At 22.9% G+C, this 285251-nt stretch overlaps 87 protein-coding genes across 87 annotated transcripts; 34 read left to right on the top strand and 53 right to left on the bottom strand. All coding sequences in view use genetic code 6, as the record gives it.

Annotated features, from left to right (window-relative positions):
- Positions 1-462: 462 nt before the first annotated feature.
- On the top strand, positions 463-1281 carry TTHERM_00471290 (hypothetical protein; the record flags this gene model as incomplete). Its single annotated transcript, XM_001033016.1, has 1 exon — positions 463-1281. One exon carries the CDS (start codon positions 463-465, stop codon positions 1279-1281), a length of 819 nt encoding a protein of 272 aa, XP_001033016.1.
- Positions 1282-1714: 433 nt separating this feature from the next.
- Positions 1715-3957, bottom strand: TTHERM_00471280 (ubiquitin carboxyl-terminal hydrolase family protein; the record flags this gene model as incomplete). The annotated part of the gene is made up of 7 exons (XM_001033015.3): positions 1715-1798; positions 1855-2217; positions 2272-2802; positions 2856-2972; positions 3060-3581; positions 3675-3755; positions 3838-3957. 7 exons carry the CDS (start codon positions 3955-3957, stop codon positions 1715-1717), a joined length of 1818 nt encoding a protein of 605 aa, XP_001033015.3.
- A 632-nt stretch (positions 3958-4589) lies between these two features.
- TTHERM_00471279 (ubiquitin specific protease 39 and snRNP assembly factor) lies at positions 4590-6297 on the bottom strand (the record flags this gene model as incomplete). The annotated part of the gene is made up of 3 exons (XM_001470631.1): positions 4590-4801; positions 4862-5182; positions 5241-6297. 3 exons carry the CDS (start codon positions 6295-6297, stop codon positions 4590-4592), a joined length of 1590 nt encoding a protein of 529 aa, XP_001470681.1.
- Positions 6298-7541: 1244 nt separating this feature from the next.
- TTHERM_00471270 (cyclic nucleotide-binding domain protein) lies at positions 7542-11348 on the top strand (the record flags this gene model as incomplete). Its single annotated transcript, XM_001033014.2, has 8 exons — positions 7542-7731; positions 7791-7826; positions 8035-8272; positions 8323-8836; positions 8914-10423; positions 10472-10870; positions 10918-10967; positions 11028-11348. 8 exons carry the CDS (start codon positions 7542-7544, stop codon positions 11346-11348), a joined length of 3258 nt encoding a protein of 1085 aa, XP_001033014.2.
- Positions 11349-11688: 340 nt separating this feature from the next.
- TTHERM_00471260 (DnaJ (Hsp40) family B protein) lies at positions 11689-13355 on the bottom strand (the record flags this gene model as incomplete). The annotated part of the gene is made up of 10 exons (XM_001033013.3): positions 11689-11887; positions 11940-12111; positions 12168-12253; positions 12309-12355; positions 12415-12575; positions 12715-12796; positions 12870-12877; positions 12939-13007; positions 13113-13225; positions 13288-13355. The coding sequence occupies 10 exons, from the start codon at positions 13353-13355 to the stop codon at positions 11689-11691; spliced, it is 1005 nt and encodes a 334-aa protein (XP_001033013.2).
- Positions 13356-14299: 944 nt separating this feature from the next.
- Positions 14300-15358, bottom strand: TTHERM_000471259 (hypothetical protein; the record flags this gene model as incomplete). Its single annotated transcript, XM_012798707.1, has 2 exons — positions 14300-14464; positions 14624-15358. The coding sequence occupies 2 exons, from the start codon at positions 15356-15358 to the stop codon at positions 14300-14302; spliced, it is 900 nt and encodes a 299-aa protein (XP_012654161.1).
- Positions 15359-15379: 21 nt separating this feature from the next.
- On the bottom strand, positions 15380-16030 carry TTHERM_00471230 (TRAF-type zinc finger protein; the record flags this gene model as incomplete). Its single annotated transcript, XM_001033011.1, has 2 exons — positions 15380-15475; positions 15527-16030. The coding sequence occupies 2 exons, from the start codon at positions 16028-16030 to the stop codon at positions 15380-15382; spliced, it is 600 nt and encodes a 199-aa protein (XP_001033011.1).
- Positions 16031-16289: 259 nt separating this feature from the next.
- On the bottom strand, positions 16290-18452 carry TTHERM_00471220 (ELMO/CED-12 family protein; the record flags this gene model as incomplete). Its single annotated transcript, XM_001033010.1, has 1 exon — positions 16290-18452. The coding sequence occupies one exon, from the start codon at positions 18450-18452 to the stop codon at positions 16290-16292; it is 2163 nt and encodes a 720-aa protein (XP_001033010.1).
- Positions 18453-18901: 449 nt separating this feature from the next.
- On the top strand, positions 18902-21652 carry TTHERM_00471210 (Fes/CIP4-like domain protein; the record flags this gene model as incomplete). Its single annotated transcript, XM_001033009.1, has 1 exon — positions 18902-21652. The coding sequence occupies one exon, from the start codon at positions 18902-18904 to the stop codon at positions 21650-21652; it is 2751 nt and encodes a 916-aa protein (XP_001033009.1).
- Positions 21653-21822: 170 nt separating this feature from the next.
- On the bottom strand, positions 21823-24524 carry TTHERM_00471200 (calpain family cysteine protease; the record flags this gene model as incomplete). Its single annotated transcript, XM_001033008.1, has 6 exons — positions 21823-22857; positions 22914-23036; positions 23097-23923; positions 23989-24184; positions 24342-24425; positions 24486-24524. The coding sequence occupies 6 exons, from the start codon at positions 24522-24524 to the stop codon at positions 21823-21825; spliced, it is 2304 nt and encodes a 767-aa protein (XP_001033008.1).
- Positions 24525-26066: 1542 nt separating this feature from the next.
- TTHERM_00471170 (hypothetical protein) lies at positions 26067-28427 on the bottom strand (the record flags this gene model as incomplete). The annotated part of the gene is made up of 1 exon (XM_001033007.2): positions 26067-28427. The coding sequence occupies exon 1, from the start codon at positions 28365-28367 to the stop codon at positions 26067-26069; it is 2301 nt and encodes a 766-aa protein (XP_001033007.2). The 5' UTR covers positions 28368-28427.
- Positions 28428-31730: 3303 nt separating this feature from the next.
- On the top strand, positions 31731-32255 carry TTHERM_00471150 (hypothetical protein; the record flags this gene model as incomplete). Its single annotated transcript, XM_001033005.1, has 1 exon — positions 31731-32255. The coding sequence occupies one exon, from the start codon at positions 31731-31733 to the stop codon at positions 32253-32255; it is 525 nt and encodes a 174-aa protein (XP_001033005.1).
- A 1464-nt stretch (positions 32256-33719) lies between these two features.
- TTHERM_00471140 (hypothetical protein) lies at positions 33720-35453 on the bottom strand (the record flags this gene model as incomplete). The annotated part of the gene is made up of 1 exon (XM_001033004.2): positions 33720-35453. The coding sequence occupies exon 1, from the start codon at positions 35364-35366 to the stop codon at positions 33720-33722; it is 1647 nt and encodes a 548-aa protein (XP_001033004.1). The 5' UTR covers positions 35367-35453.
- Positions 35454-37666: 2213 nt separating this feature from the next.
- TTHERM_00471130 (hypothetical protein) lies at positions 37667-39532 on the bottom strand (the record flags this gene model as incomplete). The annotated part of the gene is made up of 1 exon (XM_001033003.1): positions 37667-39532. The coding sequence occupies one exon, from the start codon at positions 39530-39532 to the stop codon at positions 37667-37669; it is 1866 nt and encodes a 621-aa protein (XP_001033003.1).
- Positions 39533-41039: 1507 nt separating this feature from the next.
- TTHERM_00471120 (Serine/Threonine kinase domain protein) lies at positions 41040-43021 on the bottom strand (the record flags this gene model as incomplete). The annotated part of the gene is made up of 6 exons (XM_001033002.3): positions 41040-41178; positions 41545-41860; positions 41919-42188; positions 42519-42687; positions 42807-42920; positions 42977-43021. 6 exons carry the CDS (start codon positions 43019-43021, stop codon positions 41040-41042), a joined length of 1053 nt encoding a protein of 350 aa, XP_001033002.3.
- Positions 43022-45056: 2035 nt separating this feature from the next.
- TTHERM_00471090 (40S ribosomal protein S7) lies at positions 45057-47013 on the bottom strand (the record flags this gene model as incomplete). Its single annotated transcript, XM_001032999.2, has 3 exons — positions 45057-45192; positions 46468-46895; positions 46984-47013. The coding sequence occupies 3 exons, from the start codon at positions 47011-47013 to the stop codon at positions 45057-45059; spliced, it is 594 nt and encodes a 197-aa protein (XP_001032999.2).
- A 1579-nt stretch (positions 47014-48592) lies between these two features.
- Positions 48593-49520, bottom strand: TTHERM_00471070 (Rab-family small GTPase; the record flags this gene model as incomplete). The annotated part of the gene is made up of 2 exons (XM_001032997.1): positions 48593-48741; positions 48992-49520. 2 exons carry the CDS (start codon positions 49518-49520, stop codon positions 48593-48595), a joined length of 678 nt encoding a protein of 225 aa, XP_001032997.1.
- Positions 49521-50228: 708 nt separating this feature from the next.
- Positions 50229-51797, bottom strand: TTHERM_00471060 (SGS domain protein; the record flags this gene model as incomplete). Its single annotated transcript, XM_001032996.2, has 4 exons — positions 50229-50325; positions 50385-50506; positions 50668-51404; positions 51572-51797. 4 exons carry the CDS (start codon positions 51795-51797, stop codon positions 50229-50231), a joined length of 1182 nt encoding a protein of 393 aa, XP_001032996.2.
- A 2127-nt stretch (positions 51798-53924) lies between these two features.
- TTHERM_00471040 (hypothetical protein) lies at positions 53925-57888 on the top strand (the record flags this gene model as incomplete). The annotated part of the gene is made up of 8 exons (XM_001032994.3): positions 53925-54907; positions 54987-55085; positions 55146-55537; positions 55596-56122; positions 56179-56378; positions 56435-56714; positions 56780-56969; positions 57029-57888. The coding sequence occupies exons 1-8, from the start codon at positions 54072-54074 to the stop codon at positions 57886-57888; spliced, it is 3384 nt and encodes a 1127-aa protein (XP_001032994.1). The 5' UTR covers positions 53925-54071.
- Positions 57889-58805: 917 nt separating this feature from the next.
- TTHERM_00471030 (zinc finger CCCH type domain protein) lies at positions 58806-61901 on the top strand (the record flags this gene model as incomplete). Its single annotated transcript, XM_001032993.3, has 6 exons — positions 58806-58936; positions 59292-60083; positions 60685-61145; positions 61198-61512; positions 61568-61804; positions 61867-61901. The coding sequence occupies 6 exons, from the start codon at positions 58806-58808 to the stop codon at positions 61899-61901; spliced, it is 1971 nt and encodes a 656-aa protein (XP_001032993.2).
- Positions 61902-62765: 864 nt separating this feature from the next.
- Positions 62766-64099, bottom strand: TTHERM_000471029 (transmembrane protein, putative; the record flags this gene model as incomplete). Its single annotated transcript, XM_012798706.1, has 2 exons — positions 62766-62768; positions 62849-64099. The coding sequence occupies 2 exons, from the start codon at positions 64097-64099 to the stop codon at positions 62766-62768; spliced, it is 1254 nt and encodes a 417-aa protein (XP_012654160.1).
- Positions 64100-64613: 514 nt separating this feature from the next.
- On the bottom strand, positions 64614-66715 carry TTHERM_00471020 (C2 domain protein; the record flags this gene model as incomplete). The annotated part of the gene is made up of 8 exons (XM_001032992.3): positions 64614-64880; positions 64930-65031; positions 65085-65216; positions 65276-65638; positions 65688-65898; positions 65961-66373; positions 66436-66546; positions 66656-66715. The coding sequence occupies 8 exons, from the start codon at positions 66713-66715 to the stop codon at positions 64614-64616; spliced, it is 1659 nt and encodes a 552-aa protein (XP_001032992.3).
- Positions 66716-67634: 919 nt separating this feature from the next.
- TTHERM_000471019 (C2 domain protein) lies at positions 67635-68698 on the bottom strand (the record flags this gene model as incomplete). The annotated part of the gene is made up of 5 exons (XM_012798705.1): positions 67635-67859; positions 67927-68036; positions 68089-68166; positions 68323-68388; positions 68449-68698. 5 exons carry the CDS (start codon positions 68696-68698, stop codon positions 67635-67637), a joined length of 729 nt encoding a protein of 242 aa, XP_012654159.1.
- A 798-nt stretch (positions 68699-69496) lies between these two features.
- Positions 69497-71227, bottom strand: TTHERM_00471010 (hypothetical protein; the record flags this gene model as incomplete). The annotated part of the gene is made up of 1 exon (XM_001032991.1): positions 69497-71227. The coding sequence occupies one exon, from the start codon at positions 71225-71227 to the stop codon at positions 69497-69499; it is 1731 nt and encodes a 576-aa protein (XP_001032991.1).
- A 463-nt stretch (positions 71228-71690) lies between these two features.
- TTHERM_00471000 (hypothetical protein) lies at positions 71691-72782 on the top strand (the record flags this gene model as incomplete). Its single annotated transcript, XM_001032990.3, has 1 exon — positions 71691-72782. Exon 1 carries the CDS (start codon positions 71763-71765, stop codon positions 72780-72782), a length of 1020 nt encoding a protein of 339 aa, XP_001032990.2. The 5' UTR covers positions 71691-71762.
- A 1475-nt stretch (positions 72783-74257) lies between these two features.
- On the bottom strand, positions 74258-77634 carry TTHERM_00470990 (DnaK protein; the record flags this gene model as incomplete). The annotated part of the gene is made up of 7 exons (XM_001032989.2): positions 74258-74284; positions 74354-74485; positions 74547-74945; positions 75002-75350; positions 75410-75849; positions 75945-77060; positions 77458-77634. The coding sequence occupies 7 exons, from the start codon at positions 77632-77634 to the stop codon at positions 74258-74260; spliced, it is 2640 nt and encodes an 879-aa protein (XP_001032989.2).
- A 1489-nt stretch (positions 77635-79123) lies between these two features.
- Positions 79124-83205, bottom strand: TTHERM_00470980 (response regulator receiver domain protein; the record flags this gene model as incomplete). The annotated part of the gene is made up of 2 exons (XM_001032988.2): positions 82382-83205; positions 79124-82316 (listed from the first exon to the last, which is right to left on the bottom strand). Exons 1-2 carry the CDS (start codon positions 82951-82953, stop codon positions 79124-79126), a joined length of 3765 nt encoding a protein of 1254 aa, XP_001032988.2. The 5' UTR covers positions 82954-83205.
- A 1984-nt stretch (positions 83206-85189) lies between these two features.
- On the top strand, positions 85190-86002 carry TTHERM_000470979 (hypothetical protein; the record flags this gene model as incomplete). Its single annotated transcript, XM_012798704.1, has 3 exons — positions 85190-85252; positions 85324-85330; positions 85437-86002. 3 exons carry the CDS (start codon positions 85190-85192, stop codon positions 86000-86002), a joined length of 636 nt encoding a protein of 211 aa, XP_012654158.1.
- A 1213-nt stretch (positions 86003-87215) lies between these two features.
- TTHERM_00470970 (DOMON domain protein) lies at positions 87216-92095 on the top strand (the record flags this gene model as incomplete). The annotated part of the gene is made up of 16 exons (XM_001032987.2): positions 87216-87414; positions 87486-87561; positions 87789-88641; positions 88779-89229; positions 89281-89600; positions 89664-89799; positions 89856-89949; positions 90002-90235; positions 90283-90440; positions 90502-90703; positions 90766-90883; positions 90944-91323; positions 91376-91443; positions 91509-91551; positions 91610-91967; positions 92021-92095. The coding sequence occupies 16 exons, from the start codon at positions 87216-87218 to the stop codon at positions 92093-92095; spliced, it is 3765 nt and encodes a 1254-aa protein (XP_001032987.2).
- A 366-nt stretch (positions 92096-92461) lies between these two features.
- On the top strand, positions 92462-93352 carry TTHERM_00470960 (cytidylyltransferase; the record flags this gene model as incomplete). The annotated part of the gene is made up of 1 exon (XM_001032986.3): positions 92462-93352. One exon carries the CDS (start codon positions 92462-92464, stop codon positions 93350-93352), a length of 891 nt encoding a protein of 296 aa, XP_001032986.1.
- A 915-nt stretch (positions 93353-94267) lies between these two features.
- Positions 94268-95884, bottom strand: TTHERM_00470950 (hypothetical protein; the record flags this gene model as incomplete). The annotated part of the gene is made up of 1 exon (XM_001032985.2): positions 94268-95884. The coding sequence occupies one exon, from the start codon at positions 95882-95884 to the stop codon at positions 94268-94270; it is 1617 nt and encodes a 538-aa protein (XP_001032985.2).
- A 446-nt stretch (positions 95885-96330) lies between these two features.
- Positions 96331-100361, bottom strand: TTHERM_00470940 (hypothetical protein; the record flags this gene model as incomplete). The annotated part of the gene is made up of 5 exons (XM_001032984.2): positions 98932-100361; positions 98764-98872; positions 98275-98686; positions 97183-98224; positions 96331-97123 (listed from the first exon to the last, which is right to left on the bottom strand). Exons 1-5 carry the CDS (start codon positions 100299-100301, stop codon positions 96331-96333), a joined length of 3726 nt encoding a protein of 1241 aa, XP_001032984.2. The 5' UTR covers positions 100302-100361.
- Positions 100362-101411: 1050 nt separating this feature from the next.
- TTHERM_00470930 (DOMON domain protein) lies at positions 101412-107209 on the top strand (the record flags this gene model as incomplete). Its single annotated transcript, XM_001032983.3, has 24 exons — positions 101412-101667; positions 101721-101808; positions 101867-102066; positions 102134-102261; positions 102311-102534; positions 102590-102693; positions 102752-103200; positions 103258-103470; positions 103523-103625; positions 103697-103798; positions 103867-103944; positions 103993-104118; positions 104177-104411; positions 104464-104717; positions 104774-104830; positions 104897-104974; positions 105041-105145; positions 105216-105383; positions 105438-105744; positions 105808-106229; positions 106285-106494; positions 106552-106606; positions 106658-106758; positions 106806-107209. 24 exons carry the CDS (start codon positions 101412-101414, stop codon positions 107207-107209), a joined length of 4467 nt encoding a protein of 1488 aa, XP_001032983.2.
- A 770-nt stretch (positions 107210-107979) lies between these two features.
- TTHERM_00470920 (double-strand recombination repair protein) lies at positions 107980-108597 on the top strand (the record flags this gene model as incomplete). Its single annotated transcript, XM_001032982.3, has 2 exons — positions 107980-108456; positions 108514-108597. 2 exons carry the CDS (start codon positions 107980-107982, stop codon positions 108595-108597), a joined length of 561 nt encoding a protein of 186 aa, XP_001032982.2.
- A 587-nt stretch (positions 108598-109184) lies between these two features.
- Positions 109185-110799, bottom strand: TTHERM_00470910 (ubiquitin-conjugating enzyme; the record flags this gene model as incomplete). The annotated part of the gene is made up of 5 exons (XM_001032981.3): positions 109185-109678; positions 109732-109827; positions 109880-110411; positions 110491-110622; positions 110707-110799. 5 exons carry the CDS (start codon positions 110797-110799, stop codon positions 109185-109187), a joined length of 1347 nt encoding a protein of 448 aa, XP_001032981.2.
- Positions 110800-112446: 1647 nt separating this feature from the next.
- TTHERM_00470900 (Serine/Threonine kinase domain protein) lies at positions 112447-115610 on the top strand (the record flags this gene model as incomplete). The annotated part of the gene is made up of 6 exons (XM_001032980.1): positions 112447-112755; positions 113177-113278; positions 113634-113796; positions 114487-114805; positions 115139-115313; positions 115416-115610. 6 exons carry the CDS (start codon positions 112447-112449, stop codon positions 115608-115610), a joined length of 1263 nt encoding a protein of 420 aa, XP_001032980.1.
- Positions 115611-116928: 1318 nt separating this feature from the next.
- On the bottom strand, positions 116929-121037 carry TTHERM_00470890 (Serine/Threonine kinase domain protein; the record flags this gene model as incomplete). Its single annotated transcript, XM_001032979.2, has 8 exons — positions 120621-121037; positions 120346-120462; positions 120097-120215; positions 119776-119871; positions 119336-119522; positions 118181-119262; positions 117969-118113; positions 116929-117906 (listed from the first exon to the last, which is right to left on the bottom strand). The coding sequence occupies exons 1-8, from the start codon at positions 120888-120890 to the stop codon at positions 116929-116931; spliced, it is 2994 nt and encodes a 997-aa protein (XP_001032979.2). The 5' UTR covers positions 120891-121037.
- An 866-nt stretch (positions 121038-121903) lies between these two features.
- On the top strand, positions 121904-124033 carry TTHERM_00470880 (hypothetical protein; the record flags this gene model as incomplete). The annotated part of the gene is made up of 1 exon (XM_001032978.2): positions 121904-124033. The coding sequence occupies exon 1, from the start codon at positions 121937-121939 to the stop codon at positions 124031-124033; it is 2097 nt and encodes a 698-aa protein (XP_001032978.2). The 5' UTR covers positions 121904-121936.
- A 462-nt stretch (positions 124034-124495) lies between these two features.
- TTHERM_00470870 (transmembrane protein, putative) lies at positions 124496-128456 on the bottom strand (the record flags this gene model as incomplete). The annotated part of the gene is made up of 3 exons (XM_001032977.2): positions 124496-125262; positions 125329-127479; positions 127541-128456. The coding sequence occupies 3 exons, from the start codon at positions 128454-128456 to the stop codon at positions 124496-124498; spliced, it is 3834 nt and encodes a 1277-aa protein (XP_001032977.2).
- Positions 128457-128539: 83 nt separating this feature from the next.
- On the bottom strand, positions 128540-128860 carry TTHERM_000470869 (hypothetical protein; the record flags this gene model as incomplete). The annotated part of the gene is made up of 1 exon (XM_012798703.1): positions 128540-128860. One exon carries the CDS (start codon positions 128858-128860, stop codon positions 128540-128542), a length of 321 nt encoding a protein of 106 aa, XP_012654157.1.
- Positions 128861-132172: 3312 nt separating this feature from the next.
- Positions 132173-138480, bottom strand: TTHERM_00470850 (transmembrane protein, putative; the record flags this gene model as incomplete). Its single annotated transcript, XM_001032975.2, has 5 exons — positions 132173-132939; positions 133012-135156; positions 135258-136851; positions 137069-137676; positions 138021-138480. 5 exons carry the CDS (start codon positions 138478-138480, stop codon positions 132173-132175), a joined length of 5574 nt encoding a protein of 1857 aa, XP_001032975.2.
- Positions 138481-140780: 2300 nt separating this feature from the next.
- On the bottom strand, positions 140781-143182 carry TTHERM_00470840 (transmembrane protein, putative; the record flags this gene model as incomplete). Its single annotated transcript, XM_001032974.2, has 2 exons — positions 140781-141538; positions 141601-143182. 2 exons carry the CDS (start codon positions 143180-143182, stop codon positions 140781-140783), a joined length of 2340 nt encoding a protein of 779 aa, XP_001032974.2.
- A 4006-nt stretch (positions 143183-147188) lies between these two features.
- On the bottom strand, positions 147189-149523 carry TTHERM_00470830 (cyclic nucleotide-binding domain protein; the record flags this gene model as incomplete). Its single annotated transcript, XM_001032973.1, has 2 exons — positions 147189-148537; positions 148587-149523. 2 exons carry the CDS (start codon positions 149521-149523, stop codon positions 147189-147191), a joined length of 2286 nt encoding a protein of 761 aa, XP_001032973.1.
- A 3517-nt stretch (positions 149524-153040) lies between these two features.
- On the top strand, positions 153041-154516 carry TTHERM_00470810 (small guanosine triphosphatase family (GTPase)-like Ras family protein; the record flags this gene model as incomplete). Its single annotated transcript, XM_001032971.3, has 6 exons — positions 153041-153096; positions 153254-153280; positions 153386-153485; positions 153690-153791; positions 153940-154205; positions 154438-154516. The coding sequence occupies 6 exons, from the start codon at positions 153041-153043 to the stop codon at positions 154514-154516; spliced, it is 630 nt and encodes a 209-aa protein (XP_001032971.3).
- An 889-nt stretch (positions 154517-155405) lies between these two features.
- TTHERM_00470800 (transmembrane protein, putative) lies at positions 155406-160378 on the bottom strand (the record flags this gene model as incomplete). The annotated part of the gene is made up of 4 exons (XM_001032970.2): positions 155406-156169; positions 156227-158152; positions 158205-159831; positions 159887-160378. 4 exons carry the CDS (start codon positions 160376-160378, stop codon positions 155406-155408), a joined length of 4809 nt encoding a protein of 1602 aa, XP_001032970.2.
- A 2895-nt stretch (positions 160379-163273) lies between these two features.
- TTHERM_00470790 (hypothetical protein) lies at positions 163274-164971 on the top strand (the record flags this gene model as incomplete). Its single annotated transcript, XM_001032969.1, has 1 exon — positions 163274-164971. The coding sequence occupies one exon, from the start codon at positions 163274-163276 to the stop codon at positions 164969-164971; it is 1698 nt and encodes a 565-aa protein (XP_001032969.1).
- A 426-nt stretch (positions 164972-165397) lies between these two features.
- TTHERM_00470780 (transmembrane protein, putative) lies at positions 165398-166084 on the top strand. Its single transcript, XM_001032968.2, has 2 exons — positions 165398-165691; positions 165741-166084. Exons 1-2 carry the CDS (start codon positions 165507-165509, stop codon positions 165946-165948), a joined length of 393 nt encoding a protein of 130 aa, XP_001032968.1. The 5' UTR covers positions 165398-165506; the 3' UTR covers positions 165949-166084.
- A 601-nt stretch (positions 166085-166685) lies between these two features.
- Positions 166686-169046, top strand: TTHERM_00470770 (cyclic nucleotide-binding domain protein; the record flags this gene model as incomplete). Its single annotated transcript, XM_001032967.1, has 1 exon — positions 166686-169046. The coding sequence occupies one exon, from the start codon at positions 166686-166688 to the stop codon at positions 169044-169046; it is 2361 nt and encodes a 786-aa protein (XP_001032967.1).
- Positions 169047-169603: 557 nt separating this feature from the next.
- TTHERM_000470737 (alba protein) lies at positions 169604-170062 on the bottom strand (the record flags this gene model as incomplete). Its single annotated transcript, XM_012798702.1, has 1 exon — positions 169604-170062. One exon carries the CDS (start codon positions 170060-170062, stop codon positions 169604-169606), a length of 459 nt encoding a protein of 152 aa, XP_012654156.1.
- Positions 170063-170839: 777 nt separating this feature from the next.
- Positions 170840-174976, bottom strand: TTHERM_000470735 (cation channel family protein; the record flags this gene model as incomplete). Its single annotated transcript, XM_012798701.1, has 7 exons — positions 170840-171330; positions 171430-172414; positions 172490-172633; positions 172687-172964; positions 173033-173573; positions 174345-174810; positions 174873-174976. The coding sequence occupies 7 exons, from the start codon at positions 174974-174976 to the stop codon at positions 170840-170842; spliced, it is 3009 nt and encodes a 1002-aa protein (XP_012654155.1).
- Positions 174977-175891: 915 nt separating this feature from the next.
- On the bottom strand, positions 175892-177131 carry TTHERM_000470733 (transmembrane protein, putative; the record flags this gene model as incomplete). Its single annotated transcript, XM_012798700.1, has 2 exons — positions 175892-176290; positions 176355-177131. The coding sequence occupies 2 exons, from the start codon at positions 177129-177131 to the stop codon at positions 175892-175894; spliced, it is 1176 nt and encodes a 391-aa protein (XP_012654154.1).
- A 497-nt stretch (positions 177132-177628) lies between these two features.
- Positions 177629-179290, top strand: TTHERM_000470731 (transmembrane protein, putative; the record flags this gene model as incomplete). The annotated part of the gene is made up of 3 exons (XM_012798699.1): positions 177629-177986; positions 178248-178701; positions 178798-179290. The coding sequence occupies 3 exons, from the start codon at positions 177629-177631 to the stop codon at positions 179288-179290; spliced, it is 1305 nt and encodes a 434-aa protein (XP_012654153.1).
- A 1526-nt stretch (positions 179291-180816) lies between these two features.
- On the bottom strand, positions 180817-181749 carry TTHERM_00470730 (hypothetical protein; the record flags this gene model as incomplete). The annotated part of the gene is made up of 1 exon (XM_001032963.1): positions 180817-181749. The coding sequence occupies one exon, from the start codon at positions 181747-181749 to the stop codon at positions 180817-180819; it is 933 nt and encodes a 310-aa protein (XP_001032963.1).
- Positions 181750-182779: 1030 nt separating this feature from the next.
- TTHERM_00470720 (hypothetical protein) lies at positions 182780-183625 on the top strand (the record flags this gene model as incomplete). Its single annotated transcript, XM_001032962.2, has 4 exons — positions 182780-182806; positions 182930-183292; positions 183357-183456; positions 183522-183625. 4 exons carry the CDS (start codon positions 182780-182782, stop codon positions 183623-183625), a joined length of 594 nt encoding a protein of 197 aa, XP_001032962.2.
- A 651-nt stretch (positions 183626-184276) lies between these two features.
- On the bottom strand, positions 184277-184678 carry TTHERM_00470710 (acyl carrier protein; the record flags this gene model as incomplete). The annotated part of the gene is made up of 1 exon (XM_001032961.3): positions 184277-184678. One exon carries the CDS (start codon positions 184676-184678, stop codon positions 184277-184279), a length of 402 nt encoding a protein of 133 aa, XP_001032961.1.
- A 756-nt stretch (positions 184679-185434) lies between these two features.
- On the bottom strand, positions 185435-187640 carry TTHERM_00470700 (transmembrane protein, putative; the record flags this gene model as incomplete). Its single annotated transcript, XM_001032960.3, has 2 exons — positions 185435-185719; positions 185883-187640. The coding sequence occupies 2 exons, from the start codon at positions 187638-187640 to the stop codon at positions 185435-185437; spliced, it is 2043 nt and encodes a 680-aa protein (XP_001032960.2).
- A 506-nt stretch (positions 187641-188146) lies between these two features.
- On the top strand, positions 188147-190527 carry TTHERM_00470690 (hypothetical protein; the record flags this gene model as incomplete). Its single annotated transcript, XM_001032959.3, has 9 exons — positions 188147-188153; positions 188209-188313; positions 188383-188854; positions 188983-189187; positions 189261-189311; positions 189389-189481; positions 189534-190151; positions 190230-190385; positions 190441-190527. 9 exons carry the CDS (start codon positions 188147-188149, stop codon positions 190525-190527), a joined length of 1794 nt encoding a protein of 597 aa, XP_001032959.2.
- A 536-nt stretch (positions 190528-191063) lies between these two features.
- On the top strand, positions 191064-191467 carry TTHERM_00470680 (hypothetical protein; the record flags this gene model as incomplete). The annotated part of the gene is made up of 2 exons (XM_001032958.2): positions 191064-191403; positions 191454-191467. The coding sequence occupies 2 exons, from the start codon at positions 191064-191066 to the stop codon at positions 191465-191467; spliced, it is 354 nt and encodes a 117-aa protein (XP_001032958.2).
- A 2444-nt stretch (positions 191468-193911) lies between these two features.
- TTHERM_00470670 (carboxy-terminus containing arginine-tRNA-protein transferase) lies at positions 193912-196149 on the top strand. Its single transcript, XM_001032957.2, has 2 exons — positions 193912-194084; positions 194131-196149. The coding sequence occupies exons 1-2, from the start codon at positions 193933-193935 to the stop codon at positions 195959-195961; spliced, it is 1983 nt and encodes a 660-aa protein (XP_001032957.2). The 5' UTR covers positions 193912-193932; the 3' UTR covers positions 195962-196149.
- A 461-nt stretch (positions 196150-196610) lies between these two features.
- On the bottom strand, positions 196611-197501 carry TTHERM_00470660 (hypothetical protein; the record flags this gene model as incomplete). Its single annotated transcript, XM_001032956.3, has 3 exons — positions 196611-196982; positions 197046-197132; positions 197190-197501. 3 exons carry the CDS (start codon positions 197499-197501, stop codon positions 196611-196613), a joined length of 771 nt encoding a protein of 256 aa, XP_001032956.4.
- A 750-nt stretch (positions 197502-198251) lies between these two features.
- On the top strand, positions 198252-199543 carry TTHERM_00470650 (proteasome subunit beta type protein; the record flags this gene model as incomplete). Its single annotated transcript, XM_001032955.3, has 5 exons — positions 198252-198393; positions 198560-198818; positions 198977-199140; positions 199312-199413; positions 199467-199543. 5 exons carry the CDS (start codon positions 198252-198254, stop codon positions 199541-199543), a joined length of 744 nt encoding a protein of 247 aa, XP_001032955.2.
- A 774-nt stretch (positions 199544-200317) lies between these two features.
- Positions 200318-201187, bottom strand: TTHERM_00470640 (transmembrane protein, putative; the record flags this gene model as incomplete). Its single annotated transcript, XM_001032954.2, has 1 exon — positions 200318-201187. One exon carries the CDS (start codon positions 201185-201187, stop codon positions 200318-200320), a length of 870 nt encoding a protein of 289 aa, XP_001032954.2.
- Positions 201188-202660: 1473 nt separating this feature from the next.
- On the bottom strand, positions 202661-204166 carry TTHERM_00470630 (tetratricopeptide repeat protein; the record flags this gene model as incomplete). The annotated part of the gene is made up of 1 exon (XM_001032953.2): positions 202661-204166. One exon carries the CDS (start codon positions 204164-204166, stop codon positions 202661-202663), a length of 1506 nt encoding a protein of 501 aa, XP_001032953.2.
- Positions 204167-205846: 1680 nt separating this feature from the next.
- TTHERM_00470620 (isochorismatase hydrolase) lies at positions 205847-206470 on the top strand (the record flags this gene model as incomplete). Its single annotated transcript, XM_001032952.3, has 1 exon — positions 205847-206470. One exon carries the CDS (start codon positions 205847-205849, stop codon positions 206468-206470), a length of 624 nt encoding a protein of 207 aa, XP_001032952.1.
- Positions 206471-207202: 732 nt separating this feature from the next.
- TTHERM_000470593 (hypothetical protein) lies at positions 207203-211660 on the bottom strand (the record flags this gene model as incomplete). Its single annotated transcript, XM_012798698.1, has 5 exons — positions 211533-211660; positions 211413-211477; positions 210629-211301; positions 208157-210427; positions 207203-208055 (listed from the first exon to the last, which is right to left on the bottom strand). The coding sequence occupies exons 1-5, from the start codon at positions 211598-211600 to the stop codon at positions 207203-207205; spliced, it is 3930 nt and encodes a 1309-aa protein (XP_012654152.1). The 5' UTR covers positions 211601-211660.
- Positions 211661-211948: 288 nt separating this feature from the next.
- On the bottom strand, positions 211949-215054 carry TTHERM_000470591 (hypothetical protein). The gene is made up of 3 exons (XM_012798697.1): positions 213693-215054; positions 212749-213640; positions 211949-212633 (listed from the first exon to the last, which is right to left on the bottom strand). The coding sequence occupies exons 1-3, from the start codon at positions 215008-215010 to the stop codon at positions 212168-212170; spliced, it is 2676 nt and encodes an 891-aa protein (XP_012654151.1). The 5' UTR covers positions 215011-215054; the 3' UTR covers positions 211949-212167.
- A 559-nt stretch (positions 215055-215613) lies between these two features.
- TTHERM_00470590 (calpain family cysteine protease) lies at positions 215614-218361 on the top strand (the record flags this gene model as incomplete). The annotated part of the gene is made up of 6 exons (XM_001032949.2): positions 215614-215667; positions 215737-215772; positions 215828-215923; positions 215977-216048; positions 216103-216141; positions 216217-218361. 6 exons carry the CDS (start codon positions 215614-215616, stop codon positions 218359-218361), a joined length of 2442 nt encoding a protein of 813 aa, XP_001032949.2.
- A 1211-nt stretch (positions 218362-219572) lies between these two features.
- TTHERM_000470563 (EF-hand protein) lies at positions 219573-219863 on the top strand (the record flags this gene model as incomplete). The annotated part of the gene is made up of 1 exon (XM_012798696.1): positions 219573-219863. One exon carries the CDS (start codon positions 219573-219575, stop codon positions 219861-219863), a length of 291 nt encoding a protein of 96 aa, XP_012654150.1.
- Positions 219864-220784: 921 nt separating this feature from the next.
- On the top strand, positions 220785-222049 carry TTHERM_000470561 (hypothetical protein; the record flags this gene model as incomplete). Its single annotated transcript, XM_012798695.1, has 4 exons — positions 220785-221090; positions 221249-221341; positions 221566-221632; positions 221805-222049. 4 exons carry the CDS (start codon positions 220785-220787, stop codon positions 222047-222049), a joined length of 711 nt encoding a protein of 236 aa, XP_012654149.1.
- Positions 222050-222911: 862 nt separating this feature from the next.
- Positions 222912-226691, bottom strand: TTHERM_00470560 (cyclic nucleotide-binding domain protein; the record flags this gene model as incomplete). The annotated part of the gene is made up of 7 exons (XM_001032946.2): positions 222912-223334; positions 223629-224574; positions 224628-224700; positions 224766-225067; positions 225178-225614; positions 225762-225901; positions 226052-226691. The coding sequence occupies 7 exons, from the start codon at positions 226689-226691 to the stop codon at positions 222912-222914; spliced, it is 2961 nt and encodes a 986-aa protein (XP_001032946.2).
- An 853-nt stretch (positions 226692-227544) lies between these two features.
- Positions 227545-230314, top strand: TTHERM_00470550 (phospholipid-translocating P-type ATPase, flippase family protein; the record flags this gene model as incomplete). Its single annotated transcript, XM_001032945.2, has 4 exons — positions 227545-228024; positions 228105-228797; positions 228844-229574; positions 229633-230314. The coding sequence occupies 4 exons, from the start codon at positions 227545-227547 to the stop codon at positions 230312-230314; spliced, it is 2586 nt and encodes an 861-aa protein (XP_001032945.2).
- A 780-nt stretch (positions 230315-231094) lies between these two features.
- Positions 231095-235858, top strand: TTHERM_00470548 (phospholipid-translocating P-type ATPase, flippase family protein; the record flags this gene model as incomplete). Its single annotated transcript, XM_001470629.1, has 7 exons — positions 231095-231981; positions 232462-232744; positions 232801-233265; positions 233318-234068; positions 234128-234592; positions 234655-234992; positions 235046-235858. 7 exons carry the CDS (start codon positions 231095-231097, stop codon positions 235856-235858), a joined length of 4002 nt encoding a protein of 1333 aa, XP_001470679.1.
- An 846-nt stretch (positions 235859-236704) lies between these two features.
- Positions 236705-237979, bottom strand: TTHERM_00470540 (Di-sulfide bridge nucleocytoplasmic transport domain protein; the record flags this gene model as incomplete). Its single annotated transcript, XM_001032944.2, has 2 exons — positions 236705-237258; positions 237331-237979. 2 exons carry the CDS (start codon positions 237977-237979, stop codon positions 236705-236707), a joined length of 1203 nt encoding a protein of 400 aa, XP_001032944.2.
- A 296-nt stretch (positions 237980-238275) lies between these two features.
- TTHERM_00470530 (60S ribosomal export protein NMD3, putative) lies at positions 238276-240153 on the bottom strand (the record flags this gene model as incomplete). Its single annotated transcript, XM_001032943.3, has 1 exon — positions 238276-240153. One exon carries the CDS (start codon positions 240151-240153, stop codon positions 238276-238278), a length of 1878 nt encoding a protein of 625 aa, XP_001032943.1.
- Positions 240154-241357: 1204 nt separating this feature from the next.
- TTHERM_00470520 (carbon-nitrogen family hydrolase) lies at positions 241358-242317 on the bottom strand (the record flags this gene model as incomplete). Its single annotated transcript, XM_001032942.3, has 1 exon — positions 241358-242317. One exon carries the CDS (start codon positions 242315-242317, stop codon positions 241358-241360), a length of 960 nt encoding a protein of 319 aa, XP_001032942.1.
- A 424-nt stretch (positions 242318-242741) lies between these two features.
- On the bottom strand, positions 242742-245036 carry TTHERM_00470510 (hypothetical protein; the record flags this gene model as incomplete). The annotated part of the gene is made up of 1 exon (XM_001032941.1): positions 242742-245036. The coding sequence occupies one exon, from the start codon at positions 245034-245036 to the stop codon at positions 242742-242744; it is 2295 nt and encodes a 764-aa protein (XP_001032941.1).
- Positions 245037-246251: 1215 nt separating this feature from the next.
- Positions 246252-250898, bottom strand: TTHERM_00470500 (Sec7 domain protein; the record flags this gene model as incomplete). Its single annotated transcript, XM_001032940.2, has 13 exons — positions 246252-246341; positions 246399-246740; positions 246808-246993; positions 247149-247967; positions 248033-248265; positions 248322-248638; positions 248698-248784; positions 248846-249102; positions 249158-250178; positions 250239-250308; positions 250365-250472; positions 250555-250602; positions 250682-250898. 13 exons carry the CDS (start codon positions 250896-250898, stop codon positions 246252-246254), a joined length of 3795 nt encoding a protein of 1264 aa, XP_001032940.2.
- Positions 250899-251537: 639 nt separating this feature from the next.
- Positions 251538-256270, top strand: TTHERM_00470480 (cyclic nucleotide-binding domain protein; the record flags this gene model as incomplete). The annotated part of the gene is made up of 4 exons (XM_001032938.2): positions 251538-252039; positions 252231-253373; positions 253426-254656; positions 254707-256270. The coding sequence occupies 4 exons, from the start codon at positions 251538-251540 to the stop codon at positions 256268-256270; spliced, it is 4440 nt and encodes a 1479-aa protein (XP_001032938.2).
- A 402-nt stretch (positions 256271-256672) lies between these two features.
- On the bottom strand, positions 256673-260340 carry TTHERM_00470470 (hypothetical protein; the record flags this gene model as incomplete). Its single annotated transcript, XM_001032937.2, has 3 exons — positions 256673-257920; positions 257991-258433; positions 258498-260340. 3 exons carry the CDS (start codon positions 260338-260340, stop codon positions 256673-256675), a joined length of 3534 nt encoding a protein of 1177 aa, XP_001032937.2.
- Positions 260341-261753: 1413 nt separating this feature from the next.
- On the bottom strand, positions 261754-262709 carry TTHERM_000470461 (transmembrane protein, putative; the record flags this gene model as incomplete). The annotated part of the gene is made up of 2 exons (XM_012798694.1): positions 261754-261776; positions 261992-262709. The coding sequence occupies 2 exons, from the start codon at positions 262707-262709 to the stop codon at positions 261754-261756; spliced, it is 741 nt and encodes a 246-aa protein (XP_012654148.1).
- A 604-nt stretch (positions 262710-263313) lies between these two features.
- Positions 263314-267619, top strand: TTHERM_00470460 (SacI-like domain protein; the record flags this gene model as incomplete). The annotated part of the gene is made up of 12 exons (XM_001032936.2): positions 263314-263400; positions 263452-263533; positions 263588-263769; positions 263874-263936; positions 264012-264294; positions 264350-264704; positions 264792-264967; positions 265162-265527; positions 265572-266026; positions 266090-266577; positions 266636-266731; positions 266782-267619. 12 exons carry the CDS (start codon positions 263314-263316, stop codon positions 267617-267619), a joined length of 3471 nt encoding a protein of 1156 aa, XP_001032936.2.
- A 687-nt stretch (positions 267620-268306) lies between these two features.
- TTHERM_000470451 (sulfite exporter TauE/SafE) lies at positions 268307-270357 on the bottom strand (the record flags this gene model as incomplete). Its single annotated transcript, XM_012798693.1, has 2 exons — positions 268307-268659; positions 268785-270357. The coding sequence occupies 2 exons, from the start codon at positions 270355-270357 to the stop codon at positions 268307-268309; spliced, it is 1926 nt and encodes a 641-aa protein (XP_012654147.1).
- A 177-nt stretch (positions 270358-270534) lies between these two features.
- Positions 270535-272891, bottom strand: TTHERM_00470450 (hypothetical protein; the record flags this gene model as incomplete). The annotated part of the gene is made up of 2 exons (XM_001032935.2): positions 270535-270694; positions 270745-272891. The coding sequence occupies 2 exons, from the start codon at positions 272889-272891 to the stop codon at positions 270535-270537; spliced, it is 2307 nt and encodes a 768-aa protein (XP_001032935.2).
- Positions 272892-273744: 853 nt separating this feature from the next.
- On the bottom strand, positions 273745-275721 carry TTHERM_00470430 (hypothetical protein; the record flags this gene model as incomplete). The annotated part of the gene is made up of 1 exon (XM_001032933.1): positions 273745-275721. The coding sequence occupies one exon, from the start codon at positions 275719-275721 to the stop codon at positions 273745-273747; it is 1977 nt and encodes a 658-aa protein (XP_001032933.1).
- Positions 275722-276224: 503 nt separating this feature from the next.
- Positions 276225-278558, top strand: TTHERM_00470420 (hypothetical protein; the record flags this gene model as incomplete). Its single annotated transcript, XM_001032932.2, has 2 exons — positions 276225-276407; positions 276519-278558. The coding sequence occupies exons 1-2, from the start codon at positions 276279-276281 to the stop codon at positions 278556-278558; spliced, it is 2169 nt and encodes a 722-aa protein (XP_001032932.2). The 5' UTR covers positions 276225-276278.
- Positions 278559-278820: 262 nt separating this feature from the next.
- TTHERM_000470409 (Tim10/DDP family zinc finger protein) lies at positions 278821-279093 on the bottom strand (the record flags this gene model as incomplete). Its single annotated transcript, XM_012798692.1, has 1 exon — positions 278821-279093. One exon carries the CDS (start codon positions 279091-279093, stop codon positions 278821-278823), a length of 273 nt encoding a protein of 90 aa, XP_012654146.1.
- Positions 279094-281010: 1917 nt separating this feature from the next.
- Positions 281011-284179, top strand: TTHERM_00470400 (DHHC zinc finger protein; the record flags this gene model as incomplete). Its single annotated transcript, XM_001032930.2, has 1 exon — positions 281011-284179. A coding segment is annotated over one exon (3169 nt), but the record flags the coding sequence as incomplete, so codon positions are not given.
- Between the last annotated feature and the right edge of the window lie 1072 nt (positions 284180-285251).

Genomic DNA, 285251 nt, shown 5'->3' with positions numbered 1-285251 from the left:
TTCTTTACTATTTAATTTTCTTTTATTATTAACGTTATGTATTTAAGCTTAATGAAAATAATTTAATATACTATTTAAATAAAGCACCCCTATTTATTCAAAGAAAATTATTTTTATGGTGTTTAAAAATAAAATCATAAGTGAATAAAGATAGATCTAATGCTTAAAAAAATTTATTTATTTACTAAATAAAGATTTATTTTTACTTTTTACAATATAATTTCAAATTAAATATTTTAGATTTGTTAAATAATTTTTGATATACAAGATAAATTATTTTAATATTTTTTATTATTGATGTTGATTATATTTAATTAATCTATTATTTTTTTCTATACAATACTTTCTGTTAAAAACCATATCTAATTACCTCCAAAAACTCTTTTGAGCATTTAATTAAAATTCAAAATTAAAAATAAATTTCTTATAAGACCTAAAAAGATAAAGTATCTATAATTTAAAATGGGATAATCTGAGAGTAGTCAATCATAGTAGTAAAAAGAAAAAATAACAAAAATTGAAAGTGATAGTGAAGTAAAAGAGTAAAAAAATAAATCAGAAGTATAAAGTACTCCTACACCTTAAGAGAACAGTAGTTTTAAAACTCAAAACTAGATTATTGAGCAATTATCAAATTCAAGATTATAACTTAAGTAATAAAGGGAACAAGAAATAAAAAAAGTTAGTGAAAGTAAAGAAAAGGATGCTGTTTCAAAAATTTTAAAAATTATGGAATAAAATTAAGAATAGCTTGTGGAAATATTAGACGAAAGAGTATAATTGATCAACTAAAACCTTGAAGATAAACTCCTAGTTTTAGAAAACAAGATGGATGAAATTAGTGATAAATTAAGAGAGTTTGAGAATGCATTCTAAGACGAATTTAAATCTTAAAATTTCAAAGAGGAGATTGATTTACTGAGAAATGAAGTTAAATAAATGGTTGCCATCTCTGAGAAATATATAAAAGACGAAACAAAAATACAAGAGATATAAAACTTGTCTGTTTTGAATAAATCAATTCACAAAGAAAACAAGCCAAGCAAAAAAGAGTTAAATCCTCTATACAATAAGCTCTCAATGATGAGGGAAAGATCGAAGATATAAAAACACATGAGTGATAGTTAGATACTCAAAGATTTTGATGAAAACATGGGTTATTTATAAGAAAATCACTATTAATATTAAAATGACTACACTACAATGAATATTTCATCACTTTTTAATTAGAATAATGGAATATATAGTGAATAATACAAATTTAATTCTAAAATTGAATGAAAATATTTAAATAAATAAATAATTTTATTCTATTAAATTAATTAATTAATAAAATATATCTCAATTAAATTCAAAGAAAACTATTTCATTAGCTCTGCTATATTATATATTTTACAAATATTTGTAAGCCAACGACAAGATAAAGTTGATTTTTTTACTTTAAAATATGAATATATCAAAATATTAAAATTAAACCTTGTATTAAAATGTGTGTGAGTAAGTTTATATTTTTAAGCACTCTGTTAATAAAGGCTTATGTTTATATAATATTATAGAAAAGAGCATTTATATAAACAATTTAAAATATATTTACATTTATATAAGTTCTGTTTTAATAATTAATATGATGATCTATTTCATAAAAAGAGGTAAAAATTAGTTTTTGTTCATTTTTTTAAATACTGTTTTTAGATGTTGATTGATGCTTAAATTTTCAGATGATTTCTTTTTATAAATTCTATGTTATAGAACTATTTTAAGTGAACTCTTGCTCTATTGTCTCTCTTATTGGGGTTTTCTGTTTTATTTATTTTTATTTATTTAATAGCCTAAATAATTAAAAAGAAATGTTACCACTTAATTGTTATTTGTATTAGAAGTATTAGATGATGAGTTATTTCTATTTTTTAACTGAATATCTATATATGATTATCTAATATCCCTATGAGATGGAGGAGGTTATTCTGAATACAAATCATGAAGATCATTTTTGTCATTATCTTAATTTTATGCTTTGTATACTCTATTTTATGGAAAGTTTCTTTTATATTCTTAGTATTATTTTTATTTTTAAGTTGGAGAAACAGGGGTATTTAACAAATAATCTTCTCCTTATTTGGAGTCATAACTCTAGCTATGCTGTCTTGTTTGGTTCCATTTAAATACTGTTTTTGCTTATTCATTTAGAGAATCTGAAGGACTAAATTATCTATCAGTCTATTTACAAATTTATAATTAAAAAAAGCAAAATTATTGAATAAATTTAGCTACATGAAGATTTTATAAAGGATTAAATTCACTAGATTAAGAAAGAGTATTGTTTCTTGTTCTGTTTGATGAAGTATTATAGGTCAAGGTTTAGTCATAATAATTAGGTAGCTTGTTAGAAGAATAATTCTGAACATATTCTTGCCTACTTTATGAGTGTGAAGCATATCTATCTATTTATTACTTGGATCTGAATCTATATTATCTTTATGCAGTTTTTGGTGTTTAAGGAGATGACGTATGGCTAGACAAATTATTGCTTATATTTTTTCTTGATTGTTAAAAATTAATATTTCCATTTAAGTTGTTAGTTTCTGGTATTCCATAAAGCTGATTATTCGAATTCTATCCATAAGGATTCGCAAAACCAGTAGGTGTGTTTATTTTGAGCCTTGGTAATATTTTTGATTTTAAATTTATATTATTTATCTCTATTCTATTTGTCTCTTTATAAAATTCTTTCATTCCACTACTCCCATTTTTTTGAATACCGTTAGGATTTTTTATATCTTGCTTTTTTTTCTTTTCATATTACTATAATTTTTTAATAGTTTTAATTTAGGCATAAATTATTAATTTTAAGTTACCTAGTCCTTTGCTTTTTACATTACTTTTTCCATCTTTTTCACTACAGAATGCTGTATCCCTAAATATGTATTTGCTATTCCATATGCTTTCATGTACAGCTTTATAGATTCGTCATCCTAAATATTTTTTTTTACAAAACTATAATCTTAGCTTACTTTTAGATTAAGTGATGTTAAATTTATTAAAAGAGATAAATTACATACCCTTTTTAAATGTTCGAATTCTACTCCTAAATTATGATAAGCTATTGCTAAAACTGCTATTCTATCATCAGTTACAATCTTTCTTTTCTTAAGAGCAGGTTCATTTTACTATTAATTTTATGACTAGGTTTTATAAAATTTAAGAGTTTAACTCAGCATTTCATCTTATAACATAATAATTGATAGCATAGAATGCTCTAATGCTTCGTCATGTCTATCTAATTAGCTTAAAACAGCACATAAATTCAAATGAGTATCAGCCAGAGATACATCATTATCATCTAATTTTATTTCAATCTCTAGAGCATTTATTAAATAATTCAATGCTGTGCGTAGTTTATTTGTACGTCGATAGTAACATGCCATATTATTAAATGTCACTGCTTTCATTTTTTAAGAATTCATTTATAGCATTTCAGCCTTTCTCAGCTACTCTAAAGATTTATCGAATTATTCCATCTCTAAATAAATCATCGCTGACATGTTAAGCAGTTAACATAATTTTTCAATACCTTTTTTAAACTAAAATTATTTAAAAAAATATTTTTTTAACAATTGATTTGTTAAAATAAATTAGCATATATGCTTGTAAATATTTTCAAATTTAAAATTTACCTCTGTTGATTCTTCTCCAAATTACTCTTTTTTAAGTGCTAGAATCTTTTCCATCAATCCTATACCCTCAACGTACTTACCCTATTTTAGATTAAGTAATATAATTCTAATAGTTTTTATAGACCTTTATTAATTAACTTTCAATAATATGATAGTAATTTACAGATTTTTAATAAGCATCTAGCTTAGATTAAAGTGCCTAAATACTCTAATTCTAGCCATCATCATTTTGCTAATTATTATTAGAGTTGCTAGTATCGCTAAAAAAACCACTATTATTCATTAAAATGCTAGGATCTCTAAAATGTTTATCTATCTAGCAAGAAGTATCTTTAAAAAAATAAATCTAATAATTAAATTTGATTTTAACCTGATACCTTCTTAATCAATCAATCAATCAAATAAGTAAATTTTATGATTAATCCTAACTAAAATACCAAAACTTTTCAATAAGTTTGCTAATGCAACAGATTAATTAAATAACAATTAATAATATAAAATATTTAGTAAATTGAATGGTTGTTTTTGATTTATTAAAAGAGGTTTGTAAAAATCTAATAATCCCAAATTAAATTATTAATAAACAATTAAAAATCAAACATAAATTAAGGATTTGATAAAAAAATTTTTATTTATTAACTACTTCAAATAATATAAAATGCTAAAATTACCAAAGTTTTGTTTAGTGTTTTCAAATTAAATTTGTAAAGATCAATAAAATTTTAAACCACTTCAATATATATTCAATCTAAAAAGCTTTTATTTAACTTTTTTTACATAAAAAATATGAAATTTTAGAGAAAGTTTTGATAAAATCTATCAGAATATTTAATTCTTTGGAAATATAATTATTTATTATTTTTATACAAATTTATTAGACGACAGAAAAAATACAAAAATTAAATTTATTCTTTTTCAATCATCAATTCTTTCATATATTTAAATGTAGGCTTCTGATACACTAATTCTTTAAGGTAAAACTTATGTGATATACAAATCTTGGATTTCAAACCAGGTGTTGTTGGCTTTATTTCTAACATGTATTTTATATGTACCAGCTTTTGCTGTTCCTTCGTGACATATATTTACCAACAGATTATATCTTAAACTCTTTCCTTCATCAATATCTTTAATTTTAAAGAAAATAAATTATAAGATGAAATATGTTTAAATTAAATTTATATTACATCCTTTTAAGTCAAGATTGTTCAATGGGAAACGAACAATAGTGGGATTCTTTTCTAAATAATACTTGTTAAAAGTGAAACGTTCCATGTGTAATATTAAATATTTAGGTAATTTTTTAATTCTATAAGTTTTTCTGTATTTAGGATTATCGTGAGTGGTTATTCCATCGAATTTTTTCAAGAGATTGAAAAGAGGTTGTTCAGGAATGTTAATTTTTTTGTGATCATCCTTGTGCAGAGGTGGAGGAGGGATGTTCAAAGTTAAATAAATGAATGGCTTATTTTCTATTTCTGGAACACTAGAATAACCTATCTGATTTTCTGTTAAAAAGAAATATTAATAAAATTAATGATGACTTAACAATTTAAAAATATTTACATAAAGGAGTGTATGTGTGAATTTCTACTTCACCTTTAAAGCACTCATCAATAAGATTTTTATAGTTAGTGTTGCTTAATTCAGATTATATGTTATTTAAAAGCCAACTGAGTAATTTTATTGGGTCACTTTGTTCATTTATGGTAAACTTTTTCTTACTCTTTAAAACAATTGCTTAGAGTAACTCGTGAGGAGAAACCTAACCTTTGAAGTTTCTAGGATTCCATATTTTTTTAACAAGATTTGAAAAACGCTTTGAAATTAAAGTTTTCAAATCAAAGACATCTTAATTTACTGTATTGTTAAAGCGAATAATCTAATTTCTTAGCACAGGTATTCTACAAAGAGCTTAAATGATAACATTAACATAATCATTCATTTTAATGTTGTTCAAACCAACAAATCCAGGTTAATAATAAATACCATTTAATGCACGAGATTTTGTATCCATTGTATCTAAATTGGCTAATTACTAATCAGAATACACTGGTGCTAAATTGTATTTGATATCATTCAAACTCTAATCTATAACCTCATAATTATCAGGCAAGCAATAAACTTTGGCATTATGCAAATTAATATACATATGATGATTTGTCTCTAAAGAGTGCAAGTATGCATGAGTATTTCTACCTCTGCCTTAATAATATTTTCCACAAATAAGGCATGCATATACATTTAAGTTAGCTAATGAAATACTACAAAGCTTTTCGAAGTCAAAATCTAATAAATGTCTCTTAATTGTAATAATGAAGGGACATTCCTTTCTAATATCATTCTTTTTTTCTTAAATTTCTTCATTTTATTCCTCATCATGCTCATTCTAAGTATTGTATGCGTCTTTCACTAATTAACTATCTAATATTTCATCATTTCCAAGTTCTTACTATTTAGTATTATCGTCTTTTATTTTAGGTATTTTTCTTTTTCTTTCTCCATCTTCGACTGCTAAATTGTCATCTATAACTTCCTATGTATTTTTTGAAAGCTCGAGCTCTTCTAAAAGCTTTTGCTTTTTGCGAATAACCTCTTCAATTTCTTGTTTATACTTTGACATTTTACTTAAATGCTTTTCAAAAAAATAATTGAATGTGAAATGACCTAATTCTTAATATTATTTATATATTCAAATAAACTTATTTTATTTTTAATATCTTTCCTAAAATATAAAATAATCGTCTAGAAGCTTTATGTAAATTTAATCATTATAAAAATATTTTGTTTAAATTAAGTTAAATAAAATCAGTAAAATGTTTTAATTAAATTTTGTAAAATAAATCCAATATATTAAATTAAATAATAAAAATGATTTATTTGAATATTTTTATTCAAGCAAATTAAATTATTTTATCTTTTTATTCATAAATAGAGTCATTAAAATTTTTAAACAAACAAACAAACAAACAAATTATAAATTCAATACTTTTTTTTTTAAGCTAATGCCTAAAACATCAAAATTTTTATTTTAAATAATTATTTTTTTAAATTAATTTTTTTATATAAATATAAAAAATGAACAAGAAATTTAAAAATTATCAAAAAAAATGAACTTAAAAAGATGAAACCAAAGTTGCTGCTAATTAATTTATAGAAATTAAGTTTTATTCAAATTTTGATTGATATTTATAATTTATTTATAAATATACACTTAAAGGTTTCGTTATTGACCAAACACATAAAATTTAGTAGAATAAATACCTAGAAAATTAAATTTTTATCTAATTTATTAGTTTCTTTTTGGTAAATTTAGGTAAGTAGAAATAATATTTGCTATCAAACAAATAAAAAGTTAAAAAATGCTTTAACACATTAGAAAGAGTATCTTAAACACGAAAAATTCCCATGATTATGATTTTTATGATATTGCCTCAATAAAAAATAACTAAATAAAAGTATAGACCCAAGCTGTTGAAAAGAAATCAAACGAAGTACCTCAAACCTTTACCTAGGCTTTAGTTTCTAATTAAAAATAAAATGAAGAAATTTAAAACTTTAATGATGGTTTAATTATTAAATAGAGCTAACCAAAATTAAAAAGTATGTTTTAAAAAGTAAGCCCTTTACTGCATGAAATAACAAAAAGAAAACAATCCGAATGTGCTGGATTTGCTCTTCTAAATATAGTTAGAATGGAATTCTAAAGGAAGTAATATGAAAAGTATGAAAAGAAATTAAACTAAAATGTTGTAAATCTATAAGATCCAGAAGATTCAGAAGTAATTTTTTTGCTTATCTTCATTTTTATTTGAGTGAAAAGAATACAAATTGGATTTGCTCATCCACTTTACTAATAATAAACAGATGATCATTAAAATTTTACAAAAACACAAACCAACTAAGAGAGAAATGCAATTTGTCGTTTAAGCTTTGATATCTTAACCTATTTTTGAATAAAACTCAAACATGCTTCTAGATATTATAAATAACATGAGTGTTTTTAAAGAATTTAAGGTTGAGACCTTTAACCCTCTTCAGGCCATATTCTAAAAAGGTTGAATTTTAAAATAAAAAGCAAACGTTTTATTAATATTTACTACTTATAATAAATAGGGGATGTAGGAAAGAAATTTTATATTGTCATTAAAGGTATACAAAATATTTTCATTATATTCCACTAAAAAATTTTAACTAAAACTTAAAAGGTGAAGTATTTTGTTTGATTACTGATTAATCAGCAGAAGTAAGTCAGACACCAGTATAGTCGAAACTTTAAAGATAATCATCTAATGAATGTAGCCTTACTATTTTTAAAGTTATTTTGCGTTTATTATATTAATTTTCAAAATAATACTAGAACAATAAATAAGGCACAAAAATAGTAGTGAATGCACTCCTTATAACTAAAAAAAAACTGATGATCTTAATTAATAATAATAATAATAATAATCTATTTATCAAGTTAATCAAAAAGACAGTATAACATACAATGAATACATTTACCTAAAAAATAAATATCCTCTCTAAAAAGTAACTAAAATTTACAAATCAGGAGAATCTTTTGGAGAAATAGCGCTATTAACAAGAGGACAGAGGTAACCTATTTTTATTGTAAGAGTTTTTTAATAATAAATATAATTTTTAGAATGGGAACAATGGTTTGTAGAACAGATGTAGAAGTTATAAGTTTGACGAGAGAAGGATTTAATAGAATTAAAGGTGCATGGGCTGAAACAGAGTTAAATAAAAAGCTAAACTTTTTAAGAAAATTTTCATTTTTTAGGGGTTTAAGCGACTCAAGGTTAATGTCGTTTCTCCATCTAATGGAAATAAACAAATATGAAAAAGAAAATATACTATACTAAAAGAATGAAAAATCAAAATACATATACTTTATTTTTGAGGGTTAAGTTAAAATATTTACTTATAAAGTGGATAACTATCCTTTACTCTACAAAAATCAAACTCGTTAAATTGAAAATCCAGAAATACAAAAGTATTTGAAACATACAAAGCCTAAGCTTAAGAAAGTTCCTCTTATGATTTTAGCAAGCTGCAGTTACTTTGGACAGTTTGAAATGTTTGAAGAAAATGAGGAGATAAAAACTATGGCTGTTGTGGAATCAGAACGAGCTGTCCTTTTTTAAATAGAAATCACAGTAATTAAATTAAATTTTTTATTTTAAATAAAAATTATTTATTTATTAATTCATTAATTAATTCTTAATGAAAATAGAAATTTATAGAAACGATGAAAGGTTTTAATGGTGATTATGATTTCAAACGAGATTTTAAGTAAAAGCTTTTGTTTGAAAAAGAGAGATTAGAAAATATTACGAATACAGACACTTAAATTAATTAAAATGTAATAAATATTTAAAATTAGCATAAAAATCAAGATTTTAAAAAGCAAATATTCATTGATACTAATATTCAATCTGTATCAAATTAATTTGATAATAAGAGTTGCGGGAGATTAGAAAGTAACAATAGCAGCATATGTATAGAAAACCATTAATTAAATGATAGTCATGAACTTAAGTAATTCAGTGGCTTATAAAATGTCTTTAAAGAGAAAAAAAGACATAAAAAGTAAAATAACTCTCTTAAGTTATAAAAAGATTTAAGTGAAGACTCATCTTAAAAATACTTTCATTCTGCTACGTCATCTCCTTAATTAGAACCACTTCCAGAAGCCTAACCTAAATCTAATAGAAAATTAAGTAGTTAAGAGAACAGTAGATTCTTTTAAACTAGCTAACTAGAGGTAGATTTTATTAATGAATCTAGTTAAGATGAAGGAAGCAGCTATCTGCCTTAAATACGTCAGAAAATGAAAAGTCAACAAGGAGAAATTTTTAGAACTAGATAAAATTCTGAAGTGAACTTGTATGAAAACATAAATAGGAAAAGAAATAAATCTACATCTAATGACTAGCTAGATAAAATTAACTAAATATTTGACTAGAATTAAAAATAAATTAGTTGTCAAAAATTTTAACCATTAGAAGAGAATAAATTTAGTATGACAAATAGAGAATATTCAGATCACTCTCCATTGTCTTCAAACTCTAAAATAATAAAATTTGGATCGCACGATAATTCCTAATTAGAAACTCTGACTTAACATTCTAGATAATAAAGCTACATAACAGAAAATTCCAAAAGAAATTCGATTTATAAAATAAATTAAAATACCCCTTAATCTAATAAAAGCGGTTAATTTGAAAAAGATTACTTTAAATCTTTCTTCAAAACTTAAATTGAGCAAATTTCTTAAGAAAAAGAATAAAATCTCAAAATTTTAAATTATAAAGAGCTTAATTTGAAATCAATTGGAATAAGTCCATCTGATCTAATAGAGTAATGCAGAAAACTCTAAAGGTTTGGGTTTGAAAAGGGGCAAATGTCAGGTTAAATGAAAAAGACAGTTTTAGCTTTTACTAATAGAGGTTTATTTTCATAACTTTAGGACCAATAAATTAGCAAAATCTAAAAAGAAAACTCAGATTAAACCAAGAAAAAAGCAGTATTCAAATAAAACTTTGGAGATCAATTGAATGTATCTAACGAAAAAAATACAGACCAAATTAATGAACTAAGCTTCAAAAATACTAAAATAAAAGATCTATTACAAAATGTCTAGAGAAAAATAAAAGAAGAAAAAAATTAGTAGTAAATTTTTTAAATTGACGAAACATAGACTTAAAGCCAAGCACTCCATAAAGATTTATGCTAAAGTGTTGGTAAGTAACTTTAAATATTTGAATATTAATAAAATTTATTTAATTTAGATAAAGAAAAATGCATGGAATCCCAAGATCAAGCAAAAAATATATTAAAAAGTACTTAATTGAATAGATAATAGAGAGAGTAGTTAGAATAATAGATCAGAAAATTTCAGTAACTGTAAAGCTTTAAGAATATTTTTTCTTTAGATGAAAGAAATTAGATAGATAACATAGATGTCAAAATTAAATCTGCTAGAATTTTTCCTATGAGAGAAAATTTGCAACTATAAACATAAAATCACTAAACCTAAAAAGACCTATTTCAAATTAAAAAATTTTCACTGTAGTCTTTTGCATAAAATAATAATAATAAATGTATATAGCATGGTGGTTAAACACTAACGGAGAGGAGTTATTCAAATAAAGAATCTCTATACTTCCCAAGTTCACCTTAGCAAGAATGTAAAAAATATTTTTTTAACCAAATATTTAATCAATTTAAATTAAAGATAAATAAGTTTCAGAAAAGAAATAAAAAGTTGAATCAAACAATTCTAATGTAAGCTAAAAATTAATTTTTGTTCAATTCAATTTTTACATTATTTATATATAACTTAAGGCTTTTGTTGCAATTGCAAGTGTTCGTCCTTATTATACAAATCATCCTGGAGTACCTAAAAATACTTACATAGATACACAAGAGTAAATAAAGTAATATGATAAACTGAAGGATTACTTCTTAATAGAGAAAAACTATGAAACACTTATTACTTAAAATTAAAATGTGCCCTAAGATAAAAAACAAAAAGAAATTATTTAAAATTTGATGCTTTCACCTAGAATGAATCATTTGCATGCTAAAAATTTCGATGTATTAAAAAATATGCATGTGAATAGATAAAAACTTAATAACCATAAAAGAAATAAAAGCTTAAATTGAAAAACTTTAAAAACAAATTAATATTTTTATTTTATATTTTCAATTATAAATCACAAAGATTTCTTACTTACTTACTTAATGACTTCTCAAAAGTAATTAAATAAATAGATTTTATTTTCAAGTATAAATTTTTAGTATAAGTTTTATTTGTTTAATTATAAATTAACTTAAAACGTTTTTACAAAAGTAATATTTTAAAACAAATATAAATTATTTTATACACTTCTGTTTTTTTTTTTTCATAAACAACTGCTAATACTTTATTTTATGAACTATCTATTTTGAGGGTGAAAAACTAACAAACTGTCTTTTCAAAAATTAATATAAAAAAGCTTGCTCTTCATTAAATTTAGCTTTATTATCCTAATATTTACTCCAATTCAGCTCTTTTATCATCATCTATTTAAGCTGGGAATTAAATATCAAACTTAATATATAAATCACCCTTATTAGGAGGTTATCCAAAGTATTCTACTTTATATTCTTAAGGATTATAAATAGGCATACCCTCACCATTCACTTTTTTAACGTAACTAGGACTGTATAAAAAATTAAATTAAATTTTTTTAATTATTAAAATTTTATAAATACCTTATGACTTAATCTATAGCAACAAAGAGCTTTCTACCATCTAAAGTTGTAAAGTGAACTGGTCTACCATATAAAGCATCAATTAACTTGAGCTTATGATAATAAATTAAATCATTTCCCTTTCTTTTTAAGGTAGAATGAGCCAATTCCTTAACTGTGAATATTAAATCAGCTGAAAATACAAAAATAGTTTTATTATTTAAGTCATATAATATTTTAAATATATACAATTTGGTAATCCAGCAACTTCGTTTCCTAATTTAGGGTACTTAATTTATTCTCCATTCTTATAGCCTGGTTTAACTTCGACCATTCTAATTTTTAGAATTAAACAAAATTAATATTTTTTTTTAGATTTGATGAATTTACTTTGATTCTTTGATATCTGTTGTTGTTCTTCCATCTTTATTTAATACCTTTATTTAGTTAAATTTATTTTTAAATAAAAACCCTTCAAACAAAAAATTATAGTTACAGTTCTTTAATAAGTAACATTTTTAGAGCATCCGTTGTAAAGTTCTGCAAGGGTGCATTCAACTACAACATGTAGAGGTTTAGGTGGTAAAGGAGCACTTTAGTTTTGAGCACCAAAAGCATATCCAAATAAACTTCCAACATTTTCTTGATTTTCAGAATCTTAATTTTAAATAAAAATCCGTTTAACAATTTTTTCAAAGAAGATATTTTAATTTTTAGAATAAAGACATTTAAGCACAAGTTTTATTATATTTTTTCTAACAATATTTTAAGTAAACTAAATATTTGAATTGTTTACCATATATTTATTAGAAAGGATTCATAGCTCCGAAGAATTTTTCAAATATCTCTTCAGGGTTACCTCCAAATCTGTATCCGCCCTTAAAAACGAAATATGTATTTATTTAATTGTAAGCTTTATATCAAATATAAATAAATTGTTCTCTAATTTACCTTAAGTGCTATTATTTTAAAATGAAAATATTCTTAAATATATAATTTTAGCTAATTTAAATATCTAACCTTATTAATTAAAAAATCCTTCTTTAAGTTTATCTTCACCATACTTATCGTAAAAAGATCTTTTCACAGCTATTAAAAATATATAAAAAATAAATAAATTATTTATTTATTTTTGAGTCAATTGTTTTATGATGTAACTCTCTTTAGTAAAATTCAATTTTCATAAAAATTTACGATCACTCAAAACTTCATAAGCTTCAGATACTTTGCAAAAGAAACTATATCTTGTTTATTGATCTTCGTTTCCTTTAATTTGAGGATGCCATCTTAATGCAAGTTTACGATAACTATTATTCAAATAATTTTATTTTTGTCGATTAATAATTTTAGGAAAGTAAGTGAAGTATACGCTTAAGCAATTACACTATCTGATGCATCTCTGCTTATTTCTAAATCTTCATAATAATCTCTGGACATTTTGAATTATGTACTTGCTATTTATCTACTCTCTTAATGTATTTAATTTTTTTTTCAATATAAATTTATTATATTAATTGTTGTTAGTTTTTTTTTTTTTGAAAAATCAATATTAATTAATATTAATAACAATAATAAATATTAATTTCAGTTTCCTTTATGAATGTTAAATAAGCAATAGATTAGAAATACTTAATTATATAAATGCATTAGATAGATACAATACTAAAATAATATTCTTCTTTTTTTTACTTTTTTATTACTTTATAATCAATTTTCTCAATTTGATTTTTGTTAAAATATTTTTTTTAATCAAATTTTAAAAATAAAAAAATAAAAAATAACAAAAAATTTTTTTTAAATTATTTCGTTCGGGGATCTAGCTCAAATGGTAGAGCGCTCGTTTAGCATACGAGAGGCACTGGGATCAATGCCCAGGTTCTCCAATTTTTAATTTTTGAATAAAAAGAAATTCTTAATAACACCCATAATAAATTTAAATAGATAGTGTAATAAATTAATAAATGATAATTAGTATTAATAAAAGAGATAGAACTAGTATTTTTCTGAATCAAATTACAAATTAATGAATTAATCATAATTGCAGGAATCTTCATACATGACTCATATTTAAATAATAGGGTTATAAGATTCTGGTGCATAAAAAAAACTTGATACTAAAGCACGGATTCATAATTCAATTTATGACCCCGTCGTCAGTTATTCAAATAATTTTTTAGCTTTAAGAATAAAATAAAAAAGCTCAATTGAGTATCATTTTAATTTTTCTATGCACCTTTTGCCTTAGAGATACTTTTAATTCTATTAACTATTTACCTTCGTTAGATTATTATTTTATTTTTATTTATTTATTAATCAATCAATCAATCATCAAGCATTCTTTTTAAAAGTATGAAATTTACTAGATATTTTTCTTAATTCTTTCAAAAAAAATACTAAAAATTTTTCTTAGCATCAGGTTTATGCCTTGCTTGCTAATATAACATAAAAAGCTACTTTAGTTAAACTAAAACTTTAGAATTCATCATTTAACGTGATAATTCTATTTATCTAGAGTCTAATACTGTTCCTGATGATTTTGAATAGTTCTAATAATAATTAGATAAAATTTTAAATGATGTGTAAAAATAAGGTAGAAAATGTGCATGGTTGAAACTAAACAGCGAAAATTTCAAATATTTAAATTATCTTATAAAGGAAAAAGGATTTAAAATCCATCACGCATTAAAAGGTTATATAATGCTTACTAAGTGGCTAGATTAATCATAAGAGGAATTTTATGTTCCTTATGCAACACATAATGCGGGAAGTGGTGGAGTGGTTATTAATGAAAAAGATGAAGTCCTTCTTGTCAAAGAAAAAAAAGGAATGAGGAATAAATTATGGAGTTTTCCTGGTGGAAGAGTTGATTTAGGTGAAGCTATGCATGAAGCCTCTATCCGAGAAGTAAGGGAAGAAACTGGCCTAGTTTGTGAACCAAAAGATTTATTACTAATTAGAGATTCTACCAAAGGAATTTATAGCAGACCAGATATTTACTTTTTATATATTTTAAAGCCCCTAACAAATAATTTAAATATTTGTAAGGATGAGTTAGCAGATTATAAATGGGTGCCTTTGAAAGATCTGCAAACTTTTCTATAATAACAAGAATTCGTTGTACCTCTTTAACAAATTGCTTTTGAAAAATTATTTTAACTTTATAATGAAGGCTACAAATTTAACGTTGATAAACGTATATAAGAAATCTATTCCTACCACAATAATTCTAATTATAACATATATATTCCAACAAGAGGGTTTTTGTGATATTTTGTGTAATTATTTTATTTGTTAAAATTTTAAATCAGATTTTTATTTTGAGTTTCATATTGCAAAACATAAATGTTAAAATAATTTTTATTTGTTTATTTTTTTACAAAATTAAAAAAATACTCAAATAATATATATAAATAAATAATAGATTTATGTTATTAATTCATTTTTATAAATTTTTAAAAAGATCATGTATGAGAAGAGTGAACTTGTAATAAATTATTTATTGATCTTTCTTTATCTTAGATTTCTGTCATTAGCATCTTATTCTGAGTTTCAAATGCCTATTATATTATTTTTTATATGAAACTTCATTTTATTAAAAAAAAAATTACAACTAACTCAGATTCTTTTTCTTTTATTTTTCTTTCAATAGATTCTGATTGCTTATTGAGCTTTTGGTATTGTTTTAATAAAATTTCTCTCGTTGGGCACTAAGTTTAGTGCTAAATAAATTCTTTATTTGTCATTTCTTTCATACATTCATCAACAGGACATAAAACTAATCTAAAGGGACAGTCTAGATAGTGCTATGAATACTCTTCGACTGTTTTTACTTCTGGACATAATTTATTGATACATTAAATATTTATCAAGCTTAAAATATCATTTAATAGAGGTGGGCTTTGCAAAAGTTAAACGTTTTCGCATTTCCTAGGGCAAGATTGCTCAACAAAATAATCATCTTTTAAACAAGAAAGGCACCACATATTCATACATTTGTTACACATTAGAGGTTATTTAAATATGCAAGTGCAAAGAGGACATACTATTTTTTTAATTAGATTTTTGTCTCCTACTAATCTTTCTTAAGGTATTGGAGGAATATGTAATTCCATTACAAAAGTTTTGATAAATTGTTATAACGTTTAAGAATTAATCAATGGCTAAAAATATATAAATAATTAACATTAAAAAAGGCTTTGGTATAGAAAATTAAAATTTTGTCACAATTTAAAAAAATTTAAAACAAAATATTTAAGTTTTATAAATTTCATTTACTAATTTTTACAAATATTAAAAACTTGGAAAGATTGTTTATCATTAAAATAAATTTCATTTTATCATAAAAAAATAACTAATAATTTAATTATCTGATCATTCACGTAGCTTATAATATTATTAGATTGCTTATTTGAAATCTTCTAATGTTTTTTTAGGGTTGTGTTTGACAGCTACCTCTATATTTTTCTTTAATTCATCAAATCTATTAACAGTGTATTACTTAGCTTTATACTAACTGAAAAGAAAGTAAAATGTAGCAAAGTAAAAATTATTGAACACACTGATTACACTTTTTTCTTTATTTATAAGACTATTTAGTTTTTATTCTCTACAAGCCTATAATACAATATCTGTTACGTTGATTAAGGTGATACTTAGAGGAAAGTTATGAATAGGATCGTGAGAGTATTTTAGTACATCAATTATATAATCTTTATAGTGAGAGACAAAAGCTAGAATCTATAGTAATCCAAGCATACCAGCACCTCTTAGATCTGTACCAGGATTTTTACCCTAGAAACCAATCTACTCCCAATGCGAACCTATCCTTGGGCAGTTATAATTATTTGTTAGATTGCAAAAGATAGAGTAAAGTATTTAAAAGTGAAGTGGCTGCTCATCATCAAATTACAATTTTGCCAGTGCAAATATCTAATCTCTTTCATTTAAAAGCTCTACAGAACTTATATTAGGATTAATAACTCCACAAAAACTATTTAAAAATTCGAAAACTGAAAAAGACTTCTTATCTTAAGTGCTTGTAACTATTTATTTTTTATATTCAGATAAATTTTATTTTTTGAAATCAGACCAGGCATCAATGAAATTGATAAGCTTATCCTGTTGAGAAATATTTTGTTTGATTTGGACTTAATATTACTTCATGGCTTGCTAATTTATTTAATCCCAATCTACTTCATCTCCATCATCTTATTCTTCATTTTTTATTTCTTATTTAACCTCTTCTTCAATTTATATTACATTATTACTTTAGCCGTTCTTTATTTATTAATCAGAAGTTTGCTGTTTTAGAACTTAAACGTTTTCTTACTCTTTGTTATTGTTAGTAAGTTCCATAAATTTAGCTTTGTCTTGCAATCTATTGGCTATGGGACCACTTTTGTGCTTAAGTATTTACTATTATTGTAATTTTTTATTTATTAAATCTTATTTCTATTTTAGCATTTCTTACTCTTCCTTTTTCTTCTACTGCTAAACCTCCTAAGATATTATATTGTTTACGTTTTAGTTATTGCCTTATTCTTGATTTTCCCAGTTTTATTCATCTTCCTCATCTTCAGCAATTATATTATTCAAATTTATTTTCTCCTGGTTTGGTTACTATCCTTTCTGTTTAGTGTTGTTTTTATTATTATCTACTATATCATCAAAGTTAAAATCTTCATCATCGTTATTTGATTTCTAGGCATCGTCTTCATCATCATCGTCGTCGAAGCCATCGTCTTTTTTCTTTTTATTTACATTTGCAGTCTTTTCAATCCATTCTCCTATCTCCCCTAACTCCTCTTCGTCATTTATAATATTTTTTATTTTATTTGATTTGTCAAATTTGAAGTCATTATTAGTGAGCTTAGCTACATTTTAATTATCTTTATCTTCTTTCTGCTTTTTTTAATCTTAAAATTATTTCTTTTTCTTTTCTTGAGCTTGTCTATTTAGCGAAAATTGTTTGTTAGTTGCTTCTACTTTTTATTTTTCTTAACCTTCATATAATTCTTTTAATTTTTCTAAATCATCGTCTTTTTCTAAATATATACCTGCAGGCCTACTAACTACTTATCCATTAGTATTTTAATCAGCAGCTTCTAACTCATTTCTATTTATAAACATCTAATTATCCATTTAATTATTGACATCAATTTTAAATTAATCTTTATTGCCATCATCAAAATCATCTTCTTCAATATTATTTTAAGCATCATTTATATTTGAACTATAATTATTTTATTGATTCTATGTGTTTTTTATATTGTGATTATAATGAGCTTAGTTACCTGTAAAATCATCGTCATCTTCTTCAAATCCTATAACAATATTTTATTAAGTTTACTTATTTTTTTGTTAACTAACTTCTTAATTTGAAAAATCTTTTTAATCATTTTAATCAGGTGCACCAAATACTATAAAATCCTTGGGATCTCTTTTTTGGTTAATAATATCATGTGCCCCTTACTCAAACGCTTTCAAAATATTATCTTCATCGCTATTAATAGCTAATCCATTATCTTAGTTCATTAATCTAAATTTAAAAGTAATGTATTTTTTTAAAGCTCTTCAGTCAAAAATTTACCAAATAAAATATAATAACTTACACAAATTAAATAAAAAAATAAGATTTTGTTAATTTTTTAGAGATTTTAAAAAGAAAATAAATAATTAAAAAAAAATATCAATAAATTGAATCTAAAAATTTTAAAAATATTAACAATAAAACCTTTAAAATATTATCAAATTTAAATGTATTTTATGCCAACCAATAATTAAATTAAATTTAAAAAAATTGTTTAAGTTTTTTAGAAAATTTATTGAAATTATTAATTTATTATTTTTTAAATAGTTAAAATTTATAATTTTTACAATCATAAACCATTACTAAAATTAGAAGATTTGATTTAAAATAAACCTTTTAATATTTTTGAAAAAAAAAAAGAAATTTTAGTTCAGTTAAGATTAAATTAAGAAAAATGAGTTATTTAAATTATGAACCTGATATTTTAGAAAGGATTGATGTTTTAGCCAAAAATTAGGATTCTAGAAAAAAAATATTTGATGAAATTAGTCAAATACTTTCAGATCGCGCAAAGTTAGAAGAGTTTTACGCGAGAAGTTTAGAGAGATTATGCGAAGGATTATCAAAAATCAAAGTGAATAATAACGAAAGTCTAAAATAGATTATATAGGTAATTTAGACTCTGTTTTCAAGCCAAGCAGAGCAGAGTCAAACATTTGGTTCTTCAATCAGTAACGATATAATACCAAATATGAAAGATATTTTCAAAGACGATGTTTATTCTTTGAAAAATATGCAAAAAATAGGAGAGAGACATGAAAAAGAATTAATTAAATAAGTTTAAGGATTTGATAAAATGAGAAAGCAATATATTTAAATGAGTTAAGTAGTGGAAAAAAAATTAAAAGATCAATAGCAGTTTGAATAGCAACTAGAGCAACATATTAAGGTGCATCAAAAGACATAAGACATAAATATCATTAATTAGCTTAAAAAAAGAAAGCAAGATCTTTAAAATGAATAGAAGGTACTTGAATGCATGAATAGATAAAAGATAAATTCTGAGTAAGAAATGCAAAATTATATTCAAAAGTATAATTAATATATTGACGAGTATTTCCTAGATGTTGCTCGCATCGAAGATTAAATCTAAAATGAAGAAATATAAAAACGAGACTAAATGAAGGATTGTATAATGAAGTATTTGGTATTCAAGATATCTCTTGTTAGAAATATTTAATATGATGTAGACCGTATTACTACTAAACTTGAAGAGATTGATACAAAATAAAATATCAAATAGTATGTCAATGATTTACTTAGTTAATATAGAGATTATAAAAATAATGGATAAATAAAGCCTTTACTCTGCAAGCTAAATTTCGATAATTACAAGTAGTTTATTGACATGAAAATGGCTCACACCCAACAAGCAGCTAGGCAGTAAAATGCAAATCCTCATTAAAACAATCATTAACATAACCATCATCATCAGCACAATTTAAATCAAAATAATGCTGGACAAGCAAATGCACAGATTCAAATGCAAGAATAAAAAGCCAGACCAAAAATTTTTACTTAGTAAAATCTATCTTCTATCCCTCCTCTACCTTAACCAGTTAATAACAGTAATAATATTATTCCTAATGAATAACTAGACGCATAGCAAAAATAAAAAAGACCTCATTCGAAAATATTTTAAGTTTCAAATATGGTAGTTAGAAAAGTTTCTAACGAAATTAGTGATAATAATTCTTAGCTGCAAAAAGCTAACGATATATAATAATAGCAAGCTCTGAAACAAGAAGAAGTTATTTAATAGAATTAGCAAATAGCATTAAAAGAAAAATAGGGATCAGTCCAACAAGAGTAATAGTAAGATGGTAGATTAATACTAGTCAAAACAAGTTCACAGCATATCAAATAACCAACAGAATATAAATATATTGATATTATGAATATGATGAAATAAAAATAATTGTCAAAATAGAAAGAATTAAAAGGCGATTTGGGTAATAAAGATGAAACTCATAAAGCACAAGAAGTTTTAGAGATAGAAACTGAAGATTTATTTGAGTATATTCTTCTAAAAATATGGAACAATAATGAACTTCAAAGCTATGATGTAGATTAATTAAGATCTATTCTAGAAAGAGATAGCAGTAGTAGAATGTCCTTTTCTAACTATTTTTGCAATTTCTTTGGCAGTCTAATTTCTGATTATACTAAAAAATTAATAGCTGAAGAGAAAGATATTGTAAATAGACTTTTATTAGAAAGAGGTAAAGTAGATATTTGCATCGAAATAAGCTCTGATACATACACTTATCTCATGAGGATTCTTTATTGTGTATTAGATATTTTGAATTCTTGCAATGATCTCCATTTCATTTCAGATATTTACCGTACTTCAAAATCTATTTTTAAAGTTATCCGTCCTCCTGATGAAGACATTAAATCTTTTGAAAGGATATTCTTAAATTAAGGGTTGAGTGGGCATTAGCTATTTTAAAATCAAAACCACTGGTAGAACAAGCTTAAATTAATAGTAGAATAACTTGAAAATCTCTATGAATAAAGAGTGAGAAACTAAGGCGGTGTTTCAGATACTGAAGAGATTAAAGCAAAAAAAAGTGTAAGTGATGAAAAGAATATAAATAGTAGTATGAATGAACTTAATGATGAGGGATAATATCTTTATTCAAAGCTTCTTATAAGCATTAGAGATTTATTCGAATTTGAAATACCTAAGGAAAAAATAGCACAAATAGTGCAAAATTTAGTAGAAGAAGCTATCTTAACTTAAGACGTAGCAAAATATTTGATCATTTATATAAACTAATATGAAAAAAAGGAAATAGCTGTAATGCAATCTGAAGAATTGGCTTTTGAAGATTTGCAGTTCAATTAAAATTAAAAAATCAGTAACTTATAATAACAAGATGACATTTAAGACTTTTAACCTTCTTCTAATTCTTCAAGTGAAGAAAATAGCTTTGAGTAACAAGAAATAAAAGAAAAATAAATTAGTGAATAAATTAATAATGATGATATCTAAGAACAAATTTAAAATGAGTAAACCTAAAAAGAAATAGGCTAAGAAGATGGAAAAAATATAAATTAAAAATAAGAAAAAGAAGAATTTGATGACGAAGAAGATACTATTAAAGACCTAGAAAATAAATATGCTGAAGGATTACAATGAAAATAATTAACTTTATGTCTTTAAATATAATATTTTATATATTAATTTGCATCAACTTTTAATTAATATTTTAATTTCGATAGTGAATCTTATTCTATATACAAGTTTAAAGAAAATATTTTTAGATATTATTTAATTATTTTTTATTATATTTTTAATTAATTAATAAATCAATCTTTAAAGTATGCAGCATATGAAATTTTATATGATGCCTTATATTCCTCGTTAATTTCTTTAAATTTTAGTAATTTGCCTGATTTTGGTGGAATTTTGATATTTACAATTTGAGTAAAATCTAAATTATCTTCTGATTTCAAGTTTGTTAAGGCTAACTTTAATTGCTCATAGTAGGTATGCTGAGTGTCGTTTTAATAATAAAAAGCTAAACCATCACCATGGAACATGCTATAAAAATAAACCTAAGTTTCAACTCCTTTTATTTTTCGAGCCTTTTTGTTACTTTGGCTTTCAATTATTCTCTCTATCAAGTCCTCTTTTGAGAGTATAAATCTATTTGTGAATTTGAAATGATATTGGTAATTTCCTTCTCCTTCAGGCAAGATTTTATATTTAACAACTTTTTGTGTTTGGGGTTTTAACTCAACTTCGAAAGAATAAGAGTCTTTATAAGGAGGACATATTTCTAAGTGTTCTAATTTTGACATTGTTAAGTGTTCTTGAAAAGTAGTTGTAGTGCTTTAGTTTACATAAACGTAATAAAAGTAGCCGAATGAAGAGTTTGTGTATCTAAATATTTAGCTATCATTTTTATAGACATACTCTTCTCCGCTTTTTTTTGGTGGAATTTTTGCAAGACAATCATCAATAAAGCTAAGTTCATCTGTATATTATATATTTTTGTCATCAAAATAAATCTCTTTTTCAGTATAACTTGAAATAGCCAACTCTCTTGTTAAAGATTACTCCCAATTTACTTACACTATTGCAAAGTATTCCCCCTTATTTTAGAGATTAACTTTAATAAAACCATTTCTTGCATATGAAGTGACCTATCCTACATATGAAATAATGTTATTTGGAGTTCCTCTAAATATAATCATTCTAACTTATGAGTAATCGTAATTATCATCAATATTTTTAAAGTTCTTTTAGTCCTTTTAGTGATACTGAATATATCCATTATTTGAGTTTCTTACTGATTTAAAATTTATCACAGCATAATTTCTTTGATTCATAAAATCTATCTAGAAAAAATAATAAATTAATGAGAATTAGCAAAATAGTTTGTATTTAATTTTACTTTTATAGCATTGTACAGGTTATGAACATAGACATAATTACAAGAGATACTTGAATATTTTAAACAAAAATCTTCAATAGACATCCAAAATAATCCATCGTTTTTATTGCTTAAATTACATTCCTTTTGTTTATAAATATTAACAAACATTATTTCTAATAGTAATTTTAATAATTATTTTACTTTTTTCAATTCAGGAGTCCATTTATCTGACTTATCACTCCAAGCTCCTTACCATTCACCCTTTCCCCAAGGGTTTCTTAGTTACAAAATTCTTTCTTACCCATCTCTCGACATAACAACTTTAGCATCTAAAACAGCATATGCATGTCCAGATATAATTCCTGTATTATCCTTCACTTCTATACCACCCTTAGGGTCAGAATTAGAACCTGCATTAAGTATATATTTAACTTTTGTATTCACCTTTTCATCTTCTACTTTTGAAAAAATAAAATTCCATGTTTCCTCTACATTTTTTGTGAAAATCCATTCAAATGGAGACCCAGTTAAATCACTCACTGCCAACTCAGGTAAGCCTGCTGAAATGTTGTGATAAGATTTGAATAAATTAGCATATGCTTTTTCTAAAATCATAACCCAAATTTCATTATCATGGGATTTAGAAAATGCTGGTAAATTATTTAAACATGGAAAATAATCATCAATAACAACCTATTTCCAGAAGCCATCATGATTCAACCAAACTATATAATAGCCACGAGGATTATACTCAACAATTTCAAAAAGTCTACTAATCAAATCAGGCTCTTCTGCTAAGGAGCTCAGAGCACTTAAAAAATAACAATCACCAAGTTGTCCCTAGTAGATATCATCTGGTTCTATTTTTCCTTAAAATACTTTAACTTCTGCTTAAGAAATAATTTATTCTATTCTTTTCCAATTTACCTTCTTTGAGATAGGAAATTAATCTGGATTAGCAGTAATAGAATTTATATTTGGTAAAAAATTATGATCCTCATATTTCTAATTTGAAATCAAATAATGAGCTATTTGTTTATATTAAATAAATTGATAAATTATTCTATTTTATTAATAAATATTAATTTCGAACCTTTAATAGAATCTAAATCCATTTTTATATTATTAAGAAATAGTGTTTATTTAATTTAGATTGTGCTAATTTTCACTTCTCCCTCCTCAGTTGTACTGCTATCAACTTAAATTACATTCTATTAATTCATATTTTAATCATCATTTTGTACAAACGAACTTAGGTAAAAGTTAATTGCATCGTTTCTTGAGTTTATCTAAATTATAAATTAATTTATTTTAAAATATTAAGTCGTCAAATAAAACTTTTTCAAATATTTTTTAAATTTTTTATATATCTCCATTAGCTTAGTGTATAAGAAGAAAAATTCTCACTAAATTCAATTGATTTTTTATAAAATTAATTAAAAATACTATTATATCTTGCTCATCACCAGATGCAATATTATGGATATTCTACTCCTCATTAGGTTATAATGTATTTGTAACAAAAGCATCCTTTTTTGAATATTATTTTTTTATTTTAAGTATAAAATGATGCTTAAATTTAAATTTAACTTTTGCTATTTCTGATTGTGTACAACAAACGTTTCCCATATTTGTCTAGTTATTTACTACTTTATCTTTTTTAGCTATTACAATTGAAATTAACTTATTTATCAATTTATAATTTAATCAAATCAATTTTTTGTGGTTAGGCGAACTTTGAAATATTATTTAGAAATATATAAATATTTTAGTACTTATGATCACATTATTGATATCTTAAAATAAATATAACAAAATAAAAATGCAAAGGAATGATAAATATTTAATTCTACTTCTAAAATACTTTTGTAATATTCAAAATAGTAAAATAACTATTCATTTTTATAAGTTTATTTTTACAAATCAAAAAAAGTAGTTTTTCATCAATAAATTTATTAATCTTTAATATCTCTTAAATAAGTCATTGATTTTAATAATAATTTAATTCAATTAAAACAATTACTAAATAAATTATACATAATTGAATTTGTTAAATATTTGTATTTTAAAATTATTAAAATAGATTCTATTTTTAAGGTTGTAAAGAAAAAATTTAAATTAAAATAAATTTTATCCACTTAAAAATTTAAGGAATTTTATATAACAAAAATAATTTTTTTTTGTAATATTTGATGTTTTAAATTAAAATAGTGTAATAAATAAAAAATATGCACGCGGTGAGATTCGAACTCACGCGGATCGCTCCAACGCAACTTGAGTGCGCCGCCTTAGACCGCTCGGCCACACGTGCTAGATAATATTTATTAGCTAAATGATTAAGATAGAATTTTTAAAACTATTTACATTAGTTTTTAATATTATAAAAAAAAATATGCACGCGGTGAGATTCGAACTCACGCGGATCGCTCCAACGCAACTTGAGTGCGCCGCCTTAGACCGCTCGGCCACACGTGCTAGATAATATAAAATAAATAGTTTAGATATTGATTGTTTATTTTCAAAACTAATAATTTTGAAATATGAGAAATATGATTAAACTTAAAATAATAACTTAGATTTTTAATTTTTTTAGGATGGAGGATGCTAATTTAAATTACTTAAGCATAATAATATACTATCAATTATATAAAATAAAAGAATATTAAAATAAAACTATTGATCATTAAGGGAAATAGCAAGGTAGAAAATAGGAAAAATTTAAAAAACTAAATAGTGATACTTTGTTTTTTAAAAATAGATTGTATCATAGAAAATAATAAAATCCTTTCATAAATAAATAATTAAAATCATATTTTAAAATAAAATTAAATCATATAAAAATTATTTGATTTAAAAGCATTTTGTTATTTGATTCTTTTTATCTCTTAGAAATTCATAATAAAAGCAATTTTTTGATGCTTAAATTAGATTAAATTTTGTTAATATTTTTGCAATTAATTAGCTTAACTTGAAATCCAAATAAAAAAGTGTAAAAAAAATTTGATCACCACAATATATTTAAATTTTTAAAAAAGAGAATAAATTATTAAGTTACTTTTGGGATAGTGCAATTATAAAGATTGGATATGTATACAAGAAAAGATATATAGATTAATTTATTTATTTTTCTATCTATCTTATATATTTTTTACATTTATCGGGAATTTATTATCAATTTTGGATAATTTATTTAAAATTTTCAACCAATTATTTGTTTATAGTAGAAGAGTTGTTTATGTATTGATTTTTAAAGAAAGTTTTTTTGAAAATATTTTTCTAAATTTAATGGTAGTAGATTTGATTATTATTATTTTTTGATGCTCCGCCAATGATCTTGTTCATTTCGCTTTAGTTAGTATTTGTAATATTTTTATTTTGGTTTTCATCTGCGTTGCAGATCATGTACTCTTAATTTACAGATTAGATAGTTGTTTACCTTTGCTCACCTTCTCTTTGCATGTGCAAAAGAGTGCCATATGATTAATTCTATACAAGCACCTATTTCTATCTTACTAATTTATTATTTATATTAGCAGATGAAGAATTATAAATAGAAGACATTTTCATTTTTGATAACTATGAAGAATCTTGTTTAGGAGATTAAAGAAGAGCATCCTACTAATTCTCTACTTTTTTAAAGGACTACTTTTCTAGGTGTTTTGAAAAAGTAGACTCAATTGATTATTCAGGTAATCTATTTAAAATTGATAGAGGTGTACTTGGTAAGGTGGATTCATTGAAATTATAAGGTGTCTGATCTGAATTAGTATAATTTGAAGTAGATCTTATTTAAGTTATTTTATTGATATTTGAATTATTTTAATTAACTTATTTTATCTATTTTAAATCAGGAACTTTATCAAATTACTTATAAGATGTTAAAGGAATCTTAAAATTTAAATTTGTTTATTTACGTGAACATGACAAACTACTATTAGCCTTTGTATTATAGAGTTTTATCATTTAAGAGTTATTCAATTAGTAATAGCAATTGCTATTATTACTATTATTATGTTATGACTCCCTAGGAGGAATATTCATTTAAATATGCGGGAGGATTCTTTGTTTTGTCTTATTTTTAGGAGAGAAGTCTATCAAATTTTAACAAATAAAGGGAGAAGTTGATATGTTTAGAGTTTTAATTTACTAGTTCTATTCTATTTATTGGCTATCGCAATTTACAAAATTATTTAATTGTGGCTACTTTTAACTATTATGATTTTGGAAAGTATTGTCTATCTTATTGCTAATTGAATCTGAATATGTATTTGGAGATTGGTTTATTGATTTTAATAAATTTTTTTACTAGGGAAGTAAAGGCGTTGAAGTACAACTTAAATGAATTGCAGTTTTACTGATTTAGTTATTTGTTTAAATATGAGATATTAAAAATTTTTTTTGAGGAGTTTAATTAAGAGCGTGAGACAGTGTGTCAATTTACTTATGTTATTCATTAAGGTCTCCTATGTCTGTTAGAGATGTGATTTGAAAGTTGTTATTAGTTTGCTTGCTTACAGCTTACTATTAAGATTATTTTTATTTTGTTTCTTTTTAATCGGAATCTATTTCAAAATCCTTAAGAGTGCGTTTGGTTTAAGAGTTAAAAGTATCTTAAGTCTGTTAGGAGGAATCGCATCTGTTTTTAGTTATTAATGTCATTTAATTTGGTTTTCCATTATGAGACTCTCTCAATGTTAAAAAATAAGGCTAGGGAGATATTTCCTTTTAGCTGGATGAGAAAGAAGCCCTATTCGCTGGGGCTTTGATCCCTTCAAATTATTTGATTATAAAGCTTTTCTAAAATGAACTTTTATCTTTGAGTTTCTATATATATTAGGACTTTTATTAAGCTTATTAAATTTTTCTTGTGTTTTTATAATTACCAAAATGTTAAGCAAATTTTTAGTAAGCTTTGTTCTGTTAAAGAGGTTGAAAATAATTGTAGTTATGACATTAAATTTTTAAAACTTTATTTTGAGAAAGAGCTTTCACAATTTTTAAAATATTTACATTAATATCTTAATGTTATTTTTATGTTAAAGTTTTAGTTAAAAACTCTCTTATTTAGCAATATCTCAATTTGTATAAAGTAAAAAACTTCTATTCTTCGTTATTGCAAAATTTAAGATTGTCAAGATCAATTCCATATATGTCAAAATCACTATTATCCCAAATGTTATATTCTTCACTATAGCTGTCACTCTAGCAAGATGATTCTGAGCTTGAATCATCATTTTCATCCCCTTCGTTCTCAGATGAATCATTGTCTGAGCTTGAGTCTGAATCAGAAAGTATGCTCTTCTTTTACTTTTAGGTGTGCTTGGATTTTTTTTCCGATGGCTCCTCCTCAAAGAAAGCCACTTATTCAAAGCGATTAGCGTTTATTTCTTGGCGATGGCGAAGATTTTTAGAAGCACATTAATCTTTATCCTAATTTATCTCTGTAAGGAAGTTAGATTGTCCTTCAGTCATGTTTTTTTTATTCAAATAGTTTTATATTTAAATCTTTATTATAATTTTTTGTTATGAATTTTAATTAATTATATCCAATAGTAAAGTAATCCTTTAGTTTTTATCTCAGGTCTTCATTATTAAAAAATTTTAATTTAGAATAAATCAACCATTTAAAAAGTGTCAAAAATAGAATGAAATTAATGTAAAACATATTTTAAAAGCTCTTTAAAATTTGTGGATATTTTTGAAGACTTATTTTATTAATAATTTAAATTCAAATAATATGTGCCCATTTTATAATAAAATTGATTTAATAAAAGTAAAATAAATACTTAGAGTAAGTGTCAATTGAGTTAATTACATACAAAATTCATTATTAGAAAATAAATATTTGAATATATATATAAACATAATTATGTATCTATGTTTCCAGTTTTACTATCTATTATGAAATCTAATAATATCTGATTGCTATTATCTTTTGATAATAAATTGTATTTTTTCATTTCTACATTCAATAATAAATTTTTTTTCCTTTCTATTTCAATTTAATAAAAAAAATTATGCAAGTATACAAGTAAGGAAGGATCTTATGTATATTAAAAAAGACTCACCTAAGAAATAAAAAATATATTAAAATCACATTTTAATTGGTATTGGCACTTAATTGTTGGTTGCTTAGATTGTGTTAATATCTTTATAATAGATTTTTATTTATTTATTTGCATGTTTTATTAAATTATATCTAAAAACATTTAATATGAATATAGCATAATTTTGTTGCCAAATATTAAGGATACTTAAAGAAATATTCTAAATTCTTTAAAAATCTATTAATATTTATAAATCATTATTATTTTTTGGTTTTGATTTTTAATTTACATTCCTTTAAATATTGCGCACTTTTTAATTTCTTATAGAAGTGACTATTAAAGATATTGAATCAAATTTAAGTGTTTACGCACTTTCTATTTTTAAAAAAAATTGGATACTTTTATCACTAAGAAGGAAAGTAATATATGTTAATAAATGTAATAATAGCTACATTATATTAGTACCAGAATTTTTGGAATTTTTTTAAACATTTATAATTAGCAGAGTTCCATAAGATGATTGCTTAATAAGAATAGATTTTTTTAAAATAAAGTCAATATCTACTGAAGTAAATTATTTTTATATGAAAAATATAGATAAAACTACTAAAAAAAGTAATCTTCTCTTTTCCATTCCTTGAAATAATTATATTTAGAATTATCTTAAGTATATCTAATGTTAAGACTATTACAAAAATATCAAATTAGTGTATTCACATTAATATTTTTATGATTGTATTAGGCAAATTTGCAAACATATTTAAAAAATTTTTAAATTATTTAGATACTTGTGAGTAATTAATAAAAGAGATTATTAAAAAAATTTTAAAAAAGATAAAATTTGCTATACTTAATCTGTTTATTTATTTCAAAAACCAAAAAAAATTTATATGAGAAATTAAAACTTGTTCTGATAACTTTTAAATTACAAAAAAATTTGCTGCACATTTACTATGCTAAACCTTAAAAATAGATCATAATAATCATGTATTTAAAATATATAATTTGACACAGTCTTTTTCTGTGTTTTATTTTATTTTTTGAGTTATTTGTTTTAAAAAGTCTACAAAATTTAAATTTATTTTTATAGACTTTAAATAATTCATATTAAATTAGATGTACTAATTAGCCTGAATCTATCAACCAATAAATTAATTATCTAATTATTAAATTCAAGCGATATAGATCTTGCATATCTTATTTTCTAAAATTTAAATATAGTTGATGTAATCTATCTACAATATTTATTCTAAAACTAAATAGTTTTACTTTACTTTTTTTTATACAAGCTCAGATATGAATTATAATAAGTTGAATATTCTAAATAATATTTTAATACTTAAAGCAATTTATAATATTTAAATAAACTAACATCAAATAAATTAAATAATATATAATTCTTTTTTTCAGTTTTTATAAATAATAAATTGAGATAAATTAGATTTTATACATAATTTATTTCAAAAAAATGCATTAATTTTTGTTTTAAAATCCATAAAAAATTAATTAAGGGGTTTTTAAATTTCAATTGTAATTGTGAATATTACTTTAAAATAAAAAAAATCAGTTTATATCTATCTGAAATAGCTTTAAAAGCTAAAAGTTAAGATTTAAATGATTTTGTTAAAAAAAATAAATAAATTGACTCAAAAAATCCTTTTATTTTTTAGATCAACAAATAAAAAACTATCATAAACTACAATTCTTAAATTTATAATAAAATTAAACAATAAAAATCTTAATTATATATGCTTAAAAATGTAATCTATCTACATTTTTTTAATTGAAAAATAAAAATATTAAATTTAATAATTAATTTTTAAAACTATACTATTAACTATATATTTTTAACATGATAATTTTCTTCTATTAATATGCTTCAAATTAAAAATGATTTTTATTTAAGTGTATTATAATTTGAAAATATTGTTTTGATAAAAAAATTAAATTAATTAAATAATGAAAAAAATAATAAATTTAAAACTTTTTTGAAAAATAAATAAAGAAAAATATAATATTTTTCATTCATTTTATAATGATAAAATAGTTGTAAAAGAAAATAATCAAATTTAAAAATCTATTATTTTAAGAGAATTAAATTTATTAAGCGGAATTCACTATCTACTTACATAAAAATTAAAAAATTTATTAAAAAAATAATTATAAAAGCATTTTTTAGCTAAAATAATTGAATTTAATAAATTTAAATAACTACAGAAGTTGTATTTTTAGGTAATTAAAACATCAATATATCTTCTTATGGTACCATCTATTTTACTAAGATAAGTGATTTTATCCTAAAAATTCATATTAATTATCTCAAAATAATTTAAAAAATTAAATAACTATTTAATTTAAAGCTTCAATAAAAAATTTAATCTTTATTAAAATCTATTCAAAATTAAATTGATTTTCAATTAAATATATAAGTTAATATTTATTTTCAATCATAGGATTAAAATTTATTTAATTGTTTGACCAAATATTTTATAAAAAGTTGATTAAAATTTGACTTATTATTTTTTCTTGTATTAACCATATTATTAAGATGTTTTAAATGAAATAATTAATAATATTAGATAATTATTTATAATTTTTATAATTTAAAATTTTACAAAGATACTTCTAGAAATTCAAACTACAGGATAAATCTTTAAAACTCTTTGGTTTTTATCTAAATGAAATCAGAAATTAAGCAGTTCAATTTTATAGAGGAATTATCAATATTGAAAAATTTACAAAAAATTAATTAATATCATATTAAAATTAAAACCCAAAATCTAAAGCAATGAATCCTATGGGAATGTCCCCTCAAGATTTAGAAAAAATGAAAACTATATAAGAATATTCATTTTTGATGAATCCACTATTTTAAGCTGCTATGCAAGGATAAGTGAGTTTATAAGAAAGTGAATTTTTCCCAATTCTTTTTTAAAGCTCTGCAATTATAGAACCTGATGATAGAAAATTGGCAGTCAAGTATCTCTCTCATATGGGCAGAAATTTTTTATTTGGTGCAGGCTTAGGCATATTCCTAAATGTTCAAGTTAAAAAGATTAAACCATTGAATATTTTTGGATGGAACAAATTCCTTAGATTAGCTTTCAGAATACCTTTATTCATATCACCATTCTTTTTATTTGCTAATAATACTATGGATAAGGTTGAAGAACTTTAAAAAATCCAAAGAAAATATTTTATTCGTTATAAAAGATTTGAGAGAACAGGTAATATTAAATACTTAGATCCTGATAATGTCTTATTATAGGCACATAAGAAAAAAACTGATAGAGAAGTTATAACATTAGATTGATTTAAGAAGCAATCTAAGCAACATATTAAAAATATATTAAATAGTAGAAAAAACAATTAGTAATCTTAGACTTTGTTAATTTTGCCAAATATTAATTATTGTTATTCATTTGTTATATAATTTAAAATGGTATCTATCTTTATTTTGAATTTAAAAATAAACTCTTCCCTTTTTAAAATCAATCTTGCATTTGTGTTTCGTTTCCTGCCTATTATTCTTTTTTGTTTGTTTGTTTGTTTAATTGATTAATATTTGACCATAATTAAAAATTAAGTAAATTAAATAACTTAGTAAAATACATCAGTGTTTATTTATTAATTAATTATTTAACAAAATAATAAATATTTTCTTTTAGAACTCATCAAACGAATATCATTTGTTAATTAAAAATTAAATATTATCTAATCCAACCTAAAAATAAATATCTTAAATATTTTTTAGATATAAATTAATTTAGAAATAAATAGTTTACCATAGTTTTTTACTCCGTTATTCTTATTTTTTTCAAGAAAAATTTATATTTTTGTGCACATCCTACTATTTATTTATTTTTTATGCAATTTTATTTTAGAATAATTCAAGCTTGCTTTTAAATATTTAATAAAAAAATTATTTCTTCACTTAAGGAAAATATAGCCTTAATAAGAATAAAAAAGTGTATTTTTTTACAACAGCCTAGGTAAAAGTATTAAATTAATTTAAATAAAAATTTTTGAGATAGTTTTTATGATGATCCATTTATTTGAAGTATTTTTACATTAAAATAAACTAATTAAAAATTTGGCAATTATTTTTTTTATACATTTAAATTATTAATATATTGATTTTAATATTTTTATATAAACCATAGAACTACCATAATAAGTAGAAATATAAAAATAGAAATAAAAATATTTAAACAATTTTTGAAATAATTTAAAAACTATAGCAACAATATATCAGACTTGATAAATATAATAAATTGTCAATCAATATTTATTTATTTAAGTTACAATTTCAATATATTTCAAAAATTGATTAAGTAATTCTTTTACAATTGATGAACTTAGTATAGATTATATTTTTATTACATAAAACAATACAGAAATTTAGTGTAATTAAAATTAGTAAATATTAAACACTAGTACTAGTTAGCTTTTTTAATATTAGTACTATCCAAAGAGCTTTTAATAATTTAATTAATAAATTTTGTTATGATTTTATAGAGTATTTACAATTGATATTTAATATAAATGCGCTACAAATAATAAATTATAAATTTTATTATAATCATTGAACAACAATGAGTTAAGATTTTATTATAGACAGTATTTTAGTATAAATGATTAATTTGTATGGATATAATTTATTTTGTTATTTTATTTTCATTCAGGAGGGGGAAAAGTTAATAATTGAATAGTCATAAACAATTAGTTATTAGATACTAAAGTTAGTGCTTACTGTAAATATCAAAGAATTATTTAATCAATTTTTTTATTGAAATATTATTTCGTCAAGCACTGATTAGAGTTTATGCTTTACTTGTCTTGATTTTACATATAAATAGTCAGGAGTTGCATTATTGATTTAGGTATTCAATTTTTATAATTATGGTTAATTATTGCTGCTATTCATGCTGCTTAAATTTCTTTTTTTTAAATTGCTTGAACATCTCAGACTGCTCGTAGCATTCTCTCTTATAAAGTTATTATTAAAAGAAGATTAAACTGAGTTATCTATCTTCATAAATTATGAGAAATTAGAAGGATTAGCTTATTTGTTTCTAGTTATAGAGAAATGATTTCTTGGTGTTCCTTAGTTAGAAGATGACGATTTTATCCTTTTAGAAATAGATTATTGTGTTTCAATGTGATTTAAAGATGTCAAAGGATATCTCTGATACTTAAGAGGTCTTTATTTCATTTGTTCAGTTTTTCTGAAGCTTTTTGCATGCTGAAGAAAATTTATAAATTAAGGTGTTTGACTAAAATTTTGGTATATTTAAATGTTTTAAAAGAATTTTTCACGTTCCAGCTATACTACGAAATGGTTTTTAAATTTTTTAGGAGATCCCACTCTCTCTTAATTACATTTCTTTCTCTTCTTTTGAACAACAGCGAACTCTTTCAGTGTTTAAAAATCTTGTTGAATTTTTTTATCACAAGGAATGTAATCAAAAAATTACTTACAGATGTTTTGATTTTGTTTGCAGTTTTTAGTTTATTTTGTTACAGCTGAATTAATTTATTGTATTTGACTATAAAAAATACTTCTTACTTTATATAAAACTTAAGGGAGTAAAGGATTATTAAGGTTATCTGTAAAATTTTCAAAATCTATTCCTCTCATTAAAATTTCTGGATTGTCTGGCCAAATATTGTATTCTTCTTCTGAACCACAATCCGAATCGCTATCAAGACCTTCTGGTACTGTAACTGGTTTAATTTTTTAAGAGGGCTGTGTAAGAGAACGAGATTCTATATTTTCTTCAATTTTTATTTGTTGGAGAATACAATCAGTAAGCTCTATTTCATCTGACTAATCATCAGTTGTATATTAGGAATTATCAAATACCTGCTAAACCTTGCAATTTTGCCTAATTTCAGCATCTTATTTTTGATCCTTAATCTCATTTAATTATATTAATTTTGTAGATTGTTTAACATCATTTGATATTAAAGCTTAATTACTTGCCTTAATATTACTATAATCAAAACTTTTCTTTTGATTGCTATAGACTTTTTACATGTCTATTTTTTTCAGCACAAATTATTTTTACGGTAGCTTGGTGAATATAACAGGAGTTCTTTAGCATTCTTTTATCTAGTCAGTAATACTCTAAGATAAGTCTGCCTAACTTGAAAATTTTAGAGGTTAATTTACATTTTTAAGATCATACGATAAGTCATTAGCTTTTTTTTTATGAATTTTACTTTCCCTATTTGCAGAAAGAGGAATAATCCTCCTTCTAATATAAGGTGATTACACTTCTACTTCTTATTATGGAAAGTACAAAGAATTCAATCCTTCATTTTATTCATTTTGATTATTAAAGTCAGTAGGAGTCTGTTAAATATTCTTTAAGTAATGCGTTTTGTAAGGTGAATTAGTTCTTGACTATATTTTTCTCATCTTTTAAAAGAGCTTTAACAATCTTTTAGACTTTTGTTATTTTAATTAAAGTTTTCTGTAAACAAATATTATTTGATTTTCCTTTTTTTAATTCACTTAGCTTATGTATTTTATAATTTCTGGCTATCCATCCTATTGTTAAAGATGATAAAATAAATAAGCAAATCAAATTACCTTGATTATAAATAAATAAATATATTACTTTCATTGATTGATTGATTTATTTATTTATTATATGGTAACAATTTTTAAAAACTTATTTTAATTTATTTTACTAAATTTCTTTAAATTGATTTATCTTTATTTTTTATAAAATTTTTAAAATATAAAAATCAAAGTAAAAATATTTTAATTTTAAATTACTGAAAAAAATGTTTTGATTATAGTTTCCTAAATGTTTCACAGCAGTTGTAAAATCTATCAAAAAATTCTATTTGGATTTTGAAGTAAAAATAGTTCTACATATTAGTTTCCTAAATTAAATGTTGAAAAAAGAATATTTTTTTTTTATAGTTTTTAAATAAATTTAAAGTATCATAATAATCTTATCAATAGTTAATTTTTTTTAATTTTAGCTAATTATTATTATAATAATAAAAAATTAATTAATTAATTTATCTCAATATATATCTAGATACCTTAAATTATTTCACTTTTATTACTGTTAATATTTATTTAAATATTTTCAATTTCTAAAATTATTGGAAGCAAAAAATTAATAATTTTAATTTTTTCTTAAATATAATTTTATTTTCAGTTTTTAAATCTTTTATAAAATGATATTTTATTAATTATCTATTATCAGGCCAATTTAGTCAAAGAAGCATAATTGTTATAATTTTTTAATAGATCTTAAATATATATATAAATTAAAAATACATAAAATAACATTTATTTATAAAAAGCATTTAAATTTAATTTTTGGGTAAATACTTAAAATAAAAATGTATTTAAATTGTATTTTAGTACCAAAAAAAATAATTAATAATTTATTATTAGATTTTTGTTTGATTATTTTTTAAATTAGTCTAGGATTTTGCATTTTAGTACAATACAAATAAAATAGATCATTTTTATCTTATTTTAGTTTTAAATTTTTTTAAAAGTCTTAAATTAATACAAAATTTTTATAATTTTTCATTTTAGTATATGTGTATAAAAACTAATCACCACAATTTCTATTTATATTTATGCTTGTTTAATTTAAGTTTTTAAAATTAAATATATTTTTTATTTAGTTTAAAAAATTCTTTTAATCTTATTTTGATTACTATTTTTTTAGATTTTACCTTTAACTAAATAACTAAATAATATATTTACCTAATTGTTTTTTTAAAATATAAAATTTATTGTTTATATCTAGAAAAAATTTAAATATTATTTTAATGAATTTTATTAAACATTTAATGATAGAGTTAATGAATGATTTACACTTTGATATATATAGGTAGTTCCAAGTATTATTGAGTGGTTTAAAATTATTCATTTATGGTTTCAAACGAATACTAATTTTTTGCTTTAAAATATTAACATATTTTGTAATCATATAATTGGATGGTATTTAGAGAACTTAATATTTTCTTTTTATTAATTAATTAATTAATAAATAAAGTATATAAATCATTCTGAGTAATTACATTCAAAAAGGTGTAAATTTTTAGAAATATGAATATATATTTACATTAAACCATTAAGCTTTTAATCAATTTGAGATTTTCTACATAAAAGATTTTTTACAAGAATTTAAATTCTTCTTTTGATTTAATTTCATATTTTTCTTATATCATCATTAACTTACTTTTTTTCTAATAGTAAAAATTGCATTTCCTACATAGAATTCAAATTTATTTTAAAAGGTTATTCATTCATTTTTGAATTCTCTTCAGAAAATTAGTCGTGTAAGAAGTACTATTTTTCAAAATAATTGAGAACAAAATCAAATATAAATGTTGAAAAAAGAAAAACTTTATTGTAATATAAATATTAAAATTTAATAATCTGAAAGTATAACACACACAACACAGTTAATTATATAAATAGGAATTAATTTTTGATTTATTACTATATCTATAAACATTAATTTTAATTTAAAAGAAAAGATGAAAAGAGATTATTTTATTATAAATATTAGTTTTAGATTGGGGAGATTTGGTTAATTAATTATAGATATCAGAAAAACCAGTGAAAATTTGTCCTTCAAATTAATTTATCCCTTTTTGAAATTATTTATTATTTATTTTATATATTTTCAGGATACATCAATTTAATGTCTAATTAACTTCACTTCAGTACAGTACAGTTCACTGCTTTTATGAAATAATTTACTAAAACTACTTTCTTGTTTCCTCCCCAAATATTGTGCTCTAAAATTTTTTATGGGTTCTTTAGTAATGCTGTTATATAGATTGCGATTTAATTGGTGAAATTTAGTTTTGATTTGGGGAAGCTGAATTATGGAATACTTAATTATACAGTTGAGAGTTGCGAATGGGGGATTCTGATGAAAGCTTAAAAGATTACTTTAAGTCTTTAAGCCCTACACCTATATTTGGCAATTTAAGTTCTTTGATCGAAGTGTTAATAGTGTTAGTTTTACCACCCAATTGATATTCAGATTAAATAGGTATTTACTATTAATTATTGTAATTTGTTGATTTTTTAATTGAAATGGAGTTAGATACAGGATTTTATGATTGTCTAACAAAATTATTAAAGTCATAGTTCAGTTTTTGAGATGTTTTCATCGCAGGAGAGGCATTTACAGAGTTTGGGATCACCCTCTTTTTCGGTGATTAGCTCGAACTCAAGAATTTAGTAAACGACGAAAGTTAATCATTTTTATGATTTCCACCTTTTTATTGGTTTACATTTGAAGAGTTTTAATTGAATTGTGAAATCTTTCTCTATTCTAATCCATAGTTTTAATTACTTGTAGGGTTTGTTTAAGTCTCATCGTAATCTTTAGTGTTGCATAGCTTTAATCTGAACTCATTTTATTCACTCAAGTTAGGTGATTTTTAAGAATTTGCTGCAGGGCTTGAGCGCTTAAAAGAACCTATGCTATTAGGAGAGTGTACAGGTGATTGTGCAGCTGATCCAGTAAGTCTTAGATTAATTTGATTTGTAGGATTATTATTAATTTTATGTGAGTAATCTTGTTAGCTTCCACAACTACTATTGCTCTTTTAATAATTAGAATCAGAAGTAGATGCAAAATTATCTTACACTTCCAAATCAGCAATTAAAAAATTTTATTTGTTGGTTTCTTCATTATTTTAAATCCCTTATTCAGTCAATTTATCTTACATCAACCTTTGCTGAGATATTTAGATCTTTTACTTACGCTGCATTTCACTGAGTTAAAGTAAATTTAACTGGCTCTTTCTAATCTACTCTTAAGGATTCATCTACTAGTTTATCTCAGTAAAGAGTCTCTTTTTAGGAGGTTTACGGGGAGAAAGATTCAATCCACTTATCATTCTTTAGCCTGTTCTAACAAATGTAGAGTTTCTTTTTTAAGGAGAATAAGACTAATATTCTGGGCTATCACATGCTTAGAAATTAACACAGCTATATCTGTCATAGAACTCATCACGCATTTTTTAAGAATTTAATTCAAGTTGTTACTCAAAAAAGCGTGAAAATCTAGTAAAATTTTTGTCTTTCTATATGTCAATATCGATGAGATTGCATTTAGCTTCCTCTTCAAGAAAATCATCTAAGTTGAGCTACATGCGGCAAAACTTGTGTATTTTTTCAGCATCCTTGAAGATATCACCAAGATGAGGTCTAAATCCTTTTGTGTAAAAGTATGAACGAATCTTATAAAGCTGTAAGAAAGAAAGCTTCTTTCCATAAAAATCACTAAATTCCTCCGTGTTTATTGCTCTTAACCTGAGCTCCGAGTTATCCCAAATATTTATCTCTCTGCAATCACTTTCACAACTACTTACAGATGAAGTATCATCATAGTCATCACTGAAATCTTCATGTTGAGGGTTAAATGTCTTTTTTTCTACTTCAACCACAATTTTTTTTTCCTCATTTTGCATGGGGCTTTTTAAATTTTGAGATTTTTTACCATCTGGAAACACTTTATTAAGAAGTTTATTACTGTTATCAACGCGCAAAGGCTTGATGATCATATTACGTTATTTGTTAATCATATTTTAATAAATTGAAATATTAAATCAATAAAATTTATTTTATAGCTTTGATTATTTATTAGTAGTAATAGGAGATGCTTTCAGAGTGAGCCTAAGCAAAATTAAGAATGTCGTTTTTGGGTGTATTTATATGGAAGTACCTAGATCTTAGAAAAATACTTCTTAATTTGTAAACTAAATTTTGATAATTTATTATTTTTTTCAGTGAATTTAAATTTATATGAATATATCTTTTATTTTCCCCTTTTTTAATTTGCTTTTGCAATCAATTTATAAATTTTTGCTTATCTTTTTTAATTTTTGTTTAGTTGGTTAGCCTCAGTAAATGGAAATGAATGGAGAAATAATTACTTCTAAATTTTACACAAAACATTATATTTCTCATAATTCTGCTCAGTGTAAATATCAAAAACTATAAAACTAATTTTACCATATAATTTCTAATTAAAAGACGAAGAACTTTTAAAAATAACCATTTGTTAATGCTTATATTTTTCTATATATTTAATCAGCACCTATCTATATCCAATAATAAAGAATTTTTTTTCTAAATATAATTGTAAGTCTTTTTAAAAGATCTAAATCTTATGAATAATTGTAGTCTTCCTAATCATATAAAACCACAGATCAATTAACTTTATTTAAATTGATCTCCCAAAATTCAAAATAAATTCCCATTTATTAATACCATTTATATTTTTTGACTTTAATTTTTTGTTTGTTTCTAATCAATCATAAATTATTTATTTATTTGATTTTTTCTAATTAAAGCTAATAAATATTAAAGTAAAGAGTACTTCGTTTAAATTGAAAAGTTTTTTCTTTTTCTTTAACTCAAACTAATTAATTACTTCACAATTTTATTTTGAATAACTTTTTCTTTTTTCTTACATAATTTCTGATCTTAATTCATTAGCAGTATAAATTTGATTTCCATCCAAAATTATTATAAATTAAGTAAGAAGGCCTTATATTTTTAGAGGTTTTAAATTTAATTTCAAATATGTGACGCAATATAAAATAAATGGTTGTGATAAACAAATCCTAAATGTCTATTTGGCATTTTTTAAATATTCTTATAAATCAATTTTTTGTCAAACTAGTACAATTCGAACGAACACTTAATGGTGATATTTCTTTTTAATATATGTAACATGCTTGAATTTTGATCACTAAACTAGTGTTTTTCTTGATTAAACTATCAATTTTCAACCACTGATATAACTTTAAGCTTTAAAACACATATAAAAGTATGCATAAAAAATAAATCATTGATTAATTTGGCTTAAATTTGACATAGTAATAAATTTATTTGATAAATGATAAATAAATAAATATTGCTAAATTCACAGTAATTTTCATTTTCCTAAAAATTATTTATTTATCTTTTTAAGGTGAAGAAAGTAATCAATACAAATTAGCATAATCAAAATATAAAAAATAAAAAAGATTAATATTAAAATATGTTAGAAAGTCATTTTGGATAATTTTGCATAAGTAATTTATATCACATTTTTTAAGGGTTTTTAAAAAAGCTGTGATTGATTATTTCATTTAAGCCTAATCTTTTGCTTGGGTCTTTTACAAGAATTTTCTACAATAGGTCAAGCAAGTCATGTGTTTACATTTTTTTATCATATTTGGGCCTATTATTTGATATATATTAATAGATATTTTTAATAATTTGAAATTATGAAAAGAATTAAATGTACAGACTTTACAATTGATAATTATTTTTCAATAGAATTATAAATTAATGTCAAATTATACTTTGAAAGCGATATTTTACAAAATTTATTAGTTTAATTATTTAGAAGCTTACATTTATTATAACATTCAATGTACCAATAAAAAAATTTATGTGGATATCCTAACATTAAGAAAAGCAATTGATTTACAATTTTAAATAAATCCATAAAATATTCAAAAAGAATATGTTAGGAATGCTTATATAATTCTACATGCACTAAGTAAGTAAGAAATACTAAAAAAATAAACAAAATAAAAATTACTCTTTGTTTTGAATCATTTCAAACAACTCCATTAAGTTATCGTGATAGAATGGAAGTTTTAAGTAAACCATGCAATAAAATGTGACTCCTAAAGACCAAATGTCTGCTTTTTTACCGTCGTATCCATTCTTTTGATTTGAATCGCTTAGACTTTCAGGAGCCATAAAATGATAGGTTCCTTCAGTTCCCTTGATGCGATGGTTATCTGATGACAATTTGACAGCCAAACCAAAGTCACATAACTTAATTTTTAGCTCATGTGTTAGCAAAATATTTTATGGCTTAATATCTCTGTGTATGATATTTTGTTAATGAACTTTATATAACAAAATATTTATGAAATATTTATTTATTTTTAGTATTTTAGAATTTACGGTACTACAAAGCCAAACATGACTCTAACATTATTTTCTAAAGATAATCAATACTGCCAGCTTAAGGAATTTATAAATGACTGAATTTGAGAGTTTTTTCATCCCATTTAAGAACATCTCCATACTCACAATAATCAATAATTAAATATAACTTTGACTATGAATCATGATATATTATACTGTCTATCATTGTAACATTCGGATGATTAAATTTTTTCATGAGTTCTATTTCTGTTTCTACATTTTCCCACTAAGATTTGTAATATACATCTAATTATTTTTTATTTAAATATTAAATTATGTTTAAAAGAAAATTATGAGTAAATCAATCCAAACATTTTTCAAGAATTAAGTTTTAAAATCAATGTTATAATACTTTTAATAGTAAAATTTTTAATATCTATATATGTATCTTTCAGTAATAATGTCAAATCAATCAATATTTTATTAGATTAATATATTTAAAATATTTTATCAATCTTTAATTACTTAAATAAATAAATTCTATGTTAGAATTAAATAAAATTAATGCTTCTATTGTTGTATCTTAAGTAAAGTTTATAATAAAGAATAAATAAATAAAAAACAAATCAATATTACTCCCTAGCTCGTCTTTTGTCATTTTAGTTTTCTTTTTTAAAATATTTTTGTGAAATTTCTTCAAAGCTAATTTTTTCCCAGTACTTTTTTCAATACACAACTTAACTTAGCTCCAAGATCCCTTTCCTATCTCTTTGCAAATTTAAAAGCCACTTATGATTTTTGCGTTCTAATTCATATTAAAAAAGTACTATTTATATTCTTGATTCAGTAAAAATTTTGAAATAAAATGTTATTTTCCATATGTAACTGTTCACAAAACTAAAAGATATTATTAAAATCTATTACTGTTTATGGATCTCTTTCAATGACTATTTCCTCATCTTTGATTTCTCTTATAATATGATTTTATTAGGGTTAATTCTTTTGCTATTCAAGATTTGTATTTCCCTAATCCTTAAGCTAGATTATTTATATAATATAGTTAGTAAATCATTTTAGAAACAATCTAAAAATACATTTAATTTTTCATTTAATTCCTTCTCTAATTAATGAGTATCCATTTAACTAAATAAAATTTTTAAATTTTATATGCCTTTTCTTAGTTTGAGAATTGTAATAAGCAAATAGTTTATTCTAATATTGAAATCGAAAATAAATAAATAAATAATTTATAAAGAAAGCAAAAATTAATTAATTATTTAATTTTTAATGAATATACTTTTGCCTTAATAAGCTAATTATACTGAGTTATTTATTTAGTGATATTTTGTCAATTTTTTTTTAATTAATTAAATAAATATAATAGGTTTAATATCAATTTATTACTATATAAATCATTCATAAATAGCCTTTTTCACTCATTTAACATATAAGCCTCAATAAACTTGGAAATTTGTTTTTGATCTTATGTTTAAATAATTAAAAATAAAACCTTATCATTGTTTAAAGTAAAGTGAAATAAATAATTTATAAGCAAAAAAAATCTATTATTTAATTTAAATTTATTACTTTTACCTTAATAGGCAGTGATATTTTATTTGTTTTTATATAATTAAATAATTATAATAGGTATATTAATTTATTATTTTATAAATCATTTATTAATAGAATTTTTTCATCTTCAGTGAAAATGGCTAGTCAGGCTTAAGAAATACTAAAATAAAGTTATTTATCAAAAAATTAGATAATAAAAGTTTTATTGAAGTGGATAATTTGATTTTCTGTTATTAATTGAAGAGGCTAGAGTTTATTCAACAGGAGATAAATCATTTAGATAATTAGGAATTTGTACAAAAAATAATTAAAACGAACTTACTTATATCAAAAACTTAGAAGGAGAATAAAAAATAAAGATATATTTCAAAGCAGCAATAGAACTTATTAGAGTAAAAAAGGAGATGTATATTATAAATGGGGAACAGCAGTTTATTGAAGAAAGTTAATTCCCACTAAAATATTCAGGTATAATTTAGTCATTTTACATATAATTATCAATAAGTTTTTTAATTTTATTTATGATGATGTATTTTGAAATTTAAAAATAAATTTATTTTTACTTAAAAAAATTAAAGCAAACAAAATTATTAAACAAAAATATTAATTTTTAATTTATTTACTTTTACCTTAATAAACTAATTATACTGATTTATTTAGTGATATTTTGTTCATTTTTTTTCATTTAATAAACTAAATAAAGATGTACTATTAATTTACTATTTTATAAATAATTTATTAGCAGCCTTTTAATTCGTTTTAAAAATAATTTTGCATTAAAATTAACTTTATATTTATGTATTTTAAAGTTAAAAAACCAATTTAACTAATTAATTTAAAGAATTATGATAAAATAATATTAGTTATTTATTTATTATATTAATAAAAAGTAAATCAGTTAAGAAAAAAGAAATTTGTTAAAACATATTGTATAATTTAAAATGTTAACATTTTAATAAAATTGTTGGTCAACCAAAACATTTATTTGCAAGAAAAACATTTTTAAATTTAATTTTTGATTGCTATTTAGAATTTAAATCATTGTTTTTGAGAAAATCTAACAATAAATTTTTATTTTTTAAATAAAATAATTTTGATAATTTATTTTTTTTGGCATTTAAAAGAATAATTTTTTAATAAAAAACAATTGTAAATGTATTAATTGTGTTTGCTTTATTTTTATAATTTTTAAATGCCTAAATTTTCTGATTAATTTAGATGAAATTAGGAGGGTTAAAAAATTTAAGTAAAAGGAAATTTAATATCAAATAACAAATTCGCTTTTTTGACTGATAGATAAAACTACGAAATTTAATCTATACATACAGAAGTGCATGCAATAATTACAAGGAAAATGATTAATTAATATTACAAACAAAATACTTTGAAGCTATAACTTTTTTAATGAATACTTTAAATATAATGAATGACATTAAACTCATTAATTGAAGAATATATTTGAGAAGTATTTTTTAAGGAAGTTATTTATCTTAGTTTAAATAAAATATCATATACATTTTGTTGAATACCCAAAATAAATACAAATTAATTTCGGATCTGTATAAGTTTTTAATATAAATTTTTTAAATTAGTTAAGCTAGATCATTTCTTGAAGGTATGGAAAGTTTTGTCTTCCTTGAATTCGAAGGTGACTTCTCTGGTGGTGACAGTCTTATAGATGTGAGTGATAGCATCTAACTTTTCTTCCAAGAAATCTCTATCGTTTTGGTCTAATTGGCTATTTTTTTTATTGAAATTAATTTTAATATCTAGAATAAAATGATTTTATAAATAAATATAGATAATTCATCTCATTTTTATCTCTCTTTTTCTCATTTAATTTTTGTTTTTACAATCATTTTAAGCTCCATCAGCCATTATAAATAAAAATTGTTATTAATTATTGTTAATATTTTTCAGATTCAGTTTTCTTATTTAAATTTTATGTTTATTAGAAGTATTTAGCAAAAATCATTTTTATCTGATTACTGAAAAGAGTTGTTTAATTAATTTAGTTAAATGATTTAGTTAATCTTTAGATAATTAAACAAGCAAAGCACTTATTAAAAAGAAGGTTAGGCTTACTTCTTAAAATTGTTTTTATTTATTCTTAAGTATTTAGCTTTACACTCCAGAAGGTTTCAAAGATCAAATACATAGAAAATAATTTATTTTAGTTAGTTAGTAGCATCATTCATCAAGCAATCGTTATTCTAATTATGAAGGAAGTACATAATTCATATGATTCTACCTGTCAAGTATACTCAATTTAACATTTTAATTGTAAAATCATATGAATTTTCATTTTTTGATTGACTGATCATTGAATGAGTTCTATAAGTAGGAAAAAAGTACATAGATAGGTGTGACTTTCAACATATTTATTGTTCGTTCATTTACAACTTTTCACTTTTGGACCTTTTAAATTTATAGCTTTTAAGTTAATTAGTCTTTTCTGAAACAGATCAAAATTAACTTTCAACTATTCTATTTTGTTTTTTTGCAGCTAATCAATCAATGATATGCGGAAATAAACTCTATTATTGAACTATTTTATAAATATTCTATTTAACTTGCTGAATAAGCCTTAGCTTTTTAACCAAAATTCTGAATCGTGATTCCCTTTTAATTCAATACATAACTGCTTTCCTTATTAATTTAATTTTACTACTTAAAAAGGGGACACATTTAAGCCAATTTTCTTATTTTTGATCTTATTATTTTGTCATAAATTTAGTTGAAAAATGAAGGAATTTAATTTTTTGATGATTTAATTCCACTTCGTAGAAGCTATCAATGCTAACTAAAACTAATTAAATGTTATTTTTCGCATAACTGATAAATCATAGGCGGTCTGCTAAATTTTTTTACTTCACTCAGTATCATTTTTGATGGTTATTATTATTTTTAAAGGCTATATTTGAAGAGATAAAATTCGAAAAAAGGAGAGCTTATAGAGATGAAAGTATCTAATAAGTAGGAAAAATTTTGAAAAAAGGGCTAAATAAATTACATTCTGTAGAAAGAAGTACCATCGAGTCTAGCTCTGATTCTCTTACCAATGAGGGTGGAAGGAAGGAGTAAGTCGTCAAGGAGAGCATCGTAGACGTAGGTCAAACATCTGGATCTGGGTCTTTGTTGAGACTTGTGTTCCTTAACCCACTTAGATTCGATCTTTCTTTAAGCGGTGAAGAAGACGATTTGCTTGAGCTTCTTTTCGAGTTCGATGATGAGCTTTCTAGCAGCAGACAAAAGAACTCTGTAAGATTGGAAGTGGACGTAAATTAAGACAGCAGACTTAGCCTTCTTGTTGGTCTTGTTAATTTAGAATTCCTTAACTTGGGTGAGGATGATAGATTCGAGGGAGGTCTTCAAATCAGGGTGGGTGTTTTGGAGTTCAACCAAAGCGGAACCGACCTATTCTTCGATCTTAGTTAAGGACTATTTTATAAATATAAATAATTTGCATTTAACTCTGTGAAATGTTTGCGAAGCTATGCTTCTTCTTTTCTTAAATCAATTTAATTACTTGCTTCTTGTGGAATTTAGCTAAAGCCATTTTTTTACCTTTGTATATTTAGAAATCTTATTTATTTATTTTTATTATCCTTTAATATCTCTTTCTTCAAATTATTTTTGGCATCGCTAGCCTTTAATTTCTCCCCTGCCTAAATTCAATGCATATATTAATATTCTTTCTTTTTTTTATATCCATTTCAAAAAATAAAATTATATGCATGCTCCTCATATTATCTTTGACAATTTCATTTAACTCTTTTTTTCATATTATTTAATTCCTTTTTTCCTTTTTTTTCTTCTTCTTTTGTATACTTCATTAAAGCATTGCTTGCTTCATTTCTTTATCTAATTTGTACATCATTTCATTTAAAGCAAATATACTTAAAACAAAACACACTTTTTTCATTCCATATTGATTAATTTATTAATTAATTAATTAAATTAATAGAAAGCAGATATCCATTAAATGTACCATCTATTAGAGTCTATTCATTCTTTAATAAAGCAACATGGATATCTATCTATCAATTGCTTAATCATTTTCTTAAATATCTAAAATATAAATTAAATATTAATTAAGATAGTCTAAATTAAATTTTTAGATACAAAATATACTCGAATATTTTTGATTTAATCATTTTAATTTAATTAGATAAACAAGTTGATATAAATAAATAAATTATTTTTTGTACTTATTAATAAATAAAAATTTATTTTTCAAGTCATAATTTATTTAAGATTCATTATTTCCATTAAATAAAATATTCGGTAAATAAAAATAAAGTTCATGATGTTTTCTTCATATAATAAATCTCAACTAAAATATTTAAATCCAATTAATATAAATTATTCAATAATAATCTAGTTTAAATTCTTACAAATTTATTTTTTAACAATAATAATCTAATAAATAAAAAGATTAAGGATAAATATATAATATTTATAATTAATTTGTAGTAAATTCTCAAGCTTTAAAAATAAATTAATTTATTATTTTTGTTGATTTTTTATAATTTATTATTTTTGTTGATTTTTTATAATTTATTATTTTTGTTGATTTTTTATAATTTATACTTTCTAATATTTATTTGATATTCTTAAGTTAACAATACTAATATTTATTGATTAAAGAAAGAAAATTAGATACATTCATTTTACTATATTTATCTTATTTTTACTTAATTCTAAGTTAATGGATTCTCTTGTAAAATCAAATTAGCAGATTCAACTGCTATCCAATCTTTAATATGAAAAATATTTATTTATTATTTAATAAATATCTTTTTATATTTATATTTAGAGAAATTAATTTATTTTTATTAAATGAATTAATATCTATTTTTCACTAACTTTTATTAATCAATCACGACTATGAAATATGGGTAAACATTTTTTATTTTTATAAACAAACAAACAGGTTTGAAAAATTGAAAGCCTTTTAAAAATATATCTTTATACATTAAAAAAGAAAAGTAAAAATAGCTTTTGAAGATAACATTATAATGATTGATTATATACAAATTTAGACTGTACATATTTTATACCCTTTTAGATTGTTATTATTTACATATTTAATATAAAATATTTCTTAATAAATCAAATAAGTTGATGGGTTCATTTCATTCACAACATGCTCTTTTCTTTTTAATATTTTTCTTGTCAATCTGTAAGTTATTGTTTTAATTAACTTAGGGAGTATGCTCTTTACGCTATGTTAAGTTTTTAGGACGGATTTCAGAAGGGAGTGAATTGATTTCACTGTATATTTCTATTTTTAAAAATAATAATAATATTTTATTTTGTATGTTTGTTTGTTTTGAAAGAGTTTATGATGAATTAATATTTTTAATAGCTTGTAAGTTTAGATAATTTTCTTATAAAAAGGAGATAAAATTATAAAATCATTTATTTTTCAAAGCTAACATTATAATTTAAGAAAATAAATACAATTAACTTAAAATATATTTTTTTTCCTGCTTTTTTTATAAGAGATATTTTATTTTGAAAGTAAAATTTACCTCTTACGAGAGTCTCAAATGCCTAATCAATATTTTAATTGTTTAATGCAGATGTTTCCATATAAGCTAGGTTATTTGTTTTGGAGAAATTAACTGCTTCTTCCTATTTTACAATACGCTCTACAGTTAAATCGCTCTTGTTTCCAATTAAAATCATTTTAATATTTTTTGATGCATGCTATTCGACTTCTTAGAGCCATATCTTTTAAATATTTTCGAGAGTATGTGGTCTTGTAACATCAAAAACTAATAAAGCACCTATAGCACCTTTGTAATAATTTTTAGCTAAAGATCTAAATCTTTCTTATCCGGCAGTATCCCAAATAGAGGCTTAAATAACAGCTTAATCAATAACCATAGTTTTTTTACTATATTCAACTCCTATTGTTGATTTTATTTCAACATTAAATTTATTTTCAGTGAATCTATTCATAATTGAAGTTTTTCCTACTCCACTGTCACCTATCAATAATATTTTAAACTAGTAATCTAGTTACACTTCAGTTTCTTTTAACGATAACGAAGCCATGGTAATAATTATGCCTAGTTATAAAATTTTAACGCTTTAAGAATCTCTTTACTAAGATTTGGGTAGTTTGATAAATGATAAACTAACAATTATTTTGTTGGAATATTTAATCAAATAATGAATTAATAATTTAATGTAAAATGTAATTAATTTATTTTTGAAGCATTTTTAATAATTTAAATTAATATTTCACCAAAATTGATCGATTAATGGTTGTCAAACTTAATATATATATTTATTTATTCTTAATTTATATAAATTGTTGCTTTCTAATTATATCTTTTTTAGCTGCTATTCATTATTACACCATTGTTAGATTCAATCAATAAAAATAATTAAGATAAATTAATCATTTCATTTCAAATTTGCTTACAATAGTTTACATTGTGTGACCTATTTTGGTATTTATTTTTAACATACAAAGATTTAAATAATCTAGCTTAAAAAATATAGAATTCATTAAAGCTTAAAGTGCTTTTTGAGAATAGCCTTTTTAATATTTTATTACCTTAACAGATAAACTGATTATTCTCATTACAAAAATATAAATTAATCTTTTTTTTTATAGAATAGATGGAAACAAACTGATGTGATAAAACTATTTTGTTTAAGATTATACAAATATTTATAAGAAATTACAAGTTTAATAATAACTAAATGAATGATTTTTAAATTTAATTTATTTTAGGGATTAAATATTTTTTTTATTCATTTTTCCCACTTTCTCCATTCTTGGCCTTTGGGAGCTTCGGGTCTATCTTTACCTTCGTAGTCCTTATCTTTTACTTCGTCCCAGTTTGTGGATCTTTATATTATTATTATATAATAAGATTTTACTAGTTTAATTTATAAATTATTCCTTACAAGACAGTACCACCTGAAGTAAGATATGATTTCATCATGGCTCTCTTAGTGTTTTCATCAGAAGCATCATAAATTTATTTGAAAATACCCTTCATAGGATCATCGCTGATCAAGTATTCGCTCTAATTTGAAATAATTAAAAAATGATGATTAGATTATAAAAAATATTCTGATTTTAGATTGTTTAATTTTTTAAAATGCTTGGTATTTTTTTATTATTTTCCTAATTATTTTATTGATATTTCCTATATTAAATTTTTGAATAATTTCTTATAAAAGGTACCTTATTTTTTTTCATGTCTTCCTCAATTTCCATGTCAATCTTATCCCAATTTTTTTTCTTGAGAGAGGATGTGGGGTAAGATGGGGGATTAGCGGCCTACACAACAACCTTCTTGGCTTCAGTCTAGTTAGTTTCGGTTTTGGCAGTAGGGATTTCTTCAAACTTAACAGTACCATTTAAGCTCTTCCAACTTTGATCAGGTTTCTTCTTTTCCATGACAATTTCTATCTTAGACAAATGGACAGTTACTTTAACTGTTTCAGGGACGATTTCGTCAAACAAATCTAATGTCAAATCATAATCAGATCCATTTCCAATGGGGAAAGAAATATCGACCTTCTTAGCTTCGAATATGGTCTTTAAGTCTTCCTTTCTTTAAAGTGAGTGATTAATTTCAATACCAACGCTCTTAGTGGTCTAATACCAAGTGTAAGCAATCTTACCAGTTCCACTCAAAATGTCTGCAACCTTAGGCTTATCAGAGTGCTTTACTTCTTCAGTAGTGTTTGAAGTTGTTGTGTTAGTTGTGGTGGTGGTAGTAGTAGTGGTATTGGTGGTATTGGTTGAAGAAGCTGAAACAGGGACAGAACCTTTGAAATCCTTGTTAGAAAGTTCAGCTTCACATTTATTTAACCATCTTTTTACTACATTTTAAAGTGAGCTAGAAGATCTTTCAAAAGCATGCTATAATTCAGCTTGAGCTCCCTTAATATCACCCTTTCTGAAAAGAGCAGTACCTTTTTTATATTCATAATAATATATTTTAGATTAATACTTATTGGAGCTTAATAGCAAAATTTAAAATGTAAATCTTTGATCAACTTTGTGGATAAAATGATCTTAATCAGTGTGTTGGTCATGATGAGCTTTATAAAAATCACAATTATCGATTTTAAATTATTACCTTTAACAAAGTAGGCTTCAGGACGAGCTCCATCAAGAGCAATAGCACTTGTTGAGTCAGCTAAAGCAGATTCTAAATTATTTAATTCAGTTAAAGCCCTAGCTTTTTGAACTAAAGCATCATAAGATTAGTTGGCTACTAATGATTAAGTCAAAAGAGCTACAGCCTAATCATAGTCACCAACAGATAAAGCAGTTGAACCTCTAATAAAATCTTCAGAACTCATATTTTCTCTACTTTTTTTTAATATATATTAATTTTTTTCCTTTTTTTCTTTATTATACAAAAAAAGATTTTTTATTTGTAATTGTATTTTTACTAAAACCAAGTTAGTGTATTTGAGAATATTTTAGTCAATTTAAAGGTTAGTTGCTTCTTTCAAATTTCATTCAATTTTTCTATTAGCATAAGTATCAGAAATTTACAATCGAAAAATTTCTGAAATTCTATTGTGTTAAGATATAAGCAATTTAGAAAGATTCTATTGCTTATTTGTTCTTGATATAAAGCTTAATATAGGATCTATCATATTTCTTATAACTTTATAAAGATATCTTAATAATGTCTATTCGTCTAGAAGTTTCGTATATTCTTAATTATTTTTCTTAAATTACCATTAAATTGAAAATTAAATTTATAATAAAATACTTTTCAAAATTTTCATTTAAAAACTTTAATAAAATTTATAACCACTCCAAAAAAGAAAATCAATCTGACTTTCAAAGTGAATATTCTAATTGGTTTATATCAAAAGTTTTAATATCAAAAAATTATTTAGGTTAATCTTTTAGAAAAATTTAAGTTTATTTTAATCATTCATAATATATAAACATATAATAAAGGTTAAAAAGCTTATAAATTATTTTTAATATTAATATTTTTTTTCTTTAATAAATATGTTTAGTTTTAAGAAGTTAATAAATTTTTAATTTAAAAAATTTAATTGTAATAAATTTATTTCTATTCAAATTAATTTTTACAATTTTACAATTCTTTATAATTTTATTAAATGAAAATTACTTTTTTCGTTCATGGTTATTTAAAAATGATCAACTTCTCACTTTTAAAAATAAATTGTATAACTTTAAAGAAAGGTGTAAATTTATTTTTAATCCTTCCTAAATGCTATAAAATCTGATTTAATTAGTTATTTAATATTAAATAAAATAACATTAAAGCAAGTATTATGTGTTTTATTTAAGCAATTTATTTCTATTCAAATTAATTTTTACAATTCTTTATAAATTTATTAAATGAAAATTATTTTTCTCTCATAATTATTTAAAAATGATCAACTTCTAACTTTTAAAAATAAATTGTATAACTTTAAAGAAAGGTGTAAATTTATTTTTAATCCTTCCTAAATGCTATAAAATCTAATTTAGTTAGTTATTTCTAAAATTAGTAAAATTTTTTCCTTATTTGAATATTTTTATAAAGTAACTTAAATTTTTATTTCAAAAACTAAATTGCAGTAAGTGAAAAATATTTATTACTCAATAAATATAAAATATTAAAGAAAAAATTAATAGAATTTATTGATACAATTTACTTCAATTCAAATTATTATATTTTTATTTTATCAAAAAAATATCTGTTGAACATTAAATATAACAAATTAATAAATAAAAATGTTTATTTGTTAATAATTTTAATAGGTTAAGTATTTATCGAAAAGCTATAATTTTTTTTTAATTTAATTTGATAAAAAAAACTTAATCAATCTTTAACATGCAATTAAATGGAGATATTTTAAAAAGTTGTTTTATGAATTTATATTTGTTATTTTATTTATTTTAAAATTTTAATTTTTTAAAAAATAAAAAATATTTAAACTAAAATTAATAAAAAATAATTGAATTATTTTTAATAGTTTTTCATTTTTATCAAAAAATAAAATATTTATTTGAAATAACATATTAAATATTAATAAATCCAGTTTATTGCAGCTAAAAAAATATATAAGTTATTAAAAAATAATTATTTTTCAAATTTAATGATAAAATAAAAACTTGAGATATTTAAATTCATTTTTTTTAATGTAATTTTTAAAGTATTTGGCAGCCGAAATTCATACTTCAAATAATTTTTGTTAGAAAAAATACATTCTTTTTCAAATAAAAAAGATGATAGATACTCTCAATGGCAAACACTTATTGTTTTAAAAAAGTTTGAATAGTAATTTATTTGTGCTTGTTGATAACAAAAAAATTAATGTATATATTTCTTTAAAGGAAATGAAGAGTTGTTCAAAGAAAAAACGGTAATTTTTAAAAAATATAAATCGTTTTTAATAACAAATAATAAACAAGTAATCAATTTTTATCTAATATTTTAAACGTTTTCCCATATTATACAGAAAGAACAAAAAATTAATAAATAAACAAACAAGAAACCTGCCTTTTGTTTTAGTAAATAATCTAATCAAATAAATAAGATACATAGAAACTAAAATTTCTAAGAACTGTTAAGAAATATTATTGATTTGAAATCAAGTAATATGAGTAGGAGAGTCCAATAAATGCTATTAATTATAGCTCTTTTAGGTACTCTTTAGGTTGTCACATCTTAAAAAATTATTGTATCAAGCTACATTCAAGCCAAAGCTTAAAATGTGATTACAGTACCTAAAGATTAACTATCATAAATTAAATCACTTTCGATTGAAGGTTGGGTTCGCCCTTCTTAAACTATGGATTACCCATATCCCGCATCTGTTCCAAGAAAGAGTTATTCTTTAATTATGGGTTCTAGTACTTCTAGTTCTGGTTGGGGTGATAATGTTAAGGGAGTTGACTCATTTTTGAACTTATACACAAATAAGTGGACAGATCAATCCGGCTTTATTTTAGCCTATGAAAATGGAAAGAACTTCGAATACATTTACAATAACTTAAGATATGCTGATTTCTTTGGTCGTTGGTTTTTTGTCTACGGTGTCTATCTTAGTGATATATAAAAACATTATTTAGTAACTTATAGCGCTTATGACGAATCTTGGTAAGAGGCTATTTCATCTGTTGTAAAGAAAAATCCCATCATCGACTTTTATCAATTTAGTGTTAACTCTTAAGATGTTAAAAAGTCAGTTTAATTCAATGGATATATTGCTGATCCAAATTTGACATATTCAGCTTCTTCCTCTTACTATAGCTCTTTAGATTAACTAAAGGCATACATTTCATAAAAATAATAAAAACCAAAATATATTGGAGTACTTTAAAAAACAGTATTCACATACATTGGTCAAAGTGCTACCATACCAGATGGTGGTTTATATGAGTCTTTCGGTAATTACTAAGGAGCAGATGAATACTCAATTAATGGTTAAGCTCAGTAATTAATTTTTATATCCTTTAAATAAAAAAATTATAAAAAAAATAAATTAATTTATCAAATAAAAATATAAAATTAGATTTACTGGTGCTTTCGCATCTGTTGGTAATACTATCTTATTTAGACTTGGCACAAATAACCCAGAAGTCTTCAAAAGTTTCTACGAAGAAGGAGATCTGTAAGAAATTAATTGTTATATATATTAACAAAATTTAAATTTATTTTTATAATTTTTTAGTGCTTTGTTAGCCTATGTTTAAAATGGTAAAAAAACTTGTATGCAAACTTATCGTATTAATCTGTCAGCAACTGATTTAACAAACGGTAAACAATGTTTTGATGTTGTTCCTAAGAAGGGAGAGTGGTTTTACTTCTATTAAGGTTACAGCAGAAAACTTGGAAGAGTTTTTAACTATGTTAGAATTGGTGGTTAAAACTATTATGCTGCTACCACAGATGTTCTTCACGTTGATCCAAATGCTTTCTATTTATTCGTTGGTCAAGATTCTGTTAGTATGAAATGGGCTGGTTCATTCTAAGGTTTTAACTTAGAATTTGGTCCTGGTGCTTACAGAGAAACCCTAATCACTGAATTCCCTCCTGTTAAAGATAAATCAGTTAAAGATAAAGGTAATCATATATTTTATTTAGACAAAACACTAATAAAGCAATTTAATTTTAATTATAGTTGTCATTCCTAAGACATATGTTGATCCTTAAATCTTATAATCAAAGGCTTCCTAAACTTTAGCTATTGATGCTAAAATTGTCAGCCAAAACTACATTAGTAGTGTAAAGGAATATGCTATTCATTTCTGGTTCAGAAGAGACTTAATTACTCCAGAATTAATTGACTTCTAAGCAGCTAAATCATAATAATCTGTTGCAGGTGTTACAGAACGTGATGATTACACAAGTACTGATGTTGCAGGAGATGCCGCTCTTTCAATTCAATATCTCGATCATTCTAAAGGTGATTCTCCAGCTTTTGTTTTCACAACTTATAATGATGCAGGTTCAGACAAATTCAAATCAGCTACAGTTAATTTTGATACTAAGTTCGATTAAGGTTAATGGATTTGGGTTTATTTTGCTTATAGCTAACCTTTGCAATAAGCTAGTATTTATGTTGGATTACCTGATGGCTAAACAAAGATTGTTAAACAGATTAACTAAGTAAGCCACTCATAAGCTCATAACTTAAAAGCTCTTATCGTAATTTAATAAAGCATTATTTTCAAGATTTAATTATTTTAACTAATCAAATATAGGGAAGGTCTGGTACAACAATGAACCCAGTAACAGGTCAATTTTACGATGCTTAATTCGTCTATTATGATGGATGTTATCAATCTTCCACTGCTACTATTGAAAACTATAAGGCTGCTAATGTCAAAAATCCTCCTTCCACTCAACCAAAATAAGGTGTTTACAGTGCTTTTGATAGAAAATCATTTAGCAAAAAAAATCCGTAAAATTTTTCAATATTTTTAATTGTGATAACTTATTAAATTTTTAATTTAATAGTCCTACATAAAACCCTAATTAATTCACCACTGAAGTTGCTGGTGCTTTACAATATGGTTTAGCTGCTTGGGCTAGATGGAATAAGTCTTCCTTAAAGAATGCAGCTGGTAATTTATTATTTACACTCTCGATTTACGATAAGACAACCATTGGAAAGACATATAACAAACTTGGTTCTCTTGTTCTCTAAGTTTATTACAAGAAAAAATACTTGTACTTTTCAACTTACTAATACGTTCATGCTAAATTGAAAGATGTCAATCCTGCTGTTCAAAAATTCGTAATTTATTGTTTATATATTTGTATTTTAAAATAAGTTTAATAAATTTTGTCAAATTAAATTAGTTTGTTCCAAAGAATGCTCGTACTTCTTGGTGTTATTACTACTTTGGATATTCTCACTTAGATCAATAAGCAGTTGGATCTGTCAAATGCTTATCAGGATTTTAACATGAAGTCAAATTTGATAATACTAATCACATTATTCCATCAGCTTTTACCTTCCAAGTAGCCAAAGATGACATTTTAAACATATGTAAAATTATAATAAAGTTTTTAATAGCTTAATAAATTTATTATTGTTTTGAATTTTAGGGAAAGGAGAAGTATATCAACCCTCTGTTATTATAGGATATCCTGTTGCTTTGAACTTTTAATATGATAACGCTTATTATCCTTAAGACCCTTCAAGCGGCTCTTTACCAGATGATGATGATTCTGGCAATAAGCAACCTGATGAAGGAGATGATGACGAACCAGAAGAAGAAGATGATCCAAAAGTCCCATCCAAGCCAGCAACTGACCCTTCCACTCCTGCTACCAACACAACCACTCCTGTAACTAATCCAGTTAATCCTGCAACTAACTCAACTACTCCTGTAACTAACACAACTACTCCTGAAACTAACCCAATTATTCCTGCAACTAACACAACCATTCCTGCAACTAACACAACTACTCCTGCAACTAACACAACCACTCCTGATGTTACCCCAGTTATTCCTGCAACTAACACAACCACTCCTGCTACTAACACAACCACTCCTGCTACTAACACAACTACTCCTACTTAACCTTAATAGCCTAGTTGTGCAGTTATTTATTCAGAATGTGGTTACACTAATAAGATTTAAGAAGTTTGTTAGAATATCCCTAGTTTAGAAATTAGAAATATTAGAAGTATTCAAGTACCTAATGGAACAACTCTTAAATTCTTCCAAAAAGAAAACTATAAAGGTGTTAATGTTAAATTTTTGTAAAGCGTAGAATGCATTGAATTAGGTTTGAAAGAAGACCCTAAAATTTAATGGGATGATTTAGTAAAATTATTTAATGCTGGAAAAATCGGATTTATTGATTCAGAAGGTAATGATATTGGGCTTCACAAAGCTAAAAAAGTATTCTTTAAGACAAATCTAAGAATGTAACTTAGAAAGAAACACTCAAGTGATTGAACTACAGGCCGATTATTATACTGATGTATAATTTAAATTAAGTAAATAATGAATGCTTTTATCTTAAAATTCTCAATAATCTATTTTAATAAAGAAAAAATTTCATGAAAAGATTTTATGTTTTATAACATTTATGTTTGATGCATTTATACATACTTACATATACACATTTTTAAAAATGAAAAAAAAAAAATTATTCTTTATTTTGTTTTAATTTGATATTTTAAAAAATACTTTTGGTTAAATAAATTGCTATTTTGATAAAAAATTTAAATTATTGAAAAATGTGTTTTATTTTTTTCATGTCTAGATTTATTTTATTACATAAATAGAATTAAATTAGAAATTTATATTGAAAAAGAAACTTTCTTTGATAATTTATTGTATCAATGGATTTGCAATACTGCTTAAGATATAAAAAATTCACTAAAATTAGATTTTAAAATAAAAAGTTTATCTTAAAGAAAAAAAGAAATTATTTAATTAAAATAATTTCATAAAATTAGAAGATAAAAAACAGTAAAATTAATGAAGATGAAAAAAATTTGTCAATAATTGCATTTGATATGTTGTTAATCATTTTTATATTGAAAATAATTATATTAGCAACCAACCTTATATATAGCTTTTAAAGCTGGTAATAAAAATAAGAATAAAACTAAATAAATAAATAAATAAATAAAAAGAAGAGAACTATTTACTACACAATTATATATATACAAAATTGAAAAAAAAAAAATTAGGTAAATAAGTAGTAATAATAAATCGTAAATTTAAGAAATATAAAAATTATTATAGAAGTCTTTTGATATTTAATAAAGAAAATTATTTGATAAATAGCATATACCTCACGTTTAATTTAAAAAAAAGATAGAAGAGAGATCTAAATAAATAACAAAATATATAATTATCTATTCATGAGCTATCATTAGTAAATGTTTGTCTCTGATAACTTAACTGATTATCTGGCTCATTAGAACTAGCACCAACACATGTATAGCAACTTTTATGGAGGATTAAACAATGCTGTAAATATGAATCAACAAATGTAATATTCATTAAATATGAAAAATCTTACCATTTTGCTAGCAATAACTAAATCATTATTTTAGAAAAACTGACTAACCATTAAAAAAGTTTACAAGAACCGAAAATGAACATATTTAAGCAACCTATAAAGATAAAATAATTATTAAGCAAATTAGTTTATTTTATAAAAAGAAGTAGTTTAATAGTGAGGTTAGTTAAAACGTTGATTTATTTTAGTTTCATAGTTATGTTTTCAAAAACTATGATAGATTTACCTCCCAATTTTTTCAGTAAAAGTTATTGCTTAAAAATAAAAGGAATGAAATCAAAGAAAAATCTTTTGATTATTTAAAATGAATTTTTTTATTAAAAAGAAAGAGAACTCCAAAGCTTACAGAATGCGATAAAACAGACGTTACACACTCAAGTATTTAGACAGCATCATTAAATTAAAATAGCGCTTATGTAGTTGAACATTTAGATTTAGATAATTTTAAGAACTAACAATGTAAAACGAACACTCAGCATAATCACAAACACTGTCCCTTCTATCATAATAGCAAAGATAGAAAAAGGCCAGGACACTTCTATAGTAGTGATTTATGTCAGCATGTAGAGAAAAATGAGGGATGCCCTGATGGAGATGATTGCAAGTTTTCCCATAATCGTGTTGAGCAGCTTTATCAGCCAGAGAAATATAAAACAAAATTTTGCACATTTTATCCTAATAATATTAATTAATGCGAATATGGAGTATTTTGCTCTTTTGCACACTCAGAAAATGATATTGTTATTGAGCTTATCCATAATTTAGAGTATGATGATGATTTTTATATGTTCTACTTCAAGACAGTGTGGTGCCCTTTTAATCTAGCATAACATGACAAAGCTCTTTGCGTCTATGCTCATAATTGGTAAGACTATAGAAGAAAACCCAGCTAATTTTATTACGAGCCCAACTCATGCACTTCTTGGAGTCCAACAAACTATATTTTAAATTATGAGGATGGATGTCCTTTGAAGTTTGATTGCAATAAATGCCACGGCTGGAAAGAATTGGAATATCACCCAAGAAACTATAAAACTAAAGCGTGTCCAAATTAAAAACCATGTAATAAATAGAATGATTGTCCTTTTTATCATCATGGACCAAAATCAGATAAAAGGTATAAAATATATTTATGCATTATCGAGTTTATATTTCTAAATTTGATATTTAAAAAATATGAAATGCCATAACAAAATTTCCCTCTTAATTTTAAAATTTTCTATCTATCTACCTACCTACCAAAAAACTAATTGATTTATTTAAAATCAGAAGAAATTAGGCTAAATTGTTCTTAAAAATTGTATTGCATTTATTTTAAAATAGAAAATAGCTAAGCTAGAAAAGTTTTTTAAGAAAAATATATGCAAAACATCGAACTTTTTAGTATCAAAATAGTTTTAAAAATGTGACTGGACAAATTTTAAATAAGATATAAAAAAGTTGTCTCTAAATTGTAATTCTTCTATTTCTACCTAACATTAATTAATTATAAAAGATTTTTTTCTTTCTATTGATACTACCTTTTCAGAAAAAATAAAAAAATATCAAACAAGCACAGAAAGTCAATCAGAATCGTTTTTGTTTTAATCTTTTTAGATTTATTTAAAATTAGGAAAATTTTAATTTGCGCTAATGAGTCTTTAAATTATTTTTAAAATGACAAATAAAACAATAGATTCGATTAAATTTTAATTTTAATAACTTTTTTTAATTAATAGAACAATAAATGCTAATATACAGAATAAAATATTCAGATTCGTTCCAAAAAACAGAATTATTACAAATACTTTCAAGGTAAGAAATAGTGATTCTATAAACGCAATACCAGGTCTGAATAATTCTCAATTTAATCCTCAACTCTTACAATAAAGTTAGTTACAATATATGTCTCAATAATAGTAATAATAGAATGAATATGTTCAACAATAGCAATAGTAGTAATAACAATAATAAAATTTCTTTTTGAAAGGAACAACTTCTATGTTTAATTTACCTTCTAGCTAATAAGTTTAAAATTAGTAAAGTTGGAACCCTCACAGCTCTCAATAAATTGGATTAAATGTCTTTTACTAAACAAATATTTAACCTATAAAATAAAATGGAAACGGCTACTACATGTCAACTCCATAATAAAATTTTGGTTCTCAATAGCTTTTAGATACACCTCCTATTGCAGATAGTAATAATTTAACTTTATTATTTATTTAATAAGCAAATTTTCAAATAATTAGGTCGCCTCAAATTAAGTAAGAAAAAGAAAGAAAATTAAAATGGCACAAATAATGCACTTAATAATGGAAGTAATAGTGGTAAAATGATGGCTAAAGATACTTTCGATAATGAAGTATGGCTTGGAAGAGGAGGAAGCAGACCAATGGATGATTCATTTGAAATTGAACCTTAAAATAGTATTAAAAATGATAAATTTGCTTCTTAGGTTACTCACAAAGAGGAGAATGAACTTTCTGGAAGTTAAAATTTCCTTTAAGATAAATTTAGTACAAACAATACGGGCAGATCACCTTATATAAGTTAATCTAATAAAGGTAATCCAATTATTTTTCAAAATTTATATTGAATAAAACAATTTTTTAAACAAAGGCGATTACTAAAAATACAGTAACGATAAAAATTCTGCTTTAACAGAATTTAATTCATATAACAAAGACAATAATAAGGCAACAGCTTCATTTATAAATGATAACAATGATTTAGCTCTATCTTAGCATTTGTAAACAGAATAAATGTTTAAAGATTTAGCAATTGACTGTCCTCCAAATCAAAAGTAAAGCTATGAATAATCTCATGATAGTATAACTAGAAGAGATGAAGACGAAAGTAAATAAATATTATAGATTAGAAATAAAAAAATTTTAAATCATTAATTTTTAAAAATGTAGTGGCAAGACACGTTATGCATTTAGTTGATGAATGAAAAGCTTGAATGAATATTAATAAATAATTATATTTAAAATTGATAATAAATTTTATAATAAACAAATATATCATTTAAAAATATCACTAAAGTTATCAATAAATTCCTTAAAGTTTAATATAAAACAGTTTTAACCAAGTAAATAAATAAACATTAACTATATACAAACAAGATCGTTTAAAAATATTAAACTAAGCTTAATATTATTCATTTATTTATCACCTAAGCTTATCAACTTTCAGAAAGGGAAACTAATTTTTTCAAAACAGAAAACAAATATTTTTTACTCTACAAAATTAGAAGCTCATAAATTCTCCAAAAGAATAGCTTATTTATTATATTAATGTATTGAAAGATATCAGATATTTTATGAGTTTCATCAGAAAAGGATTTATGGCTAAAACTAGTTAATAAACTTATGCACTTTGTTCAATTGTAGTGAAATTATTGGAAAAAGTTACTGAATAAATAAATAAAATTGTATTAAGCAAATATTAAAATCTTTTAAATCATTTAAAAATTGTAATATATTATTCATACATATCAAATTTCATATGAAATAGTGTACTAATGAATTAATATTAAAACAAACTTTATTTTTTTAGATAGTTTAAAATCCTCTAGAAAGCATGGATGCTGATTAAATCAATTTTTTATTTTGTAAAATAATTTCATTATTAATTATTTTTCTTAGCAAGAATTTCTTTCTAATAAATAAATCACCTCATTTAATCTAATAAATCTGAATATAAATCATAATAAACAATTTTTGGATTTATGTTAAATATCTCTATCAAGTTTTTTTCAAATACTAAAATATTCAGGCAAACCTAATTTTAAAACTAAGTGTATTGGGTTAAAAAATCACTAGGCTTATTGAAAAAATAATTATTTAGTTAATTTTAAATTTAAAATTTATCATAATTTAAAATAATTCTATCTATAACTTCCTATGGAAATTACCTATAGTACTTTTAATAAAAAATAATAAGTGTAAAGTTATTAGACATTATATCTGACATGTAAAATGCTTCTAAAAAAAAATTTAAAGTTTAGGAAGAATTAGCATTTATATTAAAATATTATTAGCAAATGGGTTAAATCATCTAGTTTAATTACAATTCATCTGTGTTGTTGTTTAGTATTTTAATAGTATAAAAGCATTCTGGGTTTAAAAATAAAAACTATTTCATGAACTTTAAAGCTCTTATTTCAGTAAAATTTTTGAAATGTATCTCTGCAAAGTATTATAAAGATTTAAGACTTTATAGTGTATCCTCATAATTTAGCAGATCAATTTCGTAATAAACAAAGAATGGACCTTAAACTATAAAATTTATCAAAAAGTAAACTTAGTATATCATTATAGGTAACATAGCTACTATTAAAATTTATATTAATAATGAAATCTCTTTATAAAAAAGAAAACTGAATATTAGATTATTTACACTGACAAAGCCTTAGACTTCAACTAACATCTTTTACATTTGAAAATTTATTATACCTTGCTTGTTTAGTTTTTAAGTTACTAAGCAAACTCCCAATAAATTAGAAATCAAATATCCAATTAATATACCGTCTATATCTTTGGACCTTACTAGTTTAAAAACAAATTCATAGAAGAACAATATCATAATCAATTCAAAAAAATAGAAAGCTACAAGAAATAAAAACCCAATTTATAAATATAACAAGCTCTATAATTTTAAGGTAATAACAATCATTAGAGAAAATTATAAAGACATTAGCCAGTTTTAATGAGCTAGATATGATAAAAGAATAATCGATAGGGTCATGGAAAGAAAATATTAGGGTTTTGAGTTATTTCTAAAGCAGAATTCTATGATAAATTAAACTATACAAGGTATTATGGTAGATATTTTATCAAATTCTTTGTAATTTATATTTTTATCTGTATTTTTCTTAAATGGTTTGATTTCTATCAAAAAAAGTAATTCTAAAAATTCTATGATACCATTCTTTTGATAAAGCAAAAAGATTCGTAATCTATGAGTAATGTATATAAAAAAAAAGAAAATCTTAGTGTAAATTAAGCTCTATTCATCTAATAAAAGAATGTAAAGTGAAAAAAGTATAGCCAGCTAGCAGATGTTAATGTAGATAAGAAGCCATTTAGATTTCTCAATTACTTCAAATCTAAAGTTATTATTGTTGTTGTTGATGTCGTAAAAAAGCATTCTTTACTTTAATTTTTTATTTCTAATTACAATTTTAATTAAATTTTAATCTTTAAAATCTATTAATTTCAATTTGTTTTAATTTCTATAAAATTAAAATATATTTTTCAAAATTAAGAGTTGTTAAAATACATAATTTACAATTCCAGCGAAAAGAAGCAAGATATATAATATGAAAAAATATTGCAACAGCCTGAAATTACAGAAAAGAAATAATAAATGAAAACACACATTAAAAATTTTTAATTATCTTTTAAATAAGTAAAAAAAGATTTTATTATGAATAAAGATAAGGTATTTTCTATCTATGGTCATAGATGAATGATATATTAATATTAAAATACAAATTATTTTTTAAAATATAAGTGATAAATCAAAAACACACAAACTTATTCAAAAAATTTTAAAATATAAAATATAATAAGATAAATCAAAATTGTATTAGAATAAATAATAATATTATATGTTCTTCAACTATTAGTAAATTGAATAACTGTTTCAATATTTTATTTTATCAATATTTGGGCTGATAATATTAATTGTATTAATTAGCACTTTAATCTTGGTAAGTAATATAACTTTTGTTTGTATTTATTTTTTCAGGAGTAATAAAAATCTTGTCAACTTTAAAATCCTAGTTTTCTAAGTAAGGTCTTTATTCTTGTAAAAATTATCTACGAGGACTGATTTAATTTTTACTTTTAATCAATTAAAGCTATTCCTCCATAGGATTATTCTTGAAATATTACACTAATCCCCAAAAACAAGCAACTAAGAATATCTATTTTAATAAATTTAAATGTATTTCTTTGTAGTTAAATTAAACATACCTTATTAATAACAGTAATAAAACAAATGACAACGTTAGCTTTTCTAAATCCAGAGTCTAGCATTGAATCATACATCTGCTTCTCTTGAGGGTTCCACCAGTGCTGATATTTTATTTTTATGTCAAAATTAAATATTTATCAGAAAAATAGATTACCTCAGCAAAGAAAATTAACCAAAATATTTCAAAAAGTATTGAGAATATATAGGCAGTTATGATTTTTATGCAGGAATCTTCATTAAGTTCGTTCAACTCATACTTACCTACATAATAGAATATGATCAGAAGCTATATTTATTGGATGAAAAAAAAAATTTATAAAGAATTCTTTTAATAAAACTATTTACATCATAATATGGACTCTTTTCGAAAAATTCAATTAGCAATATGACTAATAAACTTATTGTTAATATACGAGTATACAATTCTACGTTTGAAAACTTTGAGACATCTAGAGGAACTGATTTTATTTGTTCGTTTTCTCTTTGTACTCTAAGGTTTTTTATGCCACCTGTTTATGCTAAGTTATTGTTCATAAGGTATCCACTATTTGTATCTCTCATCATTGGTAAAGGATCTCTTTGGAATCTTTACAAAGTTTTAAAAGGCTAGTATAAAATTTCAATATCTCTTTCGTATTATATTAAATCATCTGCAATATTTTAAATTTCTTAATTTTTTTAAGCTAATATAGTTTCTAGAAATTTAATCTGTTCAAAAAAAAGTTTAGATTTAGCATTTTGAGAATAGTTTATTTACATTTGAATGAACATACTAAAGCTACAATACTAAAAAGCTATCTCTCAAAATAGCTCCATTTTAGTTATAGATTTAATATTCTTTTGTTCTTAAATATTGATCATCTAAATCTTTTAAGGGAATGTCAATCTATCCAATAAAATTTTCTTTTGTATACTAATCAAAATCTGTAATGAAAACTTAGAGTCTTTCCTAACCTGTAAAAACTTAGCTTATTATAAAAATGAAATTTGTTTATTTGCTCATATATTTATTTATTATTTATTGCTTTACAATTTATGAGATGCATTCTACCAAGTATAGGTTTAGTTTGGATTATAACTACTAGCTCCTGTTTCAAATTTCTAACCACTTAGTATCATAGTTATAAAAGGGTCTGTTTGAGATCCATTATAACTCAAGTTTCTACCTGAAATAACTGTAACTTCTAGATAAGCACCCTGCATAACACCATAATTATTTAATACTTCCGTTTTGCTTACTTCTTCAAGCTTAGTAATATAATTTTTTCTTTCAATGTAAATATCATCTAAAGCCTTCTTTGTGTTGTGTATTTTAGAATACAAAATTTTTTCAGCTTATAAAACTACTTTTATGAAATCATCAACTAAGACTTTGCCTTCTTAATCTTTTTTTACTTCTTGATAAAGCTATTCACCTAAATCTCTATCGAAGGCTTTACCAATCTTGTTTGTTTTAGTTAAAAAATACTCTAGACAAAATGTTCTTAAAAAAATTTAAGTTTTACTTTAGTATCTAAAATATTAAATAGTTCAATTTTAGTTAAATATTCTTCATGGCTAATATCCAATTCCGAAAATTCCTTCCTTAAAATTCCTATTTTTGTTGTCATTTATCCCTAAAATGAAATAAATATTAGAATAAAAAAGAATTATTTGCTTAAATTATATTGATTGAAAGGAATAGCACATATAGTTAAATTGATTGAATTTTTGAATAAAAATTACCTCATAATCACTAACGAGTGGTTAATTAAACTACTACTTAGATGGCGAATAATAAGACATTAATTTTACTGAAGAGCTAAGCTAATATAAAAAAAAATTTAATAGATTTGGAAAATACCTTTAATCAATAAATTTTATTTCTTTTTTTTTATTAAAAATAATATCTACTTATCCAAATTTACTTCAAATAATAATCATTAATTTATATATTCGCTAGAATCATTTAGATTTATTTATTATTTCCTTGCAGCAATATACTATCAATGGAGTGATTTAATTAATTCTTTTTAAAAATCAGTAATACTTTCTTTCATAAGCACTTTTTACTTTAATTAAATTTTATTAACTGATAAAAATATGAGTATGAAAATTAAAAATTGTATTTATTTAAGAAATCATCAATCTAACATAATCACCAATATGAATATAAAACTCCTTTCAAAATTCCAAACAAATCTAAATTTAATTATCAATTAAGTATTATCAACTATTAAAATAATTTTAAAAAAATTATAAATTAAGCTTAAAATATTCTTTTTAGAAAGATATTTTAGATAAACAATAATTCTTTATTTATATTTAAGAATAAGTTATTTTATAACAACTTAATAAAACTTCTCCAATAATTGTAATTTGATGAAATCTATAAATTATGAAGCAAAACACTTGAAAAAATAGATATAATATGCAAGTATTTATTTATATGATTAACTGACTGATTATGATAAATTTAGTTCTAAGCTTCTAGGGATTATATTATGCTTTAAACTATTATAAAATTTTCTAAAGTTTTTTCTTGCAATTAATCCAAATAAATTAGTAATGTTGTCTATAATATATTTTTAATTTATATTATTTTTTAAATATTAAGATTATGATTCCTTTCTTTAAAATTATGAGATTGATTGTGTTTATTCTTTATTATCATTATTTTTTTATGTAGAGATTTTCCATATAAATTTAATAAACTTATGCTTAATCATTCAACATCTGATACAAATGCCTGAATAATTGTCTCTTTGTCTAACTTATAGTTTCCTAATTTATGATGGTTAAGCATTTCTCTTCCTGCTAAAAATAATCTAAATTTTTTCCATTTTTTTTAAATCTATGCCTACATTTATTCCTTCAGATCTTCTATCTTTGTATTATTGTCTGAACTCATGTTTATATTTTATTCAATACCTACTACTCTAAGCTTATACTTTAAAACACATAAAAAAAAATGTTATACATATTGAAACATTAAAATAATTTCATTTAATTTTTACCTCAATAGTTTTATTTTCAAAGTCTTAAATTAAAAATTTTTCATATTTGGAAACAGCTGCATAAGCAATCGGTTCGCTTATGCAAAATATTGGTACATCATACTTATGGCCTAATTTTAGTGTTAAAATTAAAAAATATTAAGTCAATATTCAAAAAATTACCATCTGTGTCATATGTAATTTATAATGACCTGTTAACTAATTTCAAACCTGCTGCTGCTACAATTGCTAACGCTTCAGCTATTTTATAAATAATATTTGATGAATTTGAACTAAATACATCAGATTTTATACAAATTGCTTAAGATAATTATGCTTTAAAAATATAAACAAGAATTTTTCTATAATTTTAATGAATTTTAATGCTTTTAAGAAATATTTTAATAATTAGATTACATTCTTCAACAGTGCATGCTTACTTTAATGCCAACCAACTTTCTAGATGTCCTTCAGTTCTAGTATCTAATGTATGAATAAAAACATTTTAAGTATCTGCTTGTTTAAAAAGTAAGTATAAAGTACCCCAGAATTCCTATCTTTTTTTCTCAAGCTCTTATTTTGTAAGAGTTGTTCTATATGCATGAGTTTTTTTAATGCCAGTACCTGTATATTAGTCTCTAATTATTTCAGAGACGGACTCATATTTTTTATTCACATTAAACGGGTGATTTACATTTAAAATTGGAGCAAATTCATGGTTTACTAACTAATCTTACTGACTTACAGGATTTCCAACTTGTTAGTCATTACTTTTAGTACAGGCGCCTCCCATTTTAATTTAAGATTGACTAAATTTAGAATTATACTTTGTTTACTTGCTATTCTTATAAATTTATATGGTGTTAATGAGTTGAAAATTGTTTATGCTGAAATTTTTATTTTATATTGTATTGAAATTAATTAATAATTATAAATTGTATAAATTGAATGATCTTAAAATTATATTTGCTGCATCCAAATTCATATAATAAATGTTTCAATTACTTTTATAGTAAAATCCTTGTTTCCTCAAATTAACATTGCAACATATACATACCTCTGTTGCTGATCAATTATAAATATCATGTATATTTTAGTGTAAAAATTTTTAAAAATTATTAAATCACTCACTAGATCTAACTTAATGTACGTTTAATAGTAAGTTAATGAGTCATTGAGTGATAGTTTCATTTTGAATCCAAATTAAACTGTAGCAGATTATTTATTTTTTCAACTCTAACAAAAATCAACACTTTAAAAATACAAACTGTAAATCATTAGAAAGAAAAATGAATTTAAAAAGTTTATTTATTTTTATTTTTTCATATTTTAAGTGGACAAACTATCTTTTCAAAAAATTCTCGCTAAATAAGAGTCTAATTAAAATAAATGCAGTAGTTAAATAATTTAAATATGAGAATTGCACAAAACAGGTAAGAGATATAGATTGCAAAATATAAAAAAAATAATAAAAGTTTTAATAATTGTAATAAGTTCAATAAAAATCATAATTAAACATTGTTTGTTTTGAAAATAATTATTTTTTGAGTATAATTTAAATGATTATTATAAATTTAGGTTTTGTCTATCATCATTCGCTTTCTTGTTAATTTTCACCTGAATTAATGTTTTAATTTTCTTCTTAAATAATTTACTATTCACCTTATTCATTTGATTAGCATTGTAGTTTTTTCTCTAACTCAATAATTTTCTCATCTTTTAGTTTTAATTATTCTATTTGGTTTTCATAATTCTATTATATTTCTTTCAATTTTAAATTGTTTTGTTAGTTTTCTTCCTTAAGTTTTTCTATTTCAGTAACAAATTATCCTTGTTCTTCCAATTTTTCATTGAGCTTTTGCTATAAATTATTTTGCTTTTCTTCAGCTTCTTTAATAGACTTTTCTGTTTACTGGACAGCTTCTTCTTTTTAAATTAATTAATTGTTTAACTACTCAGCTTAATTTTTAAGCTCAGCAATATCACTTTGTAACTATTCAACTTATTAATTGCTTTCGCTTAGCTTGGTACTGTTTTATGATATAACTCCGTCTTTTTCTGACAATAAATCTTTTTATTTTTACACTTCTTATTAGTTTTGTTCAAGTTATTTTTAAAGTATATTTATTTATTTCTCACTTTATTCTATTTTAGATTATAACTCTTTTTACTAAGATAAGTTAGTTTCTTCTTATTGTTTCATCTAAATATTCAAGCCTTCATTCTATTCCTATTGCTGTTTTAACTCTAAATTCAATTTATTTATTTAAAGATTTGTCTCTTCTAAACTTTTTCCTAAATTTTCTAACATATCACTTTTTTTCTTTTAATTTTCTAGTGATGATTCAGCATTAGCTAACTTTTAGCTTACATTTTCCAAATCCTAAACAATTTTATTGTATTATTCTTCTTTTATTTTCAGTTCTTCATTAATTTTATCTTTATTTATGATAAGGTTTTCTATTTCTTCATTTTTATGCTTTAATGAATTTTCATTTTCTGTGAGTAAACTGTGTAATTTATTTATTTATTCTTCTTAGTTAGTAATCTATTGGTATATTTTATTATTTTATTCTTTGGCCTCATTTAATTCTTTCTCTAGTTTTTCATTTTTAACATTTAGAATTTATAATTGGTTTTCAACATCTTAATTTTAAGAACTATGATTATCTAAAATCAATTAAAGTTTTTATTTTTCATCATTAGCTTCAATCAATTGTTACTTTAAGTGTTATTCTTATAATTCTCTTTCATTCAGTTTGGCATTTATTTATTCTATCTAATCCTCTAAATTTTTAAATTGTTAGCAGTTTTATTAAATGGTAGCTTAATCTTAATCAAACTAATCATTTAATTGCTTAATTTTCTATATCATATCTCTATTTTCTTAACTTAAAACTTGAATTAACTCATTCTATTTTTAAAAATCAGCCTCATCTTTTTATATTTTTTCTAATAATTCATCCTTTTCTGCAATAATCTGCTAAATATAGCTTTGCTGGGCCTCGTATTCTTCTTAAAGTTCTTAAATTTTTTAGGCCATTTCATCTTTTATAAACTTTTGTTCATTTAATTGTTGAATTTGCTAATTTTACTATATTTATTCATTGCTAGAAAGTTCTTCCTATTGTTGGTTCTTATCTTATTTAATGCTACTTAAAAGTTAGTTATTTTGAATAGTAAGCTAATGGGTATTGTCTTTAATCTGTTGATTTTGTTAAGCTACCACTTTTACATCTTAATTAATGGAATTCAAGAGAACTGTATTATCATGAATCCTTTAAAAGATATCATTTAATATGTTTTAAAGATCCCTATTCATTATTTATTTGATAAAAAAAGATATTTTTTTAAATTTTTGATAAATGTAAATTAATTAGTTAAAAGTAATTTATCTTAAATTAATATTTTATATTCCTAATATTCAGCATATCTTTATTCTTATTAAATAAAATTAAATACCATAATTTATATTTAATAATAGAAAAATAAACAAATTATTTTTTAAAATATTTATTTATAAGAATTTCTATTAAAATTAATATATTCAACAATTTATGAAGTAATATTTTTTCTTGAAAGTAATAATATCTTATTTCTTAAAACTATTATCTTAAATTTGAAATATATGAAACACAAAAAAAATAATAAGAATATGATTTATCTTAATTAGGTTTCTAATTTAGTTTTTTTTTTTTTATTTTACATAAAAAAATTAAATTATTAGAATGCTTTTGACCATATTAAAACTATTTTAACATCAAAATAAATATATAATTTGGAAATTTACTTTTAATAAATATCAAAGAAAAAAATTAAAGGAATAAATACATCTAATCAAATTAATAAAAAGAAGAATGAAATAGTAGATTTTAAGTTTGAATTCAAAAAGGAAGTATTAAGAAACACAAAGTAACCTTAGCAAACTAACATTTAATGATGATTTTGAAAATGTGAAAAAAAAGTAAAAAAATTAGGAAACCATAAATACACAATATTGCCTTTTTACTTTGGGTAATTAAGATTGTGAAATCGGCCTATAATTTGAAGACTTAATAAACTAAGATTTTAACTATTGCTATGGATAAGAATATGGAGTAGAATTATTTGATGAAATCGGTGAAACAGTTATGGATATAAATTCAGAATAACAACTTAACTCTCTACTTTTAAACTAAAAGCACCTCAGTATTGAATAAAAAATGGTTGCACAATAAGTATTTTTTGAAAAACTAGATGAAAACAAATCTATTTCTGACTCAGAAAAATTTTTTAAATAATAAAACATGCAAAGCGATTTAAAAACCTTGACACAAGATGAAACTAGTGAAAATCAAAACTACTTCTAATATTTAGAGCAAAATGAGTAAATTTACTCATACAAATTTGATAAAGAGAATATTTATTAAAGTGAAATTGATACCAGCTAGTGTCAAGATTCATAAATATAAATTCTTGAAATAGGATATTTAGCTGCAGATGAATTCAATTAGTCTTACTAATTAGAAGAATCTTATCAATCACGTTCTTCCTATTAAATAGATATTGAAAATCTATTTATCTAGACTTAATAGTAAAATTAAGAAACGCTTTTATTCAAAAATAAGGCATATTTAGCTTCAAAGTCAAGTTATTAAAAAGCAAAGCCTTAATCTTTACAGAATAAGAAAATTAGAAAAAGATAGGTTATAAAATCAAAATAAGGAAATATTAAATAAAAAATCTTTTTCAAGCTAGTTCAGTAAATTCCTTCTCAATTAAGCAAAATAAAAATGCATAATTAAAAAGGAATATAAAATCCTATCGCAAAAAGGCTACTTCAATAAATTAAATAGCTTTAAACCTTATAAATGTTAGAATCATTGATAAAAATATGATTGTTGTTATATATGTGTTATTTTTTATTTGTAGAAGTAATAAATAAGTGAATGATTTGAGTTATTAATGAATGAATTTATTGATTAGGTTTTATTTTCTAAAATTTTTATTTTTTTGATTCTAATAATTTTCTAAAAAATAATTTATCACAAAAAAAAAATTTTTATTAACTTTAGCTAAAATATATATAAAAAAGCTAGCTAAGATTTGACTAATTTATAAATCTTAAATTTACTGATTTTTAATTTAGTTGTTTGTATTTTTTAAGTAGAAAAAGAATTTCATAAATGGAAACAGAAAGTAATTTTAGTTAAAATGTACTTTGGGAAATAAAATTGATGAATAAAAAGATTGTAGATATAAATAGAAATGCTATTTATGACAAATAATTCATTAATCTGAGTTAGTACTTCATAAATTAGGGTATTTTATAGTCTTTATGCCTAAGTAGAATTTCTTGCTAAATAATATTAGACGAATATATACTTTTATGCAAAAAAGAAAGCCAATAAAAGATAGAGGAGTATACAAAAAATTTATTTAAAAAAGATGTTTTCATATAACAGTAGCTCAAATTTTTACTCAAAAAGAGAATTAAAGAAAAAATACTCTCTTCCCTCAACCAATCAATAAAAAATTTAAAATTTATTCTCAAATATAGAGCTGATATGGAATAAAATGAGTATTCTTAAAGGGATACTTTTGAGAGTAAAAGTGAAGAGTTTATCTATGACTTTTTTCAAGAATTTATAGAAAACTATTTTAAAAAATTCATTGAAAACCTTTTGATGCCTTTAAATGAGGATTCAATAATTTTTGATGATGCCTAAAAGTAAGATGAATATGTTTTTATAATTGAAAATCCTGAGGAGTATATAATAAATAAATTTACAGAGTATTAAAACCAGTAAATGTCTTGCTAATAAAGGGATTAATTAGACTACTTTAACTTGTTGAATGTATTTTTAGATGATGAAAATGTTTATTAACTTAACAAAGAAGATGTTTTACAAATGATTTTAGATTTGGAAAATTAGTAAAATTAGTGCATAACCAAAAATCAAAATATTTTTAGAGAAAAAAATGTTATATTAAGTGATCATAAACCTCAAAGCAAATGCAAAAAATTTTCATCTTAACCTTTATCTTAGAATAAAAATATTTTATCAAAATAAATGTGAACTTTGTTGGCTTTCTATTACATTTATATTAATTATGTATGTATGTAAATTAGTAAGTATGTGATTTAATAACCTAATTTAAAAATTAAGCAGTTAGTCTTACGAAAAATAAAAAGTGCATATAATACATGTTTATTTGTTTTATTGGTTGGTTGATTTATTGATTGATTGTATGATAATAGAAAAAAATAACATTTTAAACTATATTTATTTATTTTAAGGATAGTTAATATAGTTGGTTGTTTCACATCTACATAGCCAGCAAGTAAATCATTGATTAGTTAACCATATCCTCAAAGATCTGTCTGTTTTTGATTACCCTAAAAATTGTATCGAAATATATGTTAGTGAAATCTTCTATTAAAATTTCTATTTAAATAATTATTTACATCTCCTTATGATTTATCTTCCTTTTTATCTTCTTATTTCTTTTCTTCCTTCTTATCATCCTTATTTTCTTCCTTCTTGTCATCCTTCTTTTAATCCTTTTTATCATCTTTTTTGTCTTCTTTCTTTTCCTCCTAAAATATTTTTTTTAATTTAATTTTTAAGCAAATATTGTTTTTCAAATATTATTTTTACTTTAGGTTTCTTAATTCTCTTGATTCTATCAAATTCTCTCTTGATTTCATTAACCTTCATTTCGAGTTCGAGGACAGTAAAAGCTGGGTCTTGGTGTAATTCAAGTTTATCTTATGCTTCAATCTTTTCTTGTAACCATGAGGAGGTTTAATTAAGAAGCTTGACAATTGGGAGCTTTTACTCATCAGTTACCCAACTCATAGTTTTGTTGAGCTTTGAAACTTTGCTAGCAAAATCAGTAATTTTATTTAAAGTGTTGTTCAAAGCTTAAGGTCTCTTGTTATATTCTTCCATTCTTTTTTGAATAGGCTTGACAACGTTTCTCATAGCAGTGAGTCTTTGTTTATAATCTTCATATACAGCATTGAATGAGTCATCTCCTTCAAGCCATTCGTTATTCTATTTATTATTGATCAATTTAAATTTTTGTTACTTAATTTGTTATGATATTTTACTTATTCTGCTAATTCTAAGGCTTCTTTTCTTTCAGATTCTACTGAGAATTTTTGGAAATTGCTATCATCTACTAAGTCTCTAATTTGATAAATGAAAGATTCCAAAGCATTCTTTTCTGAAGCTAATCTTTTAATCTTTTCTTCGTGAGAATCAAACTTTCTAAGTTTTGCTACACTTGCTTCTACTTAAGTTTAATTTAAAAGTCTGAAAAGGGGATAACGTTCATAAATATCTAATTCTAAATTGACAATTCTTGATTTCTATTTAAGTTTCTTTTCAACAGTTGGAGTTTAAGTTTCTTTTTTGGCTTATTATTCATCGTTTTCACCATCATTTTCTTCTCCATCGCTTCTAATTTAAATTAATTTTTAATTTTAACTTTAAATAATAAAAATTATTATTAATACGTTAAAGTAGGGAGAGGTTCAGCTTGCTTCACTTCTTCAACTTCGACAGTTTAAGTAATGTTAAGTTAAGCTACAGCATCAACTAATTCAATAGTATTAATGCTACCAAGCTCAAAAGTTAATTAGAGTTTAGGTTTTCCTGCTTCCTTGTATAATTCTTTTTATTAAATCTCAGTAATATTTGTAATGTTGTATTATGCAAGCTTAAGGGAGTTTCCTTCAGGGTATTAGGCATACACATCAATGGTGATATCTCTATCATGCTTTAAAGAGATGGTTTTTCTTGTATTGAAACGAGTTTTTGCAGGGTATAAATTATAAGTTTTGTTGTAAGGTTAATAATCAGCATCAACTTCTGTGGAGTTGTTATCTTATTATGTATCAGAGATATCGATTCTAATGTCAAAATTGTAACCATCATTTAAGAAGATTTTTTTAACCTAATTATTAAAAAGGTGTTTAAAATAAGCAAACAAATCAATCATTTTATATTTTAAATTCTACAAAATATTTTTTTTTGATAAAAATAATTTACTCTGAAAGAAGCTGAATAGTTGGCAGCATGGAAGGCTGCTCCGAGAGCAGTTGATTCATCTCCATTCATGTGGAAACCTAATTCCTTTCCTTGTAAATATTCGCTTAAAATTTATTGGATTTTTGGAACTCTAATACCACCACCAATAAGTTCGATAACATCAATATCAGCTATTGTTTTATTTGCTTTTGCTAAAATTGCCTCAATAGGCTTAGTAACTTAACTTAAAAGAGATTCAGCTTTCTCTTCGAATACTGTTCTGTTAATTTGAGCTCTAAAATCGTTACCATCAAGTAAACCTTCAGAAAAGAAAGTCATTTCCTTGTTAGCAGATAAGATTTCTTTAGCCTTATTACATTCTTTTAAGAGTTTAACCATACCTCTACGATTAGTACGGAAAGAAGGTTTTCCCTTACGTTAAGGCAAATTGTCGATAATATCAGCAAAGTAATGAGCTAAGGTAAGATCGTAAGCATAACCACCAACATCCTTAATACCGTAATCAGCTAAAACTGTAATGACAGGAATAGTAGTCTATGTATCGAACTTAGAGGTATTATTGACATAAGAGTAATCAACAAGAGTTGATTGAATGTTAGTTGCTCCAATGTTGTAGAAAAGTACAGTCTAAGTTTAGTTTTCAGCAAGTTTGTGAATACCATAATGAAGAGCAGCAGCAGTGTTATCATGGATCAAAGCAATTGGTGCAAGGCTAGCTATTCTTGCAGCTTAAACTAAAGCTGTACGTTGACGAATAGACCAGTTAACAGGAACAGAGATAACACAGTCTCTAATATTCTAGATTTCGGAATGCTTTTCGGCATAACGCTTAGCAGAAAGCAAGATCATACCTACTACTTCTTCAATAGAGAGGATGAGGATTTCTTCAGGATCACTAAGTTAAAATTTCTTTAACTCAAAGAGTACTGTTTTTCTTTCGGGGTCAATGCTAAGAGCATACTCTTCATAATACTTTTTAGCAACTTCGAATACTTCCTAGTCACTTTCTAGAGCACCTAAAAATTTATCTAGGAAAACAAACGATGTTTCGGGAGTACGAACTTGCTTGTTGGAAGCATCTTTGTCATATTATCTTTCTCCATTGTAAAATGAAATCTTTTTTTAATTGAATTAACAATATTTATAAAATTCATTTCAAATAAAATTAACTAAAAGCAGAAAAACAAACATCTTTCAACCCAAAATAATAATGAAGTTTAGAAATAATTTTTATTAGCAAAATAGTAAGTAATTAGAAGTAGTAAAACAATCTTTTAAAATGAAAAAGTAAACTATTTCAGAAAATATATTAAGGCTAATGTTGAAGTGATATATTAATCAATGAAAGTGTTAAGCTTTATTAGTTTAAACACGGGCCTTTAATATTTAGCATCAAGGCTAGTGAGATGATAAGATTAAAACTGTTTATTTTAAGATTGATCCAAAAATAGATGGGCTGAGAAAATATAAAAAAGGAGAAGGTATGTAAATAAAAAAAGAAATGATTAATTACTGCATTCTAAGTCTTGCGCTAAGAGGTAGTATTTTCTACTATCAAGAATTACTTTCTTGGAGCATTCAAGCTGATTTTAAAGTATTAAGATCCAAAATCAATACCTAAGACTACAGCCTAAGTCATTGTAGCTAATAAGCCAAGCCCAATAATGAGCTTCAAAGTGGTGTTTCTCATAAAATAACTAACTAGCCCTACTTATTATTTCTTTAATTTTTCTAAATTATTTCTAATTATTATTTTTTGATTGATCTATTTATTTATAGCAAATTAAATTGTTTTCAAAATCTTTTTAAAAACTTTATTTAGTTTATTTAATTAATAAAAATCAATATAAATGTTCTTTCATCGTGTCAGCTGCTGATTGAATTTTAAAAATAATCAAAATTAAATTACCTATTTCTTTGATTTATCTTGCTTTTATTTGCTTTCTTCAGAATTAAATTAATTGCCAGCTTCTATTTTGCTGGTTTTTTATATAATTATTGTTTGAAGTTTTCATTTATTTAAGAGCTATAAATAGGTAATAAATATCTTTTATCAATATAATATCTTAAAAAAGAGCAATCAAGAGCTTTTCAAAGATAATTAATTATGATTGATCTTTATTATTTTATTAAATTTAAGACCTACATTTGGTGGTGGATTAATAAATTTATTAATTTCTAATGAGAAACTTTATAAATAATTTCCTAAGCAATTGAAAATTTTGTTTCAACCCAGTGCTGTTAAGCAACACGTGTATGAAAAACACTTTTTTAAAAAGAAACTCAAGTAAATATAAAAATTTAAAGAATAGTTAAATGGCGCAGAGGCCTATAACATTAAAAAAATTGAATTTATATTAGAAATAATTTTATAAATTTGGTTTAAAATGAGCTATAAAATTAGAGGTATGTATATTCGTGTTATTATTAGAACAAAAATTGAAGAAAAAAAATAGAATCTTAAATTTATGTTTCAATTATTAAATAATTAGTGGAATAAAGCAAATCAAAAAATTAAGTTTTAAATAATACAGTTAAAAAAGAAATCAATAAGATAATAATACAGTATCATTTTTTTTACTGAAAGATTTTTAAAGTAGGTATTGTTTTATATTTATTTAAAAAGAATAGATGCTATATAGAAGTATATGATACAAATAAGCTATAATTAGACTTTAGGGAAAACCCTAAGATAGATAATTTTATACTCACTTTTTAAAAATTAAACAACATTAAATAAGTTAATAATAAATATTGTGAAAAGAATATTCCATTTGAATATAAGTTCTAAAATTCTGCTTTATACACTTTAGAAAAATAGCTCTTATAAAAAACGAAAAAAATAACTACAATTCAAAGAAACTATTGGTTTCTATATATCTATATGTCTATCAATTAATCTAAGTAGCTAAAATAAATAAATTTTTTGATACTATTTAATTTTTATGAATATTTATTTTATTAATCTATTTTTTTTAAGATTAAAATTAAAAATAGATTTAATGAAATTTAATTATTTAGTAATTCATTATTTTTGGTAAGGTAATTGGTAACATATAAATTAAATAATTGTAATTGTTATAACCATCTTATTTTAAGAATTATTATTCATATCTGTTGAAATTTTAATTTTTTATTTGAGTTTTTGATTTGTCAATTATTCATTGTTTAATATTTATTCAACTGCTCAAAAAATATTTTTCTATTATTGCTATAAAATCATCTCTTCTCGATGGTTTTAAGAGTAAATCATCCATACCTGCATCAAAGCACATGTTACGAGTTTAGGAGTCTGAATAGGCGGTGTATCCTATAATATTTGGTGAATAATCGATTAAATTATTATTTTCTAATTCCCTAATATATTTTGTACATTCAATTCCATTCATAATAGGCATATTCACATCCATAATTATCATTCCAATTTAATAACCTTCCTAATTTATTGGTATTTATTTTTTATTTTACTAATTTAATAGAACTTGTATTGCTTACTGACCGTTATAAGCTTCTAGTATATTATCAGATAACCCAAACTTTTAAAAAATAAGCTTCAGAGAAAAAATGTTAAAAATTTCATCATCGACCAAAAGAATTTTTTTTTACTGCTATACAGGTTATGTAGTATCTTGACTTTTTCTTTAGTATGCTTTTATCTTTACAGGTGAGTTTATTTCATGCTCGTCAACATTTAAATTGCTCATAGTACATGTAGGTATATTATTTGATGTAAACTATTTCTTAAATATATTTTCTTAATTGATTTAACTGGAGTATATACTCTAATACTAATTTTGATCTATCTAATGTTGTGCATTTTGTTGATTAATTAAATTTTCTTTTGGATATTAAAATCTTAATTGCTGTTTTAAATTTTTTTATTTTTAAACTTACTTTTAAATTTATGAATTTTTTAAATTCTATTTACTCTCCAAAGAATTATTCAAAAATTGCTATGAATCAATATTAAACTAAAATTTATCTTCTATGCCAAAACTAACTGCATTATGTTCTTGTGAGCTACTTTTATTGATTTTCTAAGGGTATTTGGCCATAGTATGAGAATTAGATATGTTTTGCTTAGTAACTAAGATAATATTTGATTTTTCTTAATCACATTTTTATAGAAAACTTGGAGTTTTTTTAGAGGCTTAATTTAAATCGATCATTTTTTAAATACTTTTTTATATAGGGATACAATTATTGTTGTTACTTTCAAGCTCATCTATTTCAAGATCTTCTTCAAATACTTGATATACATGATCAGTTTCTTAGATGCTATGCTTTTTCTTTTTAATTTATGGGGAGTTTATATCATTAAGGGTTTTAGTTTAAGTAAATTGGAAATCTTCAAGAAAATTTTCTAATCTATACGAATTATTATTGGTATTTATAGCAGCTGTATTTTGACTTAAACTATTTTTTTTATGGTTTAAATATGAAATATTCTTGTTATCAACATGTTGTCCATAAAAATCTTGTTTTTAATTATTTTGTCTATAATCTAAATTATTAATAGCATCTAGATCATCCAAACTTAAATTTTCATTAAACTAATATTCTTAATATTCTAGCTAGTCTCTCTAATTCATTTATTAAAATGATGTACTGCTATTACTTAAAGATTGTATTGAATCTTCTAATTAGCTAATACTCAAATTATTTTTATCAGCTTAAGACAAAGCCTGCGACTATTTTTAATGTTCTTATTATTCTTAATTATCAAATTTTTTATTTTCTCCCTTTTATTTTTATTGGCTTAAAATAGACTAATTTTTTTTCAGTTTTTCTTCAAACAGTTATTTGAACCCATTGATTTTTTTAGTTTTTATTTTCTAATAAATGTTATGTGAGCTCTTTGATGCAGCACTGCTACTATTATTGTCATTTAATGAAGAAGAATAATTTTCCGAGGAATACTGCAAAGAATTCTATTATTTAGTGTCATCTTCAATTTATTCTTCTTCAATCTTAGAGTTTATAATATTTCTAGTATTGATATTTTAAATAGTTTTTGTCAAAGGATTATAATTGAATACTTTTTCTTGGCTAATCTTTAAATCTTATTCGTTTAAACTATTTATTTGGAATTATTTTTGATCAAATTCATTACTTGTTTTTATGATATTTTAAGTATGGAAATTTAGATTTCCTAGTAAAGTAGTGTTTTAACTTTAGCTTTTAGCTAATAAATTATCTTTTACTTTTTAAGGAGATTAATTATTAGTCATGTTTAAATGATTTCCTTAACTCAAACTTGAATTTAAAAATTAAAGTTACTAATGCCACTGTAATACTGATTAAGGAGTTTAAGGAATATATGGACTTCTTTGATTGTTAGATTAAGCATTTGATCCTTCTTATGTTAAATTAAGATTTTTAAATTATTAAGAAAATATTTTATTGAATGTATTATTAATAGCCTCATTAGCCATGCTAAGGGGAGCTTCAATTTATTCAGTAGTTTTAGTTAATTTGTTGACAATTGTATGTCTTACCCTACTCCTTAATTATATAATTTTTGAATTTACCATTTAAGAGCTTTCTAAACTTAAAATTGGCATAGCAGATCCTTTTCTTCTTTGTTATTTTATACTGAAAGAGGATTTTAATGGTGAGTTTGATTTACTGGAAAGATTCTAAATAATTTCTAAATGTTTTGTTTCTTTCTGTAAAAATGTATCCTGGTTCATAATAATTTTAGAATTCTGATTAACTGAATCCATCTCAGATTGATCCTATAAATTCTATTAAGGGTGAAAGATATTTGTTTTTTGTGTAAACCCAATTTATTTAACATCTTTTAATGAGTGATTAGTTTAAACAGTTAAATTAGGCTTATTCTTTTTTTACAAATTATTCTCTCCAATTGAATTTTAATTTAAAATATTCCTTGGCAACTCTTATTTAAAAGAATCATCAAGAAAATCATTTGATAAGCTTTCTTCAATATTTTAATCTTATTAAAAGAGTTAATTTTCTTTTTGCAAAGGCAATTTGTTTTCTATTGATGCAATATTTGATTTTCTTTTATGATTTGGTTCGAGCATTTATTTTTCAGAAAAAATACTTATTTTTTAAAAAACTGCTTTCTAACTTTTTTGTTTTTAATTTGGATTTGTAGTTGTTCTTATTAAAATCCAAAACCTAGATCCTCCTTAAGGACTAGAATCAAAATAAATAGCCTACTTTTTTATGGAATTTCCAATTAATCTAGCCAAATTGTTTGAGACTAATAACCCAAATCCAAGTCCTACAGAGTTCTTTGAAATTTTTTAATCAGAAAATCCATTTTTAAGCATACCTTTTAATCTCTCACATTCTTCGCTTGACATACCTATACCACTGTCTTCAACTTCAAGTCTGATGTACCTTAAATAAATAAATCAATGAATATAAATTTAATTTTTAGTTTTAAAATTATTTATAAAACTTACTTCTCAGATTCCTTAAAAAGATAAATGTTAATGTATCCTTGTAAAGTAAATTTAAGACTGTTTGATATAAAATTTGATAGTATTTATTTTATAAAAGACTCATCTGACATTATTTCAGATTCTATTCCTTTTTAAATTTTTATTTAGGTCTTTAACTTCTTTAGCTATAACTATTTTTTGAATAACTCCAAAGTTTAGAATACACTTTCTTTAAGGTTGATGTTTTTAATTTAAACCTCTAGTTTTTAATTCATTATTGAAAAAAAGTCTCTCATATCTTTAACTACATTTTCTAAAAGAATTGAATTAGTGTTAATAATTCTGAAATAATCTTTTTTAAGGTCAATAGAAATTCTATCATCTTCTAAAGCATTTTCAGTAATATTACTAATGATATTCATATAAGTTCCAAATTCATGAGACAAAGTTTAAAATATTCTGTATGATATATTCTCAGATATTTCTTTTTTAATAGATATATCGTGATCTCTTGTATTTATAAAATTTAACATACACTCATATTAATTTATCTCAGATCTAAAATATATATTTATTTTGAATTAAACAGACATATATGTATTATTTATATTTTGCTAATCACTTTCTTTTGCAGTTTAATTTTGACTCTAATTAAATAATACTTAAAAAACCTCAATTTGTTGATCTTAAACACTATTTCTAAGATTATTCTTTTGGAATACCTCAATCAAGCTTTATATCAAATCTTTTAAATTAATAGGTTATTCTTTAAGAGCCTACTAATTTAATTTTTCTAAGAAATTGTTTATATTCTTTTAACTTATTTATATTTAAGGAGTACTTTCTACATTTTACTAAATCTAAATTTCAATAAAAAATAGATTAATATTTAAAGTATAAAAAAGGTGAGAGTTTTCTTAAAATTTTTTTGAAATTAAGAAAAATTTTAATAAATGTAAATAAATAAAATTTACTAATTTAAAAAAATAAAATTAATTATTTTTCCTCTTTTTAAAATATTTAATTTTATGATCATTTTTTATTTAATTGAATTAGAGAGGTAATAAAAAGAAAGTGATATTAGAAAATTAAATAAATAAATAAATTACTTTATTTTATGTTTAAGTTTTACTTTTTTGAAGAAGAATCTATTTAAGACTATTAATAGATTTTTCTGATATCATTGCTACTTTTAAATAACTAATTAAATTATCATTGACCTCAAACTAGTGAAATAAATTATATATTTATTTATTTTTATGAATGATTTACACTTACTCATTTAAAATGATAATACCATTATCTATTGACTCATAAATTATTTTATAATATTTATCTTGTAGCTAATCAATTATTAGCTCATTTATTTAGTGTTTATCATTTTTCATAGATTAAGAATCTTAAAATAGATTTGTTATTGTTTCAGTATGAGAACCTTTATTATATTAATAGGTCAAAGATTTTAATTATTTTCTCTAAAAAGATAGAGTTTGATTGCAATATTAGCATTTTTGAACTATTAAGGCGTTATTTTTGTTTAGCAATTTTGTGTCATTTTATTAAATTTATTCCTTTTCTAGATCATATAATTTTTATCTTATATTAAAGCTAATATTCTATAATTTAGTGCTATCATTACTATATTTTTTATTATTTTAAATCGGTTTAGAAATTATATTGGTTTTACTTTTATTTTTACTGTGAAAAGGTTTTTTAAATTAGTTTGCATTTTCCTTCAAAAATCTGTTTTTTTATTTATCCTACTATTGATTTAAGACTTCTAAATGATTAAAATTTTGTATTAAACATCCACTACTTTTACTTTTTTAAGTTCTTATTTAATTTTAATTTATCTAAGTACATTTAATTTAATCATTTAAGCCACTTTAAGGTTCTAACAATTTAGTTATTTAATTTTCATTTAATTAATTAAAATTTTACTCTACTTAAATTTTAATTAAGGGTATATGAGAAATATTATTTTCATGTTTTTGTGCTAGAATCTAGTTTTATTATTTATTCAATGGTTTGTTTAAACAAGACTAAAAGCTTTGCTTCTCTGAGTTTGTGTTTAAATTTGATTAGTTATTTTACATTTATTTAAATATGTCTTAACTTTTTTTCCTCTACTTAATAATTTCTTCTATTCTTAAGGAATCTTATAAATCATTTTAATTTTTTGTTGGTTATTAATTTAAATTAATTTGGTTTGTAATTTATATCTTCTCAATATTAAAATTTGTAATAAAATTTTAGTTATTATTATAGAGACCATTTTCTTCTGATTGATAAAATTACTCTTTTTAATTGTTTTAAGTGTAATGAAACTATTTTGGAGAAAAACAAAATTTGTTTTCTCCTTGTATTAATTTGTTAGAATTAAAATTGACGGATGTTAATGGGAGTTCATCATTCTCTTTTGGTAGATTTAATAAATTTTATTTAGGTGTAATATAAGCCCCATTCCCATCAAAATGGTGAAAGCTGTAGCTTTTTAATTATTTAGGTGTTATAGTAAGGGTTTAAATTTCATTAATTTCTTTATTTTAATTATTTATTAATTTATCGTTTTTATCTCTATTTTGTTAAAACTAAGAAAAAAAGTTTAAGCTTTGCCTATCAGTTTTAAGAAGAGCCTATATGTGATCTTAATTATGTGAAGTTTCATCACCATATGCATATAAATGTTATCCTTTTTACTTGATATTAGATTAATATTGATTCTTACTACTCATATTTTATTCTTGCCTCTAATAATTATCTGTAATTGAGTTAATTTATTACTTTTAATGTGTAATTTCTTACTAAAGAATTTAAAGACTACTTTTAATGGTATTCTACTAGATTTATATTTTATACTCAATCGAAAATAAACAAATTATAAAAGCTGCTGTAATAATAATATAATTCCATATGTCATCATATATATTAGCTATTGATAGGCATACTGATAAAGAAATTAGTTGAAAGGTGATAAGGATAGCATATTTATACTTTGATTATGAAAGGTGGTTCCATAAATTTAAGCAGACAACAAATGTTTATAAAATATAATCTTTAATTATATTTTTTTAAGAAAATAGGACTATAATCATATACAAAATATAGTAAGAGGTGTAAATGACTAACTGTATTGAAACGATTTTATTTTTTTTATCAACATTAATCTATTTATTTAAAAAATACAAAGAGGTAGCGAGAAAAAATAGTATTAAAGCTAGAACAAAATTAGCTATTAATACCTTCTATTGTAAAATTCCATCTATTTAGTAGAAAATTGACCCTAGTTATGAAAATAAAAACATTTATGAATTAAAAATACTCAATAAAACTAAAAATATGCTTCATTTATTTATTATAATATAAGTATAACAAAATTAACTGAAAATTTTATGTGGATAATTGTTATATAAGTACAAAGATTTAAATAAAATGGTAAAGAAATAATAAAATTAACATGATAATGAATGCATAGCAATTAAAATGATTCCAAACTATTCAATAATTATGTATACTGTCTTATTCATTTTTCTAAATTTATAAACTTATAAGAACCAATCAATCAATACTCTAAGCTTTAGTTTTAATTAGCTAATTAAATATATTAAAGTTTTGTAGAATAATTGCAATAATTATTACTGAAATAAAATCTAAAAACTAAAAAAATTCTTAAAATCAATCTACGATTTTAATCAAGTATACAATTCAGTTATTTTTGAAAAAACTAAATATTTGTTCTTCAATTTCTTATTATACTTATCACAAAATCCTAAATTAAAAAGTAAAAATAAAAAAAATTATTTTTCTTTCAATTTTTATTTTCGATAAAAAATTTGTAAAAGAAAAATTAAATTAAATCATGATTAAGGATTTCTTTAATTTTCTTTTTTTTGGTTAAATTAAAAATTTTATTTAATATTTGTAATGTAATTGATAAAAGGAACTTGAGAGTCTAAATAGGTATTCAGAATTATTTATTAATTGCATTTTAAATTAATATATTGAGTCATTAAAATTTAAAAAAGCTAGCTTATAAACATTTTTTGAAAAAGAAAGAATTCTGAAAGTAAAATGTAATTTTTTGTTGTTTTTTCTCATTAAATTATAAAAATTATTATTTTTACATATAATTTAATCACTAAAACATAAAAGTTAGTTATTAGAATCCATCAATAAATATAAAATAGTTTTCATTTTAAATTCCTTTTACAGTATCCAAGACAACTTTCAAATTCACCATAACATCTTTTCTGGATAAAAAGATTTTACTTGAGATTATGACAAGTATATAAATTTATGCAGTATTAATAGCATTCAGTTTCTTCAGATATTTATTATGTTGCTAATATGATTTTTAATACCAGTAATAATATTGTGAATAGCTTAGCAAATGCCCTCATTTGATGATAGCCTTTCTCTGTATTTTAAATTGTAATAATATTTTTACTTTTTCTTATTTAATAAATGAGTGAAATATTTGTAAATAATAAATGTTTTTAATAATTTTTTGATATAAAAATCTTTAAGATATAGATCGTAAATTACGAGCATATCAGATCACCTCAAAGATAAGATTTACTAAAAATAAATTTCTATTTAGAAAGCTTAAATTTCTTTGTCAATAAAATTCTCACATAAATTCTTTAAAATTAAAATATCTCTCACTAGTCTATAAATTCAATTTTAATGAAGAAGCACAATTCTAAATTGCATTCAGACTTTTATAATAAAATTTTGTGGACTTAATTTTTTAATCAATAAGAAAAATAGTTTGAAGCTAATTTACTATATTCTAAATTAATTAACTATTGATTAGATAGATAGATAATAAATAAGTTGAATACAAAAATATATCATGCCAACATTAATAAAATAGTTAACTTTTATTTTGGTTTTAATTAAGACTATTACATCTTTAGATTCTCCTTAATTTTGGAATCTAGCTCAGCTATAAGTTAATAATTAGCAATTTAACTTTTATTTTGGCTGGGATGTTGCATAAACCTTTGTATATTTTAGGATACAAGGATATAATTAAGGATGGATTGCATTAGGTAAATAATAATAATTCAAACAAAAAAATGAAAATATTTTTATAAATGTTTATTCTTTCCAAAAAAATTAGGATTTGGAAGCAACCTTTCACAAATGGACATGATTGTGCTTAGATTGAACTCTTTGCGTGTTGTAGCTGAAGATAGGTATTCAACTAATTCATTCAAATATAAAAAAACAAACATTTTTACATTATTAAAAACTAAAAATTTTTTTATTAAAAATAAAATCTTTTCTTTTAAAAAATTACATGAAAAAATAGAAAACTTTCAATTTTTGATTTTAAAACATTTTAGCAATAAAAAATATTTATTTAAAAGAATTTGTAATATTTATTATTATTTTATTTATATTATAATTTGTATCAAAAAAGGTTTAGCTTAAGCGATAGTTAAGTTCCAGATCTAAATACAAAAGTCAAAGACACATTTCTTATTAAGGGGGAAAGAAATGCAACTGGTTACTGGGATGCTACATTTAAGCGTAGAGTGACCTCAGTAGATCCTAAAAAAGTGATGCTTGATACATCTTAAAGATATATCACTATTTTATTAGGATAGAGTAATGATGAAGAGTTTACATAACTAAGTAGCTATAAATAGATATTTAAAATTTAATTTTCTCTAAATAAGATATGCCATTAAACATGTGCTACTAATTAATGTACAGGGCCAAGTAGTTAAGAATGCACTGGCTGTGATTACTTTAGGGTACTCTATTAGAATAGCTGTATTCTGAAATTACCCAAGATATTTAATTCAATAGATATTCCACCATCAAGTTTGATTTCTAATACAGTTTTTTCATTACAATATGGATATTCTACTGATAACAATTACATTTACTTTAAAGTCTAATAATAAAATACTTGGAATGTATGGATGGGGTTGATGTTTAACAATAGTAATACAGGCTATACTGATTTTTATGTAGCTTACTAGACTTCTTAATAATAGTTCTTAGTTAGTGATTACTTTATCGATCCTGTGGCAAATATTATTACAGAAGACGAAGTTATGGGAGATGGAAATAATGATGCCTTTATAACTGATTCATAATCCAACTATGTGGTTTTTGCAAGAAAAGTTAATACAGGAAGTCAGTATGATTTAACCCTAGATAGTACGACAATAACTGCTGCTAATTTTACTCTCTTAGTAGGCTCTAAAGATTTCTTTGAAAGTGAAATATAACCTTATTAAAACCAGCTAACTATAAAAATTAAAGTATTTATTTTAAATAATTTATTAGATTTTACTTAAATGAACTCTTCATAAATAAATTTAATTAATTTTTCAATTTAATAATGTATTCAGATATTTTAATTCTTTAACCCTTAAAATTGTTAAATATTTTAAATAAGCCTATAGGATGCGATTTATCTTGTTCGTCTTGCTACTTTGAATCTAAATAATGCAATGCTTGCGAAGATAAAACATTAAATCTTTATGGAAGTATTTCTTTATGCCCACCTACAATATCTACAATTCCTACTCCAACATCTAACAGCATATAATATATTTTAAGCAATAATTTAGACAGTATTTATTATTATTATCCAAATACCGTTACATTTTTATAATTGGATATCAATTTAAGGAAATTTAATCCTTAAACTACTTCATTAAGTATAATGAACCCAAGACTAAATAGTGATATAGATTATTCTGCTGTATCTCTAAATATGAATAATTAATAAGTAATTTTTTTGATGTGCGATAGTACTAGATCGGAGAAAATAACTAGTATTCAATACTTTTATGATTCTAAAAATTAACTTGTGAGAGATGCTAAAAATAATTAAAACATTTAAGGTAAATATTTATTATTTCTTAAAAATAATTATTTTTATTATAATTCATTAGTTATATCTGGTAAATGTGAAAACGGCGTTTTAAGTGCTCAAATAGCAGTAACTACATTAACTGTTAATTAATTTATATTAAGTTTGCATGTTGATTGCTATGATTTAAAGTAATTAGTACTTTACTCTTAAACAAGCTCATTTAGCTTAAATACACAGAATAATTCTTTATGTAATTAAGGATAGATTCTTTTTCCATCTCTCTGTAAATCTTGCAAATCTTAAGATACCCTAACATAATTACCATATTGTTGCACAAACTAAATTTATTCAATTCCATTATCAACATGTTAACCTATAAATATTTCATATTGGAACAAAGTAAATATTTTTGATAATTATTATAACAAATTTTTTTATTGAGAGAAAATTTAAAAATAATAGATTGATTTTAAATCTAATTTTGTGAAAGTAAGTTATAGCTTAAATGGTTCTATCATTTATTTTAAATATACTATACTTACAAAACAAACCGATGGAGCTTTTGGTTGTGGATTTAATAAAAATTCAGTAAACACTGGTAAATTTAAAATTAAATTTCAGAAAAGCCTCAATTCAGTTAACTTATAAATACAGATATGATGATCTTTCGTTTTAAAACTCTTGATGTCTAAGATTATTTTTCTTATGGTGAGGTTATTCCAGAATTAGATTAAATCTAAAATTTATTGTAATTATTTTAAAAATGTACTTTATTTTAAAATAAAAATTTTAAAATAAAGTCAAATAAGTGTAACGTAATTGACTGGCTAACAAGGATTTGAGGTTGTTTTTGCTAGAAACTTGGGTTTAGATTCTTCTGGTTCATCATAAGATGCAGATTTAACAAACTATTCAGGACCCATGATATGCTACTTAGGATCAACTCCAGATCTCTCTCCTAACAATAGATAAATGTTCTATAACCCGTAGGTCGTATTTTAATCAAGTTAAATCTGTGACTCTTCATGCTAAACGTAATTGATTTGATTTTTTATCACTTTTTAAAAATTAAATAATATAGTTGCGGATTAATAAATTCAAAAACTCCTGCTTGCACTTAATCCTATTGTATATAAGGATATTAACCTAAAGATATGGTATGTTAAACTTGTAAGAGTGGATATTAGTCTCCAGATCCTTCTTCTGATGTATGTTTACCTACATGCCATAATAATTAATGTACTTTTTATTTTATATTTACATTTTTGAATAAATTTCTTCAATAATAAATAAATAAAAGGTACCTAATGTTAAACACCATAAATTTGTTTATGTAATAATGGGTATTTCTTATATTATGGTGACTGTTTACCGATTATTCCAGAATTGGTTTACATCAATAACTTTTAGATTTCATTCAATAATTTAGGATTCTCACTTCTATATGGATTTGATTCATCTAAAAAGTATGTTTACTTAAATGTTTAAGGATCAAATTAAGGGTAATTATAATATATCTATCCATTTTTTTCACTTCAATATTCTTAATTTTTATAATGAAAAGATATATTGCATTGGGTTTTGGTAGCCATTCTACTTTTATGGACATAATAATGATTCAAAATTCTATTTCAAACAATACTTTAGTTACAGATATGTTTTCATAGGGTTAAATATTTTCTGTAAGAAATTCAATTCATTTAAATTAATATTAATCTAATTTTAAATAAATTTTTAAATAGTAATAAGACACTCAAACTAATGTAGCTTATCTTTCAGGTGGATACAATAACGGTTTCTGGAATATAACTGTTTTAAGACCAATTATTTCAACTGATTCACAAGATCTTAACATCAGCCTAACAACAGATAACTAAGTTTCTTTAGTACTTGGTTCTGATTAATCTATTGGATACCATAAAGCAAGCCAAACTATTAAATCTTAATTCTACTACGCAAAAGCCTAAGGAGGATAAGTAAATTATACTAACACATACATTCCAGATAGTGCTTAAGTATACAACAAGATAGAATTACCCTCATTTAACACAAGTCTCTATTATGGGTTTGATAAAAATGCACAATTTATCTATTTCAAACTTGTAGGAATGCTTCATTAAAAGTAAAGAATTAATGATAATTTAAAAAATTAATGAATGAATCTAAAAAAATAGTTGGTTTGGAATCGGATTTGGAAATTCAATGACAAGTACAGATATGATTATAACAAGATTTGCAAAATGTAAAAAAATTATTAAAAATGAAAATTAATTTAGTAAATTAAATCAAATCAATTTTTCTATTTAGAGAGTGCACAGGGTAGCGTGTAAGGTTTTGTTGTTGATGACAGGTACTAAATTTTTATTTAGTTAGATATGCAGTTTTTATATTTCCTTATTTTTATTTAGATTTTCAGATGGCTAAAGTATGCCTGGATTAGATATTTAGTAGGATGTTGTCATGATTAGAAGTACAAATATTTCTTAACTCTCTTCTTCTACAAATAGCACTGTTGAATTTGTAAGGAAACTTATTACTACTGATCCTTACTCAGAAGATTATAGCATTGTTTATAATACAAATACAAACTAAACTAATCCTATTGATTTGATATTTGCCTAGGGCATAGATTCAGACTTCACATAAGCAGGTCATACGTCTCATTTGCTTATGAGAGGCGTAATCTTGAATGGTAATTTAGATTGTTCTAAATGCCCTACATAGAAATGTACTGGGCCTGAAGTTAAAGATTGCACTAACTCAACTGTAAATTTCATTTAATAATTATTTAAATTAATTTCAAATGTAAATTTTAATAGGATGTGAGCATTTCTGTTTATTCAAAATTATTAGAAATTGTAATTGCTTTCTTAGTACTTAGTTTGCTATTATGAAAAAATTATAAATAAAACTATTTTTTTATAAATTTAAATTTATAATTATATATTAGTTATTGTCCTCAAAATATGATTATAATTATTAAATATAAATAAATATGTTTGTTTATGATTTGTTTTTTTAATCTTTATATTATCATTTAATTATTTTTTTCTTTTTTCTACATCAATTTTTAGAGCATCTACAAAGAATTTTTATAAAATGAAATCATTGAAAATAATTAATTATTTCAGAATTCAAAAGAACGTTTTAGGCTTTCAAAACAAACTTCTATATGTTTTTAAGGTTGTAATAATTATAATTATATATGAATTACTTAAAGCTATAGATTTTGTTATCATATAAATCATAATTATAAAAAAATGGAAGAAGTCAAAAATGTAAATGATGCTGACGATATAAAAATGATAGATAAAGATGTCTTAGATTATATCGTAAATAAAAAATCTTTAAAAAGTAATTATTTTGCTGATAAAGAAATCATTCCTAAAGTGCCTTAAGCTAAATTGGTAGAATATGTAGTAAGAGCCTAAAAGGAAAATAAAAAACTTTTGATTATACATACATAAGGAGCATATAATCCTCCTCATATAGGACATATTAATATGATACTTGATGCTAAGGACGCTGTTGAAAAAAGTGAAGGTTATATCTTACTAGCTGCTTACATGTCACCTTCTCCAGATACACATATCGATAAGAAAAAGTAGCAATCTTTAAGTAAAGGAGAGGAATACTTACATTTAAGCTTTGACGAAAGATGTTTCTTAATTGAGAGAATGATATCTAATTTAGGATATTAAGACTGGATTTTTGTTAATAGATATGAAGGAGTTCATGAAAAGGTATCAGTCACAAAAACTTGGATAAATATGCAAGAATTTGCTTAATAAATGATTTAAGAAATTAAAGAAATATTAAAATTAAATGATGTTAATTTGGCTAGTTTAAACAAATTAGTCGAAGTTGCCTTTTTGGTTGGTAGTGATAAATTAAATTATAAAAGTAAAACAATGGATGAATTTAGCAAGGAAGTAAAAGTAGATAAAAATAATCTACACCTGCCTATTATAATAAAGCAAAGAGCAGAGTTGAATAATGAAAAAGCACAAGCCAAAATGTCAGAATATATTAAATACAAAAAGGAAGAGTAAATCAAAAATAAAGTTTTTGTGTGTACAGACAGAGAAAATTTTTCTTCAACACAATTTAGAGAGTATATTAAAAAATTTTAATTGAAAGAAAGTGTTTGAGCAAATTAATTTATTTGTTAAAATTTAAGCTTTAATTAAATCCTTAAATATTTTAATATTTAATCTTCTTAGCATTTTTATTTATTAATCAATAAATAAATAAAAGATTAATTTTATTTTTTAATTTGTGATTGATTCATTTATAATCTTCTGTATGATTGTTAAATTTTAGTATTATTTCTTATTCAGATTTTTTATTTTTAAGCAAAATTAAATTGAAACAAAAGAACATAAAATAAAAACTAGAAATTGATTTTATCATTTTTAGATTTATAAAATTTGACTTATAAAATATCTTTTAAATTATTTAAAATTTTTGTTTGATTTTATTATTGATAGACAAGATGAACTTGATGTTTTATTAGGTTGATTGTGATTCATTTTTATTTTGTTATTTTTTTAATTTTTGTTCAAAAAAATATTTATTTATTCTCTGCTTGATTGATTTGTTAAATTTTAGTATTATTTCTTATTTTGATTTTTTCTTTCGTTTTTTAGCTAAAATAGATTGAAACAAGAGCATCGTAAATAGATAGAAATACATTTTATCAAATAAGATAGATAAATAGATATACACAATTTAAATAAATTAAATATTTCATTTAATATTATTTAGAATTTTTATTTAATTTTATTATAATAGAATGATAGTATGATGAATTTGTTTTTTTACTATTTTATGAAATACTTTTATTATTTAATACTTCAAAAATTTAATTCATTAAACTCGCTTTAAGTTTATAATTAATTTTTATTTATTTGTTTGTTTGTTTCTGCTAAGTAAATAGTTAGTTTATTTTAGGTTGGATATAAAATGGCTTTATTAAATCTACTAATAGGTATTTGTTATCCTCTAAAGGAAAACAATAACAACCAAATGAATCATTAAATTAGAGTCGTCTTTTTATTTATAATTCAATATATACTTGATTATGTCTTCCCATAAATTTATTGATTTATTTTTTCTTCACACACAGCTACACAAAGAGACTAAAATACATTTAAAATCGATTCTTTTATTTATTCGCAATCTGTTTCATAATCATTATCTTATTCAAGATCTATCGTGTCTCTGTGTTATTTATCAAAGCCTAGATCTTTATCTCGAAAGCAATTAAAAGAATATATTTTATTTTTAGATGTTTCAAATTTGACTTTGAAACCTGGTACACATCTCTTAGGAGACTATGAGTATTTTTTCTTTTTATCCCTTTTTAACTTTTGAATGAACATAGCTCTCTCGGTTTACAAATCTAAAGCCTCTTCGTGCCACATGCTAGTACTTTAATGCAGTCCTGAGAAAGGGTTTAAATTACTATTTTTAGAAATATTGCTATCTCCAGCCGACAATTATGAACTATATGATATATTACTTGACATTTGTTAATTTTCTTTATCATAATAAGCACTTTCTCTACTTTATTCAGATATTTTACTGCTCACTTAATCATAATTTTCAGATATTTTGCTATTCTATTCAGATTTTTTAAGCTAATTACCTCTTTAATAAAACTTCGATCTTTCTCTCATTGAATATACTTAAGTTTTTTTTTAAGGCTAAGAATTTTTACTTTTGCTGATACTTTTTTGAGTAGACACCTTTTTGTCTTTGCAACTCTTTTCAACATTTTATTTATTTTTGTTTTGTTAGTTTTAATTCTAAGATTATCTTGTGATATCCTTTAAAACAAATTCTCCTTCGGCTTCACTTGTAATAGAATTCTTTCTTTTTCTTTTACATGTTGCATTCTTTTTATTCTTTTCTTTATCTATTTTTTTTGTTTTATGTATATCTTTATATTTATTACTTTTTTCTTTTTTAACCTAGGACCTTAACATGTAAGTGGCATCTTCTGTGCCCAATAATTTTTTAATAGAGTTTTATTTACTATTTTTCACATTTTTAAAATCATGCTAATTGGTGACCTAATTTAATTTAGTATAGGATGGAACATTTATACGAGCGCAACTATGATATTATTTATTTGACTGAATCTTATTTTATGTAGACTACAGTCTAGGAGTGCTGCTGTATGAGGTATTTCCAAAAGCTTTTTACTCTCTCCTTTTCATTAATGTTAAGTACATTCCTTTAGATAACGTTACATTTCCTACCATTGTCAAAGGAAGCTTAATATTAGGTGTCATATTATTAATGCCTTGGTTATTGTTACTAAAATTATTACTGCTACTATTTCTCACATCATCTTTTTACAGGACAATAACATTTTCTTATAATTTTTGAAATGTACCTGGGGATTATTTTTATTTAAAATGTGGCTTAACCTATTCACAATTGCTTATAATCTAATCTTCCTGCATATTCTTTATTATAAACCCCTCTGCCAATACTCTTTGTATTAATTAATAAAAATCAATAAGAAATTAGTATTCCTTTAATATTATAATAATGTTAATTGATATTTCTTTAAAATCTAAAAGATATTTATATAGATTTATTGTTAATCCTTTATTTTATTTGTTTATTTACTAATAAATAAATAAATAAATCACTAAAGCTTTTACATTCATTCATTAATTTTAATTAGGAATAGTTTGTTTGTATTTCTTTATTATTGCTTTTTGCCATAAATTTATCATATAGTAGTTAGAGATGCATCTCATTTCATATTTCTATTTATGTTTCATAATTCTTCAAACCAGTCCAATGAAAATATAATATTGACTTAGATATTTATATTTTTGAAATCAAATTTTGTATTTTAAAATATTGCCGCTTTTTAACTACTAAGTTTGTTTAGTTTATAAAATAAAAAACTATTATTTTTATTTTTAAAATACAAATTTAATTTTTAAAATAATTTTGAAATAATTGATAAAAATATAATATTTTTTTATAAATTAACTTATTATCCTAAATATTTTATTTTATTTAAAAATTTAAAATGCAAAATTATTTTTAAAAAAACTTAAAAATAACATTAAACAAGTATTATTGGTTTACATATATATTTTTATCAATTATTACTTCCTAAAGGTAAATTAGAAAGCTTTATTTATTATCTTTCAATCTTTACAGTGTTATTTTTAAAGTGCTTTAAAGTTGAGTAAAGCTAATTATGCTTAAAATTTATTTATTCAGTAAAAGTTTATCCGTAGCCAGTTTTATTTGGACAAGGCTAAGGCTAATTTAAATTGATGCTTACTATTTCGAGAGAAGGTTACATGATATCACTTTATTCAATTTGCTTACTATCACTTGCAAAAATATTATATTTTCTATTCATATACACTTTTTTATTATTATCAACTTTTTTTTAATAGTCATCAAGCTGATCTAAGTCTAATGACTGGTTTAGCTTATTAGGTGTAAAAGAATAATTCTTATTAGCTTATCCTCTTTCTTTGGATATTCTACTTTCAGAAGTTCTTAATAAACTAAAAGTTTTATTTAAATCTCTTTTTGTATCAATTGTAGCTGCATTTTTTAAATAAGAGTTTACTTTCGTGAAAGGGTACTTTTTTAAATAAAAAGTTCCTTCAAAATTATTATCATCATTTATAGTCTATTTAACTCTTGATATATCATTCTATAAAGGCTGTTAATTAAAATAATTTGCTTATGATTTATTAAAAGATTGCAAATCAGAGTGTGTTTAGTTTAAAATCTTGCTATCTTTATATTGGCTTTGATTAAAATCAATACTTTGACTAAATTTATTGAAGTCTTAAAACTTATACACATTTTCGTCTCTTTTTTAGCTTAAACTAGTGTATGCTCTTGAAGTAATATTCTTCTTTTTCAAGCCACTAATTTGAAGAAACCAAAAAAAATTTAATTTAATAAAAGTGAAAAAAAAATTACTTACTTGTAAATAGCTTAGTTTTTAAATAGGTTATGGTCATGTGTATTTTTGTTAGTTTTAAAAACTGGTGATCCATCTAATTGTTTTTCTTATGATGGTTCTTTGACTGGAAAGTACTGTTAAGTTTACGTTATCAAAAGTAAATCCTCATATTTTAACTTAAGTGTATTGTATCTTTTGTTCGATAAATCCTTGAAATTTGAAAATTCTTCTTGTATTTTATTTACAAAGACTGATTATTCTATACAAATTTTGTTTAGCTAATCTTCATATTAATTTTTTATAACTTATTTAATTTCTTTAAGCTCACTGCTTTATAAATTATTCTACACATTTAATTACTCTTAATATTCTATCTAAAGAATTTACAATTACTTAGATAAATCTTTTTCTCTTCTTAATGTAGATAAATATTTTTCTTTTTCAACTTTATACAAATAATCTATTTCTGCAAGTTTTTAATCAGCTGTTTTTTTTTATTTTATACCTTGTAAATTCTATTCTTCCACTTAATGTTTAAGCTTCAACGATTCTTCTTCTAGTTCTTTAATTTTTTTAGATAGTTAGTCTACTTAAAATGTTTATTTTTTTAAATCTATCGTCAATTCAAGATTTAACTATTTCTATAACAAACATTGGCCTTCAAGCATAGAAGACTTTTAAAGCTCTTCCTTTAAAATAATATCATAAGAATTTGAATTATCTGATATTAAGGATTCCTAAAGTTTAGAATGGTGTTTTTTAGAGTCTTATAACAAGTTTTCATAATGTTATTTTTATTGTTACTCGCTTGCCTTTTATTATTTATCTAATTCCTCATATAACTGCTTAAAAGAGTTTTCATAAAATTATTTAAGCTAAGCTACATTTTAATGATGTTCTTCATAAAGCTCACTCTCTCTTTATTTAACAGCTTTCGCTACAATTAATCGAACATCATAATTTTATTCATAATCAAATTATGTTTAAGACTAATTTGATTTATTATTATTATTTTTAATTTATTCCCTTGAATTTTTAGCTGTCAATTCATTTAAGTTTTATTCTTTTAAATTTAAATAAAATTAAAAAATAATTTTTTAGATATAAACTTACTTTGAAATTCTTGTTTAAATTTTTGAATTTATTAGTCAAGCTTATCATCTAATTCTCTCCTCATTTTATCTACTTCTCTTTAGCTCTGTTGTTTTATAGATTTAGCTTCAAACTCAAAATTCATTTTCTACTAAAAGAATTCTTTATCAAATTTTTTCTGTTTATCTATGAATTCAGATATTTAACTTTCTTTTTCATCTATAATTTTTCTTTGCTGCTCTATTTTTAAAGTTAAACCTTTTATCTTGATCTGATTTTCCTCATTTTCTTAAAACCATTTCTAGTATTTTTACTGGGAATTATATATATTTTTTTCTAGCTAACTTATTTCTTTGTCATAATTTTCTATTTTCTGCTTCAATAAATTATTTTCTTATTTGTAAAAGTTATTTTATTCAGTGAGCTACTCTATCTTTTATAGACAAAATATATATTTTAGTTACTTCACTTTTTCTTTTAATTCAATTTAATCAAAAATATTTACTTTACTTTTTCTTCTTAAGAGCTAATCTACTTGAGCATGTCTAAGCTAGTTGTTTCTTATATTTGCTGGTATGAAAGATAACTTTCTTTTTCAGTAAATGCTTGTTCTTGCTGCCTACAAAATCAAATTGATATTTTAATTTTTTTAAAAATTTAATATAAAAGGCATTTTACTATATTTTTGATAACAAACTAGAGTAGAGACTTTAATATTTATTTGCTTTATCATTCAGTTATTCTTTTATAGCTTTAATATTTTCTTCGTAAGCCAACTTTTCAGATTTAATCTAATTTTCATGTTGATAAATTAAATTTTTTTTTTGTTGTTTCATATACTCTAAAGAGTCTTCATATATCTTTGCTTGTCTAGATTTCTATTCGTTTGTATGTTAAAGCTCTTTTATAAGTTCTTAATTTTCTCTTTTGAGTGCTATTTGCTCTTTGTTTAAGTTTGCTAAAAATGATTCAAGATTTATTACTTTTTAGTCTTAGCTAGTAATAATCTAGTCAATATTCGATATAACTGAAAGATACCTTTAATGAAACTATTCTATTTATTAATTTTTTTTAATGATTATTTCCTAGCAGTTTTTTTCAATCTTCTGAGATACCTACTCCGATTCTCTTTTTACTTCTTCGATTTCTTATATATAAAATGCATTATCTTCTTCCAAATATAAAATCTTTTATTAATATTCTAGGATTTCCATATTCTATCTTTAAAGTTTTTTTTCAAGTAACTCACACTATTGCTTATATTAATTCAAATTTAACTACAGAATTTCTTTTTCTGTTTAAAAAGATCTCATCTAAGTTTCTAAATCATGATAGAGCTCCCAAATTACTTAGTGATTTTATGAGTAAATGCTTTTTTCCATCAACTCTTCAATACTAAAAAGCTTTTTAAATCTAAATAATTCTCCCATATATACTTCTCTTGGTATATAATTTTTGATAGCCATAACAAAATTCTTGACTTCTAGAAACAAAGTAGTAATTTCGTTAATCCTTTCTATCCAATATTTCGTTTTTTCTTGACAGATTTAACTAAATTCTTATTCTCTCTTTATGATTTAATTTAAAATATCATTCCATTTTTATTCGTAAAGGACCTCTCTTTCTTATTCCTTCTTGCTTAAAAAATTAATGTCTAAACTCAGACGATCTATTTCTCTTTATTTCTCTCCTAATTTAAGCTAGTGACTGCTAACTTATTCTTACAGAAATTAAGTTTTTAATTCTAATTCATTATTAAATGAATAAACAATTTATTATGAGACATCACTTAAGTATGTAGGAACCAATTTTGTCAAAAGTATGTGCTAAACTTATTCAGACCAATCTTTAGATTTAAAGTCTTCATTTTTTTACAAATTTTCTAAATTTTATGATGATTTATATTTTTTTTGTATATTTTCAATAGATTGCAAAAGACTTTCATCATAAACATCAAAATTTTTTTAGAAAGTTAATTCTTAACTAGCTTATTGTAATTTAGCAGTATCTAAATCTACTTAGTTTATTTTTTGAATACTTTTTTGCATATAATATTTCTGATTTTAAAAACTATTTATGTTGTTTATCCTACTTTATTAACAACTAAAAAAATATGTTATTAAAGTAATTAAATATTATGTTTGATAAGACTTGAATAATATTAATAAGTTTACTTTGCTATTAAATTAAATAAGTAAAAAAAGATAGATAGATTCATATTAAAATTATCTTTGAAAGATAAATCATTCTTTTAAAATTTACTAAAATAGGTAAAATATAATTTAATGATTTTTATAAAATTTAATATTTAAAAATTAAAATTTATTTTATTGATAAAATTTGTAAATACCTTTGTAGAATTATATACTTAGCTTAAATATATTTAGAAATATCAAAAAAAGTATATCAAAGTTTCTTCAAAAGGGAATATACCTCTAATAGTTTTTCACCAAGCTTTAAATTAATTATTTAGTTTTTTACATTTTTAGTAACCATCTACTTTTATATACATTAAAAAATTAAATTGTAAAAAAATTTTTAGCTATAAAAAGCAAATACTTTGAAATAAAATCATAGTGTATAAACAAATAGTAACACCAAAATTAAATATTTATTCATTTTATTTGTTTATTTAAGTTTTTATATAATTTTTATGAAATTTTTAAACTAGTTTTTGCTCTTCTTAATAATTGAATTCATTTTTTTAGCTACCTTTATTAGTTTAATCTAAAAAAATATTATTATATAAATAAGCATTACTAATATTTAATATCATAAAATTAATATTGTGAATTTAATTTTTCAATTAAATCTTAAACACGAATTCTATACCACATATTTTAGATTATTATAAATATGAAATATAAAATATAAATCAATGCTCCAAACCACCAATAGTTTACAATTATAAAATAAAAAAGAAAGTATCTTTGATAATATTGAAAATCGTATTTTGATTTTGAATTAATCTCTATAAAAATAGATTTAACAAAGGGATTTACATCTACACCAAAATTTTTATATTTAATTTAATATATATTGATAATTAATTTAGAAGCAAATAAGATAAAATAAGAGTAAAGAAAGGTTGTAATATAAATTAAATTCATTTTTGATTAAAATAGAAGTAGAATACATCCTATTAAGTGTCTATCAGTATGAGAATTTATACACATCTTTGTGTTCTATTTATAGTTCTCTACACAAATTATTAAAGAGCAGTTTTAGCTTAAAACACAAGAGACCCTTCTATAAAATACAAAATATTAACTAATACAAAGTATGTAAATAGAATAGATCTAACAAACAGTGGTTTCTCTCTTTTTTATGGCATATCTAAAACAAATCCTTCTTAATTATACTTTTACTTTTTAAGTACACCACCAGTAACCAATATATCACAATTAGAATTGAGTAATAATTTTAAATTAGTTGCAATTATAAAAATTACTTATAATATAATTAAGTTTTTGGAAGTACAACTCAAAGTGTATATTCAATGGTTTTTCAAGTAAGTAAACCACTTGCCACCTATGTTTGCAATGTTTTAGATTAGTAATTCTTATTTTATACATTTTTTTTTTTAATATTTAATATATTAAATTCTTAAAAGATTTTATACTAACGGAACACCTTCTGGAGCCACACCTGTAACTACTAATGTTTAATGTGATGATCCAGGTCAACCAAATAATATGAATACAAATTACTGGGATTATTTTAACCAGTACACTAGGTTAATTAATCCCGCTAATGGCTTTTAAATTGTTCTTAACTAACCTATGAATATTCAATTTATTGTGAGTTCAGGAGGTATATATATATCTTTCTAATAGATAATAAAATCAAAAGAAAAACTTTTAAAAAAATAATTAATTAGGAGGTACTTAGAGATTTACATATACTATTACTTTGTACAGTTAAAAATACTGTCATGGTATATGTGCCGCAGGGTAATGTGATGGTCCTAATTATAATGATTGCTTAAGCTGTGCAGACCCTTAAATGGTAAATTTAAAATAAAGAAATAATTTTGAACAAATTAATATTTTTACAGGTCTCTGTTCATAACTACTGTGTCTATAGAGATCCCGACTATCTTCCTTAGCCAGCAACTCCTCCATCACAACAATCTTAATGGAATAAATTTGAATACATGAATGACAAATTTAATGCCTCAATATACTATGGATTTAGAAAATAAAACACATTTAACTACTGTTATTTTAGAATTGTTGTTAATTAAAGTATGATAACTTCAACTCCTGGTTAAACTCCTTCGTATCTCAAAAATATGGAAATTTATATTATTAAATACTTTTTTATTATAATTAAGTTGGATAGGTTTTTCTTTTTAAAATACTCACAAAAGTGGCACTGCTCCATTTAATGATATGGTAATAATTACTTATCTAAGTGGATATTCTGCAACAGCAACTCGTATTATTTAAAAAAAATAATTAAAATAATAATATTAATTTCTATTTTAATTTATTAGCTGATGTAACAGATTATCATTCTGAATCCCCTCTGACTTTCCCTTTGACACCTCCACCAGGTAATGCAGCTTATTATCCTGTAAAAGATACTGCACAAAATTATGTATATGCAAGAGGTGGGTATGATGGTTCGTCTAAATGGGATGTGAGTGTAGTAAGAATGTGTGATTTAGAAGATCTTAAAAATACTGCTTACTTTGATTAAGGAGCTTTTGCTGCTTATTATGATTTAAATAATGATGTTAAAACTTTAGTATAATGTAATTTTTTTAATGCTGGCCCATGTTTACCCTTACCTCAAACTCCTACATCATATTCTTTTTCTATGGTTGTTGGTCTTCTTCCTTGGGATAGTGCAAATATGATGAACAATAAGCATTATTAAAAAATATCTTAATTAACATATCCTATAACAACTCCAGCAAGTAGCTCACTAGTAAATACAAAAGTAATTTATCAATCATTTAAAAAATATATTTCTCAAATATTTAATTTAATCTAAAAGTTTTGTCCTAACTGCTCTAATTAGTAACTAGATTGTTTAGGTCCTGAATAATAAGACTGTACAACATGTGCTATAGGTTACTAATTTGATCCACATTATCCTATAAGCGGACCTGGTATATGCATTAAAAAAATTATTCCTTGTCATTCAGACTGTGCTTAGTGCCTTACATCATATAATGATGGCTGTACTTCTTGTACAGACTCCACAAAAGTAAATTTTTAATTTACAAATATCGAAAGATAAAATAAATAAATTTTTTTAGTTTTTATATTACTCTCCTCTTTTAGGTGGTAGATGCATAACATCTAATACTCTATTTTGGAATAAAGTAGATTTAGGAACAACAGATCTTTCTTTTTATTATGGTACTTAGTTTCATTTATCTATCTATTTATTTAATAAAAATTTTTTTTAACTTAATTTTTGGGTAAAATAGGTTGGGACTCTAGCTTTGAGTTTATCTACTTTAAATTTGTGGGTACTATTCAAGGATGGGTAGGTGTTCTTTTTAGTACAACTAATAGTGGAGCATTTACACGTATTTATTATAAAAATTTTTCTCTTGATTTTCTGAAATTGTAAAAAATAATTAAATTTTTTCAATAGCATCAAAAGATACCTTCCAATTTTCTAAGCCAGGCATTTCACCTACAAGTATTCCAGTTAAGGATGCTAGCTGTTCAAGTATTTAATTTTCTTTGTTTTATATTCTAAAACTATTTTATAAAAAAGATGGGTCTGATTGTTTCAAAGGTAATGCAAATTCTCCTACTGATAGTATTTAGCTTGTTTAAACAATACCTTCATCAATATGGACTAATACAAATTTAAACGCTATTATGTCTAGATAAGCTATTCGTATAACATTAATTCAAGTTAACTTATTATATATTCAATTAAATTCATATAATAAAAGCTTCTGTAGTAGGTAGTAGTGACTAAGTGATAGATGATAACTATAAAGGTGTAATTATTTATTATGACACAACATCTACAGATCCCACTATTTAGTCTGGTGCAACGTTTAAAACTGTTGCTCTACCAACTTAATAATTCCTTAAAACATAAGTATGTGCTCCTAATTGTATTACATGTTCAGGTCCTGAAATTACAGACTGTCTCAGTTGTGCAACTGGATATGCTCTTGCTGGGTATTTTTACTTCAATCTAAAAAAAAAAAATTAATTATTTTTATTTTAACAGGTCAGCTCCAAATTAATGTGTAAGTGTTAAAACAACTGGTTGTAATCCTCCATGCGCTACTTGCCAAACATCTAATATTAATAAGTGTATAACTTGTTTAAGTACTATCAAAGTTGTTTATGGTGGTAGCTGTATTTCTTCATATCCTTTGTATTGGAATAAGATTTACTTTAACCAAGCAAATTTTACTGTTTACTATGGTTTTGATTCAAGCTAAACTAACATTTACTTTAGAATTACTGGTCAAAATAATGGTAATATATTTTATAAAATAATTAATCACATAAAAGTTTGATTTAAAACATTAAAGGTTGGATAGGATTTGGGTTCATGGACAGAAACTTAGCATAAAGCAAACATTTAAAAAGTAACAAATAGATAAATAAATTAAAGTGAAGGATAATATCTAATAATTATTATTAATTAATAATAGCTGATATGTGGACATTCAGATAAAGTAATGGTAATATTCTTATAGAAGATAGAGCATCTTTCTCTTAAGCACAACCTAGTAAACAATTTTATATTTGTGTTCTCAACAATCATAATATTTATATATTCATAAATTTAATATTAGTGTTGGATACTAATATTGGTGGTAAAAACGATTTACAATACATTTAAGGAGGAAGAGATTCATTAGGTTATTGGGATATTTACTTCGTTAGAGCTTGCAATACAGGTATTGAATGCATAAATAAATAATAAATTACACTAAAAAAATATATTTATTAATTTATTTGAATTAATAGGAGATTCGACATAAGGTTTAGATTTTACCTTCTAGCCAAACATTTATTTTTATTTGTCTTTTGCTTATGGCCCTAGTGATATTTTAACTGGTCACTCTTAATATTTTACAATTACTACTATCTTAAAGACTACATAGATATGTGATTAGACATGTTAGTCATGCACAGGTTAGTTAAAAAGATAATTTATTTTTTTGTAAGTTTATTCAATAATTAAAATAGGCCCAGAGCTTTATTAATGCACAAGTTGTTAATCAGGGTTTTTACTTTCAGCTTCTTCTCCTTCTCCTTGTGTACTTAATTAATAACCCTGCTATTAGACATGCCAGACTTGCACAGGTCCAACTGCCTCTAATTGCATAACATGTGCCAACAATTAGTATTTATAAGCAGGAGGACTCTGTGTTCCATAGTCTCCTACTTTTTGGAATAAGATACCAATTACTGGAACTAATCTTTATCTTTATTATGGTTATGATACAGCATTATAAAATATATATTTTAGACTAAAAGGAACTGGCCCTAGTGGGTAAATTAACATTCATAATTTTTAAATGCAATTAATTTAATAATAACTTTATATCATATTTAGTTGGCTAGGTATGGCGTTTTAAAAAGTAAAATAGCAGATGGATATGATTGTCTTGAGAATGGTTAATGGAAACACTATAATTGAAGATAAATTTTCATAATATCACAATTATCTTCCTAGCGATGACATAGGATAAGGTGGCTCAAAAGATTACTATTACATCACTGGTGGAAGATCAGGGGCAAATACTTGGGATGTAACATTTATGAGAGTGGTTGCAGACTAAGATACTAAATTTGATGCTATTATTGATTCTAGAGCATACTCTTTAAGCTTTGCATATGGAGCATCTGATACATTTGATGCTCATACTGCAGTTTACAGCATAGATAATGTATATTTTCTTACAAAATAAGTATGTGATAGTTCATGTTTGACTTGCTAAGGACCTGAAACAACTGATTGTTTATCTTGCCCTTCTGGTTTGAAATAATTTGTTATCTTATTCTTTTATTAATCAACTCATTAAAATTAAAGGTACAATTTTATCAGGAAATGCTCCAAGTATTTGTATTAATCCTGGAACAAACTGTGATCCAAGCTGTGCAACTTGCTCAGGTCCCGGCCAGTCTAATTGCTTAACTTGTTCATCAGTGAATAAAATTTCTTACTTTGGTACTTGTATAAATTCCACTCCTTCAGTATGGAATAGAGTAGATGTCAACTCAAATTTTGTTTTTTATTATGGTATAAAAATTTATAACTCTAGAAATAATCTAATTATTTTAAAATATAATCATAAAGGATATGATGCAGGTGGTAGTTATATATACTTTAGAGCTGTGGGAACTTCACCAGGGTAAATATTTTATTAAATAATTTTAGTTATAATTTATTTTACTCTATTCAGATGGTTTGGAGTAGGTTTTAATGGTAGTATGCTTAATACTGACATGCACATTGTAAGAATACCTTCAACAATAGTTTAAGTAGAAGACCGTTATTCACTAGGTATCTAAGATTATTTTAATAAATTACTTATATTATATTCTAAATAGGTCATGTATAACCTCTTTTAGATCTTTCTCAAAATCTAGTGACTATTAAAGGAACATTAGCTGGATCTAATTTAGATTGTACTTGGGTCAGATCAGCTATTTCGCCAGATACTACTTACGACATACCTTTGAATTTTAATTCACAAATAAATCTCATTTTTGCATTCGGAGCAACTTAAGTTTTTAATAAGCATACTTCTGTTTATACAGTAAATGGAGTTACTCTTTCTAGATAACAACAATGTTCTACTGGATGTTTGAAATGTACAGGTCCTGATCCATAAAACTGTAGTCTTTTTAATAACTCTACTACAACTAACAACACTAACTCAGTTATATGGAACTATAGCAGTATCGTAAGCTGTCTCTTTAGCTTATATATGATAATAATATTATTATTTTGAAAAATTTATAAAAAAAAGAAAATAATTATATGTTAATAACTAACTAGCTTTATATATCAATTATATCTTATAAAACATTAAAACTAAAAAAATTTTTTATTTTATTAATTTCTAGTAATAATCTAAAACTAATATGAAAATTTTTTTTATTTGACAGGATTTATAATTAAAAAAATATTTTGCTTTATAATTTATTTTTAATGCTGGGATTACAAAAAAAATGCAGGATTAGAGTATAATAAACAATATTAATGTATTAATTTATTAAAATCTAATTTCTTTTTCTTAAAAATTTTTATATATTTAAAAAATAAGTTTAGCAAATTAAATTTAAATTTTTATTTTTTGTTCATTTGATTTGAAGATATGTTAATTTACATAACTTTAAAATGAGTAAATTATAAAATCAACTTTTAAATTAAAAAAATGATTGGAAATTTGTTTTGTAATTAAATTTGAACATTTATTTAGTTTTATTGAATTTAAAAATAATTTTAAAAAATTAATTAATTTATTTTAAATCTAAAAATATAAATATTTATTTTATATTTTTGAACTATGTAAGTAAGAATCATGCTTTTTAACAATATAATAAATTTCAAACATATTATTATGCGCGTATATTGTAAATAGGATTTATTAGTATTAAATTGTTAATAGCGGGATTATAATCCAAATTCAAAATTTTAAAGTTCAAGTCAATACAAAAGTTAATTTAGAATTTTATAATAAACATAATTATTATCAACACAAGCAAAACAAATTTTAAAATGAAAAAGCTTAACTATCAAAAGAAAGAAAGTTAAAATTTACCCATAAATCCTGAATACCCTATTATTATTGTTCCAACAAATATAGAGCCAGCATTAATTGCTACTAATTTGACAGAACAGTATGCAGAATTATAAAAAAAGGAAGAAATAAGAAAAAAAAGGGAAGAAATTGCTAAATAGCCCAACAAGTTTTAAAGAAAGGATTTTGTTGTTTAGAAAAAAAAAATAAGAGTAGCTCCAGTGATAGATAGAAGTAAAGTAATTGATGAATGCGTAAAATTAGAAAGAGGTATCCAGTAACTTGAAAAAGAAATACAAGATTTATAAAAGGGGGACTAGAAGTCTGATGATTTAAAATAAAAAGAAATAAAAGAAATAAAAGAGCTTAGTTAAATGATACAAAGATGGAAAGAAGCTAGTTAAGAAGGTATTATTGAGCTTCATAAGCTAGTTTCTTAATAATATCCAGATATGGTAAAATTTTAAATTATTTTGTAAAAATATTTATTTATTCTTTTAAAAAATAATAAGACTCTTAACCAAGTTGTTGATATGCTTAAAATTGATCCTCATGTTGTAGGATATAATCCTGTTGATTAAGATTTTACTAGTTGATTCCAAAAAAAATATTTTTTTTAACACTTATATAATAATATTTACTATTTATGATCTAATGAAAATCATTTATATTAATTAAACAAATTTATTGATACATGTTTTACTTAATTGTTATGAAATATAATCAGGTAAATAAAAACTTCATTTACATGACTCTTAGTTATCAAAATTTTTTAATATAGAATTTTACTTTAAGTTCTTCTAAATTTTTTTAATGGATATTATAATTTAGAGTTTTTATTGATAAAGTTAATTTGAGATTTGTATCATTATTTATTTTATTATAAAATAGAATACTTCTTTAGAAAAATATTTTAAATTAAAATAGCAATTTTATTTAATTTGGTCAATAATCATGTTTATTTAGTAAGATGATTTTATTTAAATGTATTTATTTTAAGTAACAAAAGATTCATTCACTATATCTTTGATATCTTGAAAAATCTACAAATATATGCATTTATAGATTATAAATCTTAAAATAATTACTTCTTTAATATATTAATTAATTTAAATGATCAAAAAACAATAAAATTATTTTTCTCTTTATCATAAATTGATCAATTTAACTAAATAAATATTTTTCAGATATTATATTGAAAGAGAAAAGTAAGATATAAAATAAACATTATTGAGGTTACTAATAACAAAGCATCTAGCTTTTTTACTTTCTAAATTGCTTCCTACTTGCTTTCTTCACTTTGAGGCACTTACTATTCATTATCAGGATTTGAGTTTTCCTAATCTTTTTATTATGGATTTGGTTAATCTAATTTACTTTCTTCTAAGTCTTTTTAATTTTCTTAATTTAAATTAATATTATCCTATTCATTTTAACTTTTATTATCTTAATTATTAAGCCTGTTTGTTTCTAATTCATTAATATTTTATTCTCTACTCTGGTTTTACTATTATTTTTCCTCTTCTTCAGGCTCTTATTGTTGTTATTTTTCTTTATTCTAATCACTCATTTAATTTTGATTCCCTAAATCTTACTTTTGTTTAAGATCTGAATTTTTTTAATTTTCTTTTTGCTAATCTGAATCGTTTTATTTTTGAGGATTAGACTATTCATTTTCTATTTTAAATTAAACAATTTTAATAAAAATTGAAATTTATGGATAAAATTACTTGGATTAGCTTTTTCTTTCTCTTTAGTTTGACTATCATTGCTTATAATTCTAATAGAATTGATTACATTTACTACTTCTTCTAAATTTTTGGCAACTATTTTTCATAAAAAATATTAAGAATTTATTTTATTTTAAATAAAAAAAACCTTATTCGAAGCTATATTATCTTTCCTATTAATAAACTTGGCTTTGGTTTTATAAATTTATGGGCTCTCTTTTTTGCTAGATATTAGTTTAAAGTGTATTAATTTTAGGCTTTTCTTATTATAGTTTTTATATCTTTTATTCTAAATTATCTAAATTCTATTTTTCTTTTTCTATATCTATTTCTTTCGCTATTTCTATTGTTTCCTCAACATTTTATTCATTTTAAGCTTGAGAATTACCTAAATTTTTATTAACTTATGGTTCTTTTGGTTATTTTTATCTTTATTTTAGAATTTTGTTGATTGGCCCACATTTTTCGCATTCAAAATTCCAACTTTCTTTAGCTAATTTCTTTCTTACATCATTAGAGTGAACAATCGATCCTACACTCTATACTTATTCTTTTTCTGGGAACATGCTAATCAAAGCTTCTAAAATTGTTCTCATAGTCCAAGAAGCATTCCATTATTCAGCATGAAAACCTGTGATAGTTAAACAAATTTTTTAATTTACTTCAAATCTTCCACTTTTCTATATTATAAAAAAAATAAATATTCATTCTACTATGATATTAAAGCAAATTTTCAGTGGAAAATGAATATTAATTTACGTTTAAAAAATAGATATCAGGTGGTTCAAGAGGATAATTAAAAGGGAACATTATTTTTCCATGATAAATTCCTTCCTCAAATTCTGTTTCTGTAGGTCCTCTTATTGTGAAATGCCAAGTATAGAGGTCATTCTAATTAAATAATAATTATTTAAATTGATAAATAAAATGAAAATAGAATGATATCGATAAAGAATAAATTAAAAAAATTTTTACACTTAAAGGAGAAGCAGTGTAATCTTCAGAAGGATTTTTGCTTAAATGCTCAATTTCCTTCATCATTCTTTTTTGTTTTATATTCTCATTCATTTTAGAAATTCAAAATTAAAAAGCTATATTTATATGTTTATATCTATTGCCTTTAAGCAAGCTATTTCCTATTCTTTAAAAGTTTGATTGTTTTTTTCTATTAAAAAATCTAAAATATAAAATAATACCAAGAAAAACTGATCAAATCAAGATAACTTTTTTTTGAATGCAATATGAAGTTAACACATGTTGAAATTTAAGAAAACAAGCAAGAAAATTTAGAAAATAATACTTTACTCATATCAAATAATTTCTATTACATACATCTAAAATATATTATTAGGTTCGTTCATAAAATTTAAATTTCATCAAATATAGATAACTAACTAACTACAAAAAAAATAGAAAATATTTCAATCTATTTAATTTAATAGAATTTTTTTGATTATGTTAATTTATAAACAATTAGAATATATACTAATATATATATTGATAATTTAATTTTTCAAAAAATATTAAGAGTTATTTGTAGATGATCTTAATATCTTAAATAAGATTAAAAACAAGCTATTTTCAACATTGAATTGAAATTTGATATAAATCAAATTACTAAATATTTGTATATTTTGCTAAAACTAACTACTTGAATTCAATAAAAATATTAATTTAAACATTAATTGTATCTTTTTTTGTTGTATTTATATATTTTTATTTATTAATAAATAAGTTTTTTTACTTAATTTTACTTAAATTGAGAAAAGGCAAGACGACTATTTTATTTGGAATATTCATGATAATAATAGGGAAATATTTAATTACAGACTTTCTGTTTTTTAAATTGTTATTTTGTTAAAGAAAGCTACCAAGTATAGTAATTAAAAAAATATACAAAATCAAATTAAATCTAATCAAGATTTTTGTAATATTAAATATATATAATTTTTGTCGAAGGTTTATATAAAATTTACCATGAAAATCTCTATAACTTCGAATTTTGACATAAATTTCTACTCAAATTCTGGTTTTGTATTTTTAAAGTAAAGCCTGAATTTTCAAAGGAAAAAACGCAACTAAAAATATATATGTTATCAACACTGATAAAAATAACATGAAAAATAGACGGTGATTCTTTTTAAATATTTTGCCTTTTTAAATCAAGAAATTCATTTACTTTTGCAAAAATATTTCTTTACACTTTTCTTTTTGTTGAAAGAACAAACATGAATTTGAAAAATTCAGAAAGTTTCTAATTACCAAATTAGTGGATCCTAAATACTTTTTAGATTTATTGAATTAAAGTGAAAAATTTTATAGTTCTATTGTTGGCGGATAATTCTGTGAATAAATAATATTCACATAGGTTATTGAATTAAATTGTGAAAATATAGTTAATTATCATTAAAAATTCAATGAACTAGTGGATTTTCTGTATTTGATTTATTTTGATTGATGTAATTACAAATATAAAATATTCATGTGCACTGACTGATAGAAGCAAATTAATTTGTAAAAAAAACTTTTGTTTAAATCAATAATAATAATAATAATAACTGGAAAGAATAAGGTAAAAAGAATATTTCAAAATCTCTACATATTTATAAAATTGGTGAGAAATCAAAGTTGTCATACATACATAAATAAATACATAAAAAAACTTTCCTTTCAACGAATACAACTTATTTCATTTACTGAATAAATAACTCACAAATGACAGAATTTAATGACCTGAATACTAGTATTTTGAGCAGTTAGAGTGGGTTAAGCTAAGAAGAAAGGAAGAGTGCGATAGAGTCTGTAAGTTTCTCTGCCTCATCAAGTCCCAAGCTTTCTTAAAGAATTAAGCCCAGTAAAAAGAAAGACTTGATAAAGCTTATAGGGACTGTTGTAAAATTAGAATAAACACGCAGAAAAGATAGTATCATGAGAGATCAAGAATGTGGAACTAACTACACCTCACGCAAAAACTCAGAACAAATGTTTGAAAACTTTTACGAAAAGCTTGAAAAAATAGGAGAAGTAATTAATATATATCTTTTTTTTTGTGGATTTCTTTTTAATTTTTCTTTAACTTTGTTTCTTTATTTATTTGATTGATTGATTAACCAATACAGAAACAGTCTTTGTTTCTTTCTTTCTATCTGTTGTATATATGTATTTTTTGTTTATTCATACAAAAATACATAACAAAAAATAAGATCTATTAGTGATCTGTTTTTTGATTGATTGATGAAAGGTATTAGATATTTTCTTACTATTTATTAATTTAAACATTCCATATTATTTGATATTTAAAAATTTTTTCATTAAAATATTTGATATCAATCACTTCACATAAATAGATACATAATTCCTTGAAATCTTTATTTATTCTATCAGCAAACACACTTATATTAAACTATTTGATTTTTATGAATGATTTTTTTTTTTTAATTTTAAGGGAGGTAACAGCTGTGTTCATCGCTGCAGAAGAATAAATGATGATAGTTAACACTTTGCAGTGAAAATAACAAAATTTTCAAACGAAGAGATCATACTCAGTGTAAAAATAAGATTTTTGCATAAATAGAAAATGCTATTTTCCTTTTTCAATTCAAAAACTATTTACAGTATAATTACATCTAAAAAAATATTTAAAAAATCACTCATCAGATTAGAGATTTTTCTCAAAATTCAATTCATTAATTGATTAAAGAGCATAAAATTTTAGAATGTATTTTGATAGCAAAATTTATAAACATATTTTTATAAAAGAATGAAATTTAAATATGATAATAGACAAATATTTTTAAATATATTTTATTGAATTAATTTATTGACTTACAAAATTTATATTGTGTTTTGAAATTTATACAGTTTATTTTTTATTAACAACAATCATTATATTGAATGAATAGGAAACAGATACGAGTAATAGACTCCTAAAACTTAGTCACCCTAATGTTTGTAAAGCCTATGATCTATTTGTAGAAAAATCATTTAATACTACTTACCTTATCATGGAATATATTAATGGTTAGACGATTGAGCAATGGATACAGCAAAAATAAACAATCGAAGGTAATATAAATATACAACAGTTAATACAAATATATTTTTTGGATTACATTCAAAACCCCCAATAACGCTTAAATTTGTATTGGTAGAATACATATATTTTTCTGTAATTTAAATTTGTGAACAATAATAATCGAGGAGTGAGCAAAATCTGTATTTTATTCAAGCTTCACTCAGCAATACCTGAATAAAAAGTAAATTTTGATAATCTTTGGATTTTATTTTAATGGATGGCTAATAACGCTAAGTTTTATTGCAAGTGAGGTGAATTTTAAAGGGATCATAACAAAATTTTCATAATATAATAAAAGGTCCCTATTTTTTCACTAAAGTTAAATAAAAATAAGCTGACTTAGATTTCTAATCAAAATGAGTTAGAAGGACCAATATTAAGCAAATAATATTTTTGAGTTAGTTTAGCTAATACTTAAATCCAGAGGGTTTTTTCTAAATATTATTTGCTCAATAAAAAGCAGACAAATATTGCAAATATTTCATGCAAATTATAAATTAAATTAAGTATGATTGATCTGCTTTGCATTTATTTAATTATTTTTAAAAACTACTAATTTTATTTAAGAAAGCTGAATCGATATTCTAAAAAAATTATATTTTTATCTAACTAAGCATTATTTAACTGGAAGAATTTATTTTATTGGTATTAAATAATTATTAATAATTTACTAAAAATAGATAACGAGATTAGATTTATTATGAATGGTTTACTTGAAGGAATAGATTATCTTCATTAACAAGGTTTTATACATAGAGATATTTCATCAAGTAATGTAATATATGACAGAGATTGTAAAAAAGTTAAAATAATTGATTTGTCTACTTGCAAAGATAACAAATTTTCACCACACAGAAAACTTTTAACTGTTATTGGAAATGACATATACAGAGCTCCAGAAATGTTTGAAGGAGCATATCATTAAGAGGTAGATATTTGGGCAGCTGGATTGATTCTTTTCTAATTACTCTTTTAAAAACATCCATTCTTTGAGTCTGGGTAAATTATTATTTTCGAGAAAGAATAGTTTAAATCAATTAAAGAAAATATAATTTAAAAGTATTTTTCAAAATTTCTTCAATTAAATTATCTGATATAAATCAATGTAATAACATACTTGAGATTACTATTCCAATTTTTATTCTTAAAATCTCAGCAATAACCATTTGTTAAGAAAAATTTAATCAATTTGATTGATATGTATAGTTTTATTGAACATTAGGATTCTTTTTTTTTTTTTTTATGTTTATTTTTATTGATGTTTTTACTTCATTCAACATTAATCACTAAAAAAAATTTAAATTATAACAAACCATTTTTTTTATGAGTTAGTGACGATTAAGTGGTGCTAGTGTAGAAAGTAACTTAGTAAGAGATAGATTGGGATTTATTGCAAAAGACCAACGACAAAGTTTCACCTTGCCAAATTGACTTATGCCAAGAAATGCTAAAGAAAAACCCTTCTGATAGAATATCTGCAAAATAGGCTCTCCGTCATCCTTTCCTTGTAAAGATTAAAAATTTTTTAAAATTGATACCTAAAAAGTTAAATTAAATATATAGAAAAATATAATTTACAAAATTAACTTACTTTTTTTAATATAATTAGAAATAGAGATTGTGCAGCAAAGATTTTTCTTTCGAAACCAGAGTTAAATCATAATCAATTAAAAGTATAATGCGTATTAAATCTTGCGAAGAATTTACTAGTGAAACAAATACAAAAACAGACACTTCTCTTCATAGTAGTTCATAAAAAATCACAAGTGTAGAGGAAAATCTTTCACCTCTAAGATATTTTTGAAAAAAAAAAAAATTGGTAAACATAACATAATAATTTAAAATATATCAATCAATTAATGAATGATTATTTATTTTATCTTCTAAAAAAGATAATTTAATTCAACATAATTTAAACATTTTGTAAAATATAAACAAATTAACAATGAAACTAAATATTGTAGACTAAACATGTGCCTAAATGAAAGAAAATTTCCCACATTAATAAATAACTAAAAAAATATTTTAAAAAGACTTTTCAACCTATTTAAAAAATTAATAACCAAACTAATATTTCAAAATAAAAATAACTTACGAAACTAAATTCACTATTACTAAATAGCTTTAAAAATTATTTTATCTATTTTCGATAGCTTGAAAGGAGATAGTAACATATTTGTAATATAGAATATTTAATAAAATAGTTTTTAGCATATATATAAATCCGTATTAATTATTTAATTATTTTTACTTGTAAAAAAACTTAATCTTATTGATCAAGAAATTATTTTTACTATGATCTAAAATTAAAAAATCTTTATGAATATTTTAAGCACAGAAACTTAAACTACTAATATATTTTTATTGATGGCATTTATATTTATTAAACTTAAATAACATTAATTAATTTTTTTATAAAAATTTGATTAATTTAAAATTAATTTTTTTATAAAAATTTGATTAATTTAAAATTAATTTTTATGAAGGATGTTTTGATAAATAGAAACAATCTTATTTTTTACTACTAATAATTCTAATAAGATATCTATTTATACTAGTTTAAAAATCAGAAATATTTTTTTAATTATTTATTTCAAATTGATTGTGATGGTATTTTAAATAAATAAATAAATTAATTAAATTTATAAGACTTTGAACATTATAAATCGTTTTTATAGAAGAGATAGAAGAGGAAATAATTTAAATTTTTAGGTTTCAAGAAATAAATACTTGAAAATAATAAATTGATAGAATAATTAAAAATAATCAATCCAACAATAATATTTACATACAAATATTAATAATATACTTTCTCTAATATTAGAGATATTTAATAAATAATATAAAGTATAAGTTTATTATCAAATTATGTTTTATATTTAAAAGCATTATTGATAATATTAATCTATATATTGTTAGATCTTTTTGAATATTATATAATATTTATATTAGTTTAAGAACGATTTTATTTGGTTATAAAGAAAGTCTATTGAATAGAATTATCAGTTATTTATTTATTTATCTTAATTTATTTATTTATTTTGTTTTTATATTAAAGGTGATAATAAGATTTTTTGTTATGTTTATCTTTACCAAATTTAATCTTGACGCTTTTCAGTTTTTCATTAATACATTTTAAGAGGATAGACTGAAGGAGCGTTTTAAACAGGCTTTGAGACAGGAGATTGATAATTTTCAACAGAAACTCTTAACTTTTAAGACTAGTAAAGTGATAGTTTTGCAGTTTAAGAGAGTTGTTAACTATTATTGTATTTAATTTGGTTAAGCACTTATTATTATGGAGTTTATTATGATGTTGATACAGAGTTGTTAGTAGAAGAGGTAGTGTTATTGTTTGTTTTCATTATTTAGCTGAATTATATATTGTTTTGGAGATTGTTGCTAATATTATTGTTAGGGTCTTACTAAACTGGAGATATATTTTAATTGATAGAATTTAAAGGGGATAATGAAGATGACTAAGGATTATTTTAATTAAAACCTTATTGGTAAGTAGAATTGAACATAGATGCTTAATTTTAACCATTTTAAAGTGGTACAGATTAATACTAAGTTAAGGATGATGCCGACATTTGCTATGCAGGGTTAACAATATTATTAGCAGCTTGCGTTAATTTTTAGTTTTAACTTGATGAATGAGTTAAAGATGAGATTGGGGGAGAGCAAGGGACAGAGGAAGGTTAAACTTAATTATTACTGCTAGGAGTAGTTGAAGAGTATTTTGTAGGGTTTTAGCCACTATTTTATTAGTTATCAGTTCCTTGTAGCTTGTTAGCTTATTGTGTCTTTGAGTGATTACCACTTAGGAAAACATCTTTAATATACAATATTCTTTTTCTAATATTATGAGGTAACGAAGACTTATCTTCATGGTTTAATGTGTGAATTTTTTGAGTTCCATTCTTATCTTTGAAGTATAGATTTTTATTTTGCTAAGTGATAACAACTTCACTCTTATCAATAAAAATAACTTAAAGATCTTTGTTACTAAATCTAAAAAAGGAAGCTTATTTAGTTGAAATGAACTTTTTCAGATAGACTTCTTTTTCAAAATCTCCTTCTTACAATTCAACTTTCGGCTTTATTTAAATAAAAATAAATTTTATCATTTTTGTTTGGTATAATATAAAATATATTTTACACAAATAAGTTTGTATTTGTTGAGGAAGTATTCTTTTATATTTGTGGTCAGTCTAAACAAGTTTTAGCATGAGGGAGGTATCTATTTAATAGGATACTTTTGAATAACATAGTTGTCTTAAACTTTTTAGATGTGCTCAAACGTTCTATTTTATTACAATATTAAATTTATATTTAATGGTTTAAAAAGATTTTAAAAAGGATAGTATTTACTCATCAACGATTTAGGTTACATTTCCATCATTCAGTAAGATACCTACGTTTCCGTTATTCAAGTAGTATGCCAGACCAAATTTGCTGCTGCAGTCAATGTAATCGAATAAATAAATATTTTACTTTTGAGTCAGAAGATTTATTTACTCTAAAGGTGACTAATTTGAGTTTTGCTAACCACTTTATGCAGGAAGATTGTAATAAGGATTATTGGCTTTGTTATGATTTTAATTTTAATTTGTGTCAGAAATGTGAATAGTATTATATTTTTTGATATCGAATTTTTAAGAAGAAGTAAGGGTTGGGACTTTTGTTTAAGAGCTTTGGGAGTAACTTGGCTTCTCTACAGAGGAATATCCAGCAGCTGTATTTAAATTTTTTGGAGGACTTTAGTGCTAATTAAGTATATTTTAATTAGATGAGATTGGATTTCCAGTAAATTATTAACTGCTTGGGTACTTTTGGAGAGAGTTTTCTTTTTTACCTTAGAAGTAATTTTAGAATTAACGAGAAAATTGAATATTTTCTTAGCTTCTCATGCGCAATAATTGATAATTGTCATTTTCTTAGTTAGCTATGTTTATCTCATTATTATTAGGGTTGTTACTGCTTATTGTATTATTTTCGTTTGTATTAGTAGAATTAGTGTCCTATAAGTTATTAGAATTTGTAGTAGCATGCTGCTGAGATAGTGAAGTAGGTTTAAAGTTAGCAGTACTGCTGCTTTGGGTTTAGTAGAAGTGATTACTACGCTAAAAATGCTTTGTGGATTGGGTTGTTGATATATGAGGTGTTTAGTTTTCATTCTGGCAATTATAATCATAAGGCTGAGCTCCATTATTTGCTAATTATAATTAAGATTTCGGAGCTAGAACAGACTCGCTTTTGCGTAATTTTCTTAAATAGTTAGCAGTAGGAGGAAGTGCTAAGGTGCTTATTGGGAATGTTTTAGGAATATAATACTCTTCACTTTTCATAAATGGATGTTGAAGCATTTAATCCATAGTTAATCTCTAGTCTGGATTAGGAACCAAGATTTTTTAAATAAAATCTTTTGCTTCTTTTGAAATTGTACAATTTTCCTAATACAATTATTTATAAAACAAAAAAATTTTATTAAAATGTTATTTTTTTATAAAAGGCTTATGAAAATACAGGGAAAGAATATCTGTTGGCCTTGATGTTTCTCAGAGTATTTTCAACTTCTTTTTCTTCGAATGGTGGCTTACCGATTAAAAATGTATAAACTATCACTCCAATGGCCCAGTTATCAACTAAGTAATCATGACCTTGATTTTTAAGAACTTCAGGAGCTATATAATTTGGAGTCCCGCAAACAGTTCTATTTATAAATTTATAATTTTCATAGCCATTTGAATAATTTGTTTTGTTAATTATTTGATTCGTTTAAAGAAAATAATTAATTAAACTAAAATATGTAAAATATGTTTGAATGGATTAGCTTAGAAAATTAAATTTTTGTATTTTAATAGTAAAAGGAAACAAACTAATAAAACCACTATTAAATTTAAAAGAGAATGCATTAATCAATGAGTTAATAAATATATATGTAAATAAATAAATAGATTAATTACTTTCTTTTTTGAGCATTCTTCATCATAGCTGATAAACCAAAGTCTGCTAATTTGACTACCATCTTGTCATTTAAAAATATGTTTGCTATCTTTAAACTAATTATTTAATTAAAAAGGGTGTTATAAAATGTGGAATATAAACTAAGTTATTTATTTCTTATTCAGTTATTTAATATTTATCTCTATTCATTCAAAAATATCTAAATTCACTCTAAGAAATTTGAATAGTTAGCTGTTAAAATTTTGCGGAATATTGTTTTGATATTAAATGAAATATAGTTAAAGAAGTAAAAAACAAAAATAAATGTTGAATTTATTTACTCTCTATGAATAACTCCTTTCGAATGGATATATTTGAGGGATTAGATTATTTGAAAAAGATGGCTCTTGACTTCGATTTCAGTTAATCTTTTTCTTCTGTCCAGTAGCTCCTTAAAAGTCTTTTTTTAATATAATTAAGAATAAATTGAATTAATACATTTAAGTAGTAATAGATTGATTGATCGTATGATATTTATAGATATTAATTTTGCATTATTTTTAAATAGAAAACTATTTATTATTAATTACCTAATTGCTGCAATACTCAAGTACTATATAAACATTCTAGGAATCCTCGAAAGAAGTGTAATATTTAACTACATTTTCATGGTTTAGACTTTTCTAAATCTTTATTTCTTAGTTCAACTATAGTTTTATTTTAAAATTGATTAAAATCTATTCTAATTGATCATACATAAAAAAAATTAATAGCCCAGTTAATATTAAAAATTTAATAAAGCTCTGTGCTATGTCAAAATATTATTAAAAATCCAGCTCATATGTCTTAAATTTTTATATGTTACCTTTTCTTTGAAGGAATCCTTTTCTAATGAGGATTTGTCAACTACCTTTATTGCATATTACTCATTTGATGAAATATCTTTTGCAAGGTAGACTTTAGCAAATCCTCCTTTGCCTAATTTGCTTAGTACTTCATAAGATCTCTCTACTTTCCATTCGCCATCTTAATTTTTTCTTTTTTCATGCAATAAATTTCTTTAGGGCTACGCTTGGTAGCACGAAACTGGATCCTGCGCAGGTTTTTATTGCTAATTTTGATTCTCTGTGCTCATATTTTATTTCAGTTGGTAATCAAATTCTTTACTTTCTATTTATGTTTTTCTTTTTTTAATTTGTTTTTGAATTACCTTTTCTCCTTTTAATTTATGTTTTTTAATTATGAAAAGTGAAGTAAATGAAGGGGACTTTTATAATAAGTATTACTTTCTTTGTTTTAGTGCTATCTAATAGAAGTTGTTTGATTACAATCAAATTGCAAACGTACTTTTAAAATGCTCAATAGCTTTTTGGCGATTTAATTAAAGAATTCTTATTTTAAATTAACAAACACAAAGGATAAAATTTGCATAAAGAAAGACATTGTTTGATAATTTAAAAGCATTTAAAAATTAAGCAGGCTCTTCATCAACTTTTTATTGCATACTTTATTGAATATATTAAATCTAAATCTTTTGTATATTTTATGAAGTGTTTCAATTAATAAGCACTATAATAACTAACAGATTTTGCACAATATTTCTTCATTTGTTTTAATTTAATTTGTTAAATTATATTAAGAAAATTTAATAAATAAAAATCTAATTTTATACTTAAATGTTGAAATTCTTATAACTAACTATAGACATATATAGTTCAACTGAAAAAAAAAATAAATAAACAAATAAAAAAATAAATAGTTAGCATTTCTTTTAAGTTTTTATAAACAGAAGCTAATCTTAACAAATAAATTATTAATATTTATCAATTTTTAAGCAAATTTTTTAGAAACCCTGCTTATTTTTTTTTTTATTAATGGATTTTAACTTTTAAAAATATTTCAAAAATAATTATTTTATTTAATGAAATTAATTCTTAAGATGGAATAAAGAAAGCGAATGTAAACATTAAACAATTGAATCTTTAATATAATCGGAATTAAATTTTACTAGTTATTGATGATTTTAAATATTTACCATTCAAAACAATTTCTGTAGATAAAAATTTAATTGAAATTAAAAAGTATTTGTAAATTAATAAATTTACTTAATTATTTTAGATTTTATGGTTAAAAAATATCTTAAAACAAAATTAATTGTACAAAGCGCTTTTAATTTAAATTATGAATAGATATTAGTAAATTCTTGCAGACAAAAAGTTAAATAATGGCATAGATAATAAATTTTAGTTGAATTAAGAAGGCTTTTACAGTCCTACTCGAGATTATAAAAAATATAAAAAAATGGAAGAATTTCAATTACCAGATATTAAGAAATATAATTTTTTTCCATTAAAGACAGATAAAAGTAAGCAGCCTCCACTCCATGCTGATAGTGAACCTACAGCATTTTAAAATTATAAAAAGAGCCAACAAATAACTTTTAAAAAAATTGAAGATAAATCATAAAGTAATAGAAATAATGAATTATCAAATATTCAGCTTTAGTCCATACCTAATAGTAGCTTATGCCATAATACCTCTTAAAATACTCAAAATCCTCATAATTTGTAAAAATAAAAAATTGAAACAGAATACGGATTAAACATAAATAAGTAAAGATTAAGTTTATAAAATATACTTTAGCAGTCTTCAAAATACTCAATAAAGAATTAGATTTAAGAATAGAATTTAAACGAAGGTAATTCTGGTTATAACATAATTTAATCGCACAGATTTAGAGTGAGTTCCTTAGAAAAAATAAAGAATACATAAATAGAAACATTACAGCAGGGTATTAATGAATTGAATAAAAATAAAGATATCTATGACTAATCCCTTGTAGAACCTTTTAATACAAGTATAAACTAAAGTTTAAATAGCTCTTTGCAAAAAATTATAGATTTAAATAAATAGCCAAAATTTAAGAATAAAAGACAAGCCTGCTCTTATCACTATGACTCCTCTTAGAGTTTAATTAAACAAGATTCTAAAATATTTGGATTATCAGATTTATATATAAAACTAAGGTAATCTCTAGAAGAAATAGATAAATGTTCAGATCCTTTAATATTTTCTGAAAGAACTGGCTTAAAATCAAATAGCCCTGATTTAAATTGCAATCAGAACAAAAAAGTAATAAACATGAATAAGTAAAAACATGATAAACTTTAAAGTATTAATAACAGCAATTAGAATAGTTATATAGCTTAGTCTTCAAATAGCCAACAAAATGATCTAAAAGATACTTTATAAAATTATATTAATATTTAAAATGAAAAAATAGAAATTTAAATCAAAAACCAAAATCCTTATCTTTCTAACTCAAAAAACAACAAACCATAAACAATTTAAGATTAAGCCCAAAAAGATTTAAATGCATCTGATTGCAACTTAATCAAGACAGAATTTATTGATAAGAGAACAAATTAATATAGCTAAGTAAAAAATATCAATAAGTAAGACACCAGAGATTAATTATAGCTAGGAAGTACTAAATTTTTAAATTTCCTTCCTCATCATATAAAGAAGAAAAAAATTTAGCTTGGAATATAACTACAAAAGGGAATTTAAAGCCTGTAAAACAATTTAGCTTCATTAGACTAAAAATCTGAATACACAAGTTAAAATGTGGTATATTCGAGTGAAATATACAAGTCTCCTCAAAATAAATAAAATAGAGAAATTATATAAGAAACTTATTTTCCAATCTAAACACAAAAGTAGTTATCACCAGAAAACTAATAAAAAAAACATTAGACCAGTTAAAACCTTAATTTGCATTCTTATAATGGTCAGTAATACCAAGCAGATTATTTTAAATAAAAAGCTCAGTAATGCAGCTTGACATAATCTTTGGCTAAACAATAGAATAGCTAAAGAGTAAAAGAAAATAAGTACTATCATAATAGAATGTAAAGTTAGGATAAAATTTATAACGATTTGCAAATACATTCACACAGAGATTTTACTGGCGATTAATAAATTGGAGTAAAACCTATAAAGCTAAAAATAGAAGAAAGAAACTAATAATAAAATTAAAATAGGTAAACTTTTACATAATTCTTACCATGGGAAGATCCTAGAACTATAAATAATTCTGAAATAAAAAAATAGTAATTATATTACAAGCAAAGTTAAACTTGCGATAACAGCCCTAAAGACAGTTTAAAAAAAAATAATTTACAATTAATAGATAATTCATATAATTCTTCTCATTATGATAGAAAATTTATAGATTTCGACATATAAGACTACTTTTTATTGAAAGAAAAAGTATGAATAGAGCAATAAATAAGTGATTTAAATCAATAATATATTTAAAAATGTAACAAATTTATAAAGCAGTAAAATATTTATTAAAGTAATATATTGAATAAATTAAAACAGTCTACTGTTTTTATACTTTAATTAATTTTTTTCTTTTTATTTTTAAATTTTTTGTAAAAATAAATAGCCACAATTCTTAATTATACTTCATTAAAAAAAAAGAAAATTAATTAAACATCTAGAAACAAAAATTCTGTTTATTTATTCATTAATTTTAATACTTTAAAATTATTTGTAAAGGTTTTTATGTTAAATAAATAAATAAAAATAATGAAATTTTTTGTGGAAATTTTTATAAAATTTATACAATTTAATTAATAAACAATACATATTTATACAAAAATAGTTTTAGTAATAGATATTTGTTAATAATTTATTTAGTATTTTTATTTTTATAAAAGAGTTTATTTTGTTTCATAAAATTTTTATTTTGCTTAGATAAGTTAGCATATAGGTGTTTTCTACAACCACTGAGACGTCAAGAAGACTTAAAAACCTTCTATTTTCATTCATTTCTATTTGCATTTTTCTGTAGAAAAATACCCACCAAAATATGAAGAGAAGGAATAATATGACTATTTCAAATACTGAAACTAATTTTTCAGTAGTTTACATTTATTATAAATACTTGTCTCCCTTACCTTTCATAAAATCTTTTAATATTGATAAAATATCAATTGTCATTCTAAAATAAATATTAAAGTTTGGTATATCAAACTAATATTCCCAACCTCTTAAAACCTTTTTTAAATCATTATTTTTATTTAAAGAAATTAAATCATTCACAGATTACAGGCTGTCAAAGAAAAATTTTGCAGCAGTTTAATATCCTTTTGTTAATATTCCACCTCGAAGAGTAGAACATTAGCTTAAATCTAGATTGTATTAGTTTTAGTTTACAAATTAAGGATAATTATTTATTGGTGAACAAACATCTGCCTTAAGTATTTAATAGAAAAACTTTTAATAATCTTAATCATCATATCTTTTGCGAGCACTTGATTGTGAAACTATTTAAAGTACATTACTTAATTTCTCTGAGTTGTCTTTGAAAAAGGATGGTATTCTTTCACCAAAAAAGTACCCTTTATAAAGTTACTGACTATTAAGGCTGTAGTATATGTTTCCTAAAGTGAGATAGTATGAGTACGAAAAAGAGTTTTTTAAATCATAAAGAGAACCTATTTTAATGATGTATATTAGTTAAATACCATTAAAGATTAAAAAAAAAAATAAATAAAATTTACTTAAAACTTAAACGTTTAATATTGCTTCTTCTTAAAAGTTGTTTATTAAGAAGTAGGATACAATAGGAAGAGTGATAATTACTGCAAATACTATTATGCTCAATAATAGCATACAAAATGAGAATTTTTTTAAAGGTTCACACGTGGAAATAGTTTTTTTCTTATTAGGCTTTTCTAAATTTTTTAATATAAGCTATTTTTAGTTGTCTGTAAAGGTTGGTAATTATTTCTGAATCTTAATATCTTTTTCAGAACCTTTAGCTTTGTTTTATTTTTGTGAAACAGAGCCAGTTAACTTTTATATGTCTTTGTATTACTAAAGGGCGAACTGGAAGTTACTAAGACTAGAGACTGCTTGTTTAGACATTTATATTATGCAATTTGCATTTAAAGTAGACATTAGTCTATAAATTTACTCATTTTAGAACTGTAAATAAGCATAAATTGGAAAAATGAAAATAAGCATGCATAAAGAGAGCGAAATGCAAAGATACATTAGAAGAGCAGCATTAGAAGTAATAGATTTAAGAGAGGTTATAGAAGTGTTTTGTATATCTTCTTTTACATAATTAGCTTGTTCAAAATATTGTTGATAATTATTAATTAAAATTGCTTATTGATTATAACTATCAGATTGTAATAGTGGATAGGATTTGTAAGCAGTCAAATAATTTTGTACGAAATAGAACTCTGAGCTTGACAATTTGAATAATTAATCCTTTTTAGATTTAACATCTGTGTTAACTGACCAATTTATTTCTCTATTGATAGTATCATGAAAATAGGGAGTATATTGTTACGAGCTGTCAATTTATGCAATCCAAAGATTAGTCCATTCATCATTTAAAATTTTAATGTTACCCATGCACTCAGATTTTACCGTAGTCCACCTTTTGGTTAAACCTGGAATTAATTAAAATAGTACCATGTAATATTAGGTTATATATATTTATATTTATGACATCGATGACGCGATATCCATAGGCCATGAGACAAAATTAAAATCTACTTAGGCTCTGTCAAACGCTAGTGTTATTTACAGGCCTTGTAGAATTATGGCTAAAGAAATGGAAATAACTGAAACTAAGCCAAATAAATTTAGCAGCCTTAAGCCTAAACTGTTTTGAGTGGTCATGATTTTTCTCTCCACCTATTTCAATGCTTCTTTAGTTGAATTTGAACTACTAACTAATGAAGATTGTTAATAGTTTTTTTTTATTCCATTATCTGCTTGGTTGCTATTATTAGACTAATTGTCTTAAAATCTAACTTTAGGACTACTGCCTTAATTTTACTATTTTTCAGATAAAACTTGATCATAAAATTCTTATTAATCAACTTATTAGCTTGAAAATTGATTTAAATCTATCATTTTTTGAATGTTTTAGAAACTTTTTTAATTTTCTAATGTCATCATATTATTATGATGAAAACTAGTAATACTATTTTTCAATATAGTTTAGCCCATGTTATTAGAAATAGAATTTAAATCACTATGAATATTAGGAGTTTGTGGTATTTATGTATTCTCTAAATCTTTCTTTTTGCTTGTACTCTCATTAAGCTTACCTTCCTGAAAAGCTTACAATCTTTTTATAATATCTCTAGATAGTCTATTTTATTTATTAAGTGTCTTTTCACTAGTTTTGGTTGCTAAGCTGGGACTTTTCCAAAATTTTTCAGGCAGTTATTTAATTTGTTTTCTTTCACTTCTTTGAAGTAAATCCTCATCAAAATATTTTGGAGTAAAAGCTTTGGATGCATCTAAATTTTATCTTGTAGAAATTTAACCAAACTCTCTGTCGTTTTATCTGTAAGTACTAGGAATATCCTGATAAATAAGATGCGAAAGTTCTTAATTTGTATTTTAAGGAGATTGTATTAAGCTAACATGAGTCTTTTTAGAAATATTTAAAAACGGGCTATCTTTCTATTCAAGTCTAGATGAAATAATCTCTTCTACCTTACTGCTATTTACATCTTAGAAGAGAGTTTTCTAATTTTTAAAAGTTTTTACTTAATTCTAAACATTTGAAATAGAATTTTTCTATTAGTAGAGAGCATGAACGGAATTATTTTCATTAAATTAAAATAATTCAGAATATCCTATTCTCGTTGACTGCTACTATATATTATTGAGGCTTTCAATTTCTATATTTTTATAATAGTTAATTTAATGACAAGTTTGAAAAAAAAATATTTTCTTTTTTACCAAAGTTAGAGGTTTAATAGTTAAATTTCGTATACTCTGCTTGGAGTTACTAAATAAGTGGCTAGATTTCATACATGTTACATATTTTTTAACTATTTTTAACTGATATTATAAAGCATGGGAAATCATTATTTTTAGTGTATTAAATTTCTAAAAAAACATGATAATAATTAAAATTTTTATTATTTGAATGGATTTCCTATTCTGACCACTTCAATATTTTATCTGTCAGTGATGATGATTTAAAATATTCTTTTGAAGAGTTATTGTTTTCTAATTGCTGGAGGCTAGAATTTGAAAACGAAGGCAAAATCATCAGTGTATCTTTAATCTAAATTTATTATGTATCAACGTTTTGAACAAGTGTAGGTATCTATGGGAAAATTTTAGAGGCATTAATTTAAGGAATTTCGTCAAGATCAAATGTTTTTTTAAGAAAAGTATGATAAAATTATTTAGACACTATTTAAAGACTGTAAGTATCTTTTTAAATTAACATGCAATTACTTATGTCATAATTAAGGGAAATTGTGCATACAAAACCTATTTAATCAAAGGCACTTACATGATCAATTGTAGCTTTTACATTTACAGGAACTGCAAAATTCTCTTAATTTTTAGCCAGAGCGCAAGAAACTGTAGTTGTACTAGCATATTTTTTTTCAGAACCATATAAATATTACTTAATCTACTACTGGTGCTCTTAAATCATAGAATTAGGTATGATGCTGTGGATATTTCTACCTATATAATTAGGAAAACCAAACATCTATTCAAATGATTTTTATGCTTTAAGTATATTTCCAAGCGATGACATTTAAGCGCTAAGAAATAGTACGCATGAGTCGCTTTCGAATAAATTATGTCTCTAAGAAGAGGCTATGACTGTGCCATTTATAATTTTCTTATGTTACATTTAGTTAATTTATTATTAGAAGTGTATTTGATTGTTGCTGAGGACGAAACAGAAATTTTGATTAAACCCATTTTTAATTATATTCAGTTATAGATTATTTGGATTAAGCTTACTTAAAAAAGTGATCTTCTATTTTAGTTGGTTTCTTGAATTATACAATTTTTAACAACACTCTTAGACCTAATACGTACTAATATGGTCGTTATTTAGCATACTAAGGAGGTCTAATTTCTAATATAAAGAAGATTCATATATTTAAGAAGCAATTCGCAAGTGTTCCTCAAAAATAAGGCCTACAATATCTCCCAAAAAGGTGTTATTTTCTATCTTGAAAGACTTGTTAATTTTGTGAGTTAAGTACTAATAATAAATTTAAAATAGAATAGAAGTTTTGGGGAATTCATGCTTTAATCTTTAAATCTAAAAAAGAGTATGCGCTTTTGACTTTACTTACTCAACTAAAAAGTTAATATAATAAAAGTGGACTTTATTTAGATTGTTACAAGTCCTCAAAATTTCTCTAAAAAGAGTATCTATGTGTAAAATCAGGTGGTCTCTTCGCTTTTACTATTTCTTTTCTTTATTGCCTTTTACCTTTTGATTTTAAAAAAATATCTTAAGTATTTTTTTTTTTGCTAATTTAAATATTAAGTCAGCAAAAATTTAAATCTTAGAGAATTATTTAGAAATTTTAATTACGATCTCTTAGCAAAAGCAATGCTTCTACTTACATTACTCTATATGATCATTAGTAATTGATTCTAATATTATTGAATTAGGATTCTAAAAATAATCGAAGTGATTAAACTTATCTAGCTGTGATATAGCATCTTATATGTAGTAAATTTAAGATTAAATATTTTTATTTTATATTTTATCAGGAAGTTGAATGAATCTGTTGTAAAAAGACGACATTTATTTTTAAATGTCTGAGGCTATCTTTATAATAATAGGAAGAGTTACTAGAAGTAGGATGTTGATGCTCAAAGTCAAATTAGTTTTGATAATCAGACAGAAAAATGAAGATACAGCTAATAAAATGATAAATACATACTATATAACTCTAATGTTGTAAACATGATACTACCTATAATATGACTAATAAATGATACCAAAACCTGAGCAGACTAAACACACAATAGAGTTAATATCATAGTTATATAATCCTCTATTGAAGATTAGTATTGAAAGTAAAAATCTTTTGGAGATTTAGATTAGATTTAAAGGGTATTAAGATAATGCATCAATAGAAATACTTTAATTAAGATTGTAATCAAAATCATGTATATCTGCCAAAACTCCTAAGTATTATAAATTGGAAGTAAGAAAAGAAAAATTAAACTAAAGATTTAAAATAGGATTGAATAAAATTTATCAAACTATTTTCCATTTAAATTAACTAATTTTAAGAAAATAAATTATTTGATAGATGAATACTTGAATCTTTCTTATGAAGTATTTTATTATCTGTAAAATAAAAAGACTAAATACTTGAATTTCTTTATTTTGATTAATAGATTTCATCAGATTTGTTATGAAAAAATACATTATTTATTTCATTTTTAATCAAAGTATTTTCAAGTATTTAGTTGAAAAATCTCAAGAATTTTTGGCATTCATTATGTATTTTTTAATTACAATCAAATGTAATATACTCTTTGTTTATTGTGTAATTATTCTGACGTAAATTATTTCATTGTTCAAAAACTACTTTATGAAGCAATTTATGTTATAAAAATTTACTGATACGAATTAAAATTTAATTAAGAGAATTTGCAATAATGTATTACCAATCATAATGGATATTACTATATTTAATATTTTCACCCAGTCTACATCATAGAGACTAAATAACACAGAAGGTGCATAGATCAAGTAGGAGTAAATCTTTAGGAAAAAGCTTAAAATATTTTAAATTATAGATATTTGATTATCTCTTTATTCATAAGGGCTTCTTTAAATAGTGCTCCAAATATAGTAAATGACATCAGTAATTATCATCAATAAAATGCACATGTTAATACTTAGAAATGCAAAAAATAAATTTTGACTGTATCTTTTTTTATGTTCATCACTTACATCTAAAGAACTTGCAATTCCATCAAAGCTTTTAAAACCCTACTTTTCTATGAACTTAGAGGTCTGCTGTGTTATTAAAAAATAAAAGTAGTACCCTATCTCTACTGTGAGTAAAATAATCCCTAAGGCATACTACCTTTAAAAGGAGTGAAATGTAATAAAAAACTGATTACAATAATACTCCTTTAATTTATTCATTTTAAGTCTTAATAAAAGCCTATCCTTCTTAAATAAATTATAATAATCTAACTTTTTTTTTTTTTGTTTATTCTTTTTGTTTAAATTAAATTAAAAAATATTAATTATATCGTTTAGTCTTTTCTTTTATTTTTTCTTAATTTACAATTTTTTATAGCAATAATTTAAGATATATTATTTTTTATCCTCAAAATTGAATGGTTGACTTATTTATATATACGCAAATTTTTATTATCTTTAATTTACCTATTTTGTTTATAAATTCAATTGAACAGAAAAAATTTATAAGGTTATCCATATAACTATGTTGTTTAGCGATTTTTATAAAACCAAAAATACGTTTAAAGTGGATCGCTAATATTAAAAATAAAATAACAAGTCTATTTCAATTTATTAAAAAACAGGATTTAAACGAATTAGATATTTCTTAATAATTTGTCTGGTTTTATTTGGTAAAACAAAATATCCCCTTTTTAGTTTATATTTTTGATTTATGGTTAATTACTAAATTGAAAGATCTAACCTAAAACTTACTTAAACGAAAAAAATCGGAAAAAAGTAAATAGGAAAAATACTTTCAAATTTGATAACTTACATCTAATAAATATTTAATTTTGAAGAAAAAGAATTTTTAAAATATAATTTAAATTAATAAGACTATTTTCTTAATAAACTTTCAAAATAATACAATAATTAATTATTTTTTGGTAATAGTAAGCTATTCCTCTTAAATTTTTAACATGCATGGGTTTGAATATATTTAATTTAGACAATTTTCTTTCTTAATGTTTTAACATTAAAAAGTTGACAATATTTTTAATCAAAAAATTATGAAAATTGATTATTGAAACTAAAAAAAGTTCTTAAAAATATTTTTAAAAAAACCTAATTTATTAAAAATTCATTTACAAACAGCTGTAATACAATCACCTTATTTAATTTACTCCTATTCTTTACTTTATTTTACTTTTAATATTATGATTTAAATAAATTTTGATTACTGAAGTAAAAAAGTAAAAAAGTAAAAAATATATGTAATATTTCTTATCAAATTGAGAATCTAATTTTAGTAAATTAATTAAGGATCTAATTTCATAGTGGATTATTAATTAATTAATTAGAACTAATTACTTAAAAGTATTAAAGATTTGAACTTTAAAAAAAAATAAAATTAATTACTTTTGATAATGTAGGAATTTGAAAAAATTTTTGTTTTTTATTGCTAATTTTTGCTAAATAACCAAAGAAAGAATTTATCAGATGAAAAATGATCAATAATTTAATTTACACATATTTTTTTTCAAGACATACAAATACGAATGAAGAAAAATAACATTAAAATTCTATTTTTAAAATTTTTTTAAGTTAATTTTTTAATAAATATATATAAAGGGAAAGAATAAGAAACAAGAATAAAAGCAAACAGAAAGTCAAATCAATCATTTTATTTTATTAAGATAAGAAAGCATGTATGAATTATCCATAATAATTTATATATCAATAAGACTAAGGAGTCTTCTTGTTTGATTCATTTCAAATTAAGTTCTATAATAAAATGTTATCCATCCGAAATAATAAACAATTACTAAAATACTGATTTGTAGTACTGTTAATATTATTTCTGTTAACTGCATTTGATTTATATAACTATTACCTTTTTGAGTTATGAAATCTGAAAGACTATTAATGACTGATGTCATAAATTTGAAAAATGAATCAAAATTTTTAATATCGAAATCAGTTTGCCATGATTACATTATTTTGTAATAATTAGCTTAGTCTGCAGATACAGATGTTTAGAAAGCAGAATTAAGCTAAGTAATATAATATTTAGAAGCAGTTTGTAACCCTTTTTTGAGTATAAAGTTTTATTATTGATCACATATGCTTAAATTAATATTATATTTGGTGTTTTATGAAAAATTTGGATTAGCTTTTAAAGTTTGGCAAATATCTTACTGCAAAACAGGATAAAAAAACTTTTCATAATCTATCTACCCATATCTAGTTTATTGTTATGAGTCAGAAACTTTAGCGCTGAAATCCTGTAAATTATTCTCAGCTAGATTCAATATTTAAGGAGCCATTTATTCAAAGACTTAAGAGTTGTAAAGTGCTCCCTGCTACAATTTAAAATTAGAGTATATAGTTGCATAGGTAAAGTATATAGACTCACATAAAGAATTCTTCAAATTAAAGAGTGAATCTATAAATTAATTTTTGATTTAAAAAATATTTTTAGTAAAAGAAATATAAATATATAAATTAAAAATTTTACGTATAAAATTAATAGTGACCTTTTGCTCATCCTTAAAATTCTAAGCTAGTATCTAATTGATAATTGGTATAGTAATTATAATAACAAATAGTACACACAAACCCAAGCAGATTTTTAAAGTTACTTTTGGTAGACTATTAGTTAGAGAAGTATTTTTTTTTTTTTATGATATTTCCAGATTTCTACAAATAATTTCTTTAGCTGTTTAGTTTATTAAGAATTCATTTCTTTTTTTATTTAACTAAGCAGTATTTCTTACTTATGATTAACTTTATCTTTTGATGCTATCTTGCCTCTTATTTTAGACATTTTTAGAATTAATACCCTTACTAAATGTAGTCTAAGTCATACTTTACAAAAAAATCAAACTTGGAGAAGCTATTTTCATAATATTTGTATAGGATATCGTTGAGAATAGTCTTAAAACTTCTTCTCTTTACGTCTAAATATATGCATTTATAGGTATAATTAGAAAAACCATAGAAAATGAAAGAGTTATACTCAAAATCATTAGTAATTAAACATTTTATTAAATAGAATCTAAAGATTTTGTTGAACTATCAATAATTATCACATTCAAATCATCCATTAAATTCTTGTATAGATTGTAGTTATCTGTAATAATAGCTGCTTAGTTTGTATAATCATCTGGGAATTAGTAATAGCTATTATGTGCTGACATGTATTGTTGAATAAACGTTGATTTACCAGTAGTAATATTATATTACTTTATTGGAAAAGAGTAATAATCTTACATATTGATAAAAGTAATTCTATCTTTTGTTATTTATAAAAAATAAGGCGAATAATCATAATTACTGTCCATTTAGCTTCTAAACAAATTATATGTTGATACTGAAAGCTATTTTATTTGCTACATATTATCTTTCTCAAGGCTTATCCATTGAGAATTAAAATTAGGAAAGAGTTATTGTTAAAAAATCAAGATCATTTGTATGCTATACTTTATCAAAGTTGTTTCTGAGGATGTTTCCATAGGCCACTAAACGAATTAATAATCAGTAATAGCCTTACTAAAAGCATTCTAAATAGAAATATACTATATAATGATCATACTAACAATCAAGAGAACTGATAAACTTCCAAACAAGTTAAGAATTTATAAACCGAAACTTGTTTTTATTGACATTATCTTCTTTTCAACAGTCTTTAGTGCCTCTTAAGTGCTGCTCTAAGAACTTTATATTGATGATTAAGCAGCTCTTATTTTAGTACTATTTTTTATTTTAGATGCTTAGAAACTAGAATTACCATTATCACTACTAACATAATCTATTTGCTAACCAGATTATTATTATTTATAATTTCTTCCCGTAGTATCTCCACCTTAGGTAGTTTATTTTAGATAGTTATGTCTTTTTTGTTAGTTTTGCTAATCATCTGATTCTTGCATCATTTCTTAAATTTAAGTTTAAGCTATTGCTGGGGAGCTTTTTATATCTGCATATTCTATGTAAATATTTTCATTATTAAAAGGATGGATGCTTTTTTAGTTTGGGTTTGTTAATATTGAATTATTTTAATTTAAATGATCTCGAGCTGTCAAATGACCCAATTAAAAAGAATTGTTAAAATCCTTTGCAAAGCTTTGAGTTTCTAAAGTAGCCTTTTTCTATCTAATACTTTAAACATTTTTTATTTCCAAATTAAACCCACTGCTTTCATCATTAACATCTTTTTCCTCTATCTTCTAATTGAAAATATCTTGCTTTAGTGTTGGTTCTTCAAATCCTAGAAGTTAATTAATACTGTTGACGTGTTTTGATGTTTATGAAATTTTAGACTATGGTATTTAAATTATGCTGTTTGGCTGTAACTCTATACGCTATGTTGAAAGAGTTGCATCATCTTAACTCTTGTCAGATTATTATTTAAGAAATTGCGTCTTTTTAAAATTTGCTGATAAAAAATAATCAACATTTGATGTTTAACTCATTGATCTCTTGGTATCATTTATTGCTGTACTGTTAGGAGATAATAAACAATTACTAAAAAGCCTTTCAGAACTCAAAATTTAATTTGTGTGTTTTGTAAAAGTCTGCAAATTTTCTTATTTAGACTACTCTCTGAAAGATTTATTAAAGCACTATTCATAAGCTTCAGAATTAAATTCTTATTAAAAACCTATTTTTAAAAATAAAATTTTGAAATTTGATGTTTTAATTAAGTTAGATTTAATATTAATTTGAAAAACATTTAAAGTTAGAATTAAGATTTAAAAATACCTTGATTCGATAGCAGTTTATCTACTTCCTCTCTGAGTAGAGAAAGCTCATATTGAATGTCTTTTTACTTTCGAATTTTTTAAAATTTATTAATTTATAGGATGCAAGATTTAAAATCTGAAGAGCTAAATCTAACCAATTTAAAATCAATTAAAAAAGCCTCAAAATCAGGGTTATTGCTATAAACATCTAAATCTAAATTATCTTATTTTTGTAACTTAGAAGTTTTATTTTTAAAATAATTCCTTGCTTATTGCCCTTCTGCATTTTTAGAGGGTAAAAAGGCAATTGTTTGTTTCAATTAATTATCATTATTTTTCAAGTAATATTGATAGCTTAATAGAGGAATTATCTTACATATATCAAGTTAAGATACTTCTGAAAGCTTGTAATGCTATTCTAAATATAACTCGAAAAAATCTTTAGTTGTTAAATTAGTTTTAATGTGTCTTTCTTTGTTTTCCAAAAGCAAATAATGATATTCTGAATCAATCACTCTAGTAATCACGACTAACCCAATTTCATTAAAATGGGAAACATGGTCTACAGAAACTTCTAATTAAATTGGTAATCCGAATCCTTAACTTGTAGCAGCTATTGAAAATGACAATTTAATTATCTATTCATTATTAAGACCTATTTGGGAAACAAAATTTTTCATTTTTTAATTATGAAGAGTATGAATAGAATTTGGTATTATTAAATTTATATTTTGATTTAAAGGATTTTTAAACCCATAAATTGAAGTAAATGATTCTTATACTCTCCATATTAATCCTAACTCAGAATTTCTCACCTTTAAGAAAAAGGCGCAAACGTTTTTATCAAAAGGATCATAAATATTACTTTTATTAGAGTAGGAGCTTAGTCTGGATTCTATTTTTGATTTTTATTCATATTAGCCAGAGTTCTGTTTCTTTATTTTTGAGGCTTTAGCTTTTTCTTTATGATTCTTACTTTTGTCTATGATTGATTTTTAAGTATCTATAAAAGCTAAAATATCCAAATACAAAGAAATAAGTTATTTCAAATTTTAATTTTGGTAATTTATTTTTGCTAGTGTTTACAGTTTTTTTTTAAAACTAATTCTCATATAAAATAGATTAATTGCAAACTTCTAAAATTCATTTATATCTACGAAATCAGTATTGAGCAAGCTCATTAACTTTAATTTTAATACGACGCACTTTTCAAATTATTCTTGAGCATTTAGAAGGGTTTCCTCAAAGATTAGACCCAAAACTAATTAATTTGTGCGTTTATCTAACTCTTCAAAATTACTTTTTGACTTTTCTACCAAATAATTAATGTATAATTAAAAAAAAATAGACTATGTTGATATTTAGCTTTTAATTAGCTCAATTTAATACAAAACATTAGCTCTAATTCCACACTATTCAATCAAGAAATTGATATAATAAAAATCAATATTATTAATGGTCTTGTTTTTAATATTCCAGCTTTTCATTTGTAAGAAGCACTAATCAATATGAGTTAACAGAAATTTTCTATTAATGTAATCATCAAATTTACTTTCAAGGACTGATTATGCTTTTGTTTGAGATTTTAGAGAGAGATCTTTGAGGTTGACATCCTTAATTTTAGTTGAAATATATTTTAGATTAAGAAATTATCACTAAGAAAGAATGCTAAATATTTAAATATGTGTAAAAATTATAATTATCTGATTTGTGAATTTTTAATTAAGAAAATAAGCAATTTTGTATTTCTTTTTTTTTTCTATTTAAAAATCAGAGTATATTTTAATTAATTTGAAAAGTGTAATCTTAGTGAGAATGATATTTATTTACCTATGAAAATTGACAGAAGCACCTCTTTTAATTTGAACAGTAAATAATATGATCACTGGCAATAGTTTCTAAAATGTAAGAATAAGGATTTAAGAAATAGTCTATAGAGTTAAATCTTTCCAATTATTTACAGACATTTTAGATATAGAATAAAATTTTATTTTAATTTTTTTATTCTATCCATTCATTTAATTTAATATATCCTTCTTCAAAATTTGTTTAGATTTTATGGTTCTACTATACAAATTTGTACCCAAAACCACTAAAAGACATCATTAAAAATATAAAGCTTACTCTTTCTAGATTACTTCTTAATAAAATCGCTAAAGTTACAACAATCAAATACGCAATTTCAGTCATCAATTTAAAATTTCTGATCTAAAAACTAATATATTCCCTGTATTTTAATGTGCAAGCTATTGAAAAGCATATGTATAAAAAGCATAAAAAATCTTAGGCATCTAATTACAATACTGCGTTATTAAAAGCTAAAACAACTTAAATCAGAATTTTAAATACTGAAGCAGAATTCAGTTAGATTCTAGAAAGCTTGTCTGAAGTATTTGAAAATAAACAATAATCAAAATCATGTAGTTCTATAGCTATACCTATTTATATATTATTTTAATATAAATTTATTTCATTATAAACAATTTTGATGGGTATTTCCCTTAAAATAAAAAATTGATAAATTAATGAATGCGTGATTAATAAAATTGAGGTTTGTCCTTAATTATAACTTCATAAAATTTATATTGATCAAAATTATATTTTCATGCTCTTTTTTACTATTTTCTTATCTTTGAAAGTTTAAGGCTACTGGTGATATAATTTTTTTTACTTTTTAAATTAAGGATTTCTCATAAGATTAGGTATTATTAAAGTCATGATATAAATTAATATATGAAAAGTGCAATCTAATAATGATCAAAGTAATTAAATTAACTATTACCAAAGAAGATGGTGAAAATTAAATTTATAAAAGCTAACGGACTTGGTAAATTTATCATTGAGCCCCACAAGCTAGGGATAAATATTACATTCATATATATTTTACATAGAAAGCTAACGATATTCATAAATATCCCTTCCGTTTTATATTGTTTTTTGAATTTGTAAGTAGCTAAATCAACTAAGAAAGCCAAAAAAAAAACAAAATTATATGATATGCTAGCTACAAAAATGACTGATTTCCATACTCCATAAGTTTTATCTAAATACAAAGAGTCTCTAATTTCATTAAAACTTTATTTATCATTCTTCTATATTCTATCAATTACGCCTTAAGCAGCTAATAAAAATATAAGGCATAATAGATAAAAGAATAAGAGAACAATAGCAAAAAGAGTATTTCTCTTAACACTGTGAAATGTGATATAAAATTAGTTGATGTAATATTCCTTTATAATCATTCACTAGACCTAAGATAGACTATGTATCTAAATATTAAGTTTTACCTTTTTAATTTTTTTTTAATTTTTTTTTTGCTATATTAATTTATATCAACTTCAAAAGCTATTAGCAAAATATTAATTTTTTGATTGTCGTATAAATAGTGAATTCCTAGAGCATTAAAATAGGAGTAACTTGATAGAAACAAATTAAAATTATATAATTATAAATAAAAGGACCATAACCAACGCATATTTTAATTTTTTTAATGCTACCAAAAATAAAAAAGCTAAAGATATATTTTTAGCAAAAATATTTAATAAAAATTAAAAACTTTTTCATTTTAAGCCTATTTATAAACAAAAATAATTTATTTTTTATTCTAATTTTCTAATCAAATCACTTACCAATTTTTGATTTTATTATATATTTTTCTCTTAAAGATAATTGACTAAGTGTGATTATTTAAGTTAAAAATTCCAGATAAATATTTTTTTTTATTGTTACGCACTCGAAAAGAATTTAAATTGAAAGTTAACTAATTATTAACTTTTCTTTTACATTTTTTTAGTAACTTTAATTGTAAAAAAAGTAAGGGGTTTTCCAAAAGCAAGAATAAGAAAAATATAAATCTTTAAATAATAGAAAAATATCCCAATAATTTTTTTATTTTAGAAATATTTTGATTTAAATAGACTACTGATTTTGGTAATTACTATTTTAAATTAGATAAATTTATTAAAATATGCGTTGTAACTTCTTAGCTAAGAAAAATCTCTAAAAATTCATTATTTAGTTAATTTATCTTAATAAAAGATATCTTATTCATGTTACTTTTTATATTTTTTAAATTTTTGAATTATGATTAGTAGTTAGAAATATGTTTTTTTCCATTATTCCATTAATTTTTTTGTAAAAATAAAGAAATGAATGAAATAAATTTATCTTTACATCAAAAAGATAAAATATAGAAGAAATTTAACAATTAATAAAACGGTAAGTTGTTAATTTATCATCTTAATTGTGTAAAATTAAAAATTGAAGAAAAATTAAAAATAATTTCTCTCTATTAATATAAAATTTATCAATGTAATGTTAGATTTTTACCTATTAAACAAATCTTCATAACTAAATTATTATTTACTATCGAATTAAAATTGAAAGCATATTAAATAACAATGAAATAAAAATCTTTTATTAATTTTCCTATTCTGATTCTAATGATATCTTAGATACTCTTAAAATTATAAAAAGCTTCAATATTAAATTTCTTGAAGATATAAATATTTTTCCAAAAATAAATTAAGTAGAAGTAATAATAATTTAGATTACAGAAAATAAATAAATATAATAAAAAATATTCAAACCTTGATATCTAAATGAATTATTTAAGTCTTCTGTATCTATTTATTTTAAGACTCAAATAAATATTTTGTTTATATAAATAAATTAAGAATTTTTTCGAATTAAAAAAAGTGTAAAATTATCTTTCTTTATTGCCATTTGATGTAACAAATTAAAAAAAGAACCACCAAATATTTTAAGAGTTATTAATTTGTTGGATATAAATAAATGATTTATATTTTGTGGTTAGAACTAAGATAAATACAAAAATTCTTATATGTTTAAAATTATATTTTGAGTATAAACCCATACATACATACTGATTGAGTCAATTTTCCAAATCCTTTAAATTTATTTTATTTTTTTTTAATTTATTATTTAAGCCTTATTTTATTAAGAAATTTAAATTTAAAATTATGCATTATTTTTTTTTATAAGTGTAAAAATTATTTCATTAGCTTGTATTTTTTTATAATTAACTAAAGATTTAACGAATAATAGGTAAGAAGTAATCTAAAAATTAATGTGCTTTTTTTAGATTGAATCTTTTTTGAATTACACAAATCAAAACCAAAACTGAAAGATATTTTAGGTGAAAGAAAAAGAATCAAATTATATTCAAATTTTACTTTAATTTTAATTTATTAATTACTGAAGTATTTTAGAAATTAAAAAAATTGTTAAATCTCAAAAATATGTATATTTTAAGGTATTACTTAAATATTTTAAAAATTGAACAGTATTTTAATTTTAATACAGTGTAGGGTTATTAAATTATCAAATAATTAATATCTAAGTTAATAGACTTAAGAAATATTTTTATTAAAACAGAAAAAATACTTAACATTTTTGTTTGATGCCTCTTTATCAGAATCAAAAAAATTTTTTTTATTTTAATCAACCTGGCTATGAAAAAAAGATACAAATAAATACTAATCTTAATATAATTTGCAAAATAAAAATAAATAGTTTTAAATCATTTTTATAATTAATTGATAATGTAATTGTTGCTTATTATATGATCTAAAGAAATTATTTCTAAGATTTGTTTGGAAAATCGAGACTCTTATTCAATGTACACTCCTACGTATCTAGTTAAAAATATGCAAAGAATTATGATAAAAGAGTTGTATGAAATCATTATTATAATCTAAAGAAAATCCATATACTCTAAATAATCATTACTCATTTAAATGATAAAGTTTTTGAGGATGTTAATAGTATTAAGCATGTAATCAACATACTAATCGAACTCAAGCAAGTTAAATTGTTAAAACCACTTCTAAAATATTATTTTTGAATTCATATCTTGTGGATCACTAAGTATTTCATAGATTGGTTTTATCTAATCATAAAAATAAGTAACTGAAATTTAAAAACCTTTTGTTAAAATTTAGTTTCTTATTTTTTTGCAATCTTAGTATTGAAAGTTAGTTGCTGTAAAGTTAGTAAATTGAGGAAAATTTTATATTGGGTCACAGATATTTTCTTTAAGAATTTTATAGAAGAAGTTGTTATAATAATTTTAATAAAATCTTTTCTAATCTATAGTCTTGCTCATAAAATTGCTTAAATCTGATAGACTTTAAGAATTTAATTAAGTAAATATTGGCATCTCATTGTCATATTCATCTTGCAAATAAATTTAGTTATTTGGGTTCATTCTTTGATATATTAATCCTATATTTAAGTACATATTACTTGCGATTTAGCTTTTCATATCATAAAGGAGATCTAATTTATTAATTATTTTTAAATATTTAAAATTAGTTAAACAAAAAGTATAAATTATTTACTCATTTGAGAAAGGTTTGTTTGACATTCCTGAGTTTGCAAAGAAGTAATGTAAGAAACTATCTAAGGAGGTAAGACTAAACAAGTAATTATTAATGCTTAGATTAATAATAATTTGAAGGAAAAAATGGGTAAATTTGTTGTTACAGAGATCATTTTTCTTTTCTAGTTTTTTTAAATACCATGCAGGAATTCGTTTTGTTTAAAATAATTTTTACCTTATTAATAAGTTTAAGAAACTTATGCATTGTTTGTTACTTGATAAAGGTATTGGTTATTTTTAAAATATTCAAAATTTTTTTAAACTATGTCAAGCTCTTTTCTTATTTCAGTTAAAGCCTCAGGTGAAAAAGTAGTAATTAGCTTTAAATAGCTTTAGTTATTAAGAGTAATGCTGTATTTTATTGTTAAAAGTTATATCAGTATCATACATGATATTGCTATTACTATGTAAGACATTTGTTGATAATTTTAAGTAATATAAACCATATTTTATTAAGCATCTTATTCAATAATATCTTATAACTCAGTTAATATAGTATTAAAATGAAGAAAGTTATTTACATCAAATGCTTCTTCATTTAATACATCATAAACTTGTGTAGAATAACGATGTACCATATTAAAATAAATAAATAGAAAGTAAAAATAAGAAGTAGTTTAATTCGTCTTTACTCGATTAAAGCTTTTATCATCTCTAAGCCATGTAAATGTGAATGGTATTTGAGTTGTATTTTAAAAATATGGGTAGTATTATTTGTCGCTTCTAATTATTTGAGTCATAATATCATCAAATTACTAATTATCTTACTTAATTCTCTATATATTAGTTAATTTAAACTCCTGCCAAGATTTATCTTACTTTATACCAGGGAAAATATCCTCATCAACATACCTAATATACTAAGAGTAATACATTTAAGTTGAAGATAGAGACCTCAGACTCATTGGTAAAGAAACATGAATAAGTTTGTCTCTTTGATTTATGAACAAAGTTCTAGCAAGAAAATAATAAGCTATTGTCAAAGCCCAAATGGATAATATACCGAAAACACTCAATAGCACTGCTAATTTAACATAAGATATCCTTTTTTTGCATTATGGTATCTCTAACTTAGTAATCAAATGTCTTTTTAATTTTTCTATTTTTGAAATGTGCCTGCTGTCAATTGAAGGTTATTGTTATTATAATTTCACTTTTTGTAACTTTATTTTTGGACTTTTAGCCTTGTTTTCATTTTCATAAGAAATTTGTTCAATTTAAATTTTTTCATGAAATGTTTTATTTTCTGACTTAGAAAGACTATTTTCTTCAGTATTTTCTAAGCTGCTTTTAATTTTAGGAGTCTAATCTAATTATAAGTGCTAAGTTTTATTTTGAATAATTTCATTTGACGATATTAAAATTTTTTATGTCGAACTTAATTCATTGTAGTTGCAACGATTAGAATTGCTCAATACTTAAATTAAATCAAAACCTTTACACTCTAAGTTAGCGTTTTGGTATTACTATTCCATAATTTCGGACGTTGTTTATTCACTTAAATTCACTAATTTTTAATTTGGAATTGTTCTTTTTTCCATTTTCATTGAGTTAAAATCTAATTAAAATTTTTAATTAAAAATTAATTATAAATAATAAAAAATAAATGTTTACTTTTTTCAGGTAGTATTTAACTATATTCATAATTTAAATGTTTAAAATTGTTTGATAATTCATTTTATTTAAGAATTTAATATTTAAGATCATTAATTAATACTTACTGCTCTTGGTTATCTACTTTTTAGATATCACTGATTTCTAATATAGTAAAATGCTCATTCATTATTTAATGAATTTTTAAAGAAATTTAGTATATTGAATTTTGTGAACTCTGAGTTAGTAATTATAAATATTAAATGCTATTGTAAGTTTAAGTGAATAATAAGCTGCCAATTTAATTGAAGTTTTCTTGTTAGTTAGGTAAAAATAATAAAGCTTTTTAATGAACATTTTTTTTTAAGCTTTAATTATCGCTTTTCAAACTTTTCTTTAAAGAAGGTATCAGATTGTTAATTGCTAATTATTTTAGTCCTTTGTTTGTGGAATATTTTGATAGATATTGCTAAACAAATTTCTAAGTTCCACAGATAAATTATGAAGTACTTGAATTCATTAAAATAAAATGTTTATCATGATCGATTTGCTTGATTGAACACATCAATCCAAATTATTCTTTCTCATAAATTACTTATAATTTCATTTTAATGGAAATAGTTTTAGCATAACCGTGCTAGTCTATACCAAGCAATACATTTTTATGAAAATTATTCAGGTCATTAGATAAATTAAAATTACTAAAGACTTTTTATACTTATTTATTATGGTATTAAGTAATTTCATCAGGTATGATAGAGTTCATGTGCAAATTTAAATTTTTATTAAACTAAAATATTTGACTAAATTTTTTATCGTATTTTAAAATTTAACCAAATGAAAATTTATTCAGAGAAACTAAAAAGCATGATTCCTATTCACTTAGAAATTCTTTAATATCATCTGCCTAAAATAATTATTTTTATCTTTTTCTATTCTAAATACTGAATTTATGGAAAAATATTTCATCAACAGCTTATTCAAAATAACTAAATTCAGTAAAATCATTTATATTTTCAGAGAATTTAGTAGTCTTCAATATTTTTAATAATTTACTTTTCTCTGAAAAGTATTCCCTTGATAATTTTTAAAGTTCTAAAAGGTTGATTTTATCTTAATTTAATAAAACAATAATTTATTATTTTTATTTAAGGCATATAGAAATAGAGTCATTGATTTATTTAGCATTGTCCTCAAATAATCTAACCTAATTTAACTGCAATACTATTTCTTAGTGATCTTTATATAGTTTTGAGCTAAATTTTTCCTTTTACTTGTATTTCAGCTATTATAAGTACATTTATTATAATAAAGAGCAGTATTAGTTTTATTCCAAATAAAATATTTCTTAAGAAGATGGAATTGCAGATTCGCATACCTCTATCAAAAAATTTATATAAATCAAATGTGTTTCAATTTACAGATACTTTTTTTTTTAAGATAATATTTTCTTATTCTTTTCAAAGCAGCTAATTATGAAATCAATAAAAAATAGCTTCCTTTTTTCACTGCTAAGTAAATTTTATCTCAAATCTTAATCAATCTTTATTTTATAAAAATAATTTCTAAAATTATTATTTTAAAAAATTTATTTACATTAAAATTGCAGAAGCAATCAGGATATTTGTGGCATGTTTGAGTATGATAAATACTAATTTACTCTATAAGCAAAGAAAAAGCATCATTTTCATATTCTCCATAACTTAATTTCAATTTTTAATGAATGTTTTGTAAAAAAAAGTTAAATCTATAAGTTGATAACGAGGCTGATTATTTATTTTAAATTTTTTTTAATATAAATTCTCCATATTATATTTACTAATAGTTATCATTATCAAATGCATTATAAATTTTAATAGCTACTACAGAAATAAGAAGAATTTATGTAAAATTAGATAGCTGGGTACTTTCAATTTAACTTAAAGAAATTAAAGCAAAGATGTAAGTAAATAATATATTCAAAATTACATAGCAAGTTCTAACTATTTTATCTACATAAAGCTTAAATACTAGCTACAGTAAAATATTTGTTATACCTAATAATGTCAGTAAATACTGCTGAATTTAGAATCTAGAATATTATATATTGAGTGATAAAATAAACTTTTAAGCTACTTAGAACATTAAGATCGCAGATATGTTTCCTTATTTTTATAAGCAATCAGATCTATTCTAAAATTTGTAATCAAAATCACTTAAAATAATTAAAATACCTAAAAACCATACAAAAATTAATTAAATTTTTTAAAATTGTTGAAAACTATTTACTAAGAATCAAAGATACTGATTGGTTGATAATCTTTATACCTAATGCACCGTCAAATGAAATAATTAAAGAAATAGGAAGAATAGCGTATTCATAAAAACTTATTGCATATCTAATAAGGCTATGGTAAATTTTCATTTTGTATTTTTTGTTATTTTAGTAAAAATTTATTATATCGATAATAATAAGCAAAAATATAAAAATATTAATAAGAGGAACTATTATAAGCATAAAAGAACTCTATAATATGTTCTGAGGTATTAAAAATCTTGTAATAATATTTTAGATTTAGAAAATACCATCTTAATCAATTTATTTCTTTTCCTTTTTTGGTATATACATCTAATACTAACATAAGGATTAAAATAAGAGGAGAAGTAAAGAAGGTACTTATGTCCTTTGCTTATTATTATTTATCAAGCTAAACTAGTTGAGATAATATTTCTTAAATAGATTCATCGGCTTTTTCACTTAATATTTTATTTTTTTTAAATAGGGAATGAATTTTTAAAAATTAATTATATTTATTAAGCTAACTCAGAGGAACAAGTAATTTATTGTAAATATGTAATCTAATATGGTCTATTTATCTATCTATCAATCAAGAAATTTTATTTATTAAATTATTTAGAGTAAATGTTGAAATTTATATTTTTATTTCATAGAACAATTTAGGATTATATTTATTCACTATTGATTATATTAAGTTAAGCAAATTTAAATCTTAATTCAATTATAAATTAGATCTAGTTCTTGTGGACTTACTACCAAAAATATATTTGGTTAAAGATAACACAAAATAAATTCTTAATTTATCAAAAAGCAACAAGTATTTACTGGATTAATTTTTTATTAAAAAATAATATTTTTCTATCAAAAATGCTTTTTAAGAATAATTGAAGAATATACGAGGTTTTTAAGTCAACTAAACTCAAAGTTTATTTGAAAATTTCATGAAAAACTTGGTAAAAACATTTTTGTTTGTAAAACTCTTAAATACTTTGAAATTTATTACTAATTCATGTGTAATTAAAGATGTTGGCTTACTTAGATTTTTGTTTGCAGTTTTACAGATTAATTTCAATTAAATGCTAAATATGGGAAATCAAACAAAATTAGTGATAAAAAATTAATTTTTCAAAATAGTTATTTTTATTTACATCAAGCATTTTGTTAAGTTAATAATGTAATTTAAATCAGAAATCATCATTTATCAAAAATTAAAATATCATTTATGATAATTTTACAATAAACCAATCACTTCAATTTATAGACTTAAGTATTTAAATAAATTTAAAGATTATGAATAATTTAGTTCTAAACTAGTTTTTTTAATTATATCATAAATTTAATTAGTTGACAATTTAATTTAGATTAGAAATAATTCTACATAAAGATTTAAATTTATATGAAATATGTAATAATTTTAGAGTAATAAATTAACCAAAATTTTATTAATTGAGGAAAGGTCAATTAGTGATTAAAAATAAATTAGTTCAAAAAATAACAAATTTAATAATTTATTAGTTAAAGCAACAATTTAATTTAGAATAGAAGTAATTATTTTTACTAAAATTAAAATGTTGATGATTTATTTTTTTAAATTTACAATTTTTTATAAACACAAGAAACTAGTTATTAATTCAATCTTTTATGTTACAATTGCGAAAAGTATTTTTCATCACACCTCAATTTATTTCTTATAATCTTTAGGATTATCTAAGAATATTAAAATCAAGTGCTATCGAAGGTCTTTTTGAAAAGATTTAAGATTTATTTTAAATTTTCATAGAAGGTGAACTACCTATTGTGTTTTCTGAATTGACAATAGGATTTATATATTTCATAGGAAATTTCTTTTTTATTGGTGATTAAATTTACAAATTTCTCTAACCTTCAACTGAAATAAATGAAAACTTCAATTATTAAATTTACTTCTGTAAATCTTATTTTTTTTTAATTTACTAAAACAGAAAAGGACTTTATTTATTTAAAAATGTTAAATGGTTTTTATCAAAATGATTGTTTTGGCTTTCTTCAACATCCACTTTTTAATCTTTTTTAATTTCATTTGATCCAACTTAATTTAGTGAAGGAAATTGAATCATACTAGCTGATCTTTTAGCATTTGGTCTGGGATTACTTTGTTTAATTGGTAAATTTAAAGCTAATTAGACTTTCTAGTGAATATAGGATTGCATGCTAATTGACTTTTAAGGACTTTTATTTTTAAAGTACTCACTTACAGCTTCTTAAAATCCTTGTTAGGCATCTTGTTATGAATTTATAGGTGATTAATTCGTTGAAGTGGTATTTTACTCTAATTTTACTTATTTGTTAATGCAGCTATTAGCATTTCTGTTTATAAAGAAGTCTAAGTAACTATTTTATCTTACTTTCTTTAAATTTATACTTGTAGATGGTTCGTTAGTATTTTCTAATTTATCTAAATGGTTTTTACTTACACTAATAGTTTTGGTTTTTAGCTCTTTGTTTAAATTCAACATAATTTTTTATTCAATTTTGATTTTTGGGGAATCTCTCAAAATTATTGGCGATTGTCTTTAAGATTAATTTAATTAAATTTTATTAAAAGACTATCTAAATACAATATTTGTTTTAGTGTTAAATCTTAAGGGAGAATCATTTATTTTTTTTGGAGAGATGTTTGTTTTGGAGGGAGATTAAAATTCGCTTTCTTCAGTATTTAAAGATGGTTTTGATTTTGATGATAACTGCTCTTACAATTTATTTATAAAATTATTAATTTGTATTTAATTTTTTTGTTAGATAATATTATTTTTTTGAATAATTGGGATTTAGCCAATCTAATTCTCTAAGTTTTATTGGAGCTCTTTTCCTAAATCAATTATTTAATAGAAACTTTCCTAGTTGATTCTAGATTGAAGTAAAATACTTTGTATTCTTATAACTTTGCTGTTATTCTATGAGCAAATTACACTAAATTATCTTACGTTAGGAGATTTATTTTTGCTTGAAGAGTTATTGACTTTTTGTTCGTGACCAAACAAATCATCTATTTAATTAAAATTAAATTTTGCTTAATATTAAAAAAATTGTTTTACCTTAGTTAAGCTCAATCAACTCTTTTTTCTCATCTGTAAATGAATTTTCTCTTATCAAATCTTAGCTTATCTTATAGGTATATACAAACTGACCTTAAAGAACAATATAAAAGCAATTGTCGTTTTTTTCATTTTAATTTATTACAGCATCATATTTATTAAACGTTAATTCTTCAAAGTATTAGTTGAAAAATTTAGAATCAGCTAAAGAAGCTAAATTAATATCTAAGCATTTGAAATAATTAAAAATATATGATCTAATAAATATTTTTTGAGAGTATAGCTATTATATGTAAGAAAGCTTTACACAAATAAATCTGCATTCTTCACTAGCATAAACAGAGAATTTTCTCTTTTGTTCAAATGAATCAATACAAGAAATGTGCCCAAGCATGTTTCCCACTGTTATTTTCTCAGTAACCTTGAATAAATTTACATCTTGATCTATTTGCTAATTAAAATACACATTTTTGTAAGCTAATCCACAATTCTCTCTAATTAATTTATCATAGGTTTCGTTTTTGTGTAATTATTATTAGATTTATAATTTTAATTGATTATATTAGATTTTCAGTTTTGAAGCATCTTGAGATTGATTTTATAGTTGCTTGATTTGGTTTAGCAGTTATCTTTCATAGTTAAGCAATTATATTTCTTTAGCTATGTCATACTCATCTTTTTCCTCTAATTTAAGAACCTCGCCTTCTAATAGAATATAAAGATAATCTGAAAACTAATCCTTATGAAATAAAAAAGAATTTTTCGGCTAGTAATGATACTCAACTTTTTAGCATAACTACTTAAGTATATTTCTAGAATCTTTTTGATATTCAAAATAATCATAGTGTTACAAAAGCAAAGGGATTTAAGTTGATTAGCTAAGAGGAATATCTTTTTTATAATCATTAATTATATTTAAAATAATATTAGCAAGCATTTTTATATTTTAAAGAAATTTTATTATTTTTTTTGAAAAATCCAATTTTTAGTTAAAATTAATTGTTTATGAAATTATCGTAATAAGTTTTAGCTTATAAATAGGAAAAGCAAATTTAATTAACTTGCTTGTTCACTAGAATTAAAAAGTTTTTCAAACGACAAAATTAATAACAAATATTGGCCTTGATTTTAATCTTAAAAGAGCAAATTTAATTTTCTTTTTATAAAAAATTATAAATGAGTAAAAATTAAATAATTTCTAAATAAGTTCTTCAATAAAAGTTAGAAAAATGTTTTTTTATTTAAGTATGACAACAATTTTTTTATAAACAATAAAAATAATTAGTATATTGAAGAAAATATTTTTTTCTATTACTATAAAATCCTTGATTTATTATCGTTTGCAATTTTATACTTTAGCAAGCCACCAATTAAATTACTGTAAGCATATAATTTTTTAAATTTAAAAGAAAAATAAGAAAAAATGTTCAAATTATTTTCACACTCAACTATTTAATAAATTTATTAAGTATATAAATTATGTATTTACTATAGATATTATTAAATTATTTTATGTATATAAAATTACAAGATTAAATTCAAATAAATTCTAAGAGTAAATAAATATATTGTTTAATTATTTTATTCTAAAAAAATCTCAAAGTCATCAAAATTTAAGTATTCTAATTTCATCTATTTTTAATTAATATTGGTTCATTACTTTATTGTTTGTTTTTTGCCTGATTAAATAAATTCTTTTTTAATAGTAGGGTCATTGTTTTATTTAATTTAGTCTAGAGTATGATATTATGTTTTGTAGAATAAAAATAATTTCTTTATTTATCCACCATATCAATTTATTATACATATTATAACACATTTTTATTTAAATAAAATAAAAAAATCTTATCATCTGTTTCTTTAAACATATCTATTTCTATTATGTAGACACTTAGGTCCTTAAAAAACCTCTTTAATTAACATTTTCAGAGATTTTAGGAACATTTTTTAAATTTATAGCTTTTTTAATGATTTTAATGTTAATTTACTTAATATTTTAATAATTTTAAATAAACTAAAATATAAATTATTTGCTTCTAAATAAAACTTAACTTATTTTTTAAAATAATTTTAAAATTTAAGTTAATTTTATGAATTTAGCTTAAAACAATTAAAATATTAATAATAATTTACCAAAAATTTTATTTAAAATTAATAATTTGATATTTAGTAAATAAAAATTTAAAATCAATAAAAAAAAAATGTTTTTGATAATTTATTAAAAAATATTTCATTTTATTGTGTACTTAATGTATTTAATTTTTTATTAAAAAAGTGAATCACTTTATTTAAATTTTTATCTAAATAGATAATGTCTTATTATTAAAGTTTTAGCTTTTAAATATTTTAAAATAGTAAAATTTGATTACCATGATAAAAAGATAGAGGATCAATAGAAATGCGTAACAAAGATATACATTTTAAAATAATCCTTTTTAGATGAAAATTTTGTTTTTTTACCAATACTATAAAAATAAACAGAAGACAAAAACTTTTTAAATATTTAAAACAATTAAAAGTTGTTTTAAAAATTAATAAATAAAGTAATTTAAATTTAAGAAATTAAGTATTCAAAAATAAATATTAAAAAAAAAGTTAGTTATATTTTTAATAGCTATTTTAAATATGTAATTTTTCTTTTGCCTTATGCAAGATTTTGAATGAGTAAATTTAATAGATTTGAAATTTCATAAAACAAATAATTTTTTTTTCAGTTTTTTTTACTCTTTTTTAAAAAAAATCTATTTTCTCAAAACTATTTTCTAACAACTAAAATATTACTGATTTATTTTGTATTTAGCTTTACACAAATTTAAGTTAGATTAAATATTTTTATTTATTTATTTTAAAAATTATATTATTATTATAAAAGGAAAAAAACTTAACTTAAAATAAATCAAAATGTAGGGTGTTTTATTTAAACGTTCTACTAATATACTATATCTTAAATGATTCCCAAGAAAGAGAATAGCAGAATACTTTAAAAATAATCAATACAGCATTAGAGAATACAAAAAAATATTCTAACTAATTTAAATTAATTCAAGCTTTCAATCAGCATAATGTTTAGAATTTGGAAAAAATAGGGTGTAAAATCCTAAGTTCTTGGTACAGTACTACCTATTTATCAGAAATAGTAATATATTTACAAATTCTGTTTAAATATTGTCTTACAGATGGAAAAAATTGCTTTTTTAGATGAAAATGCCATTTTGAAATTGAAAATTAAGGTAATATATTAATAAAATATCTTTAGTAAATTTATTAATCTCTATAAAAATGCTCATAAGCAAGGTTCAAACGAAACAGACTATTATATATTTGAAAATAGAAAAATTTACTATTTTTAAATTTTTACAAGTTTGAATGGTTTTTAAAAATATGAAATGAAATTTATTCATATTCATGCTGCTTAACTATTTGATTTAATATTCAACTTTTAAAATTTACATATATAATTAAATAAATGGCCTATAGATAAAATATTTATTAGCATATTTTGATAGACATTAGTTTTAATAGTTAATTTAAAAACTAATGACTTTTTGCTTTAGAATATATTTAATTTATACTTTTTAGAATCGGTAATAATTAATATTCTTTTATCTTAGCAATAGGATTACTACCCTAATGATTTCTTACAAAAAAATAATCAAACTGGTTTTGTTAAAATAAGAAATTTGTATATTTATTTACTTGCATATTAGAAAACAAATTTCGAAACAAATACTCATTTAGTTTAACTCAAAAATTTATACTTATGTATGTTTAATTTTTTTTTGTTTAGATAAAGTAGTTTTATACATTTAAATGAAGATAATTTACGTTTTTAAATTTTACAAACTAGAGAAATGATATAAAAATGTATCATAAAAAAACAAAGAAAAATATTTATTTTTGATTTCAGTTTTGAAAACTAAAGCCAGATCTAGCTAATTTTATGGAATTATTTAAAAAAATGGAGAGTAAATTTAATAAAATTCAAAGTTATAATTAGTAATACTGAATAATGTAAGCTAAAATAAATTTTTGTAATATGTTGAAATTATTAATAATTTATACTTAAAACTTGATTGAGAATAACAAGATAAAAAATTAAATATTTCATTCTTACTATCTATTTTGGTGATTAAAATTTTAAGATTAGCATTTGTATCTGAAAATTTTTGAATGCCTTGAAATCAAAAAATAAAAGACTGAAATCAAAATGAGAAAAATTAGAAATCCTCAGGAAGGGGTCCGTCCTATAAGCTTTTGAGTTATAAAATTCTTTGATGAGCCTTGGTTGCCAAAATAATTAGATTCATCAAAAAGATGTGTGTGAATATTCGCTTAGATGAGAATAAAATACTAATTAAAAAGAAAGAGAAAGCAAGTGTGGAAAAAAACAACAAAAAATTTCTTTTAAGAAACAATTAAAAAGTTAAAAACAAAAAAATAAATTTACTTAAGTAATGAGCACAAATAAAAGAAAGCAACTCTACAAGATTATCATCTTAGGTGATTCTGGGTAAATGATCCATACTAATTCTTAATTGCAGCGATTGACATTTTTAATTATATTTCAGGATTATGTGCTATTTTATCAGCATAATAAGCTTGAAAATTGTGATTGTGCAGAAATTCATCTATTAATTTTTTTAACCCATTTTTATTAAAATAAATAGTGTAGGAAAGACTTCTCTTATGAACCAGTAAAATGTTTTTACAGTTATTAGCATTAAAATAAATAGTTGGGCTGTTAAATAGTCTAAAGATCAGAATAGCAGAAATTTATTTTTTTTTTTGTTTTATTACAGGTACGTCAACTAGCGTTTTACTCAACAATATAGAGCTACAGTTGGTGCTGATTTCATGGCTAAGGAAGTCACTATTGATGATCGTATGGTTACATTACAAGTAATTAATATAACAAATTTTCAGTTATTTATTAAGTTCTAGTCCAAGAATTATTTTGCCCATATGATAGAATTGTTATTTTATCTATAAAGCAGCATTCATTTTTGCAGCAAATCTTAAATATAACTACATCATTGTTATTGATTAGTCATTAATAAAATTTTTAATTTTTGATAAAAATAAATATTCGTTTATAATTATTAGATTTGGGATACCGCTGGTCAAGAACGTTTCTAATCCCTCGGTGGTGCTTTCTATAGAGGTGCTGACTGCTGTGTTTTGGTCTATGATATTACAAATAAGAAGGTAATTAAATAAATATTTTATGCATAAAATAAAGTTAGCAGAATTATAATTTGTTATCTGAAGATCTTACTTGAAGATAAATATTTACAAATTAGCACAAGTTTTCAAATATTTTTAAATCAACATTTTTTTTATAAAAATTATTTAGACCTTTGAAAACTTAGAAAGTTGGAAAGAAGAATTTAAGCAACAAGGTTGCCCTAAAGATCCTGACACTTTCCCATTTGTTGTTATTGGAAATAAAAGCGATAAAGCATCAGAAAGAAAAGTTGAAACTGAGTTTGCTCAATAATGGTGCAAATCTAATGGAGACATTAAGCACTTCGAAACATCTGCCAAGGATGATACTAATGTTAATGCTGCTTTTATGGCTATTGCTAAGGCTGCCTCCTCTTAATTCTAAGAAGATGCCATGTAATTTTACTAGAATTTAATTATTTTAGCTTGTTCAATAGTAATGAGAAAATCAATATAAATTCACTCAATAAGTTTACATTAAATGGAGTTCATAATATGAAATATATAAATAAATGAATAAATGAGTATTGATTTCATCATCTAAAAAACGAAATTTATACACAATTAAAAACAATAAATTAATACCCTATGAATAAAATATTTAACTTTAATCTTTAATTATTAAAAGCTTCTTCCCACCAAAGCCTGTTGTTTTGTAAACTGATAAGGCCAAAAAGAAAGAAAAAAAGGATGACTGCCCTTGTTGATTGAGAAAAATGAAAGCATCTGACTTTTAAAACATTATAATTAAATAAAAAAATAAAAAATTTATATAGGATAAATGGATTATGAGAAATTATTTGAATTAGCAAGTATAACAAATTGAAAATAATAAGAATGCAAGAGTTTGTATTATATATTGATGTATTAACTGTATCTTTTTTTTCCATAATCTTAGAGCTATATTTTTAAAGTTCGCTCTTTTCTATACTCATTTACACACACAAACGCATTTTTTTAATTGTATATTTATTTATAGCTTGATTCAATATGTTTTATTTTTATTGGCTAATATCTACCTATTTTTTACACATACTTTTCAAATAAAATAAGTTTAAAAATTATATAATTAAATCAGAAGAAAAAATATAACACGTGAGGAGCTAGCTATTTTTAGAATAAATTAATTAAAAAATACAAATAAATATCCAATTTTTTATTTTTTGGATATTTAATGCTCATTAAATAAATAAATTTTTAAATATTTTTTATCTAATTGTTTTAACAAAAAAAATAATATACAATGTATAATTTGGATACCTAAGGGACAAAACTTTTGACCAAAATATACATGTGCCAAGTTTATAGATGCATTTTATAATGAAAAAGTTAAATTTTTGATAAGAACTTTTGCCCACTTTTAATTAAAGCATCTCAATTTATAAGGGTACCATGTAGAGCATGTTTTAATGTACTAATTAAGTATAAAATCATTATTTTTAGTTTAATAATAAATAATCTATAAAATTTAACCTTATTTAATTAGTTTATAAATAAAAAAATATTTACAAGGAAATATAAAGTAAAGGGTTTAAATATTTTAAATTTAGAAATATATTTTATTTTAAAGTTAGTAAGGGTGTTAGTTAGTTTTATTCATTTTTATTTGTTAATATAACTCATTAAATATGGATTTTCGATTATTTAATCGACATCAATTAAGGTGAGGTAATTCTTACTTTTATTAAGATTGTTTGTTATACTTTTGTAAAAATTGTACCAACCAAAATAAAAAACTATTGTTAGTGACAAGCATTAGAAGACTAAAAGGAATGTCTAAATTGTAATCATATAATTTAGATAATCGTTATTTCGATTAACTAAGAAATCTTTCATTACTGTAATAACCTGTATCAAAAAATATGAAAACTCATCAAATTCTTTGAGGTCAAACGATTATTACCAACTGAGTATTTCCTTTTAGAGCACTGTTTAATCTTTGATGCTCAAAATATCATATAAAATTGGAAATTAATCTAAGAAATATTTTCCTGATATTTGGAATCCTTTCGTCAAAATAGAATTTCTTGTTTTGCTGCAAGTACTAAAATTGAAATTTAAGTAAGTTTAATTATAAAACTATGGATAATCTCTAAATGCCTCACACATGTTTCCATTTAAGATTTTAAATAAAAATTCATTATAGTATTCCATTTAATATCTATCAGTCATTATCTACTAACCAACTACATTATTTAAATTAGTTTGTTTCTTCACATTTAAGGAAAAAAATACAGGTATTCTAACTTTGTAATAGTTTGGATCATATAGATTGTTGTTAGGGACCAATTTATAGTATAAATAGGAATAGTTTAAGACTAAATTGCTACAAAAATGAGCTTTCAAGTCGTATAAAGTACCTAATAAAAATAAATTAAATAATTTAAAAACTTATATTAATTGATAAAGAATTTTACTCAGTAAGTCGATATTTATAAGAGCTTGATCATTAAAAGATTTAATCAAAATTACATTCGTAATGGGCTAAATAATCAATGCTATTAAAGCTAATAAGCAATATATGACATGCTTAATTTGAAGTTTGTTTATTGTAGTTGTTTGAGAAATACTTTTTTTCTTTTGATTTATAGAAATTAAATTTGAAGAAAAATCTTATTTGTAGGCTAGCTATTTAACATCATTTTATTTACTTTATTTGAAATTTTCATGCTTAAGCTTTGAAGTAAAGTTCTACAATTAGTTTTTTGTCTTAGAATTCTTTTTATCTTACTAAATTGTAAATTATAATTTGTAACTATTCAATTTTATAGCTGAAATTCTTAAATTTTAAAGAACATCCTAGAGGTGTTATGGAGGAATCGTAGCAAACAATTTTAATATCTCCTCAACTTAGTTTTATATAAGGTAATTAGCAGGTAAAATACCAGAAATAACTATAAAAGATAGTATTATGATAACTTCCATTACCAGAATACTTTAATCATAAATTCCTTGTAAATCATCTCTTGTTTTTTATTGAATATTTGTTGCTAATGTTGATATTTGTGTACTAAAACTTACAAAATTAGATAAAACAGTACCTTCTTCATTATATTCATTGTATACAAGAGTGCTTAAACGATTTACTGTTGTAAAATAGTTGTAAATATACGCTTAAAAAGATATAGTTTAATTAAATTATTTATTTTTTTAACTAAATTAGTCTCTCATTTAAACATAATTTAATTTGAAATTTGTAACATTTTAAAAATATGTCAATTAATTCTAATCTGAACTTAAATATTGCTTATATAGATAGTTATATTCATTTATTTCATCATTTATCCTCTTATAATGTTCTAGACCGTAATCCTTCCATTACTAATTCACTCCTGGAAAGATGTTTGAGTCTACGAATTTGATAAATATTACATATTCCAAATTTTATGATAAAACAGCTCTTAGAGACATAGGCCAAGGTATCATTTAAAAGTCAATCTTTTCTAATGAGAATTCAGATGTCATGGTTAAGTATTAGTATAAAGTCATTGTAATTAAAGGAATTATTGATATTATGGTTAAAATATTTAAAAATGTTATCAACACTCCTTTTTTAGTGCTTTTTATCTTTTAGTAAATTGTTCTCTTCAATTCGTTCGAATGTGATATAGAACTTTTTATTGAAGTAGTGGCTCCCTCCTTCAAATTTTAACTCTTTCTTCCCATTTTGTCTCCTTTAGATTTTAAATTACTGTCATTTCGTTTTTCTAGTGTTGAAATGTTTGAATTCAGTTATTCTTCTGCTTCTATTTTGCGTATTTTATCTGGTTTTAAATGGCATTAGTTAAATAAGTCAAATTGCCAAATATTAAGTTAGTCTTCAACTTTTTCTGAAACCTTATTCTTAATCTTAGTTGGACTTAAATTAATGTTTTATTCTTCTGTTGAAGTATCTTTTATCCCAGGGATAAAATCTTGAGAGTAAATCAAGTTTTCATTAGATTAAATTTTTACTTTACTTAAGGTTATATTATTTTAGGATGTACTAATCTTTTAAATTCTCGGGGATATCAGAGTTGTGTTAGAAATCATATTTTATCTAGGTGAAGAAACAGAGAATAAAGCACATGGTGATTAAGGAAAACCCTTTTAGTCATATTAATCTGTGTCAAAAATTTACTTCGAAATGGTTTAATTTTAGAAATGTATTTAATTATGATAGAGAGGAGTTGAATCTAGGTGCTTAATAGATTCAACATTGTAATAATTATTCAAAGGTACAAAGCTAATTTATTCAATATCATTAGCACCCTGCTAATTTTATAAATTAATTAGCTTTCTATGATGGTCATCATCTAGGATGTCTAAACTGTGAGATTAATTTACTTCATTTAAAATTTATTCTAAAAAAAGGTTGAATTAATTAATTGATAAATTAACTTGAAAATAAATTACATTCTTATGGAGTATCATATTGCTCTTCAAAAATTGGATTTATTGAGCTTTTGTAGACAAAATTAGGAATTTTTATCTAAAATATAGTTTGAAATTACATTTGCGCTTATTAAAATGCATCTTTAATTTCTAACTCAGATGTTATTTATCGAAATTATTCAATTTCCAAAATGCATAATTTTTGATAAGCTTCATTGATAAAGCTTAATTTAAAATTTAATAAATAGATTTTTAGGTATGGTTTATTTGCATAATCCTCTAATTCTTTGGATAGCTTACTTAAATTAAATTATTTTGTTAAGCTAAATTTGATCTATGAAGTTATTCCTTTATCTGGTAGAAAAGCAAATGTTTATATGTAATTTAACTGTTGCAGGTTTTAAAATTTTTATTTGTCAGTAAGGTATAAAAGAGCTGGGATTATTCTACATAAGGGAATTTACATTAATTCTTTGATTGAAAAAATTTATGAGAAATGCGAATTATAGAAAGGCTAGCTGATAGCTTATATTTTACTGCTTTCTACATCTAATAACATAAAATTATTATCAGATAAGTTTTGCTTTATAACGCAAGATAGGCCTAACTCATTGTAGTCAGCGAGATATTCAATCTGCATTCTCAAGCTAATTGGAACAGCCCAACCTTACTTATTTATTGCTATTTATAATGGAATGTACTTTCCAGAAAAGGATTGATTCAGTTGATCAACTTAATTTATGTAATTGCTAATGTGTCTGTTATGATACTATGAAATACAACTAGGGATGATTGTATTTATTGATTAGCCAACGATTTCTGTATAGCCAAACAAGTCAGAAAAGTTTTTTTAAGCTTATATAACATACCCAACTTAAATACCTGTTATCCTTAAAAATAAAACACAACTTTTTTCTTAAAATAACTCTTCTTTCTTGAAATTATAAAATTATTTCATGTTTTCTTCATTTTGAGTAACTTAGTCTTGAATTTTCTTCTAACTTTCCATTTCATTTTAAGCTTCTTTTGCTTTAAGATGATAGGAAAATTTAGTTAAAGTTGAATAACTTTCTAAAAAGGCAAAAGAATCTAGATATTCCTATTAAAGGAACATAAAAGCGGGGTGCTTTGAATTTATTCTTAATAATTCAACGATATTAGCCTTTAGTTAATTCCTCAGTTCTACCAATTTATCAGATTCCAGTGTAAGATTTATTAGATTAATTTAATCACTATTGATTAGATCGTACAATTTAAATTTTTACTATAACGATTATTCAAATTTGTTAAATGTGTGGTTCATTATTTTTTCATAGTTTAAAGCTACAAAAAAATCTAATTTATTACTTTTATTCTTGAAAGATTCTTTGATTCTTTCTATCAAATAAAATGCATACATTTATTCTCTTAATGAGATACTCTTTTCAAATATCATTTTATTAAGTTCATATATACATTACACTCTCGAACCACAAACTTCTAGTAAATAAGTGCAGTAACTTAAATCCAAATTCGTATTTGATTATTTTCTCATTTTTAAGTTTAAGTTTCTTCCATTTAACAATTGCTTCTTTACAAAATGTTAGGTGAAAAGCATTCTATTTTTACCATTGATTGTGTTGTCTATATATTCTTGTTTGCTTTCTTCCTAAGATTATTAGATTACAGTATTAAATAAATTAAAATCTACATCAATAACGTACCTTATAGTTGCAAAAGCAATAGGGATATTCAGTACAAAACTATAAATGCTGAGTTCCTATCTCTTCCAAGACTATAGAATTCGGATTCTAGTTATACTTTGAAAAAGAAAATGAAAAGCTAGCCTAAATATTTCTACACAGCTAGATTAATTTCAGAGGGCTGATATCTTCTTTAAATTCGCTAACATTAATTTCTCTAAGGCTTAAGTAATTTTTTTCTATTAAAGAAGATAAAAGTAAGGAAACTGGTAGTAAAATTAACTGCGTAACAATAAGAGAAGTATTGATTTGATGTTTTCTTTGAAGAAAGATTGTAATAGAGAGTGTGGAGAGCAAAATACTACAACTGTTATCAACAATTCTTATAAGTGAGCAGTTATATTAGGCTAAGTAAACAGAAGTAATTAAATAAATTAAATAATAAAAAAAGGTAATTAATTCCTAAATATCTGTTTTGACTACTTATGAATTGAATAGTAAAACAATAATCATTAATAGTTTAACAATATAGAGCTACCAGCTATTTAATCTAGCCAAGCAATCTTCCTTATTTTCTTTGATATAGAACGAAAAATCATTCAAACAAATACTAAGTTCTATATTTTAAAAAATAAAAATAAACATATAAAATTAAAATAATATAGGTAATATTATATATTTTTTCCCATAAATAATAACATAATTTAGTTATTAAATACTTGCTAAATTTATTAATTTAGTGTTGTGTAATCTAACATTTTTTGATTGATAAAAAGTATTTAATTGTCAAAATTATGTTAGCAGTCCAAAAATTTCTGAAGTTTTCTCACTCACTTTGTGTGAATAAATAATTTTGAAAGAATTACATATTAGAATGGTGAAAATCATGTTAATTGAAGCTACAATTTTTTAGGAATTTTAGAGACTAATTATAAAGCTTGGTATTAATAAGCAATATTCATAATATCCTAAAAAGAAGCTAATTATATATGAAGTGTAGTTTCTAATTCCTTTCTTTTAAGTTTAGTTATTAGAAGGCTAAATAATAAATAAAATTAATTCTAATATTATCAATGAAATGATCAAAAAGTTGATAGCTAAAAATAAGTAGCAAAACTAGTTTTCTTTATTATTGTAATTTATTTCAAAAGACATTAAATTATTTAGCATTTTATTATTCTTAATATTTTATGATTCAACAAACTCTAGTAATATTTAAATATTCCAAAAATATTAAACAATCAGAGCTATAATGCTTAATGGTAAGTTCCTATTATGTGTCCTTTAAATTTTATAGTATTATTACAAGTAAAATTCTTTGATTCTCATTTTCTAATATTCAATCTAATCTTTTTATAAAAAAATGTTTGTTTATTTAATTAATTTTTCAATATAAATTCTAAAAATTTAGATACTCTGTACAAAACTATTTAATGAAAATGAACTAAAGTCCTTTGCATTGTAAATTACAGAAATTAAATAGTAACTGTGCGTATATGTTTTAATATTAAAAAACATTCTTTTAATAATACTTTAACAGAATAAATTAATAAATTTAATATCACTTTTAAAAAATTTGGGAAAACTTTTTGCCCAAAAAAAAATCTGTAATTATTGTAAGAAATTAGATTAGGTAGCGTGAATAACTAAAAATTAATTAGAATGCTTTTATGAGAAAACATCTGTTTGAGTTGCTAAGAATAAAAATAAGAGGAATAAAATCAAACAGTAATAATAAATTTATTATTTTTGTTCAATTTCTATTTCCTAATCCTAAATTAATAAAATATAAATCTATTAAAAGTATGAAAACACGCAAAGAAAATATATTTTTTGAAAAAACTAAATAGCTTGTTTAAAATTTGTTGCTTAACCTCCTTTTTCTCTGATTATTTTCTAGAAAAAAATAGGAAAAAATACTAATTTATGAAAATAAGTTAATTTATTTAACACAATTTTTGTAGTTAAATTAGTTATTTATTGACTTTCTAATGATTAAAAAGCTCTGAAAAAACATTATATACCTTAAATTCTAAGAATAAAAATATCCTACTGATATTCTTTTAGTATTTTACTCAAATGAGTTTATATTAGATATTTTTAAGATTTTTTGTAAAATAAACCTAGCAAAAAAGGTTAAAATTTACCAAATTATATAAGTTTAGATTTTTTTATTAAAAAGCTTTATATGTTAATTCATTCATATTATGTAAATAACCTGTCAACCTAGTTTAACATTTATTAGACCATTAAAATTAACTTCTTTCATATAAGCTTAATTTTTTTTACATAAAACTATAAATACTTTCTCATATAAATAATAATTAACTCGCTCAATAATGAAATTAATATTAGAATATTAAAATACTTTAAGCAGGGGTTACTTTATATAATTATACTTTTCCTTTTTATTAACATTAGTAACCATAAATTAATAAATATTTAATTTTGTTGATAAATTTGTAACTCCCTAATCTAATTTTAAAATACATTTAAAAAATATCTTTTTTTATATTAGAATATTTTAAATAAACTCAAATTAAAAAATTTTATTCAATATTTTTTAAAAATAAAGTACAAACAAAAAATTACTTTAATTAATGAAATAATTAAAAAATAATATCTTTAGCATCTCAGTTGATAAAGTAGTATTTATTTAGACTTAAAATATTTAATGATTGTATTTTTTTGTATTATGAAAAAGGTCTATATTATATTATCTACAAGCAAGCCTTGATTATATGATTATAAAAATATCCAAAAAGCAAAAAAAATTGAATTATTTTCGCACTTTCAAGCTTATACATTTCTTATCTCTTGATAAATTAATTAAAACATAATAGAAAAATTATTTAGCAACATTATATATTGCTTATAATGAGTTTTAATAATAGCTGAATGATAGATTGAGTGTTTATCTATGAAAAATTATTTTTTGCTATAATTATAAAATATATTAAAAAGGTATTTTCCAATTAATTTATTCAAACTAATTAAGTATCAAGTAGATAGGTTGATTGATTGATATATTTTATTAAGGAAAGTACCTATATTTTATTATTAATAAATTCATATAAAATATGCAATCTCAAATTTATTAGTTATTGATTGAAATAGATACAAATCACCTCAATCAGATCTTCAAAATTAATATAAAACTCATACTAAGTAGAATGATATTCTGTAAAGAATTTCTTTTGAATCATTTACTGATCTTTTTTCCTTCTAAGAAAGTTTGTGCACATACAAGCAAGCTTTAATAATAATTAATTTTGCAGCATTTATTAATAAAAAAATTTTTTCTATCCAAAATAAAATTTTTGTATTAATAGAAAGAGGTAATCAATAAATATAAAAATAAATCTCTATCTATTTAAATAATAAAACATAATTAAAATAAAATATAAGATGGATATGCTTTAGAATAGTGATTTCTTTTTTGTTGTAGAATCATTTAAGATATTTTTTGAGAAGGTTTTAACAGCGATTCATGACCCAAAAGGTATTGCCATTTAAGAATGGCTTAAATTCAAGGATAAATTAACAGCAAAGGATGCAACTCCTTCATCTATTTATTGCTACGCCCATTAGTTAGTAATTTCAGAATCTTAGTAATAAGGTGAGAATATCGTGAAGTTAAAGCGTCAATCTTCCAGAAGAAATTCTAAAAAAGCCAACACACCCCGTAAAATAACTCGCCGTAATTCATTTGGTTCAGAATCTCCTCTTAACAAAAATGACAGTCTCCCCAAAGATGAAGGATCATTAGCACTAGCAACAAATACTGTAAGTAACCCTTCTAACTTTTCAGCAGCCACATAAGCTTAAGCTGGAAACGGTAGCTAGCAATCGGAAAAAATGAATTAATACAGTCCTTGGATTGATAATGATCGTAAAAAAAATCCCTCACCTGCAAAGCGTATCACAACAAACGAGATCTAGTAGGTAAAAGGACTTGACGAGTTGAGTAAAATTAAAGATACCAAGTTGACTGAATAATAGGAAACAACAAGAAAACTTTTGCTTGAAAAAGTGAAAAAGTGTGTTGAACAATTTTAGAAAGATAGCACAAGTCTTGATCTTATTAATGATCGTAGTTTCCAAACCTAAACCATGATTATTACAGACTCTAGCAAACGTAAAGTTTATGATAGAGGAATTAAAAGGCAAGATAGTAAATTCATCCGTGAATTCTCAATTTACAAGAAAAATAATCCAAATGCTGTCTAAGGAAACACCCCAGGCTCAAAAGAACCAACAAGCTAATTTGCAAAAGAATTCTAAAAAGATTAGCCTGATTAATTTGCTCCAACTGCATTATAGCCTTCATCTAATGCAGGCGCTAATGCTGGCAATAATAACATTCTTCTTGGATTATAAATTGACTATATAAAATCAAAGAATAACCCAACATAGCCTGATTTTTATAGCACTGCCGGTTATGGAGTTTTAGGAGCTGGTAACACTGGAGGAATAACAGGATTACTAAGCACTCCTTCAACAGCAGCAAATTATCTTGGAACTACTTCACAAAAGAACCAAACTATGACTTATTAAACCAATCCAGCTCTTTACATGCCTTCTCATCACAAATCTGCTAACTCAGCTGGAGGCAATACTGGACTTATAGGAACAACCACAACAACAACTACTGGAACAGGTATTACTTCAACAAACACAGGAGTTTTAGGAAATGACGATAGTAAAAAAGGTATAGATGATATTGTACAACGCATTTTGAAAGAATAGAAAGCAAAGGAAGATTAAGACAAGTTAAATTAGAAAAAGTTAGAATAGGATAAAATGGTTTAAGAAATTTTAAACAAGCATAAGTTATAATAATAGTAGGGTTCAAGCACAAGTTATCAAACTACCTCTGTAACTAGCTCGATACCAAGCTACACACCTTCTACAACTCCAAATTCCTATCAATATCCTTCATCCATCACTACTGCTGCTACTTCACCTTACTTGACTTCAAGCCCAATTAAAGGTTTAACTTCTATAAATACCACAACAACTACTAATAATATCGGAAATCCTGTTTCATATGCAGGCACATATGGTATATCCTCTTTGCAATCATCAAATAATACACAGAAATGAATTCTAATAATATTTTAGGAAAAAGTCATTTAGAAATAATCAATGTAAGAGAAGTATATAAATAAATAAATAAATTCACTAATTTTTAACAAAACAATAAATAAATACAATAAAAAATAAGTAAATAACTCAAACATGCAAGAACGATAATTTTGTCATATTTACCAAAATATATCAATCATATTTATTTGCTTTTACAGATTTGTTTTACATGTAATTTACCTAATTACTTTCTAAATATATTAAAATTAATATGTTTTTTATACAAAGAACTACATTTCTTTACATTTATTGCTATCTATCTTTATTCAAAAAGTATTTATTTTAGGATTAAGTAGAATACTTGTAACTTTTTCTGATGAAAATTAAACTATTTGTGAAATTAATTTACATAAGATTATTTAATCTTAAAAAATTTGATTTATTTAATTTTCAAGACATTGCTTTTGCTATAATTTTAGTAATTAAATAACACTTTTTACTAAAACTTCTAAATTTGATAGTAAATAAAAGAGAAATTATTTTTATTATAAAAATGAAATCTTTTATAAGAGAGCTAATTGTTGCAGCTATTTTATTTATAATCTGTTTTTAAGTTTGTTTTACATAGACATAAAATGAAAAACAAATAGAATAAGAATTTAAAAATGACTTTTAAAATCTGGATGATATGATGAAAGAAATTGAAGACCTAACTAAACTACTCTTGGAAGAATCAAAGTAAATTTCAATATTAAAATGATAATTTATACATTAAAATAAATATTAGCGATTTAGACACTGAAAAAATTGGAAGTATAGAAGATAAATTAGCTTCCTTAAAGATTGACATGGATAGCGTAGAGTCTAAATGGAAGGATTTTTCTGAAAATTAAAAAGATAGGAAAGAATCTGATACTAAAATTAATTAAAATGATTAATAATAAGAAGATAATTAATAAAAAGTTTAAGACAAAATAAATAAAGCGGATTTGTGATATTTATTTTAATCAGCGATCAAAATTTATTATAAAATATTCTTTATCTAAAATTTGATTCATGCATAAATTCTATTAGTTATTTTTTTATTAAATTGTTTATTTTACTTATATATATCCAAACTAGCAAACACTTTTACCTACTTATATATTTTTTATTTCCATTTATGCTTTACATTATTAAGTATATTTGTCATTTAATTAACATTTTATATCTTTTCTATTTATTTTTACAAAGTAAATAATAAAAATAATATTTTGCTTTTCGTTTAGATTTAAGTGTTAAAATAAATTAATTTTATATTCCATTAATTTTGATATCATAGATACTTTATTTAATTGAGTATTATTTTTTTTGAGAGACTGTATTGAACAAAGAAGAATAGAAAAAGGCTTCATTAATTAAAGAAAGAAAGATAATTTTTTTTTCAAATATAAAAATATTGAAAAGCTTAAGAAGATAATTTGTTAATTATATAACATTATCTAAATATTAAACCCAATATAATTTTTTGATGTAAAGACAGTAAAATTTAGTGTTTTTATTCAGTGATTGGCTAATATAAGGCAAACAATTTAATTAACTTAGATTCAAGTAATTAATAAATAAAAAATCCTAAAATTTGTATAAAATACTGGCGTTTGATAAAAATTGCTAAAATTTTAATAGTTTTGTAAGAATAGCATTACCAAAAATATAAAACTATTGAGAAAATATTTTAAAAGATTTATTGATCATGGATGAATTTTATACAAAATGTTTAGAGATAGGTAAGGCTAATAAGATAAAAGAATCATAAACATAACTAAGCTAATTTTTACGCAAAAATAGCTACTTTCGTCCATATGAAAAAACAAATACTAACTTAGATCTTTACACTAGAAACTATAGCTAATTCCTAAGATATGAAACTTTCTAAATTGGAAAAATTATTTATACTATAAGTCCTCCAAAGCAGTTTTATATAATTTAGGGAAGAGCTCTTGTTGTAACTCCTAAGAGGGAAAGCAGTCAGCTTTTATTTAACAACTACATAGAAAGGGTTGTAAAAAAAATTAAAAAAGGTAACTTTCGTTTAGATGAAGAAGATGAAGATTGTCCATCAAAAGATTATTACAAAAATCAACTTATACTAAAACCCGGAGATGGCTTTGGCGAATTATAGTATACAAGATCAGTAATAATCGCTATAGATGAACTGAATGTCTTTACATGTTTGAGTAACCATTATCAAAAATGCTTCGAATTAATTTTAACTAGAAATACTTTTATTACTGAATGTCTAAATAAAATTTTACCTCTGGTTGAAAAAAATGAAATAGCTAATGATATAGCACCTTAATTTGTTGAGCATTCTATTTGTTCGTTTGAGGATATTTTCAAGAGGAATGAAAAGATATCATACTTTTATTTATTAAGATAAGGATTTTGTGAAGTGTATATAGATCAAGCAGATACCTAAGAAAGTGATTATTAAAAGAGCCCCTCGATATCTATAAAATAAGGTGATTTATTTGGACATGAAGATTGTACTGGATCCTCAAATTTAAGAGTATTTTCTTGCCGTTCAATATCACCTAATACAGTTATATATGCTATTGATAAAGAAGCATTAATGAACAATAAAAACTAAAAAATAAGAAGCCTCATTTTAAACAATGCTTTCTCGAAATATCACTACTATATGCAAAATTTTAAGTCTAAAGGGTTGTAAATTAGATAAGAGAAGAATATCATGGTGCGTACTTCATAAACTAATTTGTCAAATTTATCACAATAGTTTCTTCCAGCTGCTTAAAATTAACCTACTCAAAGTACTCCAATTATATCCTTAAGTAGCACATAAAAGTAAGAAAAAATATTTTAGTCTCCTTAGAACTAAAAAGTGATTAATAGTGCACGTTTAACAATGACCAGTGAAAAATTTTCAAGTGAAACGAAAAACTCTCTAAATTAATCATAATCTAATTTCAAAATAAATACTTTCAAAAGTGGATTTTAAAGTAACTTGGACAATAAATCTTTAATTTAGAATTAATAAAAAAAAGGCTAATCTTAAATCGAATTGCGGTAAATACCTAAACAACAACACTAGCTTATATCTCCTAAAGTTAACTAAGATATGAAAGTCAATATTATAACAAATAATAGCTAATAAATATAACATGATAAAAAAGCAGAACCAGAAATAGTTGAGGATGATAAAATAGCTGAGAAATCAGAAAAAAAGAGTTATCCAGAAAATTAAAAAAATAATATTAACTTGTAGGCTAATATAGATTACATAAAAAGTCTAAGAGTTTCTAATGAAGCACATAAATTTAAAAATAGTTCAATATTATCATTTTTTAGTCCATAATAACCTAATTCAAACACCAGCTTAACACATCTGGATGAAACTATGGAAGAAACAGAAAAATCTAAAATAGCATCAAACTAGTAAAATGTTCAAAAATTTTAACAATCTAATCCCTCCAATTTCGATAACAGATAATCTTCTATTACAGGAGAAGACAGTGCTATTAACAGCAAGGTAACCAGAAATTTTAAATTATTAAATGAAATAGAAGATTTAGACAGCTCAACTTCAATAGCTAATGATCTTGACACTGAGGATGAAATATTTAAAAGAAATTTGTATGGAATGTCAAGCAGCTTGACCAATAAAAAATTTCAAGGATTAAAGAAAAATTATTAAAATTCATCAGGAAACGACCATAGTAAAAAAGACATATACCAAAAAGTAAAAAAAAAAATTTAAATGTTCTGTGTTGACAAGAAAGTTAGATTTAAAGGATTAGAAGAAATAAATATTTAAAATTTTAATAATTATGATGATATACTCAACAGTAATAATAAATTTAGTTCAATGCAAGCTCTTCCTGAGCTCTAAAGCCCTATTAAAAGTATTTTAAGAAAAAAATAAGAAACTATTAGCTAGTCAGTACAGTCAACCCCTCAACTTGGATAATCCAAGTTTACTAGCAAAGCCTTAAAATAGCTTGAGGGAATTACTTAACAAAGAATATTGCCAATTAAAAAAAAATCTTTAACCTAAAAGAATTTAATACTTTAACAAATAAATTCAAAAAGTTGATAGATTGATTCCAACTGTAATAAAACCTAAAAGTTAATAATAATATTATATTTTCTATAGTTTGACTAAAATTTTAGACCTACAAATCAATCCAAACTCTAAACAAAATAACTATTTATTAAATTAGTTAATTATTTTATAAAAAGCTTTAGCTTAAATTATATTTATTATTTTATATTATATTATTTTTTATAAAACTAAATCTTCTTAAACAAAAGGGTATTTATTATATTTGTTTTATTTAAAAATTATATATTAGAAATAGTCATTCATTTTATAAATTTACAAAGCAGTTTTTATGATAAAAAATTGATTGCTTAAAACTATTAGCTACAAATGCAGGTAGGTTATCAGAATGTAATATTGATTGAATTATATTAATACCAATTATCTCAAAGTAAAGTAGATTTGTATTAGAATAAATATAATAAATAAAGAATAATACTCAAAATTAAATATAAATTTATATGATATGAACAAAAATTAATTAATGTTAGTATCATTCATTCATTCATTCCTCCAATTCATGAACGAATTTACTAAAAAATTTAAATATTTCAGTTTTGAGCAACCTCTATTCCTTTATCAGGATTATAAATTAAACTTATTTTCATGCAAGCCTACTTTTTGCATTATTAATCTTGCATGTTATAAATGTGATTTTATTATATTATATTTGATTTACCTAAAGTTTATTTTATTATTTCTATTACACTTATAAGTTTACTAATTGATTTATCTTTTGCTTACATTGTTACTTTTTTTAATGTATTTAATTCATTCATACCTTAAGATACTAACTTTTTTATTTTTGACTTACCATTATTAGTCACATTAATTATACCAAGTTGCTACTCTTTTTATTAGACAATATCAACATTTTCTTTTTCTTCTGAGTTCATTTTGAGTTTCTTTACAATGTAATTTCTAAGTTCCTAATCTTCAGTATTTTTTGGGTTGTTAGTTTATTCATTTCTCCTCTTTTTTTTGTTTTCTACTTTTTTAAAATCGCTCATACCTTTGATTCTCCTTTCTATATATTTGATTAATTTTTGATTTTTCAAAATTATTAAAATGAAATATTGTAAAAATTATAAAAATATAGCTTTTAATTGTGTTTTATATTTAATGCATCTAAATGGTCTTCTTTTATAATTTTAGTGTATTATTGTTAAAATCTGTCAATTCGTCTGCTAAAACTTCTTTTTTTCATAAATACAAAATATAAACTCTATTTTTTTACAATAACTTTTGTTTGAATTTACAATAAGTACTTATGCTTGTAAGTAAATATATATCTTTTTAGAAAAATATCAGCATAATAATTCAATCATCACTTTGAAAACAAAAATTAAAGTGATTAAATAAATAAAAATCATTTTTTGACAGCTTTTTTTAAATTTTAAGAAAAATTAAAAAATATTTTTTTAAAAATGAATTATGATATAATGGAGTTTTACAAACTTATTGATTGATTAACTCTTTTTTATTAGTTTATAAATTAAATGATAAATTTAGTTATTTTAAAAATTTTAATCAAATATAAATTAAATTAGTAGTTAAGCTATCATTCATACAAAAATCTAATAACATATTATCTTTTTAGACATTTTTCTTTTATAATTTTTTTTTTATAACCATTGAGTCAGCTTTCATTACAAGATAGATATGTAAAGATTAAATATTTTGCCATATATATAATGTATTTTTGTTGATTTTTTTAAATAAGAAAATAAAAATCTATATTTACTACAAGATAATATAATTAAGAGCCTATTGCAAATAATGATTTATCAATTTTTAGTAATATTACTATTTTAATCTAAATTCTATATTTTTTTAAATATATCATTTTGTTATTAGTTTTATGGAGTATTAAATTCTGTATTAGCTTTATTTCTTTTAACTTTATGTTTTGTGTATTTTTAATTTTGAATTTTTTTGTAAGCTTTAATAACATTACCAAAATTATTTTTCGGATAATAGATTTAAAATTCTTTCATTTGATCAAATTTAAAATTTAATTTACCTAATAAATGAATATTTTAAAAAATTTAATTATCGTTTTCAGGAATATCTTTGTTGAAAGCAACATTATTTTTAAAAAATTAGGTTAATTATTCTTCATCAATATCTTCTTATTGAGGGACTATATTTGGTGAAGATAGAAGAGCATTCTTTCTTTAGTTTTAAATATTTATGGAAAACTTATTTTTTGTAAATCTTTTTTTTTTGTTACGATCATTAATTAAAGAAACCAATAAGTCTTACATTTGTTTCATACCTTTCAATATTTTTAAGTAAATAAATAAATGTATAAAATTATAATAGTTAAAATAAATATATATTTAATCAAAAAATATCAAAAATTTCATTAATTTACTTTCTAATATGTCATGTTTTATTTACTTTTGTACAGTCTAGAAATTTAAACTTGAATCTCTAGAAACTTTTCTTCTTTTAATTTCTGTATATTGACCTTAAAACTTTTCTTCATTTGCTTCATTCTAAAAAGCACTTTTACTTGCATTTGTATTTTAGTTTTAGTTAACAATAATTTATAAATATGGATCGTTACTAATTATTGTGGATGAAGTTATTTTATTGTTATTTTCTGTATAAGTCATTGTATTATTTACGGTTTCCGTCTCTTTTTCTTAGATTTCACTTATTGCTTATTCTCTTAATTCGAAATGAGCGTCTTTTAAATTCATATTTGATAATTCTATAGAGTCTTATAATCTAATATTTGCATTATTAAAGATTTAGGGTATTAAACTTTCAGAATAATTGTTATCATGTGAGGGAATGTTAATATTATTATATTAGCTTTTTTGCATTTAAATAATCTTTTCTTAAGATAAAACAGAAGGAAACTTGACCTATGTCTCTGTATTATCATAAGAACATTCTGATGTTTCATCTAATTCATTGCCTTCAGATTTACTCTAGCTATATTAAGATTTAGAAGTAACTGACTTTTTTCTCAAATATTTATTTTGTATAATCTTAGGGAAATTAAAAAAAAATAATTTATCATCTTCATATTTTTCAATTTCATCTAAAATTTTAATATTCTTAAAGGATTCATATTTTTCAGATAATTTTTACAATCTTAAACTCTTGAGACACTTGCTTATAAGGGCCTTATATATTATTGAGTTAAGGCTTTTTTTTTCCAATCTTTAAAAGTTTTATCTGATTTGAGTTGAAGGTAAGGTTTTTTTATAGAAATATTAGCTACTTTCAATTTTATAGTGAAGCTAAGGACAGTCCGTAATGCTGTGCCCATAAAAAGAGCAACTCAAGCAAGGATAATCATATCTCCTATCATTTAGATATTGGTCTTTTAAGAAACAAAATTTTTCCTTTTGCAATTATTTAATTCATTTTCAAATAAAATTTTAAGCTTAAAAAACAAGCAAATAATTTTAGAATTTTACATAATCTAGAGCATGCTATTTAATTATTTCTACAAAATCTGAGTATGAGATGCTAGCTACTTGAGTTACTGATTTGCATGACACAGAAATATGTGGGATTTTGCGAGATGCAAATAGTCTAAAGTCAATCATAGTTATGTTAAACTAATTATTACCAAAAATAAAATTTTAAAATTTAAATATTATTTAAAAATTACTGGTATATCAACAATGAATTTATTATTTTCTCTATTATCAGAGCTGTATGCAATTTATCCTTTGATGATAAAATAAAGATTATCTATAAGTGAGCCTCTGCTAACTAGTTTTTCCCAAGGACCATAAGTTTTTTCTTTCATTTTCAAGCTTAGCTAAATTAAAAATTTTTCACTAAACTGCTTGGCTAAAAATGAATCCCCTTTCAGAATTTTATAAAAATACTCTCTTTAAACTTCCTCTCTTAAATTTTAAGGGAATTGTGATAATATTTCCATAGCTTTTTATTAAAATTTATAATTTAATACCAAATTAGATAGTATTTGTTGAATATTAATTTATTTTTACCTTAATATTTGTTTTCATCTTTTCCTTTTTTGATATACTCTAAATATTTGAGTATTTTCATTTAGGTTTACTTTTTAATGTTTCGAAATTCCATGTAATTAATTAGTTCAAATTATTCTTTCTAATAGCTGACATTTTATTCTCTTAATTTTGAAAAGATATTTCCGACTGTATTAACTGAATATGCAAATACACCACAAGATATCAATGCCATACCGATTACATAGGCTTTTTCATAAATACTGATTGGGGTAATATCTCCATAACCAACAGTTATCATAGTAATCACACAGTAGTAAAGAGTAGTTAAATATTTTGTAAATAGATCTTAATCCTTTAAATTATTAGCTTCAACCCAGTTAGTTTATCTTTATTAGTTTATATAACTTCCTTATAAATTATCTCCTATGTAATAAAATCCACAGCCAAACAAATGAGCAATTATTAACAACATAGAAACTAGCTATACCAATTCATAAGTAATTGGAAATCTATTGTAAAAGCGAAAGTGTTCATTAATTCTTTAGATTTTTTAAGAAATCTATTTATTAGTTTAAAAATTAAGTAAATAAAAATCACTAAAATCAAATCATACCTGTTAGAATCTTAATAATATTGCAAAATAATCAAGACAAAAAATCCCATAGTGTATATTTATCATTAAAATAAGGGTGCATACAAAATCAACTAAGAACTTTTTTTGTAAATAAAAGTTTACAACACGCTTTTTGTCTATAACCACTTATCCAAATTCATAAAATCCAGTGCAAAACCCAATAAAAATATCAATTAAAAATGAAAAAATAGTAATTAATTAGAGATAATAGTATAGACTAAGAAATTTATTTACATTAAAACAGCCAGTAACAGGAACAACCCAAAGTTGAATCAAAAAATTAATCAAGAATAATATCTCCCACATAATAAACCAAATAGAATTTGGTAAAATAATCCAATTTTAATTTAATTATAGAATAGAAAAGATAATCTGCTTTATATATTTAATCATTTTGTTTTGATAAATATCACTTTTATTAGATAGGTACTGCTATCTATAATTAGATTTTTATTTATCTTCTTCATTATTGAAATTTAAACTATTTATATCTATTGCATAATCATCAAGCATTTAATAATGTCTTTATCTTAGATGTGAAATATTACGAAAATAAGTTTTTCTCATTAAATAATTAGCAAATTTTTTCATCAAAGTTATAATAATAAAATAATTTTTGGCTTAATTATTTAAGCTAACTTAGCCTTTTTCTTATGACTAAGCTAGTTAATTTTTATTAAGTTATTTTATAATTACTTAGCTATTTTCTTCATATTTCTTACTTTTAATTTACTAAAAATCATAGAATATAGTTGTTTTCCTTGGTCTGGAAATATTAGAAAGAGTATGCTAAGGTTTTTAATTGCAAGACTGTTTTGAATCATCTTCATATATTTGATGAGTGAAAACTGATTCAGTTACATTTTTCTGCACAAATTAACTTTCTAAGGTAAAATTATCTGTCTGAATATTAATATCTTCTAAATTGGCAATCAAATAATTTAAATTCTACTTTTGCTAATCTTAAGCTTCATCAAAGCGCTAGATAGTTTCAGGATCAATTAAGAAACTTTGCTGTACTGATAAAGAAGGTTATTCATCCTGAACAGAAATTGATCTAAAATCTTTTTTGAAATTGTCTTTTTAGATTTGCTAGTCTCTCTAAAATATCTTTCTTCTATTAATAGCACCTTCATTTTAAATCTCATATTGATTTTCTTATCTACCAAAAAAATAAAAATAGATTTTTATCTTAATTTTTATCAATTATAAAAAATAAAATACCTTTGAGATGATAAGTTAAGTTAAATAGAGTTTTCATGATAAAAATTGCTGGGCTATGATACTTCTTTTAAGGTAGATATTATCTCATGCTCAGTCATATTCATAGTTATAAAATTTCTACTTTTCTTTAATTAACTTTTATATTTAATAACAATTTATTTTTGATTAATTTTATTTTAATAAATTAATAAATATATATGCTTTTAGTTTTTTATAAATTCAAATGGTCTTTTATAAATTGTTTAACTAGAAACATAGGCTTGAATAACTCTATGATTCATGATAATTTTTTTTTTTAATTGAAAATTTTGTGAGCTAACTAACTTAATTTCAAAATATTTATTTAATAGATTATTTAAAACAAAATAAACCATAATTAAATAAATTTATAAATTCTAAATTCAAAATATTTAAAAATTTAATTAAATCTAGTAAATATTTGATATTCTATTTAAAAATATTAAAGCCTTTAGTGTTTGCCTCATATTTTATAAAATTTATTGGTTTCTAAAAATTAATCTTTTTATTTTAATAAATTCTAAAAAATACTTTAAAAAAAAAAATTTATTTTTTTAATAAAGAACAAAGTAAATGATTGAAAAATTAGAATTCTTTAAAATTAAGTACTTTTTTCAATCAATAATATTTATTGTAAATCATTTCTATTTTTTAATTTTTGGAATTTCTCAAGAGTCTTTTTAATTTATAAGCCTCTTATGATTTTTATTACAGAAATTAAGGTTTTAAATTTGTTTAATATATATTTTGGTTTAAATGTTAAATATTGGCTAACAAAGATTATTGGCTAAGCAATTAAATAAATAAATAACTAAGTAAATAAATAATTAAAGTTTTTAAAGGCTAAACATTTTTTATATTAAATATTTAAATTAAAAGAATATTTTTTACAAATTTCATAAGATTTAAAGCCAAATAAAATAAATTTAAAAAAAGTGTTTGTTTATTACTCTAAAATAAATTATAAATGTATTTTTATTTAATATATTTATTTATTCTTTTCATTATTTGTTACATTCTACCAATGCTTTTTCTGTCCAAGAACCTATAATAAGTTTATTATTTGAAACATAAGCTGAAGAGCATCCAATAACACTAGATTTAAGTTGAGCTACTTCCTTAAAAGTAAATGTTTTTGTATCAACGTAACCGACTCCACACCAAAATTCATCTGCTCCATACACTTCTTTTCCTGCTTTTTTGCCTTTTTCAGCATAAGTTATGTGGTTAATTGGTTTTGTAGGTCCTGCTGAATATAAGTAGCCAGTTTCTGGATCGTATTCTATATTATCTCCAGCAAAAGATAGCATTACCTAACCAGTTTATTCCAATTGGTTATCAGTAATTTTATAACGTTTAACAAATTTATTTGTGGTATCTGCCAAATAAAGTGTATCTTTCTAATAGATATGTTTGAAAATTATTTAATATATATTATTTAAAAACTGTTAAATAGTTATTTACTCCATCCCATGTGATTCCATTTGCCATGATAGAATTAGTTTATAGCTATGCGACACAGTTAGTGGATAAAGGATTTTTAGATGTCCAATTTTCTTCAAATGTGCATTTGTAGGCATTAGTCTTGTGGACTAAAAACAATACATGATAGATATACTCTAACTATAATAAGAAAGGTTTGTTTTATCTTCCTGACAAAGGATCTTCAGTTGCTATATATTTTGTTATATACATAGTGCCTTTAGAAGTTACAACAAGATTGTTTGCTACTCCTGTAAAGTATGAGGGAAGCTAAATAGAATTCTTATATATTAGTGTTTTTTCTTCTATATTTAATGCAAATACTTCAACTCTATCTCCATTTCCTGAGCTATAAGAATGGTTAACAACAAATAGAGTATCATCTTATTTGCGTATGTAAGCTCCATGAGGGTGGAATCTGACAGATTTAGGGAAGTTCAAAATTTTTAAACTAACTATTTCAGGATTTGTTTTATAGTTTTTAACTAAATTGATTGCTCCATCTAAGGCATCAGTATATTATCCTACTTCCCACATTTAAAAATTATCATTAGAAGTTGTTATGAGGTAAGTCGAATTGTAAATTAGAATATCTTCAGGGCCTTTTGTGTGCACTCCTTACTTCTCTAAGAGTTTACAACTGTAGCCTTATGTTTCTATTGGATTAGAAAACACACCTAGCTTGTAAACAATATTTGCAGCTAAGCCTCCTAATATGCCTAGGACTAATATAGCAGCAAAGCAAAGAAAGCGCGCCATAATATTTCTGAAAAATCTTTTTATTAAAAATCTTTCTAACCTAAAAATTAATTATGTTAATTTTTTTGATATTATTTATTTATTTTTTTTTAATTGATGATTGATTGTGCATTTTCGTTTCAATTTGGGGAAAAAATCATGCATTTTAATCTAAATATCTTATTTGATGTCACAAAATATGACTTTTAGTTTTTTGTTGATAATCATCGGGAAAAATATAATATTTATAAAATTCAAACTCAAAGTGAAAATTTTACATAATTATTAGCATCTACTATCTAATTTTTATTTTTAGTTGAATTCAATATAAAATAATCAATAAATTACAAATGAACAAAATAACAAATAAATACATTATTTATTGATTAATTAAATTAGTAATCGATTGAATTTTATTATAAAAATAAAAATAATTATTTATATATTGAATTCCCAAAAAATTATGATCAATCAAAATTGTTTGAAAAATAGCAAACAAAATTATAAAATATAAAAACATGAACTTAAATTAAATAAATATTTATCTATTTAATTCATTTGATATCAACTATTTTAAGATAATTCAATTTATTTTAATAGTTCAGAATACACCAGAAGATTTCATAAAGGTTACAAAACCACTTAAAACTGATGGAGCTATTCCAGGACTAGTTATATCCTATCCAGTGATATATAAGCCCTTGACACTAGTTTTAGAATTTAAGAAAGTTGATGGGTCATTAGCTCTTTCCTTACCATATTACATTCCATAACTAGAATAACGATTATAGTATGTCTTGTTAGTCAAAGGCGTTCCAAGATTTATGAAATCAACTTTACCCTTTAACTAAGGATAATTAGTAAAAAGCAAGTTAAGTAAATTTTACTCTATTTTTTTCTTAAATTCTTTATATTCCTCAGTTCTTTTTTTATCAGTAATTTCAAAATTTTTTACCCACTCGTTTTTAGCTTCAGCAATAACTATACAAGATATTTTTTCAGGAGTATTTTCAATATGTTCTTTTACAGTAGGGAAGCATGTAAAAGTCATAAAATCTTTAAAATTAACTACTTCTTCTTAAGTTAAATCTAAATATTTTTATCTAAATTTATTCAAATCATAATCCTTTATTCCAGGGTAGTGCCACATATTTCCTCTGGGTAAATTTAGCTCTTTAGCATTTCCTTTAATTCCGACAAATAGATAGAAATGTCCCATTCCTAAAATTATAGTATAAAAATAGTAAGAAATTATGAATCATAATAAATCAATAAAAATTTACCATCTTCGTAACGCTCTGGTATGTTATTTTTTTATGGAATAAGTTAATTTGTATATTTTATTCCAATACTAGAGATTACTAAAGGAGAGTCAATTGTAGTGTCATCATTAACAACAACACCTTTCACTTAACCACCTTCAGTAATAATTTTAGTAACTCTAGCTCTACATAAAACTTAACCACCATTTGCTAAAATAGTTCCCATCATACTTGAAACTATCTCCATAGTACCACCTTAAGGATAAATAGATCCATTTAAATAATGATTTAGCAATGACATCTAATCAGAAAAATCAACATTTTCATAAGTAACTTAAATATCACCTATTTAAAATATTTATATTTAGAAATCATATAAATTGATAATATCAATATTTATGCATACCTAATTGTCCATTTAAAAGTGCTGTGAGTCTTTTGTTGTTGATTATTCCTGTTTTCTCCATAATATCTTTAGTAGATTTTTTATAGACATCTGAATAAAGTATTGATAAGCCAAATAGACAAATCTTTTATAAGAATGTCGGAACAACTAAATACATTAAAGCTTTATAAGAGCCACATGCAGCTGCACGTCTTGATATATCAAAATATTTTTAGATAGATTCTTTCATGTCAGGGAATTCGTTTTTTAAATTCTCAATAAAGGTTCTTTTAGGGGCTATAAACTTAAATGGTTTCTCATCATTAAATTTGATTGTATCAAATTCTTAACAGATGTTCCATTTAATATCTTTACTCATTGTCATTTTCCATATTTTCATATAGTCATCTCTATTACCTTTATAATTATTATCAAAAATATTATTCATTAATTCATTAATATTAAATAAAATATCATTACCTATGTAATGGAATCCTGTGTCAAAAGCATAACCTTATTCAGTATATGAGTGACAGGCTCCTCCAGCAATGTAATGCTATTCGAGTACTAAAACCTTTTTACCTATTTTAGAGTAAAAAGCAGCAGTAGTTAAACCACTCATTCCACTTCCAATAACTACTACATCAACTTTAGAAGGTACTTTTTTTTTACTCCACCTTTCTTAGGTATCTACAGTACCATTAAATACTGTTCTTTTGCTTAGAGTACGCATAGTAGAAAACACTTTGAGCAATCTGTATACTATATAAAGTATAGCAAGTCCAAAAGGTAAAAGCTTCAAGTAGAGACTCATATTAAATTAAATTGTTATTTTTTTATTTAATTAATTAATTATTAATATATAATGGTCAAAAGTTAATTTGTTTTAAATATTGTTTAATCTGATTAAATATAATAATTTTCTAGCTTATTTACACAAATAATTTTTGATAGAAATTTCTTACCATACTTACATTAAATGTTTTACCATTCATGAATTGAATCCATCAAAAAATATTTGCTTTAAATATTTTTTAATTAGGAAACAAAAGTTCTCAATTTTTGTTACTTGATATAGAAACTTCTTATTTATATCTTTGATACATTAATTAGTTTTGCTTTCTAAAATATTGTTGTAATTTAAATTTTCTGTAATAAAAAATTTAACACTTTAATATTGTTTTTGTTATCAACTAATAATAAAAATATCAATAATATCTTCAAATTAAATAAATATAGAAAAAATTTAATTTTTTTATTCACTCAGTATTTTATATAAGTTTTAAATAAATTCTTTTATCAAAGCCATTCAATGCATAGTAACAAAATCAATCTATACTTTACTTAAATAAGTTTATTTAAATAACAAAGATTACTGGAGATTTAACCAAAAAATATTTTCAAACTGTTGAAGAATTAACCTTAGAAATAATTCTATTTATTACAAATTTTTAATTAAATCATTTTTTTTTGGAAATTTGTTTGAGTTTTCCATTTAATTAGTTGAAATGCATAAGTAAGTTATAATATATTTTTCAATATTATTAAAACTTTTTTTACAATGGAATAAAATATCATTAAATAACTCTAAACTCTTTCTTTCATAACCATTAAAAAAAAATTAAACTTCTTTTATTTATTTTTTATTTAGTAATAACTTAAAGCTATTAATATTAAATTCCAAACTACTTTTATATTAATTTAAGACTAATATGTTTTAAGATTAAATAAGAAATTTACTAAAAAGTTTTTGATTAGTTAAATAAATATTAATTTTTTAAGTTACTTTTAAAAATAAAATAAATTTTATAATTTTTAAGAAAGCAATTCTAATTGTTTAAATGAGGAAAAATAACCATTTAATTTAATGGAGGATAATAAAAAAATTTTAATTTACTAAATTCTACTTAACTAATTAATTTTCATAATTTTTTTATTTATTGATAAAAGTATCCTTTTAAAAATTAATTCGCTTTATTTGTGAATAAAATAAACAAAAATTTAAACATTCAATTTTAACTAAATTTAATGAAATATACTCAATAACTATTTAATAAACTCAATCAGAGCCATATATTTTCTTTGAGAACCAGCCAGTCCATGATTCTTCTTCTTCTTTTTTCTTTCTTTCAAGTTCTGCTTCTTTTTTTATTCTATTCTATTCCAGTCTAGCTTTTTTCTTTTCTTATTTGGCTTTCTTCTTTTCTTCTCTTTTTTATTTTTCCAAATTATCAGCTTCTTCTTCTTTCATTTTACCCCAGTCGTCCATATCATTTTGGTGCTTTTCTCTCATATCCCACCAAATTTGCACTTTTCTATTGGAGTCTTTTTCTAAATTTAGCCACAATTAAGTATTGTTCATTTTAGCTAAACTGAAAAAGTATGTTCCTACACTTTCATAATTCCATGAACTATCTACAATAGAAACTGGGTGGCAAAGTGAAAAATTTAATTTAAAACGGACAGGAGTGTGTGAAATAATGCCAAATGCACTCATATAAAAGGTATTATTTTCTATTTTTACTATTTCCTCTTTACAGGTTAAGCAAGCAGGGGCATCAAGTCTCATAGCTAATTTTACTTAAAGGAATACATGGGATTTGCTCTAAGCCCATTAAAATGCAGGTTCTACTACCTAAACCTCTTTGTTAGAGGCCATTAAGTTAATTTACAACTAATCAAGATCACGCTTAATATTATTAGCTTTTTATTTAACCAATGAGAAAGATTCCTCTAATTTTTCAGGTATTTAAGAAAAATATTCTTCAAACAGGTAAAGAGCTGTTTAATAATATCCACTATCTAATAATGTTTACAGACAACTCATTGGAATCTCTACCCTAGATAAGATAAATTAATCAACTTTGTGTTTCATTTCCTGTTCTGTTGTATATATAGAAACTTGAGAAAAACACTCCTAACCTAAGAGGAGTTACGCTAAAATCAAAATAGCTAATACTGCTTTTTTTATTTATGAAGCTATAAAACCCATCAATCGTTTTCTAATTAATAATGTTTTCTTAAACAATTAATTACTATTTATTTATTACGTGTGAATTAGTATTTTAATTAATCAAAAATGTACTTTATTTTTATAAAAACTGTTTAAAAACAATAAAAACTTTACATGAAATCTTTGAAAAAAAAAAATTAAAGCAAGTTTTATTTTATAAAGCAATTAATTTATAATCAATATTATATTCTTTCTTTCTTTTTTTCAAATAAATTATTGTAATAAACATTAAAAAAATGATCAATCTTGATATATCCATTGATTAAATAAATACTTTTTGAAAGTATGATTGTAAATTTTAATAAAATATTTAATTTATTTCTTGTTTATCATTTTTCAACTTCAAACAAAGTTTATTTTTTTAAAAAATTTATTACAGATTATAATGTGTTTTAATTTTATTTTAAGAAATAAATAAATCTATATTGTAGTATGAAAGCAATTATTTATTATTTTTTAAGTATTTCAATAAAATATTGATAATTAACTCTTAGTTTATTTTTAGATTAAAATATGAAGAATGTTAGATTAATATATTTTTTGTGTGTGGATTATATAAATACATTTTTATAAAATAATATTTCAATCAAAAATAAAAAATAATTTAAAAAATGGAGTAATTAGTTTAGTTTGTATATTTACCTAGTAATAGTGGCATCAATTTAATTAAAAAAATTAAGTAAATAAAACTAGGCCAAGAGATTGCTTATAATATATTTTATTCAGTTCAGTAATAATATTAATAAATCTTTGCTAAATTAAAAAAAAAAATGTATCAAATTTATTTTGAAAAATAATAAAAAATAGATATTTGAATAAATAATTTGTTTATTTATTATTATTAAACATGAATACCATACACACATACAATCAATCATTTTGAATTTAAACTATTTTTTATTTGATTACATAATTTCATATATTTCTTTAATAAATCAATTGTTAAAAAGCATCATAATACTATTATCCAAAGGTAATAATAAACAAAAATTAATATAGCTTACAAAATATGAATCCAGCATCGAAATCGCAATTTGTAAATAATTTTTATATCATAAGATAATATTTAAATAATGCTGATATGCTTAATTTGAATCTACTAAAACATTTTTAAAAGTTTGTTATTACATTTATTTATCAATTTTATTTATTAAAATAGACTCATAATACAAACTAATATTAACTAAATCCAGGAAACAGCTATGTTTAGAACTAATACAGAGAAATAATAGATGATACTAAGAAAGAATAAAGTTAAGGAGCAAATTTAAATAACGAAGCAACATTATAAAATGAGGATTTAAATAGAAAGTAGCTGAAGGAATTATTTGATGAATTTAAAAACAAAGACAATAAATAACTACATGTAAAAGATTTTTATGATGATCTTGAACGTTCTTCTGTTAGCAAAAATTGTACATTACTAATGTAAAAGTTGAAAAAAATTTTCTCTAAGAATGAAAATGCATAAATAGATGAAAATGAATTTTATAAACTCTTCGAATTTGACTTTATTTAAGATGTAACATCAACTTTATTATATTTAAGATATTTTGAGTTTATTAAAAATAATAATTAAAAAACAGTAAGATAATTTGAATTTGATATTGGGATTAATAGATGATATAGCAAACAATAATAAGGTACTCAGTAAATAGGAGTTACTTTAGATGAATGATAATTATAGTAAAATATTTAGTTGAATTATTAACTTTAAAAAATTTAATTATATAAATAAATAAAAAAAATAGATTTGGGTTTGCAACAATAAGATATTGACTTAATGCTTAAATACGGTGGATAAGGTGATTCAATTCATATTGATGATTTAAGGAGACTTTTAAGTGAATAATGAAAATAACTAACTAACTAACTAAATAAATAATATTATATTTTTGTTAAAACATTTGAGTTTAAAATTTGAAGAATTTGTATTTTATTAAATAATCTAACATGAATGATTTTGTTAAGAGCAATAATAATTGACAGTCTTTTGAGATATTTAAATAAAATAATATACTTTTATTTAGAGTAATTTATTTCCATTATTTTTTACTTAAAAAAATAAATAAATTTGTATTTAAATCTATTTATCTGCATTTTATAAGTAAAATCTATATTTTCTAATATTATTTTTTAAATATAAAATACCATAAAAATTTATTGCTTTTATTTTATTTGCAAATTCATATTAGAAGCTATAAAATAATGAAATTTGTATTATTAGTTAGTTAGTATCTATCTATCTTTCAATTTATCTAATTTATAATATGCAGATCAAAGACAAAAAAATATTTGTTTATTAAAAATCTTTTGAGATTTGTAAAAAATGAGTTGAAGATGTAAGTAATTAAGATAGTATGCTACACAATGAAAAAGGTGAATAATAAGAACGTAAACTGTATTAGCTATGCAAGAATATACATCTTTTATTCATTTATTAACCTTTTAATTTTAAACATTCATATCAAATAAATGAGTAATAATATCTTTCTTAATATCATTCTCAATTTGTGAAGAAGTTGCGAGCAATGAATTCAACAGCATCTTCTACTGTTCTGAATCTTTCGAGGTCTTCATCAGCTAATTCAATGTAAAATTCGTTTTCTGCTTCAAGCATGATTTCAACATAGCTTAAAGGATCAACACCAATTTCACTCCAAGTAGATTTTAATGTAATTGCGCTTGGGTTTTGAACTTTATCGTGTAAAGAAATTAATCTAATCAATCTTCTAGCAACATCATCAGGATTGGCATAATATCCGCTTTTTTCATTTCTTAAAACAACCTTTTGAGGAGCATAATTATAAACGCTTGCCCATTAGAGAGTGTTAGTCTTATTTAATATGCTATTCATCTTATTTGCTTATTAAGCAAACTTTAATAAATTCTTGGTAAGTCCGAACATCTATCTTGCTTTTTAATTTTGTTTTAATTGCAGGTTAATTAATAAATTTTCATGTAAAACATAATATCTCTTTTTGGTATTTTATCTTATTTTTTTAAGAAAAATAATCATGTACATACAATAAATAAATAGATTCTTTTACTAATAATCTTGATTCATATAGAGTGTTTATTTAATGTTCATTTCAAATGATTCCTATAAACTGCAAAGGTAACTTTATTTAACAATATTAAAAATAGTTCACATAAAACCTAAAAACTTATCAAAACACACAAGAAAATTTATTGATTACAATAAATTAAAAATGTTTTTTAATTATAAAACCTTTTTTATCAATGTTTGTTTGTTTGTTTTACACATTTTAGAATAAATATTGTTCATTTTGTATATTTTTTTCAATTTACTAATGTGAATTATTTAATTTATTTGTTTGATAATTTTGTTAATTTAAAAGTGATAAAATTATACAATCAATATAAAACTCAAGTTGAGTAGAATAATATTTTATAATGATTCAAATTTGTAAGTTTTAGGGATTTACTTATTGAATATTAATGTCTGCATTTAATCCTTAGTTTAAATTAAATTATTAAAAGGTAAACTAGCCACCTACATTAAATGCCTAATTAGCATTATTTTATAAATTTTAAGGTTGAGGATGAAAAACTTAACTAATTTAACTAGCATTTCTTATTTCAACTCTGCAATTAGGACATCTAGGTTAGGGTTAAGTTTTAATCCACTAGAATAAGCATTTCAAATGGAAAGCATGTGAACAATCTTTAAGCCTTCTACCAACTAACAACTAATCGTGGCAGATGGTACAAAAATCATCTTTGTTATTTTCATTAATTTCTAATTTAGGAAATATCTCATCTATATTCTTTTGGAAATAAGACGTGTTTCTTTGGCTTTAAACAACTTAAGCAATTTTTCGAAGAGTTTAAGGGATGCTAAAGATGAAATAGTAGAAGATAAACACAGACCACCAAATTTAGATATTAGATTAAAAATAAAGGATAATTTGATAAAAAAGGTACCCTAACTTTAGATTATAGAGTATAAAATTTGTTTATTATTCAATTTAGAGGGTTGGCTCTTGTATGATATCAGAATTAAAATTAACATAATACTAAATTCCATTTTAATTAATCAATCTTGAACATATTAATTAGCTTCTTATATTCCAAATGAATGCAATTACCAATCCAAATAAGAGTCTCAATAATACTAGCTTAGGTATTGAAGAAAAGACTATCAAACATATTATTAATGTGCTTAAATTAAATAGAGTTAAAAGTGTATTGAATTTTTTTATGCTTTAAATTTTTTTAATTTCTTGCTCATATTCTTCGCTCATACTACTGAGAATACTTTTGATTGTTAATTCAATTATTTCAGAGAAAAATCTTGAAATATCAGCTTGCATATATATTACACAAATTACAAAAATATCAAAACTGCAGCTCCATATTCTCTCATCAAGAATTTTCATTAGGATCAAGTGTTTAAAAATGCAAAAACGAAATAGATTTTCTTTGACTCTTACTTTTTGCTCGTGGGTAAAGGGCCCTACTTTTACTTTCCATAACTAGCGCCAAAAAAATATGATTGAAAATGATGATAGAATAATTGCATTAAGAACAAATACTTTAGAATTCGCACCACTGATAGTTACTTAGTTAATCAACCACTTCATGAATGTAACAAACTAATCATCACATGGCTTTAAAATTAGCTGTTACTATATAGAGTAAAAAGAAATCATCATAAATGCACTTGATAAAATAATTAAAGACTTTAAAATTATATCAAAATGGTTTATCATTTTCTAAAACCCATCAACCATCTATTAAAATATCTACAAATCTAAACTCATTGAATATGTTCTTACAACTCTTATATCTTATTACTAACCTATATTTTGTCTTTAGCCTTGCTGCTATTATTACTGCTAATTTATTAAATTTTAGTTATTATTATTATTTGGAATATTATTCTAATTGTTATTTTAAACATTACTTGACTAGTTAGCAATATTATTTTAAACTCTATTAATATTTCCATTATTGTTTTGCGAATTTGATTAGCCAGGTTATTATTGTTGTTAATTTGACATGTTTTAATTTAAGGGATTATTAATAGGAGCACTTGCTAAAAATGTGTTCATTTGATTAATACGCTACTGCTAATATTTAATTACGATTTATGTTATTTTGTTTAAGAGCTCATCTATGCTAGTTAAATTATTTTTATCAATATCACCTTCATCAGGAAGATTGTTTGTCTCATAACTTACTTCATCAAACTAACTGCGAATAATAGTTAATTGTTCGAGAACGTAATCCAAATTACTCTCTCTCAGTGTTCTATCTTATGTTGGTTATTATAAATCTGTTAATAATCTTTTAGATTAGTTTAGCTATTAAATTATTTCTTCAAAATCATGACTCCATTTTTGGAATTTTTGCTTTGTTTTTAATTAATTTATCAATTCATTTATATCTTCAAAAGGTTTATTAAATTCATAGCCTTGATTTTGATCACGTATATGCATAATGTTTGTATTTGGAAATAAACTTGGGATTGTTTTTATTGAAGGACCTTCTTAATTTATAGAATTCTAAGTAGAAGAATTTTCTTTTCTTTCCTCCTCATCAACATCTAAATCTTCATAATCTACTTCGTTGAAATCCTAATAATCTTAATCTTTGCTCTTGTCTTAATTTGAGCTATTTTTATCTAAATTTATGTTATAATTTTTGCTAGAATTTTTTTCTTCTTCTTCTTCTTAATCCCGAATGAACTTTAAAGAGTTTTCATTCACATGTTATTCTATATTAGTCTCTGGCAACTGTATATGTTCATTTGATTAGGCCTGATTTTATTAAATATTTAATTGCTAGTTTTCTTGATCAAGAGTTTCTTCCTAATTCTACTTGCTTTCCTTTTCTGAGCTCATAATGTATTATTTATTTTCAAGCTTTATCTTTGGTTTTTATTTTAAATAAACTGTTTACTTTTGATAAATAATAAAGAAAATTGCATTAAATTTTTCCTCTCTTTTAGAATAACTCTAATAACTAAATATAATATTGTTTATAAAGAAGAAACAAATGTAAGAAAAATTAGTTTAAGGATTTATTTCTTATAAAAAATGCAATATTTTTTTGAATTTCTATCTTAAAAATTGATTTAAGTTTAAATATAAATTATAATAGTAAAAATTTTGCATAAAAAAAAGATATTGCCCTTTTATTTAAAAAAAGTATATAAAACATTTATCATGCTACTTGTATTTTGTTTCCTATTAAAACTTCTAATAACATTTTACAACTTCAAATATTTAAATATATTTGTTTAAAATTTAGAAATTAACTTAAAAGTAATTAAAATTTTTTCCAAAATATTAAATATACAACACTAAATTTAATCACTTAAAATTTAAAGGAAATTTTAAATTAACAAATGGAGTGTAAACTTTTTTTCTCAAGCTTATTTAGGTATAAAGAATTAAATTATAATAATAGAGGAATTAGATAAGTTAATGCAGGAGGAAATAGAAAGGTCATTTAATCCTGATGGCGAATAGTCTGAAATTAATGACCAGGATGACGATGATTTAATGAGATAGAGTAATTAACACACTATAGCATAGCTAATTTAATGATCAATTATTATATTATTTTAAACGAAAAATAAAGGTGTTGATTTAGAGATATTTGAAAAGAAACTCTCACAGTAAAAAAGAAAGCAGGAGTATTAAAATTAGCTAAAAGCAAAGTAATAGTAGAAATAAGAAGTGTATATGCATGAAAATGCTGTTTCTAGTGATGAAAGTGAGGAAGAAGATACCTAAGAAATTGCTAATAATATAAAGGCTAACTAAATTAAAATTAAATAGGATGCTGATTCTTTGTATGAGGAATTGATATAAAAAGGTAAATTGGGGAAGGAATAAGGTTCTTCTTTAGCAAAAAAGCCTCCTACTCCAAATAAATTATAGATAATGTAGTAGCAGTATGCATAGTCAAGAGACAAAGAAAAGCAAAAGCAAGATGAAATACTAGAAGAAATTTTGAAGTCAAATAATGATGGTTTCAAGGAAAAAAAGTTAAAAGAACTTTTATAAAGAAACAGAAATCTGAATATATAATATGAAAAAGAAAAGGCTATGTAAGAAGATATTTTAATTTATAGAATATTTACAATTTATTAATATCCCCTTTTTTTGTGGGTTTTATTCAATTATCATTCTATTTTGCTTAAAGTATGATAGTAAAAATTCTTTAAAATTATTTTAGGAGAATAAAACTGGAGTCACAATTGAATTAAATGATAAAGGACCATGAAGAGTTTTTACAATATAAATAAGGTAGACTTGGAGACTAAGGAAATAATGGGAATAATAATGATGCTATATCCGTAAAGTCGCATTCAGATTCAGTATATTCAGCTAAAACTACAAAAACTACTTTGAAAGAAAATAGTGTTATGAATAGTGCTGATGTAATATTTATTTATTTATTTTATAATAATTGAAAAAAAAAATCATTTTAATTTAATTTTAAATATTATATAGACTGAAGATTACAAGGAGAAATTTTAAAAGACTGATAAAAAATTACAAGAAGTATTTATTATTTTAATTTCTTTATGTAAATCAAATTTTAACAAACTAACTAACTATTTATTGTACTTACTTATTAGTTTAGAGTTTAGAATAATAACTTAAAAAATGAATTAAATAAAGCCTTGAGAGTTATTACTAGAGAAGTTGGAGAGAATGTGAATATAGATAAAGTATTTTATTATTTTCATTTAACAAGGCATTAATTAATAAATATTACAAAAGATTTTACTAGAAGAGAATGGATGGAAAGGAAGAGCTTAGCAAATAGAAAAACTGAAAGCTAAAGTTAGAGATTTATAATAAAAAATAGGTAATATAAGCCATACTTCCATTAACAGTGATATGAGTGGATTTAGCAGTGCAGGATTAGGACTTACTGGCTAAAGCCACAGAGGAAATAGTTTAGGAGGCCAAGCAGCATCAGAAAGAAGAAAAGAATAAGAAGAGTTAAAACAATAATTTGATAAAATAAAACAAGAAAATGAGTTAATTGGCTCTAAACTAAAAGCAGTGACTGCAAGAAAAAATATACTTGAGAAAGAAATAAAAGAAATAAGAAACGAATATGATAATAATAAGAAAATATTACTCGATAAAAGTGACAACGATAACAAATATATATCTGCTCTTAAATAAGAAATAGATAAGTTAAGAAAAAAAGAGCCTGAAGTAATAAATAAAGTTGTTTATTAGAGAGTGTATACAAATAACACAGATGAAGAAAATGAGAAAAAGTTAAAAGCAAGTGATGATGAAATGTCGAGACTTCGTCAAGACATGAAATACATGAAAAATGAGCTAGAGTAAAAAGAAAGAATGATAAGTGAACTTATATCAGAAGTAATTTAGAAACAATTAATAAATTCACAATAGAGTTGATTAACTAAATATAAGTATTTATATATTTTTATCTAATAGAAAATTAAAAGTGATAAGCAGTAAGTTTAGAAAGTAGTATAAAGTTCTAACTTAGGTAATGACGAAGCTCATTAAAAAATATAAAAACTGGAGGAAATGGTGAGGGCTTTAAAAAAAGAAAGAGAAGATTTTTATGATTCAAAACTTAACGATAAAGTAATATATTCAATATGAAAAAACATATTACAAAATTATTCTAATTATAATTTAGGAATCAGCAAAAATAATTAAAGAATTATCATTATAAAATGCCAAGCTAAGAAGTAAAATCGATGACTTGAACTAGCAAAAAAAGTGAAAATCTATTAAAAGAATTTAAGGATGCATTGAAAATTTAATTAATTAATTATTTACCTATAAACTGCATATAAATATTTTTAATTATTTATATTTTAATAAACACAATAAATGAAGATCATAAATAGGTATAATTAAATATTTCAAATAAAAGATATTTAAAAAAAAGTTGTTTCTTAGTAATTTATTTATAAGTATTTAATGAAAGTATTTGTTTTAGTGAAAATTATTTCACCAAAAGATTTAAATTTTCATGTTGTGTTTTTATTATAAAAGCAAATTTTCAATAAATTTCTTCAAAAAATAAATAATTTATATTATCATTTTTATATTTCGAAAATAGTTTATTGTTATTTTATTAAAATATTTTTAATTTTGTTTTTTCTAAAAAAAATATATTTTGTTTTATTCTTATTTTCTTAAGATTTTACTTTCTACTTATATATTTATTAAGAAAAAAAGCCAAAGTATAAATAACCATATCTAGATAGATATTTAATAATCTATAAACTATTATTTAATCCTAAAATATCAAGCATGAGATTTAACAGAGATTTCTCTAATGAGTCTCTGTATTCCTAAGAAGATTTTTATGATCATGAATTCATTAAAAAGAAGATTTAAAATGACAAAGCTAAGCAAAATGATACTCCTGAGAATTCAAACTCAATAGAGAATTCTAAAATGGGATATCAAAGATTTTAATCTATAAATGATAATGCAAATATTGATTTCAAGAATGCTTAAATTATATAATAAAATCATCAAGTATAACCTGATTAAAATGACTACAGTGTATCATTATAAAAATAACAAAAAGAACTACTATATCCATAAAATTAAAATAGTGAACATAACCTTTATACCTATGAGAAATGTATTAGTTGTAATTCAAGTTTATCTCATGAAAATTTTTATAAAAATTAGACATTATTATTTGACATAAACTCTTATAGATATGACTCTTAAAACTAAATGATTAACGAAGATCTTCATTAAAGTTTTTCCAACTTTTTACATGACGAATAAATTATTCTAAAATAAATTGATAAATTTAACATTTCTGAATATTCAAGTATACTTTAATAATCAAACTCCTATTAAGATTTAAGCTATAGCTATTCAGATTTTTTATCATCTTTATAATCTTTATAGAGTTAATATGAAGATTTTGATGAGCTATCAGATATAAATTATAAATAAATAAGAAATAGTTAAAGTTTTTAAAAGAAAAGGGAAAACACTTTTTAGAATCATATATCATAATATGATTCGTAGAAAGTAATTATTAAAGAAAAGCTTTTTTCAGAAAAATCCAATTTATTTATAGAAACTCCTTATATTTTACACTATGTAGGTTAAATTAATAATAATAATAAGTTTAACAAAGATTCGTCATCTGCTTCAGATTCTTTAACCAGTAGCTAGTCAGAATTATCATAGCTTGATAATTTTATAAACTTAAATTAAGTATATCAAGAAAAGTAGATATTTCTAAACGATAGTTAAATTAGTAAGGAAGTCTTTAAAATAAATAAAAATATAAGAAAAAAGCGCTTCAAAATTTAAGCTGATTCTTCAAAATAAAGTTTGCAAATAAACTAAAGTAAGCTTATATATGCCTTTATGATTAAATAAATTAACGAGAAATGCTACGAAAAATCTAATTAAAGTAAATATTCTTTAATTTTTGGAGAAAAAATTAAGTAGCTACGTAAAATAAAATCTAATTTTAACATAAACTATCACTAAACATGCAGTCTAAGAACTTAATAAGAAGTTAAACAATTTATATAAAAACATATTAAATAAATATTTTCTTAAACAAAAATCTGAGTAATTCATTTATCTATTATAGAATCACTAGCAACTATCTACTAATTGAGTAAAAAATTAATTTAAAATATGAAAATAGTTTATTTTAAAAAAAAAAATAAATTTATAAAGCAATAATAAAGCTTAATTTTAGTTTTAAATATTTAAAATTTAAACCAAATATTATTTTATTAGTTGGTTTGCTATATATTTTTGTATATATTTGTATTTATCTTCATTTCAAATTTATTGCAAGCATTTACATTTATTTTAATCAATCATCAAAATTTACATTCAAAAATAAATTGCATATTTAATATATTTCTTTATGCTATTATATCATTTATATATTTACCATATAATAATGTATTAGAATTAACTTTAATTTGATAAAAATTTTAAAATCTATAAATAAAATGCAATTAAATAAATTTTCTAAATATTTATCAATAGTATTGTAAATTATAGCTGTTTTAAATTGATAATTATAATTCATAATTAAACAGTAAATCAAAATTATAATTCAGAAACAGCTATTTTTAAACTTCTTTAAAAATTATAAAATACTAACTAATTAAGTTAATTTATATATTCAAAGCTGGATTACTTCCTACAGCATGTAAAAATATAAAATATATAAATGTTAACAACATGAAAATTTCTAATAAAATTAATATTTAATAAATCAAATATTATACATTTTATTTCCATAATTTGTGTGGTCTTTATGGATTATCTGATTTTTGAGTGGTTTCAAACATCTAATATTTCAAAGTATCAAAGTATGAGACATTTTAAATGTCTTTTTCAATTAATATTTATTATTTTTATTTGCTTAGTAAATTTTAAATTAATATTTAAAAATAACAAAAATTATATTTTAAATCTTTAAAAAATGATTTAGAATATAAACGAGTTATATTAAATTAATATCTACTTTATATTTAAATTTATTAGTTTTCAATTTTTTAAGAAACATTAACTGCTCAAATCAGCATTTCATAATATTTAATTCACTTATTATTGATATTTTTATGTTATTTATTATTGAAAAAGTTAATAATTTTATTATGTATAAATGATTTTTTTATTTTTTTTGAGAGAAGTTTAATGAAACAAATTTTTTTTGAATTAATAGTTGGGTATCTTTAAATAATAATTACTTTATTTTTACTTCAAAAAATATCTACAATAGCTACTCAAGAAATTTGTATATCAAAAAAATACAGATGAATTTTTATAATTATTAAAATTTTAGTTATCTCTAATTGTATTTACGTTTTTACTCTAAATATTTTATAAATTCAAAGATTGTAAACCAACACCTGATTTTTATTATTTTTTATAAAAATATTAACTTTTTTAGTTAAAAAATAGTGGGTTTTTACCATTAGATAAAAATTGTACTAGAAGATCACTAATTTTTTTTAATTTATTTGAATTGATTTTTGTTTATGGCTAATATTTACCCATAAATCTGTATTTTGCGAACGATCTATAATCATATTGTTATATTTCTTATAGACTGAATTATTATTTTTTATTATTTGTAAAGAATAAAAATAAAATACCTTCAATTAATTTTACAAAAATGAAAAGTTGCCAAAAATCATAATCTGAACAAATATGTTGTTTGAAGCTTTTGTTTATTCAAGTAGTAAATATCATGAAAGGGATAACAGAGAACAGCCAACAATAGAATTTAAAAATTTTATCAGAAAGATAGCTGAGCAATAGAATAAAGTAATTATTCAAGATAAACAAATTTCTGATATTTTTTTAATTTAAGTATTCAAAAGGAATAAAAAATAAAAGAATTCAAAAAAAAGTTAAAAATGTAGCCAAACTAAATAGAAAATTAAAATAGATATATCATAGATGTTAGAAGGATTCACTAAGAACTTTCAAATGGATAAAATACTGCTTGCAAATATTGTGGATTATATGACTCGAAATATCATTGTGGGTTTGAAGCGAACCTACTTTTACCAGATATTTATATGGAATTATCTAATAAAGGGTTTTTTAGATCAGGAAAATATTTTTGGAAATAGAATCCTTACCTTTCATGTTGTAAAGAGTATGCAATAAGAATGAACGTGTTGTAATTTTAAATCAGTCATCATTAAAAGAAGACATTCTAAAAATTTGCATCAATTATGCATAATGAAATAAAATAATAAATAAGCAAAAAAAATATAAATAATAATGATATTGATGATTCTCTTAAAAACAAATCAAATAGCCATAATCTAGATAATAAAAATAAAGGTAAAGAATCAAAAAATGAGCATGCAAATATACAAGAAAATCAGAAATAAAATTATTAAATCAAGCAAATCAAAGATCTTTTAAACTAATTGGTCTTAAAATTATTTATTGGCGAAGAAAAAGGCTTTAAAAAAGTAGACTATGACTTTAAAGTATTCTTAACACAAGGCAAGTCAAAAGAATCTGACTATTATAGTAATGTACTTTAAATAATATATATTCAAAATAAAGAAGCTCTAGAATCAGTTGATAAGCTTATAGAAAAATATCAGAATTAAGTTTTAGATTTTCTACATAAAGAGTGCAGTGAATATGCTTATTCTATTCACCCAGTTTAAAAGTTGATACTTTTTAAATTAAAAGAGAATCAAAATGAATAATTACTCAAAAAGAATAAGGAAAAGGAATAGCTTTAATAAAATATCAAGTCTATTGGTTAAAAAAATGAGAATGGACAATAAAAATAAATGAAATAAGTAAATGAGAAAAAATAGCTAATTCCTAAAAATGAAATGTAAAAGTATGTTAATGAAGATGGTTCAATAGTCTTTGATGAGTTTTCCCCTAAATATATAAAAATAGGAGATTTAGAAATTAGTTTGGAGGAAAATTAATTTGATTAAGAAATTTACTAAATCCATTGCGACTATTTTAAAAGTGTTCATCAAAGAGAACCACAGTCAGTTTAAAAGTTTATAAACGATAAATGTATTTAAATAATAGAGCCATAAATAATATAAAGCAAAGTAAATTCAAATATGCAGCTATATACAGGAACTTTCTTTTTTAAGTATAAACTTAAAGGTGAAATAATAGCAGTTTCTCATGTAGATATACTCCCAGAAATGTTCATGAGCCAGTACTTTTTCTACAAACCAGAATTAAAGCAATCTTTTAAACTAGGTATAAATAGTGCATTGATTGAAATCGAATATGTCAAAAGAATGCAAAAATTCTTTCCATAATTTTTATATTTTAATTTTGTTTAATTCATCCCAAGAACAACAAAGATGAATTACAAGGCTGACTTTTAGAAGTAGCAAATATTATGTCCAGAAACTTGTAAATGGGTTGATTTAACATTAGAAATGAAAAAGTAACTTTATGAAAACCCAGCAGATAATCCTCGTTTAGCATCTAAAGAAGAATCTATATAAGAGGATCATGATTTTTCAGATATGAATATAGAACAATACTTATATGAAAACTTTATGATGTATATAAACGAAAGATATTTAATGATCCAAGATCTTATACCTGAAAGTTAACCTTAAATATTAATTAATTTAGCTTGCCTTCTATAAGCTATGGGTAAGAAAATATTTAACTCTCTTACTTTCGGTTATTGAAACAAACCATATTATTTAAATGCTTAAAATATTAATAAAAATCTCAATAAATTTATTAGTTAAAAAAAAATAGTTATTTTATAATAAATTTTCATATTCATTATCAAAAACTAATAAAATAAAAATAAACATATATGTATATAATTTATATGCATTTCTTCAATACAGTTCACCAATCAATCATCAATATTTTTCAATCAAAAAATTAATTTTAAAAAAATAAATAAAACTTTAAATCAATGATTTAGATTTAGCATTTGTTTATTTTACTCATTAAAATAAATTGAAATAAGAAAAATCTTATAGACTAAAATTTTGAAAATTGAAAAGTACTAATAAATAAAATTAATGCTATAAAATATAAATAATATTAGTTAAGTTATTTTAAATTATTTTCTAAGGCTAATTGAGCAATTCAATAAGTTAAATTAAAATGATTTAAGTGAAAAATAAATTAAAAATTAAGATAAAAATACATTTTATAAAGTATATATATATAAATACTATAATTTTAATTATTAATAAATCAATTTAAGGATTATTAGTTAATTCATTACTACTATATTTATAAAATAAATTTAAAAAAAGAGAATTTTTTATAGATTTTTTAGTATGTCTTTTGTTTAAATAAAGCTAAAATCGAATTTTTTCATTAAAATACCATTTTATTTAAATTTTACTACTTCACATCTTCAGGAGAAAATTATGTTTCAGGAACCAAACCTATTTCCTTTTCCATTCTAAATACTCTATTTTCAAAGCTTTACAAACATCTAATTATTGGCTAATTTTCTATAGTTTACTGATCAATTTATTTTTAGATGTATCTCATTTCTTAATCCTATTCTTACAAGTTCGCAGTCAATTTTTTTATAAATTATTCAATCGATATTTCTATTTATTTTGTATCTTTTGATATTTCAGATTCTTATTAAATTTATAGTCTCTTAAACAAAGAATTGCCTTCTTGAATTTAAGCTTAGTTCTTTAATATTTCAGATTTTATTGAACTTAATTTTTCCTTTTCATAATATATATACATAATATGCTTAAAAATAATTATTGACATTAACCAAATTTTTACAACTTATTTATCATAATATTATTCAGGGTTTGTTTGAATTTTGCTATATTGTTCATCAGACATTTGCTAAGAGGGGGTTTTGAAATTCTTTTTATTAAAAAATAAGTATTTATAAATATGTTTAGCTTTGAAACTCTGAATTACTGGATTTGTAATAAAAAATAAACCGCTATCATTATTGCCTTTTGGACCGAAAGATTCTTATTTATTCATTTTTTGTATATAACTTTAATCATCAACATGCTATTATTAAATCACTTCATAGGATTCTAATTAATTTTCTATTTATTAATCTGATATATGATCATGTACAATTTAAATAGACTGATGGGTTTATTCCTTATTCTCTCCTTAAAGAGATTCTTCCTGACTCATCAAGTCTAATTTTTAGCTGCTCTGTTTTTCTTAAACAATCTATTTCGCATCTTAACTTTATCTATTTGAGTAAGTATTCATTTAAGGTAAGAATAAAACTAGCTTTAACTATTTTTAATTAATTAAATAATCAAATTGATGAATATAATTTTTAAAGAAATTTCAACCAAGCATTTATTTTATTGAAAAAAAATAAAAATTTTTTAATAAATGGCTTGTAAGTAAATCTACCTATTATATGTAATTCATTAAAATTAAATTAAATTTATATTGCTACAATAAATATTGATTTATTAAAAAACATTCAAAATATACATTTTTATTAATAAATAATTTTTTAATTTTTACTAAAAATAAATATTTACAAAAAAAAATAATTTTAATTTAAAAATAAATAAGTAAAAAACATATTATTTTGGTTATTATTTTAATTAAACACTAATTCTTATAATATATTAAAGCCGTGAATGCAATTTGTTAATGTGATATTGTATTAGCTCAGAAAGACAGCATATAAAAATGGATAGCTTTTTAAGCACAGATAAGAAAGAAACCTCTCTATTCTCGGAAGAATAAGATGATACATTAATTTCATTTATATTTTGAAATTAGAAGGTAAAATATTTAAAAAGGATTTGATTGATATTATTAAAAGCAAATAAAAAGTGATAACAACATTTAAAGATACGAAAGGAAGAATAAAGCATACAGAAATAAATAAATTAAATAGAAAGGAGAAATAATAAAACAAAAACTGAAAAACAATACTTAATCTTTAAAAGATCTATTAAATTAAAAGCATAAATCAAAAAACTTATTATAAAAGCAGCAATGAATTTCCCAATATACTCATTCCCTAACGATTTGGTTAGCCACTTATCCAAGGAATACAAATAGCCATAAGCAGACAATATCAAGGAAGCAAAAAGAAACGAATTTAATCCCTACGTATTTAATGCAGGAACAGTTTGTGGTAGAATTTTTACTCTTTTTAAAGGCGATTGGAACATTTTAATGATGTAATTCATAATGTCATGTTAAAAATAATATTAATGGAATTTCAAAATACTCTTGCAATCCATCGCCATAAACAGGTTTTCTCTAAGCTACAGATATTAATATATTTATTTATATAAAAGCTATTGCTCATGGTGATTTCGTAATTGTAGCTGGTGATAAAAGAATTTCTCAAGGTTACTCCATAGTTAGCAGAGATATTTCAAAGTTAGCAAGATTGACTGATAACGTCTTTTTAGCAACTTCTGGTATGTATGCTGACTTTGCAGCCTTATCTAAGTAACTCTCAGCACGTTTACATATGTACAAATATAACAATGGTAAACAAGCAAATATGAGAGCTATTGCAAGCTTGTTATCAAGAACTCTTTACTACAAGAGGTATTTAGATTATCTTTAATTGCTTTAAAACTATTTGAAAATAACACAAGAAATATATAAAGAAAGAATAAATAATTTACACTTAGATAATTGGATTAAATAAAATTATTTTTGAATTTATAACTATCAAATATAAAAATCATTCTTTATAATAATAGATTCTTCCCTTATTATACTTTCAATCTCTTAGCTGGTTTTGATGATAAAGGTGAAGGTTTAGTAATTAACTACGATGCAGTAGGATCTGGTGATTTTAAAAAGTACGCCGTCTTGGGATCTGGTGCTCAATTAATTACTCCAGTCTTCGATTAGTACTTCGAAGGTAAGAAAGATAAATCCTAAATTATTGCTTCTTTAAATATTAAAAAAATAGTTTATTTAATAAAAAATAAATAAATAATTTATTTATTTATTAGAATTAAATTATCTGTTGAAAAGTTTTATGAATGAGTGAAATAATGAATTGGTTGATTATTTTATTTTATTTTAATAGGATACAATAAAATTAAAAAGGAATAACTTCACACTGTTGAAGAATTCATTAGCTTTATTGTCGATTGCTTTGAATCAGCTACTGAAAGAGATATTTATACAGGTAAATAGTTATTACATTTAACAAGAAATAGCAATAATTTTGTAACAATATAGGTGATTAACTTGAAATTGTCATTCTTAGAAAAGATAAAGCACCTGAATATTAATTGTTCCCTTTAAGAAAAGATTGAACAGATAGATAGATAGATAATAAAATATAATATAATAAATAGTAATTGTTTTTTAAGAATATAATGTAATAATTAAACTGTATAGTATAAATTTTTTTATATGTATTTTTACCATCTGTTTTAGAATAAGAAGAAGAATATTTACATCATTTTTATCTTCAAATGAATTAATTATTTTTTAACATTTCAAAAAAATACACTTACATGTAAAGCTTTTAAACAATAAAATCTTTAAAAATCAAGAGTGAAACAAAATTATTTTTAATAATTTTAAAAATTGAATTTACTTTTTTTACAAAAACAAGAATTAAAAATATTCAATTCATAAAATTAATTATAAATTCTACTTCTCAAAAATAAATATTAAAATAATTTTGTTTTTATTCTATAAATAATTAAATACAAAGTATTAAAAATTTTAAATTAATTTTTTATTATTGGATCATATTAAATAGCCAGCCATAATAATAATTATAAAATTTTAATTTGTTTTAATGATTTTTTATGATAAATAATTAATTATTAACTAAATAAATAAATACTTGCAAATAAATGAAAATATTTGAAATAAGTGCAATTATTTAAAAATAAACATTTTAAAGTTTTAAAAGCAATAAAAATAATAATTTTATAAAGAAAATTAAAAAATATTTTTAAACTTTATCAATTCTTTTAAGTAGCCGTTGTAATTGTTTTTATTTTTTAAATTAATTTAATCAATCTCATATCTATATGGAAGAATAAATACAATTTTAACTACTTTGTTAAGTTAAATCAGTCTTGTTTTTTCTTAAAAACTGATTTAAATAAATAAACTGGTGCCATAATTATTCCAGATGCTGTAATTTAAAATAGCACTGTTAAAAAGGATGCCATGTTAAGATAATGGTCTGCTAAGTAAAAGTAATAATCTCCTATTAAAGGTATCAAAGGATCAGATTCTGGATGACAAAGAGTAAAGTTCAAATTTGCCCAAGTAAGCATACTTTGAGGGACCATTATAAACCTCATATATAAAATGTGGATAGCGAATCCAAAATATTAGTGAACTAGTAACTCCCAAAATGACATTTTAAAAAAGCCATATCTACCACAAACTATTAAACACAAAGGTCCTACAAAAGCAGCTAAATAGTGCTCGATCCAGAAAAATTCTTCTTCCCAAGCTAAAACCATTCCATTTGTGACAGGGAATATAATAGCTGTAATGGGGCCAAAAAGCCAGCGCATGTAAGAAATAAAAATAACCGCTTTGACTTTAGTTTTTTCGGTGGTCAAAAGAATTCCAGAAAATAGTAGAACATAATGGCATGGGTTATGCATAAAAATTCCTCTACGAGTATAATATTTATAGCTTGCCATTACAATATATGTTGCAAAGCAGAGGTAGCCAATTAACTTTTCAAATAGTGAAGGTTTTACATTTTTAACAAGCTTAAGATCTAATTCTCTAGAGTTTTTTATCTTGTTCCATGCTAAATATATTATTAAAATATTTATGGTTGCGCTAATAGCTGAAACAGTAATTCTAAATTAATTAGAGAGAGCAGCTGCACACTTGGGACCACCATCACTAAATTCTTCGTATGTATCGGAATAAATACCTCCGTAGTAATAAGTTTAGAAAGTTTCTATAACCTACATGATTGTCCTTTAAATAGATTTAAATCTTTTTCCCCCTTTTTATCTTTTTAATATCCTTAAATATTTAAATATCTAAATGATTTATTTATTAGCTTGACATAAAATTCTTATTTAATTTAAATGCTGGTTATCATAAAAATTAACCCATAATTAATATTGATTTAAATTTTATATTTGTTAGTTAAAATAATAAAAATATTATTATTTGACAATTTTACACTATTTTTATTAAATGACGTATATCTCATCATCTAACTCAGCAACTTACTTGTAACTCTGTGACATTTAACTGTTTATAATTGGCATCTAAGTATTTCTAATTTTTTTAAAACAATTCAATTTACCAAAACATTAGGGAGTTTATCTATTTTAAATTAGAAAAAAATTTGATTATCTATTTGTTGATATTAATATGTAAATAAATTTTCTAGATTATATCAATTTTATCAAATTCTAAATCAAGTTTATATGAGTAAAACTAATAAAAGATTTAAAAAACTATATTTAAACTATTGTTAACAAATTTATCAAATGAAATATATTATGAAAGACTAGATTTGAAAAAAAAATTTACTAAATATAAAAAATTTATTCAATTAAATTGATTTTATAATTTACAGAAGTGTTTAAAGTAATAAAAATTTCAATGAGAACTTTACAAGCTTTCATTTGAAAATTTAGTCGAGTATAAATTAATTAAAAAAGATTGACTGCTTTACAAAATGAATGGGATAGAAAGTAATCAATAATACAATGCATATTTGTGTTACAAGAAAATAATTAAAAAGATTACTTTTGATAAATCACTTATATAAATCTTTTTGTTAGAAAATATAAGCTAACTGTTGTGAAAATACTTATAACAACATTTATTTGAGAATTTAATTTAGTATAAATAAATTAAATAAAAAAATATGGGCAGCTTTAAGAATTGAATGTGATAGAAAGTAATGTAAGGCATATTTATGATAAAATGAAATAATTAAAAAAGCTGCTTTTTATCTATCCTTTGATATAAATTTGTAAATTTCTTAATTAATATGTAATAAGCTAATTTCTATGAAAATGTTAATATTAATTTTCCCTTAAGAATTTAGCATAGCATGCATTTATTAAAGAGAGATAGACTAGTTTACTAATTAAATGGGAAATAAAGTAACATAAAGCGTGTAATGATGAAATAATTAAAAAGTTGCATTTTATAATACAATTTAAATATAAAATGTAAATTTTATGAAAATACTAATAAAAATAATATAATTAATTTAATAACATTTTAATATAAGTAAATTTTAGAAGTATCTTTCTAAAGGCTATTATTAAGATTTTGTTTTTCTTTTAATTTAAATATTTGTAATATATTAATGGTATTCGCTTTTTGTAACTAAAATTAGTTTGTACTGAACTTTCAAAGAAGATAATTTAATTATTTATAGCAATATTAAATTTAATTTGAAACTAAATTATATTTAATCACTTTTAAAATTAAAAACTTATGCTTTGCAATGTCTATTGCTTCCTTATCAAGTTATTTTGCTTTGGTTAAACTAACAAACTCATGCTTCTGTTAAATAATGTTGTTGAAGTTGGATGCTCATTAAAATTGAAATTCGAAATACTATGTCTAAAGAAAATTTAAGTGGGACTTTCTTGAAGATACTTTAATGATCTACTAGTCTACTAAGTGTCTTCTTACAAATTTGTAATACTTGGTAATTTTGTTGTTTACAGAGAGCTGAAAGATGGAAAAGAATCAAGTTGCTTCACATTTTATTTAAATGGAGTCTTTAAGTTTCTACTCTATATTTTTTATTTTGCTCTCTTAAAATTTAGTTTCATCATGATTTGTTGTTTTTCTTTTTAATATCTCAATGCATCTGTATTTTAGTCTAGAATTTATGAAATCAGCAATAATTAATTTAGCATATTCACATACTATTTTATAACTTTTTAATTTTCAGGCTCTTTTTCATGCATTATCTTGAGTTATTTCAACACTATTTCATAATATTCTTTAGATTTTTTCATTTCCCCTTTTAAGTAATAAATCTAACCTAAATTTTCGCATGATTCAAGAACGTCAAAACTATTCTACTATTTTATATTTTGATCTAAAGTAGCATATTATAAAGCTTTTTCGAAGTGCCCTTAATCTCTCAAATTTATGGAATATTAAAAAAGGCCGGCAGAATAAATTTGTAAATCTTAAGGCAAAAACTTTAGCAAATTTTATTCATTGTAAATCTTAAAAGCTTAAGTAAGCATTTCATTTGATTCATCTACTTTATTTTAAAAATATAAAATCGTAGATATTTGAACTCTTATATGGGCAGACTAAATATTTTCATCACAGTTTTGTCCATCATATATGTTTAAAGCCATGTAGTAATGAGTTAAAGCTTCATCAAATAATCCATATTACTGTAATATCTCACCAATCATCATGTATGTGCTACCAAATTCAACATCTTATTTCTTTAGTATCCTATTTTATATGCTTAAGCAGTGCTCCAAGCATGACATAGACTGTAGCTTCTCATTTTTGTTGAGAAGAACTCTTGCTTTTCTTAACAAATTAGATGTGTATTATTTTGAATTTTCTGTATACATATTAAGTAGATAAATTAGCAGTTTATTTATTATTTCTAACTTAGTCTAGTTGCTACTTTAAAGTATATCATGCACTTTCAGTAGTATATCTATAAATACTTAGTAATCTTTCATCAAGCAAGCTTGTTTGTTTCTAAATTATTAACTATCTAAAATTGCTTTATCTAATTCATTTTCGTAAATTCTGACTACAGCTTCTATAACTTTTAAGCACTCTTCATTTTATTATTCAACAAAAAGATATTAGATTAATTTTTGGTAGCTCTTTACAGTTTCAGGATGCATGTCTCCTAATACATTTTTATTCTCATTCAACTCTTGACGCAAAATACTACCAGTATTTTTCTGACTCACCAACCTTTTATTCATGATGGAAGTATTTAAAATATGAAGATTTTTTTTAGAAACTCCTCTCTTTCTTTTTGCTAAGATCTAATTTTTGTTTAGTTTAATTTATTTTTTCAATTTAGAAAGATTTTTTTATGAATCAAATTTTTTTTACTTAAAGTCAGTATCAGTAATTTATGCAAATAAAACACTCTTAAGCATTTAGCATACCAAAATCTATTCATGAATGTAAATGGTTGAAGTTAATTTTATAAAAATGATATATTACCATCATATTTAAAAATTAACTTACAGAAATAAAAAAATACAAACAATTCAAAAATTTTTGAAAAAGTTAGTTAGATAAATTCTGTCTCAAAGTATTTTAATTTATAGGATTATTATTAAAAATAACATACACAATTGGATGGAATTTATAAAATTTAATATTTCAACCATTAAAATGTAGAAAACTCATTTCAAAATATTAGCCATAAAAAATAAAAAAGATAGATCAGATACTTATTCAATCAATATCTAATAACTTAATTACAATTTTACATATATTACATATACAAAGATTTAGATAAACGAATTGAATTTTGATCTCTTATATAATTTTATTAAATTTTAAGGAAAATTTAAATCGAATTTTTTCTTTAATCTTAATAACTTTGCATCAACTTTTTAATCGAACCATTATACTACGTTTTTCAAAAATCATTTTAAAATTAAAATTGATAAGTATTATGCTTTAATGATATTTTTGTTTTTCATTATTTAATAATGCTTTACTTTTTTTAATTTTTCAATTTTTTTATTATTTTTAAAGTTGAAATGAAAATAAAATGAAATATTTAGTTTTATTTGTGTTTACAATTAACAAAATTTTTCATTTAAAATACCTTATAAATACAAAATATAAAAATAATTTAATAAATATTATTTTAAAAATTATACTAAAATTATGGTTAATCAAAATATTATCTATAAATAGCTGAATTTTTAAGATAATTTAAATTATTCTGTTTGAATTATTTTCATAATTTTTACTTAAGGTCTAGTTTAGATTGTGTCCATAAATTAAGATATCACAATAATTTATTTTTTTTAAACTCTTATAAAATAATTTATGAAAACTGTAATAACCTATAAATAGAATTTTATTTACCTTTGAATTTGACAAATTTAAGTAATATAAATTCTAATTCTATTTTGATTTCCAATCTTCATAAGCTTAATTTTTGAGTTAATTATCAATAATATTCTAAATAGATATTTTTGTTTACTATTTTTTATTTTAGATCAATAAAATAAATTTTTGATTTAATAAAATAAAATTTTCATTTTTAATAATAATATTGATTGTAAAATCAACAATTATTATTAATTCAAATATTTTATTTAATTTAGAATTTATTTACTAATTAATATTTTAAAGTTATTAAAATCAATAACTCTTAATTTGCTTACTTAGAATAGAACTGCTTTTCAATTCTAAAATTATATTTCTTAATTTTGAAAATAGAAGAAAAAAAATGAAATTCTTTTTAATTCTATTAATTTATTTATAAAGAATATGTGATATTTGGCGCAACATACTTCTAGTTGAAGTTTCTATATTATATATATGCAATAATTTTGATAGGTGTTGTTATATTAAAATTATTAATAATCAAAAACATATTTATCTAAATTAAAAAAAGTAATAAATTTACAAAAATGGTCGAAAAAACTGCTCTTATTATTGTTGATATTCAAAATGATTTTTGTGAAGGTGGATCTCTTGCTGTTCCTGATTCTTTAAAAGCTATTCATTAGGTCAACTAAATTAGATAAAATAACCATTTTGACATAGTTGTTGTAACTAAAGATTATCACCCTGCTAACCATATTAGTTTCGCAGCTAATCATCCTGGTGAAAAACCATTCACTAATTTAATTTTGCCAAATGGTAAAGTATAGGAATTATGGCCTCATCACTGCGTTTAAGGAACAACCGGAGCCGATTTACATAAAGATTTAGTAACTTTACCTAGTGATAAAATAATTTTAAAAGGCTAAGATGCTAATATTGATTCTTATAGTGGCTTTGGTTCAGAAGGAGAAAACACTGGGTTATTGTAATATTTAAAAGAATAGTAAGTTTCTACTGTTTACTGCGCTGGGCTTGCTTATGATTTTTGTGTTGGTTCTACTGCAATTGATAGTGCTAAGAATGGTTTTAAAACCTACATAGTAGAAGACGGAACTGGTTCTATAAGTGAAGAAACTGTTAAAAATATGAACAAAAGATTTGAAGAATTCGGAGATAAAATAGTTAAAATAAATAGTGATTAAATTTGAAATTATATTTAATTGTCATAAATTATTTTTGTTAAATAAATATATTTTGTTTGCATTTTATACATTCAGAATTGAATTTTTAAAATATTTTTATTATATTTGTATGCAAAATTAAGAATTAATGTATCCAAACAACAAATAAATAATCTTTATTCTCTTAAATTAATTTTTGAAATAACAAAAAAAAAATAAGCAAAAACAAGAAGATACCCTTTTAAATGTATTTTTATGTAAACTAACACGAATATTTGGTTTAATAAAGAATACATCAAAAATTTAATTATTTTTTGCAGATTTGTTTTTTTTAATAATTCAAAAGAATTTTAAGAGAATCTTTTATCAACATAAATAAAGTCAGACGTCATAAAATATATAATTATTACAATTATGAAATCATCAATTATGTAACTAAATTATAAGATTTGAAATAAGTTAAACGATTTAAAATGCTTAACTTTTAATACTTGTAAGATAAATGCTATTATTCTAAAAAGAAAATTTGTTTTCTAGAAAAATAATTATTTTCATTTATTTTTAGAATTATTTAGTCATAAATAAAAAAATTATTATAAGATTTCAATGATTTAAAAATTAAAAGTAATGAAAATGAGAATTATTTATTTTAATTTCAAATGAAAACAAATAAAATTAAATATTTTATATTTATCTTTTTTAATGTTAAAGTTAGTAAGAAATACTTTAAAATGTTTATTTTTACAGATATTTTTTTTTTCAATTCTTCCTCAAGTTATTTGATTAATAGTTGCTTTTATTTTCTGATTCACTTGCTGTCTGTTGGTGATAATAATTTTTTTATTCAGAGCTGTTAATATAAATTTATTTTTAATTTGATAAAAATCTTTTGTTTTATTCTATTTCTTCTTCTTTGTTAAATACACTTTTACTCCTTCTTTGAGTGATTAGTTTGTTAGTATAATCAGCTGCTGCCGGAGGAAAAATAACACACTCTTAACCTTAAATTTAACTTTTGTTATTAATTTTAGACAAATTTTATTTTTTTGTTGAGGGTGGAGGATTGCTACTTGAATTAGGCTGTGATGTTTATGTATTTTAAATGGAGACATTATTAGAAAGTAGACCATTATAGCTTACTAATTTGATATAGTTAGGATTTATTGCTTTTTAACCCGAGTATTAATATTGTTGTTTTTCATCTGTTTACTCATTAGTGTTTTACTTGTTTATTTGAATTCCTACTTTCTTTGGAGAAATATTTCCGTTCTAATTAGAAATATACGAATATTATTATTCTAACTCATAATCTTATGAGAATTATTTTTTATTTTGTTATTATTTGCTAGGACTGACTAATGGATTCAAACTAATATTTTAAATGCAGATATCGTTTCTTACTTCATTCTAATTCGTATTAGTCATTTATGTCATAGTGCTCATAGGAGTCCCGTTTTGTGAAGAAAACTTTTTAGTTTACTATACTTTACTTGCTCCATGTGCTTCAGAGCTTACTTTTTTTTCTATCTATTGTTATGTGCTATAATTTATTTAAGGGATTACTTGTGTATATTTTTGCTGATTGCCTTAAAATTGTTTAGATAATACAGAGCTTTAAATTTATATAAAAAAATTTTAGATATAAAACAGATTAAGATGGAATTGTTTGGCAAGTAAAGTTTTTTAAAAATGAATATATTTAAAAAATTTTACTCGTTTTAGTTCATTTTAAGTATTTGATATCTTGACTATTCTATTCTTTTTTTAATCTAAATATTCTTTTTATCTTTTCCTTGAGCTAAAGAGAGCAGAGATGATTGCTGATTTTCGATAGGATTCATCAGCTTATTTAAAATTTACTTTCCTTTTTTATTCTCATTAAATTACCTTATATTTTCTGTTGCATAAAGATAGCTTAACTATTTTATATCTCTAGCATGTTATTCTAAAGACTCAACGTTCACCTTATTTGAAAAATGTACGCTACCCTCATTAGTATTAGTTTGGGTTTGCTATTCTTAATTTTACTATGTTAAACTGTTTTACCTTTAATTATTTTATGTCTTTCCTAAATTCAGTGACCTATTTAATCTTTATTTTTTTTATTAATTACTATTAAGGTTCTCTCTTTCTGTATCGAATTAATTTATATTAATATTGTTATTGCAATTTAATTTTATAACATCTAAATAATTCTCATCTTAAATGTTTTAGTTATTTTCCTGAATTCTATAAATATTATTATTTAATGAACGATTAGCAAGGCAAGTCTCTTCATCAAAAGATTAATTATTTCTTAGCATATCTATCATAGATTTTCTTTTCGTTGGTAGAGGAGAAATTTAGTTTATATTTTTCATTAGGTGTCTGCTAATCGAATGCTTTACTTCGTATTTGCTAATAATATTGCTCCTTAGAGTATCGTCTTTATTCATAGAAGGAAGGATCTTTTATGCTTCTTCCGTTCCATAAATTCCATCTACTTCTGTGTCTATCTAAAGATGAATGTTATCAGAAGTATTTGTAATAATTTTGCTAGAGGTTATATAAGGTAAAATAAGTGGTTGGCTTTCAGCAGGCTAGCTTTATTGATTAGAAGAATTTGAAGAAGATGTGATATTATTGTTGTTGTTAGTGTTGCTGTTATTGTTATAATTATTAGTAGTTATGTTTGAATTAGTTGCTGCAGTTGTAGTTATATTTTTAATAATTGAATTATTTTATGTATTTAATTAAATGTTTATGTTCTGTAAATTTTATAGATTTATATTATTTAAATTATTTTAATTTTAAGAATTATAAGAACTTTTTTATGTTCTTGATGTATCTATTGATTGAAGTTTTGTGTATCCTGGGGCACCTGCTATTTTAGTTAGATTTCTTTAAATAAAATTTTTTTAGCTTTTTATTTTAGGTTGATCTTGCTAATGTTGTTTCTGCTATTGAGAAGACAACATGGATTAAGGAGGAGAGATTTCTTATTAGTTATTTTATGAATGTATAGTTGTATTAGTATTTACTATTTATATTAAATTTTATAAGTTATTAGCTTAATTATTGTTTTTACTAGGAGAATTTTGAGATGAATCTATATTGTTATTTTCCTTGTTCGGATTTTAAATAATATTTCCTAGATTTTCTTTGTTGAGATTTTAATTTTAACCATTATTACTGTTTTAGCTGGCAAAATTATCTATGAGTTTAATAGGATCTTTTTAAATTTATTTATTAGTTGAGAACCCATTTTGTTTCTTTTTCTTTTTTTTAGAATCTTCATATTCTTTGTAAGGAGATTAGAAGCTTAAATATTTAGGTTTTACCCCAACTTGAGGAACAAAGTATGTTTCATTCAGCATATTATTAGCATCTATGTAATTTTATGTTTCAAAAATATCAGGAGGTAGGTGTGCAATCAAGTGATAATCAAAACCATGGTTTTAAGCGACAAAGTATTTTAAATTCTTTTCTTTTAATTAATTTTGACAGTTAAAAGGATCATTAGACACATCCTTCATAAAACTTATAAGTTAATTTATCTCATACAGCTTTTCATCAATATTTTTTTAGACATCAGCTAAATTTTTTTAAGTAAACCTTAGCGTTTTTGATTTTTTTTCATACTATTTTTCAAAATTTTTTTACTGGTTTTTGATATCCATTTATATTTTCTTTATTTACTCCCTCTAATCTTTTATTTTATAGTAATTATTGAAAATTTTTTAGTTGTCTCCAAATTTCTACATATTTTATTCTAAATTTTCTATCATTTCATTGAGTTTTTCATTTCTTAAGGTAAGCTTTTCTTCATTTGAATCACCTTCAGCTTGCTTTTGTATGTTTAACCTGTTCTTATTCTACTCTTAGACTATTTTTGATTTTATTTGCTTTATTTCATTTTCATAAAAATCCTTCAAAGCCTAAAGGTTATTCCCATTGCTCGTGCCTATATTCTTTTCATTTGAGATACTATTCCTAGCTAAAAGACTTTAATTTTCTTATTTAAGTTATTTTATATTAGCGAAAGTAGCTTAAATTTCTTAATTTAGGTGTTTTAATTTCTTGTGGTTGATGTGTTTGGCCTAGTCTAACTTGGCAAATTTATCCTACATTTCCTCAAGTCATCCTATTATTCCCTTGTCAACATATTAAAAATTGTATTTTGCAGTCGAATCTCCAGGCCCCTACTTATCTTTGTTGCTAGCTTGTTCGCGCATATACTTAATAGCTCTCTTTTCTGAGTCTATATTATCTTCATGTTCTTAATCTCTTGAGATTGGTGATGAAGAGAATTTTTTTGATTTTTTTTCTGCAGGCTGCTAAAGCCATTTTACATAATCTGATATGGCACACTCTTTAAAATTTACTTTTTTATTTGATTGATACACTTACTGCAAAAATTAATCTGCTAATTTTTGCATTGCAATTAGCAATCCTATTTACTTTTCTTTTTCTTTTTCAAGTTTTTCAATTTTCAATTCTTTAAATTTACCAGTTGAAAACTGCTTTTATAATGAGCTAAGCATATTTAATGTATTCGTTATTTATTTTTCACTCATTAAATAGAATTGCGAGTCTTTCATTTACTACTTAATTTAATTAATCTATTACATAATTTTTTCATTTTCCCTTTACTTTTACAAAGCTAATAATTCTTCCTCCTTCTATTTTTATGATAAAATTTCCTACTCCCTTTTTCTCCTTTCCATCTCTTCTCTTAGCTACTATTAAGCTTGCAACTATAAAAGTTCTTTTCTCCTTTGTCTTTCTAACTCTCTTTGAATTTCTTCTTAAGATATCTCTTATTCTATAAAATTATTTTCATTTTTTTACTTCTTTGTTTTTGTACTGGACTTTTCTCCTTTTATTAACGAACAAATATAATAGTTAATAGATGATAATAGAATGTTATTTTCAAGTAAAGCTCATTTCTTTTATTTAATTAACTCATAAAAATTAGTGAAGAAATTACTTTTTGAATCTTGAGATTTAAGTTTACCCTTTGTATTTTCTTCAACTAACTATTATTGATCTTATCTATTAAATAATAGTTTTATAGAATCTATTTATAAAATTTTCTGGTTAAGATTACTTGCTATCCTACTTGCTACTTTTTGATTTTCCTCTCTTGGAATTTTTCTTCTTGGAGGTAGACGACATAAATAAATGCCTTCTGAAACTAAATTAGCTTGTTTGCTTTTATAAAACTTAACTTTTAATATACTTAGTATTTAGTGATATTTAAGCTTCTTTACTAAATTATCTTTTCTAATTTGTAAATTAAGATTTTAGAGAGTTGACGAATAAATAAAGATTGGTAAATTTTATGAATAGCTAATTTAATTGAAATTTTAAAAGGTTATAAATTTTTCATATTTTGAATGAGTTTGAATTATAACAATTAAAACAAATATATAAATTATTACTATTCATTCAATTTTTTAAGTATTTCTTTCTCATTTATTTGAAATTAATGCATAAAAAATATATTTTTGATTTATAATTGTTAAGTAGTAGTTAAACAAAAACATGTACTTATTTATTTATTTACACAAACCTTTTTCTATACAAATATTTTATTAAACCTCTATACATTGATTAGACTAATTATTATTATTTCTTTGCAAATTAAACCAATTTTATGTTATTTGCTAAACAAACAAGTATTATTAATCTACTTATTAATCATTATATCATTTTTTGGTTGTTTTTTTAAAAAATAAAAAATCATCTATTTTATAGAAAAAATTAATATGCATTTAATGATTGACACTCATAGTCTAAATTGATAAAATCATAATTATAAACTTATAATTGATCAAATTACTGTTATCCTTCATAAATGTCCTGATTATAATAATTGGTAAATTTAACTAAAGAGTTATCTTAAATAAAGATGATAAAAATGCATCCTATTAATATCACTAAAAGAAATAAGGCTATTAATACGAATGCATCTTAAAAAGTTAATTTTTTTTGAGTAGATTTAGTTTCTTTGATTTCGAATTATAAAGTAGGTGTTTCTTAATTCTAGATTTAGGGAGTTTCAATTTTTTGACACTTTTCAGATTCTGCTATAAGCTAGCTTAGTTTTTGTTTTGACTAAACTTCTGGGCTCTGTTCAGAATTTTAAGTGTTTTCATAATTAAATGTTGCTGAATTTCCGTTAAGGTAAGTTTGTTCGTTTGTTTAGCTTTTAGAATTATTCATGGTGAAAATAAATATTAAATATTAAATATTAAACTTAATATTAATATAATAATAAAAAATTTTATTGAAAATAAGTTAGAATATATTTTTAAGTTTACATAGATATCTAAGGTGAATGGCCAAAGGAAGCTAAATTACCTATTGATCTTCTAAGACTTTCATTATCAAAAGATGATATGCTTTAAAAGTTCTAAGAATAATTTGTTGCATCAGATTAACTTCTTTGATGTTCCTATTTGGCCAAGTTTTTTTAAGTTTAATATGTTTCTTTTTTATTATTGTTTGTGTCAGAATTATAAATATCTAAGTAATTTTCATAAGAATCTTATGAAAAAAGATTATCTTCACAACCTTTTTATATTATGCAATCTATCTCTTCTAAATTAGAATCAAATAGCTGAATATCATCATCTAAAACTTCATTTTTTGTATTTTTCAACTCTTGTTATTCTATAGGTTAGATTAAATTTTAATTTAATATTTAATTGACCTATTATTTTAATTCTTATTCTATTACAAAAGGGACATCTCTGTTTTAAAGTTCTATTTTTTCGTTTATTTAATTATTAAAATTTTCTCCTGAAATCTAATTTAAATTCTAAGTAGTAGTAAACGATCCACTCAATTATTTTTTAATTGTGGCAGTATCAAACGAGCTTCTGCTTAAAAAATCTTCTTCCTGGATAGGATCTAAGATTTAAGCATTATTTTAACTTAGTTTACTACTTTTTAATTATACTTTTTCTAGTGAAGAAGATAATATATTGTTTTTATCATCATCGTTTTCTAAAAATTAATTTTTATTTTACTGTTTGTTTGATTCTTCTAATTTATCTGAAGAAATAATATCAAAAATTTAATTATCATCTTCGTAAACTGCAAGATTAAGTCTATCGTCACTTTCTATTTTTTCTTATTCATCATCTTTAAAGAAACTATTTTAATTATTAGGATGATTGTCTGAGCATTCAGTGAATTCTACATTTTAATCTTAATAAAAAAAATAAATAAAAATTAAAAAAAAATTAAATATTTAATTTACTTAACAAAATCTATTTTTGAATTTCATTTTAAGTAGGAACCTTTTAATTATTTTATTACGTCTAATAGTTTTATTACAAAGATGGGATATTATGCTAATAAATATCATCATTTTCTTTGATATCTTGTTATTAAAGCATTTAGTTGCTTTATGATACATTTTTTTAATTTATATTTTGTGAATTTATTTAATATTTTTCTAGTTTTATCAAATTTATTTATTCTTGTATTGCAATTTGTTATTATTTATTATGTTCAGTATTTATTAATACCATCTGTTCATAATTAATTTCTTTTTATGATTCTATAGAGTTGTTTACACTATAATTGCTATTTTAATCCTTGCAAGAAAGAGACTAAATATCTTAATTCTAACTTATTTATGAAATCTATTATCTATGATTTTCTACTTATTATTATTCTTTATCATGTTTACTTTAACTAGTACAATTCATTTCTTCTGGGTAAGAGCAGCTTTTATTTATTTAATAATCAAGCTAATTAGGGGATGAGCTATAATATTATTAACTTTTTTAAGAAAGATTAAATTAATGTTATGAATAAGCTAGCTCAAGATCATCATATAATTATTAATTACTATATGTGTTGCTTCCTTTTATACTTTAGTAATTAACATTTGTTTTGTTTCCTATATATTTGCTAACTATGTTAAGAATATCTTAGTCACTTTCTGTCATTTATGTTGACCTATAATTATATGATGACTATAAGCTAGAAAAATCTTTTTTATAAGAGTTGTTGTTATTTATTTTAGTTTCTTGTTTAGTTAATTATTCATTTTAGCGCAAAGGCTCAAAAGTTTATTATATTTTTAATAGAGATTGCATATTCGACTACTACCCTGCATATTACTAGTTCGTGCGATTTACTCTAGATACATTTGGAGAGTTTTACAAAGAAATACTTATTTATTAATAATTATGATTTTTTTAATCATTTGTTAAAACTTTCTGATTTTTTTGGTGAAAAGAATTAGTTGTTCGTTCTCTATCAGTTAAAAATTATCGGTTAGGAGGAGTAAAAGATTAATTAATTGGTTTAGATGTCCTTAATGATTGAATTGGCAATTATAAAAGCTAATAACTCTACCTAAGAATAGTTTAACTCTATTAAGGAGAAGTACTTCTAATTGAAGTTGGAATCAGAACTTTGTTTTGTTGAATTTACATGTTTTTATATAATACAGGCGATAAATTTTACACCACCTATCTCCTTGAATTGTAAATATTATGATTATTTATTCTGTTTTGAGAAACAGTCACAAAATTAGATGGCTGATGAATAGTTTGAATGTTCATTAAAAATAAATCTTTGAGCAACAAAATTATATAATTTATTAATCTTAAAAATAAAATATAAATTAATTTTTATTAGTTTTTGTTTTTATTGAATTCAATCAGTATAGCCGTTTAATCTTTCAAAACATAAAATGAACTCAAGTTTTTATTTTCTATTAATTTATTAAAATAATTTCTAATTTTCAATTAAAATAAATAAATTAATAGGAAATAATTCTAAGATTTTATTTAAATATGACATTTATTTTAATTCAACAACAACAATTTATTTAAAATCATAATAAAATGCATCAAACATTAATTTTATATTTATTTAAACAAAGTAACTCTCTAAACAATCTAATTTTAATGAAAAGTTTATAATATCCACAAACATTTTAATGTAAAATATTCAACTTAAAAAAAATTTTAATATTTTGTATTAAACTAAAAATGAATATAGAATAATTACTTTCTCCTTTACAGAGCTATTATTTTTTAACCAAGAAATTAATTTCAAAGTCAATTAATTAATCCAAGAAAGAAAGATAAATAATAATCTAGTTAATATTTATTTTATAGACCAAATTAAATAGAAATAAGATATTAAAAAAATTGTATTTAATGGGACAGGATACTAGCTGCTAGCGACTGTGCTGCACAGAGATTAACAAGCCAGTACATATATATATTTATTAAATTTTAAAAGTTTATATTAAATTAAAATTTTATATTTATATGTTCTAGAGATATGAAATAAGTGAAAATGGAAGTGCTCGTGCAGTAAATATTTAATAAATCTACATATTTAAATGAGCTAAATACAATTAACTAATAGGTGCACTGGGATCAAGAGTAAGATAAACAATATTTTCTATCTCCTAAAATTGTTTAATATGAAGATTAAGAGATGAATTTAAATAGTGGACAAAAAGTATTACATTTTCACAATAAATTAAAACTCTAAAAAAATAAATTTAAAATTAGAAGGTTAAGAAAAGCTTTAATTTAGCGGAGTAAGAAGAACTAGTTGACACCTCAAATATTTTTCATATTGATGTAAAACAAAAACTATTTTTCTTATCTAAAATATTTTATTTTGAATAAAATTAGGATCCTTCTACTAAATCATAAAACTCTTAAAAAATAAAGGTAATTCTATCTATCTATATTTATTATATTGTTAATTTGTTAGCAAATTAATAAATACTTTTTTAAACGAAACAGAAAAATATTGTATCCTTTTTAACGAGTAAAGACAGTTTAAGTGACGTTAATAAATCCTGCTTATCAATCGTTAATTATTTATGCTTGAACTAAACTCAAATGAAAAAATTTAATTTAACTAAAGAGCTTACTTTAACATCATCAGGAGCTAATAATCAATAATAGTTGACAAATAATGATTAAGAAGATTAATGGATATGGAAAGAAGTGCAAGATATTTTTAACTAACTTTTTCCTAATAATCTGAATGAAGTTTTTATAGAATATGATTCAAACTGGTAAGGCTTATACTTAATAAGTGCCTTAAATTCTTTATGCTTAAAACCTGTTTACCTTTTAAGAATGTTTGAAACAAAATCTAAGCAAATAGACAATCCCGATATTACTTTCAACAACTAATTAACAAAAAGTTAGGATGAAACAAAAATAAATTAATTTTATGTGCACTTTCTATTTAATGGAATTATATAAAAAGTCTGTGTCGACAATAATATACCTTTTATCCCTAAAAAGAAGCAATGTTTATTTATCTAATCTCATCCTTATGGATTTTCTCCTTTGTTATTAAAGGCCTATTCAAGCTTATTCGGAGGATACTAAGCAATCTAAAGAGGTATCTTTGGTTAACTAATAAGAGATATAACTTGGGCTCCCTACGAATACATTACTATTTAAGATTTGGTATCAACCTTTTAATACATCTCTGAAAATTTAAAAAAGAAATATTTAGTAACCCTTTGCAAATCACTTGATAATTATTGGGTTGATACAATTGTCACTATTTCACAAGAATTGGGAATAGATAAGGTTAATCTTATAATTGATGAAACATTATTTTCAATTTTTATTCAAAACTATTAATTAACACTATTTTTATTTTATTAGGTATTGCTGAAAAAGGGATAAGATGGAAGTCTTAGATGGGTGCATTTTTAGGATATCAATCAGATGTATACTTATTGTGGTGTAAATAAATGTAACGAAGAATACTACTACAGCTATATAACTTAAAATTTAAACAAAAATATGCATACTGAGATACTTGTGGTTTAATTAGAGAATTCATAAGCAGCAAACCACGCATTTATCACTTTTAGCCAATAAGACAAAAGATTATTTTTAAATTAGAGCAGCAATAGTAGTTTTTCTTATGATTTTGTAAGAATGATACTTGTTAAAGGGTCTTTAAATGTAGTAAATAGATAAATAAACATTGAATCATATATTTATGACCATGTTTAAGTAGGAAGAGATTCTACTATTGAGTGTAATTTAAGTTAAGGAACTTATCTTCTATACCTAGAAATAGAAAAGAGTACTAGTCTTCAATCAAAAATTTGCATAAATAGTTACTCATAGCATAAAATTTAATTTTAATTTGCTGAAAGTCAAGAACTTTTTAATGTTTTTAATCCTCAAAATAATGGTGCAAATACAAAAAGTGATGTTATTAAAAATGAAAATAATAACGAATCCAGACTGATAGATTAATTCCTAATTTGCCAAACTAAAAGATTGACAGAAAACAGCAACATTATATTTAGTTATCAGGATGACTCAGAAATAATAAGAATTAATGGCCTAGCAGCAGGAAATATATTTTTTATCTACTAAAATAACTCAAAGTATGGAAGCGTACTCTAAGAAAAGCATAGGATCCGTAAAAGGAACGATGCTTTATTCTGTAGAGAGTGGCAAGTAGAAATATATCCTTAACAAAAAAAAATATTTAGCTATCCTTTGTAAAATGGAGAAGATATAAATGATATCATTATTGATTTAGTGTATACTAACATAAATTTAATAGATAAGAAAGTATTGCTTAACATTAAATCAATAGAAAATATGAGGTAAGTTATAAAAGAGTAAAGATAATTGAACGGAATTCCTATTAATAGTTACATGTACACCTACTCATATCCAGGAGGATATTCTATATATTTTGAAAATTTTTCTAAGTTTTCTTGCACAGAAACTTTATATTATAATATCATAAATTTACAAGGAGAAGATTTTAATATTTAAAATAAATTCATAATTTTCCTACTTAATCCTGGATAGACAAAGCTATTTAATGTTAAAAGAATAGATCTTTTACAACCATGCGATTTATAACTAAAAAGCATATATTAGTTTCATCAGTGAAACAATAATTAATTTTGATATAAAATGTAAATAATAAATTAATTGTATTATAATAAATAAATAAATGTCTTACTTTAAGTATTTAATATAAAGTAACATTATTAAATAAATGTTAAACTAATTAATTAATCATAATTATCAATTAAATAAATAAATGAATTACATGCCAACAGATTATACAATTAAATCTGGATATATTGGGTATTCATTCGACTTAAAAATTTGCTCAATTTATAGCAATTCCCAATGTATAGAAAATTTTAATTAAAATAAACTATATTATATGAAAACGGGCAGACCAAAAAATTTGCTTAATAAACACAGGTTCAACTGTATAGTACATTTCAATATTAAAAAATTCCTTAGAAAGTTTAATTTTTTAATTATTTAAAATTTAACAAATTTAAATCTTTACGAGTTGAATTTTACCATAACTCAATTATTTATTTTTTTTATAAATGTTAAAATAATTAAATGAAGTTAAATTATTCCAAAAATTTACTTTACTTAATGATAAATTTATGAATTTTTTAATTAATTTATATTGTATAAATCAATCTATTTAGTTTTATTTTTATTGCAATTTTGATTACTGAGTAACATTTTAATTAAACTAAATATAAAAACTAAATACTTAAACTGTTTATTACTGTAAGTATTTTTCCTTACTTTTAGTTGATGAAAATCAGTTTTACTACTATTCACATGCTGTTTTATATTTTTTTAAAATGAATAGGATTCGAATTTTTTTGAAAACAAACATAGAATAATTGAATTTGTTAATATTATTGGTATATTTTTAAAAAAATTTAATTCTTTAGAATATGATCCATAACCTTTTTACATGTTATTTAAAAGCTATTTATAGTATCAAGAAATAAAACTGAGCTGATTTTTATATTTTTTATTTAAAAAATTTAACAACGATTGAAAGGAGACAGTCTATTGAATCAAGCTAGGTTCCAGTCATTTATCAGAAATCGAAAATCAGACTAGTGTGTGTAGTTAGTAAATTAATGATTAAATTAAGCAAACAATAAATAAAATTTCAAAAAACATTAGTGGAAGAATAGATGTGCTATCACTTTTATTTGACAACATAAAGGGGAAATTAAATAATGAATTATATATAAATATAATAAAAAAAATTAATTTCTTAAAAAAGAAATAAAAAAATAATCTGAAAACGCTTTATAAAAATTTATTAAAATATGAGCAGCATTAAGGAAATCTTAAAGGACAAGAATAAACTTAAAAAAATTACTGAAGCAGCCTTCAAGGCAGTTGATATTGATAGCTCTGGCTACTTGGAAAAAGTTGAACTTGAAAAGGTAATGATCAATGTTGCTATAGATATCGGTGTTGAAATACCTAGCAAGGAAGAAGTCGAAGAAGTGCTTAAAGAGCTTGATGAAGATGGTGATGGCAAGCTTTCTCAAGAAGAATTTTAGGTTCTTATTGTATAAGTTCTTGAAATGATGGCTAATGCTGATGTCTAATGAAAGATACATCACTGTATTAATAAACATAGTTAAAAGATTAGCAAAGTTTCAAAAATTACTTCATATGAATCCAAAAATGCATATTCAAAAATTAATCTGATGATGATTTTTTTTTTTTCAGTTAAATGTAGTATAATTATCTTATTTGTATTTTTTTATTGCTTAGATTTATGTTCAGCGTAAATAAATTATATCATTTTAGTAATTAGTACCCTTGCTGTCTTCCTAAACTGTTTCTTCCTTTTGTGAGACATTTTTTATTATAATAAAATTTAGGTTAACTTACTTGTGTGAACAAACAAATTTTTGGCAAAAGCAATATCAGATTATTAACTACTTTATTCGAAAGTGTTTATTTTTTGAGCAGATTCGCGTATTATTAAAATAAATAAACTTTCAAAGTCTTTAAAAATTAAATAAAATAATTCATTAAGTTGAATCAATGATTGATCATCCCATTAAAATCATAGTTTATAAAAATTGAAAGAAAGAATTTGAAAAATTTAAAATGTATTTGAGGGTTTAAACATGTAAATAGTATTTATAGGTTATGAAAATGAAATTCTATTTTAATATATATAAACTGCTGATAGTAAAATAGTATGTATGCATGTATATTTATTTATATATATATGTATGAATATTTGTATGTATGAGAAAAATCTTTGTTGGATATTTATAAAATATAAATAATAAACAGAATAATTTGATTTTGAATGAATAGGAGCTAGCTATAAAGGATTAGTATCTATCTATTTATCTAATTACTTGTTTATCTTTGATTCTAATTCAAAGAGAAGTAAAAAAAGAAGGAAAAAAACAAGAATAAAGAAATACATTGAAATAAAGAGGAAAAATAAAGAAAAATAAACATAATAAAATAAAAGTCAAAAAAGGTAATAAAATAAAGAAATTTATACAATGATTAGCAAATATAGATACTTGCACTGTGCTCGTAAGCTAGTCAAGTAGAGCGTTTAAGCTTTTGGCGGAGGACATCATCACCATGAATATGATTGGAGAGATGATCCAAAAGTTAATAAGGATATTGAAGAAGATATTAGAGATAGAGGCTGGCATCCAGAAACCTACGACTTCCCTTATACCAAAAAGCATGATGATTGGGTTTTTGATGTTACTATGCCCTCTTAAAATTATTAAACTGATTTAACAGTTAATATTCACCCTGAAAATAAAAAGATGCATGTCATGAAATAAGTCATGAGAGTAAATAAGAAATTATTAAATTAGGCTAACATTAGCAAAATCATTTTTTGCATAAAGGGCTGTTTTAATTCAATAAATATAATAAAAACTGCTCTTTAAAATAGCTAGATTCTTACTTAAAATTATGTTCTGATCATTTATTATTTATTTTTTAAAAGCAATCTTATTGGGATGCTGAACACGATATGGCTCACGAATACGACTATGAATCTGAAGATCTTGACTTCTAATGCGAATCCTTCAAATCTTAGGTTTTTAATTGTTTCTTTATTACACTTAAGGCGACTATCTTCTTGTTTTTTGTTTCGCCATTTATATAAATAAATATGAATCTAATTAAAATTGTAGATTTGAAGCTAATTTAGAAAGTTATTTGCATATACTGCTAAATAAACTTAGGCATTTTATTATACAAAATTATTGAGTCCATTTATTGAATAAATAATCTCAACATTATTTAATTTTTAATAAATAGCATTTCAGAAAGAAAGGTCCTATTTCCTAATATTTGATTCTTGGTCTCCTCCCCATACTTTACTTTGGTAATTAAAAGATTATTTGATTGATTGATTAATTCTTCCACTTTACTACTAAAAGATATAATAAAAAATATCTTATTCTAAATACCTAAAATTATTATTTAGATAAATCATTTTTAAATTTATTTTAAATGTTTGTGTGCAAATTTATTAACTATTAAATTTAAATATACAGGTACTGAATTCTTCTATAATCACTATCCTGATGAAGATTACTGGAGAGTTGCTCATCCTCCACCTCTTGACTATCCTGATACTGATGATACCGATGATACTGAAACTTTCAAGGATTACAAGAGTTTCACTGGTAGAAGAATGGTCGATACTGGTATTGTTGATCCCTTATGGTATGATATTAGAGAAGGAAAGAAGGTTTACTACGACTGGGCTGGTGTTAATCAACCTATGGAAGATATTTGAAAAAAAAAATTTTAAAACATATAGTCTTTAAATATTCCAATAAAGAATATACACTTAAATAATTAAGATATAAATTTTTATTTTTATTATATGTTAAATTACGAATAGAGTGTGTATGGCTTTACATTTAATTTATCCAACAAAAATACCAATTTTAATAAATAAGTAAAATAAATAAATAGCACTCACTTCATAGGAAAACAAATAAATCTTTATAAAAAGATAGTTAATTGAAATTAATTTGAAATTATAGTTAAAAATATTATCAAATAAAATAATTAATTTAATGATATGACCAATAAACAGCTATTAAATTAATGATTATATATAAGAATATTTATTTTAAGTTTCCTCCTCTTTCACTTTAAAATAAAATGATTAGGAATCTTCTTTTATAAAAAATAAAACTTATAAGATGTATTTTTCAATCAATAAGTTTAGCATTTTATATTTTGTATCAAAATTGATTAAAAGCTTCTCATTAAACATTAAATTTCTAAAAACACAATACTAATTAAATTTTAGTATTAACAAATTTGTATATTTTATCTTTAAAAAAGTCAGCAAAAAATAACTAAAAATATTTATAAATAATTCTCCCCATTTTAAGCTACCACCCAAAAAATATGTAAATATATTAAAGAATAAACAATAAATTTATTCATTATTAAAAATTAAAACTTAAAAATTAATTAATTAACTAAATTTAATAAATAATTAATGAAATAAATTTTATAGAAAATAATTTAAGACACATTAAATAACTAATATAAAAGTTTTAATGCTGTTATTATACAATAACACATTACTTAACTTATAATTTAATTTTAACAAAATAACATTGAGAACTTAAATTTAATTTTCATTGATTTGTCTTTTTTTTACCAGAACTTTTTTATTTATCTTATAAGGATAATTATCTTAATTTAAGACACTTCTTTCGTAGTTAATTAAATTTAGTTATAGCAGAAACATAGTTTCCACTTGGGAAATAATTAGAATAGACTTTAATTCCATCTAAATTCCATAGGCTATGGGTAACTTGTCTTTCATAGAAAGTAATTTCGTGGTTGTGTAGCAATTACTTCTGATGAATGTCATTAGCTTTAAACAAATCGATTTCAAGATAAGTTGATCTTCGATTATTATATTTACTTTTTTTTTTAGTATTATCTGTTTTTAAACTATATCTTCTCATATTTTCTTAGAAAACTTTTTGATTTCTATTTTTTTTCAATAATTCCTTTTAAATAAGATCTTGTTCTCTAATAGAGTCTTACTGATTCTTTTAAAAAGATATTTATTATTTATTTTTTTTACAAACTTAATTAACTCTAATTATTCATATTGAAAAACATTTTTTGAAATAAAAAACTTCTAATTTAAAATTAAAAGTATTTTCTTTTATCGTTTAAATCTTCATTTAATTAATTTTCACTAACCCAACCCCCTCCCTATATTTTTAAGCATACATTTATAATTTCAGGAAAATAATGAAAATTAAATGGGATGAAAATGAAAAAGGATTTATTTACTGTATTTAAATACAAATTAAGATGTAATTAAAATAAAATCTTACCATTTCTTTCATAAATGCAGTGAATTCTGTTCTTTCTGCTGAACTTTAGTACTAAGTTACTCCTCTAGATTAAGCTTTTGGTGTGTTAGTTAAATTATTATATTAAGTTTGTATGTTAATGCTTAAACTTTCATCATACAAATTATTTTTTAATAGGGAATCTCTTGCTTCTTTTGGTGATTAGGGCTAAATTTCATTTCTATAAATTGATTAGCTTGTTTTTCTAGTTTTATCTTCTATAGTAAATCCATTTTATAAAGAAAATCTTGATACAGGATAGGTAATTTATTGTTCTTGAGTAATAGAGTATTCTAGATCTTTTTCATAATTAATTAAATTAGACAATTTAGAATTCTAAGCTTCTTCATTTTAGGGACTTGATTTATCATAAGTATATTCATCTTCATCGTCTTCATCATCATCTTAATCTTATAAAGAAGGCTATTCTGTATTATCTTCTGGATTTTTAAAACTGGAGAGTTCATAATTTTACTAAATCTATTCTGCTTTCTCTTGCACTTTTTGTAGAGCTGAAATTACATTAACTTTTTAAGTCCTATTCCTCTTAAATTAATATTCTCTGTCTTAAGTAACTGAATAGTTAAATTTAGCAAACAAAAAAGGATTTTTTTTGTTTATATGTGCTTGTATGCACTAACTTTCAAAATGATTAGGACTTAAACAAATTTAGCAATTTTATTCTAAAGGACTAATATCTGAATACATTAAAATCTTGTCTCTAATTTCACAAAATTTTTCAAAATCCTACTGGTTATTTTTGATAATATTCAAAAAGCTGTCTCTTCTTAACTTAAGTACCGTTGAGAACTGTTTCGATTTAGCAGTTAGAGTTCTTCCCATTCCAGTAAAAAAATTTAATTCTCCAAATACAGAACCTTTCTTATGAGAGTAGATAAGTTTAGATTGTTTTTCTATTTTGTTGTCTCTTTTTAAAATTAATTATTTAAATTATTGAATTAAATTTTAGAATATTCATACATTTGTTTCATTGTTTCAGAAGAATTTGAATCTTCATTTTATTTTAAGAATTTTATGTTCTAGAATAGCTCAACTATTTTTTTAATTTTTTCTTTAACAAAAAAAAATTGAAAAATTCTAAAGCAATTAATTTATTACTTTAACCAGATACCAAGAAAATGAGAGAAGAATCGCCTATCTCTTCTTGATTAAATAAAATTTAATTTGGAGAATAAAACTCTTCTTAGAGTTCTAAGCAAACTTGATTTATAGTGCTTTCACTAAAATTGTTCATCAAACATTTAATTTTAGAAATTATATTTCTGGTATATTCAATTTTAATTTCATTTTGTAAATCTGGAGATATTTTTGATAAAACATTATATTCATCATCTGATTTTTATTTCATACTTCTTAAATAAAGATATTCTAAGTCTAAGTTTACTCTTGCTTTCAAATCTCTATTTATTTTTTTTTTTAGTAAAAAACAATACTTAAATATTTCATATATTTAAAAGGTAAAAAAATAATAAATGTTAAATAGATAAATATAAATAAATCTACTGCTTACTTTGTTATATGCTTTCTTTTCATATACTTGTTAATAATATTAATATCTCTTAATTTATTTTCATTCATCTTGTTCATCTCTTCAAGAATTATGCCAATCATACTGACCATATAGCCAAAAATAGTTATTATAAATATCATTGCTATAGAAGTGAAAAACATTTCCAAAATTGTACTTGCAATATTTGAACCTGTTGCCATTAATGTAAAAGACCAATAGAATGCGTTTAAATAATATTCCCACCACACTCCATTTGTACTAATACTTGATTTAACCCAAGAATCTTCATTATTTAAGTAATTTTAATCTATAATCGATATAGCATACCAAATACAAGCAATTACATGTCCAATAAGAAATAAATTTACTATCAAATTAATCAGTTAAATGTAAAAAAAATTATCCATAATCATCATTAAGTTCTTTTCCATTTCTTACTTATCTTTATAAATATTAACAATCTTCAAAAAAATAGGTACTCTAAATATAAACAAGCTAGCTATCGAATGATCGTTAGGACTAGCTAAAAGAATGAGGGGAACTACATCAAATATGAGCTAATTTTTAAAATATAAATTGAATACTTACAATCTTGTGTTGAATAAATGCGTTTTATAAAAAGTAGCTGTGTTAAGCTTTAAAATTATTTCTACCATCCATAGATAAAATGTAATGCCTAAGATACAATTTTCAATATATTTGTTTTCCTTAGTTGCTGAAAAAACTATAATAAACGATAAACATAGCATAAATAAATAGTTATAAAAGATCAAGAACAATTTCCATACAAAAAGCCAGCTTTTTTATGGTGATATCATATTAAAATCCAAGTTTTTAAAAATCTTTAATTCAATAAATTTGAAAAACCCTTTACAATAAAGAAAATTAAATAATTTTTTCATGAATGTTTAGCTGCTTTCTAAGTTTCCATCTGATTTATCATTTATCATTCTACGAATGATTGGATTTTTATCTAGCAAAGAAGACTTTCCAAATAGTGTATATTGCTAAATGAATAGACTCACCTTCTTTTTGAGATTCATTATCATATTAATATTATTGTTTGCTATATTTTATATATTTTTTAGACCGTTGTTTTATCCTTTACTTAAAGCTAATGTAGCGCTTTCATTATTTTTATAGCTTACCAGCTGAGAGAGATTTTATTAACTAGCTCTTTAGGGTATCAAAAAGAGCAAATTCTTAGATTGATCAGGATTGCGAGTGGCTGATAATTCTTCAAGATTTTCCTTGTTATTAAATTTTTCTGCAATTGAATCCTCTTATAAATTTTTATTATTGAAAAATTCAATCCTTGGTGAGCAGATTTCAATATTTTTCACTTGCAAGTAATTCATTTTATCTACATACTATGGTGATTTTAATTATGAGGTTGAAAAAATATCTGGCAAATCTGATTAAAAAGACTCTTCCTTTCTTCTATTAAGCTTCTATAGCTCTTTCCAATCTTCATTCGATTAATAATTAAATATTTAGCCTTGTTGGTTATGCATACTGCTTGTTTATTAATAAATTTGTTACAAATCAAGTTTATTATTTCTTTAGTTTAATTAAATGTATTTTTATTACCAGTAATTGATTCTACATTTTAAAAAAACATGTATATTAATTATTGCTTCATTAAACTATTAACAGTTTTCAAATAATTTTTTTATAAAAAAACCAAAATAAAGTATTCATTAGTATGATAGTTCATAAGCTCAGAATTTTTTTTTTTCAGTAATAATAATTAAATTTAACTTTATATTAAAGTAAATAATACAATTAAAAAACTATGTTATATCTAAATTTAATTACTTAAATACTAATTTGTTATTGAGAATATTTATTTTTATAAATTAGTTTTAGAAAAATTTTTATAAATAACTTTAATTAGCTATTAATTGTTCTCTTATTTTTAACATTTATAATTTTAAAGAGATCTCAATTTAAAGTAAGAAGTCTATTTTTGTTTAAATATTCAATTTTTTTAGTATTAAACATTTAAAAAAAATTTAAAAAGAGTTGATCAGATTTCATGTTAAAAATTTTTATTTACTTTGAAATTAAAATCTTTTAAAAAAGAAAATTCACACACCTTATTTTATTAATGAACAGCTATTGTAAGTAAATTAATTTCTATTTTAGAAAATATTAAAAAATGATTATCAAAAATTTATATCTTAAAAATAAATTTTGTGTTATGTTGAAAAAATTTATTTTTACTATTTAATTCATATAACTTTAATAAATAATTATTGACTCATATATCTTTTATTTTATCAAATAAATAATATTGAAAAACTTTGATATTAAATATACATAGTTAGTTAGTTTTATTAGAAATATTTTTAAATATTTAGAGAAATGGATCCATTAGATATTGATTCAAGTGCGTTTGACCCATAGAAATATATTACTCATTTCTTAAAAGAGCGCTCCATATAAGAACTTATTAGGAAGAATAATACAGTATAATAAGAAATAAAAAATTATGATTAGGAAATTCAATCGTTAGTATTTTAGAATTACTCTCGTTTTATCAGCTCTATTGATACAGTTAAAAAAATGAAGAGTGATATATTTAAAGTGGATGACAAAATGAAAGTTTTAGAAGAATCCATGAATAAGATTACTAGTTTATCAACAAAGGTTGATGAATCACTTAGTATAAAGAGAAACGAAATTTAAAAACTTAACACAATTAAAGTTGACTTGGAGAAACTAAATATGCTCTGCAGATTCCCCGAAATTTTAGCTGAAGACTTATAAGCATACAAACAGATGGTAGAACAAGGAGAAATCTATTATGCAAATATTTTTAATAACTCTATTGAAGCTTACAAAGTAAATATTTGTTATTGCAAATTATCTGTTTGAAAATTATATTTTCAAATTTGCAATATTTTAAAATTGAAAAATATTAGGAATGCTTTAAGAAACTTGACGAGTTTTAAGAGGAGCCACTTATTAAGCCCATTTATAAAGACTCTATAGATAAAGTTGAAGAAACTAGAAGCGTTTTATGGAAGATTTAAAATTCCTACAAACCTCAAACTCAGTTAGTAAGTTTATTGAAACCAATTCAAAATTAGGTAGGTTAAATTAACACTTCAGAATTAAGACACGTAACAAACAAACTAATATAAATGATGCAAGATTAGGAGTCTGTCCTTAGAAACTATTTAAAGATTATTAAAGATAGATTCAAGTAAATGACTCAAGACATTATTAATTCTTCTTTGACTTATAGTTATACTAATAATTAGAATCACCACTAAGATTTTAACTACTCAGATAAGCTAGAAGCTTTCTTGAAGTCAAAGAAGTATTTAGTAAATATGGATGAACTAGGAACATTTTTTAAGTAAATTCAAAACGAAATAGTCGAAATGGAGGTAGGATAAGAAGGAACAATCATTTGGTTAGTTAACTAGCTTATTAATAAAATATTCTCTGAATTAAAAGTTGAGTTATAATTCCTGCTCAAAGAATTAGGTGATAACATCAGATATTTTAGTTAGAGAGATGAAATTATTGAACAAACTATAAGAGAAATCTTTATGTACATTTTAGAGGAAATAAACACAAAAATGTCAAAAAAAATCACATACATAGAAGTAAATTAAATTTTGATAAAAATCTATTTAAAAATATTTTATATAGGTAAGCGAATGCTTTAAATTACTCAATAATTGCTTCACTGATATTATCTTCAACAACCCTTATATTAAGCGCAATTTCAAAACCAGCGTTTCAGATAAATTCTCAGAGCTTGTAGAAAAAGTTTGCAGAGGACAAGTTCTAAACTGCTTCACAAATTTACGTTAAGAATTTTTGAAATTAGTCATCTCGTGCAAAGAATAGTGTTTGCAAATTGAATAAGAAAATATTATTCCTAAAATTAAAAATAGCTTTGCTGAAGCTGAATCATTTACTTATAAGGAAATAATGTATTTAACAGATGTCATGAAAAATAAATTAGATTGTATGGTTTAATGGACTTGTCTTGAACTTAAATCTTTCCTCTATTGGGATGTTTAATACTTGAGAACTCATGATGTTTTTATAGGGCTAATTAATATTTAAATTGCAGAATTTGCCAAACTAGTTTTCAAGATAATGACATTGAGATAAAATTAAGTTTCTGTTGAGAATCTTTCGTTGCTAAACAATCTAGCTACTAGCTAATAATAGTTAAAAGAAACTAATCCTCTTTTTACAGATCTTCTTAAAAACTATAAAGCAGCCCCTGAAAATACAACTTATTTCATATTTGCTAATTAGTTTTTGTAAATTTATGAAAACAAATAAATTAACAGAATTTATGAAGTTTTGATTTAATCTAACGAATAAGCAGTTAAATCCCTTTTCAGTGTTTAGCACGGACTCTATGAGTAATTAAATTGGAGCTAATATTTAAATGATATATATATATAATTTTTATAAAAATAGATTTTATGAGCAAGAAATCAGTCTTATTGATGGCTAAGTCATACCTAGATTGAAATAGGAGTGCAAATACGAACATAGTCTAAACTATGTTAACTATGTTTAAGCTTTAAGTGAAGAAGTCTTGCTCAGCCTTGATTAATATTTTGAAGATTCTAACTGGACATCTTCAAGCAATTTAGCATAACCGACTGAAATAAGTCAACCAATTCTTTCCTTAGCTGAAAAAGTGAGACAAATTCTTTTGGAATTAGATTTATTTTTCCCAGATGCAAAAAGAGGTTTGACAAAAAAAGGTTCTTTTATCAAGTAAGATAGTGATCTTAACATAGAAGTCTAGCGTATTTTAGTTAAAAAGAGTAAAGTTTTTGATCCATCAAAGCTATTATTTAATAGAAATAGCTTGATGGTTTGCCTTTTGAAGGCCATCCTCAAAGCCTTAATAGAGAGAGTTAGAAAAGTGAAGATATACACTAAATTTGGATACTAAAAATTGCAGTGTGATCTCTTTTTCATAGTGCAAATCTTTTATGAAATGATATCTGATGATGATGAAAATTTTGTAATTGCATCTTATTATGAAATGATAGAAAGCGCCAAGGATAATACTTTAGAAGTTTCATCTTTAGAATAGAATATATTAGATTAAATTTCAATTTCTAAAAGAACTTAGCTAAAATTATGAAAATATATTTTTTATCAGATTTATGTTTTTTTATACTGTTTTAAAAGTCAACATTATAAATTTTAATAATTTCTCTAAAATTAAACAAAATTTCTTTGTAAAAATATGGTTTGTTTAAAAATAATAAATTTTAATTGAAGGTTGTAATGATAATCTCTACTAAATAAAGACCTAAAGTATTTATTAAAAAGAAATAAAGACTTTGTTAAAATTATAATTTGTAAAGATAAAAAAAAATATATATTTTTCAATTTATATTTTTTTTTATGCAATTAATAATTTTTTTTTGATAAAAAAATAGAAATATGAGGTTTATTTTTTTAGTAATATGCGAGATCGATGTTGACTAAAATAATAGTTTTCATGTAAGTAAATCCTTAAGTAATTAAACAAAAATTGATTCTATTATTGCTTACAATCAAAAAGAAATTTTATTTCCTATTTTTATTAATTAAATTATGAAGGGTTGTTAATTGAGTAAATTTTATACCATTTATAATTTTTAAAGGATTGTTATTAATTAAATTTCTATCTTTTTATTCAAATAATAATTATTAAAATAAGTTAATAGCTATTGTAATACTTAGGACATATAGTTTAGAAGATAAAGTAAAAATCTTCAATCAAAAGAAGCTTAAAAAATAGTTAGCAAGTACCCTTCCATATATTATAAATAGTCTTCGCAGGATTTATTAATTAGGAAAAATCTATTATTTTATAGAAAAGTAAGCTAAACATAACTCCATTTATAGCAAATAAAGGAAATCAAAGTATAATATCATGAGTAAAAATGTTAATTCTCAAAGAAGAATGAGCAACCTTTCAGAAATAAAGGAAAGAAAATTATTTTTTGGAGAAAATTATCAACTCAATAATAAGGCATTCAAGTTTATTTCTAACTTCGTTAAAACCTCTAAATATAATATTATCACCTTTTTGCCTAAAAGTATTTTGATTTAGTTTAAAAAGTATGCAAATTGGTATTTTTTGTTCACAGCTATTCTTTAGTGTTTTCCTATTATTTCGACTTAAAATCCAGCAAGTGCAATAGCTCCACTAGTCTTTGTTATTGCACTAAGTATGCTGAGAGAAGGGTTAGAAGATATTAAACGTCATAAATCAGATAATGAAATGAACAGTTCTGAGTGCATAATTTGGCGAAATAACAAATGGACAAAAATGAAATGGGCTAATGTAATTGTAGGAGATATAATTTATGTTTAAGAAAATGAAATTATAGCATCAGATGCTATTATATTGTGCTCTTCTCTTCAAACTGGCTAAGCTTTTATCGAAACATCTTCTTTAGATGGAGAGAAGAACCTTAAGCCAAGAATGACTATACCAGAGCTTCAAAACAAATTCTTTGACATAGCTAATAGTATTGCACTTGAAAAATAGGTTCTTCCTTAAAACTTTAATGGATAGGTTAGTTGTAGTATGCCAAATCCACATTTACATTTCTTTGAGGGGTGCATTTAAACAGATATATTCCCAAACAAAAAGTTTTCTGTTAATATAAAGAATTTACTGCTTAGAGGTAGCAGGATAAAGAATAACGAGTGGGCGATGGGTTTAGTTGTATATACAGGTTAAGATACTAAAATTATGAAAAATGCAGATCAAGGTAGAAATAAATTCAGCTGTATTGATCATAAATGCAATAGGTAGGCGTGTTTTTTATTTTTTTACAATTGATGATTTGCATAAATTATTAGAAAATTGAAAGAAATAACAAATAATTTTTAACTCAAATAGTAAATTGATTTCTTATAAAAATTATTTTAGCTTTAAATAGTTACACGAAAAATAATTTCAATAGAAATAATGAAAAACATAAAAATGTTTAAAAAAGATTTTCCACAAATAAAAAAATATTTGTTACTTGCTTAATTACAAGCTTATTTATTTTAAATAAAAATCTAAAGAAACACGCCTTTCATGTGATAATATCTTTGAATATTAAAGAAGCAATATCAATAAAGCAGTAACCTAATTTTTTTATAAAATTTTACCATAGAGAATCAAAAATAATCAGAATTAATTAAAATTAAAATTTTTTGATCGAAATCAAATTTTTTTATTTTTTGCAATAGACATTTTAAATTAATTTCTTTTTAAATTTTTTATGGTTTATAATCAATTAGCTACATCATGTATCTCTTGATTCTGTAATTTCTTCTGTGCTTTTCTGTATCTATTTTAAATGTGATCATGTGTCGTAATACTAATAATCTTACAATCTATTTGAGCTCTGAAACAGAATGCAATACCTCTTTTATTTATACTTTTCTTAGTTATCTTTTACTGTTGAACACTTTGATTCCTATATCACTTATAGTCTCCTTAGAATTTGTTAAGGTAGGATAAGGGTATTATATGGAGAAGGACAAAGAACTCTATTCAATTTTCAATGATAAGCCTCTTAAGGTAAAATTGAGCTTTTTTTTTCTTAAAGATGAAATTAATTTTTATTTTGAAAATAGGTATTTTCTTGTGGACTCAATGAGGAGTTAGGCTAAATTTAGCATGTGTTCAGTGATAAAACAGGTACTTTAACTTGCAATAAGATGGAGTTTAAAATGCTTATTTGTGGACTGGAAACTTATGGTGATTACAATTTAATTGATTTAAATCCTAAGATAGTTTTTGAAAGAAACTAAAAAACTGCTGAAAAAGGAAATAGAATGAGAACACCTACTTATACTGATGAAAAATCAGGAGTAGAGTATTGTTTTAGGGATGTTAATCTTGAAAGTTTACTCTAAGATTAGGAAAAAGACACCTCAGAAATTTTATAAAAACCTATATAATTTTAGTGTTCATAAGATAATTCAAAATTATTTGAGATATGTACTTAAAAGTAATTAGCACATGAATTGCTCATGCTGCTTTCAACTTGTCATGAATGCGTTTTGCAATAAGGCAAAGATGGAAGGAAATCTTATCAAGTAATTTAATTTTAAATAGGGTTATTATTTAAATCATTTTATAATAAAACAGGGACCTTCACCAGATGAAATATCATTAGTTGATGCTGCAAATCATATGGGATACTCTTTTTCTGGCTTAGATCAAAAAGAAATTGTTCTAAGCATAAAAGCAAAAGAAAAAAGAGTGGAATTATTACATTCGTTTGAATTCGATTCAGATAGAAAAAGAATGTCTGTTATTGTGCGTGATTAAGGTATTATAAAGATGTATGTAAAAGGCGCTGATAGTATCATCAAAGCTCGTCTTAAAAAGAATGTAGATTAACCATACTTAAGTAATATTGATAAAAGCTTAGAATAGTTCTCTCAAAAGGGTTTAAGAACACTATGCCTTGCTCTAAGAATTATTTCTGAACAAGAATATGAAGATATTTTAAGCAAAATAAACTCTACAATTGGTATTCCGAATTAGGAAAAAGAGCTAAAGGCTATTGCAGAGACTATAGAAAAAGATTTTATTTTATTAGGAGCGACTGCAGTTGAAGATAGATTATAAGATAATGTTCCAGCTGTTTTAAGAGATTTCTTGAAGGCAAACATAAATGTTTGGATGCTTACAGGTGATAAACTAGAAACTGCTGAAAATATTGGTAGAAGCTGTAATTTAGTTACTTCTACAATGGGTGTTATGTATATTAGGGGATCTCATACTATTCATAATAAAATAGATGACCAACTAAAAAATTTATCAAATTAAATTCCCATTCTATAATAACAGCACAAAGATGGACTTTCTTTAATTGTGGAAGGAGAATCTTTAAGTAAAATACCATTTTCAAAAAACTTTTTTTTTAAATAAGATCGTTTTTAAAATTAAAAGCTTGGATTTTAGGTGATGATCAACGAAAAAATAGCTTTTTAAAGGTTATTATTGAGTGTAAAAGTGTTATTTGTTGCAGAGTAACACCAAAACAAAAAGCAGATGTTGTTAAACTTGTTAAAGAAAAACTTAATAAGATAACTCTAGCTATAGGCGATGGTGCTAACGATGTTAATATGATATAAGAAGCACATATTGGAGTAGGAATATATGGAAATGAAGGTATGAGAGCTGTCTAAGCAAGTGATTACGCTATCGGTTAGTTCTAATTTTTATGGAAGCTAGTGCTCTATCATGGAAGATTAAATTATATTCGTGTTGCAGAATGCATTCTTTACTTTTTTTACAAAAATTTTGTCTTCACATTCCCTCAGTATTTCTTCGCATTCTTTGCTTTATATTCAGGTTAATCAATCTTTGATGACTGGTACATTACTCTCTACAACTGCATTTTCACCTTTTGGCGTAACTATTCTTATTGACAATAGTAATTCATTTATGAAATTAACTTTTTTTCAAAATACTAGCTGTCGTCATTAAGTCTGTGTATGAAGAAGATGTTTATTATAGAAAGAAAAGAAGCATACATGGAGAAGAAAAAGAAGAGAAAGTTATAATGTCTAAAATAGCAAACGAAGACAATGATATTATTTAATAATTTTATCCTAAGCTGTATTACATAGGATAAGCAAATCACATCTTTTAGTTTGGAAGATTTTTAAAATGGGGCTTTTTAGGTGCCTTTTAGGGGGCTCTGTGCTTTTTCTTTACTATCTTTATATGTAATGAAGGTTACTTAGATAGTTAAGGAAATGTAGCAGATATATGGGCAACAAGCATTAGTTTATACACATCTATAATTATAGTAAGTTGAGTTTTGCTTTATAAATTTTATTAACCACTTTTTATTTTATTTAGCTGGTGAATTTAAAATTAGCTTTAAACACCCAGATGTGGACAATATGGAACTGGTTGGCTTTTATTTTTACTAGCATTGGACTATACTTTGCATATATATGGGTAAGTGATATTTGGATTCTCTCTGGTACTTTTTTAACTGCCTCTACTCTCTTTTAATCCTCTAAATTCTATTTGTGTGTTTCGTTAAATATTCTTACCTGTTTTGCTTTTGACTGCTTATTGCTAGCTGGTAAATCTTCAAAGGATTCATTACTAAATTATTTAAAAAGAGTTACTAGACATTAAAAAGAAGCTGAGGTTTCTAAGATAATAGAACTTTAAGATAGATTATAAATGCAACTTTTAAATGAGCGTAATATTAAGAATAAGAATGTAAAAAAGAATGGAGATGTTCCTAATTTAGAAGTCATCTGTTATGCTGAAAATGGTAATCCTTTGCACCAATCCTTTAACATAAATAGAGAAAAGGACCCTTCAAGATATACTAGTTTCTTGTGCTAGCACGGTGATGTTAACTAAATTAATTTTGACGAGTTAAGAAGCTCTTAATAAAAAGATATTGACAAAAATTATTTTGCAATTTAAGAAAATTCATCTAGAATAAATATTCGAACAAACCTAATTTAGGGTTCTAATATATCGCCTACTCTAAAGCCTTCTAATTTTTTAAATCAAAATAAATTAATTGTATCAAATTCTTTTTTATCAAAAACATCAGAGCAAGTCCTTACCTCGTAAGATGATAGTAGTAAGATAGCTAACTCATATGATATCAACAACTAGGCCATTATTAAAGATGAAGATCTTTGAAAAAATTATTTCAATAATTTAGATATAACAAATAAATTAAATTTAACTTTTAGTTTTGTCTGTTAAATTGAGTTTTTTATCATGTCTAGAATAACTACTACTAATTTATCTTTTAATATACTATAAATAAATAGATATTTATTTCATTATTTTTCTCTTCAACTCTTTTATGAAACAAAAAGATTAAAATGCTGATTTAAAAAAAATGTTTTATTTATCAAAAAAAAATTTGTGAATTTTTTAATAAGGTAAATATAATTTATAAGTAGTAATTAATATTCTTATATTTAAATATATTGGAATAAATTAAATCAAAAATATTATTTATAATTCTATTGTTTTTCTTTAAATATCCTTAATAAAATAAACAAATATTATTGATTTTTAACTATTATTTAAAATTTTTTTTATAAATGAATGGCATCTCAAACCTAATTTGTTTTGTGATTATATCAAAATAATCCAAATTTCTAAAATTTTTATCCTAAAATTGATAGTATTAGGACACTAAAGATAGTAAAAAGATTGATTTTCAAGTAAACATATATTACTATATTTATCTAACACAAATTTGTTTTTGTTTAAAAAAATAAGAATATTTAGTATTCTTAATAATTTTTATCATAATTTAATTCTAATTTATCAAATCAAATATTTTCTCTGATAATTTTATATTAGAATAATTTTTGCTTTCTGTTGAAATATATTGAATATAATAACTTAATGATAATTGTAAGCTTTATGAAAGAATATACAATTTAAACTACATTTTTTTATATAAATTTAAGAATAATTAATCAAATATTTTCCATATTTTAATTTCATTTTAGAATATCAACTAATTATTCATTACTTTCTTCTTGGGCAAAGACAAGAAAGAAAGTGTTTTAGAATAATCCCAAAAAAGTATATAAATAGTACTATCCCAATAGCTTTTCCATTCATTTAATCAAAAGATAAACTCATTATTCCTGCAAAATAAAGAGTCATAATTTTTAAAATTTATACCTCTGAATAAGGATCTTTATCTTTGCAAATTTTCCATTAAATACACATTTATTTCCATTCTTTAGTAATTTTTGAGCTAGAAATAACTTTTTCACAATCATGATTATCATAATTCATACTACATTAGTCTATTTCATTTATTATTACTTACAGATCTTTTTATCTTAGACCATTCATATCATGAATAAGTATACATAAAGTTAATGTTAAGACAATAATCATTATTGAATACTTGAAAAAAGATTTACTAAATTTGAAATTAAACTAGCTATATTAATTCACTATGCTATATTAATTTTAATCTGCATTTTTTAAACTTCTTTCTTCATATTTTTCTATCTAATTTTATTTACTACCTTTGATGTTTATATCTGATACTATATTTCTATTTCCTATAATATTTTTATGGTAATCATTTATATAATTATCAATTTTGTTAAAAACTAAATCTATTAAAGCAATACTTTAAGATGCTAAATTGCCTTGGAAGCTATTGGAATTTTATTTACAAGTAGGACATGTTGCCCAGTGTATTGAATTATTTTCATTACATTTAAGACACTTTACTGTTTGATTTTGCTTTTTTTTAGAGCCCATTTTATTTCTACCTATTTATAATTTAACTAATAATTTAAAAATCTAATTGACAATTTTTAATTATAAGAAATTTTAATAACCAAATAGATTTTCTAAAAGGTCTAAAATAATTAAATATTTTTAAATACCATACTTACTTTATGCAAACAAACTAAAACAAAAAAATTAAAATAATATCTCAATTAACTGCCATTTTAATTCAAATAAATTTAAATTTTATTATTACTGTAAATACTGAAATTTTGATTATATTAGATTATTTTAATTTTTATAAATAAAATTTTAATTAAAAATTTAATTATTTAAATCTAATAAAATATGTTTATGCTAAAAGTGAGAGGATTTATATTATTTACATAATATCTATTTACAAAAATGATTTATTATGAAAAGTTTTAAATTAAATTTAAATGATTTTATACATGAGATTTTAAAAAAGATATAAAAATATTAATTTGATAAATTATTGAAGATAATAATAGCTAAATATGTAAAACAGACAAAAAAAATAAGCATGTTATGATAAGTTAAGTTTTAATTGTATGTTTTTCTGATTAATTAGCTGAATGAATGAACAAATCACTCATTCACTATTTAAATACAGAATTCAGAAATATTATTTTTATGTTAATAATTAGATGAATGATATGTTTAAATTTAAAATTAATGTTGCATTTATTTAGACTATTTTATTTGAAAGAAAGAAAGATTGTTTATAAGTGTTAGCTAAAATAAAATAATAATAATTATTATTCAATTTATTATTTATTATTATAGCAAAAGTCTGCTTGTGTCCTTCATTTGAGGAATACTCATTACTTTTCAATTTTAATATGATCAAGTCTTTTAATAAATTCGTCAATGAAATTGTCTTCATCAAAGACTTTGTCTCCATCTTCTTCACCTTTATCTTCTTCAAGATTAAGATCTTCTAATAATTCAGCCAACTTAACTTCGTTACGGTTGTAGTCTTCTTCGTCTTCCTTTTCTTTCTTTTTAGCTTCCTTTTCAGCCCTCTTTTCTTCTGCGATACGAAGCTTCTCTTATAATTCTTCTTCTTGTTATCTGATAATTTCTTAGGGATCTTTAACTTTAACGTTAATAACTTTAAGCATTTTTCTTTTAAGACGTCTGGAAAGTTATTGCTTTCTTGCAAGTTCCTTATCTGAGAGCTTTTTAATTCCTTCATCATCCTTATATAAATTAATTTTTTCACGCATAAGAGGATCACGTTCTATGTCATCCATAAACTCTTCAAAATCTTATTCTTTATCCTAGTCTGAGACTATTTTTTTCTTGCCCTTCTTATTAGCTTCTTCGGTATTTTCTTCAACCATAACACCATCCATCTATAAACGCTTAAGCTTCCAAATACGGGCTTTATTTTCCTTATCATAAATACGTTTGACAATAATAATTTCAGGAGCATTTTTAAGAACTTCAAGGTCTTCAGAGTAGTTCAATGTTGTCAAATCATAACCCAAAACCATGCATCCTTCCTTAATAATTTCACCAAGATGTGCTTTAGCATGGAATTCTTTCCAATCGCTAGTACGCATGAGGGTTAAGTGAGCTAGTTTATCTTAGTAAACGTTGCTGATTGAAGACATGTAACTGGTGTTAACAGAGGATTCATTCAAGCTTTAGGGATTAGTAAATTCATTTTCAATTTTTTCAATACCAGTAACCATAAATTCAGTAGAGTTTTTCTTTAAGGAGAGAACAATAATGTCGTTTTCATAATGGAAGTATCTTTCAGCAGTGATGTCAATACGCTTATGAGTGTGAGTATCTACGAAATGGAGCATATTGCTAACTTTAACACATAATACAAGAGGACTGATACCTCCTAACTCTTTGCATAATCTAGGAGGGAAAACACACAAGTCATCCTTGCATATTTTAGGAATTTCAACAGACCAAGAATATTTGTAATTGTAAATATTGTTACGATCGTCAAGTCCGATAAGCTGTTTGGAAGGCTTAATCTTGCAGGGGATAACACTTTATATGAAGTCTACCAAACGATTTGCTTACATTTTATTTTTATAGAAGAAATCTAAACCATCATCCTTTTCTTCTACTTTCAAAACTTTATCGTGAGCATTATGCTTTAACATAACTTATTCTAAGAAGAAGAAAGTCTTTTTGTGTTCAACTTTTTAACGAAGTTAGACTTAAGCACCCCATGTGTGAGGAGTAAATTCCTTTTTACAGTCATCACACTAGCCGTAGTGTTCTACGAATTCAACGACAAAATTTTATTAGATAGAAGTATTATTCATGACTTCTTTTTAGATAGTAAGACGGATACGAATACGACGAGAATGGGGTTCAGTATACAAGAAAGCACTGTCTATGAGTTTAACCTTCTCAAGACCCTTAATCTTCTTAAGACAAAGAGAGAGCATTTCTTTGCTTTCACGTTCACAATAAACCCAAGGTGGTTTGTTGTAACGTCTGCACATACGACAAAAATTAACTACTCCCTATTTAGTAATTCCTGTAGTAATATCTTGTTAATTGGTTAAACAATTAACACACATATTTGTTCTTGTTTAGGCAGCATTAAAGGAGACACCACACATACAACAGAGGATGTTTGCGGTGACTCTTTAGAAAGTGCTGCTCATAAATTGAGATCCATTTGATCTTGCACTAATGTTTAATAACTATGAGGCTCCCTACATTTTGAATATTTCCACCTTTTTTTATAAATTCTATTATTTGTAATATATTTATGAATCAATCAAAATATTAATTAATTTTACTTTTTATATTCAACTCTCTTTTTTTGAATCACTTTTAATTTCACTTCTTCACTCGCTAATTTCTTTTTTCACCTTTTTTTGTTTAGATTATTATCCTACTAATCTTTCTAATATTTTTGCTTGGAATATTATTAGAAAGAATCTACAGCTAAATACAAAGCATACGAGCATACTTACAGACATATATACACTCATGCATAAATACATATAGGAATAAATACAAACAAGATCATTTATATTAATTTTTCAGTGATCATCTATTTTTCTATCTATCTATCTCTCTATATATGCTCTATGCTATTGAATAATCTATTCATAGTAAAATATACTATATATTGTTATTAATAATAATTTTAATGCTATTTCATTCATAATTTTTTCTATTTTGATGCTTTAAGTTCTCTAATCTAATTATTTAATTAAAATATCTGCACATTAATTATTTAACATTGGAGCAAAAACTATTTGGCTTTATCAAAATCAATACTATTTTACTTATTATAAATTCTTCTGTATATAAATATATAAATTCATCTGCCCATTCATAAGTTTATTAATCCTAATAAAAACTGTATATATTTTCTTTCTAATTGCTCATAATATTTCTTTTTCTGATAAAATTTTTTGTTTTTCAAAATAATAAAAATAACAAATTTATATAAAGAAAATTCTATTTTAATTAATGAATTTCGATACTAGTTAATTATTTAAACACTTTAGGTAAAAAGAAATAAATTTAATCCTAATTTTCTGAAATATTGCATTTAAAATTACCTTTATTATAATTTTCCTTTTTTTTTGAAACTCGCAATATTCTATTTTAGTATACCTGCAAATGTTTTTACTGCCATTCTTTTTTGTTATTGATAATATATATATATTGCTAGTTAGATGATTATAAAATATTATTGAATAGCAGTACATGCTTTTTATACAATTGTTTTTTGCATTTGGAAATAATTCATTTTTTATTATTTTTAAATATTTTTTATTTTCAAATAAATTATTTTTACATATGGCAATATAATATTCATATATTAATATACATTACTAAGTTTATATTTTAAAATAATTATTAATTCCTTTTTAATAACATGGATTTTCATTTTTGTTAATTTAATTTTCATTCAAGAGAAATATCAGCAACTAAGACACCTTCATTTTTCTTATCTAAGCAATAAACAAGTTATGTAGGATTTACTTTAATTACACAACTGCAACCAAGATAATGAGTTTTTTCTTTATTATCTAATTTATCTTCTACCCCTGTTCTATCACAACATATAAAAGCCCAGCTTTTATGGTAATTTAATTCTTACTTTTTATTCTACATAGTTCTCATTCTCCAAAGCCAGTAGTTTAAAGATCCATCTATAGAAGAATCATCTAAATTATCTGGCTCATGGTCATTCCAAGCAGATAAGAACAATACTACATCCACATCTTGCTCTTTACAAAAATCTGAAAATTCAAATTTGCTTGAATCTTAAAACTCATAAGGATTAATATCCATACAAATACCTAAACCTGCTTTGAATTATTTGCCTTCTCTAGTTTTTAAGTATACTGCTCCAAACTCACTACCTTCTTGAGCCCATGTTTTATCTGTTTCAAACAAATGCTTCTTTCTGTAAGTTATTATTAATTTACCATCTCTATCAATCAGGTAAGCAGAATTGTAAAAATTCTCCTATCCATTGACAATTTCAATTTCAGGAAAACCTGCAAAAACATAGCAACCTAATTTTGTTGCAATTTTTGAAAAGAAGGTAAATTGCTTTCCCTTTCCACTTTCTTCACAATAATCTCTAATATCATCTCTGTCTTTAAATGTGTATCCTGTTAAAGCCATTTCAGGTAGCATGAATATATCTATTTTATCATTTTTGTTATATTTCATGAGAGCTGATTCAACTTTTTAAATATTCTATTTAATTTGCTTATAGTTTGGATTTATTTGATATATGAGTGCTTTTAATTAGAGTTTTCTTTTAATCATTTTTATAGTTTATTTTTGTACGCTTTGTTCTTCCTTTTACTAAGTTTCTTAAGGTTACTGCTAAATGTCTTATATTTCCTCCATTTTAATATTATCTATCTGTAATTTTTTATGAATGTTTTAAAATTAATTTGCAAAATAATAAATAATAATAATTTAATGATCTTCTTTTTTAAAAAAATTAATTTGAACAAAATCAAAAGTGAGATTTATATCCATTTAAAATTTTAAGAAGTTTGGATAGAATATTTAGAAAATTTCTAGTAAATTCTTTTTAAAAAAATTATTAGAAAGTTCCAGCATAAAAAATTTTACAAAAATGGCTATACTAATATAGATAGATAAAAAGAATAATATATACATACATATATAAATATTAATATAAGAAGGACAAAAATACATAATGAAATTATAGAAGTTTGTTTAAAAATTGAAATATGAAGATTTGTTTGTCTATTTATTTACATGTTAAAATAAGATTTTTAGTTTTCTTTATTTGGGATATTGATCACATTACATTATTCTAAACTAATTAGATTTCTCTCAACTTAGAATCTCTCACATATTATTCTTCTAATAGGTCTTTTAGCTTTTTCGGAATTCTGGAATTAAATTGTGTATATTTAACCTAATGCTCATTTTCATTTTTTTCATTTGAAGGAGAATAAATATTATTACCTTTTTATATTACAACTTATTGTGATTATTACACAGTTATATTTGGGAAAGGAGAATAAGCTTAAATTAAAGCTTGCTTACTTTCTAAAGTATTAGATTACTAGGTCTTTTAGCAAGAGCTATTTTATCTAGATTTTTCAATAGGCTCTGCTGCATATGAATTGAATATACTGTTTTATTTACTATTATTAATTTTTACAGAAGCATTTATGGGGATACGAGGCTTTAACCTAGGAGACTCTTAATGCTATAAGATATTATTTAAACTATATTTTTCAGATAAAATTCTTACATTTTTATTAAAATCTAAAGGATCTTTCTTCTATGCATCTTGCATAGCTTTCTTTTAGCTAGTAAAAAATTACTATCTCTAAGTAGCATTTTATTTTAAATATTCAGCTAAAGAAATTTAGAATTTGCTATTAAATTAATTTAAATGCATATTACTTTATTATGCATTGTTATATTAGCTTTCTTATGTGAATTGAGAGTCATCAAATAAACCTTGTTGGTTAATATTATTTTAATTTTATATTTTAATAACTTATCCATTTGTTTTTGTGGTTTACTAGTCACAAATAGTATGATTCGATTGATAAGTTTGAGTGTAGTTATTACTATCACAAGTATTTTTTAAGAAAAATGTATTCTGCTTTGTATTGTTCTGAGAGCTATTTTTAGATTATGGGCATTTCAGCTGCTCAATTTGTTGTAAATTTTCTTTGTAGTATATCCTTTCTTAGTTCATTAGCTTTTTGATTTAATTTATCGTTACTTGACTGCCCTTTCTATCCTCACTTGTTTTACATACTTGCATTTTTTGAATTTCAGCAGAACAATCATTAACTCCAGTTTTTGTTTAACCAATACGACTTTTCTAGGAGGTTTCATTTGTTTTTTAAGTTGTAATTCTTGAAGTTTTTATTGTATTCTGATATCTTTGCATTTCTGATATCTTTGGTAGTAAGTCAATAGTTTTACCTCTTTTTCTTCTACCTTCAAAGCTATTAGCTTTGTTTACAAATGATTTCTTTTAATTAATATAAAACGAGTAATTATTTTGATTGGCTAGACCAGTATTACCAGCCTATCCTGTTAATGCTGATAAATTAATCACGTTTCCATTTGCATTTGAAAAATTATTATATTGTGCGATCTGAAACTAATCTTTAGCTGTTTGTAGAATTTATTCATCATTAGATTAATTTTTTTATTGTATAGAATGTGCAATGTATTAAGACTTCCTAAATTTTAAGTTCTCATTACTAAGATTAAGCAAATTCTATTTTTAACTCTAAATTGTATTTTATTAGAATGAGTTTATTCTAAATCTCCTTACTTTAAATTCACTTTTTGTTAAATTATCAGATTAATCTCTTTCTTAAGAATCAACAGAATTGGTTCTTCCATCAATCCTAGTCCCTATCAAATTAGAGCTTTCAAAGCACTAATTTTATATTTTCACATTTTGTGAATCCTGAGGGATAGGTGATGTTAAAAATTCTTTTAACTATTTAAGTTCATCAACAATAGAAGAAAAATCTTCATTTTAAGTTGAAATATTTGGAAGATTTGTATTGTTTATTAAGCCATTATTTTAATAAGTAGAAATCGAAGAAAACTATTATGATTTTCTTTTACCTTTCTGCTAAGATGGTAGCGGTTGCTGAGTAAATTTTAACATTATTTAATCATAATTTGTCCCTTAATACCTATTATTTTTTTTCTGTTGTAGATTTATTTACAAATTATTGGATAATTCTTTTAATGCGTTTGTTTAAATTGGATACTTTTTGATTGAATTTTCTATTTAGGCACTACTTTGATCAATTATAACACTTTATCTAGAATTTCCAGCATTTGTTAGATTATTATATATAGGATTATTATTATTTCCTTAGTATCTATCCTCATATCTCTCAATTTACTAGTCAGAAATATTATTATTGTTATTAAAATAATCATTATCGCCTCCAAATTAAGTTGGACTACTTGAGCTATTCCATCCAGTTATTTCATCATTTTAAATTTATTTTAAAATTTTATTTTTTATAACATGTGAAGGTAAAAACTCTTAAGCTGCGCTGTTGTCAAGAAGGTTTGATGGTGTTTAGAAAACCCTCATAATTAAAAACAAACAAAATAAATAGTATGTTTTTCTTTTATTTTATTGATAGTATTTAAGCAATTAATATCAACGAACGAATGACTGTCTTGTGCAAAATTATAGTAAATTTATATATATTATTAAAAATTTTATTGGCTAATAATATTCAAAATGAATTACTTTTTACCCATAATCAGATTATACAAAAAATAATAATAAATTTATTAAATTAAAATCCAAATTGGAACTTCATTAAAGATTTATTCATACAAATAAAGATGAATTCTACATAGAACCTAAGTTATTAGAAAATAATTATATGTTCTACAAACATTATTTTATTTTCAAAAGTTTCAGTAAAGATAAAATTTAAGTCAATTAAAAAATATCTAAATTTATTAACTCATCTAAATAAATAACAAGAGGTTTTAATTCAAAGTAAATTTATTAATAATTTTATATTTCAAAATATTAAAATAAAATCAAAATTTTTTTTATATACATGCAAAGATGACTTCAATTATTTTTATATATATTCTACGGATATGATGTGTTGATTTTAATAGAGTCAGTAAAAATAAAAGCACATCCTAAAAATACCAGAGGATTAGTCATTAAAATATAATAACTTATGTGTTTATAATGAAAAAAGCTATTATTTTGGATGATTAGTGAATAAGGTATAAGAATTATATATTATTAACTCAAACAAAAGTAAAATAAATAAATATGTAGATCTTTTAGTTTTAAGTGCATACTTTTATATAAAATATGTAGTTTTTAAAATTCAGTTAATTATTTAAAATGTTTAATATAAAGCAGGTATCGTATGTATTCTAGAATAAGAAAGGAGAAAAAAAATTTATTTTTTATATTTACTTCCTTCTTCTCTTAATCATAAAACACCATCCTTAAAATACTTCTATGCTTATATTAGAGTACCTATGGTAGTAAATTATAAATGATAGTATTTATTTCTTTTTAAAAAAGGTAAATTGTAGTTCCCTTTGATTAATATTTCTTATGATAAATATAAAGTATTGAAATATTCTTTTTAAAGTTGATTAACAATAGTTTCTTTATTTTGATTTTGAATACTTTGAATATAAAACAGGTAGTAAATTTATAGCATTTATATTTATTAATATTTTAGATATTTATGTTGAAATTATTATTAGGATTGATTTAATAATTTAAATAATTTATTATAATTTGTTTGAGTTTATTATGATTTCACAATTCTACTAATATTTCATGTATTAGTGATTTAGCTTGCGATTTCTTTAAATCAGTGAAAAATTTTTCATAATCTTACTTATTTATCTTTTATAAAATAATAAAAAATGTATTTATTAATTAATAATAAAATGGAATTATTACATCGATGCATTCTATGGTATCAAATAGAAACTCTTCATTTACGTTTTTAGATGTTTCAGTTAAAAATTTGAAGGCTATAGTAAAAGATGAAAACCTGAGATCTATTTCAAACATTTTTATAATACCTAGTGCTGCTTTAAAAATATAATACTCACCTTCTATTAGAACATTATCTAAAATTCTATATACTATATTGACATCTTAAAAATAATTTGAAAATAGTGAGAGCATCCAACTATAGAGATAATTTTAGGGCCCTAAGTTTAAACCTATGAATCTCTCATGTAAATCTTTCATCTCTTTTTAGAAGCTTTGATAAAAGAACTAATTGTAAAACTCAATCTAAAATGTTTATTTAAAATTAGCATATAGTTAATTAAAATATGATGATAAATTTAAATTGTTTTACTTTGATTTTATCACCACTATATAAGGGCTTAAAGTGATAGCTATAAATCAAATTAATGAAATATATAAATGAATCACTTTCATTTTAGAAAACGTTCACAATTAAGGCTGCAATATTTATCATATAGTTTAGGTAGTTCAAATCCTAGCGAACGTACAATGTATATTTTAATACGTTTTATATCATCTAATTAATTTTAATGAATAATTTATTATTAAAATATCAAAATCTAGCTTTAAATTTTTTATTTAGTGCTTATTTAAAGAAATTTTTTTGTTTTTCTTAAAAAATTCAAAAAACTTAATACTCAAATGAAATTTAAATAATAGCAAATTAATTACTTCATGATTAGGTTTGAAGATGGGATTTTTCTCTAAAAACTCAACCATATCTGCTTCCATCTATTAAATTTTATCAAAAAGAGAGTACTCCCTCATTCTAGGAGACCCTAAGCCTGATTATCTAATTATCTCTGACTGAGCAAACTTATTGTTATTATTATTACTTTATTTAAAAATACTTTATTCAGCTTATTGCTTGACAATTAAATAATATTAGTGAGTTATTTATAAACTGTTTCCAATAGATAGCTTATATAGAGTCTTTCTAACAAAATGAGGTAGTCCCTATTTCCATAATCTAATGAATAGTATTTCTTTGTCTTTTTGCAAATCTTCTATGTGTTCTCTTATCATTTCGCTTTCATTAAAAATTCCAACTTAAGAATATCTTTATGTTTATTGCTTTTTCTTTTTCATTACATTCTTCCATAAGTTTTTGCTATTTTCTTTACTTTTGCTTTTAAACTTGTAAAACTTATCCATATTAAGAGGTAAATTTTTTTCATAATCCCAAAATTTATCAAACTATTCAAAAATTTAGCTCTTCCAAATTCCAGCTATTTCTTCTTTGTATTCTTACATACTAAATTTAGCCTTTTTGAATTCGAATGCTTGCTACTTAGCAAAAAGTAGTCTTTAGTAGCAAAAACGAACCCATTTATTTCTTTAATCCTCATCTTTCGCTTTTAGGTCAAGACTTCTTTTACCATTGTCATGTCCTATTACAAGTAAAGAGAAGCATAAATTATCAAACTGCTTAGGAACTTTATTTTTTCTAAGTACTTCAGTTTTATCACTCCCAATTGTTATTTCATATATCTTATAATTATATTTTAAATTAAATTTATTATAACAACCAAAATAAATTTATGTTAATTAATTACATCATCTATTAAGATTTCTCTTTTCTTACTTTTATTTTTAGGGTCACACCATTGAATTTTATCTCCAGATTCAGATAGATTTACAAATTTTTCCTTAGGACTACCTGATCTTCCATATTTTAAAAATAAACTTCCATTCTAAAATATTTTAATATCTTTATTAAGAAGCTTAGAAAAATCTGTTTGATTATCTGCATGAGATATAAGTAGAATGTCATATGCCTTCTCAAAAGCTAATTAAGATTATTATTTTGATATAACTTAAATATATAAAACTGTAATAATTTACCATCTTACTCACATTCAAATTATTTTGCTTATATCCTATCATATATTTCAGAAAGTACTTTAAAAGTAACTGTTTTACTTTTTGTAACATTTATTGTTCTCTCAACATAATCTTATCTTTTCATCTTATCTTTTTTTTCTATTTTGTCAGAGTGGATATCTGTGTGTAGCATTATTATAGAATAGGCTAAAATGTAAACGATGTCAGAATTTTCAAAAGTATTCGGATTTTGCTCATGATATGATTCAGAAAAAGCACACATTATTCTGTCTATTTATTAAGATTCTCCTGGAAGTCTGAATTTACTCATCAAAGACCTATCAAATTATTAATCAATTAAAATAAATTTTTTAATAAGCCATGATAAAATTAATACCTCAAAGCTTCATCAATCGTTTAATTATTGAAATCGATGATTTTACAGAACTCTCTTAAAATATCTTGATTTTTTTATGTTTCTTTCCTGTTTAACATTTTCAAGATTGATTAATAAATATTATTTATTTATATAGAAATATATATACCCAAAAAATTATCCAAGAGTATTTTTTCTTATTCCTTCAGCCTTCAACAAAAATTCTGCTATATTTTATAGACTGAGTTTTTAGTCTTACTCTAATTTTTAGATAGCTGAGTTGGGATCTGTATTAAACTCAATCATAAATTAATCTCTCTTTAACTACTTTTTTTGCTCTTCCTTCAGAATATTGGCTTCTTGCAAAAGATCTACTACTTGAGAAACTCCTGTGACACCTCTTTTCAGAGTGAAATATCCTGTAGGCTGAAGAAAAAAAATTTAAATTTCAAGCCTTTTTATTAATATATGATCAAATTACTGGTCTGTGAGAGTAAAAATCTAATGGATCTGGTACATTCGTGGAAAGCTAGACATTATGACTCAGTCTATTATTTTTAAACCCATTTTATGCCGATTGAAACATATCTTTTGATGATTAGTTGTGTAGTAATTACATTTTTTTTTATTTTTAGTTAAGTTATTTAGAATCATTTTCATTTTCATTTATATTGTCACAAATATCATATAATCCTTATGTTGGTTATAGTAAAGCATTATCTACATGAGTATATTCGCTATAATATCTTTATTTGTACCTACTTTATTATTTTTGTTCAAATTCCTATTCATCTATAGTTTCAATTAGATTGTTAAAGTTTTCGTTTATATACAAATCTTCGTTTATGTTCTAAGGATTATCATTTGATTCTATCAATTATTTATTTTAGTTTTTTGTTATCAAAGTAAAGCCTTATTCATTTTTATCTTCTATATCAAATTAATCTTTCTCATCTATGTCAAATTAATTTCTATTTAGGTACTATTAACTCTATTATGGAATATTATTCATTTTATTTTCATCAGACTTTATATTTTACTCGCTGAAATCATTCGTTTCTTTTAAATCATTGAACTATTTGTTGAATTCTTTTAAATCAAAAAAGGTGTCACCATTTATTTACTATTAAATTTATTGTTAATCATTTGAATTCTAATTAGAATTACTCCATTCTTTCTAAATTTGATCTTTTAAGTTTTACTCATCTTTAAGTTCATCCTAATCTTTATTTTATTTATTCAAAGAAATATTTTATTAGGTACTCATTACACAATTCCATTAATTTATAGCATATTCTTATGTTTATAAGTCATATTTTTTTTAATTTTAATTTATAGATCTCTCTGAAGGAACTATAAGATCCAATAATATATCATCAAATGCTTAAGCCTGCTTTTAAGGGGTCATAGCTTTATCTTAAATGTGTTCGATTTATTTACTTTAAACGTGAGCATTTTTACTATCAAAATTTGAATTTTCATCAACCTCTATTAAATCGATTCTTTTTTAAAATAAATTTTCATCCTTTATTAATTCATGATAAAAAAATTTTTAATTTTACTATCTAGAAGGGAATGATGGTTATTCATACTCCTGGCTGTTTTAGTGATTCTGTGATTATTCAGGATTGGCTAATTATAAACGAATTATTTTATTACTACTTTGCTTATTTCTAAAGATTATTTACGTTCAGCAATATTTTGGTGACTTAAAACTTGCCTTGAAGATGTTGCCTGACAATTTATTAACCAAAAAGGTACTTACTTTTCTTCAATCTAATTTTTATTACCATACTCTAGTAAAATTTATATTTAAAAATATTTCTTTTAGAGGTCTTGATGATTAAAAACATAAAGTATATTGTATATTTTATTTACCATGTTAGTTTATATGTATTTCCTAAATTCTTTTGTCTTATTCCAATTCTAAAAATATTTTATAAAAAAATTTCCATGTTATGAACAAACAGTTAATAATTATTCTCAAAGAAAACTAATTGAGTACGTGGTTAGCTCATCTGCTTTAAGTGTAATATAACAAAAATTAGAAATTAAGTTAATTTTTGTTTCTTAAATTTTAATAAGTAACTCTAATGTTAATTTTTGATAGATAGATAGAAAATTAAAAAGAAAGTATCTTCTATAATAAATTTCAAATCAAAATAAACCAATTCAATAGTATATTTTAGAATTATTACCTAAAATCTCAAAATTATCACCATCAATTTCATTCTTTTATAAAATCAATTAATAAAATTATTTCTAAATAAATTTTACCAATTTGAAATTGAGAAGTTAGCTTTATAATTTAATTTTAATCAAAATCACTCAAATGATAAATATAATTTAATTTTTTATAATAAGTTAATGATTTATTTATTAAGCTTTGAAATACTAAATAAAATCAGCAACTTAAAAATTGCCAAATTTATGAAATTTTGAATCTTGGAGTAACAAACAAAAAATTTATCATTTTTTTTATTTTATTTAAAACAATTTAGAGCTTCGATTCAAACTTAACTTAAATAAGATTAAATGAGACTTGAATGATAATAATAACTTAAATTTAATATTGTAAACTAAAATCATATATGTAATAATTAGTTGTTTGCTCTAAATTTTAAAGAAAAACTAGTGGATATTATCTTTAATTGATATTTACAGGGTGCATGATTATATCATAGTTGTAGTAAGATTATTTTTGTCATCAAATTAGATTTTACATAAAATTTACAAATATTAGACTGAATTCTAATTAAAAATAATAAGATAGTTATAAGAAAAATCAAAGAGAGCAAATAAAAAATTTCATAGATATTCGATTTAATTAATCAGCCATTATTATAGTACTAGACTAAGATATGGATATAAATAGCCCATAACTTTAGAAGGCTATAAGTATTTCATAATAAAATAAAAATAATGTAAAAGATTTAGTTAATTCTCCTTAAGGAGTATCTCCTAGTTAACAATATAATTTTACAGCTTAAAATCTGAATATTTTTGTATAGCATTATGACGAATAGCCTTTTTAAGCTTAAGAAATATAATTAATTTAAAAAAATAAAGATTATAGTGAGTCTATAAATGCAGATATTGTTAAGTTTAAAAGTGATTAGTTATCATTAATATAGGAAAATATTTCTGAAAATACTCCCCAAACATTTTCTAGCAATTCCTAAAATAGCCCCTCAAAAATAGCAAGTAAGTTTTCTTCAATTTCTGTTGATATATAAGATTTCAACGACCCGCGGCTTGGTGCAATAAAAAGAGGAAAGCTTTTTACTTTGACAGATCTAGAAAGCTTTGGAGGAAGAAATAAAAAAGATTTAGAAGAAATAGTACCTCTTACCGAAGAAGTAGGTAAAAATTATATAGTCTTTTTCAAGAATCTTTCAATAAATAAAATAAAAAAATGCTAGCCCATAAAATTTATGCTTTATAGACATAAAAATATGTGTAGAATTCATAGATATTAGTTTTTTTAGAGAATGGATTTAAGAAAAAAATATTGCTTTTCAGAAACAAATATTTAACATTATTATTTGTAATAGAAAATAAAAGTGGATAGATCAACATATCAAGGTAGTTAGCAAAAGTAAACTCAAATACTTATATTAAGGAAAATACTTAGTAAAAAAGAAAAACTATCTAATCAAAAACTCATCGTAGTCATGTAGTAACTATTAGAACTCCTGATATGATATGGAAACAAAAATTCTTTTTTATAATGTCTTATGTAAGTAGAATGGTAATGAAAATGAAACAAGTAAAAATATTCAGGCACCCAGAGTTACTTTTCGAAACTCAACTTAATGCAATTAATGATAAAGGTGCAAAAGATATTTCTGATGATAATTGGGGGTAGAAAGATAACAAATTTATAGAAAGCCTACAATTGAATGGCTTTTAAAAATATGCAGATGTAAATAAAAGAAACAAATATAAATATATCCTCAAGAGATATAAATTATTTAGAAAGTCCTTTAGATAAAAAATGAGGCCCTTGATTTAATGTATATCGTCATGTACAAATAGCTTTAAAAAACATACTTCTGCTTTGTTTAAGAGAATATAAACATTTGATTCAACCTCGTTTTTTATATTGGTTTGGTCTAACTTCATTTTTTTGCTCACGATCTGTATATCAATTTATTTGCCTTATGAATACTGCTTCAATATTTCCCGATAATATCCTACTTTTATAACTCTCAATATAATAATGCCTGTTATATTTTTCTTAAATATCGTAGTGATTTCAAACACGACTTACTTTGAAAAAGGAAATGTTATTAATGATCATGCTTAAATCTTTTCAAGATATTTAAAAAACTATTTTTTCTTAGATATTATATCTACAATCTCATTTTTTATGCCTCCCAGTAATTTCTTAATGTTCCTATTTTTTTTCAGGTGGTTTGTTTATAAGAATTTTTTGAGTAAGTAAACTGAGAGATTGTTACTCTATTCTTCCGTTTTGACATACATAAATATAATAAAATTATTAGCACAGATACTATTTATTTGTCATTTGGGAGCATGCTTTTGGTATAAGATTGGATATAACTAACTAAATGATTCTTAAAATGGATGGTTGTATTAAGCTCAAAAACTAAATGAATTATAATCTTAATAAAATATAGACTTGTATCTCCTTTCTACATTAACTATAATATCAAATCTCACTTTCTTTCAATGTAAAATAAATAACTCTAACTAACTTTTTGTTTAAATTATTTTTTTATATAGAAAGGTACTCTTAAACGTTCTTAAGTAGATAAGAAGCTATTTATTTAGTTGCTATGAGTATATTAGGGATAAGTTTATTTGCTTATCTGCTGTATGAAGTCAGAAAAATTCTAAAAGTTTTAGATAAAAGGAGAGAGGAGTATCTTAAATAGCTAAAGTCGTTGAGCAACTATATGAGCACTCACGAAGTAGATCCTTATCTAAGAGAAAGGTCAAGAAAGTACTTAGAATTTATGTATAGTGAAGAGTAAGAATAATAGTGGAGCACACAAGAAAGCTTAAATAGTTTATCTAACTATCTCAAATAGGAAATAATCAAAGATGTATTCATGAAGGCTGTAAAAAAAATATAGTTATTTAGAAAATTCTTTTCTTGGAATCCTAAATTTCTTGAGAAATTAGCTTTGAGAAGTAAAGAAATATCATTTGGGCCTGATGAATTGATAATGAGATAGGGAAATGTCGAGATCCCTTCACTTTACATAGTAACTCATGGAGAAATATAACTTTTTGTTGAAATGGGTAGCTTTGCTCATAAATAGCAAAAAATATTTAAAAAAGTTCAAGCAAATTAATGTTTTGGGATGTATGAATTTTTTTCTTCTAACTATGAAGTATAACTAAGTGCAAAAAGCTTAGGAGTAAGTAGAATGCTCTGCATTACTTTGAATGATATGCTTGAATTGTTAAGAGAATTTCCTAAAGAAAGAGAAGCTTTCTGTTATTTAAAAGATTTAATAACATTTAAGCAAGATTTAAGTCAGATTGGCTTGAGCTGCTACTCTTGTAATTAAGTCAACCACTATGTTTTAGATTGTCCCTACTTATTCTATGGCACATAGCCTTAAAAAGTTATCAAAGAAATAAATAAGCAAATAAAGCATACTATTTTGAATTTTAAGAGGTCAGCTAAACGAAAAAAAGTTAAATCAATTCTTTAAAGTTATCTTATCAGTCATAAAGCATAGCAATTTTAAGAGAAATTTTTAAATATGTTGGAATCTCTCGAATAGGAGTAATACTCGTCAGATACATCAATTTAATTTTTAGGAGAAACAAGCTAATATTCTAGCTATAATGATGTTGAAACTCATACTCTCAATTAATCTAGGTTTGATCGTAAAAGTATTTTAAGAGTACATTCAGGTTCTTCAAAATTTACAGCACGACATAAGCATAAAGATTCGGAATCTTAAAAAAGTCATTTAGGTTCAAGATTAGATTAGTCAAAGTAATTTTTTATATAATGAACATTATCAAAATAAATAATATCTTTATTAGAGAGGAAAAGGAAGGTACATATAATAGAGGAAGACCCTCGAGTGTAAGCATTAGTAAATTTGGTAGATTAGTAAAAATTTCTGATGTAAGTGTTGGCTAGCATGGGGAAGAACCAAGTGAATTAAAAAGTGCTTTATCATGGAATACAAAGGACAGAAGAGTAAGTTTATCAAACAATTATGAATTAAATACAGTAGGAAGGATCAACAGTGCTGAATTCTTTAACAATGAAGATTCAAAAAGAATATTTTCTATGCTAAGGAGGTCAGAAAGCGATTAGCACCTGAGCTATGAAAATATTCTAGATAAGTATGAATAAGAGGAAGAAGAAAATTAATCACTAAGAAGAAATGAAAAAAGGCACTCAACTAATAAGACAAACAAAACAAATAAGACTAATCGAACAAATAAAACATCAAAAACAACGATTACAAAGACGCTACAATAGCTAGACATGGATGGGAGCTTAAACAGTCTTCACCAAAGTAACAAAAGCAATAGCATATCATCGAATGGACAAATAGAATTAGATAAAAACGTGAATTAAATAAAGTTCTCTAACATGGATATCAATAATAATATTAGTCCAATACACAATCCAAGGAAAGAAAGCTAAAATTCTAATAGTATGTATAATAATAATTCTTCTAATATTATTAATTAATTGTACTAGCTTCCTTCTTCTTCCATGAATAATAATATTCCTCCGACTTCATCTCTAAATGCTCTGAATAATGCAATTAACCTAGGTAATTAATAAAACTCGATCCCGGTTAACAGTATAAATTCAGCTGTTATTAATTCCAACATAGTTAGCAATATTCCTTCTTCTTAAAATCCCTAACAATCATCCATTTTGAATGAAAAAATTCAAAATTCAAGCTAAAACAATTAACCTGTAGCAGTGGGACCTTCTGGATAAAACACTGCAAATAACTCAGTCAACCACTCAAATTCTCTAAATTAAAATAACACAGTGCCAAAAGATACTAACAATACTAACACTTAAAAGTAAAACTCTAATCTTAACTAACAAAGATCTCTTAGCATAACCCAGCAAACTCCTTCCTAAAAATTCACATAATAATTTTCTATTTACCCAACAGAAAATAGGTTTAGTTAAAGAAGTCATTAACCTATTGAAAGTATATAATCTTATAGTGTTTCAATTGGTACTGTTAAATCTTTTGAATTATATTTCCCTCAAAATAATGTCGAAAATATAATAGAGAAATACAATAAATTACAAAGAAAAAAAGTTTCTAGGAGAGTCAGAAAAAAACGTACAACTCAAAGAAGAGAAACAAAGAAGAGATCTCACCTAACTACATATGTTTCTAATAGGTTAATAGAAGAGGTTGAAAATAGGAATATTCATCACTCATCTGGTTACGACATAGAAAAAATGAATTCTAGTATTGGGACTGTAAATATATAGAGTAATCCTGCTATACCTTACAAACCTCCAAGTAAAAAGGATATCTTCAACTTGAACACTTTTAATTTGAACGATAACATTTAATATATAAATAAACCAAATCCTTAAGTTATTTCTCTGAAGTGAGTGAGTGAGTATTCATAAATATAAAAACTCTTAAACTTCATTAATAGAACTGTATAAAAAAAAATCGATAATAATCACCATTTATATAGATTTTTCAAAGATTTTTACAAAAATTTTATATTAATATTTTTTATTTGTAATTTCATTTGAAAAAAATAGATTAAAACAAATAAAAAAAATCAAGAAATTAATCAGGTTTATTTATTGAATTAAAACAACATAAAGTAGAAGCTTTATATTTATATTTAAAAATAATAATTATAATATGAATTAATTCTACTAATTAATAAATTGTTATATTTATTTATGTTAAATCTTCTTACATATTTTATTTTAAAAACGGAGTAAGTTTGTTTACTATCAAATTAAACTTGATGAAAAAAAGTTAAATTTTTTGTTTTTTCATCTAGAGTTATTGTGTCCACTAAATTTTTATTGTTGTGACTACTGCTATGCTTGAATTAGTTATTAAGGTTATTATTGTTGTTATTAGTAGTATTACTACTATACAATTTACCTTTAAGGATTCTTTTTCTATTTTTTTTATCCACTTTAAGTAGAAGATACTTATTATATTTAAGTATTATTATTTGAAGATTGTGATGGAACAAAGGTGGAGGTTTGTTATTATTAAATAATTGTTTACTGATTTAAATTGTTCAAAAGGTTGGAATTAGCATTTCTAGGTAAAATGTTTGAATTATTATGGGATCCTCCTAAAATATTTGTGAAAGTATTGTTAAAGTTAATATTAGGATTTGAGTTAAGGAGATGGTAAGTTTGATTATTAGTATTAGTGGTATTTGATAATTAGCAAGTTATATTGTTAGTCACATTATTTTACATTATTTCTAAATTATCCATAAGGCGTGTTAGTTCAGTCATCAGACCTTCAATCCTGTTTAACATGTTGTCTTCTCCCTCATTTTAATCGTTTCCTTAAGGATTTGCATTCATGGCTAGCTACTGTTAGGGCTTACCTCCAAGTAAAAAGCTTTCAGGATGCATTATTAAATTATTATTTTCTTAATCCATAGTGTTAGGTTATATTGCAGACCAGCTATTAGCTATTTGCTATTGCTACAATTATTAATTCTGCTATGAAGCTGTTAACTGTAGTTATTAAATTTATTGCTTTAAGCTTGCTTTTTAAGAGTCATTTTGTTTTTCGATTTACTGCAAGCGAACTTTGCAATTATTCCACTTAATAAGTATAATCAGTTTTTCGTATTCAGATTAAAGTATTTTATCTTGTAATTGCAGGCAACATTTACAATTTTTATCAACGATTTGCTCTAAATTTTAATTTTAATAGATTTAATCCATAACTTGCTTTATTTTCTCTTCATCATACTCTTCTTCTTCAATTTCCTAAGGAAAATCTTCAATATTTTAATTATTTTCTGTAACTTCTTCATCATGTTCGTTCTCTTGAAATTCTACTTAATCTTTATTCTAATCAAAATCTTAATTTTAGACTTTACTATTTTTTTTTAATGCATCCACCTCATGGATTTCATTATTTGCTTCATTTTATTAGTAATAAATCTATTATTCATTATAATGATTATCGTGTGGTTAATTTTCGTCCTCTTCATCATCTTCTTCATATTATTCTTCTTGAACCTCTTAAACTCCTTCCATTTATTCCTTTATAATTTAAGAATTTTTAACAAAAAATAAATAAACAAAAAAGATAATTGAATTTCAATGTTATTACTTCATTTTCTAGTTCAAGCAAATATTACTGTTAGTGATGAGTAAGATATTGTTAGAAAACTATTTCTTGCTCTTCAGGAGTTAAATTTAAAAAGTCTTAATTATCTCCATATTCGTTTGCGAAATTTTATTATTGAATTTCAATAAATTCCTCACTCAAAACAAAATTTTGTTTTTCTTTTAGTAATAGCTGCTCCTCAGTTAACTCTTCATCTCCTTCTTCAGCATGTAATTCTTCTTAACCTTATTCTTCTTATTATTAAAGCTCCTCATTTCCATCTTCCTAATCTTTCTCTTACTAATCCTCATCTTGATACTCATCTTCTTAATTTTCTAAGTGCTTATACTATTACTCTTGAGGTATATTTGCTGCTTATTGAGCATACATTTAAGCATTCTAAGCCTATATTTCTTACTGAATCTATTACAAATTTTATCCTTATACTTTTAAATTTTGAAATAAAAAATTTATTAACATATTTTTTGTTTAATTTTTAAAAAAATTTACAATTTGCCTGGTAGTTAATATCCTGTTATTGCTACTATTACTACTACAACATTAATTGTTATTAATTTTATTATTAATATTGCATATATAATTACTCTTATTGTAATTGTAATTACTACTATTACTACTATTATGGTACCTAACCTAAATAATTTTATTGCTGGGGTATAAGGTTTGGATGTTGTAACTGTTACTATTGCTATTAATTTTAAGAGGCCATCATCATCATAGCAGCTTCGTCTTGTTAAATTTAAGGGAAAATGTTGGGAGGAAGCTAATTATTATTTTCATATAAAATGTTTGTAATAATTTATTCTTATTGCTTTCTTGTCATATCATCGTGTTTTTATTTAAACACCTTAATATTGTTGAGGAGTCTATTAAAAATACTCTTTGAAATAAATTTTATTGACTAGCCATATTTCTAATAGTCATCTGCATTAGGAGTCATACCTGGATTATTGCGTATGTCTAAGCTAATTAGGTTTTCATTATTATCTAGCATCTTGTTTAATTCAACAAGACCATCAGCTCCGATGCGATTAAAACGTAAATTTATATTACGTGTCCAACCATCTTATTATAAAAAGTAGCATAAATCTTTGATGCTGCTATCTGTTAATAAATTTCCCATTAAATTGACTTCACAAATACCTTCTAGGTTTACATTATTTTCAGGAACTTCTCCTCTAAGGCCACATAACCATATGTGCTCATCTCTATTTTTAGAGTGTGAAGAAAGAAGCTTACCGATTAATCCTCCTGATTAACCATCTAGTTTATTAAAAGAGAGATCAAGCAAATTTAGTGATCTAGTTTCACCAATATATGGAAGCATTCCTTTTTCTATTGTTTCAGAATTTAAATTACAGTTCTAAATGTAGAGCTCTTTCACTGTTTGTGACTTCTATAGTCCTTAGCATATTGCTGCTAAACTTTCAGCTTTCAAATTTAAATTTATTATTTTCACTACTGTAAGCTGAACATCCGAAGTTGAAGCTCTTCCAATATTGAGCCCTACTGAATGCATCAATTAATTAAAACTCTAAGTTTAACTGCTAAAATTCTTCTTCTGCTTTTTAGATTTGTTTGCTCCATCTTTAATATTTTAGCTCCCTTCTGCAGTTGCATTCGATAACTTTTTAAAACCTCCTAGATTATCCTTGTTGTTTTAGCTTTTGTTTGATGCATCACCTATTCTTTACTTCTAACTGTTGTGATTTCCTAATGGTGTTAAACCACCTTAATGCCCATCATTATATCCTAAATCTTGATTAAGAGTTCTTCCTCTTTCATCTACTGTTTAAAATCCATTAGAAGACATACCAAAATTATTTTAGTGAGGTAAATTTATTTTTGAAATGCTATTAGTATTGCTAATAGTTGATTAATTGCGGTAATTAAATATGATTTATTCATGTTCTTAATAAAACTTTTCTTCGTTAAATTCTTTATTTCCAGTCAGAGTAATGATAGAAAACTCGCATTCTCTTAGCAAAACTCTCATTGGATCTACATCAGGTGAAGTTAAGTTATCAACGTTAATAATTAATTCATCCCCTTTTAAGCCATGTGTGATTGCGTTGTTCATGTTGCAGTTAAGCTTCTAACAAACATCCTTATAAAATGAAAAAGGAGTTTAATTCTTTTTGCGCTTAATGGCGAGACTTTAAGCTTACTATCTCTAACGAGAGGAAGTAGATGCTCCATTTTTTAAACTTGCTCCTCCTGCATTTACTTGACCGTTAGCGATTGAGTTACCTTTCTAATGATTTAAATTTGAATTTGCTGAAACTTGATTTTTAGCAGATGCTACTTAAGCAGATTAGGGTCGAACTGACATTTTTATACTGTTTACTTAATCTTTAAATTGTTTGGATATTTATTCTATGTTCAAAAACTAATCAAAATAAAAAATAAGCTAACTAACTTTTTTGACTTATCAAAAGTAACACCCTATTAATATTTTTAATTATAATTATGTTTAATATAATTAAGATATATTTTTTCCTATTTCTTCTTTTATCAATTAACAAGCTAATAAATAAATAAATAATATTTCTATGGATTGATTACAAAATTTTATAATTTTCAATATTCTTCTCCTAATATATTTTAAATATATTTTATTTATTTATTCATTCACTTGTAAAAACAAACATGAATGATAAATTGATAATTGAAACTAAAATTTATTTGATTTTTCAAATTTTATTTTTCTATGATCTTCATTTTAAAAAGCTGAAAGTGTTGTTAACAAAAAATTTAAAAGTAAATGAATTTAAAATAATAAATTAAAAATTAGCCATAAAATTAAATTAATTATTCATAATAATTTCAAGGATATTATCTTGAAATTAAAACATACATTTCTGCATATTAATTTTAGATAAATCCCTCACAAATAAATTATGAAAAACAAATGATTAGATTTAAATACTAATATTATTTTATATTTATCTAATATTGTTTATAATCAAATTTAATTTATTATAAAGGATAATATAATTGCAGTTTTTGAATTGAAATAACTAATTTATATTAGAACTTTTTCTTTTTATTAAACTTTTAATAAATTCATAAATTTTTTTTTAATAGTTTTTTAGAAAAAATCAAAAAATTGAAAATATATGTTTTCTTTATCATATAAAATTAATTTGTCATTAAAAATTAAAATATTTAGATTATGTTTGTTTTATCAATATTTTCTTAAATTATTTTCAGCTAAATTTATTAATAAGAATGTTTTTATTTTGCTTAATCTTTCTAATACATATAAGATATATACTATAGAAACTGAATAAATAAGACCAATTTTTGAGAAAAAAATTGTTTTTTAATTTAGACAAAAGGCCAAATTTTCAGTTAATAACATTAAAATAGATCTTCCATAATTAATGAGTATTTGCATTATTTTCTTTTATATTTTTGTATAAATCTTGATAAGAATCTATCAAAATATAAAATAGATTTGCTTTTATTCCATTCTTCATTCAAATCAAGTATTAAATATATCATTTCCTATAATGAATTAGTATATCAATAATCTACCAAAGTTTTTTTTAACAAAATTTGTTACAATAATATTTTATATATTTTAATTTTAACTCTTCAGTTTACAAAAGTTTTCTTTTATAATTTTGTATCAGGCCAGATAAGAATCTATCAAAAAAAATAATTAAAATAGAAGACTTTCTATTAAATCCGTCACTTAAACGAATGTTAAACATATAAAATCATATAATGATTTAATATATCAAATTATTTTTCTAAAGAGCTCTAAAAATTTAATGTTTAAAATCAATTAATAGATTATTTGATATAAAATGTATTTAAAAAATAATAGTAAAAATTAAAAATTGTTACATTAAAGATGAATGGATATTTGAGAAATATTATTAAACTTGAAAATAAATATAATTAAAAAGCTGCTATATTTTATGCTATTATAGCTCCTTTTTTTACTTCAGGAATGTATTATTGTATTTATTTACTCAGATCTGAACATTCTTCACTTTAAATTATGAACATGAGAATGATTATAGGATTTATTATTAATATAATTCTTTGCAAGATAAATAAAAATCCAACCTATGTAGAAAAAAAGGAAGCATTTAAATTAGTATTATTTAGAGGAATTAATGGTGCTTGCTCAACTTTATCTATGTTTTATTGCTTTTCTATGATGAATATATCAGATGCTGTAGTACTCATAAACACAAATCCTATATGGACAAATTTTTTAGCCTACTGCTTTTTATCAGAAAAATTATCATTAAAAACTATATTGTTGTGCTTATGTTCTTTTATTGGAATTATTTTAGTTTGCAGACCAGCAGCTTTATTTGGGGATGAAAATAATTTAGATAATATTTCAAGCTTTTATAGATACTTAGGAAGTACTTTAGGTCTTTTAGCTAGTGTTTCAATAGCATCTGCTTCAACAGTAATTAGGAAATTATCTGTTGATTTTTAAATGAAAAGTGGTACTTAATTACAATACTACTACATAGTTTCAATAGTAACATCTTCTGTTTTAATTTTATTTAAAGAAGACTAATAACTGATCACACTGAAATTTATTTTTATCATAACTTTATTGTCTTTAAATGGATTTCTTGGCTAATATTTTGCAACAAAGGCACTAACATTAGAAAAAGCCTCTAAAATAGCTCCTTTAGCATATTTATAAGTCGTTCTAACATTTCTCATAGATATCTTTTTTGCTGATACTGAAGTTTAATTAACAAGTATAATTGGAGCAATAATTATAGTTGCAAGTAGTATCAGTATTTCTTAATGATAAAATAAAAAAGAATTATTTTAATATGTAAAATCATTGTAATAGTAAATTGTTTTGTATTTGTTAATTAATTTACATGTACCCACTTTAATAATGGATTTGATAATTAAAATAAATATTCTCCAAATTAATTTAAAAATTAAGAATAATTCCAAACAAACCAAACAAATATCTCAGATAATTAATTTTTAGAATCATTGTAAAAAATTATTTTTATTTTTTTTTAAAAGTAGAATTATTAAATTTTTTTAATAACTAAAAATAAATAGTATTTTCAGAATTTAAATAGCTTAGTGCCCTACCTATGTAAATTTTTTATGATATAATTTGAAAATTTTGCAATATTTTTGAATGTTGTCGTCATAATTGTTGCTTTACAAAAAGAATTTGGCGAATTAATTACATGATAATTAAAAGAATAAAAAAATTTTGCAATTAAAAAAATTTATAAAAAGAATTTGAAAAGACTTCTAAATATAGGGCTTCGATTGCTTATACCTTAAACTTATAAAAATGTTAATTTTTAAGCAGCAATAAAAAATTGGCGATACAAATAATCTGAAAGCAATAGAAGTTAGCATATCTAGAAATGAAATTTTAGTATAATTACATTTTTATATTTTAATAAACTAATTATTTATTATGTGGTAGATTAAAGCTAACCCTGATTACTTTGTAGTTGGAACTAAGCTACATATTAAAAGACAGTTTTAGCCAATCTACAAAGATGTTAGTTGAAAATTACTTGGTTATTTTTAACATTTGAAAATTTATTTATCTTGATTAGGTTTAAAATACGACATTTAAGAGGAGAATAGAGCATACAATTTCAGTGCTTTTTTAGGCATACTTTCTTTTAAAAATTATGGATATGACTTTTTAGTTATGGTTCAGGACGCTAAAAAAGTGGCTACTATTCAAAAATAAGATATTTTTTTGATTCTCAAAGTTCACATGATCTGCATAGAAGTAGTTTTTTATACTAACCTTGCAAATCTTTATAACACATACATTCACAAAATAAATTAGATATTCAAGTATTTATTTTTTTATTTATTGATGTAAATAATTAGAGAGATGAAATCACTGGAAATTAAAGCAAATCAATTAATTGTTATTTGCAGCAAATCTCAAACGTATTTATTTATTTATTTAGAATATTTATTAAAATTTAAAAATAATTCTAACAAAGTTCTATTTTAATAAAAAAGATTCTGCAAACAGGGCATTATTTTTCTTTTAGTTATAGCATCAGCCAATCATTGGAGGACTAGAATAGATACCCACTAAAACCTAATATTTAATTCTTATGGAATTATCATTTAATGGATCCACTTAGAAATAGCAACTTGGTCAATAAGAAGTGGTGCATTTAACTAATTTAAGGTTTCGTTACATAATTTACTACCCTACTTAAAGATAATCAGCCTATACAATACACTTTGATAACCAGGAGGTCATCTTTTAGAGGAGGAACCAGATATAATCATAGAGGTAATTATTTATTTGTCTAACTTCCATAGCACACTAATAAAAAATAAATTTAAAGGAGTTGATGAAGACGGAAATGTTGCAAATTACTGTGAATCTGAATAAATTTTGTAATTGGGTTCTATTTGTTGTTCCCACACATAAATTAGAGGCAGCGTTCCTTTATTTTGGGAATAAAAAGGGTTTTAAGCTACTCTTTAATTAATAAAAACTGAGGAAGAGAATAAAAAAGCTTTTTTGAAACACTTTTAAAAGATCAAATAAGATTACAAAAATGTAATGTGTGTAAATTTAATGAGTAAAACTAAACACCTTGAGTAATAACTGACATAGTAATTTGAGAACTGTATTTAAAAGTGCTCCTTAAATTTCCTCAGATATGAATTCTTTGATTTTCATGAAGCTTGTAAAGGGTTATAATTAATTTTAATTTTTTTAAATGATTTAAAGTATATAAATAAGAAAACATTTAAGGATTTATTTATTTTATAATATCTTAGATTTAACTATTAGAATATTAACGAACTTGCTGAGAGTCTTAAGCTCATTACATATTCCTTTAAATTTTTTGCTCTAGATTAGAATACAAATAAAATTTTGTTTGAATAAACTGGAGTAATTAGAACTAATTGCTTAGATTGTTTGGACAGGACAAATGTTTTTATGACAAAAATAGGTATAAAAATAAAATTAACTGAATTTATTAGAATTAAATTTAAATACCCAATAAAGTGTTTTTTAAATAGTGTATAATTAAAATTAAATATTTTTTCAAGATAAGTGAATATTCAAAGAAATGGAAAAGATTTATTTTTTAAAAACTATCTTTAATGTATTTTATAGTATATAATTATATAAATTATAAAAAAGCTGGCATAGTTATTGAGCATATGATGAATCATATGAATAAGTAAACCATAAAAGAATTTGATTCACCCATTTTAAATCTAATTGATGGCCAAACTTAAGGTAAAAAAATTCACCCTTTTATGACAAATTTTAAAAACGCTTGGGCAGATAATGGTGATTAAATTAGTAAACACTATGCAGGCACTGGTGCAACTACTTCTAAAGCAACTAAATAAGGGAATATAGGATTTATGGGGTTTTTAGATTAAAGTTTAAAAGGAATAGAGAGATTTTACAAAGGAAATTTTGAAGATAGCTATAAATAAGAATGTTTAGATATTATAACGGGTAGAAACTATTAATCTTCTGGATAATTAGATAAATCAAGTAAATTTGTTGTATTGATTAGTTTTTATATAATTTTTAAACAGTAATTTAGAATAATGAAGAGGTGAAAGAAAACTAAGAAAAAGATTAAAAGTATTTTGATTCTTAAGAAAATTAAGATCAGGAACAAAAAAACATTGATTTTGATATTAAACAGAGCTGTATACTAGATAAAAATAATATAAATTTAAATTTGCTAACTATAACATGGAATACTCAGTAATTTAATATTTAAAATTAAAATATGGAGGAAACATGTTTTATAAACTTTGAGAGATCCATACCTCCAGATTTTATATTTTTTACATTTCAAAACATAAATGATTTTGATAATGCAATTTAAAGTTATTGGTTTTAATTGATATAAAAATGTATAATGTAATTCGGATAAGAATATAAAATGGTTTCTTATCATTATTCTAAAAACAGTAAAATAATGATTACTGCTTATGTTTTGTCTTCTCTCCCTTATTAAGTTATTTAACTATAAATAGATGAAGTAAATAAATATATCTATCTTTTACTTTTTAATTTATTGATTTTACTTTATATTTGTTTTTAGGTTTTTTCACCTATTTTTGGAGATGAATCAAAGATATATGGTTGTGTAGGAGTTAAATATTTAATAGAGTCATCACAGTTTGCTTTTCTTAGTTGTTATTTGCCAGAAAAAAGCGAAGATCATGAAAAAAGGATATAATTACTCAATGAATATATGAAAAATATTTTTATATAAAATTATTCAATTACAGATAATTAATAAACCTAATTTTAAGAATTAGATGTATAAATATTGCTGGGAAATTTAAATTTTTAAATCACCTTGTCAAATTAAATTATTCAAGAGCATATAAACAACTATCAAATACTCAAATAAGAAAATAATTATGAATAACTTTAAAAATGCATAAATTTCTTGTTAGATTTTGATCAATTTAAAAATTTTTAAAAGCTACAAAATTTTCTTAGCAGCTATGTAGAAGGATAAATAGACTATCTCCCCTAATCAAAAAAGAAGGTAGATAAAAACTCAGATAATAAATATAGTTGGTAAAAATATTTTGTAATTAAATATATTTGATCTTAAATTAGAATTATTAATAAAAAGGTTTGATAGAATATTCGTCAATAAAAATAAATAAAATATAGAATATTAAATATAATCTTATCAACAGCATGAAGAAATATTAGATGCTTCATATTCGTAAATAAATTATTTTTATATAAGAATAAATATTTTATTACTTGTAATAGACCTATATCATTTTCTGCTGTTTTTAATTTGCCAAAGTAGTTGAAAGATAGTTAAAATAAAGATAATTAGAAAAATATTAACTTAGAATAAAAGATATTTATAGATGCTTAGAATGCTCCTAGAATATTTGAGTTTTTTAAGCCACCTTAAGTATTAGAAAAATAAACATTAAACAAATTAAATCACAGTCGCTCAGGGTAGGAAAATACTGAAAATAATTCATTATCATTAGATGCATCTGTAACTATGATTATGAATACAAACGAAGAAGATTAAGATGATTAATCATAAAGTGAAAGATACTCTTTGCTATAAAATATTTTAAACGAGAATAACTAAAATAATTAATGTAATGAGTAAGAAATTAATATAAAAAGATCTTAAAATTGTTAAATGGAATTATCATAATAGTAATAGTAAGAAAATAATTTGAATTCAAGTAATATATAAGGTAAAGTCGAAACAAATGTTAATAATTAAAGTAAAGAGTCCAATTAAAAATAAAATGGTAATGTTACAATTTCATTTTTCAATAACAATTAAAATGATAAAGAAGATAAAGGATAGTAGTTATTCTAGTTACCTCTAATCAAAGATTATATAAGCAGCAAAGAATTAAGTAAAGAGGACAAAGATAAAAAATTACTAAAATAAAGCTAGTGTAGCAGTCTAAAAAATTTACAAAGTTTTGAAATAAATTAAAAAGAAGATGAAGATATAGAAGATTAAGCTTAACAAAGTAGGCACAGAAAAATGAGTAGCTTTGATATTTGTGTTATAGAAGATAAATCCACACAAGAACAAAAAAAAGCTTTATAAGTTATAAAAGAAGAATGAAGAGGGCATATTCTTTTTTTAATTGATTGATAGTGAGTTATTTATTTAAACACTTATTTAGCTTAATAATCAAAAGTTAATTGTCATTTAATTTATTTATATTTAAACAATAAATAAATAATAAATAATAAATAAAATTTTAGCAGAGTAAATTTTTATTTAGTTTTCAAAATAAAAATGATCAATATGATTAATATCTATATTTATATACATGTATTTCATGTTGTTTATATCAAGTTATTTTAAATTATAATTTTTAAAATTTTAAAACAGAAAATGCTAAATAATTTTAAATTTGTCATTTTTTATAATAAACACTTATATTATATTTATTTGTTTGATAAAATAAAAATTAATTTCAAAATATTTTTAATTAAATTTAAATAAAAATGTATTATTTATATACATCATACTTATAAATATGACTAGATTTACAACTTAAAATTAGTAAATAATTTAATAGATACATACGAATTTATATAGTTTAGTGAAGTAAAATAGTAAAAAATTGGGTTTCACACTATAGTAAATAAAACTTATTACAATCAAGATAAAGGTTATTAAAATGATTTAGTAATTGATATTTTGATTATATATATCAAATTATATTTAAGGATAATCAAAAATTTATGTGATAATTTTATGATTACTTACTTATTGATTAAAAAACAATATACAAAGAAAATATCAGCAAAATCTACCAAATTTAGTTGAATCTTCAAAATTATCAACTGCATGATATATCACTATTCCACTAAGAAGTGATGAAGCTACTATCATAAAAATTGTAAGAATGAGAACTAAAATGGATTCCTTTTTTGTTCTTTTAACATAATTTTTGACTGCTTTGCAAATAAAAGAACTTAAGAATGCAATAAAACTAAAGAATACAATTTCTCCTATTGTGTAGACTCCAGATAAATAAAACTAAAAAAAACTATTAAAAGTAGTAAAGCAAATAATAGTTAGAGTGCAAGCAGTAGTTCTTGTTGAAGAGATACCATACTCAAGCCACCTAGGTATTAAAATGATACCTCCACCTTTTAATTAAAATATTTACTATTATTAATTTTGGACTATAAGAAATTAAAAATTTGAGGTTAATATTTAATCTTTTATTGAATTTTTATAATTTGATACAAAATTAAATTTGCAAATTATTTACCTATTCCAAGCATCCCTCCCAAAAATCCTGCTAATAATCCAGTTTTTGCATATTCTCTCATAGCTTCAAATGTTAGTTTGCCATAAGGAAAATCATATCCTAAATTTTCTTTTTTTTTTTCAGTTTCATTATATTCCTTCATTATTTATGTTATCCAATAAAAAAAAGTAATTGATATTATTAAATTCATAAGCTGATAAATAAATCCGCATGCTTAGATACCTAGCAATGAGTCAAACTTGCTCCCTCCACGCAACAAAGAAAATATAATTACAAAAGCGCTTACAGCACAAATTTATGTTATTGTTTTTTTAGGGTATAAATCTTACTCTTCTTTTATTAATGCTTAGAGCTCTTATTTTTATGTTAATTTTGAATCTACTTAATCTACAGCTGTTATATCTAATAGAGGAATCATTTGATTAACTTCTTGCTAATATTAGTTTTATTATTATGATTAAATCTAGCTTTTTATTTGTTCATCATCAATAACTTTATCTTATGAACTTAATAAACTACTATTTTTTATCAATTTTAATTCATTTTTTCTCATATTCTTGTATCTCAAGTATGATTTTTATATCTACTAAGCCAGAAGAATAACTAGCAGAATGCATACAGCTATAGAAGGTAAAAATTTATTAACTGCCACTCCATAAACTGTACCCACAATTAAAGTAGGAAGAGTTACTAATATTAGGCGGTATTCGATAACTGGTACACCATCATGTGTTCGTTCTCGAGATATTTAAATTGTATTTCCCAACGAACTACTAAATACAAGAAGAATAACTAAAGCCACACTCTTTTTTGTATCATATAAAAAAAGAGCTAATAATATTGGTGTGATTGAAGTTCCTCCTCCAATACCTGCTGCTTGACCAAATCCTAATATTGTTATTATTACAATGCTTCCAAATATTTCAGGAAAATTGAGAGGGAAGACTGACTTTCTTTAGCAGCGACCTTGCTAGCACATTTATTTAACATCACAATCTGAATCAACAAAGCATTTTTGATTTAACTTAGCTTCATATTCTTTAAGTTTTTCTAATTCCTCTTAAATAGATGAAGTATTAAATTCTTAATTAATTTGCTCATCATCATTATTTTAATAATCTTCAAGTTATCTTAACTACTTATTTTAATCTAATTCTTATTCTGTTACTTCATTGCTTTATTTATTTTAATGCTCATCTTCAAGAGTATACATAAGCTAAGACTAGGTATTATCAAACTATTCTTTAAGATTTTAGCCAAATACATCTTAAGAAGCAGATTCTTAATAAAGAAAAGCTAAATTAATAATAAGAATACACAAAAGATTTTTAATTAAAATTTTCATTTCTCTAAATTTTTTGATTACCTTAATTAAATTTTTGGATAAAGATTTTTTTGAAAAAAATTTTTAATTAGGTTTAATCCGAACTCTATATATAAATAAAAGATAAGCGAGTTATTTGCTATTTATAGAAAAAATGTATGATTATTAAAGGAGTTTTTTTAGAGCAACTAATTGATAAAGAAGCCAAATTAATATTTTTGTATAATTTAATTTCTATTTATTTACCATGAAATACAAAAAAAATTTTTTTATTTAGGAAGTAAACTATTAAAACTATATAAAATGAATGTAAATATAAAAAAAAATAAAGTTAAAGTATAAAGAAGATTGATTGAATTGTATAGATTCTAAATATTTTATTGATAAAATAATCGACTTATTTTTATGAATTTCTTTTATAATATTTCATTAATCAGAATTATATTCATCATTTCTTTTTATAATTACATCTTATAGCTTTTCGATGTGCCTATTTAGCTAATCATATAGTTAATCATTATCTATTATTTCCTAATCTATCTAGTCAATCCACTCCATCATTTTCGTTTACTACTAATTCTTAATTCTATAATTATTTATTAATATGATTTTTAAAAATAAAATAAAAAAAAATACTTCAATTATAAAGATTTATCATTTTTTAGACTTAGTTTTCTTGAATCACTTAAAGCTTAAGAGTTTTCTAAATCAAATTATTTTTGACTTGTATTCATAACATCCAAAGGTTTAAATTTCATATTATTAAATTATAAATCTTATTTGTCGTATATTTTATTTAAAATTTGAGATTTTGCTTGCTTGTGAATTATGGGATAGCTACTTTTATATAAATTATTTTTGCTTAATGGGTCTTTGTGCTATTGGCTTTTTAAAAGTAAGCTTTCTGAAATTAATTCAGTTTTTGGCTTGGAAAGTCTTCTATTGGAATTCTATTGTAATTACTCTAGATATGATTTTTTATTCTTATCAAAAATCTTTTGCTAAAATGGTTCAATTAACGTTTTATCTTAGATTTTTTAATGTGATTTTTTGACTTCATTCATGTGGATAGTATTCATTAGATTTAATTCTTCTTTTCGGTTTAAAATGCTTGCTTTTTAACCAAATAGTAAACTATCTCTTTCTTTTCCTGGCGTTCTTGGAGTATGATGGCCTGAACTACTACCCCCTTTTTATTTGTTTTCAGAGTATATCTTTTTTAAAATTGAAGAGATATTGTACATTTCTTGCTAGGTTACTCTGCCGTTTGAAAAGTAAAGCTAATTAGAATTGTTAATTTATTTAAGTAGATTTTCTCTTGATTAATATTTTTAAGCTAGTTTGATTAAAACTAATTTATCTCTGATCATTCTGCAATTACCTAAAAACTTTAAAATGTTTACATCAGACCACAAATCAGACACGTACATTGTTCCTTTGGGTTCATTAGCTTAAAACTCTCTCATAAAAGGCTTCAAATAATCATTTTATTCTTTCTCAATCATCTTAAAGCCAAATTTAGTAAATGTTTTCAGTCTAGGCTCGAATTCATTGTAAATCCTTGTTTCATTCTATCTTCTTTTTTGAAATCTTTCATGGTCAGCATTTTTTTTTTTTTTAGCCTAAGTATTGTAAAATAAAAAAAGTTTGTTAATGCTTTCATTTTATTCCACTTAGCTATTTTATGACTACTAGTATTACTATTACTATAATTATTGTTATTATTCTTTATTACTGTATTAAAATTAATTTTCTATTTATTGTTCTTAGCTTATCTATTAATCACTTTGATTCTGTTAATTAACTTTTGAATTATCACTTCTAATTGATTCCTTAAAAGTTGATGAGCTATGAGAAAAGTTATGCTCTGCTACGTTTAAATGGTTTTTGGGAGTAGATAGTTCTTTTTATTGTTCTATAAGATTAGCTTTTTTAAGCAGCATTGTATTTTATCTCTTAATTCCTGGGTTTTTTTATTTAACCAGTCCATTTTAACTTATCTACAAACTAAAATAAGGATTTTAGCTCTCTATATTTTTTTTGTCAAAATATATTTTATCTTCATTTAACATTCTTTGTAACTTGTATAATCCACTTTAATTACGATCTTCAGTTTAACTATCAGACTTTTCTGTTTTAATAGTTCGCTTACTTGAAAGAAGTGATAGATTTTTATTTTCTTATTGCTCAGATAAGTGCTTACTACTTAAATTTAAAGACAAATTGTTTTTTAATAAAATTGAAGAAGTCTTTCTTAAGATATTAAGTTAAGGATATAAATCTTCATCTCTATCTCCTGTTAGCTAATTTTTCTTATTATTAATGCTAAGATTGTTTTGAGACTAATCAAGGATAAACTTCTAGTTGTTAGTTTTTTAACTGTCTTATTATGATAGGTTGCTATTAAATCTTTAAAATATGCTTGATTTATCAGACTGGTAATTTCTAAATGATGAATAAAAGTTAGTAGGAGTTTTTTGCTTATCATACATAGATCTAAACTAATCATTTTGGTAATCATTTATAATATCATCATTTACTTAATTTAAACTTTATTCTTCTATTGTATCTATACATGTATCAATAGTATTCCCAAAAAAATCATTGCCAAATATTGTTTCTCCACTTTGTTTGCGAGAGTTCTACTTTTAACTAAAAGATTCTTTACTTGAAGAAATAAATTTAGAACTATTCAATTGCTTAATATCTTATATGTCTTGGATATTTCTGCTATTTTATCCCTATAATATAGACTCATTTTAATTGATGTATTATTGTTTCATTTAAATATAATTATGTGATCGTTCTTTCTACTATTATCTAATTTAAAAATGAAAAATTGTATGCTGATATAGCTTCTTATTATTAAATTATTAATTTTTAATTAGATCTAAATATAAAACTAACAGATAATATATATATATGTTAGTATATTTTTAAATTGATAAATAATATTAAAACGACATAAATGAATTCCTTATATACTACTGCTACTTTCAATCATCTATTAAGGTATATTTAAAAAAAAAAAAATTAATTTTAGAATTATGCATAAAATTTGGGAAAAAATGATGAAAATTTAAAGGGGTGATAATTAATGAGGATTTAAGGTATATAATCTTTATATATAAAAATAAACAATTAATTTATCAAATGCATTAAAATAATGATAATTTAATTATATATTAATTTAAAAATGATTTTAAGTTAAAAAAAAGAAGCTTTATTTATTAAATTTATAAATAATTTTGATAGCATTTTTTATTTAAAAAAATATTAAAAATAAGTAAATAAATAAATAGTTAAATGTTACGTAGAATTATTTTTTATTAGAAAGAATTTTATTCATTAAATTTAAAATAATTTTCATAATATTTAAAAAAAAAAAAGTAGGAATAAATAAATAAATAAGTAATTAATTATGTAAAATAATTTAGATTTATTTTTTTATTAGAAGGAATTTTATTGATTAAATTTAAATATAATTTTATTAATATTAATTTCAAACAAAACAAAGGAAAAATATAAATAAATAAGTAGGAAAGAAATTAAATAATTAATATTTATAAAATATATATTTTTTCAATTTTATTTTAATAGTGATTCATTCTTTTTTTCTTCATTATTTATTTTTGCTCATTAGAGCTTAAAAAGAGCTAATTCTCCATATTGATCTATAAAAATGAGAGATTGATCAGATGCAAAGTATTCGCATTTTATGTAGGCATTTTAGGAATCATTTGAAGAAAAGTAAATGGTTTAGCCTGTCCTTGTCTCAAATACTTTCCATGTACAATCTCCACTGATTGTAACTATCCATTGATCACCATTTATAAATTTTGTTTAAAGAATTTCGTCATTGTGGCCAGTTTCTATCTTAATTAAATCTGTGAAACTTTTTTTTTCTTTATCATAAGAATATATAGTGACAATTTCAGAGAGTCCACTAGTAGCAATTAAATTTTTTTCATTATTAATTTCAATACTATTTAAGCAATATTTTTCTTATTTACTAAAAAGAGACAGATTATTTTATAAGTTAATAACTTAAAGGCATTTATTTTATATTAATTGTAAGGCAATATTACTTTCTATTATTTATACAAAGTAGCAAGTTTTCTTTTAGTCTGAGATTGAATCTGTAGGAAAATACTAATACGGTTAAATATTATCATATTGGTAAATTTCAAAGGAAAAGTCTTCATATATTACGATTGTGTTGCCGTTTTTTTCTACTTAGATTCTACATATATTTTTATCTTTATTTGTACTTAATTAGTAAGATTTTCCATCTACTAATTTATAAATTTAGCCAGCTCTAGAAGAGCAAATAGCTATTTTTTATAAATCTTCACTTAAATGAGCATCTACTATATCTCCATCATCAAATTAAATCATATTTTAATCATGGAAACCCATAATATTTAAATCATATCTTTACAAAATATTAGGTAATTAGCTATGTGTGAGTAAAATCATCTTTGAATTCTCATTAATACAAAATATAGATACTTCTCCTAAAGGTTCTTTAGCAATTAAATTAGGCTAAAATGATGTAAGTTATTTTATCTTTTTAATGTTTTCTTTATGGTTTACATTCTCTAATTACTTATTTTTTAATTGGTTTTCGTTATCTTAATAATGCCTAATTTAGTTGATGTTATCATATTTACTTTCTTCCTCCTCCATCATTTAATTATCAAAAGCGTTTTCTTTACTTTCTCTTTGCTAGATACTTTAAATGCTAAAATTTACTTATTTTTCCTTCTTAGATGAAGCTACTGGATTTTATATTAAAATTTTTTTTGGTTGATTGCCACTAATATTTGAACTAAATAAATCTAAAACTTAATTAATATTGACTTTTGATATGTCCATATCATTATTTTAGTTGTCATTAGATACAGAAACTGCAGAATTAATACTAACATCGTTCTCAAAATAAGAAGATTATTCATTTAAATTATTTATTTTATCGTTGAGAGACTGTTGCTAGAATTCATCAATTTTCTAAAACTGTCTTTAAATACTTTTAGTAAAGCTATTTTTTTTTTATTCTAGGTTTTTGTCAACAACTATATCAAAGTTTGAAATTTATTTTCCAATATCTTGATAAACACTTTTTAGTTAATCTGAAATATGTTTATACAATGAATTATCATGAAAGATGCTATCCTGTATTATTTTCTTTATCACTTTAGTTATTGTATTAGATTGGATATTATTATTATTGTTACTGATTTAGCTATTTTGGAGAATAAATTAAAACAATTACTAATCATTTTGAAGCATTTGACTCATTTAATTTCGTATGCCACTGTTAATTTTATTTAAACTGTCAATAAAGTATTCATTTAAGTCTAAAAGCTTTTAAATTTAGTGTTTTTCATAAGTGTAATCAGAATTATTCATCATTATGTCTAAAATAACTTCCATAATATCTTTTTAAGAGCTTATATCCTTCAGACAATTTTTATGTTAAGTGTGGTTCATTTTTCTTTAAATGCATCTTGGACAGATAAATAGATATTTTTCTTCACAGAAGTTAAATGTACAATAATCTGTACATTACTTTTAATGCTCTGAGCACTCTATTACATTTTAATCAGCCATTTTTATTCTAAAAATTTTTATACTTTTTTTTAATTTTTTTCAGATATAAAATCTCTTTGACTAATTATGATAAAAATCAATTGTCTATTAATATTTAACTTTTTTACTTTATTAAGAGACCAAGCATAAGTATAATTTCAGTTTAAATATTTTATTTAAAACCAAGAATAATTATTAGAATTTATGAGATTGATCTGTTTATTACTATCGCTAATTCTAAAAAAAATAATTTATTTCTAAAATATCTATTATTTTTTCTATATTATTCCTAATTAATTAAAGTATATTTCATATTAATTTCATTTTGATATTTAACAATTTATTTGCATTTACAAAAAAATTATTTTAATTTTATTTTTTATCATTTTTAAAAATATTTTTTAATGATTTTTTATAATATTTTTTTTAATAATTTATTATGTTTGTTTTCAATGATTTTTTAATATTAATTACATATTTTAAATTTTAAACGGATAATTAATATTTATGTTTGAGAATTTGTATCATTCATTTATTTTAATGTAATTTTAATTTTGCCAGATAAATAAATTAAAAGTATGATAAACGACATTGAAAATAACAACATGAGCGATGACTCAAAAGACTAAATACCCAGTTAATTTTCGATCAGAAAGAAGGCTAAAACAACAATTGATATAAACCTGCAAAAGCAGACAGAATCTAAGGTTTTTGATAACTATTTTATTTATTATTTGAATCATTCATTATAAATTACCTACTTAAATGATTTATTTAAGATTATATGGCATCAAATTTTTAACTTTCAATAAAAAAAGCTACAAAATAGATAACCCTCTGCAAAAGATTACCTAAATGTGTTACCTGATCTCGAAATGGAAGACTAATTGAGTAGCAAAATTCGATTTTAAATAAATTCTGATATTTCAAATGAGTTATCAAGTAAAGCTATATAAAAAGAAAGTACAAATAAATCACACAAGTTAAAATAAATTCCTAAAATTAATATTACTCATATTTAAGAAAATAAACATAATTAAAATGCATCCTTTGAATATTTAAAAAGTGTTTCACCATTATTATAAACTCGATAAAAATGTTATAGTTTTTCATAAAATCAAAAATACCTTTAAAGTCCTCTACTTAAATAAAAAAGCAAATCGAAAACTCCTAATAAAAGAGATGTAAGTGAGAATGAATAATAATTTTTTTCTCAAAATGCCTAAAAACAACCTATTACTCTTGATGATTCAAAGAAAAAGAAACTGATAAATGAAACATCTAAAGATAAAAATTAACAAGAAAAAAATATAAAAGATTCACAAGATGCTAAAAATAAAGCTTTGTATAAGAAAGCTTAGTCTCGTTTTAATTTATAAAATTTAATTGATTTTCACTCTAAGTGGTAGCTTCTTAAAAATATTAGAAATAAACCATTTAGAAATAGTAACAATAACATCGAAAGTATTGAAGAGAATATCAGCTAGGAATAAGATGATGTTAGAAAATCAAGCTAAGATTTGGATAATGAAAATGCATAAATAGAATAATAATTGCTCTAAAATAATTATCTAGATGAAATCTAAGAAAAGGGTTAAATGGAAAATTTAGAAGAGGGTTTGGCTTAAAGGAAACAAAATAGTAATCATTTGGCTAATAAATTAAGGCAGACTCATAAGAAGAAATTTTAGTAAGAAGGATATTCTGATTTCTCACAAAGTAGCTAATATTATAAATCCGATGGATTAAAATTGAGTGATTATTTTTTTGTTGGTAGTTAAAACTCAAACTAAAAGTCTTAATAAGTCAGATTAAATTTAAGTTAAGAATCAGAAAATAACCGTAAACCAAGCAAGCTTATAAATATATTTAAAACAGAATTTGATGGATCTTAAACACAAAAATCTCATAGATTCTCATAAGAAAATCATATGAGTGATAATATGGGGTTTAAATCAAATATGAATTTTAATTCTTCTATTTAAAAATAAAATCAGAACTAAGAAATTAGTGTGTAATTATCAAAACAATAAAACTATAGTTAAAATATCTAGTTAGGCCTTACAAATGTGTTTTCTGCTTCTTTAGAGCAGTCAGTAATTTTAAACAAGAAGTAAAGTGAAGTCAAAGGTTTATTATCACCTAAAAAAGATAAAACTAATTAAAATTATGACTTTAAAGAATCTTCTCCTGTACCAACAAAAAGATCAGTAAGCCCTTAATTTATTTAAAGCAGAGGTAAAAGCTCAGAGTAATCAATCACTGAGTCTAGAATGAGTGCAAATGACATCAGCAATAAGATGATAGATGATGAATTGTAATTCTAAAGAAAAAGAAGACAATAAAGTCCTCTTAATTATCTATTTAAAAAATACCCTGATGCAATTAAAGATACAAAATATTCATATATGAAGATGCAAATGAGGTAAGTTGTTGAAAATCATATAGCTCCAGAGCTTTCAGCAGAAAAAAAGCTTACAGAAAAATATGAAAGTTACTCATAGAACTTAAATACCAAGCTAAGGAATAAGCTAGTTAAATAAAGCTCAAATAAAATAGATCCTCATAACTCAAAGCTAATAAGCTTAAAAAGCTGCTTTAGCAATTAACAAAGAAAAACTTTCTCACAAATAAACTAGTTAATTTGTGATGTAGAAGTTGCCAAAAAATAATATAAATTTATTGATTACCATCTAAGCAAGTTCAACAAAACTATTAACGATATAGATGATACAGCAGTATAGTCTTCATATTTTAATGTAAGTGATTTTATCTATAAAACCTAAATTAATAACAGGAATAAGTAAAATTAAATAATTAGTCACAATAATTAAAATAAAAGACTTATGACTGAATGAGTGAGTGAGTGAATGTGTTAAAATTACTTATAATAAATTTAATATAAATTATATGTTTGTAAATATTTTAATTTAAACTTATAAATAACAAAGATTAGCATATTCAAATTGGTTATAAAATAAAATATTTAATTTTTAAATATATATTGTCCTTCGATTATTTTAAGTAAATGTATGTCTGAATAATCTATAAAATAGAGCTACAAATTTATTTGAAACAAAAATAAAATAATTTAATAAGTAAAGTTAGTAATAATTAGTTTCACAACTAAAGAGGATTTTAGGCTATAGGATAAGTTTTAGATAGATCATTAGCCTTTTTTATTTCATTTTCAAATTATAAGAACATTTTAGTTCCAACTCCTAATGCATGTCTATATTTAACTATACATCTATGCATACAACTTTATTCAGCGACATTAAGAATAGGTTTAGAAACATCTTCTAAACATTTATATACGCAAGTCTTTTACATTACTTTATAAGCCTAATAAAGATCAACATAATCTTCAGAAAGATTGCTTTGTTTGCTCATTAAAATATAATTTTACTTAGTCTAATTATAATAATATATCTTAGGATAAAATTTTAAAGAATATTCTTTAGTTTTTATCAAATAGTTTTGCAAAAATGTTAAAATATCAAATTTAAATAAATTCAGTGTTTGACTTCTAGAATAAAAATTATAAATAAAATTAAGACTAATTGTTAAAAATTAATTTTAAATAGCAAGAGAATTAATTCAAATATAAAATATATTTATTTATTTGTATTGTTAATGAAATTTAACTTAAAGTGTTAATTGATTTTTTTTTTCAAAACAATCATTTATGAAGTTCTTATCAATACTAAAGTGTTTATTATCAATTTTAAGGATATCTAACAGATATATGATACCTGCAATTATTTTAGTTAGTAAAATTATTTTTTTAACTGTGTTAAATTTTATTTTATTTTTGAAAAATAAGAATATTATTAAATTTAGAACAAGAAAGCTTATAGAAAGATTAAATAAAGCTTTATAATAAATTATTAGTAAGTATAGGATTTATTTTTTATATTTATTTAAACATTTATCATTATAATAATATAATATAAATATGATTAATAGAAAATATTTAAAAATATTTGTAGTTAAAACTCATTTTTTAAAAAAACAAAAGATCTAATGTTAATTTACTTTAAATAATATTTCAAATTCTCCATTAATATATCAAAAACACCTATTAAATAAGTTTTAGATTGTAAGTTTAATCAGATACAGATTTTCTTGGTATTATTAATTAAAATTGTAAAATATTTTTATAATATTTGCATCTCAAAAATAGTTGTAAAGAAATAGCTTTGAATTTATTTAATCATACAATTCTCTCTGTTTTTGTTACACATTAAAAATTGTTAGATTTTTAAATTTTCGATAGTTAGAGTATAATTTTCTTATAAAACTCAAAAATACTTAAGATAAAAATCTATTCCTGTATATTTATCAATTAAATAAAATAGAATATACTTCAATGTATATTAAAAATTATAAATATTTTTTTAGATGTCGAATGTAGTAAATTATTTTTGTTATAGTTTTAATTTTGTTTAGATTAAAATAAACTGTGTAATTTATCCTAAAAATATAAATTTTATTGCTATAAATTTATTTCTCAGCTCTTTTTGGTTATAAAAAATGTTTTTTTAGCATATGTAATTTTCTGTTGACTAAAAAAAATGTAAAAAAGAGTAAGAATTAAGTTTAAAAATATGTCTTGGACTGTATTGTACAAAATCTTTAAGTTCAATAGTGATAATTTAGTATTTTGTTTTATTAATAGGATAAAAGAAAAAAAATTTCGATATTGTAAATTTGACTAATTTGTATGATTGATTCTAATTTTTCAAAGTTTGATTAACTTTTTGATGGATAAGTGAAAATAAATATATTAATAAATACTAATAATTCGAACGAGTTAGCTAAAGTCTAAAACATGAGATCAATATCAATTATTTATCTAGAAAGAAAAATATGAAGAAAAATTGAATGATCTTTAACTAAGATAAAAAGAAATAATAAAAAGGCATGCAAACAAACATACATAAACCCAAAAAATATTTATCAATTAAGAAGAATAAGCTATTCGAAATATAAAGATTATTAGATAGATATAAATGCTTAAGTTATGTGCATTCTCTTATTTGTTCAATAATCTAATTTTTTTTTTTGAAATCTATTAATGTACATTGAATAAAAAAATATAAAATAACATATAAACTATTGATTTTTGAGTATTTCACAAATTTGATAAAGTTAAACTCATTTTTGAGTTTTGTAAAGAAAAAAACAAAGAATTGATTAAAAAGATTACTTATATTAAATTAATATTGATACAATAACTTATTAAATAAGCAACTAATTAATTAATCCATTGCTGTGGTGACGAGACAAATACAAATAACCGCACCTATGCAGGCTGCTTTTCAGAACTCAAATAAGTCTTCTGAAATCAGCAGTGTTAATAGTAAAAATCGATCAGAAAGTATATCTAGCAACTCTCAATAAATTTAAGTAGGAATAAATTTGTAGGGAGATTAGAACATTATGCCAACTATTATTATTTAGAAAAGATCGTTTCCAATGAGAAATGACTCGCGAAATGATTTTTAAAAGTGTTCAACTGCATCATGCTCAGCATCTAAAAAATCTTTACAGCCACCAAAATAAGGTGAGTTTTAAAATGAAAAAGAATAAATACACTCAGACAAACTTATTATGAAAATAAAAGACGAGTAAGTAGTAAATTCTCAAAATTTTGCTAAAAACAAAAAGTCATAGAAACTTTCACCATAATATGAAGATGTCAATTAAGAAAAATTAAGATAATCTTTTTATGGCAAGAGATTTTTTGTAGGAAAAGGTAATATAAGTATTGGGCAGTAAGGAAAGTAGCATATTGTTGCATTTTTAGGATTATTTATTCCAATCTCTTGCTTTATTTTATATGAAGTACAATTTCCTCAAGGTTTATGCAGCTATGATGGCCTTTCGTGGATAGTAATAGTTTCAATAGCAAGCATTTTGAGTTTGTTTCTTTTTATTTATTGCTCAATCAGTAATCCTGGATTTATAGCTATACCTTTAACTCAAAAGCAAAGACATTCTCTACCAGTAGTCTAACAAAAAGGTTAAAAATTGTTTGATTTGCGATACTGTTATACTTGTCATATTTACCGCCCTTTACGAACTCATCATTGCAAAATTTGCGATTTATGCGTCATAGAGCGTGACCATCATTGCCCATTTTTAAATAATTGCATTGGTCATTAAAACAGAAGAGGTTATATTTACTTTCTTTTGGTTATAGTAACTATGAAATTACTTATAGTGACAGAATGCTTATTTTAAATTATTTATCCATTTGTTGAAGATGATGATTTCGTCCAAACAATCTAACGAATATCTGTAATACTAGCTATTATCTAATGCATCTATTCGGCAATTTTAGCAGCTAATATTTTAAGTTTACTAATTTTTTAATTTCAACTTATAGCAAAAAATCATACAACTGATGAATTTAGGCGTCTTATTGTACCTGATCCTAAGCCTGTTGATATCGAATTAAATAAAGAATTTGACTATGGTTGCTTATCTAATTTTAATCATGTTTTATTTTATTCTAGGCCTTCAGAGATAATTTATCAGAACTTCGATAAATTGGATAAGACTTATCTAATTTAGAGATATAATTATTATAAAAAGAAAGATATTTTATTAGACTAAGAAGAGGAAGAAATAAAACTAAATAATTAATTTATAATATAAAATACAAAAGCGAATAATGCTAGTGAGAAAGTACAATTAAATGACAATAATAACAATAATAACAATGATATTAATAACATCAAAAACAATTTTCACTTCACTTCTATGTAATCTAAGCCTTGCATTTCTCCACAAAAATAAGATTAAAATATCTAAGATCAGACTAAATTTTTTTTGTCCTCTTCAAAAGAATCTGCATAACGATCCAATTAAGCACATTTAAATTCGCTTTTCTAATTAAATATCTAACATAGCTAAAGTCAAAGGATAACAGATAAAGAGCACTCTCCTTCTTAAATATTTAAAGAGTAAAATATATAGTTTAATAACTAAAATTTAGAGTAGTAAATCTTTAAACTTGATGAGATTGAAAATAACTAGGTATCTTAAGTAGGTAAAACAAATAATCTAGCTCACTTGCCACCTCCTCCACTTATCCTCGATAATTTAAAATTGAGAAAAATATCTAAAAATTACTCAAATTAAGATTTTAAAGATGACCAACAAAATAATGATAGTGAAGAAAATTAATAGAATTAATTTAATGTTTAGCAAATCAACCTTAATTTAAGAAAAAATAAAAGCCTATTTGTTGTTACTAAAAATAATAGTAGCAGGAGTGAATATAATAATTAAAATTAAGAAAACAATAGTAGAAATGGTACTATATAATAAAGTACCAATTCATATTATCAAAAGTAAATCTAATCCAGTTAAGAATAAAAAGCAAATAATTTGTTACAGAACAACTAAAACTATCAAGAATATGATTCTAACATCATCATTTACGAATTAAAACCTAATGAAGATACCTAAGTTTAAAGTACACAAAAGCGCTCTACTTTTTCTTCTTATGCTAGTAAAAGTTAATCATCTAAAAACATTGAAAATAATTCGTAAAATATATTAGCAAGCGAAAGTACGACACCTGCTAGTTGCTTACAAAATAATAATAAAAATACTCTAGATCAGATTAACAAAAAATGGTAACCAGCTAATATGGATAAATAAGAAATTCAAAACATTAACTTTAACTAATTATTAATATGCGATGATGATGACGACACTCCTTCTTCGTAAATATAATAGAAAAGGCCAGATTAGGTAGGCATATAATATTAATAAAATATTAACAGTGCCAACTCTTCAAAAAATTTTGTAGGATTTAAGAATATGAGCAGTGATATACTAAGTATTTAATCACAATTTATTGGAGATAATTCACCCAAATAAAATACTATGAATACAAATTAAAAAGACAATATCTTATTTGATAAAAATAATATATATCATCAAAATTATAATAAATAAAATTCATCAGATTAGTCCTCAATATCTTAATTTTACTAAGAAAGTAGGTAAAAATAATATAGCACAACCTCAGCTAATACTGTTGGTTTTGATAGAAATTCTATTGCTAAATCTAAAACTAATTCTACAAATGATGAAATTCTGAGAAATATTAAAGGTTTTTACAACGACCCTTAATAAGAATAAAGCACTGATCTACCTACAACATTCCATGATTAACAAAATATCTAAACATACCAAGAAAGAATTCCATCAAAGTTAGTCCCACACTCAGCTGTAAATGAAATCTAAAATAATGATGACGATTTCAATATTGCCCAATCTTAAAATAATTATGACAAAAATTCTATCAGATAAAAATAAAGACTACTGCAAAAAAGAAATAAGAAGTTATTCTAAAATATGCAAAAGAGTTCTTAATAACCAAGAGCTAACAGTAATAATAACTCATTTTCTTTATGCGATAATTTTGTGGATGAAAATATCAATAACATTGCTCATAGTAACTCTTTGTAATTAAATTAATAAATTGATAAAAATTCCTAAACTTCATCTTAAAAAAATTACGAAATTTAATAATAATAATAACTATAAAGAAGATCAAAAGTAAGCCAATTGAATTTGTGAGGAAAATACTGTAAAAAGAAAAAAAAGAAAGATAATTTTAATTAATTTAAAATAATATTTACATTCAAATTAATAAACTTTTTCATTGTTATTAAAGTAAGATAAAAAATTGAAATCTTATGTAATCTAAACATATTAATTATGACTATATCAAAATAAATTATACATAAAATAATAAATTAAAACTACTATAACTAACTAAATTAATTAATTTAAATAGGTAATATATCTAAACTATCTCAGGTCTCTTATTCTTAAATACTAGTTCAATTTACAAATTGAATAAAATTATTTATTTAAATTAAGATTGTATTTCTAATTCCTTTAACTATTTTCACACACATTACACCAAAAAACATATAAATTAATCAAAAAAAAATCACATTGTAAACATTCTTAAAATCTCTCTATATTTTAATTGCAACTTATTTGATTATTTATTAAATTAATCAATCAAATCGTTCTGATCTTTGATTAAATCTAATTTTTTTTAATTATTAAATTTCTTATTTTCTATTTTTATAACTATAAATATTATTTATACAATTTTAATTTAATTATAAACTTTTGCTTTATTTACTCATTATCACATTGTAGTTTAATTTAATTCTAAACTTTATTTATTAATTCTTCATCACAATATTGTTTATTTTAATAATAAATTTTATTTCATTTATTCTTCTTCTTCTTCACAATGATATTTAAAAATTTCTTAAAATTGAATAAAAATCTCTTAAAATTGTATAAATTTATTTTTGATGGCTAATTATTAAGTTATTAGTATATCTTTCAAATGCTTTTTTATTACATTGATAATGAGTTTTCTCTAAATAAAATATTTATTTTTACCACAGCTTTTATTGGTAAAGAGTGTAATATTGATAAGAAAAATAAAAAAATAAATAGTTTAAATAAAAGGGTTGGGGTTGGGGTTGGGGTTGGGGTTG

This window comes from Tetrahymena thermophila (assembly GCF_000189635.1).
Source record: "Tetrahymena thermophila SB210 genomic scaffold scf_8254565, whole genome shotgun sequence".
NCBI classification, from domain to species: domain Eukaryota; phylum Ciliophora; class Oligohymenophorea; order Hymenostomatida; family Tetrahymenidae; genus Tetrahymena; species Tetrahymena thermophila.
The sequence above is the reverse complement of the archived record's forward strand: the minus strand, read 5'-3'. Positions and strand labels throughout refer to the sequence as shown.